Genomic DNA, 288,358 nt, shown 5'->3' with positions numbered 1-288,358 from the left:
GGACACCAAAGTTCAAAAACTATAAATCTAAAATAGAAACCTACTACTGTAGATGAATTACAACCAAATCCAATCCTTTGCTTAAGGCTATTGGAAATCAACGTGAACACTGCTTGCTTTTGTGTCCATAGAAAGGTATCTTGTTTTATTGACATTTTTACCTTTCTAAATTTCAGCCTGTCTTTTACTGCTTTTCCAGTCCAAAACAAGACCACTATAGCTGGTGGATGCATAGGCCATGCCAAAGAAAACACTGTGCGGCCGGGGGCAGGAAAGGGCAGCTACGCTGGGAATGGACCCTACTTGTTCTCTGTGTTCACTGTTCACAAGGCAGACTTAGATGGAAAGATCTTTGGGGCTCTGCGAAGCTTGGTTCCACAGGGACTTACACAAATACAAAGCCCATTTCTTTGGGAGATTGCTGCTCTGTTTACCGACATGAATAAAGCTGTCGCCTCCTCAAAGCTGCAAATTCACCAAGGGACAGAGTTCATCCCTCCTACCACCGCTGCTTATAGAATTAACAGTCAGCGATTGGCTGCAGTGAACAGAGGAACCACAGATGTTTCAGAGCCCAGGTTAAAAGGCAGAGAAAGGGAGCACTTGTACAGTGATGATAGCGTTTGTCCTCACAAGTACATTGTGCTAGAAAAAGACCATCCAGACTCCTCACAAAGGAGAAATGTTTAGGATGCTGCTTCAGAATGAAAGCGCAGTTCTTGATACAATGTCAGTTTAAAATTGCTTTCCAGTTTTGGCCATATTCTAGGCCTACCTTTTCTGATGCATGATATCTTACAAAACAAAAAATATATAATTATATATTACATTGTAGTTACTTAATTTTGTTGTAATGTTTTTTCAATTATGTGTATTGTAGTGGCTATCTTGATCAAACTATTAGCCACATGGCTGGGCACAGGTTTTTAACGTGTTCAATAACAAAATGTCCAGACCATAACTTCTGTTGGGTGATGTTCCTACAGTATTTATTTAGAGTAGAATGAATGACAGCATAGTTTCTCCTTGTGTGCCCATATACCTGCCATTAACTGGCTTGTTACACCTGTGCCCCTTATCTCTTCACCTGCTGATTACTAGGCACCCCACCCCTCAAGGTGAACCCGTCCACAACTGGCCAATAGACCAATTATTTGTTTACTAACATTGAGCCTGGACGCACAGGTGATTGTTTCACGCAATCAATTCCCAACCTGTTTCGGGGTGCACTGGTTTCAGCACACCCCAACCCCCTCTTGTGTGTGTTGGCTAGTGAGACGCGTCCTAACGAGACCTGATATAATGGGTTTCGTTGCACGCATACTGGCTGCACGCAGCCAGTATGACGTCGTCTGTTAAGGGGTCTATTAAAGCACACAGGCAAAAATGGCTCTTTCATGTATAGTATAAATTGTGTGCTGTTGTGAAATCAGCACAGAGTTGCTTTCAATAAAAATATCAAATGTTTTGACTAAAAGCATTATTGCCAAAATAACGCAATGGCATTAGCCCTGACTGGCTTGTTTGAGATGTGGTTAACTGTGGTAAAATATTTTCTAAATGTGATATAAGTAAGAAGAGATACTGTAGCTCAAACGCAAATGATAACGTGGTATAGTACTGTTCCAAGTTGTATTTTGGGTTATATTTTGTGCATGTATTTATGTGCAGATACTGTGCATCTAATGTGGAGACATGAACAATGTGTGCTATGTGCTCATACTGTATTTCTGTATTTAAATTGGGCATTGAGACACAACGGTTTGACTGATAAAGGAGTTGTTATGCTAACACGATGCAACAATGAGTTAAAATATGCATACTGGGATTATAAAATGTTATTCATTTTGAGTTTGAGGTAGGCTAATAATAGGAACACAGAATAAAGCGTATTCATTATGGAACGATAATAACAGGCTCACTTTTGATCCTTTATAAGGTCGATCAAATGTCCGAGCTTTCTTTCAGCCATCCATTCCAGTTTTTAATGGTTGCTTACTTTAATGAGCACTGCCCCATCACTCAAACGGCATTGAGACTGAGGGGGCGAGCTCTCAACCCCCTGTGAAGTTCTTGCCAGATTTCACAATGTACAAATCACCAAGACAGCGGACACTGTTGTGGCCCTTCCAGACTGTTCCCTCTTTCCAATGTTCACCAATACGAAGGCAGACAATAGCACGCAGCTCAGTAGCTCTGGAATGCTGTCAAAGAGAGCCAAAGAGCCACATTGTTGCAAGCCGTATATACAAAAGTCGGCATTATGAGACATTCTTTCTCGTTCCCTGCCATGCTCTACAGGAGAGATTCAGGACAAAAAATCTCCTCAGTAATAATTAAGCTGATGGCCTATTATGCTGTGTAGCAAATCAATACATATTATATTTGGCTGTGGCTGAAGTGGTGAGCGTTGGCAGGGGGCCAGCTCATCTCGTTGTGGGTATGAACGGATGCAGGTGCGTCAGAACTTCTCTGGGAAACAGAGAATGGACCAGTAACAATAGCACGCAGACACTTGTGTGTAATTATATAAGGCATCTCACTCTAAAACGCTTTCTTTGTATGACAGGTGTTTTCAGGCCACACTTGCGTGCAGTTAGATTTCTATGCATAAAGAGCTTCACATTTATTTATTAAAACTATTACTTATTAAAAAATGCTGAAACTTTTCTTGGTATAACAGTCATTACTAGAACTCTAAAAACAATGTCATCCATCAGAGTTGTTTATGGCAAGGATAAACCCCACTGTGTTCCTTTCATGTTGTTAGCAGCACCATGTAAAATTGTAAAGTTTTCCAATGTTTACCATTAGTTGTTTGCTTGCCACAGTGTTGTTTATCTCTTGAATTCCAGTGCACTTCCAGGCTATTGGATGTTGTTTAGTTGTCATCAAAAGGCTCTTATCTCTGAAAGTTCTTGTGTTTTGAAGGAGAACTGAATATCGGCATTAAAAATTAAATGGTATATTGCAAAACATCACTTCACAGATTTGGGGGCAAGTGTTCGAGCAGATGTTCCTCCAGTGATCTGTAAATAAGTGGAATTGTACATAAAGACACTGAGGCGGCTGTAAGATATTCAGGAAGCAGCCCAGCCCGGCTTCAAATCCACTTGAAAATAGTACGAAAGCAGTCAGAAACTGTTAGAGCGTATTGGATTCTAGAGTCTTGTTCCAGTTTTTCTCCCTTCCCCCTTTCTTATGCTTAATTCATATGCCATGATACGGCCGTGTCCCGTGTCTAAAATAGCCGATCTACAACGTCACAGCGTGTCGCGCCACGATGCGATGTGAGCTTGTAGATTGGGTGCTTGTAGATCAGGACACTACTAAGTATAAATCAGCCTTTAGACCCTCGCTCTTTCCTGTGAGAAGAAGAAGAGGAGGGGGGGGAAAAGAGACCTAAAAGAGGCTGCGAGACCAAATTAAACGTTGGTGGGAGGGAAAATATCACTAAAGTATGCATAAGTGAAAAAGAAATGAAAACAAACAAACATATAGGAAACTATGTTGACCTGCAAAGTGCACAGTGCTTCAGCGAGCGAGAGAACATTCTGTTGGTTGTCTATCTTCTCTGCCTGTTATAGATGCACATACAGTATCTGGAGGCAGTGATCTGCCCTTTGTGTGGCTCATATTTAATGAAATTTATAACAATTGTTCCTCAATCAGAACAAGTGCTTATTTAAAATGCAAATCCGCTCTTGTCTGCGACATCCTGCAATTACGCAGAACAATGACGTATTTTTTTCTCTGGTCTCTCTCCCTTCTCATCAAGGGCTTTGAGAATGGGACAATGATTGACCACCTGGTCCTGCTACTGTAGCTAAATTTATTAAACACGCTCTCTTTAGAAAATCAATGCATGATTGTATGAGATAAACCAGACTTATTTTTTCTCGTGGGAAGACATAATTAGCCTGACCTGTGGCCTGCAAGTGCCGAGGAAGGTGTGAAATATTTAGGAAGAATGTGACAAGAAGTGTCATTACATTCAATCTCAAGTTCCCTAACATACTTACTGCAATTAAAAAAGACAGTGATGATGTACAGCTTTTAAGTATTTATTAACTTGTTTGCAATTACTACTTACATGATTTCCAACAATAGTTGAATCCCCTTACAGCACAATTGCTGGTATTCTAATACATTTGTTAATTCAAAACATCTACTGACATGATTGCACCTACACGTTTTCTGAGCATAAGCACATGGCAGAACAGGCTTCTGAATACATTACACTCTATTTAATTTGTTACATATCACTGGCCTCAGTATCATCTTGAGTTATCTGCATGGAGACGAGTGTTTTGTGGCATTGAAAAGCATTTTAATCAGGGAATCATTGCATTTCCCTACACAAGTCAGTGGGCAAAACTGGATGCAAATCTGTATGCTTACTTATCCGTTAACTTGTGATTAACACAAACAGGCTGTTCCTCAGAAGAATAGCGCTGGGAGAAATGAACCCTGCCTTGTCTCTTGAGTCAGTTTATAATTATTACATTGTGTCTCAATTGAACTTCATCAGAGCACTCTCACAGTGCACTTCCATGACCGGAGCTCATTCTGCTGCTTGGATAAATTAATTGGATTAAAGATTTGATTATCAGTTCCTTTGTGCATCCAACCCTGCATCTTCACCGCAAACACATACTGCATATGAATGTAAAAAACACACACACACACACACACACACACACACACACACACACACACACACACACACACACACACACACACACACACACACACACACACACACACACACACACACACACACACACACACACACACACACACACACACACACACACACACACACACACACACCAAGAGAAAGCACAAGTGCAAAAGAGAACGATTGCTTGAAAATGTTTGCTAATGTCTATATGATGGCTGATGTTATGTTTCCACATAAGTGCTATCCTCAGAGCAGGGTAGCGGTTTGACATGCATTCATATATAGGATATAATACACTATAAAGGATTCATTTAAAACTTTCTTTGCTGACAGACAGTAGTATACTGTCGTATGACTTTCACCCTCGCTCCAAAGATGGGAAAAGTTGTGAATGAGGATAGTGATTTGTGTGTGTGTGTGTGTGTGTGTGTGTGTGTGTGTGTGTGTGTGTGTGTGTGTGTGTGTGTGTGTGTGCGCGTGTTTGTGAGTTTGTGAGAAAGAGAGAGAAAGAGAGAGAGAAAGAGAGAGAAGGGGTGGGGGTGGGGGGCTGCTTGTGATTGGTACTAAGGTGGCAGGAGCAGATGCAAATGAGTAGAGCGGAACAGCGAAAAACCAAATCAGAGAAGGAAAGATAAATGAGAGAGAGAGAGAGGAAGTGAGAAAGGAAGAGGGAGTGTATGGAGTTCACAGCCTAGGCTACTCTCACACCTGCAGCCACTGAGTCTGTGACACACACGCACATGCGCACGAACGCACGCACACACACACACACGCGCGCGCGCGCACACACACACACACACGCACACACGCACACACGCACACACGCGCACACACGCACACACACACACACACACACACACACACACACACACACACACACACACACACACACACACACACACACGCATACACGCATACACGCACACACGCACACACGCACACACACATGCACACAAATCCACAAACACAAACTGGATGAGAAGCTCATGACATAGCAACAACAGGCGACAGCACCCCACTTCTGTATCCTCTCAATCACAGCCGTGCTAATCACATGCAAATGAAGATCCCCTTGTCCTCGTGAGGTCACATCCATCATGTTAACACAGCACACAACTTTCACATCCTTTCATTAACATTGTGGCAAGAGTGACATGATTTTTGGGTTCAGTCATTTACAGAAAAAGGAGAGTTTATAATGCTGCCTGATCTTCCTATTTATTATTTAATTATTGCCCCCAGAAATATAGCCTTACTTGCTTTAGTAAATTACCAAATTGTCAGCATTATTAGAAACTGCTGAAATTATGATTTGTTTATAATCATTCTGATGTTCTGGGGGCTAGAAACTTTGTACATCGTTTTAATGTAATGAGTGTAAAATCGGACTGCCATCTGTTTTTCTGTGTACTAAACATTCTAAGTAAATCTGTCCTCAAGCCTGGAGATGGGATCACTCCTGAGCATAATGTAAACAACTTCCTTTTGATCCTAAATTGGAATTTGATTGAAAGTGTGAGTATAAAGTGTCCATCTTGGAATTAAAGCAATTATTATTCTTTTGTGTTTGACATCAAAACAGCCTCAGAGGGACAAGACAGTGTATCTCTCAGATTTAGGAAAAGGATGGATGCCCTTGAGTTAGTCACAGTGACTGGCATCACAGTCTTTGAGATCTAATTTCATTTGAGTACATCCATAATGATTACAGCCATTTTGAAAGGAAGCTATTACAAGCATTTGCTTTAAAATGCTTTTACAACAGGCCTGAAACATCAAATATGACCATAGTTGAATAGTCTTTAAATGCACTCATTAAGGCAATTGAATAATGTTGTGGTGTAGTGATCACAAAGCATCTTCTGTTCAATGATGGGTTAAATTATGAGGCGCATTCGTTTGAATGCAGATGCTTTTTTTGTTCCTGTTTTTTAGCAGTCACAGAGTTGCTTAACATGCTTCTGCTTAAAGTATGTGTTCAATTTGCTTTTCTTTTTAAAATGCATTTGTGACAAATGCATTACCAAATGCTTTTGCAAGACCTTTAAGTGACAAGTTGATCAAAATATATTTCCAGACACTGTGCAATTATGCCCCACAATCAGGGAAGATTGTAGAAACAAGCAACAGACTTGAACATTCTCCAATAACCAAACAAATAGTATTACCCCCAAAATAGGCCCATTCTTAGTGTTCTTATACTGGCAATATACAAACAGTAGATCTCACAGGATTTCCTGAATAAATCATTGCAAGAAGTTTATAACAGATATTTGTTTAAGCAAATTTGTACATTATATTTAGTTATTAGATTATTTATAAGTAAGAAGAAAAAACAAAAACATTCAGCTACAACTCATCAGGGCGGCAGGAGCGAGGGGCAAGGGGGGCAGTTGTCCGCCCAGTTTGAGCAAATCACCTCCCCCCAATAACTCCTCCAAACGTGTCCATACTGTGAGAGAGCACAAACCACATACCATGTTCTGTTTAAGAGTGCTGCAGCTATGATTAATGGGCCGTTACATAACAAAAGATGAATGCTGGGCAAGTGGGCAGCAATTCTCCTCATCAACAACACCTTCAACAGAATCAGTAGTTTAGCCTATAGGCTTAACAAACTAAATGAGTCACCAAAAAAAAGAGACACAAGAAGAAGTTTTTCTCCCAATCCCCTGTGTCCATTATTGCTTATTATTTAATTACACTGCCAATGTCAACATGTGCGTTTCTATTGGACTGTTAGTTGGTCTGCTATTGTTATTATGTCTCATGTTTTGCCCTTTGGGGATTAGCCTGTTATTGTTTTTTGTAGCTTCCACTCTGCCGCTCTGACGTTTTCTTTCAACCAGACTGTCTGGAAATATTATTCATGATGAATCAAGATGAACAACATTAGACATGCTCAAATTGGGTCGGTACTCACCAGTAAGTTCAGCCGCCTTTTGCGCGTCTGCACCTTAATTAGGCCCACTGTATGTGGCCACATTCGCTTGCCCAGCCAAAATGTAATTTCTGGCGCCACTACTGCAACTCATGTAGTCTACCAATGGCTGTTCAAATGCAACCATTGTACCATACAGTAGATTCTTAGTGAAACAGAACTGAGTTGCAACAGAATTTCGCACCGTTTATTCGTCACACTCCCTGTATGTAACAACCCTTAGACTGGTCCAATTGGTGGTCCTCTTGTACTTCTTACTTAGAATTAACACCAATGGAATTTATATGATGTATTGTGTTGCTAATCTTTCATCCTTCACAAAATGAAAGGTGGCCATGCTTCAAAACTAATGAGTTCTGGGCTGGCATCAAGTCACTGTCAGGATTTTTACACTGTGCATTTGCCCTCCACCTAGAATTAACTGCAATCCTTCAGCACAAAACTAGATATCTATTCTTATGACATCCAGAAAGACATTTGACAAGGCTTCAAATGAAACACAATGGCGTCCCTATTTTGGACATGTTATTATAGGCAAAATCTTTCAAATATGTGTTGATGCAACAAATTGTGAGCTTGTACACGGGCTATTTTCGAATAGCTGAAGTGTAAAACAGTTAAGTCCCATGGTTCTGTGACATTTGGGTTTGTGTAAAGCAAATCATCAGCCGTTTTGCACAAACATTTGGTTCAGTTGGAGGCATTATTGACACTATAATCACATCTGCATGCAGTCGTTCCTTGCCGGCTTACTATCCTTACCTATCTGTACAGTATGCACCTTTACTCCAACATAAACTTACATTCCACAACAGTGTTCATCTCAGCAATTGGCTCACGAAGAAAGCTGACCCACTGAATTGACCAGCCCCATTGAGCTGTTCAGAACCCAATACAAACTGAACCTACTCAGCAGTTCATCATTCAAACAATGGCAACCCAAGAGGTGTGCATATTTGAGCCCTGTGGCTCATCACCAAACTTGACCTTTTCTTTTTGACACCAAATTGCACCTTAACCACAGCATCCTTATTCTGGGCATGTCATAGTAGGCAAACATAATATATATATATATATTTTTTCTTTTTGTGAAAATAGCCAATCTACAAAGTCACATCGCATCGCACTCGTAACGTGACACATTGTGAACTTGTATATCGGCTATATTCTGCAAAGTGATTTGGTATGGAGAGGTCAACAAAGTATATAGGTATTAAGTGGTTAAGTCAGATATTGAACTAGAAAAAGTGCTCCTGGGAGCACAGGTCTCCGCCAGGTCAGGTAGGTTATTGTGGGGCAGCAATGTTCGGAATTGGCCAATCAGGATGGAATATGAAAAATCGGACGGAACCATCTTGATCACTTGACTATAGAGATATTGTGTACCGATTTGCATGATGTTTGGAAATACAAAATTTGTATGAGTAATATAAAAAAGAAAAGAAAAAATCGGCCTCCTGGCGCTATAAATAATAGGGCAATGTTAAAAGGGTGGCATTTGTTCCTCAACGTAGTGCAAATGTGCATGCAAAGTTTCACCGCAATTGGACGCTGCGTTCATGATATGCGGCATTTTGTTCAAAACAGGCCACTCCTACAAAACTTTAGATGTCAATCTTAGCCCATCAGGATGGAATATTAAAAATCAAACAGATCTGTCTTGATCACATGGCTATAGAGATCATGTGTACGGATTTGTGTGAAATTTGGATACAATCTGAAGGATTAATATCAAAAAATGTGTTTTACATGAGTTGGCCTCCTGGTGGCTCTATAAAAGGCAAATATAAATATAAAATGCAGGGCAAAGGTTTTTCCTTGGCCTCTAGAGAGTGCACATACGTTTTACACAGATCGGTGCAGTTATAGGTAAATACACGAATCGGCCTGTTATAGCGCCTGTTGAGGAGTTAGCCTCAGTAATCTAAAAGGACTGTATATTTCTAGGTGCTGGCGGATATATAACCGCTGTGGAGTGTTCCACAGGCCCGGGAGAATTCCCTTAATCACCTAAGTAGTTATGATGAATGGGCCTAGTTTCTAAGTATATTATGAGTATTTATGACTCTTTCTATTGTTATAGATTATTACTATTTATCACTATGGAAGCCGCCGAACCGCCCGACTGGCTTCTCAACTGATGACCGTAGTATTATGGGTAGGATATGATGCCATGCTGTCGTAAGACTACGTCACGCTGGCGTTGTGTCCATATACGGGCGCAGTGCCGGATATCGCTAACGTCCTTTGTAACAGCGCCACTATGAGGCTGATTTGAAAAATTGCATGCTTTGTTCATGATTTGAGGCATTTTGTTCAAAACGGAGTACTCCTGCAAACTTTGGAAGGCAATTTTAGTCAATCAGGATGGAATCTGAAACATGTGAAATCTGTAGGAGTACTGACAAAGAAATTGTTTTGCACAAATCGGTCTCCTGGTGGCGCTATAACAGGCCCATGTGAAACTGTGCACAGTTTCGCTGCGAGCAAGCCAACGGTGCCGGAGATTAGCTGTACACAGACAGAATGATGGACACACGGACGGACAGACGGACAGACGGACAGGGGGTAAAACATACTCTCGCCATGCCTTAATTTCGGCCTGGCGGAGACAATGAATGAAATTTCATAGCCTTGTGTTGTGATGGTGACACAGTGGACTGAGTCATTACATAATAGAATGATACTGTATAATACCATGCAATCGCTATGCAGAACAACTAATTATCAGCAAGCAATAGAGTACCAATGTCCTGAGGTCCCTCCCGCTACCCCTGGGTCACAGAAGTATTTTTTCTATTTCTAATCCCATAGGGAATTCTTATATTGCGTCATATAAGAACGGTGTTCCAAAAATTCTGTCAGGTATGTGACAGAATTTTTTCGTTTATGTGTCAAATGTTATTTAATTATTTTTTAAGGTTGTGACAGACGGTAAGCGGTCCACGCTCGACCGCGCGTGTTACTGCTCGGATCAGCGGTGATCGTGCCGCGATCATTGTTGTTTTGTCCTCCTGCACGGTGCGGAGAAAACAAAAGCTCACCACAATCCAGCTCTTGCCGCCCGTGCCCGTGTGCACAAACGAGCACGCGCGCAAAAAAGAATCTGAGCAAAGAGCTGATAAGACCACATTAAAGGGTTAAAAGCCTCCAGCACACGGCTCTGTGCCACTGCAACATCCATTATCTCTTACTGAGTAAAACAGAAAGTAAAATATTAGAAAAATAAACCCCCTAAAATGTAAAAAGACACTTATAAAGCAAATGCAGGTAGGTCTGCCTTACAGCAGTGGTTCTCAACCTGTGGGTCATGAGGATATTGCAAGTGGGCCCCCAAATAAATAGCAAAACTCTAAGATTTTAATGTTAATGTAACATTAACATAAAATAATGACACAAATCTTCCACGATTTAAAAAAAACATAGCAGATCTACAAGCTCATAGCGTGGCACTCGGTATTTTTGAATAGCCACAGAAATCTTAAAATGACACAGATGTGTTCCCGGTCTTAATGGATTAAAACCTTAAAAATTGAGTTTTCATTGTGATGCTACTGATAAATATAGGAACTTAGTTCCATCGATCCAAGCCAGAAAAACACGATCCACTGATTGATCATAACATGTTCTGAAAATGCACACGGCCTATCGGCTGCTGTGTTAAGTTGTCAAATGGGTGGGCCACCAACGCTTTTTAGATTTTCAGGTGGGCCCTGATCCAGAAAAGGTTGAGAACCACTACAGCATACTGTAGTGGAGAGAGTATGGAAAGTTTCCCCAAACCTTAGCAGTGAAGTAAAGAGGTTGTTCATTAGTGAACAGGAAATATATGTCCATTAACTTATTTTTTCATATAGAATAGTAATTTTATTTTAGCCTTTCAGCCCATGGCACCACTGTGAAAAATCATATAGTTTTGGAGTTCTTCTAGAAGGCATGCACTATATTGATATTCAGGCTGGAATAGAATTCAATATGTCACTCCCAAACATTTCCCGAGAGAATCACTCCTTTCTCTATAATTTCCATAGAAATTTTGTGTGCAAATGCGGTAATAGACACATTTATAACATCAAAAGGATTCAATTTTCTTTTCAATCACACAACAGTATGAATAGCTTTTTCCATTGAATCTAACAACGAGAAGCCATTACCACACGCTAAAGGATGGGCTGCCTCCACTTGCTTTTATGAAAGTGTGTCAAACAATTTTTCATGTCTCACATTTGTTCTAACCAAACGGGCCCTGTCAAACAGGTTTATTTCTAATTTGTCAGATGGAGGTCCTTTTTATTTCAATTGGTACGAGCAATCATCAGTGATCCATATACAGTATATATATATATACATATACTGTAATGTATGTGTGCCAGTGTGCACACGCACGCGCGCGCGCACGCACGCACGCACGCACGCACGCACGCACGCACACACACACACACACACACACACACACACACACACACACACACACACACACACACACACACACACACACACACACACACACACACACACACACACACACACACACACACACACACACACACACTTTCTTTAATACATTAACTATACTTCTTTAGAGTTCGCAGCTTAGAGATGACAACCAGACTTGACTAATTGCAGTTGGTAAATTATTTGGAAAAGGGTGACATGCAATGCAAAACTGTGATTGCTACACACAGCAATTGGCCTTCTGGGGACGTGGCCTGTTCAAATAGAGGGGTGATAAAAGCAAATATTTTTTTTTACCTCAATCGTGTAATGGCTCAGTTTGCAGCACTTTGTAGAAAAGGTTTACAGCAAATGGCTGTAATGGGTGAATTCCTCATCTTTCAGGCATATTGTAGCCAGGCCATTTCATTCTGGTGGGTTTTTTTTTGTGTGTGCTAGTGGACAATTTTAAATAGCAATATACTATATAGTTGAATGATCAACATGTAATGTATATAAAAAAGAATGGACGGAGAAAATACATATTCAAACAGGTATTTGGTTATGTTCTACTCTACATTCTCCGTGGGTCATTTAGAGGTACTGTATGCAGTAAATAAGGACAGATTTCTCAGATCCAAAGATTTGTGATAGTTTTGACTATAGGAATCGTGTACGTCTTATGTTTCCATCATTTAAGGAGTAGAGCAGAACAAGCCTTTCATATCTGGGGTAAGAGGTGATTTCTATATTAGCCAAGACCGAGTCCACGTATGTCTCCACAATGATAACAACAACCAATGATGTTTCAATTCTGGAGTATAAACATCCTCCACATACTGCACTGATTGCTCAGGTGTTGATGTCAACACAACGCTAGGTAGAAATGTAAAGGTCGGACTGTGTCTCTTCCATGGCCAGAGAGGGAGAGTGCCTACGGGTGACAGCGCATCACAATGCAATGCGTTGTGAGCTTGTAGATCGGCTATCTTTCACAAAGAGATAAGTAGAACAGGGGTCTTCAACAGGGGGTCCTCAGAGTTACTACATGGGGGCCACCAAATGTGTGTGTGATAGGAACTTTTTTTTTTTACATTTACATTTACATTAACCACCCTAGAATTCCTTTTCTGAGGTGAACATTAGCCAAAAATAGCAGATGTACAAGCTACGCCTCACGCTGCGAGGCGTTGTGAGCTTGTAGATTGGCTATTTTTGGCAAAGAGGTTTGCTGTAGGGGACAAAAGAGCAGATCAAGTACAAGTTTTCTAAGTGTTGAGGGTTTAAGTGGTTAACTGTCTGAAAATACACATTAACATGAATTCAACACTGATGATAGTGCTGTCAAGTCTATGAAGCTATCTATGAAATCTATGAAAAAGTTTAATCTGCAACACAATTTTATACAATATGTAGTGGGGGGTCCCTGCTTCATCTCTCTTTCAGCTAAAGGTTCCTTGGCCTGAATAACCTTGAAGACCCCTGGTGTGGGAAAAAAGGAGGGGGGCCATAGACCCCTGGGGGACCCTGGTCAACGTGTATGTAGGGTTTAAGTGGTTAACAGCAAGAAAGTATCAGTATGAAAAACAAATTGTATTGCAATATTTTAGCTACCAAGAATATTAAAAGGAGCATGATGTTATTGCATGGATCAAATAAAATAGCGTAGGCCTAGATATCACTTTGAAACAACCATTCAAACAACCAAATATAATTCTTAAGACACTTTACTCATGTAATCTGCGTTTTCCAAATACTTTCCTTTATTGAATATGTACATGCTGGAATTAATTGTCTGTTGCTGGATATTTGCTTAAGCACATGTTTGTAAGATCTATATTTGCATCCATCATCAACAGCCTGAAGACACTCTCAGCCTATAGTCCCTCTGTCACTGAGATGATATAACAGAGGAACACTTAAACCTCTCATGTTGAACGATTTGAAGATTTGCACTTGAATGTATTGATTTATTTCCTAACCCTCATATTTTTTCTCTCTTTAGATTGACATATGTATTCAACATGGCCATTTATTCCATTGCTCAAAACAAGCCCATATCAATGAGTATGGATTCTGTGAATTCTGTGGAGAATTTGCTTGCTAAGGGAATACCATTATACACCTATTATATAGTTGGATTAAATTTACTCATTTATTTATGCGGCTCAATAAAACTGATGGGAAAAAAGCAAGCCTCCCTCATCCTATGGGGATTTTCCTGCTTAGTTGTTCTTCTATAAAAATGTGTTATGCGATCAAGCAACTCCATGGACAAAAGCAGAATGTCTCTTTGCATTGATGTTGTGCAAAGGAACCTGAAGATCAACACTGATTGAGCTGAGGGATGTTTCATGCGAGCAATAAGGTATTCATAATTGCACGAAACATCTCAATCTCCAAGAGAGGTGTTGAGGAAATCATCTGAGCCTTACAACTCAAGCATAGATCTAACATCTGGTGTATGAGCCAATCTGAGGAACAGCTGGTTCTGGTCCCCTTATCTGGTGTACTTGTTGGATGTAACCTTTAGTGAAAGATATAGAATTAATTCTAATTCATGTTATTTCAGGAAACAGCATTGCCTTTTCATTTTTTTTCTTTTTTCTTAGCATTCCAGGTCTATGATTTTGAAGTAGGAATATGTTGTTCCCTGGATATTTCGCTGTGTTCTGCCCCTTGAGACGGGCTGACTGCAGCCATAAGAAAAGCATGAATGCCATTGCACCTGACAGCATGTTGACTTTAAAAAAGTCATTGTAGTGACAAGGGAGGTACTTCTGGGAGGATAATTGTATCCTGGGTCTACTGCACGCTGCTTATTATTGATTCATGGGGAGCAGAATGAACTCCTTGTAAACGTATAAAAATACATTTAAGTGTCCATTCTCCTTTGCTAAAATCACAGCTCCAGCTATCTGCTTTTGTCACTACCAGTCCCACTCTCTGCCAACTCAGCTTTTAAGGGCCCTGGCAGGCAGGATGGAGCTTATATTTAACAGAGCTGACAGGTTGGACAGTAATGCAGTTGTCTGGGCTTTTATTTCTTACATGGGATTGGCTTTTGAAAAGCCACAGCGCATTAGAATGAAGTGCTTTCCGACAGACCCCACATGAACAGCGGCAGCGTGTATGCCTTCCATACAGCCTCCTCTCACACGCTGAAAAGAGCTTCCCAGTCCAGATAAAATGTTGAAAAACTTTTTTAGGAAACGTTCTGTGCTTCAGAATTGTTGGACTATACTGAAGGAAAATGTATAATTTTATATTTTTCAATGTCATATTTGGTTTGTTTTCATTCATCTTTAATAATGGTACTATTTTATTGATTCTCTGCTACAATCATATTTTATTCAATGTGTTTAGAGTTAGGCGTACCATAAATATACTGCACAATAAAACGACATGGTAATAGGTTGAAACATGAACATCAGCTTCTGTTTTGCTCATAGTGCTTCCTCGCTTTGGGTTTTAACCAGGAAGGGATAACCTTGGTCCTCATTTCAGAAATAAAAAAGAATAATAACAAACCTCCTGTATGGACCTCACTACTCTCCCTGGTTTGGACCTGCTGTGCTCCGTGGTCTTTTTTAACAAGTTTGAAAATTACAAGATACTTTTGAGTGACATTTTTGTGCTACCACTCCCTGTAATTTCGGGCAAGGCCATTGTATATTGTTGTATGCTTGTAAAGCGAGCCAAGCCACAGGCTGTGAGGTCACCCCGAAAGGGCTTTCCAGTGCAATAAGAGCCTGGAGGTTTACTGGTTCCTCAAGCTGGGAACAGAAGGAACAAGGCTGCCATGCAGCTGCTCCTCTTCACATTCGCTTATGGGGGACACCCGCAAGAAGAGAGCCATATGAAAATGACAATGACACCACACCACAGCTGGAAACCATCAGGATGAAAAGCCACACTGCAGGCCTTCCCTCCTTAGCTAAGCTCTCTCCGTGAGCCAAACACTCAGCCTTGGCAACATCTTTTATTTGCTCATATAATTGTGCAATTCCTAATTTGTTCTTTGCTTTTTCCACGGGTAAAGAATTTAAGCAGTCATTTCCTTTTATTGAAAGCTGTGTTTATTTGATTTAGTCGTGGACGTGTGTTTAACCCATTAAGACCGGGAGCGCATCTGTGTGTCGTTTTTAGATTTCTTTGGCTGTTCAAAAATAGCAGATATACAAGCTCATACCGCAGCACCGAGTGCCGCGCTATGAGCTTGTAGATCTGCTATTTTTTTTTTTAATCGTGAAAATTTGTGCAAATCTTTGAATATATATTTCTTAAAGCGAACATTTTTAACTCAAATCTTTGCTTCTGGGGATTCTATGTCTTCTAATTCCTAACAGTTTTTTGAAAAAAAATGTTTTGCTATAATTAGTGGTTCTCAAACTTTTTTCATGTCAAGGACCCCCAAAATGATATGTATTTGGCCACGGGCCCCCATCTCAAAATATTTTGTTCCAGGGACCCCCCAGAAGCAAAGATTTTAGTTAAAAATGTTTGCTTTCAAAAACATATATTCAAAGATTTTTCATAAAATAGCAGATCTACAAGCTCATAGGTGCCGCGCAATGAGCTTGTAGATCTGCTATTTTTGAATAGCTAAAGAAATCTAAATTAACACAGAGATGCGTTCCCGGTCTTTATGGATTAAGATCAAATACAAGAAATGCATCACGGCATTGATCTAATTCTCTGTAACATTTCGCTGGCTTTGTTCATTTTGGTTTTGACTACAGGGTTCTACCATTATCACCCCCTTTATTGTGAGAAATGTCCATCACAAAATATACAGTGTTAATAACTCCTGAAGTTAGCCATCTATGATAATTGCACTGACAGGGTGCATATATATCACCTCAATCACACAGAACGCTGAATAGAAACAAAGAAACAAGTGATGAAGAGACAAGGGCCTGATAATGATGTAATTTTAGGGGCAATGATGAGAATAGCCGACAACAACTGCTTCAATAGGGAAATAGGAAATGACTAAGTGTCCTCTGCCTAGTCCAATATGACTGGGCCATGGACCAAGACATCCTGAATTGACAGGAAGCCACACACAGTGACAGAGCATGCACAGGAAAGGGGGCGGGGCAGGGCTGGTGGAAGCTTGTGGACCTGGCAGGCCGAGACAGAAACATGAGCATTACTCAGTGTGTTCAGAGCCATTCATCTCCACCAGTCAGGACACCATGGCAGTGATTACCATTGTCATTCTCATTTCCAGGCCCTCTGTGCAGATGGCCTGCATGCTGGAGGTGCCAGCATAAGAGTGTGTCCGTGTTCTTCCTCTCATAACCACCGTCTGCCCTGTGCAGTCATCACTTCTTCTCCGTAGAACAGGGCATTCTCATGCCATAGACCCAAAAATTGACTTTCATTAGGGTTAAGGTTTACAGGATCCTTTAAAGTGATTCTGTCCTGTCCATGTTTTAGTTTGAATTTAAATTCAATCATCTACATGTAAACGTCATAATTGTACATATTGAAACGTATTATTAGAAAAGTCACTCCTATTGTTTTTGCTTTGCAATAAGTTAATTGAAATGTAGTGAAATGAAACCACTCATACTCCCCCTTACTTCTCATTTGTATGGGGACACCATGGGGGCCACTCATGGACTCATGGACCATTGGGGATCCTCAGACCGCACTTTGAAAACCAGTACCAAAAAAGACATTAAAAGACATTTCTGTGGTGGTGTTACAAATCATGTGGTGTCACTATAGATGCAGTTGTGATTTTTCATTGGAAGCATTAATTATATATACATTGGCATAATCAACATTCTATCTTCTTAATGAAGTGAAATCAGTTAGATGCTACAATATATGTAAGCCATAGCTGTGGAAGATGACAGTCAGTGTTACTGCACCAGGAGAGTTACTGATGAGCCCACTGCCTGGGGCTCTACAGGGCTGCCGTGGGCTCTTCAGCGCCTCTACAAATACACTCAGCAATTAGGCCCCTCTAGTTGTTCAGCTAAACAGGATATGGCATGTCAGTTTGATGGCACATGTTGATGCTCTTTACCTTGTACACTGACCTCCTGACCTTATCAAACAACCGTTGACTCCATGCTCTGAGGCATCTCTCCTCTCCTTTCCTCTCCTGCTCTCAAAGACAAGATGATAGGGCTAATAATTAAAGCAATTCTGTATGCTGCGGTGCTGCAGAGCATCTGCGTGTCAAGCCCCTGACATGATACAGAGGGACAGCGCAACTATTAAATATCCATCATGCCATGCCACATCAGTTCTAATGCAATCAGAAACACATGAGTACATCGGCTAAGTCCCCTCCCATCCACAATGATTAAAGAAGTCTTTAATTTCCAAGACAAATAAAAAATGCAGGATCATTTTATCAAAAAACGCAAATGACCTGTCTCTTTGGGTGACATTTGGCAGGAGCAGAGCTGGAGTTAATACGAAAGAATGTATACATGGGTGAACAGCAATTTAGCCTACTGTAAGAATCTAGCTAGTTTTGTTCACTATGGTTAGTGTAATCACAAAGATGTTTGTGGCCTTTTACTTTACTCATGTACCTTGATCTGCCATAAAAGCTAGAGATTTCTGATACATCGATGCATCTGATGATGTGATAATGCTTGAGGGTCCTGTTGTTGACTTTGCCATCAGGCCTACAGAAAGCGAGAGCAGGCACACAGACATTGTACTTCCTGTACTTTTTTAGGCAATTTAAGTTAAATGGCCAGTGGCCACACCTTTGACATCTAGGAATTTCATCCAGATGGGCATGGTTTAGCAAGATGTACAGTAACAGTACATGCTTCTCAACAACAAGGCAGGCACACTAACAGCAAGGCCTTTAGGCTTGTGAGGTGCATCCAAGTGTATAGGCGAACAAGTGCCCGTGCCAAGCAGCCGATAGCTACATGGACTAACAAGCGGTATGCCGCTGAGTTGCATACCGATGTTAATAAGTTATAATATATTTTCAATATTGCATATGGTATTTGAATATTAATGTGCAACGTATTCAACTTAGTTAGCTTAGCTTGACAAGATGACCCAATGCGAGTCCCCACCTTTGACAGACATACTGTAGGCAGATACTGTAATACAGTTACTGTAAAAATACATTCGTTTAAAATTGCAAAAAACATTATTCACAAATACAGCATGTATAAAAGTAAAAGGACATTTTAAGGTATTCTAATTAATGACGTTGATGTAATATATTTTTAATAGACATATAATAATAATACAATTACTGCATAATTGAAATTTAGATCAAACTCCTTGTATGTTTTTTAAAATAATATTACAAGATTTAGAATGAGATTGAGGTTTTGTGAAGTGGTCTTCAGGCTCAGTTAACGGAGAGAAGCTGATAATTAGACTTGTCTTTCCATTATAACCCTCATGGGAATTACACAATAAAATGGCTGTCACTCTTTTTGATAAATTGTTAATACTGACTTGTTAAATTGACTATACACCAACTTCAGCCCCCCACCCCACCCTGTATTAGTAGTATCAGAACAATATTTCATCAGCCAAGGCAAACAAACAAACTGTAACTAAATGAGGACCATATGTGTGTTTATCTATGAGAATGTTTGCACTACTAGGCTTACCATCAGTAAATTAAGGAGGCACCAGGAGAAACATGAAGTCAAAGGTATTTTTATGGCAAAGAAGAATATTAAAAATACATAATGTATAGCTTTATAAAATGCCTCCCCATTTTAATTGGCATAAAAGGACATTTGAATATGGTGGCAAGGATAGAAGGATGCGTGACAACACAGCTGGTGTATAAGAGCCATCAGGCCCGCCACCACCTCCACTGCTCTCATGTTTATGCAGAGATAGACTGAATTCTTTTGATTCTACAGTGAAGCTTTTGATTTGATGCTGAGTGTCTGCTGGCAGCCTCTCAAAACTACACCTCAGGTTCAAGGGTTCACTAATCAAGCCCAGGTGTGGCAGGGCATGGTGATGACACAGATGTGTGGAGCAAGCAAAGGATTCCTTTTTTTCCCTCCTTTTTTCTTTTTTTGGGTGGAGGGGGCTCCACCTTTTGAAGCAAAAGTAAGTTTTTCCATGGTCCCCCTCACTTGTCCCTGTGCAACCCCACATCCCTTTACTTGATGTGAGTGCTAGACAGAGGCACTGAGAGCGTTGTGGATGCCTGATTAACACATTATTTATTCACACAAACTTGATTCAAACATAAACAACTTTAAAGTGCATCTTTTTTTTGTAGTAGGAGATCAGCGAGTGCCTTGTCAAGCTGTCCTTAACTCACATTTCGGCAAAGTTTCTGTTAGTTTAAAAAATCATGCTACTGACAAAATCCTTTTTTAGACTAACGGATAACGATAATGTCAGGAAAACCTCCCATGAGCAGATAGAATGCCAGAAAACAGCCGCTGTTGCATTGTTTGGTATGGCACCTGAATTTTGAAGATTGAAGATTTATCTTACTTATCTTATCTTAACTTTTCATCTTGTGATACACCCAACAAACACATGGTAATATAAGTCGGGCAGAGTGTTGGGGAAGTTACTTAAAAAATATAATGTACTACAGTATAAGTGGTATTCTTATACTATACCACTATCTAACATTATATTTATATTATTATATACTATCTTACACTATTACATTTATTATTATTGTTATTGCTACTACTTGTATTTGCTTGTATCTCCCTCTCTGTCTCTCCCTCTGTCTCTCCTTCTCCCCCCCCCCCCCCCCCCCGACACGGTCGAGCCAGGGGGAGTTTTCCGTTGCCACTGTGGCAAAATTGCTTACTCAGGGTGGGACAATGTTGGGTCTCTACTCTAAGTGTAAAGTGTCTTGAGACAACTTGTTGTGATTTGACACTTTTATAAAATTGAATTGAATTGAAATTACGTATTATTTTATTTCAAAAGAATAAGATACATTACAAAATTACTTTCAGTGAGTAATTTGATATTACTTCTGCACTACTTTTGCATTGATTTCTCAAAAATAAAACTCATAAGACGTGCAAACGGACTAGGCATAATATTAAATGGAAGATGATCAGTTAAATGGAATGGAGATAACAGATAATAATGTTGTTGGTATCATAATGTGACTTAAGCAGCCTCATAATGAAGCTAACAACTCATGCTTGGTGTTGTAGGGGATTTTGAAAAATCCAATAAAAGTATATTGTAGACAAAATGTATTTGTCTTTAGAATGAGTGAATTCAGTAGAAGCTTTAAAAAAAGAAAGAAAAGAAAAGCTTAATAAAATAAATGTGTTACTTGGCATAGCAATTGTAATTATATTACACAATTTATAAAAGTAATGCTTAATATTATGTTGTCTCATGAAAGTAATATTATGTAATGTGTTACAGGATATAATATAATATCTTACATGCACTGGGTATTTAGGGTGAGAATAAAGGTGAAGTGAGAAACATTTATAGCAATAAGAAGAAATTACTAGTTCAACACTATACACACTAAACGCCTGGGTTAATTTAATACAGGATTCCGAGAGTGTACAAATTCGGGTCTATTTCTGAGTTCAGTTCAGAACTCAGGATTTTACATGCAATGTAGATAATGGCATAAGGGGCAACTGGGTTCAAATGCAGGAGGTGTTGCTATTTAGGGAGGCCCCACACGGCATGAACCAACACTGCACCAGAGGTCCCCTGAATGATCTACCGGGCCTGTCAAACACAGAGGGTTGCGTGTGGGTGGGTTGTGAGGGGGGGGGTTGGCTAGCAAGACAGTTAGCATGACGAGGAAGCCATACAGATAAATCACAATTCACTCAGGGAGCAGTCACACTCAATGACATATTCACTGGCTGGCTGTACAGCTCATTTGATAACGCTCTAGCCACGCCATTCATTTTTCTGAGGGATGAAAGGCAGGCTGAAAATGTCATCAGCTCACTGAGGCAGGGACACCAGCAACTACGAATAAAAGAGGGAGGGCGGTGCCTCATAATTAATTAAAGTTTCTTAACCCTGCTACAGACAGAGTCATCCCCGACATTTTCTGGGGGCCTTTCAATTAGACATGCGTTGTAATTAAATGCTGTGTCACAGTGGTGGTGGGGCTTAGCCAGATCTATGTTCTAGGATAAACCACTACCATTCATCATCCTGATGGATGGCACATACAGACAGGGAGATTGTTAAGGCTTCTTCAGGAGACTAGCGGAAATGCTATTGTAATGGTATGAATTATGTTCAGTCTGTCCTGCTTCTCCACCACACTACTACCACCCTGCACATGTGTGCGCACACACCCACACACACACAGCTGGTGAGCTTTTCCATTTTTATATGAGATAACAGGACAATAGCACAATAAAAACAAGCATTGTCATATCCATGTTGACGTTTTAAAGGTAATGTAATGCTTTTGAATGGTTGTCAATAAAGTATTCTTTTCTATTCTATATCCTAATAGAAAATGCTAGATAAATGCCCCCTGGAACAAAATATTTTGAGATGGGGGGTCGGGGGGCCAAATACATATAATTTTGGGGATCCTTGACATGAAAAGGTTTTGTTTCAGGGACCCCCAGAAGCAAAGATTTGAGTTAAAATGTTGCAATTTAAAAAAAAAAAGCACTCTGCACGCTATGAGCTTATATATCTGCTATTTTTTAAGTATAAAATGATGGTTATAGGCTATAGCAAAAAATCTAAAATGACACCGATGTGTTCCCGAATTGAATGGGTTAAATACTGAACTACAGCTCAGGGATGTGTGGGCCTGCACTTGACCATGGGGCAGCAGGCCGTCGCCAGGTGGTGAGAATGGGCAGCGCCACGTCAGAACCACTAAGCCTCAACATGGGACCCCACAAGGCTGCGTGCTGAGCCCTCTCGTCTACTCCCTGTACACACCCAAATGAATGCACATCTCCAACATCATCATCAAGTATAGATAACACGACAGTGTTGGGGCCTGGTCGCCAACAATGACTAGACGGCCTACAGGGATTAGGTCAGATCACAGTAGTGTCATGAGAACAACCTTGACTTCAATGTCAAGAATGCCAAGGAACTGATCAGGCTACAGGCTACTACAGGAAGGACAGAAGATAGACTGGTCTCCATCGATGTAGTCTCACGTGGCCAGACTGTTGCCTCCCACAATTTTCAAATGCTTTCGGTCATACAGTCTGGAGTACGGAAGCTCTGATCATGAGTAAAATATAAAGCGGATGTGAAGCCTCCTCCCCACTTCCGTTTTGTCTTAACAGTCGCGCTAATGTATCCTAATATGAATCAAAATCATCGAAGCATATATAGCTTGCTGCTTAGGAGAAATGGAAATAAAAAAATAAAATGTAAAAATATTTTTAAATATATTTTTGTGAACGGAAATGGCGAACACATGTCAGCTTCCTGCCTTGAATTTTGGAAGGTGTAGTTCCAGACTCTATATAGCATTCAGAGATTGTGTAATAGTAGTCTGGCTACGCTAGACTACCATCGATGTCATCGCAGTGGAAAGGTACAGGTCAGGAAGAGATACAAATTGCTTCAGCAAAGGTAAAGTGCCAAGAATGGATGGAAGGACACCATTCCCAGGAAGTTTCAACCAGGTCACAATCACCACTTTCATCACTAATGGTGAGGGAAATAAATAAATAAAACATACATCGATTGAATTTAAATTCATTACTAGTCTACGTACAACGTAGTTAGGTATGAGGAACTAGCTGAGGAACTGTCCATGGTCCTGGAATCCTCAGTCACTGAGAGACAAGGTAGTTCTATTTCTTTTCCTCCTGTCGTGGAGGCGGTCACAAGTTACATTTATCATGTGATGCGATCACTGTTAGTATGTTTTCTGTATGGATGACAACTTTCTTTATGATTATGTATTTAAGTTTGAATCAAGTGCTTTGCGCCTGACGTGTTTAATTTGATTTATTGTTTGTTGTTGTTGCATATTTTTACATATTGTTCTTTGGTGCATCATTGTATACACAACTCAGCTGATGCTGCTACTCCAATCAGTCCCAACAAAAGTCTATTCACAGCGAACTATACAGCTCAACTGAGACTGCTATGCCAAATACAACTCAACAACGCAAGTACACTCACGTTAGCATCTTAGTTCATCGATAATTCCACCCTCTCGTTTATACTTGGTGTAAACTTGTGATGGGACAATAAAAATGTGACAATTGAGTTTGAGTTTTTAAGAAGACATAATGGTAGACACAAAATGAAAGCGGTTTCTTCAGTACACAGTAAAATGCTGAGCGTTAATTTAACTCACAGGTACATTTTCACACTCTCAGACTTAAATTAGCACTCAGGATTTCGCTGTCTACTGTGTGTGTCCTGGTCTTAATGCACAACTGACTGTGAAGTTTGAGAGGCCAGAAAATTGGATGGCACAACAGAAGCAGGCACACTGCCTACACTATAGGCAGGCACCCTGTAGACATGTCTTGGAGACATGGTCATCTTGACTGCATACTGTGTTGTAGATGTACTTCTTTGAAGTGTAGAATGCCCATGTCAGTTCAAAAAGTATCCTACCCCTGGATGCCTCTACCATGTCCACGTGCAGCCTTAGATCACACATTGATGTTTGTTCTGCCTGGTCACATGGGCATAATATACTGTCCTTTATAGTATTGTATACCTGTTTACAATGAAACACAGTACCTACAGCATGCCAGCAACATACAGTGCTAATCCTCTGGAGTTCAGTGTATCTGCAAATACATTCTGCTATGACCCTGGGTCATATTTGTTGTGGTTTGTTTTGATGTGGCAGAGCTCTTGCTCTCCTCCCCTCAGTGTGTGTGTGTGTGTGTGTGTGTGTGTGTGTGTGTGTGTGTGTGTGTGTGTGTGTGTGTGTGTGTGTGTGTGTGTGTGTGTGTGTGTGTGTGTGTGTGTGTGTGTGTGTGTGTGTGTGTGTGTGTGTGTGTGTGCGCGTGTGCGTGTGCGCGTGTGCGTGCGTGTGTGCGTGTCTAATGGTGTTGAAACAGGTACAGTAGAGTCCCGTGATCGGCCTATTCGAAGAAATTGGACAGCATTCATTCTAAACCAAAGCTGACATCCATCTGTTCTCTCTTCTGCTCTACCATTTCCAACAAGGAGACAGTATTTAGTCCTGTGTATTGTCATGAAAGTTCTCTAAGTAGAGAAACTGTAGGCAAGCATGTTTGAAAGTTTATAGTCTTGTGTTTGAACATTCAGTGATTGTGATCTTGTGAGTTTGAGCCCCGTTGTGCCAGATCACATTTTCTGCCGTTTTCTTCACAACAAACATTTTGCAACTACTCCAACAGATTTTGTCCAAAACTCACACAAACCGGTACACATTATCTCTGGGGTCATGTGATCAACATTTTTTGATTTTCAGATCCTATTCCAAATGGCTATAACTGCCTTCCAGAATTTGCAGGCCCTGGGTAGGCAACCCGGCCTGGCGGAGACCTGTGCTTTTCTCTTTTACATTTTGTCTTCTTTGTTAGGGAACTTTATAAAAAATAATAATACATGAAAGTCCAATTTAGTAGTTGTTGGGGCCAGTACATTTGTACTGGAATTTGGGGAGCAGTAGTGTCTTGCTCAATGACACTTTGACCCCATAACAGGAGAATGGTTCCCAAACGGCCGCTCTCATAAGTCACTGCCTCCCTATAGTTAAGGGTTGATCAGTGAACTTGTTTGTTGTTTTGGCCAATACTACTCAGTTCTGACAATTTCATAAACTGCTACTCTGAACTTCAATTCATACTGTGCAGCTTGCCATAGTACGTTATGTACAGGTCTCCCCTCGCCTAGGGATTAACAGTCCTCAGTAGGAGATCATTTTCTTTGTCAAACCCTCATTGGGTTGGAAGTACAGTAGCTCAGTGGTTTTCATCCCTTTTCATATCAAGGTCCATTATTTATTCGGCATTTGAGCCACGGATTCATCACCAACATTGTGTTATTGTTGGATACGATTTTGTCCACAATTTTGTCCACAATTCCATTCTGTATTGGTGTTGGTGCCATAGGAGAGATACTGTAACAGGCAAACATTGATCAAAATAACTATTCTTTAATTAAGTAATGCAGATGTTTAACAATTTTTTAACTCTTGAGAACATAAAATGAAACCAAATGGACCCATGAGGGTCCATTTGGCTTAATTTTACACTCTCAAGAGTTAAAAATCAATAAGGGTTCATTTGGTTACCAACTCTCCATCATTTAGCTGGGGACCACTTGGAACCCCCTCAAGGACCACTGGTGGTCCCCGGATCATTGGTTGAGAACCACTGCTGTAGCTGAAACAATGTGTTGTGTAGGTTGGTAAGTACACATAGGTCATTCGTGTTGGGGAAAATGAGAAATAACTTGACTGGGGAGAAATTATTTCACGTTTCCCTTTATTTGTCTCTTTCAGAGTATTTACTGATGGTAAGTGCTTCAAAGCTTAGTTTTCGTTTCCTTGTTTCTCTTTCTGTTTTCTTTTGTAGTTTCTCCAACAATGAAATACTAGCATCTGGGTGCAACTATTCTGAGATTGCACAGCTGGTGTCAGTGTTTCAACCACTAGCCTGATGTACTTTATATATTTTTCCGTTGTTGTACAGTTTAGCTTGACCAGATGTGGTGATTGCTTTTCCTATCTTGGCTTTTCCTTGTGTGTAATTTTGAATTGGCCTGTGGTGGTAAGGGTAAGCAATGCCTTCAAATAGAGAACCGAAATAGACACCGAATGGCATGCGTAAGACATTTGCGTTGCCTGGACAATACATTCTATGTTTGTCTTAAACGTATTACATAAAGGTCCAAACCATACCTCTAGTGTCTGATGCACAGCTGAAATTGAACCGGGACGTGCTCCATTGCTCTTCTAGTTTGTGCATTTCTATAATGCTGGACATACTGCAAGCATGGCTGTCATTCACCACATATATACTGCTGTATAATTCAGAAGGACATAATTTACAAAAACTGCTGCTAAAATAAAATTGATGTGAAGGGAGTCTTGACCCCTAATTTTCTTTAGTTTTCCATTGCTTTGTTAAAAGGCAAATAGGGAATGCTTTCTGTCATTGCGTTTTACCCTCTCGCTGGCCTGCTGTCCATCTTCCTGGCTGGAGTCTCAGTGAAATTGCTGTATTCCATAATAGACTTGGCCATTTGGACCTCGACACAATGAATGTTGTTGTAATTCCTCCTGTCATGGGAGCAATGAATGTTCCATGTTTGCTCTCCCCCCCTTTGCTTGTTGCCTACGTGTAGAGAGCAATTTACATGGAGACATTAATGTAACTGTCATGTTCTATCCAAGATCACTGATGCAGAACTGCTAAAAGACAGCCAAGCCACAGTATTGATGTTCATGGAACCAGAGATTGAGCAGCAATACAAAGTTAATGGAATTAAGTAAAAAAAAAAAAAAAATCCCCCAATTCACCATCGCTGGGAGAGAAGAGAGTGAGAGAAAAAAAACGAGCAACATTTAAATAAGCGTTGGCTTGTAAATAAATGTTAAAATGAAGTGACTCCAAAGACATTTTGTGGAAGTAATTTGTATGAGGTGGATGGGGGAGCCTAGGAAAGGAAAACGAAATAAATGTGTGAGAGCATCATATTAACTTTGAGGCTACTGCATCGTCAGCCATTTGTGAGATTTCTCGACTTGCCTCATTGTTGTCTAAATAACAACACATGGAGGTATTGTCAAATTAATTGCTTAGTGAGGCATGAGGCTTTCAACAACAGGACGTTTCCATTAAGTAACACAGATGCTGCTGTGCTGTATCTGCTGGTGAGCTCTCCACTCCATCCGTGAAATATGGCAGGGGAGCTTCGCCCAGTGGACGAAAGTAACTAAGTACATTTACTGGAGTACTGTAATTGAATACAATTACTTTACTTGACTAATTCCATTTTTCTATTCCACCACATCTCAAAGGCAAATTAGTACTTTTTTTTTACTCCTTGAGCTTGTGGATCTATTATTTTCAAATAAAATTCACAAATGTTGAAAAATTAGAGTACTTTTACTTTGGTACTTTAAGTATATTTTGATGCAAATACTTTTTAATTGAAGTCAATTTTTTAAATATAGGACTTTTAATTGTAACAGAATATTTCTATATTGTGGTATTGGTATTGTACCTAAGTAAACATACTGGAGCACTTCTTCCACCACTGAGCTTGGTAGACAGTGGAGGGGCTTGGGGCTTTGGGAGGAACAGAGCGGAAACAAGGCCTTGTACCTCAGCAATACATGTTCAAACCCTTGTTGTCATGAGGGACTCTGTAAACACAAGCAAACGGTAAATGGAAGGCAAGTGCAGTGTTGTTTTTTCTTTTCATGACAATTTACTCTGAGACACCAGTGGTGTTTTGACAAACATTGAACACAAGTAACCACATACATTCATATACAGCAAATTCCACTTTCTTATTTTATGTTCTAGAGTTGAGCAGTGGGATTTGACATGATTTATCACACATCATACATTAAGTTGAATGAAACGTGATTGTATTGTGGATTTCAAATTTCAACATGCAAAGTGCATTCAAATACAAAGGTATAATTAAAAGACCTAGAGTATACAGTGGACCTGTGTTCAGATCCATGGCCAAACAATTCGATGTACAGTATGTAATGAGAAGGATTGAGACAGTTGAAGACAGCAGTATACAGTATTATTATTATTACAAAATAGGCAACACAAAGGCATGAATAACTATATATTTTGGAAAGACATGGTTTATTTTTGCACTATTTCTCAGACAGTGAATGACATTACGGTGTCATCGTCTGACATCATCTAACAGGCCCGTGAAAATGAAATTCACATTGTTCCATGAGGTTTTTCTATTTTATTTATAGTCATGTGTCAGTGCTGAATAAACAATATCTGAATGTTTAATAACTATGTTATGGCAGCTGATTGGAAATTCATCCACGTATGATTGCGCTATGAATGTCATGATAGTCTGTCTGTCAATATGTGCTATGTAAGCCCATTAGGCCTACTATTTGTCTGTTTGTGAAAGGATTAGGAAGCAGCTTCATCTCATTCAAATAGCGTAGTCTCTATACTTCCATCCTCTATCATATATTGTATCCAGTTCCTGCACATGCTGATGAGAAGGAAATAGCCCGTTGTGTGGTTGGACTCAGATTAATACAGTTAAACAACCATTTATTAGCAACACACACAATGTGTCAAAAGGCAGCACTGCAATTCATTTGTCATTAATGATTCATTAATGCCCTTTTCATTAATTCATAATCGTTTTCTAGGTTTGATCTTAATTGCTTGCTATGATAGCAAGGAGGATCACAGCCAGCCATCAATTAACTCATTTTGCCCACCAACAAGAGCTATTATATTGTGAAAGTGTGAACCGTTTGCTCCATCTAAAACAGTGGTTCTCAAATATTTTCCTGTCAAGGAGACCCATTTTATAAGATATTGTGCCAGGGACCCTCATAAGAGAAGAATTTAAATTCTGAAGAATTTAAATTCTAACATTCTACAACTGCTGGTCATTCTTACATTCTCTCATCAGGACTGGACTTCTAAACGGCAACATACAGTAATAGGGGGATTAACCACAACACACAGTGGGTTTGCAAATCTGCTATTTTTGATAACGGATAAAATAGGGCTTACATGATTAAACTGTTCCTCATTTTGCTGTGGTCCCCCTGGAACCCCCTCAAGGACCACTGGGGGTCCTCATACCCCCCTTTGAGCACTGCAGATCTAAAAAAAAAGAACGCATTCACACCCATTGCATCAATCGGGTGACGAGTTGGGACAGGGTTGAGGCAGGAGGCATCCTTTTAATACAACAGGACCCCCATTGGCACGACGCATGGTCAGATTTTGCCCCAACTCGTAACTATAGTACAACTTACTGTAAGTGTGAGTTGAAAAAACTAAACTATACTAGTGCAGATAATAAATAGCTGAACTATGATCCTTAAGATGGGGGGGGGGGGGGTGTGACAGGAGAAGTTTGCGGAGTGGAATAAACAAAATCAACTCGAGCAAAGAAGAGAGACCAGCTTTCCATCATAATGACAACAGCTCACAGCATCATTGCCTAGTGTGTGCACGCGCGTGTGTGTGCACGCACAGATGTGTGCATACAGTGTGTGTGTGTGTGTGTGCTTGTGCTATGTATGCATGCACAGATGTTTCTACCTGTTGAGGCGCTTTGGGGAAATGTGAGTGCTGTGCAAACAGCTAAGACAGTAGAGAGAACTAAATCGATGTTTTACCAAAAATAATGTTTAATTCATTGCGCTTTTACTCACTGTATTGTCTCTTATGTTCATTATTACTACTGTAAATAAACTCATTCCCAGCAAATGTTTTTATTGCAAAAGATGAATTGGTGCTTCTCACTGCTGGGTTGCTCTGTATCAGAGGAGCAATTTATACATGAGCATTATTGGCAGCTAAACTCAAATGTTATGGTTGTTTTCTCATCTCCCAAGATGAAACCACTTTAAAATATTACTAACGTGGAAAAACTATAATTGCTATTTCTAAATGTTTTTCATTGTTATTATGATGCAAAAAAAATCAAAACGTTTTTGGACTATCCCTGTATCTCCATATTTTGCTGATGGGTCAAGGCAGTGGGTGCTGCATTGGGTACTACTGCATAAACGGGTGGGTCATGCATTCCCAACTTGCATCGTTCCAGAGTAGGCCAGTGCCAATTTATAAATGACCCATTGATTGTAATCTCCAACGTTATTAGTACTGTGCAATCTGGGAGCGTATTCGATTAAAAAAAAGAAGAGATTAGTGGTAACGGTTATTGCACTGAGTACAACACACTCTGACAACAGGTACAATGGGTACTGCTACGTACTTTAACCTGTCAGTCAGCCTTGCATCAGAGAGGCTAGCTTAAACAGAACCACACTGGCCCTGCAAGACGTCAAGGCCAGTGACCACAGGGGTCACTGGCCTTCACGTCTTGTAGGGCCAGTGTGGTTCTACGGGTAACCTTGCACCTGAGCATACAGCAGCAGCAGACAGTATCTGGCTGTCCTGCCAGTTCAGGGGCTTGTAAATATTGTATATATGTATGTAGTTCATATGTAGCACGGCCTGGGGCCCATCGAGTTGTGTATGTGGTTAGATTAGAACACTGTTGACGGTTTCAGGATTATGAGACTGCCCCACAGGACAGTATACAATACATATGGAATATGTAGGCTGGGTGGAGAGATAGTTTCAATACAGTGGATAACTGTAGCTTACATTGTAACTATTGTTCTGATTGATTATCGTACAAGGAAATTGTTAGTGATCAATAATGATCCATGTCATCTTTCGGAGGGACACATTCCCCATGCATATGAAATATTTAGCTGGGTAGAGATAGTCTCTTCGCTCAGAGAACAACGGCTACCTTGTGCATTTACACTATGAACACATGACAGTAAGAACATCATGGCAATGCATCAAATATTGAGTAGAACGGTTGGATGTTTTGCATATTTCTGAAAAGGCCAGCATTATACTGTGGTTGAGTGCCAATTGAACGTTGGACTCAAAAATGCTAATGTGAGCCATCACATGAAAGTATCAGAAGTCTAACCCTGTTTTTCACCTTGTGAACTGGTTTAGTGCAGGTGTGGCTGGAAAGGCTAGCCTTAAAAATTGGGGATAGAAGAAAGAAGTATAAAATAAAATAAACAAATGTGCTTGGCAGCCACACACAGTGGGAGTGCAAAACCACAGTAATTTCAGCTACAGTACGTAAGAACACATTACATTAGCACTGATCGGCCCGGTAAATGTGCTGGATTCCAGTGGGAATCTTCTTTCACACACATACTCTCTCTCACACTCACTCACACACACACACACACACACACACACACACACACACACACACACACACACACACACACACACACACACACACACACACACACACACACACACACACACACACACACACACACACACACACACACACACACACACACACACACACACACACACACACACACACACATGTTTAATTAAACCAACCTAACCGTTTAATGAGACAGATGTGACAAGCATTTCTTTTCACCATTCTCAAGACTGTTTCACCCTTTTTTGAAGCTGAGCATTGATTGCCGATCCAGTGTCACTTTATTCCCATTTCACCATTCTAACTGTCGCCTCTCACTGTGTACTGTCATCTCCATGGTGTGAAACATTTTCTATCTGCGGGTTGTCTATAAATAAGTAAAGTCCGGTCTGTTGGGCAATTAATATCAGTAATGATGACAACAGGCCTCAGAAATATATCATATCTGTATTAATATTATACACTAATTACTGATTAAAGTTTCAGTATAGAATCTAATAAGTGTCACTGTTTTCAAGTGTCACTGTTTTTCTCATCCTCCTGTGCTCAAATTAACATGCGCAGAGCCCTGCCCCATTACTGCTCAGGACATGCACTTGCTCGCTTACCAGAGAGTGAGAGACGAAGAAAGCAAAGTCCTCGCTCTCTCCCCTGCTCTATTAAGCAAGGTTTCTTTGAACGCATCACTTAAATGTAATTTAGTGTTTCATTTGAGATTTATTCAGAATCAACCATAATAAACAAAGCATGATTTCCCCTCAGAATCCAATAAAACCGAGCACATGTCACAGCGCTTATGACAGCCTTGACTTCAAAAGCCTATGGTTGGAGATGAATGCAGGAGTGCAGAAACGGAGAGCATGATTAGCAGCCTACTTGGCTTACCTCCCTGTCTTATGCACTGTATATACGTACATAGCATCTCAGCCTCCTATCACCTAATTAACTCCTTCACCTTTAAACAACAAAGTAGTGAGAACTTCAACTGCCCTGCCACATCGATTTTGACACAAAAAGCCTACCTTAAGTAGTATTTAAAGAAATTAAATGGTATTTTAAAGATGCAGCGCACTTTGCAAATACCTTTTAGTGCCTTCGAGGCAATTATATTTTAAGATATGGAAAGCCTTAAGGAACCTGGCTCACTGTGAGATATGCACAGGGTATGTGCTGTATGTTGGCAACAAATAATTTAAAATATAGTCTAGGTTACAAAACTGATGGGCAGTTGATCAGAAATATATTCTTTAAATCCACACAAGCTCTCCCTCTCTGTCCGTCTGTCTCTCACTTAATAACAGGCACACGTATGCACGGACACGGACACGGACACACACACACACACACACACACACACACACACACACACACACACACACACACACACACACACACACACACAGGTGGCGTGCTTTGTCTTCACGTGTACGTCCAGTCTGGACCAGCAGCAGGTAAAGCTCCTGCAAATGATAGCCTGAGGGCAGCCTTTGCTGCTGTGTTCAATGCTGTTTGATGCTGTCTGACTGGAATTTGTTGAAATTCCCAGTATCACGCACTGAGTGTTTTTTTTTCTTCTCCCTTTCCATTAATCCATTGATACTCCTTGCATTCCGTGGGCATTTACATGAAACATTGATTCTTACGGACACTTTTCATGTGGTGTGGAGAACCTAACATTTACACAGCGCGTGTGTGCTTTGTCAAAGCACACGTTGTTTGGTATATAGGTTTCATTTCAAATTCTTCTCACACAATAGTCAGTTATGGTACTGCTGCTAAACATGGCATCAACATACTGCAGCTAGTTTCATAATAGAAAGTGATTGGCTTCTGCCGATAACAGCATAAACTGACCATAGTGGATGATATAGCTATTTTGGAAATCTGTGCTCCAGGGTTGGATTTTTTTTGGTAGTAGTAGGTCAGGATGGTAGCCAGGCAATTCCATAATCAATAAAATGTTAAAATGTATTCTAAAGCAGATAGAAAAAAGAATTATAGAGCTACAGAGCAACCCAATTATGAATTGTTAATTTAACTGTGAAAGTGTATAACAAATGGGTGGCATAATTACTTATGGTCTATATGTTATAACGGTCTCTCTCTCTATCAATCATCTATCAATCATCTATCTATCTATGGTTCCACCAAGACAATTACTTTTATCTTCTTGTGATAGCAGCTTTAAGAAATGTCTTTGCTTGCATTTCTATAATGTCAAGAGTTTCTCTCTAAACCCATGTTGTTTGCCTGAGACATTTAGATTTTAAAGGCCATGATGATCAATGATCCTATAATGAAACTGTCAAATATTGCAAAGTGGGAGAATTGTGATGAAAATCACTCACTTGGGCTAATTTGGTCATTCGATGTTTAGTTGTCACAAAGGCGTCTATGTATTAGCTGGTTATTGGCCATTATTGACCAGTTGAGTTAAAGATGAGAGCAGACAAGTGCACAAAAAGTACTAGCATGGAACAGAGTGTATGATATATATGATAAGGGTTGGGTATCGAAATTAGGTTCCAAGTAGGAACCATATCCAAATTGCCATGGGTAACCATATAAATGAAGGAATCTAATCAGAATCAATAAAATTGTAATCAATTTTAAGGGTCTAGTATTTCTCCTATAAATAAAGCGTACAACACGCTTTAACTGCTACTGCCTCTCATTGTCTTGTCATGGAACTTACATATGAGAGATTAATATTCATTACATTTCTTAAAGTGGACATATATTGATATCATATGAGTTTACAGGGACAATTGTGCTTGGTTAATTTAAACGACAGTATTTTCAGGATATAACAGGATAGCACTAGATGTGCAGGCTTGTTTTACAGACTGGACCCAATTAAAATGCTCAACAATATTCAAAACTGGGTAATAGAAGCAGGAGATCAGAAAACTCCAAGACTGAATCCCCAAGTATAAGAACTTGGACAGATTTGAAAGAGGTTTATAAAGATTGAATTACTTATCTGATCTGGTTCTCAACCCGGTCCAAAAGCCCCAGGGGTCTTTGAGGGGGTTCCATGGGGTCCTCAGCTAAATGAGTAGTGGTTACAGTAGGAAAAAAGGACCCTTAGGGATCAGTAACTCTGAGAGTGTATAAATGGAACCAAATATACACTTACGGGTTCATTTGGTCCCCATTTGTACACCGGAGTTAAATTAATACAATGGATTTTACAGTTTAAAGTGGGGTCCCAGAGATACAAATCATATCAAATGGGGTTCCGTAGCCTAGAAATGAAAAGGGTTGAGAATCACTGATGTAGTGCATGCAGGACGCGGGACAATGGAATATCAACAATGATTAGAAAGAGCTGCTATAATATAGTTCTTCAGTGTTCTGAACACAAAATATGTATGTTTCTATACAGTAGTGAGACTTGTGCATGTGAATGCATGCACACAAATCCCTTTGTGTGTGTGTGTGTGTGTGTGCGCGCGCGTGTGTGTGTGTGCGTGTGTCTTGGATAGATGGGGGTTCTGAGGGGATATAGTGGTGATCTAGTGCTGATTTCTTGCTGTACGTGTGCACAATCTGCTTGGCATGCTCTGCATCTCCTTTCTGCCTGCTATAGGCTCTGCTGGCTATAGCTTGTGGCGCTCCCAGTGGAGTCGACTCTTTCCACTAACAAAATGCAAAATACAAAATTAATAAAAACACCCTTTGAAACTGACAAATATGCCTCAGGCAAACTATCGGCCCGCCGGCTGCTTAAAATTTAATCAGTTTTTTTTTTTTTTTTTTTCACGGCCAAGCTCATCTTTTTAATAACACGTTGCTCAGGCTGTCTGTATACAAAGTTTTCCTCTGTCAAGAATTACATGGGGCCTGTCAGTTCATGGACTTTCTCCCCCAGAGAATAAACTAAGCAGATTTGTTTTAACTCTTAACCTTACGTCCTTGTCCTCATCCAAAGCATGTCTACTGTTTGGGCCTCTCCTCTTAGCCATTGACCTCCTCAACATACAGCGCTTTATGTGGAGACAGAGAACAGCTCACATTCACATTCCTCAGATCTGGCCCAAATCAATACAACAGCCTTGTTGGAATTCCCTTACAATGTGTTTTAGCACAAGTTGAAAATGAACAAGGGTGACTGAAATGGTAGAATTGTTGACAGTGGAGAGCACACACTGAATTCCCTGATAGCTCACCCACACTGCTATAATATTCATGCACTCATCCATAATTTAATTATATTAACACGGGGTTGCAGTGTGCATGATGACAGCCAGTCAAACCCTCATCTAAGTGTCAGTCATGCACTCCAATAGCATCTTAATGCTATATAATTAATGGAACAAAGAGATAATAGGCAGACAGCATCATAATATTTACAGGCAGTCACTGGCTGAATTTATTTTTCTCAACTGGATTTTCTATAGAAGCAATATAAATCACATGGTATGGTGTTTTCTTTAAGTAAAGACTTCAGTTCCTGAGTCTACAGCTACTCTAATACTACAACTACTATAACAATACAACTTGCCAAAGAATGTCCTTGTCGCTGTATTCTTTCTGATATAGAATAGTAATAGTCGAAAATAAAGATGATCATATTGCTATACTTGAAAATGCATAAAGCAAATGCAAATGTTATACAGTATATCGAAATAATACAGCACTCGATTGACTTGGTTTTATGACAGTGCAACCTATTTAATTTTATACCTGACACAAATCGCGAAAAGTGCAGTGCAATTGTCACTGCTAGTTTACAATCAATGCAGTTATCATTTCCATACCCAGTGCCCACGTTGTATAATTACTAAATGTGCATGGCATGCGCTCATTTGTGTGCACATGGTCTTAAAATTGGTCTTAAAATGAACTGTGGGCAGGTGCATTGCAGATATTTCCTTACTATTTAGAGAGCGCATTATTTGCATTAAGAAGTATGTAGGTGGTTGCAATCAAAATCCATCCGAATTCAACACAACACTCAACGTTCCACATGGTAGAGGACATTGCTGAGATACTCAGCATTGACGTTCAACAGACTAACCATATATTTCATTAGCCGAGCTGGGAGTCACCAAAAATATATTTTTTGAGGTCATAAATGGGAGATCATTTTTCATTATTCTTATTAATAAGAAATAAGAAAACATTATGTATTGCTGCTATGCGTCTTTATACAGAGATGAGCGATGAGGAGAGAGAGGGAGAAAGGGAGAGAAAAAGAGATGCATTTATTTTTTCTAAAGCCTACACTTTATTGCTGATATCATACATTCAAATACCTCTATCATGTCATGAACCCATATAGCCTCCTGGCTTTCTTTATGTGTCTCTGCTCAATTGACAATCGTCAATATCTATTTTGGAGCTCCAATGCACAAACGCACGGGACACAGCGTCTGTCATGCTTTATTAGGTGGTTTAAATAAAGAACATTATTGAGAATGAGCATGTGATTATGAAGTTGATATGTCAAGATATCACAGATGTCTCTGGGACATAAATGAGGAGACATTACAGGACATGATATTCATGTCCAAAATTTGTTTGCATGCTTTCACTTCACGCATAACCCTTTAGGAACAGGTTACAAACCAGGCTTTGCCGGACCGACCAACCCTCCCATTAGCCAATTTTAATATAGGGTGCCCAAAACACACCCATGACTTAAGGCCTTTTACACAGGAAGTAAAAGCCTAATTATTAATTTTCAATTAGAGGCGAGTGTTCAGATGGGGAGGCGAGGGCAATCTGACAGGCAGAGCGATAAGCGGGCACAGTCCAGTGAAACTGTCGCGTTCATGCTCGTTTCATGCACACGGCCGTCTATTCACATGAGGAGTGCAGTGCGACCCCACAGATCCCAGCTAGAACTCAAGCGATGAGTCGCTTCTTGTGAATTTTACCAGCTTGCAAAGCACGCTGGTCTAAGAAGAGAATGACCACTAGTGTCACGTGTTCGACATAATCTCGACAATGTTTTCGATCATTGGCTGTCCTTTAAGCCAATGAGGATACTTTCCCATTCTCTGAACGGGCGGTCTCGTCCGCCCAAGCTATGGCTACTATGGCTACTAGACAAGCCTCTCGCCTCTATGGCTACTATACACGCCTGCCGTCGGTTCAAATCACCGTGTCAGAGTGATTCAGTCCTGTATAGGACTGAAGTGAAAAAAAAATAGGGGTTACGTATGTAACCCCAGTTTTATTATTTCCGTAAGTAATGTACTTACATATGGGATAACATCACCCCCTAGCGATGCACAGAGCACAATACTGTACATGGACTCCCAGTGCAATCTTATTGGATAGGGTCCTGTGACGCAAATCCGGTTTACCGGACCCCCCACGTCATTGGGATACGCCCTATGAAAACTTCACCTCTGCCCGCTCAAATGCGCACAGAAGTGGTTTTCGGTAAGTACATTACTTACGGAAATAATAAAACTGGGGTTACATACGTAACCCCTATTTTTATGAACCAGCCGCCATACCCAAGACTGTGTGCGCCATCACTGATGCCGCCACATCCAGGCTGTAACAGGCTGCAAAGGTCGAAGGAGACGACCAGTTCGCCGCAGAGCATATCTCCTGCATCGACGCCTCTGTAAAGGGCCCAAGATGCAGCAACACCCCGAGTAGAGTGGGCCCTCAGTCCCTCCGGGACTGCAGACCCACTAATCTCATAGGCCAACCTGATCGCTTCCACGATCCATTTGGACAAGGTCGCCAGCTAAACGCTAACAGGCAGAGTGGGGAGCGGGCCCCGCACAACACCGACCTAGTGGCCGTGGCGGGGCCGGCTGAAAGCCCGGTGGAGCCGGGAAGAGACTGTCACCTACCCCTCCCCTTTTGGTTAGCCCCGCTGTCCTTACGTTGGGGCTTAGGCGAAGGGGGGGGTGGAGGAGGGCGCTTTTCGTCCTTGCGCCTGACGTCGCCTACTCCGAGAGAGCCTTGTCGCTCCCAGGAGTTGGCTCTGGTCGAGGAGGATCGGGACGTACCTCGCTTGCGATGACAGCCACAGCAGGGACGGACGGGGTCAGGAGGCCCGAAGCCGCCTCCTTTCTCTGTTTCTCCTCCGCCTTCGTCTTGATTATCAACTCGGCGGCGGTGTCGAACAGATTGTCCGCCTTGAGTTGAGAAGACCTAGCAGCCCGGTGGCCAAGGTCGCCTTACACTCAGCGACGAGGTCGAGCCACTTTGCTCTCTCCAGGTCCGCAGCGAGAGACATGGCCCGGCCTGTCCACATTACTCCGTGGCAGGTGCAGAGGATGGAGATTTGCGTCAGTCTTTCGAGCTCTTTCGCATCCTCAACCCACTCGGTGTGGATCACCTCCGCGGACTTCTTTCCCAGGGGTTTGGCCACCAGCTCCACGAGTCTTGCGGCGGCCGAACCTTGGAGGAATGCTACGGCGTTGAACGTTTTCGCTACTGAGCCCGAGGCCTTGTATAGCGTGTTCAGCGCCACGGTGTTGGCCCTCTTGGCGCGGTCGGCGAAAAATGGCTTTTCCTCCGCTCCCAACACGGAGCCAGGTCCCGCCTCCTCGATGCCGCTGGCCAGGGTCGGGTCCATAGTCCATATTCACACGGCGGTGGCCCGCTTGAAGATGGCCGAGACGGGTTCGGAGGGCTCTTTGTCCGAAACAGAGGCCTCCGCCGCCGCAGGTCTAGGAGGATCCGGGCTGGACATCGTTACTTCCTGGACCTCTTGGTAGGAGGTGATTTCCACCTCATCATCCTCCTCCCCACCTTCGTCCATGACTTCGTCATGACTTCGTCTGCTTCGAAGGCAGAGGCAACCTCGCGCCGGACCTTCCTAATAGCACCGCTGGACTTTGGGGCGGCTCGTAGTGGCGGGCCCATGGCCCCAAGGCCTGCGCTCTCAGCCGGCGCTGAGTCCCATGGCGAGGGGAGCGTCGGTGAGAAGCGGCGCTGCTGCCTCGGCAGCTAGGTCGGTGGCCCTGTTGAGCCGGTGCTCCAGCTGGTGTACCGTGAAATCCTCGCAGGGCTTGCATGCGTCCTCGTCACCGGCAAAATGGCGTGCGAGGAAGGCATGGTTGATACCCAGGCAGGATATGCAGAGACGGTGTCGGTCATCTGCAGCGACGAGGAGGCCGCATCCTTGTCGGCCGCAGACCCGTGGCGCCTCCATTCCTTCTTCTCCGACACGTGGCGAGAGAACAAAAGGCTAGGTAGCTACCTAGCCTAGCCGTAGCCGTAGCCGTTAGCGTCTGGCCTAGCCTGCTAACAGCTTCTAGCTAGCTCGCTCGTGTTTATGAAAACAGAGAGGACAGGAAAGAAAATAAAGCAGATAAAACACGGGAGTGTTAATTAAAACCGAAACGTTAACTCAAAATGCCCGTAGAGAACACAAGTGCCCTCGCTTTGGGATCAGCTGGATTTCGAGGCCCGTTTCTCCGTAGATTGTGACTCGATGGCTCGTGCGCATTCGCTGGGCAGAGTGAAGTAAGAGGGCGTATCCCAATGACGCGGGGGGTTTTATACCCCATCCGGTAAACCGGATTTGCGTCACAGGACCCTATCCAATAAGATTGCACTGGGAGTCCATGTATTGTGCTCTGTCCATCGCTAGGGGGCGATGTTATCCCATTTGTAAGTACATTACGAAGGAAAGACATAAAACCTCAAAATTTAAGTAAAGTACTTGAGTAAATGTACTTAATTACTTTACACCTCTGCATACGAGCTGCGTAGCGTGCGTTCTGGCCTCGCAGTGTTGCCACATTCTGTGAGAGAAATAAGCAACCAGGTCTAAGCCAATGGGGAGCCACTAGCAGTGCTGCCAGATTCTGCGAGACAAATCAGGTACCACACACACACACACACACACACACACACACACACACACACACAAGAAAGGAAGCTGGTATACATGCCTGTGTGTCATGTCTTGTTTTAGACTTAATACTGTTTTGTCCCTCACGCCCCTTTGCGCCCAGGTAATGCACCAATTGGAATAGTTGCAATGCATTCGCGCCCTGTTATACCATGTGCAACCTTGCCCCATAGTTTATATAGTATAAATAGGTCGACAAATCTTTAAAGGATAGTATGAAGATATCTAAATAATTGGGAGTAGCATAAGTAGCATAGTAGGGGGGGGGGGGGGGGGCGGTTAGTATATAGCTGCATATAGGTAGGTATAAGCTCTTTTTTGGGGGGAAATTCTAATGTCCAGGCGGGACCAGCCCTACAGCACAGGCTATAAAGGGTCAAATATATTTGAGAGAAACCAGACCTCGCCAAGCCGATAAAATATAATTAGCAAAATCTTATAATTACCTCTAAGACTAATTGGCAAACAGTTACTGTAGAATAGGGGTAATGTGGTCCTGTGGTCCTGTGGTGTGCATTTAGGATTTGTCAATAACCTGGTAGCAAAATTCTGCACTAATTGAAAAGCACACTTGCTCACATGGACGTTTCAGAAAAACAGAGATGCCTTTAAGGGTAGTTAAATTTGTCTATATAGAATTGTCAGATCTTTGTATTCTTAAAAAGAATGCTAAAAATGTGCTTATCATGGTAGGGAAGTCAAACTAATTCTAAGATTCTAATTATTCTAGATTCTAATTAAGTTACATTAAACTACAAAATTATGAATAATGTATATATTTTATTGTATGTCTTAGCCTTGTCTGGCTACCAAACTAACTAAAGTGACTGCCCCTGTTTCCACTAAATCCTGAAAAGGTTTGTAATTTCCAATACTTGCCAGTACTTAAACCAGGCTTTACATGATGTGGCAGTGGAACCTGCATGATGATGTCTCACCTTTTCTTAATACAATTCATGTTCACGCCCCTACCAGCAGTCAATCTAAGGGTATACTTGACTTTTTCAGCTGAACTAATTGTTTTCGTACATATTTACCTTTTCCATTATACTGTACATTTCACATGTATATTGAGCTCAGCTATACATAGTAATGTTTATGGTTTGAGTGATTTGTTACCAATAATGTACAGTATTGGTGTGTTGCAAATCAATACATGTGTATGCCTAGTTAGCCTTGCCCTACCACAGTATAAGAGACACATATAATCTTTTATAATGTACTGCACTTTTGATTAAAAAGTATGGACATTTACATAAAATTGCAAACATAACTTTTTGTGTTATCCTTTTAACATTATTGTATAGCTGTACCTGCAAACTGTTAATAAAGTATTCAATCAATATTCAATCAATAAAAACCTTTTATTACCTTCATAAGGAGCATGGGGCATTGCTAGATCCTGTATATTTTCAGTTTATCCATCTCCTTTCATATCTGCCGTGAGTAGGCAAAATGTGTTTCCATGTGCTTTCTTTTGTGCTGTACTTTCCCCTCAAGGAGGCCAGCCTCTTGTTCTTACACATAAGTGAATCTGACTCTGAGATGAATTCCCCTTGGCAGCTTTTTCTCTGTGTAAAAAGCTTCCAGTTTTGTGCTGTTTCCTCCTTTTCTTACTTTCTTAGTTATTAATTGAGATCATGAGAGTCAACGCTTTCACCAGAGGACTAGCTCAAGACAAGAAATGCTTGAAGAACCTTGCCATAAATATTAACGTACAATATATTATGCATATTATTCTTTAAATACACCATAAAATGTGTTTTTGTGACTAAACCTTAATTTTGCATATGCTTTTAAGTAATATACATTAAATAATAATTGCCATTACAGTGATGGCAGTGGCAGCTTTGGGTACTGTCAATCACATTTTGTGCAAGCCCCCTCTGACACTTTGTGTCTCTCATCACTTCCAGCAGCCATGCAATCATTGTTCACGCACACACACCATGGTTTCAGAGTTCAGCAGAATCAGCATTATACAGTAGTACTCTCAACCACTTTGACATTAGCACACTCAGTGCAGGGCGCAAAGGTCAGATAATGCTGATCTCAACCAAGAGTGATGAGTAAATTTGAAAGCAATGCAATATTCACTCATACCTTAATATTCACTACAGTGATGAAAAGGAACATACCTTAATATTCACTACGGTGATGAAAAGGAACACACCATAATATTCACTACGTGATGAAAAAGGAACATACAGTACCAGGGGTGCCGATGGCCAAGTGGTTAAGGTGTGTAGTACCTGATGCCTGTCAGCGTGTCCCGGGTTCGATGCCCTGCAGCGGATTTGCTGCATGTTACTTCCCGACTCTCTCCCTGTTTTCTGTCTCTCTCCACTAAAGGCAAAGGCAGAAAAGCCCCCAAAGTATCTTTAAAAGAGGAAAATACCATAATATTGACTATGGAGATGAAAAAGGAACATACCATAATATTCACTATGATGTGGAAAAAGGAAGGGAGGGACAGCGAGCGACACTTTTACAGTGTAAAGCCCCTTACACACCGGGGGCGAATTTTTCATGCGAAAATTCGGATCCACGTTTTTTTATTTTATTTTTGAAAATCTTTTGAAATGATAATACAAAATTTAGGAAATGTAAAAAAGAAAGGAGAAAAAAAGACATGCATACAAACTCACAACTCATAAATATCGGTCTGCATGCAACCCCAAAATGGGTCCCAACCCATTGTTTGGGAAACACTACAAAGACAATCCCTGCTACAATGACAGACACAGCGAGAGTGATTTAAGTGACTGCCAGGGGACATGACTGCACTTTTGTGTGCTTGCTAAATCCTCTGTTGTCGCACCGATGTTCTAAATGTCTCCATGGGAACAGAAACAGAGGTGGCCCAAACCCCCCGTCCCCCCCGTCTTTGATGTGAGCAATTTATAAGGCTAATTATACAAACAGCGTAATAACAATGGATAATAAGAGCTGCCTATGTGTTTACCCTCCCAGTGTTTACATCACAGACTGGTCCTTGGGCCATATGAAGGCACGCACACATGCGCGCGCGCTCTCACACACACACACACACACACACACACACACACACACACACACACACACACACACACACACACACACACACACACACACATACACACACACACACACGCACACAATTGTGAAATAACACTTGTGATAACAGGGAATTCTCAGTTGTTCACACTGCAAACTATATTAACAACAAACAACAATGAAACATGCCTGACATCAAAGACAGAGTGAGATGATTATGTATTTAGAAATTCTTCAAAGTTTTTCAACAGAAGACTGGAGTTGCACTTGACTTCCTCCTCGAGTTAATTGATAGGAGTACTGCTGGTTGAGGATGCTACATGGCTGCAGGACAATAGTTGTATTATCATGTGGATACCTTGGCCTTGGGCAACAGATCTTGTTGTTGTTTGCATATTTATATGGCATTTGTGAATTCATGCACTGCTTGTGTCTCATCACCTAAATTGCCTCTTCTGTCATTATTTCCTGTGGCAGCTCCCACATAAGTTCTCCAGAAAACTCTCTTTTCAAATGGCCTCAATTGAAAGGGTCTCGGGATAACAAGCTTCTTTTCTCTGGCATTTTGTTCGAATTCCCATACAGTCCTTGAATACAAAACCTCAGATGTTCTTCAAAAAGTCAGGACAACGGCTCTACATTTTTCATTTGAGACACGGTTCTTTTTTTTACCCGTTCTACAGAGAAAGAATGGGTACCACTGTCTGCCATCTACCTTTCATCATGCAGCTCAGCTATTAGTTGCACCTATCTCACCATGCATTAGATGCACATTAATTTTGGAATCACACCACTCTTCAGGTTCAAATAATGAGCATTTAATTATTGACAGGGGATGAATATTTAACAAAGGTACTGATGTTTCACTTGGATGGTCTATGGAGTGGTATTAAGGAGGACATGAGGGACCCACGACCCAGAAACCCACCCCCATGTTTTCAATGATCCCTCTATCTTCTTATTAGAGTACTTAGCATGATAGTGTGGACGTGCAGCTCCCTTTGTCAGCTGAACATTAGTAGCTCAGTGTTCCAGCTCTGTTTACCCAAAGGTCATTCATCCACTAAGGCAATGCATTTCATCATAAGATTATACTATTTTGAATTTAGATAGATAGATAGATAGATAGATAGATAGATAGATAGATAGATAGATAGATAGATAGATAGATAGATAGATAGATAGATAGATAGATAGAGCAAGAGACAGACAGACAGACAGACAGACAGACAGACAGACATGTAGGGCCAACCCTCCAGAGAATTAACTATTTGTCTGAATCAATCACCTATCTCTGCCCACATCCTCTTCTCTCTCTGAAGGTGAGTCTTATTAGGGGTTTAAGCCCGGAGGGCTGAAACCCCATTGTTTTGTTCAGATTTTTCTCCTGCGGCTGTATTGCAAATTCCCATGAGATGGTAAATGGTAGAGACGTGGAATCTCCACCCATGATTGCCGTTGTGTGCATTATTGCACCACAAATATCACCCCGACTGGCTTGATGTTTGCGCTATAATTAAAGGTCAATTTGAAAATTTGAATAGTCATCATAACTCTACATACTCTGCTGCTGTGAGTCCGATTTACCGACCCGGTTATGCAATGCCCATTGTACTTGTTGTCCAAGTGGTTGTTGTACCCTGTATCTCCCAAAAAGGCAGATACAGGGATCCCTGATATCATCAGAAACTACAATCTTTGATTGATTGATTGATTGATTGAATACTATATTAGCAGTTTACAAAAAAAAGCACAGGAAAGTACAGTTCAATACAAGGTCTGCTAAGGGGATTTTAAACCCAAGACTTGTTTCCATTGGGGTCCTTTGTACTCAATTCATTGAAAAATATACAATCGCTGTTCCTGTTTGAAGTCGAACGGTGCCTGAGTTATGCCTGGGAACGACAGACAGACAGACACACACAGGTTTTGTGAATTTATAGACAGATTATGTAGATATGTAAAGGTGCTTGGGTAGACAAAAGGTCAGCGAAACTACCAGGGAGTACCGGCCCAATTCAAGCACTGTCTGTAACAACGTTGTTAATGAATAGCCCAATTTAAAGACATAGCCTAATTTAAAGTAATGTTCTAGCACAGCCCCTCTGCTCAAGCAGTGGACTTCAGTGTGGCAGGATAGGCCATGTAATATGTTATTTTAAGACAAATGAGCATGAAATTGCCGATCTCTGAGTCCATTGACTACAATTTTGATTACTACCCCTGGCATTGTCAAGTGTAGTAATCAGGCTTCTGCTACATAATGCCTCGATACTAGCTTCACAAACTCCTCGCTGACAGTCAAAGATGCACATTAACCCATTCAATCCGGGAAAGTATCTGTGTCATTTTAGATTTGAGCTATAAACATTATTTTATACTTTGGCTATTTTGGAAAAAACTTGAACATTTGCGCAAATCTTTGAAAACATATATTTAAAAAGGAGTAAGCTGCAATACACCATAGCCTGTACTGTATTATCTGCTGTCCTGTTTTTTGTACTGTCCTTTAATGCATCACTTTACACCTCCAAGTTGAGAAGAAAATCTGAGTTTACCATTTTAGATTAACTACAGTATGATACAGCTACCCTGCCCCTAATGATAATTATAGGTTTCTGTCAACGATGGGGACCTTTCTTTCTCCCCCTCCAGGCCAATGATAACCTAGGTCCAAGGGCATTTTAACCAGTGCAAATCTGGTTAAAATGCCAGTGTTTTACAATAGAGCTATGCGTGTAAATCAAGGACAGGAACGTCCCTCCTCCCGATGCCTGTCCTCACTGTTCCAGCTGGGCCCTTTGTAGTGTTACTGTATATCTTCCACCGTAGTCCCTGCACTGCAACCGACCTACACAAGCTGACATCTTAATTAAATCTTTAGGATCCTGTTAAAGCCTTTTATTGGACCAGAGAAATATGGGTTTGCTCTGCAGCCAGGAAGGTCACAAACCTCCCGTTGTTGCGGGCTCCTGGATAGCATACAGCATATTGTATCCATATTTAGTGGGTTTTGACGAATGTGTTTTTATAATAAACATTCAACTTTAGTCTCAAGATCCCCAGTCTGTCTCCACCATCCGCAAGGGGTGATGCTGTCTCTGTGATGCTACGATCGTTAATTCATCCCAAACCTCACAAGCAAGCCCCCTGCAATGCTTCTAGACAGCTGAGAAATGTCATTACAGGCCATAATGAAGAATGAAATCAGTTAAACCATTGCCACACGCCCAAAATTTAATTAGCACCTCTGAAGGTCAGCTTAAATGCTTTCCCCATGATGTTTTCCTGTGACTACAATGTTTGCTTGTAAATTTACCTCCACTCTGATCTTCATGGAAAACATGGCTCAACAAAAGAAAAATGGAACGCTTTGAAAAAGTGTAAGGAAAGGGCATGCAATTAGTAATAAACGGCAATGTGCATAACTTATGAAAGCTTATCAACAAGCATTGACTTAACTCATTAAGACCTGACATACGATTCTACAAATGTCTTCGAAATCCTAACAGTTTTCTGATAAACATTTTTTTTTCAATGGTTCTCAAACTTTTTCATGTCAAGGACCCCCACAATTATATGTATTTGGCCGCGGACCCCCATCTGAAAATATTTTGTACCAGGGACCCCCAGAAGCAAAGATTTGAGTAAAAAATAGATATATTCAAAGATTTGCACAAATGTTCAAGATTTTTCAAAAATAGCCAAAGTATAAAATTATGGTTTAAGTGGTTACACAGATGCGTTCCCGGATTGAATGCGTTAACAAAGGCAACTGATAAGACATTGAGATTGAAATGAGGTGTGAAGAAAAGCCCTTTTTATCATCCAGTGCCATACCTTCACACAATGTGTACAATTAGAGCTCATGTTCTGTAGTAAGACAGAAGAACAAGTGTTGTTCATCAATTTGCAGATCATTTAGTCTTTTCTCATGCATTCGGCCTTTGATAAGACATGGTGGAATCAAAGCTAGATGGAGATGAAAATAGAGCGGGGGGGGGGTCATGCAAATTACTTTTGTTATTGCACTGTGATTTTTATTTGAATTGTAAGTGATCATTCTGCCTTTTAGTTACAGCTGTCAGCCCTCATTAATGTGCGTTATAAATTGCATCAAAGTGCATAAGGCTGCGTGTGATTAATTTATACAGCTCTTTACATAGGAGGAAGCTTTGCAGGTGTTGAGGAGCCTAATGATTTTGGTCTAGGACGTTGGCACAGCTACTGTATATCGTACCCCCATAGTGGGATGTGTGTCTTAAATGGCATGTGTCTGTCACACTAAAACACAGGCCTGAAGAAACAGATTACACGCCGTTATCCATGGACTAACGTGGTGTCCAGAATCATTCAGAATAACTCCTCTTTTCCATAATGAGAATCAGTCATGCCCTGTTTAGAGCCAATAAGTGATTTTAACCTCATGTCATTTCCAATCAACATGTGTAACGAGGAGATAGATGATGATTTTAACTAGATTTTGATGTAATTTAATGTCATAATGATATATATACCTCAGTGATTCCTCATAGCTTTCGAATGAATACCTTTTAAAACTTAATTTATGTTGTTGTTGTGTGTAGTAGTAGTAGTGGTAGTGGTGGTAGTAGTAGTAGTAGTAGTAGTAGTAGTGGTAGTGGTAGTAGTAGTAGTAGTAGTTAGCCTGACACTCAGCCTGAATTTTCATTTCGTTTCACTCCGTTATTCAGTCTGAAAGCCCTCTCAATGCAGCCGATTGCTGAGATGGGGGCGTGGCCAAAGTTTTTTTTTCCCAAGACTTTTTGGCGATTGGTTCATACTGGATTATCCCGATCCCGATTCGTCGATCAGATTTTCAACCGAGGCTGAGACCTCCTATGAGAGCGTCACCAGACCAGAATCGCCTGAACATATTTTTTTAATGGACGTGGCTAGCGATTCACGGGCTGGAGCCAGGCTAAGTAGTAGTAGTATTGGCATTAAAGGTATTGCAAGTAAAGGGATTGCAGAAGTATACTTCTCAGTGCTCATTGTTTTGAAATTACAATACATTTTTGTCAACTGTTATCTTCAAGTTAAAAGCCCTTAGCATACACAACTTTGTCCACTAGGAACTACAGAATGAACCACAGTATTAAATAATCAGCACATTCACCATCCTCAAACCTTACACATACAGAGGTCTCACATGAGCTGTGAAACACAAAACCATACCAGCAGCTCCTGTTAAAGGGTTAGTTCAGATTTTTTGAGTATTTTCTGTAGTAAATACTTACCATTAATGTAGTGGTTGCAAAGGTATTAATTGATTGCCCGAGTCCCGTGGTCAGAGTTATGGTCCGTTTCTGATAAATATGAATGTAGTTCCGGTAGATTAGTAGATTTGGTGGGGGCCGCTCATTAAAAATAAATACATTTAAAAAACTAGCGTCATTTGTATTGTTGACCCATTTCTACCATATAGAGCAGGTTTCGTTCAATTTCGACCCCTCTGTCACATGGTACTATTTTTTGTGTCATATATTTTGTGCGTGAGTAGGCTGCCGCGGCGCAGTGATTCTGGACACAAACATTAGTACCATGTGACAGAGGGGTCGAAATTGAACGAAACCTGCTCTATATGGTAGAAATGGGTCAACAATACAAATGACGTTAGTTTTTTAAATGTATTTATTTTTAATGAGCGGCCCCCACCAAATCTACTAATCTACCGGAACTACTTCATATTTATCAGAAACGGACCATAACTCTGACCACGGGACTCGGGCAATCAATTAATACCTTTGCAACCACTACATTAATGGTAAGTATTTCCTACAGAAAGTACTCAAAAAATCTGAACTAACCCTTTAAGTCCATCCAACTTAGAACAAAGGCTTTGGCTCTGTATTTTCTTTTCATTTAGTTGACACTGACACCTTTCTTATAACATGTCATTAACATGTTTTGGACATGTCATGTGCATTCCTATTTTGGACATGTCATTATAGCCAACACGATTGCAACACATTATGAACTTTTAGATCTTTTCACCATGTGACACCATGACATGACGGTCAATGAAGTATAAATAGGGTTTAAGTGGTTAAAGGTAAAGGCAATGTACAGTATTCTCAGAAGCTTTAACAGTGAGATGTTTTTGGCTAACATCAGGCAGCCAATGATTCATAGAGTACATCATACACTAAAACAAAATCAATGAGCAAGATTAATTAGAGGCCTTTTAGATGCTCTCTGCCATAATTCCCCTCTTACTCTCACCTTGTCAGCCTTGCCAGATGAGTGTTGTTGTTAAGCCAAGTTATCTGACATTTAGATTTAACAGATAAGCAAGCAGGCCCAAATATGGGGACAGTTTTTAACAGGTCTTTGTCACACAGGGGAGAAGAAAGGGACTATAGCTGGAGATTGTACTTTGAAGCCCCGGAAATTTGTAATGAAAAATTTAAGATACAAGCGAGAGGGATGGGAGGGGGTTTAGGAGTGCAAGCACAACCGTTCATTTGACTGTGCATATATTAAGGGGGGGGGGGGGGGATTCAACGGTTTTGCTATGTTTTTTTGTGACTTTGGCTTTAATAAATATCTTAGATTTGCTTTGATATTTTAAGATTCTCCATGTGGCACGCATGCATGAGGAGAGAAGGAGCAACAAGAGTTTCCCTGCGCTAATGAGAAGGTCATTGCTTTCTAATTATCCTAGGCAGTTCAGTAGCAGCCCTTCAAAAGATTGTAGACAATGCTGTCTCTGAGCATGCTTCTTTACACATGTGCCCTAACATGTACACAAACTAATGTGCTCAGAAGACTGTACAGTATAGGCTACTAACAGTGAAACAACACACACACATGCACGCACGATCGCACGTCCATAAGGCAAAGCAACAGTTAAAGGGTTTGAATTCCTAAAATATTTCAAAATAAAGACTTAATCACATCAGTCCCTGTGCTTCATATTGCTAACAACTTACTTATTGAACATCCTAGCATCCATAATGTGATTTATACAGTATGCTTAAATGTCCATGTGGCCTGGCCTATCCTATATTAAAATTGGCAAATTAATGCCCTACTATGTCGTACAACAGTGTCCCACAAAAGTAGATCTACAAGCTCACAACAAGCCGTGTTCTAGAACGGTTGTCACTGTTTTGAACATATTTGAACTATCCCTTTAACTAAAAATGTAACCAAGTTTAATGGAGGTAAAGATGTCACATACTATACAAATGTTTGTATGACCAAGTCCTAATTTGCGATTTGTGAAACAGTGTGAAAGGGGACCCCCCACACCAGCACTGATTCCTTAACAATTAACACAATATGTAACATTATGATGTTTTAGTAATATTGTTCCTGCTGTTCTACATACTGCCAACCAGTGAAGAAATCACAGATTGAGGTTTTAATTAACCTTTGCTTTTTTATACAAAAGTATGAAATATCCGAGACTATTAAGATTTTCTGAACATATTGCTAGTTTGACCACTACAAATTCTTAAAATAATGACCTAATAAGCCTATCTAAAAGCTCTCAAAGTGTTGCAGATGCAGTGAGAGTTGTTTTCGTTGCACAACATGCTTCCACAGAAGACATGCTGGCTTTTATGCAATCCAAATGACTGAACTCAGTTGTGGCGACTGAGAACTTGAATCCATGGATTGCAGCATTGCTTCTGGCTTAACCCCTTTATACCGGGAATGCATCTGTGTCATTTTTAGATTTCTTTGGCGGTGCTTATATGAGCTTGTATATCTGCTGTTTTTGAAAAGAATCGTGAAAAGGTGTGCAAATCTTTGAATATATATTCATTTTTAACTGAAATCTTTGCTTCTGGGTATCTGGGGGTCCCTGGAACAACATATTTTGAGATGGGGGTGTCTGCGGACAAATACATATAATTTTAGGAGGTCCTTGACATGAAAAGGTTTGAGAACCACGGATATAGCAACATACGTTTTTTTTTTAAACTGTTAGGATTTAGAAGACATTTGTATAATCCCTAGAAGCAAAGATTTGAGTTAAAAATGTTCGCTTTAAAAAACTTATATTCAAAGATTTGCACTTGGTGCCGCACTATGAGCTTGGATCTGCTATTTTTGAATAGCCAAAGAAATCTAAAAATGACAGATGCTTTCCCGGTCTTAATGGCTTAATATGGATACGACTTTTAGCAATACTTTACCTCACTCTAGTGCAGCTGAAATGGATCTGGGATCCTCTGCTTTTAGTCGACATTATTTAACAATTAAGTGTTTCACCATAATTATAAGGATAAAACCATAGTTAAAATAAGATGTTTATGTCTCTTTTAATTTATCTACATTACCTTTCATAGCAGTGAGAACATTTTTTTAAACCTTATATTTCTGTTTTGGTTGATTTGTCAGAACTCTCCCACACAAACTCGTGATACACAACGGGGAAAAAAACAGAAAATGAGTCACATATGGATTGGCTCTCAACCATCCAATGGCTCCCGAGTAAATTATTGTCTGCGAATTAATCTAATTAAGAAAGCCACAGTATGACTTAGTGTGCCAGTGAAATGCAGTCATTGAAGTTGAGGCATTTTCCACATACAACAAGTCTTTGCCAGATGAGAGGATGAACAGATACTTTTCTGCTTGAATGATTAGCTTCATATGTTTAGAGAAATGACGTTGGTTTTACAAGTTTGTGAATTTAGGAAGAGAGAAAGTGAAATGAACATCATTTATAACAGATAAGTGTGCGGGCGCCTTCAGTGAGATGTTTTGGGAACCTATAGGTTATGGAGACGTGGTCAACCTACGACCATGTTTACAAGCACTCAGCGCCAGGCTCAAACTCAACTAAATGTATGTATTACTTGTAATATTGTGCACAGTGGCATAGGCTGCATGGGATATGTTTTGGAATACACACAGGGATACTTTCAATCTTCTTGCCAAAGTACAATCACAATGTAACATCCATTTTCCACTCGACTTCAGTTTGTTTCAAAAGCTCCTTATTGAGAGGACAATACAGTAGGGAGAGAAAGCTGCTTCACTCCCCATATACTTCTGCCTCACTTCCCCTGCCGTCTTATCAATCGACCGCCCGTTCTGTGTGCTTGCGACCTCTAATGGATTTCATATGGCACCAGGCTTGGCCCACACATGAACAGCCCACACTAGCTTGGCAACCATTAAGCCTCATTTATGCTCCGTCGCACGATGGTGTCGCGTAGCGAAAATAGCAGACCTACAAGCTCCCGGCGTGTTGCATCCGCAACGCGTTGCAAGCTTGTAGGTCTGCTATTTTAGTTGCGCGCGACACCGCCGTGCGGCGGAGCATAAATTAGGCGTTAGCCTCCATGATGGGAGGAGAGGGGAGGGCCGTGCCGTGGTCTCTCGGTGTCCTGTAACTGATGTGTCGTGCACTGAGCCGTCTCCCCAGGGCCAGGCACCGATGTATCCACTCTGACAAGCGTCTTGCTTCTTTCTCTGTGTCCCGTCGAGCCTATTATCATGAGGTCCTGTGAATGTCGTGCATTCTGGGTAGTGGCACATAAAAGAATGATCAGGGAAAGCTTTCAGACAGAAGTCATTCGTACCAGCAGGCTCTTTGTTGAACAAAATAGAAACGCCGGCAATGAGAGGTGCACCTGTTGAGGGTCCTTGTGGAGACACAAGCACTCACTCTTGGCATTATGTACCTTATTATTTATATGCGGCTGTCAGCTAATAATGTATTGGTCTCTCACTGGAGCACTTTCTGCCATCTTGGAAAATATGTCACGGCAAGAGGTACCCATAGTTCCTGAGACCTTATGGGCCCTCTCACCAGGGCGTTGTCTGGGGAACTCATTCTCTACTTTGCTTCATACTGTATAATGCATCTGTGCCGCCATACAATAGACCCCATACAGAGCCCATACAATACCATGAGGATCTGTTCATTGACTGATGGCTAATGTATACTTTGTCATACAACTGACATTTATTGAAAAATACAATTGATTAAAAAATATATAAAACTGATCGATGTGGTAACTGATCGGAGTAAAAATATGTTATTTTCACTGAGCAACAATAATGGCAAGTGACATGGTCATATGACAACGTTTAAATTAGTGTGTGTTTAATTTTTTTCTGGTGGGGCATGGTCCATACACTGCTATTTCATGAATTATTTTATTTAAAGCTGCAATCATTAAGACTGGGTTCCGAACCCGTGTCTCCCGTGTGGGTGCTGACATTTCTACTGCTGAGCTAAGACCAAAAGCCAGTTTGGGTAGAAGAGATATTACACTTTGAGCTTTCTGCAATATCTCTTGTCAACCAGTAGCGGCCCTAGGGCAACCCGATAGTGTTTAAGGTGCATAACTGCATAGCGCACGGGTGCAAGTCCCTGCAGTTTGATTCCCGGCCGTACAGAACATTTGCTGTATGTCACTACTGAAACTGTCAAAAATAAAAAAAGGCTTTTTAAATGGCTTAAAAATAGAGAGAGAGAGAAAATGAACAAAACAGAAGTCCAAAAACACGATAAAAATTTATCAATACAAGAGTAGGGAGACCAACCGCCGAAGTTGTGTTGTGTTGTATGTATGCTCTACCATACAGATTAAAAGGTTAAAATAACGTTTTGTTGCAGCTTTAAGTTATGCTAAATGAAAGCTTTATTCACAGTTTATTTAGTTAGTTCAAAATAATTGACTTGCCTGTGCAGATCAGGCACGTTCTTTACAAGCAATGGAAAACATCCAACATCCAGCAAAGTGTCAAATAAGTAAACATAACATGGCGTTAACAACTACCTCAAACTGTATTGTTTTGTGACAATACATAAGAAAAAGAAATATCCTGGTATATCCCAATTTCTACTACAAATAGCTGTGGGGGCTAAGGTTAGCTAGAAAGGTTATGGGCATTGTTCACTCATCTGGTGATAGGTACATTTTTGATGCAAGAGCAACCCCTGATTAAAGGGTGAGTTTTAATGACAACTAATTAGCCAACCTCTTTAGCCCTGGCATAATGATCAAACGAGCTGTCATCGGGTTCCTGATACAATGATCCTCTCACTCTTGATATGATATTTTATTCCTCTGCAATTATGCAGCCCCCACTGCACCACATGTGTTTATTGCCTCAAGCACACATGTCAAATTAAAGAGCAGCTTATGCACCTGATATTTAATTATTGCCTGCTGCACCACTGTGCACAATGGGAAAATGTCAAAGCCAGCAATCCACAGTACTTCAAGCAGCAATCGGTGTGCTCCGATCACTGAGCACTCATGCACATACGAAGGCAGCAGACACACAGCTATGAATTTGAATATTGAATATGAATGGGAACTTTTTACCACTTGTGTACTGTATGCAGAGATCACCTTTTTTTCCTTCAGCTTTCACTGTCACTTTCACTGTATGTACGCGCACACACACACACACACACACACACAAAATCACAATATAGTCTCTCATATATATACATATATACATATATACATATATACATATATACATACATACATACATGTATATATATATATATATATATATATATATACATATATATATATATATATACATATATATACATATACATACATATATATATATATATATATATATATATATATATATATATATATATACATATATATACATATACATATACATATACATATATATATATATATATATATATATATATATACATACATATATATATATACATATACATATACAGTATATACTGTATATCATTTAAAATTAATAATTTGATATACTATAGCGTGCTTTATTTTCCCTGAAAGGTGGTTCATTTGTAAGTAATCTCTCAAAATAGATTCGCCACAAACATGTAACATGTAATGTTGCTGTTAGTAGGAATAAACACAGAAGCACCCGGGAGGAAGAGGACTAAGAAAGGGGAGGAGCCAAACCGAGTTCCTGTTTCTACACAAAAAAAAGGCAAAAACAAAGGAGAAAACATTTGTTTTACCAAATGGGCTCCCAGATTGATTGAAGTGACAGTTATTTAGCTAGGGTTTTAACACAAGTTTCTTCGCACAGATACAGTATGAGCATAATGTATGATCAGGATGCATAAGGATCTACACGCATGTAAAGTATATTGACAACATGTTCTATGTCTGGAAAATGTAATTAGGAGGACTTCATAAAATAAGAAATTCAAAAAAGTACAGCGCTGCCTGTTTTGGAAATTAATAAAATATCCCCTAATACAATTAATCTGAAGAAGTTCCATCCAAAGCAGAGTTTAGATTATGCATAGAAAATAATTAACATGGATGTGGCTGAAACCATGTGTTTTAATGAGTGTGGCGATGGTAGGGTACAACTATAATGAAGAGTGCAATTCATGGAATATTTCATTTATTTTACAAACCATAAAAGTTCTATCATTCTTGAACTAGGATTTTAGATGATTCCCATGTCCTTGTCTTATCCTCTGCAGTCCTCTGACAAATTTATAGCTGTGTTTAAATATGATTCTGATTATAATCCTGCCTCTAACCCTGTGTTTACCCCATCTTTTAAGAACTGAACTAGCTGCTTTTTAATTGACTTATTCTTCCCATTTATTTAAACATGATGCTGTGGTTGTGTTTTAACCATTTAATTCTTTCCATGTCCTTCCGCTGAAGAGCCACGTGTTGTTTTACTGGTGCTAGAATGTGTCGGTCTCCTAATTGCATGTCTTGAAAACAGATTGTCATCTTGGCCGTGTTTCCCCTCATTTTTCACGATTTTCCACTTGGTGTGCCTACTGTGCTACAGTATCTTGTGGGGCTCAATATGGATTTCACTGAGCGACCCACTTTTCTTGTCAGAAAACGAGAAAAGTGTTTAAAGCCTACTGTAAATTGATGACCAACACGGCCAACTTCTGATGTACTGTGACCATCATCACTCAGCTCTAGTTCTGTTTCTGCTTTTCATCTCTTTCTCAACGTTTTCATTGACCTTTCTATTTGTTTGTTTAGATAGTTTTCTTTGCTTGTAGCTACACTTACAAACATTTTCTTTTCATTTTCTGGTTATTGAGATGAACGTTTATGCAGAAGGAAAACCAGGACTTCACTACTTTGTGGAGGCTGATGCTTTATGAATACGATTGATTAATATATTAATTGCGGCAGCCCCGGTGAATTAGTGAGGTGACATTACTACAGTGATTGACTTAAAAGCCCCCCTCATGTGTTTATGTCATGGGTGATAAATCAGAGACTAACATTGAAAAATGAAATAGTTCCTTGTTCAGGTCCTGACTTATGAAGATGCTGATTTATTGTATGCGCCACGTTCCTTACTGCTGCCCATCTGCTATACAGCCAACAGGATACGGAGGAGGACAGGATAGAGATGTATAGTATACTGTCTACAGCATGCCTTTGACACTGTAAATAATAAAACACACAGCTATAGCATCCTGAAGACTTCTGGGACAGATAGCAGGGTTCTGTGACAGATGTCATTCTGCTGTGCTGTAATGACATGTACATTGAGGGCTAGAATGGTTGTATGACAGACCAAGAAAGCCCTGTGGTGAGAGACATCACTTAACACAGACACACATACCACCCTGTCTGAGAGTCCGCTGGCTGCTCTCCCTCCAGCCTCCCTGGTGGACAGAGTTAACTCACCACCTGCTCTGCTCTATGGTTTGTGACAAATGATGATAGATGTTATAGGTTTAAAGAGATAATTGATTATTTAAGCCACAAAGTGTTATTTACCAGTTGCCCCATTTATTGTTGCCTGTATTGATGTGTGAGTGCGTGCGTGCGCGTGCACACGCACGCGTGCTATGGCACTCACTGGTGGTGCAAGGCTAAACAACAGTGGCAACGAACATTTAGATCATATGCACATGCTTGAATGTGTGGCTCTAAATAAATGAATATAAAGATAAATAAATAAGAATTCAAATGTTGTCGTCGTTAGTGTTGTTTTTAAAATATATCCCTGTGGGGAGCATGCAGTATACAGTGGGTTACACAGAGATGACCGCGCTGTTTGTTGAATCATCTTACACTCTCCAAGTCAGTAATTACTCTTACAAACATGTAGTGAGTGAATATAAAAGCTTTAACAGGGCAGAAAGCTGTGGTTTCCCCAAGCCCCCTCCATAGGAGAGTGATATTGCAGGGAGCACCTGTTCAGTAGATGCAAGTATGGAATGTAGCCTGTGGAAGTTCTTTCAGGGTACCCCAGATGCCAATATAACACAGATGTCATAGGGCTGGTCCAAAACCACAATCACAACATATGGTAATTGCTGCAGAATTATTTTCTGGCCTGCTCTCTAACCAGGGGCTGATAAAATAGGGAAGTCAGCTCCTGATGCTCTCCGGAATGAAAGCATGCCAAATCTAACTACATGAAACGTCAGGCCCATGAAGGAAGGGCCACCAGGTAAAGCCATTAGGGCTCGTGATATAGCCGTGGCAAACTCAAAGGCTACGGATGAACGAATCCACAGATGCTTTGCTCAAAAAGGCTCTTCGCAGAGTTGATTGTTTGTAATCCTGGATATCTTCCTGAACCTACTGCACAAGCATTCATTCATATATTCACTGGCGATAGATATATTCATTCATATAATTAATAACTTAAGAAATTATGTCATTTATGTTTATTGATACACTCTACATTATATTCACTCAGTCACTCACTGAGAGATCCAGAATTTAGCTAGGGCCGCAGTTTTATTCTTAACACTTGCCTACCTCTCCTGTGTTTGATTTTCACTGCTGTTGCTGCTATGACACCTGAATCTCCCTCCAGGGATCAATAAGGGGTTTATCTTATTTTATGCAGTGTGAATTTTTTATTCACTGATCTGTGAGATGATACACTTACTGAACCTGCAATGTGGGGGTCCTTCTTCAAAGAATTGATCCTGATGCCGTACTTGTCTTTTTGTTTCAGTCTTGCTGTGGGGAAACAGACAAATTAAAGTGTAAAATGTTAGAATTAGTGCCCTCTGGATCAGAAAAATATGTCTTATTGTTTTGAGAAGCAAATGTATGATTAGATTTATTTCCAAACAAATGTGTAATACGTATTGATTTGCAAGCTAATGTGAAGCCTTCCTACCTTTTTTCTTGAGGAAGTTTCACCTAGATTCCCTATAACTCATGTATGACCCATTAAGTTGGCTCAATAAGAGTATGCCTTTAAGCAGCAAATTAGCTGTTCTATTTTTTCAGCTACTGTTGTATGGAGTGGATTGTGCAGCTGACTAAATTATACTGTATAATATTAAGTGAAACAAGGGTCCTAAAGGAAAACTTCAAACCTATTATAATTAGATACAGTATCGATAGTGTTGTTTAAATTAATAGGGAACATTTGTCAAAGCTCATTTAGATCCATTCACATGCAAGAAACTGCACTGAAAGTTTGAGTAAAAAATAACAACGTGAGTATCAAAGGACTAGATCATAACTCTCTTGGATATGATTTGAACTAGCGTTAATGAAGGAGGACTTGATTTGTGTGTGTGTGTGTGTGTGTGTGTGTGTGTGTGTGTGTGTGTGTGTGTGTGTGTGTGTGTGTGTGTGTGTGTGTGTGTGTGTGTGTGTGTGTCATAATAAATAGAACAATCACCTCTGACAAATGAAACAATATAACTTCCTTTGTTACTGTTTATTAGACTGCCAACATTCTTGGAGGGCATTATACTGTGCATTATACTGTCCTTTATGCCAAGATTTATGTATGTCTTCTACTCTTCTACTTTTAAAACCTAAATGTTGTCTCAACATGTAACTTCCTATCATTGTTATGTTTTTCTTTTTTTAAACAAATGTTGCTTTCCTTTCAAGTTGATCCATTTCTCTGTGTTGTTGAGGCACATCTAAAACATAGATACGGTTTCATGAAGCGTTCAGCAATATCCAGGAGCAACATTTTATCTCACTCCAAGGAATGACTTACCAGTCACCCAGATATTCAATCACCGAGCTCTCTTAATTGTAAATGCTCTGATGTGGTTGTTTTGCTCTGGCTGTTAGCTTCGCAGAGTGTGTGGAATGTGTTTCTGTTTCAGCGTAGTTGAATTCAGCTATTATTCATCCATAGCCCAGAACCAGCCAATGGGGTTGGAAAATGAGCTCTGTTCTGTTTCTCAAGTGAATGTTTTTAGTGTGGGGTAAACGCACATACATGTTTGCGCGTGCGCACACACACACACACACACACACACACACACACACACACACACACACACACACACACACACACACACACACACACACACACACACACACACACACACACACACACACACACACACACACACACACACACACACACACACACACAGGAGCGCTGGTGGAGATCACCCTTGTTTTCATCTAGGTTTTTGGCTCCACCATCTGGTCTTTTGTGACACACTTTCAGTATGAAAATCATTTTTTTCACTGGGTATCATACATGCTCTTAGTAGATAGCAGATTAGTAAAAACAAATGTTTTCATATATGATTGACTTAAAACAGGAAAATAAATTTGTATTGTAAAATTGTGTTGTATTTGCATGCTTTTAAGATCATTCAAATGAGATCGTCATTAAGACTCTGGTGGTAACTGCATCAATGACTATTGATTGCAGATGGAAGAAAATGCCATGAAAATGTTGATTGTTAAATTAACTGGATTGTTAAATCGAAGATTCTTTTCAAACATTGTTTGGGTAAATGAAAAGCAGCATCTAATTAGTCCAGTGTAAATAACAGTCTTGAGTCCATAATTATGTCCTAAGCAGTGACAAGGAGGGGGGAGGAGAATACCATGCCATTGTATGGTTGTCTTAAAAGACTCCATTTATTGATTGGTGGAAATGAGATTGGTGAAGAGAGGTTCTTGCCCATCAGGGGGTAGACAAGTAAAAGAGGGAGGGTGTCGCCCTTAAAAGAATTAAGACTATTCAGTTGCTTTTGAATATTGTCTGGGTGGCTCGCTTTTAGCAGGTTACATGTGGCGTCTCCGTTGTTTATTTTAGTACTCTCAACAGCCTTCTCTAAGATCTAGATCAGTGTGTGTGTGTGTGTGTGTGTGTGTGTGTGTGTGTGTGTGTGTGTGTGTGTGTGTGTGTGTGTGTGTGTGTGTGTGTGTGTGTATTCAATAAGGATCCCAGCAAAGTAGCCATGTTTGTGTTTATAAAACTGCCTCTTGCCTAATAGTACATAATAGAAATGAACAAAATATAGATCTCGACCTATCTATTCAGTTGCTTTTGAATATTTTCTGGGTGGCTCGCTTTTAGCAGGTTACATGTGGCGTCTCCGTTGTTTATTTTAGTACTCTCAACAGCCTTCTCTAAGATCTAGATCAGTGTGTGTGTGTGTGTGTGTGTGTGTGTGTGTGTGTGTGTGTGTGTGTGTGTGTGTGTGTGTGTGTGTGTGTGTGTGTGTGTGTGTGTGTGTGTGTGTGTGTGTGTGTGTGTGTTCAATAAGGATCCCAGCAAAGTAGCCATGTTTGTGTTTATAAAACTGCCTCTTGCCTAATAGTACATAATAGAAATGAACAAAATATAGATCTCGACCTTTATTGATCCCATGGGGGAAATGGAGTACTGCACAAAGCTTTTTACTGTTCTCAACCTATTTCCTTCTTTGAAGTGAAAATATAAACTTAATTCTTCTCCATGAGTTGATCAGAAACCCAAATTTGTTTAGTATTTCCAAATTTACATGAACATTAAAAAAGAAAATACATGAATTTAACCAGTTTTCAAGACTACATTTGACACCTACGTTACAGTATGCATTGCTACAGGACAGAAAGTAGTATGTCAGAGCTTGAGAATAAAGCCATTGTGACATTTTGAGTGTCCCGTCCGAATTTCAAAAGCACATAGGCCTAATAAGGTTTAACTTTTTATTGTTTATTTTCACATTTAAAAACAACAACAACGCATTATGGTAACAACATAATAGTAGCTTGTGCAGGTTTGTTCCTGGTGTTTGGTGACTGGTCACGAGGTGGGGTAAGCAGCACCTACTGTACAACAGCAGGTGTGTGTGTGTGTGTGTGTGTGTGTGTGTGTGTGTGTGTGTGTGTGTGTGTGTGTGTGTGTGTGTGTGTGTGTGTGTGTGTGTGTGTGTGTGTGTGTCACACGTGTAGATACAGGGCATGAAATGGGGAAATTGACTTAAAAGTGGGTTTCTCTGCTCACCCTCCTCCCTCAGTCCTCCCCTCAGCTAACGATGGCATGGCGACCAAGTGTTTGCTCAGCTGAACGTAAAGCGTGTTTGTTTTGAAGAGCGCTCAGGCACTTCCTCCACAACACATTCTTCCTCCCACTACACCGTGTTGCTGTTCCCGCTGCCGAGAGCTGACAGAGTGGGCTGCCTTCTATTAGAGCAGCGCTGGGGAGCTAACCATGCAGAAAGCAGCAGGCTCAAAGAAAACTTGTTTCTCTTTTAAATGGATGAGCATTGAACACCCCCCCCCCCCCTCTCCCTGGTGATTGCTTTCTCCTGACTAAAATGGCTTTGGACGCTCATCCAAACTGACTGGCTCCAGATGAAGCCCTCAACAGCTGGGCCTCTGCCAAACATAGGGTAGAGTTGCAGCTCACCTACTGTAAATATGTTACAACAATCTTACATGCAAAACACCTGCTATGTTGACCCCCAGCCCCCATACACCCCCCCCCCCCCCGACCCACCCACCCACCAACCAACACAACCACACACACGCGTATGCACACCTCCCGAAAACAGCCTTTTAAAAGGGAGAAGCAATATTCAGTTTGATTTCTCCATTTTAAATGTCAGTGTAAATTATTCAAATTGCCTGTCGATGGTGACATCTGAAAACAGTACATGCATTGTTTAGGTAGGTTTTTAGTTCACAGCATGTGCCCTAAACTGTGGATAAAAGGTCTCAAAGTGAAAGAGGTGCGAAACTCATATGAAAGTGTTCCAGTTGTGCCTATATTCTTTGTAATGCATAAATACTGCTGAGTCAAAACAGGATGCTTTATAAAATCCCTAAACAAACATGGTTGGCATGCAGGTAATATTTTTTATGTCTGGTTACTCTTACAGTCATATTTGTATGACTATTTTGTTTGGAGTACCCTCAAACAGAATATTAGTGTACTTATCTTTAAGTAAGTAATCTTGGAAAACAACGGTTCTCAAGGCATATCTCCTGTTTCCGTAGCATGAGTTAACTTGATGTACAAGTACACCCCTGGACATGACGTTAGTATGTCGCAGGGACTTACCCTGATCCAGCCCTTGATGCTGAGTGCCAAGCATCGAGTATCATTTTTTTTTGTGTGTAACACACTCCTATAAACAGCCTGCAAAAAAGGGAAGAGTTAGGGCCCTATAAGGCATTAAATGGGAGGAGTAAAGGGCGTGCACTCGCGTTCATATTTATACCCCATGGAAAGGGGGCGTGTCTTTAAAAAAAGACGAGGCCCAGGCAGAGCCCGTCTACCGATTGGTTGTGATATTGCCCTGATAACCAACAACAACAACCAATAGAACCATAGACTGTATAAATGAGATGGACAAAGCCACTCCGCTGCTTCCTACAGATCGAAAATGAAGCCGATTGTTCCAAGACTGTAGGTCCGCCATCTTTAAATATCGCGTCATATCGCGTCATATCCTGCAGAATGAGACCAGACCATTATTGGTTGGGTAGCTTGTCAATCAAGAGCGGGGGCGGGGAATGAATGCTATTGGTTGTGTAGCTTGTCAATCAAATCATCCCGCCCCTCCTAGAGAATAGCCTACTTTATCGTCAATTTTAAAATAAATAGGACCATAATTTAGCAAAACGCATATCCTGATGATTGAAAGGAGACTTTAAACTAGCGACTGGAAGCATATAGAATTTATGACAATTTTTATTACAGTAAGAAAATCTAGTCTAAAGTTTGTCAAAAAACCCATTCTCTTGCGTTAAAATAAATTATTTCTGACACCGCAGGTCGGCGCAGGGTAAAACAGCGCCACTCTGGCCATTTATAAGCTTCCGTGTCTGCCTCATCGTAAATATCTAAGACTTGCCCCTTGAATAGAACCCACGACTTTCCCTTCGGGCTATAGAATCTATCCTCCTGGAGAACCTACTGACGGTCTCGTCCGCGTCCTTTTTTAACCTCCGAAGCATTAGGTGAGTAGTGGTTATTATCACATGATGCTGGCTAAAGTTGTGCTACTTTGTGTGTAAAGATTATATATGGTATAATCAGGTGCACAACTTTTCGGTCATTTTTGGCTTTGCAAAGCCATAGCTCTGTCATTAGACTGTGTGTGTGTGTGTGTGTGTGTGTGTGTGTGTGTGTGTGTGTGTGTGTGTGTGTGTGTGTGTGTGTGTGTGTGTGTGTGTGTGTGTGTGTGTGTGTGAAGTAGTATAGTCACTTGCTGTTTGATTGAAGTTAATGTTATCTCTTGGTGTGTTAATGTTTGAAACCGTGCTGAATTATGTTAAAACTACATTAATTTGATAAACCCGACAGACTACTTCACAATAGGGTCAACTATGTTTTTTTTTTTTTTTTTTTTTTACAGCTGTACTCAGTGCTGGCCCTGAGGAATTTGGTGTCCTAGGCAGCATTTTACCTGTTGCCCCCCCCCCCATAGCCTATTATTCAATAATAAATAAGGCTATTTCACAAACACAAATAACTAGGACACTGTGTAAATTACAAAAGCCAAATTATAATTAACAATTGTGGCATTTAGTGACGTGATTTACATAGATAAACTCAAGGTAATACATCAAATGCATAGTGTAGTGCCTCAGTAATCTAGGATCATAGATAAACCAATAACCTATCATCAGTCTAAACATTATAGTAATATAAAAAATATGTACATATGTCAAAAATGTGCATTGCAACTATACACACACTCAGAATGCCACATCAACAATGACCTGGCATCTGTCTAAATAAAATGCTATCTAATTTACATTTTAACGTTTGCATAAGACTGCATGGTTGTCAAGGCTAGAACATTTAAAACAAAACTATTATATATTAATATTAATGAATTTGTATTGGGCGGTATCTGAGTAGATACAAAGGTGTTTTATTATCTCCTGGCATGGAGAGAGAGAGAGAGAAAATACCTCTGAAAGTCTTATCAAAGAAATGTAACTTAACGTACAGCGCGTCGTTGGCTATTCACATGGCACGTGGCCGTTGCATGTGCATTGTGCACGCATGTTTGCGTCATGTTCTACTTTGCTTTACCATGAAACTAATAAACCGGTTTCTGCACATACCTAGGGATGAATGCAGCACTTAAATGATCTGGAATGCATCCTTCTAACAATACAGGTCGAGTTATTTGCATATTGAAACAGATTTGAAATGTCAAACATGTCAAGCCTCTGACGTTTATACATATAGTTCATGATGAATCTGTCCCTCAGATTCATCTTATGGAGGCCATCACCCCTGCCCACACACACACTTAAATAAAGTCTATTTAAGTTCATGTAAATATATATTAAGTTCTAAATAAAAACGGGTTTCACTCCCACTTTATTGTCTCCGCCAGCAGGCCGAAAGGCATGGCAAGAGAGTATGTTTTGCTAGCCTCGCGTAGCCAGACTAAATCACTGCGTGGATATGAGTCTGGTGCTTCCATGAGGACGTTTTTTTTCCCAAGGATCAAAACAATGGCCCACAAAGCAATTGGTTAGACCTACAACCATAGAGGTATAATATAACTAGAGGGCGGATTGCCCCGCCCCCAGCTATCATTTCAATGAATGTGCTCACTGGCGTTTTGAAGCACCCGGAAGCCTGCCGGAAGTAGAATTATTGGTTCGATTTTGACCACACATAGAGTTATGAGCATGCGCACTAGTGTCCTTTTTGCGTTCTACGGCAGCCTGTGTGTCAAGGATTGAACGCGAGATATTTATTAAATACTCTCGAGATGCCTATGTATATGTAAATGCATATGTATTTATGTATAATATGTTTACATATTTATATCTATATATATAAATATCTCTCAGTATGTTTTGCTAGCGCATGTATTTCTCCCCGCCTGCAGTTCCAGCTTTGGCCACTGGGGTGGCGGCTTCAATGTTTCTCAGCAACTCTGGGGGCTTGCCTACAACCAACTACCAATTACTGTCTCCCATATTCGAATACTGGGCCCCGATTGGTTACCCACGTCTTCTGGAGCAGGAAATGGATTCTCTATGGAGCGGTGCCAGACCCAAATCGCAGAGTGCAATTTTTTTTTGCACTCGCAGATTCGTCTGGTCCCAGGCTAATGTTTTGCCCCCTGTCCGTCCATCCGTGTGTCCGTCCGTCCGTCCTTCCTTCTGTCTGTGACCAGCTAATCTCCGCCACTGTTGGCCCAGTCGCTGTGAAACTGTGCACACACACTCCCTGCATGTCACAGCAGAACCTCTGCCCCACATTTTCCAGATCAGCCTGTCATAGCGCCATCATGAGGCCGACTTTTGCAAAACGCATTTTTTTATATTACTCCTATAGATTTTGTCCAAAAGACACGCAAATCGGTACACAGTATCTCTGTAGTCATGTGATCAACGTGGATCTGTCCGATTTACCATATTCCATCCTGCTTGGCTAAGATTGGCTTACAAAGTTTGCAGGATCGGTTAGTTTTGAACAAAATGCCTCAAATCATAAACGCAGCATGCGATTTCCGTGCAATTTTCAATGGAGATTCCCACTTGGCCCAGGAAGAAATCCCACTTGAAAACTTTCAAATCAGCCTCATGGTGGCGCTATAACAGGCCGATTCACGTTTTTACTTATAACTGCACCGATCTGCGTGAAACTTTGTACACACACTCCCTAGAGGCCAAGGAAAAACCTTTGCCCTGCATTTTTCACATTTGCCTTTTAGAGCGCCACCTGGAGGCTGACTTTTGTAAAACATTTTTTGCTCTTACTCCTTCAGATTCTGTCTAAAAATCACACAAATCGGTACACGGTATCTCCATAGTCATGTGACCAAGATGGATGTGTCCGATATTTCATATTCCATCCTACTTGGCTAACATTGGCTTCCAAAGTTTGCAGGAGAGCTCCGTTTTGAACACAATTCCTCAAATCATGAAAGCAGTGTGCGATTTCCGTGCAATTTTGCACGCATATTCCCACTAGGCAGAGGAAGAAATGCAACCCTTTTCACATTGGCCTGTAATAGCGCCACCAGCAGGTCTAATTTAGAAAAACACATTTTTGGAACAAAATGCCTCAAATCATCATCGGGGGGGGACATAAACAATATAATATCCATTGCAAGTTTTATTAGCCTTTGGACGTGAGGTTAAACTGTAAACAAACTTCTTCATTACACGTGAGAGTTAGCTATTTACTTTATAAAAGTTTAATCGTGTGAGGGACTCGCTTGGGCTGATCTACAATTGCTGCGGTTTCATGGACATCATGTATTCATTCAGAATGAACTAATTCCGAATAGAGATTCATAATCCGTTTCACTCAGCTGTTTACATGCAACCTGAATAAAAGTATTCCTCATTTACATGACCCAAAGCATTCATTCGGAATATAACTTTTGGCATGCTGTTACATCTGAGGGTTCTTTCTTTATGTTATTGTATGTATTACTATAAATGGCAGTCCCACTGACTCCTGCTTATCCAGCTCAGGGCCTACATGGGAGGAGACCTGGTTGAGGAGGAGGACCGTCCATCAGACCAGTGGACCAATCAGGAGGACGCCTGCCATTATAAAAGAGCTGTCAACAGCTGTGCACATTGGCAGTGTGTAACATGCAATCAGCGCGGTTACATGCTGTCCTACTGAATGTATCAAAAGTCAATACTCTGGGGACTGAAAGTTTGGTAACCCCTCTGTATTATGTATTGTCCTGCTTGAGTGCACCCTGTCTTGAGTTGAGCTTGCTAAAGTAGCATCAAGTAAAAGATAAGCGTTAAAAGTATCATGCACACAACTCTGTTGTGTCTTTGTGTTGGACCGCCAGTGCCCGCTTTTTGTACCTGTCCTGTTTTCTTCAGTTTAGATTAGGGAAGTTAGGTTAGATTAGGGATTTGATGTAATTTTGATCTAATAGAGATTAGGTTAGACAGGGGTTCAAAAGAATAGGTAAGCGTCTTATATTTGTTTATTGATTTTCTGCACGGTGGTCCCTTTACAAAGTTTGTATAATTTAAAGTTAAGTGTCACATACTTGTTTATATGAATTCTGTGTCACTCTGTCAGCAATCAACAAAAAAGGTCAAAAACAATAAAGCTCATTTCACTCACCAACTTTACGCAATCCTTCACTCCTAGACTAAAGGATCGTAACACGTGCGCAAAGTGGTTCCCGCCTACGCCCGGGCATGGACCAGGGGCCGCCCGGCTCCACTAACCGGAGTGGAGGTGCGGTGTTTGACAATAGTTTTTTTCTCTGAACTTGCCTACAATCCCTTTAAGTACAACTCAAGTACTTGTAAATGTACTTAGTTAATGTCCACTACTGCCTATCTTCTCCCACATGTTTTGCTCAATTGACATCAAACAAAAAAAGTGTTTGAGTGTTTAATAATGAATTGCATTTTTATGGCGCTTTTCTAAGTACTCAAACTTACTCAAAGCGCTCTTAAAATGGTTCATTCATTCATTCAGGGAGGGGATATTGTTGCAGTGTTGCAGTTTCACTGCAACACTACTGTAAATCTAAATCAAAACTGAACACCAATGTTCATGAAAATGTCCATGTCATGGTAGATGCAGTGTGGTGAATTTAAGAACTGCATCTCCAAAATGATTGACAATATTTTGTAGTATATTCTCATGTATCCTCCAGTTGCAGTCAGAACAAATATAGCATATTTAAACATAAGTTTTCTCACTTATGGAGCAATGAATCTTTGGAAAAATAAACAAAAAAAATACCTCTATCTTGTGTAGATGAAATATAAAAAATACATTGTCTAACTGAATTTGACATTAGTTTGAAATCTACCATTACACTGTATGCAAAGTACAGTAACAGAGTCTAACTACTATCTAAGTACCCACAACCCCTCAACATTGTACCCAATTCTATAGTTTAATATAGTCATTTGCTTGATCACATAGTCAATGGGTGTGTCAATTTGGACTCTCTAGTCAAGAGACTATGGCAGCTATAATTTCCTTGAGACTGTGTTTTGACCCTTAACCTGTGCACCAACCAACCACACATGAGGTAGTGATTGACATAAGCTACCATTGTATCTGCAGTGTAGACATGGCATCTTCTTTCATCACATAATGAGTCCTAATTGAAAATTATTTAATTGCTTGTGCTTTGCATGTGTGTCTCTCCAAAACAACACAAAAATGTATTGCTAAATACTATACAGTTGATAAGACTGTCTCTTTATATACCTCTTGCTTGAAAATCATTCTGTTCTTAATTTTTAATTTTAATAAATCCTAATTGAGAATTATCCAATTGAATCAAAACAATGAAGAGATGGAAGATAGCTACACAATAGTCAAGGAAATTTGTTTTCTACTTATATTACATGTACATGCATCTGTTGAATGACCTTGAATTAACCTGGGATAATACAATGGTATCTCCATACCTTCACCATACAGCCATTTTGGTATTTTTCTTGGTATACTGTTATGTTATTACAGTAATAATTCACCATTGCGGAGGGTTATTAAAGAGCTACAGCATACATTCATAATAAGCATGTATTGCTTATGTCTGTCGTATTTCTCAATGAACAGAAATCAGTTTGATTATTTCAGATCATTCCCCCAAAGCTATTAATTGAAACAGCAGTGGTTTAAACATTAAAGTAATTGGCAATTTGTTAGGTGCTTATTCTATCAGTTCCCCCCATAAGTGCACAATTAAAAGGCTCTTTTGTCTAATTACATTGAAACAAGAGGATTATAACGAGGGCTTGGCTTTGTTGTTGAGCTCACTGATGTTAATGTCATGCCTTCACATGATAAAAGTTCCATTAGATGTAAATCAAACGCTCCCCCAATCTGTAGCACCAAGTGATTATAACAATGCGGCTAACCCTTTTTTTAACCACCCTTGTTTACCAATGAGCAATGTACCACTTATACAGAGTACGCCCCTATAACCCTAGCCAAGTAAAAACTGGAAATTCTTTATTTGTCTTAAATAATTTATGATCCACAGCATCCCAAGAGATTCTTCTCCAAATGAGTAAATAAATACCATTGTAATAGTGTACAGCCCTGCCCCTGAGTTGGGGCAAATTTAATCCCCTATTAGGAGTCTAAGTCTGCAAGGCTTTGTGGGTAATTAGTGAACATGTTCGGGATTGGGGAATGTTGGCGGGGCTTGGCAGGTGCGTTTGATCAGTGGCATGAGGCTAGATCAGTGTTGACAGACTGGGATGGTAGGAGGATCGAGGTAGGAAGGAAAGGGGGTGGAGGAGTGAAACTGTAAGGGCTGAGGGGCAGGTTTTGTCTAATCTAGTCTTTTTTTTTCATATTTTAACACACATAATGCACAGAGAAGAGGGGGTGCTGCATTGGGAGACTGATTATCTACAGGACATCTGAAAGCCAGCAGGCTAATTGGCTATCTACTGAGAATTACTACATCGTATGATTTATAATGCTGATTTATGATGGATTATATCAGAGATTTAAAATAGAATGTTGATGGTTGTATTCTTTTTTACACTTCAAATTAATATTAAAACAAGCTATCTTTAGGGTGTAATACATGGTTTTCAGCTAATATACATGTACAATTGCATAAGCCTCATATTAGTGATTTATTACAACATCCCAATTATTGGTTTAGATTCATATATATATATATATATATATATATAAAATTGTATAATATATAAATAATATAATAATATATAATATTAAGGCACAATATATAATTTCAATATATTATTGCTCAAACACAATCTAATGAGTACTCTTAAGTATATTTTAATGCTGCTGAATTATTAATATTATTGTGTGTGGATTACCATGGGTTCACAAGAGCACAATGAGGCCTAATTAGGGGACCTATGCCAGAAGCATAGTTTATATATAAATGCTAATATTTGAAAGTCAAATTAAAGTTGAAAAAGCTTGTAATAACTGTTAATTAACTCTTGTTTTTCCCCCTCTGACAAACTTGAATCTAGTGCAATATTCACAGGGCTACTGCTTAACATTTCGGACCACAAAGATACATTTCAAAGCTTTGAATTATTCCTTTGATGTGGGTATTCTCTGTAGATTAGATATTATTTTAAGATCCCTTTGTTCAAAAATTCATTTTTATTATCCCTGCATGAAATGCATGGCAATTCCCCACATAACTAACCTTCGGTGCAATTAACATCTTCGATCGAGCTCATATTCCTGATAATTAATACAGACTCTCTGTGCCTCCCCTGTGACCGCTGTCAGGGATGGACTCCTCCACAGCACCCTTGCATTTACCAAATCAGTTTCATCCTGCAATGAAAATGGAATGTAAAACTTTAATGAACAAGACTTGACTGTCTTGAAAATTAAAAATAAATTAAAAACTTTGAAACAACACCAAGACCAGCTCAACAAGCAAGCCGACAGCAGCACCAGTGTAGCGACATCAAACCAATTAAGACTGACGATAAATATTAACAGCAGTGGATATTAACAGAACATCACTGGAAAGCTGAGCTGTAAACAAGTGTTGTTGGATTGGCTAATCATTAAAACTGTGTCGTACTGCACAGCAACGATAGAGATTTCAACACTAGGATTGGTCTTATCCTCCTGTAATTCTACAAAACTCTGTCCTTCTCTCTTACCACGTTTTTCTCCTCAGCGCATTGAGCAACTGATCTCAAGTTGCACACTGGCAATAATCATTACCAGACAATATTTTTCACTTTCCCCAAATTCAAGCTGTTTATTAGCGTTTTTTCAAAACTCTGCTTAACTCTATGGCCGGAGTTTTTGCCGTTACTGCGCATGCGTGGCCACGTGCATATGCATGCCTGGACACGTACGCGCACATGCATGGCCATGCGCGACCACGGGGTCCGCAGAGAATGTTATCTTTTGGTGCTAACAGCGTTAGCGTGTTGTGACTGATACAACAGACCGTGTGTGTGTGTGTTCGCTGGGGGTCAGCGGCTGTGAATGCACGACCACGCAAGTGCGAATGCACTTTGGGGAGGGAATATTTATTTATTTAATTTGATAATACTATTATCATTCAAATCAACCATTCGATCTTCAAGGCACTCTTAACAACTCTCTCCCTCACTCCCAGACTGTCCGTCTCACATCCATTGAGTTATAATGGTCTCACCAGCTGTGCTCAATCAGCTACAATTACCAATTACCAGCTAAGTTTTCTTCATTCACCTAAATGGCTACTACTTTGATTAGGGATTTTTCAGCTATTTGAAATCCGCCATCTTTAATATATACAAAAAAGCAACCGGAAATCAATCCCTAAATGAATGCTCTTGGTTGGGTAGCTTTTCAATCAAGAGCGGGGGTGGGGAATGAATGCTATTGGTTGTGTAGCTTGTCAATCAAATCATCCCGCCCCTCCTAGAGCATAACCTACTTTATCGTAAATTTTAAAATAAATGGAACCATAATTTACCAAAACCCATATCATGATGATTGAAAGAAGACTAGCGACTGGAAGCATATAGTATTTATGACAATGTTTATTAAGGTAAGAAAATCAAGTCTAGAGTTCGTCAAAAACCAACCTACTTTGCATTGACAGAAATTCTTTCTGACACCAACAGACGACAACAAAGTCTGCAAATATTCTTTCTGACAACAACAAAGTCTGCAAATAATTTGAGTGCGCACATCCCCGGGTATGGACTAGTATAACTGAATGAAGAACTGGGTTTTATAGGGCTTATAAAAAAGGGCAACATTTTATGATCAGCTTTTTTGCAGTAGAATACACACATTATACACCTAAAGTAGACACTGCAGTGCTGATATGACAACTCAATTCCCCCCATGTGAATCTGCGTGCTAGTGCTATGAAGATGATAACCAAAGCACCCTCCTGCTCATAAAATGTGTGGATACGGGCCTAAATGGAAGTCCTTTATAAGTTCGCAGCATGTGTGTGTTGTGGAGTTCTCTGTGTGGCAGTGACCGGCACTCGGCAGCAGTAACTCCACGAATGCGCAGTTTGATCATCCCATAGCTCATGGCGCTGTAACCATGGCGACGACAGATCCCATATCCCGAATCTCCGGTGTTTACCATAGACTGTAGGTGTTACACAAAAACACTAATAAACAGCTTACATTTTGGGAAAGCGAAAAACAGGCGTCGCGGTTGTGTGCATATGCTAATGGTCAATGCTCAAGCCACTGAGGAGAACCCTGCTGAACAGACAGGTTTTGATGACAGCTGAGGTTTCCTTGATGACAGAGGTTTCCTTGATGACAGAGATTTCCTTAATTATAGTAGGATTACACATGTCTACATCACAGTGTGTCCCCTCAAGATTGAAAGAGGGGTTCATAGGTTTGGTGTGTTTAGTGCGCCCCTCTCTATCCAGTTATTACACTGTTCCGAAGAAAGAGAAAAACATAGGACCAGACACAGAAGACTAGACTAGGACAATAAGAACTCAGTCACACTGTCAGTCAGTAACAAGTTCACAACAGGAGGGAGTAGAGGCTAAACACTCCAGGTGCAAGACCGTTACGGGCTTTGAACATAAACAAAATCATCTTAAATTTCACTCTACGCTTCACTGGGAATCAGTGGAGAGAGACGAGGACCGGTGAGATGTGCTCTCTTAGCTTGGTGTGTGTCACAAACCTGGCATTTTGGATCTAACTAGTGTAGGCGGTGCAGAGTTCTGATGTGTCATGTACTTCCAATTTAGTCCATCTACTTCCTGTAAGTAGACTTAAAAATAAAACCAGTTGACTAATCATATTACAGGAGGCTCTTATTTTGAAATCCACCGTTTTGAGAGGAAATACTTCTTATGTTGCTGCTAAGCTACTATGACGCTTTTCATATGTAAACAATAAATCACGTGGATTAAAAATGCAAGATTTTGGCTAAAGTTCATATTTATGATATGAAAACCATGCTCCTGTGACTTAAACAATGTACACACAATGTACACTGGCTAAAGTATCTGCGGTGAAGAGACATCCACACAGCTGTAGCTCTGATAAAAAGTTGACATTTCGGCCTTTTCTCTTTACTGTTATTTATTGTGTCTTGAAGCAGCGACTACTGGATCTGCAACATAGCTCTTTGATACAGTAGCGTTGTGTATGTAGTCCTACAAAAGATTGTTGTCCATTAAAATAAGCTGCCGTCATGTAGTTAACGGATTCATTGCTTTTAAATGTTCAAAAATTATGCATATGGCTCTGTTGCACTTCACTATGTAATGTGCTCTATATCAGCACTGAACATTTCTGAAACACTTGCAATTGTAGTCTCCAATAAGGTCATAAAGACCTATTTTCTACATAAAACGAATCATTGATTTGTCGACGAGTCGCAGTAAACTCCCGACTCTGATTCAACTAGATAAATACTGAGTCGGGGACAGCCCTAGTTGGAGCGCAATTGATAGAAGCAGGACTGTACCACTGATATCACTTTTCTGTAGAATTTGAGCTCTGAATCGAAAATGGGTTTTTGATGTGGGGTTTGACCAAGGGGGGCATATTTCCCATGTCACTGGTGATCCGGCAAACTATGTTGGTGGACCCACAGAGGACAATCTCACTCTTGCCATCATTCAGCTGGAGGAAGTCCTGAGCATCACCTCCTTGATGTCATGAATGCAGTCTCTAAGAAGTCCAACCCAGTGCGGTCATTGGCCTTCAGTGGGAGATACAATTGTGTGTCATCCGCGTAGCTGTGGAACGAGATGCCATGGCGTGAAATCACCTGACCGAGGGGGAGCATGTAAAGGGAAAACAGTACGGGTATCAAACCCCAGTATCAAACCCTGGAGGACCCCACAGGTGAGAGACTTGAGGAGCCGGCGGCTATGTTCACCGTGAATGTTCTATTGTTAAGGTAGGAATGAAACTAGGACAGAGCAGCGTTGGTGATACCAACCCCCTGCTGGAGGCGGGTAATAAGCACTGAGGTCAAGGAGAACAACTGCAGCACTTTTTCCAGAGTCTGCAATGTGGAGTAGGTCATTAGTTACTTTCAAAAGGGCCGATTCCGTACTGTGGCCAGCCCTAAAACCAGATTGGAAAACCAGGATCTCGTTTTGATGGAGATAGGGCAGCAGCTGAATGAGAACTACCCTTTCCAGTAACTTAGACAGGAGAGGGAGTTTGGAAATGGGTCGATAATTACTGAGGATGGTGGGGTCTAGATTTGGCTTCTTTAAAATGGGCTGGACAACTGCTTGTTTAAGGCAAGATGGAACAGTGCCAGTAGCCAGGGAACTGTCTATAATGGCTAGGATGCTCGGCCCTACTGTGTCAAACCTCCTTAAGGAGGAGATGAGACGGGCCTCAATGAAGATGCCATTTCAGAGAGAGGGGAGAAAGTGATGGGCTCAAAGGTGGATAAGGAGGATCAGGGACATGGCTAAGTCCCGGGTGGAATGTGTGATATTTTGTCTGATTGAGGAGACTGTCATAAAAATAGGATAGCAACTCTTCACACTTCCCAGAGGATGTATCCTGAACGACAGGGGGAGGGGGACGAACATCAGTTTATTGTCCTAAAAAGGGTTCTGGGATTGTGAGAGTTCTTAGCAATGACATTGGCAAAGTACTTCATTCTTTCGGCTTTGAGCAGTTTGTCGGGATCTGGAGTGAGACCTGGAGCCTGTCCTTTTGCTACCTTCGCTCAGCTTGCCTCCAAGCCCTTCTCTCTGCTCTAAAGGTCTAGTTGAGCCTTAGGTTTAGGGTTCCTCCAGGTAAGAGGAGCCTAAAATTAAGCTGCCAGTGGAATTTAAGGTAAGTTCCTCTGGGTTTGATGCTAATGCCTCACCTGTGTTGTTATGCTGAGCTGAGGTGAACGCAGAGGAGGACTTTGTGGCAGTTTGGGAATTAATGCGCCGAGAGACGCGTACAGGGGATTGGGTGTTAATAGGAGGGCAGGAGAGGGATGAACACTACAGCTACTGTATGATCACAGTCAGTCAATGTGTGCAAACATGATCTCAACATCACTGATAGGAAGATGGAATGAAAGGACCAGATCTAAAGTGTTGACCAGTGTTCACTGTTTGGCTCCTATCAATCAATGTTCACTCTTTGTCATAAGATTAAAGTGAAATGTAAAATGAAGTCAAGTAAAGTTCCCTTCATTGGTTTTCTTGCAACAAGTTGAGTTGAGTTATAAAAGACTACTGTATACCGCACAGTCTGCCAAAAGAGAAATATCTCCTCATCCTCTCATAACGCGTACTAACCTCATATCTCATTTAATCTTTTCCACAAGGAGATTCTTGCATCCGGGCCTGTGTGTGTGTGTGTGTGTGTGTGTGTGTGTGTGTGTGTGTGTGTGTGTGTGTGTGTGTGTGTGTGTGTGTGTGTGTGTGTAAGAGATCACAGATAATCTTGCATACTACTGGATCGATCATCAAATTATTTATTGTGCAGGCTGCCTGCAGGCCGAGGACCTTATTTCCCAAATATGTTTCTTAACAGTCAAATAGAACTTTTTTTTTTTTTTTAAATAAATAATTGCAGCGCAATTGTCCCTCCAGGCTATGGGATATGGGTTCTGCGAGGCTATGGGCCTGATTTAGCCAGTCGGGCACCTGTCCACCAGTTTATGGGGTCTACACTACAAATTATCACGCTCTTGTCCCTCCGATTTATGGGATGTACCAGTACTAGCCATCTATGCCTGTAAATATATTTATCTTTTAGTGAATCTATCAATTATTGGTGAAGATTATGAACATCACTGTTTCGTTAGAGATAATTATGCCTAACAAAAAACTCATACAGTGAATGTGGGACAGTGAAAACCTGGCACTTGCATTTGTAATTGCAACCTTTGACTGGTAATACAAACATAATTGATACAAGAAATTAACAATCATAAAATGTGAATGACAGAAATCTGAGCAAAAGATAGAGTAAGGTAGACCATGAATGTGTATGAGAGAGACAGGGAGGTAGAGAGTGGTGACCATGTACAACTGGTAATTATATACCAAACTACATTGAACATGCAGATTTCATTGCATGCAATGACATTATCAATAGGGCATGCCAACTGGCAGACATGTCAATGTTCAAGGTTTCAATTATTATTACATCTTGTGTACAGGTACATGAGAACAACATTATTTTGATCTAGGTCATCAATATGAACAGCAATAATGATCTCTATAAAAGGTACAGAATGTCTGTGTGTGTGTGTCTGTCTGTGTGTCCCCCATATAACTCGAGAATCGACTTCAAACTTGGTGTGTGTTTCTCAGACATCTGATAAAAATAACAGTCATATTTTTTTTTAATACAATTAATGACAAGCAGGTGCATAAATGCAGCCTAATACAGCGTTATATTTTGGATTGAACTATTTGAACATAAACAAGTAATGTTATAAAGCAGGTTTATCTTGCACAAATGCATGAATTGCCAAATTGAGCGCATGCAACGTGCGTAATGGTTTCTCCATTGCGTTTGAACATATTTTCTTCAGAATAACGAAACAATCAAAGGGTACTGCACAAACATGGGTACGTCAGCTGAATCCTTCATAACGTGGCTCTGCAGCTGAACTGTTAAGGCTACTCACAGGTTAAAATGTAATTGATAGGCAGTGGGTGCCACTCTGGTTGGGACAGCCATGGGAAAGTTAATTAAGCATTTTTGGGAATCTAGTAATCTTCTCATAGAGCTTTTCAGTTTCAAATGGTAACGTTTAAACGTGTCCACCTTTATGATTAACGTGGCATTTCACCTGCATGCGACAGTCGCAGTGTGGATAGTTGTTGTGAAGAGTCTTTAGGCATCCGTGTTGTATGTTTCATCTTCAAATGCATGTGCATTGTTAAATTGTGGTAGGACAACTAGCCAACTTTACTCACAAGTGCCCTCTTGTTTGAAAGTGTCTGTGGCATATTCTAACTCGTAATGATACAACTCGTTTTGACTGTTCAATACACAACTTTATAATCGGGGTGTATGTTGTTGTGAGACCCGAAACACCCGATGACCACAGACTACAACACTGATGATACGTTCTTTAAAAAAAAAAAAAAAAAAAAATTTTTATATATATATATATATATATATATATATATATATATATATATATATATATATATATATATATATATATATATATATATATATATATATATATATATATATATATAAATAATGGGTGTCAGAATTACAGAATATGCCCAAAAGTTAAGCCCAGTTTCTTCAACTATACAAAGGCTGAATAGTGTAAAGTTTCAGTGTCGTTGAATGACATGGTTGCTAATAAATAGGCAGGATTAACGCATGACTTTTAATATTCGTGCCTCTTAATGGGCTGGCAGTGTTGAATTATCTATAGGTCTCAGTGATTCAAAAAGGACCATCAAACCCAAAGTTGAGAGCAGTGTCTTGTAATTGAATAATACATTATATGTGGCAATTATTTCTGTTAGAAGCAGACTGAGAAATCAATAACCAAGGGATCAAATCAAGGACTGTGTGGCTCTTGTTCCTATTCCCCTTGTGACCAATTACATCACCACAGTTTAAACACCTGCAGTGTCATAGCTTACTGTGACTCTCTCTCTCTTCTCACACGTGCGCGCACGCACGCACGCACGCACACACACACCCAGACACACACAGATTGTGTTAGCTGTTGGAGGCTTTGAAAGGAGAGCTGATTAAATGAAAAAATACAATTAAATATATATTGATAAGTCGAAAAACTGATTCTGAGATATTATCGTACGTTAAAACAGAAGGGTATTGTATTGTCATGTTGTGCAATAAAGAATTACACATCAAAATGCGACCGTAAAAATGGAATGATGGGGGAGTAATGCATCTTTGTTGAGATAATATGCGCTCATTGCACGGCCTGACCTGGAGTTATAAATTATGCACCACTTTTTTAGCTCTGGGCAGTGTCTTCCCATGATATATGTGGTGCTGATTAAGAGAGAGTGAAATGTTTTAATGAACATATCCCGTTACACAAAGGCAGAGCTAGAGTGCAACACTTTTCAGAGCACACAGGTGACAGACAACCTCTGGCCAGCTCACATTGGTCTGTTTGTATTGGTGAATACAATTTGCTTTTGTTTGAAATATTCACAGCTTTTAAAAAGGCTGATATCAGGTCTCATTAAATGTTGATGGTACTGGAGAGAGAAGAGAATACTGGCTACATCAAAGGCGCTGTCCAGTGAATACTAATACCAAGCTTCTCTTCCGCAGCATCTAAAAGCCTAGAAGACCAGTTGCGTTTACCCTTCTGCCTGGTCCGTACAGTTCCATCCCAGACTGTAATGCTGCAATATAAAGTTCTGCAGTGGGCTAAAAAGATGGCAGCATTTTGTTATTATTTGATCCATGTATAGTAATTATTTTATGTAACATCTGAAGTAATGACTTGAGCATTATAGAGTCTGACCGATATATTGGTCTGGCCGACTTTTCGGCCATTATTAGACTTTTCATGTATCTGAATAGGGCTTGGTCCAGTTTATGAGTTTTGTGTTTATTTATATTTATTTCTTTGCTTAAATGTTCTCAAACAGAAACTTTAATCAAATCTAAAGTTTTTCAAACTGATTAGAAAACTTTACACTTTCTGACAAAAACATCAGTAATCTATGACTCTGGGATCAGCATCGGACCCAAATCTGTCTTCGGTCGGGTTCTATTTTAATACACTGATTAGATGTGATTCCTCTAATCTCAAGATGGATGACAAGAACACTAATAGTCAATACAGCACAACAGAGACTCGCCCAAGCAATAATAGCCTGGAGTCACAGGATATGTATGTTCCAGGGCCAATTGATTATCAGTCCCATTTGTATCATTTGTGTGTGCATGCATGTTTGTGCAAGATTTCCTTTCATTTAATTGTGGTACCATCAGTATTTACACGTTTGGCTGAAAGATGTGAGCACCTTGTCTTTTATTCTCAGTGAAAGAATTGAGCCTTGCCCAAAGCACAATGCATGTATTTCAGTCCTAGCAAGTGGGGAATAGAACCATTGAGAGAACCTGTGTTATTCATAGCCGACTAATGGCTGCCATTGAGTGGCAGTTCACCCCCAATCATAAAAACATTATAATGTATTTTTATTCCATTGTTTTGTGTGTGGTATGTTTTATGTTTTTGTTTCTGTTTCTGTCATTCTGCTCTTCATGCCTGAGCAGACAAATGTAGATCCATTTACAGTGTGGGCCCCTGAGAGGAGGCACAGTGGCTTTGTAGGGCCCTGATGACAAAGGTGCACGAGTGAGAACTGTCATGGCGGGGAGTTCTTTTTTTTTTTTTATATATTTTTTATTAGGGAATTCAATTTAGGTTTCACAGACATACTATGCATGTACAGTTATGTTTATATCCCCCTTTTCTTTTCTTTTTTTACCCGGCATCGTCTCTGTATATAAAACAAACAGCCACAAAAAAAAAAAGAAAAAAAAAGAGAAAAGAATATATATATATATATATATATATATATACACACACGTACTCACAGACTTGAAATGTAGTAAGAAAAATTACTGGGGAGTGTGTACACTGTTGATAGAAATAAGTTAAATTTAACAAAAAAAATTAAAGAAAGTTAAAGAGAAAGGGGAAAAAAAGGAAAGAGAAAAGGGGGAAGAACAGGGGGAGGGGAAGGTAGGTAGGGTGGGGGGGACTCAGTCAGGGGGCAGAGTTTGTAGTGAGTTGAAATAAGTGATAAATGGATCCCATTTATGGAAAACATAGCGGAATTGCCCTTTACGGATTATTGAATCTTTTCCAGCTTAATATAATACATTACATCCCTGAGCCACCTGGACGTGGATGGGGGTTTAGACGATTTCCATAGAAGTAAAATACAGCGTCTTGCCAATAAAGATGTAAAAGCTAGTACATCTGATTGTATGGAATTGGTCTGAATAACACAACCACTTGTGACCCCAAATATGGCTGTTAGGGGGTTCCTGTGTATTTCGAGACCCAAAACCTTGGCTTTTGGGTATGGCGGGGAGTTCTGTATGTGAAGACACATGTTGAGAGAAAAATATGGCACTTCATACAATAAAAACCATGGGCAGGACAGCATCACTATGCTGTTCTGATGTAGAGAGCGAGAGCACGGTGCTGCAGTGAGTTTTACAGAAGGTTAAAACATCCACAGGCTACTTGAATGAAAATGTGCACAACCAAAGGACTTAACATCAAAAGAACCTGTGTTTTCAGCTATTCTGTGTGGTGGGTTTGCTTTGCATATTTCATGGCAGTGGAATTCACCCCCACTTTCCTATCGAGAAAAATCATGTAACAAATTTCTTTCAATTAAAATATGTGAACTTAATATTGTGCGGCTGCCGCGTACAATTTCAACTGTTGTTTACTGTGGCGGGGAGCCGTGCTAACAAGTGATTGCCCTCAGCCACTGTGCAGGGTCTTACACTCAAGTGGAGAACACGGCTAGAACACAAGGCCTGGTTTTCGCACATAAAAGCCACTGGATGACCTATGGTTCCAGCCAGGCCTTTAAAGAAATGGAGGACAATCAAAAGGACAAATATGACGGTCCGCCTGTGTGAGGTACAACATGAATGCGGAGCAGTGCGCTGGTTCTGTGATGTCTTTGACCTGCTAGTTCAAAGCTGCTCCTGGACTCGGGTGCCCCGCTCAGCGTGTGCACACCTCAGACAAAGGCTTTGTTCATAATAAAGTAAATCCAGCACATTGTTCCTTTGAGCTCAACGGCCCGATTCAAGGAGAACCGACACGACACAGCGCTCTCAGATGTGGTCAAAACGTGGATAGATTCATATATGGTAGAATCTAAGCTGCATCCCAGAGAGAAAATCTCCATGTGATTTTGACAACTCATTGTATATTTTCTTTCCGACGCTTGGCAATTCAGCCGGGTACACATGCACTTCTTTTTCTTGCGGATTTTATGTGACTTTATGCTTCTATGGGGAGGATTCTCATAAAAAAAAACATATACTGAGTCACCCTTGTTCAACTCTGTTAGACATTTGCCAAGATTTGTACACCTAAACACACGGCTTACCTATACTGTTCATTAAAAACATACAGTGTTCTCAACAAGTGTGTCCTTGTGATGGGGCGCACAACGCTCTTCTGTTTCACAGGGACAGGGTGCAGGGTGGAGGAGCACAAGGAGGTGTGTTGTGGAGCTACAGGACGCTGGCTGGCCCCCGTTCGGATATCAGGAGGAGCGGGGCGGGGAGGAGCTCACAGCCTACTAGCCAGGGTTCGATTTGCTATGGCGGGGCAGGGCGGGGCGGGGTGGGGTCCATGCTTCTGCTTTTGATACCCCCCCTCCCCCCTCTCTGGTAATTCCTTTTCAGCACCAGCAGAGATGTGTTTTATACACTGCTTCTGGTCAGACTGAAGAAAATACCAGCATTTCCTTTTTTATCAAACATATTTTTGGTATGCGTAATTATATCACAATGTAACAATTAAATGAACCCCTCTGTTCCTATATTGGAATTATTTAAAAAAATAATAATAATAGCAGATTTTACAAGTGTGAGCTTGTAGATCTGCTACTTTCGCTATTTGTCAGGTGAAGTATACCGTAGGGTTAAAGTGGTTAAGAAAATGTCCCCCCTTTTTTTTCTTGCCTTTTCTTTTCTTTTACAAATGGAACCCTGCCTAGGGTGATAGTTAGCCATGGCAGAGCAGAGAGCAGGAGGCATGGCTGCTTGTGGTGCCTCCATTCCTCCTGAGACACAAGGGTGAGCACCGAGGCCTTTGAAGTTAAAAGTGTGGCTGGGAGACAATATGGGCAGCATGTGATCCTCTGTACCTGAGGTGAGGCTGATACAGTATATGTGGTGTGAGAGGGGAAGGTGGGACATGGTAATGTGGTCCTTATTGTACAACGCTAGGAGAGAGAGAAGCCTCTGAACCAGTGGTGTAAAATAACTAAGTACATGTACTCAAAGTACTGTACTTTAGTACAATTTTGAGGTATTTTTTTTACTATACTGGAGTATTTCTAATTTGCAGTACTTTTACTTTTACTCCACTACATCCCAGAGGCAAATATTATATTTGTACTCCACTACAATTATTGAAAACTTCAGTTACTAGTTAATTTGTATATTTTGATTATTATTACAAAACATACATTAACAACTTCAGCCCTGTATACATTTTGGCCATTTGAAAATAGCCAATCTACAAGCTCACAATGCGCCGCGATGCGACACATTGTGAGCTTGTAGATCAGCCATTTTCAAAAGATTTTCATACATTTTATATATTTGAAAACTTGTGAAATGGAACATTCTGCATAATGAGTACTTTCTACATTTGGTACTTTAAGTCAATTTTGATACCAATACTTGCTTGGCAACAACAAGAGTAACATGACATGCAGTAGTTGGGCATTCCATTCAGAAGACCATCAAAAGCACATATTTGAACAATATTTGTATAATAAAGCACAAAGACTTTGAGTACAGGTAACTCTCAGGTAACTTACATGATTTTAACTGAGTTGAAACATTCTAAATGGGAGATTTTAGAAATGTGTGTGTGTGTGTGTGTGTGGGCGGGGTGGGGGGTGTGGCTATCAAAAATGTGATAGCCAGTGGGGCTTACTTTAGGTTAGTACTACATGTGTGTTATGCCACAGTACATGAGTATGAAATCTTGATGCTTCAATGGAATCGTTACATTTTGTTGACCTTAATGCATATCTGATCAGAAGAGGCTTACACAACAAAATGAATGCGAGGACATTACAACCATTTCTTTATTCAGCGTTTGTCCCCTGATACTCTCCCCTAATGAGAGGCCTGACAATTAGGTCTGCATGCATGCTCCGCATGTCTCCTTTAAGAGCATATCAGATGGGCATCTTTATCAAACATACTCTATAAATCCCCCTGTCAATTACAATTATACAGATCATCACTACCATGCATATGTGAATACAGGCTTGCTTTACACTTCATAGTACACACAGGGCATTCCTATGCCTACAAAGGGGGCCTTCAGAGAGAGAGGGAGAGAGAGAGAGAGAGAGAAAGAGAGAGAGCAAGGAACTACATCTTTGACGGAGCACAACGCAGGCCTTGGGAAGTCTGTTTAATGTTGTCTTAAGAAATATCCATTCCACATGGTAAATAAGCCCCAGTGGTGAGTGAAGTTCCTAGTAGTACTGTACATCTTAAGAGGCCGAAATGACCATAGGATGAGGTCTTCTGCACCAGAACTGCCATGCTATGCATATTGTTTGTTTCTCAGGGCTGGGGGTAAATGTATCAATAGTCAGGAGGATTTTCATATTAACTCAAAAATATAGATTGGCACTTTCCTGCTGATGATATAGGATTCCACATTCAACTACGGTATGCCACTGTCAGAGTGCTTTTGGCCTGAATAATTAAATGCTGGACTTGTTGGCTTGATTCTTTTTCAGCTGCCAAGCTTGTTAAAATAATTATGATAATAAAATTGAACTAGGTTGGGTAAACAACATATTGACACCATGACTGTAAATAAGCATGGCTGTGTTAGGCAGCAAAGCACATGGAAATACAGAGCTCCAAATGTGCGCTTCAACAACCAGCTCTTATATTATAGATAATACAAGTCATTTTAAATGAAATATCTCAACATCTCCTCTGGACTGTACAGAATGGACAGCATAAAATATACTTCAACAAATATCTCACACACACGCACGCATGCACACGCGCACACACACATATAAATAGTTTTAAAGTTAGGACTTTTTATAACCCCTTTCTGCAAGAATCTGAATATGTTGACTGATTCTTTGCAAGAAAATAAAAGCCTCCCTATAAATAATGCACAGCACAAATCTGGCAAATAAACAGAAGAAACTGTGAGCAGTATTTATTTGTTATAAAACATAGTCTCTATTTAGACTATGTATACATTACTTGGGGTGCATAGCACTTTGCTGCCATCTTGAGGAGCTGCAAGGATATTACTCAATACTTCAAAATAAAGAATTCCTTCAGTTTCATGCATTATCGCAGCAAGAATCCTTCAAACTTCTTTTGTAAAGTTGTTGCCATTTACTTTACAATCCACTTGTTGGTTACTCTGATGCCAAACTAAAAGTTAGATGCTATAAGTAGGATGACTATTCCCATAAGAAGAAGAGACAGGGCAGGAACGTATTAATATCAGGTTATTATAAAATCATCATGAAAAGCTCAGAGCCCTCTCTGATCCTTTGATATCAGAATGATATTATTGTACCACTGCACAATTAAGGGCCATGGGGTTATTTTCCTTTTAAGTTTAATACTATGCACAAAGTTCATCTCAAAAACTACAAAGTCTTAGGAAAACTTCAATTGAAGGATATCCAGATCAAATACAAAAGTTTCATTACCACTGACATGCAGGAAGTCAAATTAGGCCCTGAAATTATATTAAATTAAACCCAGCAGACTGGGTTGCAGTGTTCACCGTAGTGCATTATGAATATAATATGAATGTGTTGTATTATTGAATAGGCTTCTCAAGCACACAGCACTGGCTTTCTGAGCTTAATGTGCTTATTGGTAAGTGTTTGGCAAGCGTCAAGAAAGATCATTATTAGCCGAGAGAACCTCTGTGACTGAGTGAACAGTGAAAAGATTGACTTTTAAAACAAAGCTAATCCAGTATAATAAAATAGATTTTGGTTTATTTTGAAAATGAAAAAAACAGTATGAGAGAACATGGTCAGTTATGCGTCTTATAATTATGTAATGTACAATTATATACACAATTTAATATGCAGGTGGACAGAATCTTTTCACAACTTCCTCAAGCAAACGATACTTTTTTTTCAATGTATAAAACCAATGCTGACAATGCAGACAGTTAGGACAGTGGTTGCCATGAGGTAAGAGAAATGATATAACGATTGAAAATCTACACTTTGATCTCCAGTAGTAGTAATGCATGTGGTGAGCGCTGATAAATGCAAACAGTTTCCCCAAGGATGTCCCCTTGTGTATGACACCAGTGCACCATGACCATACCGGTGCAGAAACATATAAGAAAACCAATAGGGGAGAACGGGGTAAGATGAACCTCTGGGTAAGTTGAACCACCCCCTGTATCTTTAAAACTATACACATGAGTTGTCATGTGACCTTAAAATCAGGACACACCCATCATTTCCACCTGGCTGTGAAGTTGAGAGACACATGGGCAAAGTGATGAGCATATTTCTACACAAAAAAAGTGTTTTTTTTCCTGGTCAAAGTTATTTTTTTACTTTTCTGGTATAATGTTTTTTATTTTAAAGCAAATGTACCCAGGTTGAAACTTATATATCATGCATGTTGGTGATATTCCAATGTATAAAACCATGTGAATCATTTAGCTAAAGAAAAGCCTGAAGCATTAATTTAGCCAGGTTAGGTCAAAATGGTGGCCATGGGGCAAGATGAACCTAATAGACAGGAGGGATTTCTGAAATATGTGATTGTTAGAGGCATTTGGGGGTAAAAGTTGGGAACAAGGCCATTTTACATAATTCAAGGGTGCTGAATCAGAAAAACACTGTTCCCAAGCAAAATTCTTAGTGCTTAACCTCCTAATTTGCATATCAAAATGGCTGCCGATTTTGAAGTATTTCTTAAACAACTCTATAACAAAGCAAGCAAATCTGACAAATAAAGTGTATATATTTATGTTCTGAGGGTCATACAATGTGTGGAAGGTAGTTGTAATGTAGTAAATGTAAATAATGTAAATAAATATGCAAATTAGAGGCCACCATTACATAAAACGATTTACCGTAGTACTCAAACGGGTCCATGTGCATCCCCCTTATTTTGTTTCTAATTATCTGTATTTTTGCCATCCTTAGGACATCTAAAATACATACTTTTTCCCCATGCTAAATGTTTAGTTTTTGACCTTCTAATCTGCATATCTGAATGGCTGCCAAATTGGCAAATTCGCACCTTTATCTTCAATAACTCTGTGGCCAGGCAAGCAAAATTGACAAATGAAGTGTCTATATACATTTTCTACAATGTGAGTAAAGAATTTGTAAGTACTATAATATGATAATATAATATAATAATCAGCCTACTCCGAAATATACAAAATAGCGGCCCCCATAACAGATAACGGTTTAGTACTCTAAAGATACTGTATTGGCCATTGTTGAACGAAAGTCTAGACACTAGACCACATTCATACAAGGAGGTTGATCATCACTTCGTTGCTGACATGCACACATGGCTGTGCATCGTAACCCAGATTTCCGGCATTTGCAACGACGTGTTGTGCATTGCTTATGGCATGCACATGAAATCATTTGTCTCTATTAGGCTTTACTAGTCCCTTGTCAGCCCTGTAGATACTCAGACCATAGGGACTAACCACTGTGTACACGGGCCATAGCTTGTGTGTGCACGAGCAATAGTTTTGCATGAACCTTTGTAGACCATAGTACAGATCTGCCTTGTAAAGCCTAATATAGCCTAGTACAGCCTAGCAAAGCCTACTAGAGATTAAAACAGCCTATTAGAGACCAGTAGAGTCTAGTACAGTACAGCCTAGTACATCCAAGACTAGTCCAGCCTTTTGGGAGAACAGACTAGGGGAGGGTGGTATAGGCTATACTAGCATGGAACAGGCTGGACTAGGCTAGACTAGGTTGTACTAGGCTGTACTAGACTCTAATAGGCTCTATTAGGCTGTACTAGGCTCTTGTCCACCCTGTAGATCCTCAACCCATAGGGACTAACCACTGTGTACACAGGCAATAGCTTGTGTGTGCACGAGCAATAGTTTTGCATGAACATTTGTAGGCCAAAGTAAAGTACTGCCTTCTATAGCCTAATAGAGCCCAGTAAAGCCTAGCAAAGGCTGCTAGAGCTGAAAACAGCCTATTATAGACCAGTAGAGTCTAGTATAGTACAGCCTAGTACACCCATGACTAGTCCAGCCTTTTGAGAGAACAGAATAGGGGAGGGGGTACAAGGCTATGCTAGGACTGATAAGGCTGGACTAGGATATGTTAGGCTGTACTAGGCTGTACCAGACTCTAAAAGGCTCTATTAGTCTGTGCTAGGCTCTTGTCAGCCCTGTAGATCCTCAACCCATAGGGACTAACCACTGTGTACACGGGCAATAGCTTGTGTGTGCACAAGCAATAGTTTTGCATGAGCCTTTGTAGACCATAGTACAGATCTGCCTTGCACAGCCTAGTAGAGCCTAGTACAGCCTAGCACAGCCTACTAGAGCTTAAAACAGCCTATTATAGACCAGTAGAATCTAGTATAGTACAGCCTAGTACACCCATGCCTAGTCCAGCCTTTTGGGAGAACAGAATAGGGGAGGGGGTACCAGGCTATGCTAGGACTGATAAGGCTGGACTAGGATAGATTAGGCTGTACTAGGCTGTACTAGACTCTAATAGGCTCTATTAGGCTGTGCTAGGCTCTTGTCAGCCCTGTAGATACTCAGACCATTGGGACTAACCACTGTGTACACGGGCAATAGCTTGTGTGTGCACGAGCAATAGTTTTGCATGAACCTTTGTATACCATAGTACAGATCTGCCTTGTACAGCCTAATATAGCGTTGTACAGACCAGCACAGCCTACTGGAATTTAAAACAGTCTAGTAGAGACCAGTAGAGTCTACAACAGTAAAGCCTAGTACACCCATAGCCTAGTCCAGCCTTTTGGGAGAACAGACTAGGGGAGGGTGGTATAGGCTATACTAGCATGGAACAGGCTGGACTAGGCTAGACTAGGTTGTACTAGGCTGTACTAGACTCTAATAGGCTCTATTAGGCTGTACTAGGCTCTTGTCCACCCTGTAGATCCTCAACCCATAGGGACTAACCACTGTGTACACGGGCAATAGCTTGTGTGTGCACGAGCAATAGTTTTGCATGAACATTTGTAGGCCAAAGTAAAGTACTGCCTTCTATAGCCTAATAGAGCCCAGTAAAGCCTAGCAAAGGCTGCTAGAGCTGAAAACAGCCTATTATAGACCAGTAGAGTCTAGTATAGTACAGCCTAGTACACCCATGACTAGTCCAGCCTTTTGAGAGAACAGAATAGGGGAGGGGGTACAAGGCTATGCTAGGACTGATAAGGCTGGACTAGGATATGTTAGGCTGTACTAGGCTGTACCAGACTCTAAAAGGCTCTATTAGTCTGTGCTAGGCTCTTGTCAGCCCTGTAGATCCTCAACCCATAGGGACTAACCACTGTGTACACGGGCAATAGCTTGTGTGTGCACAAGCAATAGTTTTGCATGAGCCTTTGTAGACCATAGTACAGATCTGCCTTGCACAGCCTAGTAGAGCCTAGTACAGCCTAGCACAGCCTACTAGAGCTTAAAACAGCCTATTATAGACCAGTAGAATCTAGTATAGTACAGCCTAGTACACCCATGCCTAGTCCAGCCTTTTGGGAGAACAGAATAGGGGAGGGGGTACCAGGCTATGCTAGGACTGATAAGGCTGGACTAGGATAGATTAGGCTGTACTAGGCTGTACTAGACTCTAATAGGCTCTATTAGGCTGTGCTAGGCTCTTGTCAGCCCTGTAGATACTCAGACCATTGGGACTAACCACTGTGTACACGGGCAATAGCTTGTGTGTGCACGAGCAATAGTTTTGCATGAACCTTTGTATACCATAGTACAGATCTGCCTTGTACAGCCTAATATAGCGTTGTACAGACCAGCACAGCCTACTGGAATTTAAAACAGTCTATTAGAGACCAGTAGAGTCTACAACAGTAAAGCCTAGTACACCCATAGCCTAGTCCAGCCTTTTGGGAGAACAGACTAGGGGAGGGTGGTATAGGCTATACTAGCATGGAACAGGCTGGACTAGGCTAGACTAGGTTGTACTAGGCTGTACTAGACTCTAATAGGCTCTATTAGGCTGTACTAGGCTCTTGTCCACCCTGTAGATCCTCAACCCATAGGGACTAACCACTGTGTACACGGGCAATAGCTTGTGTGTGCACGAGCAATAGTTTTGCATGAACATTTGTAGGCCAAAGTAAAGTACTGCCTTCTATAGCCTAATAGAGCCCAGTAAAGCCTAGCAAAGGCTGCTAGAGCTGAAAACAGCCTATTATAGACCAGTAGAGTCTAGTATAGTACAGCCTAGTACACCCATGACTAGTCCAGCCTTTTGAGAGAACAGAATAGGGGAGGGGGTACAAGGCTATGCTAGGACTGATAAGGCTGGACTAGGATATGTTAGGCTGTACTAGGCTGTACCAGACTCTAAAAGGCTCTATTAGTCTGTGCTAGGCTCTTGTCAGCCCTGTAGATCCTCAACCCATAGGGACTAACCACTGTGTACACGGGCAATAGCTTGTGTGTGCACAAGCAATAGTTTTGCATGAGCCTTTGTAGACCATAGTACAGATCTGCCTTGCACAGCCTAGTAGAGCCTAGTACAGCCTAGCACAGCCTACTAGAGCTTAAAACAGCCTATTATAGACCAGTAGAATCTAGTATAGTACAGCCTAGTACACCCATGCCTAGTCCAGCCTTTTGGGAGAACAGAATAGGGGAGGGGGTACCAGGCTATGCTAGGACTGATAAGGCTGGACTAGGATAGATTAGGCTGTACTAGGCTGTACTAGACTCTAATAGGCTCTATTAGGCTGTGCTAGGCTCTTGTCAGCCCTGTAGATACTCAGACCATTGGGACTAACCACTGTGTACACGGGCAATAGCTTGTGTGTGCACGAGCAATAGTTTTGCATGAACCTTTGTATACCATAGTACAGATCTGCCTTGTACAGCCTAATATAGCGTTGTACAGACCAGCACAGCCTACTGGAATTTAAAACAGTCTATTAGAGACCAGTAGAGTCTACAACAGTAAAGCCTAGTACACCCATAGCCTAGTCCAGCCTTTTGATGGAACAGACTAGGGGACGGCGATATAGGCTATACTAGCATGGAACAGACTGGACTAGTTAAGACTAGGTTGTACTAGGCTCTATTAGGTTGTACTAGGCTGTACTAGTCCCTTGTCAGCCCTGTAGATACTCAGACCATTGGGATTAACCACTGTGTACACGACCAATAGTTTGTGTGTGCACGACCAATAGTTTTTTTCCCTGTTGGCCATCTAAGTGTACCTATAGCCATCCCCATCCCACTCTATATAGTTGTGTTGAAAGTAGTTTGTGTTCACTTATCAGTACCAGTTCTGTGGCTCTAACTCCTCCTGGGGGTGAGTTATACAAGGCAGAAATCCCCATGATAGCGTATTTATGGAACGTCACATTTATTTTTTGGCCATCAGGGGCAAAATGTACCAGGATTTTTACATCATCTAAATATTTATTTTAGATGTCCTAAGGATGGTAAAAATACAGATAAGTAGAAATAAAATAAAAATAAGGGGGATGCGGATGGATCACTTTAAGTACGAAACCGTTTTCTGTAATAGTGGCCTCTAATTTGCATATTTATTTACATTATTTACATCTATTACATTATAAATACCTTCCACACATTGTCTGACCCTCAGAATATAAATATATACACTTTATTTGTCAGATTTGATTGCTTTGTTATAGAGTTATTTAAGAAATACTTCAAAAGCACCAAATCTCGGCTTTATATAACATCTTGGATAGGCAGAACAAACCAGAAGAATTGAGAGAAAAAATAAGATGGCAAGAAGAACTAGATTTAACCGTGTCTGAAATTGAATGGGGAAATATAAGCATATCCTTACACAAGACAACAGCATCTCAGTTCTGGCGAGAATATGCATGGAAATGCCAAATGAGATACTTTCTTACACCAGTCCAATTAGCAAAATTTTAAAGATCAGCAACACCAAAATGTTGGAGAGACTGTGGAGAAAATCATGCCAACTACAGTCATATCTTCTGGTTTTGTCCTGTCTTGAAAAAGTACTGGGACAATATTGGTACGGAAATAACACGAGTTCTGGAAATTAAGGTAACTATCAGTTATGAATATATCCTGTTGGGTAAAATACCAAAGGGGATAGACAGAACTGAAGACAAGTACCTTATTAAAATATTAAGACTAACGGCCCTCAAACTTATAACTAAAAACTGTCTTCAGAAACTAAGCCCTTGTGTACAGAAATGGAGGGAACTAATGGAAAAAATAAAAGTAATGGAGCAGTTAACATATAAAATCAGAGGAAATCTTAGTAAAAGTAGTACCCTGTGGGCTAAATGGGAGCGCTATATGGAAAGTGTGGGTGTGGACGGGGGGGTGACTATAATGTAAACTATGAGAACTTGCACCTCAGCCTAACTAAAAGCATATAGGATATCATTGGAAATATAAGAGGATGAGTCAACAACCAAATGGGGGAGCACTTTAACATGGTACTGGCTTACTATCAGGCACTTGATGAAGGACTGACTTAATTAACGATCGTTTCGTTCTGATCTTTTTAGCAGGAGAAAAAAGAAAAGAATATGAACTTGAACATGGGTTAGTTTCTATGTGCCTCTGTACCTTGTTTTTTTGTTTTTTTTCTTCTTTCTTTGTTTTAGTTTTATTCCTTTTTCCCTGTTAATGATGTCTATTTTGTGTTAGTTTGGTGTCTTTTTTTTTTTTTTTTGCCTTGTTTTGCCCTGCGTTGTCCCAATTGTTGTAATTTGTGTTGTCTTGGTAGTCATATGACTACTCACTGTGGTGCCCATATGACAAAAATAAAGTATAAAAAAAAATTAAAAAAAGAAATACTTCAAAATCGGCAGCCATTTTGATATGCAAATTAGGAGGTTAAGCACTAAGAATTTTGCTTGGGAACAGTGTTTTTCTGATTCAGCACCCTTGAATTATGTAAAATGGCTTTGTTCCCAACTTTTACCCCCAAATGCCTCTAACCTCCTTGTAGAAGGCCTTTTTTCTGAAATCCCTCCTGTCTATAATGTTAATCACTATTCATATTTTTTTATTATGTCTTTGCTTCTCAAATTATGCTGTATGACCTTTCATTTGGAGGAATACACTCATTTAAGAGTAAGTTTTCAATATTGTATTAACACTTGCAAATATTAAAAGGTTCTGAATAACAAACATTATTTAATTGGTTTTATATTGTTTAAATACCATTAAGACAATAAATAAGACTATTTGCAAAAGGGAAATGTGTTATTAAATTATTGTTGATACGTGAATACATTATTTGTTCAAGTTCAAAACTTCAAAATGCAAAATATCATATGGGTAAATTTACCCCTTGACTAGGATCAACTTACCCCTTACCTGGGGCAAGTTGAACCACATTACCACTTTTTTTTTAGAACCCATATTTTAACAACCATTTGTCATAGATGCACACTCATGATTTCAATTGATAGAAAACATCTTGAAGTTTTAGTAGATGTTTAGATTTTACCTCCATCTCATTTTTCCTTGCCTAGAGGTCAACATAAGTAAAAAGTAGTTCATCTTACCCCGTTCTCCCCTACTATGTGGTGGTACATGTAGTAGTCTGACATCTTGAAAATCTAGAACCAGTTTAACATTATTTCCTCCTTTATGAAAACAAATTAACAAACACATTAAAAATATGATATTTGGCCCTGACGGTTGGTGCAACCGTCTGGGCTAGGCTGGTAATCCTCCAATCCCGCTCTCTCCCCATTCCCTGTCAGTCTACTGTTCCTCCCTGTCAGTCCACTGTTCCTATCAATAAAAGGCAGAAAAAGCCCCCAAAAATATATTTAAACTAGAAAAAGTGCTCGGAGCACAGGTCTCCGCCAGGTCAGGTAGGTTATTGTGGTCTCCTGGTACTGCAACTACTGCAACTTTAGATGTCAATCTTGGCCAATCAGGATGGAAAATTAAAAATCAAACACATCCGTCTTGATCACTTGACTATAGAGCTCATGTGTACCATTTTGCGTGAAATTTGGATAGAATTGGAAGGAGTAATATAAAAAAAAGTGTTTTACAAAAGTCGGCCTCCTGGTGGCGCTATAAAAGGCAGATGTGAAAAATGCAGGGCAAAGGTTTTTCCTTGACCTCTAGAGAGTGCGCATACAAAGTTTTACACATATCGGTGCAGTTATAGGTACAAACACGAATAGGCCTGCCACCATGAGGCTGATTTGAACATTTTCAAGTGGCATTTCTTCCTCTGCCTAATGTGAATGTGCGTGCAAAATTTCACGGAAATTGCATGCTGTGTTCATGATTTGAGGCATTTTGTTCAAAACGGAGCACTCCTGCAAACTTTGGAACCATTTTTAGCCAATCAGGATGTAATATGAAAAATCTTAAAGACTTGTTTTGTTTAATGACTAGAGACACTGTGTACCGATCTGCGGGATTTTTGGACAAAATCTGTAGGAGTACTGTCAAAAAATATGTTTTGCACAAATCGGCCTCCTGGTGGCGCTATAAAAGGCCCATGTGAAAAATTTGGGGCAGAGGTTCTGCTGTGGCATCAAGGGAGTGTGTGTGCACAGTTTCGCTGTGAGCAAGCCAACGGTGCCGGAGATTAGCTGTACACAGACAGAATGACGGACACACGGACAGACGGATGGACGGATGGACCGACGGACAGGGGGCAAGAACATACTCTCTCGCCATGCCTTGAAAACTGGTGTCAAGTCGTCAGACCAACGACTTATCCTCTATGCCTCATCTTCCAAACCATTGCCTCCAATCTATTCCCATTCATTTCACACCATCATCAGCACATCCATAACCTTAGTCTGCGTCCCATCTGCCTTCAAGTCAGCCAGAGTTGTGGACACCGCCCCTTAAGAGTTTAAAAGTCCTGTACTTCTTCTATGGCCTTTAGAGGAAAGGCAATGGATTATGGGAGTCATTAAAATCTGTAAGGTTCATCCAACAGAAATCATCAATGTGTGCATCAAGTTTCATGGCACTCCCCCCGTGTAGATTCTTAAATGTCTTGTGTGAATGTATATATGTTGGGCTTATGGTAGCACTAGAAGAAAGGCCATGAGGTCACCAGGATAAGGAGCATGAAGGTGCACAGCAAATTCCATGAAAATCTAGCCAGTAGTTTTCAAGCTATCTTGTTGGGACCGTACAGAATGACCAACATTGCCACCGCCACTAGTGCCCCAAGCTATAACAATCTGTGCAGCAGATTACAATAACTGCACTTCCTGCATCGACTTAGAGAGCTAGTCTCTCAAGCCAGACTATCTATTCCACAATCTTCAATTGCTACAGAAAGTCTGTAATTGTGCTGTGTAAAAAACTGTCTGTTTGTCTCGAGAGACTAAATACCAGCTAATACTCTCTAGGAGGAGGTTCGTTTAGCACTCACAATAGAAAATGACACTGATCATCCCCTCAATCGTCACTGTACAATACAATCATGCCATCTGGTCGAAGATACAGAACTTTTAAATGGCAAAAAGTTCATTTTAGTGGGAGTTTTATCCATTCAGCCATTGCTGCACTAAACAAACTGCCTCGCTGATACAGTATGTTGGTTAGTCTATCCTGGGGACTTCATGTATTGTCACGGTGTTGTGTTGTTTTGTGCTATACTGTTACATGTGTTTTCTGTGGAACAGACTGTGAAGCTGAGTATCCCTGTGGGACAATAAAGACAATTATTATTGTTCAGGGTCCCTGGCCCGAAGATTTATCAGAAAACAAGAGAAAAGAAATCCAGTGCCAGACAAGGAAAAAAAACGAATCCGCTGAAGAACCTTTGTTGTGTGGATCTTTGTATCGATGTGTTAGGTTTGCTTTTGGAACCTTTTTGTATGTTTTATTTATCTGGAAATTTGTATGCTTTTGTAAAGTATTGTTTAGTTTATGGTTGTAACACGGGTGACAGCCCAAGCCAAAATTCCCAGTCGTGGGACAATTAAGTTCACCTTGACCTTGCTTGAATATGACCATTCCTGGTCATATTCAAGCAAGGTCAAGGTGAACTTCATTGTTGTTTCAGCATAGAGATTACTATCAATCAACAACAAAACATGCAATTTGGTGTGTTGTCCCCTTTTAATGTGAACAAATTATTTACAAATAAAATACTCCCTAATTCATATAAGTGATTACTTTATATTACTCTATATTTATCTTCAAACACCTTAAGCACTAAGACAATGGTCAAAATTGTTCTCTTCACCATTTCCCTTTTTTTATTCTTATTGTTTCTTGTGTTACTATTAGCCTACTCATGATGCTACACTGTCTGAAGAGCCAAAGAAAAATAAATAATTACTCTTATGTACCTGTATACAAGATAAAGGCAGATAACAATAAAGACCACGTTGACCATGACCACTTAACTTACTTGGCAAATGTCTTCACTCCCACTTGGAAGGGATTGAATACTGCAGTGTGTTGTACTATAGTTCTTGTCAACTACAACATGAGTTATAATCAATTAATTTACCCCTGTACCACTACCCAACTAGGAATTGCTTACGACAAAGTACGACAAAGTATACAACAAAGTTTCAGTTTAGTGAAGTGCTCATACTTGTCAAATTAACATGGCGTTGCAGAACATGTTTAAAGACACTGTTTAGCCACATGGTGGCAGTGTAGCACCAGGTTAGAGAAAAGGGTATTAACGTGTATTAAGTCAGTGGTTTTCAACCTGTGGTCCCCACATGATTTTGGGGGGTCCCCAGAAGGGGTGCAGTACGTTAGTCCGACAGCGCATTCCTCCGACAGCGCAGCGCTCCGACGTTTCCAATACTAAACCCGAACCAAACCCGCACCCTAACCCTAACCGCACGCGGATGCCACATAGTCGGAGAAAAGGTCTGTCGGATTAACGCATGCCTCCCCCCCAGAAGACAGTGAAGTGACAATTTAAGGACTTTGAATGTCATTTTAATACCTAAAAAATTGCCAAATTGTCAAATAATATAAGAAAGTAGCCGTGAAAATAGCCGATCTATTTGGCTATTTTCACAATATATATCTGTCGAACTGAGTCAAACTAAATGTAATGCCTCAACTCCTACACAGAGTGCTTGTCAGGGGGGGGAGTCAGTATGTGTACAAAAGTATACCATAGAGTAAATGTATGTATTAATATTTCTTTGGAGCTTTTTGACTAGAGTAACAGCAAGATGAAAATCTCCATTATTTTTCTGAGATATCTAGTAAATAAGTGATGAGTCATTTGCTATGATTCATAGCAAATGATGTAGAGCTACAGCATACACCTATTCCATTAAACTTTAAGACAGGCAGTATTGACAAAATCCTAGTCACATTTATTACAATGTGTGACTCAGTTCTTCCTCTTTAAGAAATGTATGTCTAGAAAGCCAAGTGTACATAGCAAGTTGTCATATGGGTTTTGTCTATCCTCACTAATTAAATCAATAATTTCCTTACATGATATTCCATATCAACCAACTTGGTGGAGTGAAAACACTGAAATCCAAAGAAAGGTAATCTAATTGTCCCCTAGTTTTTCATCCAGATGGCAATGAGGGATTGGTGACAGATGCTTGTCCCCAGACACATCCCAGCCAGCTCCTCAGAGGCTGTGAACTAGCTAGAACACAGCCTCCTCCATTTCCTTCATTAGCTCTTGCTTGGGCTTTTGCACATGGTGACTCGCATCCCGCAATGACCTCTCTGCCATGTTTAATCAACTGAGACTTGCATCGTCTGTAGACAGCATTGGTCGACTCGACAGTCAGCCTGGAGAATGCTGAGGTAATTTTTTATAGACTTGATTGTTTTGAATGAGTTTAGACTTCTTGCTTTTGACTGCATAGGCCAAATGTGTAACATGGAAGGCAGTGCCGTTTTCCTACATTCACGAAAGGAGATATTATACACCAAATATCTATGCCAAAAGTAGCAGATTGTGCAATTGTTTTAAATAGCTGATGTGAGAAAAATATTTGGAGGTTGGGGGGGGGGGGGGGGTCAAGGAAATAAAAAGCAATAAATTACATCTGGACCACCCCCCTTTGGCAACTAAATAACAGTCCCTAACAGCATACATTTCCATTACAAATGAGGGGCTAAATACATATAATACCCCCCCCCCCCCAATTACAGTACATTTAGGGCCCAATACAGCAAATTTGAATACATTTAGGAGTAAATGACAGATTTCTTTGATATAGAGCTCTCCCACGCTCAGTGTTGCCATGTCCGACAATTCCTCGCGTCCCGGCGGCCGCCTGCGACCGGCGTCGGCGCAACCACACTTTGCAATTTCCCAGAATTGCGACGCATCTAGTTTGTTTAGGTGCTGCGCCTCCTCTGTCAGTGTTCGCTCACTAAGCAGTGCGCTCTGCTGTGCAACAGCAGCAGGAGAGGAGAGGGGGGGGAATTGCGTGGTTTTGACGTGGTTTGAGGAATTAGGGAGTTTTTGTCAGAGGCGGGTTTTAATACTTTTCATTAGTTCATTCATTGGTCCATTTTCTTTTACACAGACGTAAAGGGTGTTCAATAGCGCTGAAAATGGAGTTAGCTGGTTCCTGCTGGACAGCGACAATATAATAAATGTATATATAACATATAACATATGCATAATATACTATGTTATAACTACCAATGCCAAACACTTCAATCACCTACACAGCAGAAATCACACACCCTCCCAAACCCGCATCCTACAAATATCCAGCCACTGGCAACTCTCTGTCCACCATGACTAGCTTGTAGATCTGCTATTTTTGTCTAAAGCTCGCCTGTTTATGACTTGCCCTGAATGGGGACTTTAGGGTTCGTGTGGCTAAAGTCTTCTTCAGGTGAGTAGCAAAGCACCATGACACTTTATACCTGGGGAGGGCATTGGTGCTCTCATTCTCAAAGAGGGGCTCATTGTTCTCTGAACGCACAAAACCATCACCCACGTGTAGGCATCTGTTATGATACTCAATAATCATGGTTTCACCATGATTATGTTTTTTTGTGGGTGTTCTTATCATTTAGCGTCCATTTCTACATTCGCCTATTTAGAATTAGACATTTAACATTTCTTTCTTTAAGCCTTATTACATATTTGCCAACTTACAACTTATTTATTAGTTAACCAACACAAAGTCCATATTTTGGGATCTGGGGGCATTATTGTTCTGATTTGTGTGTATAAAAATCATTCTGACTGAGTGGCATGCTTATGATGCTTATGATGGACAAATTGAACTTCTCCTTCAGTTAACTCTGCCCATCTCCTTACAACAGCCAGCACATCCCAATGTGCACAATAGTCTGCAACGTTTCACGTGCCTTTTACTTTTAATTGGTATTATTGACAAATAAAAGAAAAAAAAAGGTGAACCTTGAACAACTTGAATCCAGTGTGCCCAAACAGGAGTAAATTGTCATCCACCCTGTAGTCCCTTTACATTACTGGATAATATAACATATGATGCATGGTAAAACCGAATGATAATAAATGGTACAGATACATTAGGGACACTAAATTATCCCTCTTCCACTCAAGTGTAACTTTTGTCACAGCAATACAAATAAAATAGTTGTGTAGATGGAATTTAACTTTCATTTATTTCATAATTCTTATATTTGCTTTTAGTATGACGTTTTTCATTTCTTGTATTTCTTATTGTCACCATACTGTTGAGGCTCTAAGAACAATGATTTCACTGACTGCCTGTTGCCACAGTTGTATTGTAATGTAAGTGCAAGCATCAATAAATACCTTGAATCTTGAGGTGACTTTGGCTCCTGTATATTTGGGTCCAGTCAACGTTGCTGGAGGAGGCTCTCAATGAAGTGAGTTTTGAGGCTTATAGATGTTCTTCTAAATCACTTCTTTGATCACTTGCAGAAGACCTGCAATTCACCTGAAATGGGACACGTAATGTTTAGACAGTCATAGACACTGTAAAGCACTGTTTCTCAACCTCTGGTCCAGGGCGCACCATATGGGTTCAAATGCAGTGGTGGAAAAAGTACTCACATTTATTACTTAAGTAAAAGCATCAATACTGCAATGTAGAAATACTCTATTTGTAAAAGTCCGGAATTCAAAATTCAAAGGGTATTGGCATCAAAATGTACTTAAAGTACCAAAGTAAAATGACTCATTATGCAGAATGTCCCATTTTACAAGTTTGTATAAAATATTTTGAAAATAGCAGATCTACATCAAGTTCACAATGCGTCGCATCGTTACGCAATGTTAGCCTGGTAAACCCTCCCTCCAGAAATCTCATTTCCATTTGATTTCTGGAGTGAGGGTTTACCAGGCTAACGCAACGTGGCCTGCTCGAGGAGGAACTCCACAAGTATCTTCAGCCACAGGGGAGCATAGAATGCCTGATATATAAAATCAGTGGCGGAAGTAACTACATTACATTACAGTCATTTAGCAGATTCTTTTATCCAAAGCGACTTACAATAAGTACATTCACCATAGCTATAGGCAAGAAAACTACTAATCACCAGAAGTCCCACAGAACCATAAAGACCTAGCTATACGCTAGCGCTAAGGTAACTAAGGACATTGCTATAGTGAAATGAAAAATACGTCTTTTACAGTCATCATATGGGCATACTTAACAATAGATGCCAATTTATTTTTTAAACCCATTTGTGTATTTTATTTCAAAAGTCCTTAAAAAGCCAATCTTAATTGTTTCCTGTTAAAGAAAACGTGCTGTGCGATGTCATAGATACAGTTTCATGGATATAATTGAATCTTGGATGATTCCATCCATCTGTTTGATTACCATAGCTGCAGATTCCTCCATATAGGCCTACAGCTGATTTTAATTACAGAACTACTCAGTTTTGAATCTCATCCAAGATGACATTCAGACAGACGGTGTTATTGCTCATTGTAAACTTAATCAGCCCACTAAAATATGTACCTGAAAACATTTTAGGTTAGAAATAACTAAGCAACTAGGTACAAACATTCTGCACAGTGGCCGTCTCTGTCTCACTCGGCCAGCGGCTCTTCTACAAACAATAACACTACGCACAAGGTTCTACGGTGCCATAGGCTGAAGGGATGGAACCTTCTGATTGGTTGAGAGGCCGTTTCAGACTCTTCAAAATAAAATGACTGAAAATGTCATTGCAGTGGACTTGTAAAGTATCAATATTGCAATTCAATGTATGTAGATAATACTCTGTTACAAGTTAGAAGTCCAGTATTCAAAACGTACAAAAGTATTGACATCAAAATATACTTAAAGTACCAAAAGTAAAAGTACTCGTGCAGAATGTCCCATTTCACAAGTTCAAAATGTATAAAAAATATTTTGAAAACAGCATTGTGAGCTTGTGTAGTAGTCGATCTGCTATTTTCAAATGGCTGAAACATATAAAGGGCTGAAGCTAGTGTGTTTTGTAATAATAATCAAAATCTACAAAGTAACTATTAACGTACGTGGAGTAGAAGTACAAGCATTGAAAATTGGAAATACTCCAGTAAAGTAAAAGTAGCCTACCTAAAAATTGTACTTAAGTACAATACTTAAGTAAATGTACTTAGTTACTTACCACCACTGCTTGACTTCTCCTCCAGACCAGGTTGGTTGCTTGTGGTTAGTCAGTCTGTGTTTGTGTCAAAATTCTTGATGATGTAATGTCCTAATGCACACTTCTGTAGAATAGTCTACGACTCTACACACTTGAGTAAAATTGACTGGCCGTCTAGGAGAAAAATAATTCATAAAATATGTTTAGATGTAAGACATATTTTTATTTGTAAAAGTAATATAGCCTAAACAAAATAATACGACACATTTTCATAATTAAATCTTTTTATCATTAGCCCTCACTACTGCTGATATCACTACTAGGCTACTGCATGTGTCAAATGTTTTGTGCCATTTAGAGGGAAAGTGCATTCTAGCATCTACACCCACACAAGTTTCTGGGGTAGTCTGAAAAGTTGCTGAACCTAGCTACAAAATTGCAAAGTTGCCATCACTGCCCCTGATGTCTTGAAACACTTTAGTCTGCATGCAGAACATCCACAGAAGAATGACAGCCACCCCCTCTGCAACCACCTCCAGATTGTCCAGGGTAGATGTTGTGCCTTTGGCCTTTCTTTCCTTGGTTGATGGTTGATGATGATTGTGGTGGTCTCAGAAACAAAGAAGAGGTGAAGGACTCACACCACAAAAACATTTAAGGATTACTCCTTAGACAGAGACTTTCTTACTTTTTTTTACATGCTCAACCCTATTTTTTTAATTTACCATTTACCATTTAGGACAAATGTTTCGGTCACAAGACCATTGTCAGTGCCATAATATGCAGCCTCCAGATTGACCAGATTACTTCCTACTACAGAGCTAGCCTTCGTCACCAGCAGGCCACGGCAAAGAAGAGGACCCCTGACATTTAGGCTACAATTTCCCTGCATTTATCGTTAAGCCTACATATACAGTACATACCAGTAGAATTAATGTGGCATTTAGCCATATAATAAGTAAGTTCATCTATAAATTGTATGTATTGCAACTTTCTGGTAATCAGCAATACAAGAAAGTATAATACATGTGTTTCATGGTGCAGGAATCCCTTGGTACAAATTAATATTCTGAAATAATTAATAGAAGTAATCTCCCTCAGGAGGAAGTAAGAGATGGTAAGGTCAAAACAAGTGTGAGAACAAGCACGTCAATTATCAAAGCCTAGCATGCATGACGTGCAGGGTCTGTTTGACAGAATCGCCAGAGACTGCTTTTGTTGACAATACTCAGAGGAACTATTAGACCAATTGCATATGGTTCGTTATCAACCTTTGATCTGTTGAAAAAAGCTCAGAATAATTATTGCCATGTTTACAAACTACAATCCTGAATGCAGAGATGCTAATGCAGAAGGAGAAATGGGCTACATTGTTTATTTCTTGTATGGATGAGAATACTGCTTTTGATTAATTCCTGGCAAAGTTTCTCAATTATAAACAATGAGATGGTGTAGGGTAACACCTCTAATAAGGTGACATGTTATAAAGTAGGGTATCCACCTCGTAACTTTGAGGTGTTTAGCAGCACCCCATGTTGTAATAATTATTTCCTAATAATACAGTTTGTACTGTTCCAGGCAGCTATCTTAATTGTAGTCAAAGGAATTTCAAAGTGACGAGCAGTAAAGTTATTGTGGGTGATACAGGTGCTGGTTGGATGGAAGTGATGTGAAAGTAATGTGAGATCAAATGTGTGTGTGTGTGTGTGTGTGTGTGTGTGCGTGTGTGCGTGTGTGCGTGTGTGCGTGTGCGCGCGTGCGCGCGTGCGCGCGTGCGTGCGTGCGTGCGTGCGTGTACAAATTTGGCCCTAAACCATTGTGTTTAAAGATGATCATCAATATTTTAAAATTAACTCTATGACTCACTGGAAGCCAGAGCAGAGATCTGAGAATTTGTGTAATGTGTTCACTTTTCTTATTTAGAATTCTAGCTGCTGCATTCTGAACAAGCTGTCTTGTCTGAGCTTGTTTATGGGGAGACCTGAGAGAAGACAGTGGTCTAACCTGCTCTTAGGTTGGTTTGTTAATAGCCCAAACAAAACTCAACAAACTCAGTTTTCAGCATCTATAAACTCTTTAAGGTTTACATAAAAAATACTATGGGGGATTTGATTGAAGTGCTTCAACACTGAGCCAATACTATTCATTACAAGTTATCAAATACGCTCAGTAGATGAGAATTTGTTTAAAAATGATGTAGCCTTGCGGCCCATAGGTCAGGGGTCATGTTTCTACGTATAGCGTGAGGCAGCTTGATGTACAAGAACATCTCCCAGGCATGACGTAGAAGTACACTTAACGCTAGTATGTTGCAGGGACTTAACCCAATCCAACTATTGATACTTGCCTAGCAGGGAGACTTTGGGTACTATAGTATTAGTCTTTAGAATGACTCAGCTGGGGCTTGAACCCTGACCTCCAAATCTCTGGGCGGATACTCTAACCACAAGGCCACTGAGCTATTTATAGTGCTCATTATACGCTCACATTTTATGTAGTATATTATACAGCTTTAACTGATGTTAATTATCTTTGTGCAGATGTGGTCAGAATTTGAATGTGGTGGACATTTATACTTTTGTTGTGTTTTTAAAAACCCATAACTGAGGAGAATGTAACATATGTAAATGATGTGACATGATGTGATTTTCTGACTATGAATGCCAGTGAACATGACATGTCTGTAAGGTCTGTAGACTACACAGCTCAGTGTGGCATGCTGTTCTTTAGTTTTTCACAATGAAATACGTAAGCCTTTTGTAGCTAAAAATACATTTTATTCTTGCTTTCAGTTCACAATTATCACAATAATCATAACCCTAAATACTTTTTCCTCACACTCACAGTGTACAATGATGAAATTTAAAGAAATGTTTTACATCAAGGCACAAGACAGCCATAGTCAGTGATGGTGGAGTTAATAGTGTTGACAGAGTTGTGTCTTGGACTCTAGTCCACTGCACTGTGCTGCTGACATAACAAGGAACATCTACACACATCAGAAACAGCACTTTGGCCTCAGGCCAAGACAGGGGACAAAATCCATTTTCATACCTGCTTGCACAAGGAAATCTTCCCCGCAGACCTGCAATTATAGTCTTTATTTTTCTAGCAGTGTTGCTAATGCTAGATATCTCTGTCGTCTTTATGTAGAGCATAGAACAACAATGAGTACTGGCAGAGCATATATCAGTCCAGCAGTGTGATTTCTTAAATTATGTTCTTATTTCCAGGTTTTTGATGGTGGGTCAGGATGCATTGTTGTCATTTGAAGAAGGTGTACTGTGCTGCAAAGACAAAAAAAACAAAAGGTATGTTAATCTAAACCACAAATGCTCCATGACCATATCCAGATAGATTTACGGTGCCATGTCATTGTTCCGACGGCTTATTGTTCCGACGGCTCATTGTTCCGACGGTTACTATACTAACCCTATACCTAACCCTAACCTTAACCGCACGCGGAAGCCACGTAGTCGGAGTCATGGGATGTCGGACTTATGTGCAGTCCCCAGATTTACAAGATTGGATGAAGCACATTCATAACATTCATAAAGTGTGGGAGGAGGTGTGGGGAGGAATTACTTGTACAATGTTATGCAATGTGTTTCATTAAAGAGCATACACTGAGGATTTGTCATTAAATATACAGAACTATGTAGTTGGCTGTGATTATATTAGTTATTTTAAATTCTCATTGTTGTAAAGATTATTCGCAAGCTTGAATCCCCACCTTTGGTTGATAACACATGAAAAGAAAAAACAAAGTTCATATACCCATTTTGATTTTGTGGAAGCTGTCCTTTAAGACGTTCCCCACTCTGCGTTACAACAGAAACGTTCATTTGTGCTGCCTTTCTTTCATTTCAAAGCACAATCAAGTTGTTTCTTCTAACATGTAACTTGTATAACAGACAATGTTATAAAGACAATAAATAGAGAGAGAGAGAGAGAGAGAGAGAGAGAGAGAGAGAGAGAGAGAGAGTTTATAGTTACAGAGCATAAAGAGAGTGGTAGTCCTGTCATACCATACATATTGAGCCGGCTCATATGTTCACTTGGGGCTGTTTCTTCTCCGCCTCCCAAACGCTTTAGCACCCACGTTGGTGGGGACAAAGTTGCTGCTTCCAATCCCCCCTGATCGACTGAGATAGTCAGCCAGGCGGTGGGTTACACATGTGGCTGTGTTGCATCCCCGCTTCTGGGCTGTCACGCTGCTTTCAACAAAGGGGAATAGACAGTTCAACAATTTACTAGAATATTCATGATCCATTAAGATGAATGATTGCTGTTCTGCTATTCTTAATAGAATGATCAACAATGCATTTGATGCAGATAAAACACAAAGAAATAAGATATTGATGTTCAAGTATTCAGATGATGTGAATAGCTGCCATGCATTCATGCTTACCTCTAATGGCTGTTGCCAAAGTATATTTAAATCATTGAATAAATGTATGAATGGGAAAAAAAACGTTGTATAAAAATAGGTTTATTGCAGAAGAAATCACTCAGTTTTTGAATTTGTATCACTCTTTTTTCTATTTCTATTTGTAGATATTTATATTCCACTACTGTATACTAATACTGCTGTGATTGTTTTTCTAAAGTATACTAAAAATAAAAAATAACTGTCAAAAAAGTAGATTTTGACAATGGAAAGTTAAGTGGGGTGGGGCATGGAGATCAAACATTCTATTGAAGTTAGTCAGGCAAGTGGGAGCCACATGCATCAACAAATGTATGGATGAATGGGGGGGGGGGGGGTTGAGATATGTTAACTATGAACAGAGAGGAGATGAAACGTGTGCTGTTGACAGAGTGGAGCTGCAGGTGACTCATTCTAACGAGCCCTGGTCGTTTGCATAGTGCTCAGCCAGGCTTCATTTCTTGCCAGGTGTGCCTGCTCCTACATCAGTGCGGGGATAGGTTTGCAGTTTGTGGATATCCTGGGACAGTTTGCCCAGCACACAAGTGCTTAGGCTGGTGCAGCGCTTGGACATGGGTCTATCCATGCTGTTAGAGAGAACATGCAAAAACAGGCTTACAGTAACCATTGCATGCAAAAAATATGTTGTAAAACAAATCACATGCTGTTATGGTTTAAACAACTCATGCGTTAAAAAAGATATATGTTTTTCCCATTTGTTTTAGTTTTCTGATTATCATTTCAAAGGCATGCTGACAGGCATCTAAAGATATTATTGTTAACCAAAATGATGGGACTGAATTGTCATGCTTTCATTTTAATCCATCTGTTGGTACGACCAATCGATAAATATCATGCATCTCATTCTCATGACATGAGCATACTGTACATCATGCTAACTGCATAACATGCATTAAAAGATTATGGCAGAATAGATTTATATGAATCATACTCTATACCTTCTTTCTAACAATAACCATTGCACTTGCACTTGTTGACTCATTTATGTTGATCTCATAAACAAAGAAATGTGTTATATCTGGTTTAATAAAAAAAATAAAAAGCTAAACAAATCCACCATTAGTAAACCCTAAACCTGATAATTAAAAATGATTGATGATTGTTAAATTATTGATTGATGGAGAGTCGTACCTATTTCCTTCAGTTGCATGTTGCTCTTGCTCTTCAGATGACATCTGCATGATCTCCTCCAAGATAGCATTGAGTATCCTCCGAGCATCATAGTTTGTTAGTGTGACTTGGTCCGACACAGGCTCTGAACTGGTTCTGGAAATCCACAGTCGATTAGGTTGATCAGACTGGAACTGCACCAACACTGGGTTAAAAATAGTATGGCTCGCCTCGGCCAGCTAATGTCTCATGCCTCAGAAAGGGATACAAGCCAAATTCAAAACAATCTGCTAAAAGTGTTCCTTTTAAAAGCTGTCAGGTAGCCAAGTTGCACTTTATGACCAAATCAATATTCCTGTAAGACTAGTGACCATGGTTTCTGTGCAGAATATTTTGCACCCACAATCAAATATTACACAAAATAAATTGATTTTTGTTCCCATCACATTTTGTCTGAGCAACCTAGATAGTTTACAAATAACTTACATTGATAACTAAAGTGGGTGGCTTGGAGATTCTGTATCGTATCAAATTTGATTGGCTGTGGTGTCGTGGGAAGCCCGATGGCTTTAACGCTACAAATGTGTTGATTTTTGTCATCATACAATCATGATCTCAACTCAAAATATGGAAACATTTTTTATTTTTTTTTGCAATTCTGCATTTAGACTCACCTGGAAGGAGCTGCGTGTGAGCTGTACATCTGACAAATGACCAGGACATAGGCAAGAAGGATAGCCGAGAGCTTCAGCATCACCATGGTCCCCTGTGAAAAGCACATCACATCCCAAACAATCCCTCTGAGTACCTGTTGTGTATTCTCTACAACAATGTATACAAATATGAAGCAAAGAATAAACTCTCATCCAAGCAATAATAGCTTGTACATAAATACATTTAATTTGTCTACACTTGCCTTCCAGCATAAGACCTGTACAAGCAAGAGTTACAGATCTGGGCACAGTGAGGATGAAAAACTATTGGTGATATACTGACACTAGAAGCTCTTGCCAGAGACTAACACAGCAGCCACTTCCATTATTGGAATGAGCTGCAGTCTGAGAGCTACACCTATCCTTGAAAAAACAACTAAACTACACGGTAAGGTACTGTAATAACTGGTAGCCCAGAGAATATAACTAAGTTCACACAATATACTTCTAGATACTACTGTATACTTTCTTATGTCCTGAACCGTAACAGCATGCCATGTACCTTACAGCGCATTCGTGGTAAGTGCCAGCAATTGCCTCATATACTCACCGTATAGTTATCTTCTGGTAAACAAAGATCAAATGATATGTATTTAAGTTATGGACTCTCTTGTGAATCTGTTGAACACGGCCACAATACAGTGGGTTATATATGTATCTCTTGGGATTATTTATTGATTGAGTAGGTGCTTGATCATAGCCTTTCGACCAATCAAATATCTTAACGCAGTCTGCCAACCAATCAGGACCTCTGCATTGGTTACAGCAAGCCAGTAAAAGACATAGTAAGCAAATGACGTCAATACATCGCCACACAAGTGTTCCATTCACAAAAAAACCTGCCAGTCATTCGCACCAGTTGATATCCCAGTTTGTGATGATGTCATTCATTAAAATGGGCATAAGTCAAACTGTTAGACAGTGAAGTTTTTCAAATGCTGGTACTGTATGAATGAAATTTACTCTACACAATGAATTACATTTGCAGGCAGAGCCATCTACTGTACATTCTCTCATATTACAGGATCTACAATTCTACAGTAAATATGTAATAGTCAAATAAGGCGGAGAGCCGGAGATTGGTGATTCATGCCGTTTCTTTTTATAGTAGCTACAGAATCAGAATCATGATTGTATGAGGAATTTGTCTCTGTGAGGTTGCTGCATTACACTGACATCATTAGTCAGACATATATTTTCTATATTAGACAATATAAAAAATATTTACATAGTAATTTCTAAAAACATTATAGATAAAAAATGAAAATAGAAAGCTATATAAATATAGAGGCAAAATATCAAAATATACAATGGTTTTAGTGATTTTCAGGTGGGGCATGCATGTGCTATAGTCAAATCAGTATAGTGTATTATATTTCCACACCCCAAAAGCCATTCCTATAATGAACGTAGCATCAAAGAGAGTTTGTGTAGAGCTCCTGTGGGATTCATTGGTGTGGCTTATCATAGTCTACCCTGTTTCTTGGAGCCAATTACTCGGCTTTTGGTCCTGGGCCATCCACTAATTCCCCTTACTTAACAATATTGGATGATGTATCGTAAAGCATCCTGCCTCAGACTTTGCTTTTGCGTCACGGAGGAACTCCATTAATGTGGATGAGCCTTTTAGTGCTATTGAGCAAAGCCCCGGGCCCTGTGACGGAACCACTAAATCAGAGCAGCAAGACAGAGCCAAGGTCCACCCCCTTAGACCTCCATGAGCTGTCGGATACTGGTGGTGAAGGATTTTAAAGAATGGTTACTTGCCCAAGATCTGTTAATTGTCCTGTTCTGTGGCTCAAGTTCCTTGCTTACACAGTCAAATCGTCAGTGTGAATTTTACTCTAAGAGTGTAAAGATTGTCTGTTGTTGGGTTCATGCTGCTTACTTCAATCTTGCACTTCAATTTGCTCTGGACAAATGCTGAAATATGTAAGACCAATCAAACTATAGTGTATTCACAAAATTATTGAACAAAAAGCGATTCTTCCTTTCTTGTGTGGTCTGGATCATCTATGGTATTTTAAAGGTGCCTCACTTACACTATTAACTTAGGGCTAGGGCTTTCTTTTTATGAAGCTGATACTGCTAAACATTTTAAGCTGGTCATTCATAATTTACACATTTACACAGTTCACATTTTAGAAATAATCACCCCTATACCTCCAAATATGTCTTTGAAAATGCCTTCTATAGCCACATCAAACTATGGAAATGTTAGGTGGGTGACATTTTCATGATCTATGATGGGCCTGTTGATAGGTTATTCCTGTTTTATGAGTATCTCAATCACTGCCATGAACATTTAAAATTCACCATTAATCATGATGTATTGTACAACAAATATTTTTGGACATTGTTATACTTGTTATACTTGAGGGCAGGATACTGGTGACAGACCTGTTTAGAAAAGAAACAGCTTCAGTCAGCCAGTTCAAGTAAAGGACCACTTCACCCATTTTCAACCTATCTTCATGTAATTGGTCCCAACTAATGCACATTAAAAGATGGCACCATTTTTGTCTATTCACTCTGTGTAAGGCCCCGTTTACACTGGCAGCCAAATCCAGCCTGAATCTAGCCTGAATCAGATCTGTGCCATATCCAGATTAGAATCCGATTTGTTTTATGTAGTCTGAACAGAGACAGGTCACATGGAATCCGAGTTTTACAAATCAACCCACCTGAGCCACATTAAGAGTTGGTTTCAAATCGGATTCACATCGGATTTCTAAAGATGCGTCTCAGTCTGAACGCAGTAAGCTGATCTAAACACCCAAGTCGCATATCAAACTGTCCAAAACCTCACTTGCAGAGCGACCCGAGCGCCACTGACGTGACGTCATTACAGAGTGTGAGAATTTATTAAGATGTGCGAGAGTGCAAGGGGTGTAATGAAAATAAAACAATAGTGCAGCATAAGTTTTACCAAAGAAATGGTGAGCAGAAATGGTGAGCAGCATTCAATGCGAGAACAATTGCTTATAGCATGCTGACTTTCCAGGAATAGAAAGCCTGCAGTTTCTATTAGCTTGGATTCCCCATCGATGATGTCACTGGTAGGCAGGTTTCTGAACTGTCCACAGGCCTCGTCTGAGACACAGACCAAGTTGACGGTAATAAGCATTAGTGAGGACCAATTATATGAAGATGGGTTGAAAGTGGGTGGAGTGGTCCTTTTAAGTAATTTCTTTTAGTATTTGTCCTGTACAGTATTTGTATTTATGGATACTTGAGACTTTTCTTCCACTAATTTCAAAGACAAATGGTGTACTTTTGACTCCACTACATTTCTAGGAAATAAAAAAGTACATTATGAATTAGTTCTATTTCAAATATAATTAAAACAGCAGATCTACAAGCTCACTAGTGTCACGATGCTACATGTTGTGAGCTTGTACATGTGCTATTTTCACTATTATTTATATATTTTTAACATCTTTGAACATTTGGGGGAAATGTCTACATTTCAATACAGCAATGCATTGATATTAACAAGAAAATGTACTTTTTAATTTGTACTCAAGTATCTTAAAAGCATATGTTTGAATACTTCAGTATGTTAAATAGCAAGTACTCCAGTACTTAAACGCAAGTTTGACAAAGCAACTTTCACTTGTAGTTGAGTAATTTTTGACCAGGAGTACAGTATACATACTCTGCACTGGGGATGAGTACTTCCACCACTGATCTGAACTAAAAGTGACACAAAAAAGCATATTAATTAGGACAGAGGGTGGAAACAAAGTGAGTAACAGCTGCCTAACACAGATTCAGCACTATCACACAGCAAGTTTTTCCCCCCATGATCCAACAAAAAATAATAAAATAAAAATGTTGGTGAAATCTGATCTAATCCCTATTAAAACACTTCTTTACTTGTTCCTCCACCAGGGAATTATTGGTGTGGTTTTACATAAGAGTACCACATACACCCACCCGACAACAGGAAAAACAATGGACGTAGGGCTCTATATCTTGCTCTACAAGAAATATAATCTAGCTTATCAAATGCCCATGTGGTTTAGCATGGGAAAAACACAAAGAGCACTAAAAAACAGGATAACGGAGAGCTGCATCTGGACTTAGGGCCAACATAACCTGGTGGCAGTACCTTTCAACCAGTGGCCTCTCTCAGATTTAAGCACTTTCAACCTGGTGTCCCAATTTTGGGCATGTCGTTACACGTGAGAAATTTACTAAAATGATTCTCTAAACCCAGTGGCAAAAAAATCTGAATATTTCAAGAAATTGTAATAATAGTGAAAATATCTGATCTACAAGCTCAAATGTGTTTCATTAAACATACCGTTAATTCTAATTAGTAAATACAGTTACCGTATGACCTTTTCCTTGATCTAGCAAACATTTTATAGAAGGGTGTTAAGGCCCCATTTCTGCACATGATTTTAAAAATATATTCTCTCCTTCCTCTAACTTAAAGCTGCATTATGTAACTTTCTTCTTCTACCCTGGATTTGAACCCGGTTTCCTTCGCAAGTGCTGAAGTTTTTACCATTGAGCTAATACAGCTCAGGGGATACATTGAATCTTGACCACCAGGTCAGAATTTGTGTCAGATCCTGTGTCTAGGACATGACCTTTGACACAATGTCTCAATAGAAGAGCATGGAGACAAAATACAACCACCCCAATTGTATAAATTGTATTGTATTAACATAATCTACCATACAGATTAATTAGTCAGTTAGTTAGTTAGTTAGTTAGTTAGTTACATAGTGTTGCTTAAAAGGCGCACTCATTTTCAACCGCATCTTCATATAATAATCTTCACTAATGCTCATTACCAGATCCAACTCTGGCCACTCGTTCTGTCTCATCATGGCTGTCCTCAAATTATAATTGGATTTACAGTAGAATTCTATCCCCTAGCATCTTGCCCCCACACAGTCAAACAATGCACTCCCTCAGCGAGCTCCACAGAAGGAGCCCCGTGGGAGTGGCATCCTCTGCTCCCCGCCCCCACCCCTCTTATGGAATGATTAATCTGATATAACGTTTATATAAGATATTGTTTGCTCTACGTACATTTTTCTATGTACTTTATTGGATTGTTGTTTTTGGATGTTTATCATCTTGGGTGGCTTGGATGTTTAATCACACCTGCCATCATAGAGCTTGTGAGCCTAGGACAGAAACATTATTATTTAACTTTTGTGGCATGGAGCATGTGTGCAGTGTATGTGAATTCTGTATCAATTAGTAACTGTTGAGGAAAATGGAGTCGGAGAGACTTCACATTATAAGATACAAGTTTAATACATAAGCTCAGAAGTACTTTTCTAGGGGAAAGTAGGAAGAAAGCCCATTTATAGAAAGATAAGAGCTTGTGTCATGGGACCAGGCTGTACCCAAAACGATAGATACCAGCAAAAGGTGAACAACAAAATAACAATATAACTAGAAAAAGTGCTCCTCGGAGCACAGGTCTCCGCCAGGTCAGGTGCGTTATAGTGGCCTCCTGGTGGCGCTATAATAGGCCAATGTGAAAAAGGTTTATTCTTAGGCCTTTCACGGCAATCGGACGCTGCATTCATGATTTGAGGCAATTTGTTCCAAAAATGTGTTTTGCTAAATTAGACCTGCTGGTGGCGCTATAACAGGCCAATGTGAAAAGGGTGGCATTTCTTCCTCGGTCTGGTGGGAATGTGTGTGTGAAATTTCACGGAAATCGCAAGCTGCGTGCATAGTTTAGGCATTTTGTTCAAAACGGACCAATCCTGCAAACTTTGGAAGCCAACCTTAGCCAATCAGGATGAAATATGGGAAATCGGGACAGGTCTGTGTTGATCACATAACTATAGAGATACTGTGTACCGATTTGCATGACGTTTGGATAAAATCTGTAGGAGTAATATGAAAAAATGGGTTTTGCACAAATCTGCCTCCTGGTGGCGCTATAACAGACCCATGTGAATAATTGTGGCAGAGGTTCTGAATTGGTATCCAGGGGAGTGTGTGTGCACAGTTTCGCAGCGACCGGGGCAACGGTGCCGGAGATTTGCTGGTTGCACACAGACAGGACACACGGACACACGGACACACGGACATACGGACGGACACAATAGGCTCTATGCACAGCAGCCATATTGTGAATGAATTGGGCCCCTTTCTTACTTCCTTCACAGGTGTTACCAATAATACTAATTAAGGCTCAGTTCCATTTAGTGTGGCATAGTGGTTGTCTTATTTTCAAGGACCCCCATAACTCTGAGAGTGTACAAATGGAACCAAATGGACCCTTACGGGTCCATTTGGTTCCATTTGTACACTCTCAGAGTTACACACCCACCATAAGGGGCCGTTTGGGAACCAAAATGGAGTGTTTCTTGTGAGCCAACATGCACGTTATCAGCACCCTGACCAGAATGGAACAGAGCCTTTATTAGCATCATTGGTAACACCTGTGAAGGAAGTAAGAAGAGGCCCAATTTCTTTCCAATATGGCTGCTGTGCATAGAGCCTATTGGTCCCCCGCAGACATTACCTCTTCTTTCATTGACATTGACATGGTTTCTGATATTCTTGCATCGATGTGATGTGCGTATATGACTTTCCTTCAACCTGAAAAGGAACAATAAACATTGCTTACATGTACTGTACATACCCGTAAGTATATACAGTACAGTCGAAACAGTAATGAGAAGTCATTTACGTGTACAGTATATCCTGAGTAATCAATCGCACATCAAAGCTCACAGAATCATTAAACCTTAAGTTAAACTTCCATTAGCAAAAATACATTCACCTGCTGGGCTCCATTAGCTACAGTATGTCATACAGGAAGAAAGGAGAATTTGAACACCTGGACCCAATTGTTGTAGAGGGATTACAAGGCCTCTTGGGGCACCTGCAACTGGCATTAAAAGGTTTTGAGCAAATGAGGTTGTAATCCATGAAACACCACGAGCGAAGTTTGACAATGATCATTAAATACATTAAACTGTTTTATACAACTTTTGTGACTTGTCAGTGACCCTATGTCACATGCGTATAGCATTTTGGGTATGCCATTGGCAAAACATTTCAAAAGCTTTTGTAAGTTTCAAAATGTTTCAAAAAGTAGCAGATCTACATGGACACATCGTGCTATAAAATAGGGCTTACAGTATGTGGTTAATGCCACTAGTTTCGTGTTATGGGGAGCTGGTATAGTAGGAAGCAGATAAGTTATTTGCATGAAAGTGCTCATTAAGTAACACGTCTGAATTATTAGGAGAGGTCTGTAGAGGCCATTTGAAGCATCTGGGAAAAGCCTACCAGCTGCCTCAACAGGAAGGAACGGCTGGATAAACAACTTCACATCTAATGAGGAGCTGGTCATGACTAACCGATGACACAGCAAAGTGGACAGCATGCATAAATGTGTTGTTTGTTAACAACTTATGCCCTATTTTCTAAGGTCACAAAGTGTTCCGATGCTACTGCATGTGACCTTATAGACTGCCTATTACTGTGTGTAGAGAGTAGGGAGTTTGCCATCAATTGAGAAAAACAAAGAAAAGGAAGTGATGGACTTGATACTGTTTTTTTTACCAACTCAAAGCATATGAACATTTCTGATCACTTAATTGGGCCTACATTTTGGTGAAAGTGCAAAGTGATAGCACGTATGTCTGACTATTTCATTATGAATTTTCATAGTTTAAAACTTTAGACATTTGCTGTAAAGCCACCATTAGGACTATTGTCCAATAGTGCAATGGCAGTTGAGGTTGAAGTTTGGCATATCTTGTTGTGTACCATGTTTTATTTATTTTCATGCATGGGAAGGCAGATTTCCTGCCAGAAAATGACACAAGACAAATCAGATATACAGTACTAGTGGGACTGGCAGCATAGCTGCCCGGCCCCTAATAAACCGGATCAGGGCTATGACCCAAGGAAAGATTCAGCGCAGTGGCCGACAGTATAATCACATTCCCTTCAACAAATGCTTGTTTCCTTTTAAGTGTTCGGTAATACATTGACCCATAATTTATCTCAAGCATTCAAATATTAAGTCTGCTTGTAACTTCCACTATTAGTCAGCAACCCAATGTCTTATAGGAATAGGAGGGTGAAGGGACAGAGAATAGATAGTGGTGCTTCATATTACTGATAGGACACTTAGCTAAATGAGGACCCAAAACTCTAAACTCTAGACCAAAATAAAAACAATTGTATGCAAATTTGTAAAATATTCATCCAAAACAAGGGTATTTTTGGAGCATAAGGGTTCAACAAGCCAGACACATTTTTGGCATAACTAATAAATAACAAGTTAGTGCAAGCTCCAACCTTTAGCTTCTAAACATAGTAGGCTACATGACCTAACCTCTGCCATGTTGAGGTGAAGGACGGTCTAGCTTACAGGGTCATGTTAATTTTGCATCAGCAACATGCCTTTTCAATTCTAAAACCATTTTGATTTTAATATTGAGGGAAAAACTAAATAACTGGTCTTGTCTAATGTATCATATTTTCTATTTTCCATCCACTTTTCATCATTTCTGAAGGTTCTGTCAAGGGCAAGTGGGAAAAACAGGAACAAAACAAAAGAGCTTACCCCAAAAATGTGAAGAGAAACAGGGGTCAGGCATGCAGGAGCATGCTTGTAGGAATAATATTTTGAACTTCAACTTCACCTTCACCTCAGTATATATTTGTGTAAAGCACATTGAATTGCCTTGTTGTTGAAATGTGCTGTACAAATTGCCTTGCCTTGCTAATGATTCAATGTTTCATTAAAGGTATATTTCACTTTCAATCATTGAAAGTGAAATATCCTTTTAATTACTTCCTTATTTTATACACATGATAGTGACTGTAGTTGTAGTTGAATGTTGCATTTGCATGAAGTACATGTATATATGGATTTAACACTGAAGACAAATAATGTGCATCACACATAACACTATCAAATGGAATACATTATTGATGGATAAGTCCAGATTTTCAAACATAAATCTTACTGTCCAATATATTGAATCTTGACTTCATTTTGTTTGCGTTGCAATGTTGGCTCCATATGCTAATGATCAGTGTGATGTTTCAGAATAATTCATAGTTCTTTACAGGAGTGCACTGATTGTTTTGCAGCACCCCCTTGAGTCTGGAAGGAGGGGTGCAATGTTAAGTGTGTGTGTGTGTGTGTGTGTGTGTGTGTGTGTGTGTGTGTGTGTGTGTGTGTGTGTGTGTGTGTGTGTGTGTGTGTGTGTGTGTGCGTGCGTGCGTGCGTGCGTGCGTGCGTGCGTGCGTGCGTGCGTGCATGGGTGTGTGTGTGTGTGTGTGTGTGTGTGTGTGTGTGTGTCTGTGTGTGTTAAAAAATAAATAAATTGTAGCCTACCAATTTTTTGATTCTGTCAAAAGTCAAGACTAGGCAACTTTTGTACCCAGGCCTACATATAAGCTAGAGACTAATAATTGCATTGTGTGCCCTTAAAACGAGATAACCCATTTTTATTGATTTGTATTTGTTTTTATGTATTCTTAATTTAGATGCAAAGACTTCAATAAGCTTTTCACTGTCTACTCCAAATGTGCAACATGTAGTCTAAATTGCCTATAGGCATATTATGTGGGGGGGAAATAAATTAATGCTGTGCCAATTCAACAGTTTTATCTGCACCCTTTTAACATTGCCCTATTAGTAGCCTACCACCAGGAGGCCTATTTTTGCAAAACATTTGTTTTTAATATATATTACTCGTACAAATTGTGTCCAGTCCAAACATCATGCAAATCAATACACATTATCTCTATAGTCAAGTGATAAAGACTGACCCATCTGACGTTTCATTCTTCGTATTCCATTCTGATTGGTGAATTCCTAGCCCTGAAACATGACTTGTATACAAGCGTCATGTGAACCATGGCAGTGAATTCCTAACACTGCTGCTCGGCTGGCCCACCATACCTACCTGACCTGGCGGAGACCTGTGCTCCGATCCGGAGCACTTTTTCTAGGTCTATCTGCAAACATCCGAAAACCTTTTCAGTTGAAAACACGTCATTTTTGTGGAGCGAGTCTTGTCAGAAGGCAGCCTATAAATTAGCCTACGGTATTGATCTATGGCGAAGGACGAAGGTGAACAAAGTTCATCCCACAGTCATGGCTCACTGTGGAGCTCCTGGCCAATCTTAGTGTTAGAGGCGGGGGATAGAAAGTGTGCAAGATGATACCCTACACTACAGCGATGCCTCGGTCCTTTTACTGTGAGAGGCAGAGGGGACAAGAAAGGATATAGATTTTTAAACATGGTGTCAATCAAGTCGCCACCCCTGGTGTCATTGTCGTGTGGACACGCGTTGATCGCGCTCAGCTGTCTGGTCATCTGCCTGGTGTTTCTGCTCCTGGTCCGACAGCTGGTCAAGCAGAGGAGACCCCCAGGCTTCCCTCCTGGACCATCTCCCATCCCTCTGATAGGGAACATTCTGTCTCTGGCCACCGAGCCGCACGTCTTCATGAAGAAGCAGAGTGAAGTCCATGGTCAGGTATAACTGATTGATTTATTGATTAATTGATTGATTGATTGATTGATTGATTGATTGAATACTTTATTAACTGCCAAGGCATTTCCGTTAGGCTATTCGACAGTGGTGGGAAAAGTACTCATATTTTAGTAAAAGTATCAATACTGCAATGTAAAAAATACTGTTGCAAGTAAAAGTCCGGAATTCAAAATTTACTGGAGTAAAAGTCCAAAAGTATTGGTATCAAAATGTAGGCTACTTAAGTACAAAAGTAGAAAGTACTCATTATGCAGAATGTCCAATTTCACAGGTTCAATATGTATACAAATATTTTGAAAATAGTAGATCTGCAAGCTCACTGATGTGAGCTTATTTTCAAATGGCGAAGTATAGCCTGGAGTGGTTAATGTATGTTTTGTAATAATAACTAAAGTTTTCAAATAATTGTAGTGGACTCAAAAGTTTGCGTCTGATATGTAGTGGAGTAGAAAAAAAGTAGCCTACTGAAAATTGCAAATACTCCAGTAAAGTATACGCACGCATGCACACGACGCACTCACACACGCACGCACGCACGCACGGACGGACACAGGCACACACACAGGCACACATGCAAGCACGCAGCGCGCGCAATCATAACAGAGGGGAGGGGACAATAGAGAAACAAGCCGATTTTTTTCCCCGTTGCGTTATGAAAGTCGTTCGTCCCAAAAATGTATAATATGTTCAGTGGTGGAAAAAGTACTCACATTTTTACCAAGTAAAAGTATCAATATTGCAATGTATAAATAGCTGTTACATGCAAAAGTCCGGAATTCAAAATTGACTTGAGTAAAAGTACAAAAGTATTGGTATCAAAATGTAAAAGCACCAAAAGTTTTCAAATGTATAAAACGTATGCACATATTTAAAATAAATCTGATGCGACCCCCCGGATATGTGAGGCATTGTGAGCTTGTAGATCGGCTATTTTCAAATGGCTAAAATTAACCAACCCCAAATCCCCAACCCTGCAACGTTGCTCGCCCTCTGCGTGTTTTCACTAACACTGTTATTAAAACATGTTTTAATAATCATTCCTCCCTAATACATTAAAAAAGACAAAGAGCCGACTGTAACAATACATTTTAAATTGCAGCTGAAAAAGTATGCGCATGTTTTTTTCATTTTATTTGATTGCTTTAAATTCTCTATATTAGAAAAAAGTCAGACTCATATAATGGCCTATGATCAGTGGTGGAACAAGTACTCAAATTCTTTACTTAGTAAAAGTACCAATACTGCCATATAGAAATAGTCTCTGTTACAAGTAAAAGTCCAGAATACAAAAATGACTTGTGTAAAAGTACAAAAGTATTGGCATCAAAATGTACTTAAAGTACTAAAAGCAAAAGTACTAAAATGTTTGAAAATAGCAGATCTTCAAGCTTTGTGAGCTTGTAGATCGGCTATTTTCAAATAGCCTATGTATAAAATAGCTAAAGTGGTTATCATAATATCATAATTTATATCTGAAAAGTAACTAGTAACTAAAGTTTTCAAATAATTGTAGTGGAGTGAAAGTACAATATTTGCCTCTGAGATGTAGTAGAGTAGAAGTAAAAGTACCGTAAATGGGAAATACTCCAGTAAAGTAAAAAATCCTCAAAAGTGTACTTAAGTACAGTACTTGAGTAAATGTACTTAGTTACTTTACACCACTGCCTATGATGTCCTGACTGAGGCATCATCATCAATATACGTCATCTGTCAGCTGTGGGTATTGCATGTGGGGCTACTGAGTCTTGTGGTGAGTTACAAGACAGACACATTTCAGTGAAAACTGACAAAGTAATATTGTATCATAATAAATGACTTTATACCTATACTGTTCCTCCTGAGGCAAACAAACATCAGAATGACAGTGCAATCAGAACTATTATTTTATCAGTCCAATATCAGTGCCTCTTCTAAGAGCAGGTGAACAATCTAAACAGTTTCTCTTCAGATGGTTCTTAAGGACAGTCCACACCAATGATTCGCGACGCAACTCCTTGCAACATGCAACTACTTGCAACATGCAACTTTTGGGGATAATGCAACCATTATCCCCAATGGCAGTTGCAAGGAGTTGCATTGGTGTGGAAAGGCCCTTAAACCGGTTTTGTGGCAAGGAGTTGCGACTACCGGTACTTGCATTGGCGTGGACTGGCCTTTAGAATACTGTACCTGGCAAAGGACTTTTCTGTGCAGTGTGTAACTGATCAAGTTTGTCTTTGTGCACAAGGTAGACAACAGCGTTGTTGAGTATTTTTTGTGCCATTGTGGCTCACAGCCAACTTTTCAGTCTTCGTGACATTAAAACTTTGCTCAGCCCCTGAAAATGAAACAAGAACCACCAATATGTATCTGACCAGAGCTTCCACCTGGAGGAAACAAAAATATTCTGGCAAAATTATTCTTGAAAGAACAATATAAAGAAAACTTTCATCACTTTCTATGCATTTCTTACAGATCTTCAGTATCGATCTTGGAGGTATTCTGACTGTGGTGCTGAACGGATATGATTCTGTCAAGGAGTGTCTGTACCATCAGAGTGAAGCATTTGCTGATCGTCCATCGTTGCCTTTATTCAAGAAGATGACCAAAATGGGTGGTAAGGAGATGATTGTTTTTGTATTTTACACTGATGATTTGCATATTTGAAAGTAATGAAGGTGTTGCGTCACTATTTCACACTCCTTTATTCTGCCTCTTAAAGGACTGCTCAACTGTAAATATGGTCGAAGCTGGATTGAACACCGTAAACTGGCCTGCAACTCCTTCCGTTACTTTGGCAGTGGCCAGAGACTGTTTGAGAGGAAGATATCTGAAGAGTGCATGTTTTTCCTCGACGCCTTTGACGAGCACAAGGGGAAACCGTTCAACCCCAAACACCTGGTGACCAACGCTGTGTCCAACATCACCAACCTAATCCTGTTTGGCCAACGCTTTACCTACGATGACCACAACTTCCAGCACATGATCGAGCTCTTCAGTGAGAATGTGGAGTTGGCTGTAAGCCCCGCGGCCTTCCTCTACAACGCCTTCCCTTGGCTTGAGTACGTGCCCTTTGGGAAACATCAGAAGCTGTTCCGCAACGCTGCTGAGGTTTATGATTTCCTGCAGAAGATTATCGAGGGTTTTTCCAAGGGCAGGCTGCCACAGGCGCCCCGACATTATGTTGATGCCTACCTGGATGAGTTGGAGCAGAGTGCTGGGGACCCTGGCACCTCGTTCTCCCGGGAGAACCTCATCTACTCTGTGGGAGAGCTCATTATTGCAGGCACAGAGACCACCACTAATACCCTGCGCTGGGCCATGCTGTATATGACCCTCTACCCCAACATACAAGGTAAACTTCAATTTAATCAAGTTAATAGCCCAGCTTACTGTAGGCAGTAGGCACTGATGCCGAACAAAAATAGATCTCAATATCATGGGAGATCTAATGTGCCATAGATAATATGGTTACACATTACGAATGGCTAATTTTGTGTGTGTGTGTTTCTCCCTATAAAGAGAGGGTGCATCGGGAGATCGACAGTGTGCTGGTCAATGGAAGGGCCCCCTCCCTGGAGGACAAACAGAGGATGCCCTATGTGGAGGCTGTTCTGCATGAGATCCTGCGCTTTTGTAATATCGTACCTCTGGGCATCTTCCGTGCCACCTCGCAGGATGTCAGTGTCAATGGGTACAGCATTCCAAAAGGCACCATGGTCATCACCAACCTCTATTCAGTGCACTTTGATGAGAAATACTGGAAGGACCCCAGCATTTTTTCACCACAAAGGTTCCTGGACAGTAACGGCAACTTTGTCAGACGTGAAGCCTTCCTACCGTTCTCTCTGGGTAAATATCTGTCAACTTGTGTTATTCATTTGGCAATGTTTAAATGTCATGTTGTCATGCCATTACACTCCCAAACAAAGACCCTATTTTTATTTACTGTAAGACCTTTCACTCAGTCACATGTAACCAAAAGTCAAGAGTATTATTCTTACTTACTTAGTTATTACGTTTTTAAGAATCATGAAACTGCCAAGTCAGAAAATAAGTTAGGAAGTCCTTGGATATACCCCAGAATGAAATGCTGCCAAACCTAACTCATACAACCTGTAAATTCAACTCACACACATAAAAGTGTGAACATAAAGCTCTTCTACAGACGGGTGACAAATTAAAGGAAAAACCAACATAAAGTGTCTTAAGTAAGGTGTTGGGCCACCACGAGCAGCCATAACAGATTCTACACGTCTCTGAAAATCTAGAGAAAGAAAATTATTGTTCCAAAAGATATTGCCTCATTTGGTGTTTTGATGATGGTGGTGGGGAGTACTCTCTAACAGCCAATAATCTCCCATAGGTGTTCAGTTGGGTTGAGGATCTGGTGACTGCAATGGCCATAGCATATGATTCACATACTTTTCATACATCAACCCATATAGTGGATGTAAGGGAACAGACCATTCCCATCAGAATAGAAGTGTTTTATCATAGGATGAACGGATAAACTTTGTACTGATTTGCCGTGACCCAACAGACCCAAAACCATGCCAGGAAAATGTTGGCAATATGCTCTGCTGGTTTTCATTAAATATTGCGCTAATGCACAAGCATCACGGTCATTGAATGTGCGCTTTCAACCACAATTTCCAATTGATTTTTACTCATGTCATTCCCATAGATCGAAATGCTGATGTCACTTTAGCGACTCTTCCTATTGAAACTCTTGCTAGTTTAGCAGTTTTTGTGAATGAAGTTCCCTGCCATCCATGCCCTAGTAATGAACCCCTCTCATATAGTTACTTAAATCATTTTTTTTTACATGCCATAGACTAGAGCATGATAGGATGTTAATTGCTAAATTGTATCAATTGCATCGAAGCAGATGCATTTGTTATGTATCTCCTCTCAGTTATTCAATTGTTTTGCCTTTAATTTGTCACCCTTCAGTATGTTTTGTCGGACTTCGTCACTATTCACTGGCAGTATATCTGTATGCAACACTAACAGAAATAATTTGGACTGGGCCATACAGTATGTAGTTAAGTTGTAGGTTTTCTGATCACATCTGTAATGTTTGTCCCATGTTGTGATAATGTGGCATAAATAATTTAAGTGTTTGTGTGAGAGAGAGATAATTTAAAGTTATCTCAACATGGCTGTCTTTCTCTTCAGGGAGGCGCCATTGCCTGGGCGAGCAACTGGCCAGAATGGAGATGTTTCTCTTCTTCACCTCCATGCTCCAACGGTTCCATCTTCAGTTCCCTCCAGGTGCCGTGCCCTCTCTAACTCCTAAACTGGGCATGACCCTACAGCCCATGCCATACTCCATTTGTGCTGTCCGCAGACAGCAGAGAGACTCAGGCTGTAAAAACACTCCCCATCCGCAGTAGACAAGCTGAGCAGATACACTTTATATCGTATCCAATCTGGGAACCCATCAGCAAAGAAAAGGGGATTTCTTTCCCCCCTTTGAATTTGCAGAGCTCTGATCTGTCTTGAGAGATTACATCGTTGTCTAACCTTCATTGCTTGAATGTTAGTATTTTGCACATACTGTAAAGGCAACCCAGTGGTCCTAAAAAAAGACAGGCTATTTCAGTCCTCCTGGTTGATCCCACAATGCATCCTGCACCCAGCATTCCCAATGGTCTCTCAACTTGCAAAGGTAGATTTTCACCTTTGGACATGTAAGAGAGCAGATGATGTCAAACAGGTGGTTGGCCTTGTTATGTATCTGGTTCACTCGATGAAACCATGAACGAGCCACTTTTGGCCGAGCAATATGCATGTTTGCACAACAGTGTTAAGCGGCAGGGACGGGTGACAAGAATCAAAGGTGAGATTTTGCGAGTCCAGGTGGTGTCCTGGAAACACAAGTTTTGATTCTGATAAAGCTGGTCTGAGCCTTCAAATGCTGTGATTCCCAACCTGTGGGCCCGGGCCCACTGGTCGTGAGGATATTGCAAGTGGGCCCCCAAATAATTGGCAAAACACTAAGATTTGCATGATAACATTATTCATATTTTAAAGAATATTATATATTATAAAAATATTTGAATTTAAAAACTTCAAAATGTTTTAATTTTGATAGATATTATAGGAACTATACTACGTTAGTTCCATTGTTAATTAAATAATAAACATGCTCTGAAAATGCACGCAGCATTCGGCTGCCGTGTCAGGCGGGTGGGCCGTGAACGCCTTCGAGGTTTCCAAGTGGGCCCTGATGCAGAAAAGGTTGGGAACCACTGCTCAAAATGAAATGTCTATGACCGTTGGTGCTTCAGTGATGGGTTAGAGACCTGTCAATGATTGATAGAGTACGTCTCTGTGATGGTTCATGGACATGTCTTCTCAGGACAGCTTCAGGACAGGGAAATGAAAAGTGGTTCAGCTCTATGGAGAAATGAGATTGGCAGACTTTCCTAGAAATTTCTCTGCACACACAGCGAATGTTGGGGCTGGACTTGAGCCACATACCACATCATATGAACTAACTCTGACCTGAGCTGGAACAAACCTCTGTACTCCACTGTAGCAGTAGATTTGGAGAGCTCTGTATGCAACACTGGCTTCTGCTAAAAGGTGCTTTTCAGTACTTAACGAGTACTAAATGATAAAATTGCTCAGTATGAACATTTGTGAAATATTTTGTATGTATCTGTTGAGAAAAATAAAAACCTGTGTACTTTTGTACAATTGTGTCATACAGTGTATCTTTAAAATGCCACAACCTATACTTTAAATGTGTAAGATCTAGTTAGTTGATACACCCTGATTGAAGGTGGCATTCAGATAACTAGAACAGTATATTCTAAACATGCACGTACGGATTCTGGGTAGACTTGAATGCCCACATCTACCATAATCATCATGACATGGGCTATTAGATTCCAGGCTACAAGCCCAGTTGATCTTAAAATAAATCTATAAAAATGACAATAAAATGAAGGCAGTGTCTGTTTCAAACAGCGTTCTCGAAGCTTCACAAACACACACACACACACACACACACACACACACACACACACACACAGGAATGCATGCACACGGACACACAATAAAAGCCAATGATAAACGGTTGATACTTTAGGGATGGTGTTTTATGACAGCTATAAATAACACACTCACACACACTCACACACAAAAAAATAATCAGTTGCCCCACAATGTTGAGGGTGAATGGTTACATTAGACAAATGTACATACCTTAATGCTACATGAGGGTAACAGCCATTCATAGATGTGTTTATGGCACAAACATCAGAGTACACTGTGTTTTGTGAGACACAGTGTCTCACTGTGTGACAAGCCAACAAACTAAAATTTACAACAAAATGAGCCAGAAAATGTAGGGGTGAGGGTGGGTCAAGGTTTTACCATCCAGCATGGGTCAACAATGTGCCCATCGACGACAGAGCAATCAGAATGTACATGGCTCTGACCTGAGTCCAACTCTGAAGCCCGATTTAAACTTTGTTGTGCGGTTTCACTTGGAAAATATTATTTTCGACAAAGACATTGTGGTACAACCAAGTAAAAATGAGGGCTAACTTTTGCCATCATCCTTGTCACTTGAGCCAAAGGGGATCTGACTCAAGATGTTCTCTGAAAAGGGCCGTACTACAGCCCAGGTAGGTCTGACACGCCTAGGGATGTGTGACTGTCGACAGACTAAAGCCTGATTTATACTTCTATCTACAAGCTCACAACGCATTGCGCTGCGACGCTCAGCAAGCTTGTAGATCGGCAATTTACCGTGCATGATACCGGCGCGCAATTGAGTACAAATCAGTACAAGGAGGGAGAGTTTGGCACTGGTTGGGTAGACTTAGACAAAAAAGTATAGAGATAAAAAAGACGAATAGAGTGGTTATGATACAGAACATGGAGATGCTGAAGTGAAAAATAAAAATAAAACACCAAACCCCACAGTTCCACACCTGTAAATAGTATTAGATAAAAACTCTGGAAACAGAACGGTAATTACAGGGTCTCAATGTACAATATGTCAGCTGCGTGTAGAAAACAGATGCATTCAGTTGATTAATTAAAAAATATAATATATTTATATATTTATATGCACATATTCTTTTTGTGCAGAGGCTAAACACTTGTTTGGTATTAAAATGTGCACACCTAGGTATATCTATTTTGTTGTCTTTAAATATCATTATTTTGATTTACACTGCCTACTTAGGAACTTTCGTCTCCAGAGAAAATGATTTAATAAGGTGATAGAGGAACTAGGCAGGTAATGCTGCCTGCCCTTTCATAAAACATTTTATAGTGGAATGCCTAGAGTTCATACAGATAAAAATAGAGAGCTATTAGTTTTAAACCTGCCTCATGGCACATCTTAAAAATATATCAACAAAACAGAAGTGAAAGTGACACCCTGGATCCCTTCTTTACACACTGGCCTAGTTATGGGTTTGGCAAAAAAAAAAAAGGGGGGGGGGTCCATTTGTCTTTAACGTCAGTGTCTGCAGGTTGACTGAAATGAAGATGTCTGGTTGTAGTACTGTTTGTTTAAAAACAATGCAGACAGCATAGCATTCATAGCACATTTTCCTAATATACTGGTACATGAATTGCCATGGAAATTTCATTTTACAATAATGTTGTCCTGCTGCAAACGCTTCCTAGTGACAATCAAGAAAAGCATTTATCCAGTGAGGTTGTTAAAAGGTAATGCAAAACGTTTGTGAGTGGCAGAGAGACAGCACACACACTTTCCTCTGGCACAGAGGACGATTCAATTGCTTCAATTTGTTATGTAGTCAAGTTGTTCGTACAAAGATTAAAAACTACTTCAGTCACCCAGTTTTTACTTTTCTTTGATTTAAAAGCGTATTTAACAATAATTACATAAATTCTTGCAAAATAATTATTTGTCTTTGCGTGAATCCTGAGTAACCTTTAAAAAATAGTTATAATCAAAATGAAAATGAGGAATCCCTTCATTGAAACAGCACTCCTGATCTGAATGCAACATGTTAAACACCAGAGGATATTTCACTGATTAGAAACCAAACATTACTGAAAAAACAAACGCATATACATTCATACAAGTAACATACTAACAATATGCACATACAGTATACTCCCTCTCCCCTTCACTCGTGCACACACGCGCGCACACACACACACACACACACACACACACACACACACACACACACACACACACACACACACACACACACACACACACACACACACACACACACACACACACACACACACACACACACACACACACACACACACACACAATGAAGCAAACAGAGTAAAATAATCAAACATAAAAGGCAGGTGGTACACATGAATAAAGGCATCAAAAATGATGCAGATATAATGCTATTAATCAGTCAACATTACAACAATGTCTCTGTGACTGAGTCAATGATACAGTGTTTCGTGTCACCAGCAAGTGGAGAGAACTACACTCAAGCCCAGGCTCTGGGCCTACATGGACTCAGTAAAGGTTCAGACAGGCACATTTGATATATAGGTCTAGAATATACCTGACGTTGAGGCTGAACGAGTCGCAGCCTCTTTGTCTTTTCATGTTTCAACTGTTCACTTTGGTTACGGGTGTTGCTCGTTTGATTTTCTTCCCCTCCACCTTTCATCATTTTTAAATAGACGGGTTTTTTCTTCTGTTTGTGTTTCTGTTTTGTACCTAAGGGAGAGTCACAGCAAATTCATACTTCGCTATAACGACTGTGACACTCACAGTCGCACGCTGAAGCGTAAATTAGCCATTAAGCGCTTTGCGTTCAGGGCAGCATCAGAGCCAGGTCACAGGGGAGGGCGAGTCCGTCCCTTCCTCTGGTCCTCTGCACCAGCCTCCTCAGTCCTGGTGGTAGGGGGGGTGGTGGTGGTGGTGGTGGTGGTGGGGGGGGCTTTGTTTTGTCTGGGTGCACTGGACTCTCCATGGGATGAAAGTGCATAGGAGTGGAGCTCCCACCATTGCAGCAAGGATCCGCTCACAGTAGTAAGGCCTTTTTTTTCTTCTTTCTTTCTTTTTTTCTCAAAAATAATGTGACTGCGTAAGCATCTGAGTGTTTGCACAGTGACAATTTCAAAATGTGTGTACTGTATTTGCGTGTGTGTGTGTGTGTGTGTGTGTGTGTGTGTGTGTGTGTGTGTGTGTGTGTGTGTGTGTGTGTGTGTGTGGTAGCAAGATATGTTATGTGCGTGTTTGTTAATTGTCTGTGTATTTCTCTATTCTCATGTCTGTCTGTGTGGGTGAAAGGCAGGTGGTTGAGGGACTCTTGCCCCCACCCCCCTGACTGCCCCTCCCTCTACCCAGGCCTCCCGGTTCTCCTTCTGTCCCGTGTGGTCGTGTCGTCCTCCTGCTACTGGCGCTCCTCGACTTCCTCCTCCTCCTGGATGACCTGGATGTCATCAGATGGCGAGGTGGGCAGGCTGGCTGGCAGGATGTCCACTTGTTGCTGCTGCTGCTGTTTGCTCAGCTGCTCCTTGCTCTTCTCCTCCTCCTCGATGGTGTGCTTCCACACCTTGTGGTTCTCAGTCAGGTGCTGCATGATGTTGCAGTACAGCCGTCGCTGGCCCTTCCTCCGTTCTGGAGCAACACAGAGAGAATACGGGTCATTCACTATTGCAGCCGATTCCCAACCTGTGGGCTGGGGCTGTAAGTATATTGCAAGTGGACCCCCAAATAATTGGCAAAACGCTTTGTTTATAATATAACATTAACACATTAAACGCCAAGAACGTAGTCCTACGGTCCATTAAATTAAATCCATCTGTTAGTGCTACCGGTCCGGGTGCTTTTTCCTTTTTTTCGATTTTTCTTTTTTTTTCTTCAATTTTCTACACGGACCATTTTCAGTGTAACACCACCGGCACGGAACTATTTGCGATCCGGTTTTGCCGTTCCCGTCGGCCTCCATTCTGAAGCGCACACTAAAACCCCTGTTTCTCCCTTGTAGTTTTTTCTCCTCGGTCATCACTGTTTAACAAAAATCACACCCTGTGTGAAGGAAGCGGTGCCTTTGGGGCGGGCCTTAACTCATTTCAGTTCGTCCCTATTGGTGGTCTGAGTCCACTTACCAAATTTGTACTTGGTAGTAGGGTTGTCCGATATTGGCTTTTTTACCGATAACCGATATACCGATATTGTCCAACTCTTAATTACCGATACCGATATCAACCGATACCGATATATGCAGGGATTATTGTGATTAGGGTAAGCTCAAATTTCATATCACACACACCATATACAGTAAGAACTCCTGTAACTTATTTATAAAGCAAAAAAAAAAAAAAAAAAAAAAAAAAATCTTTTTTTTTTTTCAAAAACCGATACCGATATTTTCCCGATATCAATTTTTATGCTAATATCGGCCGATAATATCGGGAGGCCGATAAAATCGGACATCCCTACTTGGTAGCATGCTGCAAACTGGAATGATGGCTGTTTAAAGCCCAGCCAATGGGCAGACAGAGGGGGCGGGGCTTAAGTAATGACAGTTAGTCCCTATTGCTGGCTTTAGTCCATGTACAAAATTTGTACTCCATAGCATGCTGCGAACTTGACTTATGGCTGTTTGAAGGCCAGCCAATGGGAAGACAGAGGGGGCGGGGCTTCAGCAATTCATGCTGGTCCCTATTGGTGGTCTAAGTCCACATACCAAATGTGGACTTGGTGGCATGCTGCAAACTGGAGTTATAGCTGTTTAAAATCCCGTGCTCATCCGGTGCTCATACGGGCGCTGGGGGTCCCTGGACCCCTCTTTGATAACTTCATCAATTCATGCTCGTGCCTATTGGTGGTCTAAGTCCACATACCAAATGTGGACTTGGTGGCATGCTGCAAACTGGAGTTATAGCTGTTTAAAATCCCGTGCTCATCCCGTGCTCATACGGGCGCTGGGGGTCCCTGGACCCCTCTTTGATAACGTCATCAATTCATGCTCGTCCCTATTGGTGGTCTAAGTCCACATACCAAATTTGGACTTGGTGGCATGCTGCAAACTGGAGTTATAGCTGTTTGCTTCTTTGCCGTGCGCATCCCGTGCTCACACAAACGGACGGACGGACACGCGGACGGACACGCAGACAGAGTCAAACGTAGAGCGGTTGGCACCGCTAATAAACCGTTCTAACTACAACATGGCTGCCCCGTTTGACACGTGCTCTGCACTGGGAGACACAGGGACATACTGTATGCACGATGTAAACAAACAGTGCATCGCGCATTCTAAAGGATTTTAACGGGGTCTATGGCGACGTGAAAAAAACAAAAAACAACAATAAAACCTTGGCACTGGTGAGTACATTATGAGATTACCCTTTGGCGGTGGATGTGTTAATATAAAAAAATGTGTGTAAAAAAATGTCATGGTATCTTTTCTTTAAAAACGTTTTGAGGCAAAGGTCAAGGACACTGAGGTCATCAGGCAAGGAGCCACATGCTATGCGTACTTCAAGGTTGCCCTTGCTTTTATGATTGCTTTTGACCAGAAATTGTCTGAAGTGTGTTCCAGTAATCTAGATGATCCAGCGGATGAATCAGGCAAACTGAGAAAGCCTGAGTACTGAAATCTACTATGATTAGAATACATAGGAATACAAATAATAGAATGGGTAAGGTCTATCTAGGGGTGCAACAGTTAATCAAACTAATCGACTAAATCCATTATGAAAAATTATCGATAATTGAATACATTAATCGATTAGTAATCAATTATTTTTGCTTACTTACATACCTTTTTGTCATTATAGGAAAAAAGTCAAACATTTTCTAAATAGTGTTGTAAATCGATTGTAGATAGGCTATTTTCACTATTTTTGCACAATGTCGTTGTGCGGCAAAGTAAAACTAAATAAAAAATAGGGCTTAAGTGTCGATTTATAAAGAACGTAAAAAGAAATATATTTTTAAATCGCTTCTCGATTATTCGGGAAAAAATCGAAACAATTCGATTCGACGGAATAAACGCTGGTTTTAAAAATGGTACAGTACAGTATATCTCTTACTTGGTGCCAGCTCTTCCTCCAGCTCATCCTCATCAGTCTCTGTGTCCACCTGCGCCTCCTCCTCCTCCTCCTCCTCCTCTGACCCCTCCTCATTGATCCAGTATCCAGGCAGCAGACCTGCCGCGTCGTACGAGTTACACAGCGGCCCCACGATGTGGGTGATGAAGGACTCCTGGAGCTTGGCCAGCTGTGGTGACGCTCTGTCCATGAAGGGGCTGATGGGTAATCCCAGGCTCGCTTCGTCGTCTCCCTGGAGAACCACATGCACACAAAGTTCGTTTGTTTCGACACCAGTGGTTCTCAAGTTTGTATTTCAAGGACCCTCCCATAACTCTGAGCAGGGACGTGCACAGATAGACTCTAGGTGGTGCTAGAGCACCTGCCCTTTGCCCTCTTGACCAGAAGTGCCCTTTTTTCAGTTTACAGCAGGGGTCTTCAACAGGGGGTCCGGGACCCCTAGGGGGTCCTCAGAGTTACTACAGGGGGTCCGCCAAATCTTTATGTGATATGATTTTTCTTTTTACCATAACCACTCGAAACCTAGCATCCCTTTTCTGAGGAGAACTTTAGCCAAAAATAGCAGATCTACAAGCCCACAACGCCTCGCGCTGCGAGGCGTTGTGGGCTTGTAGATTGGCTATTTTTGGCAAAGAGGTAAAGGTGTAGAGGGAAAAAAGAGCAGACCAAGTAAACAAAAAAAAGTATAATTTACTTGAGCACCTGCCCCTCAAAATGTCTGTGCACGCCACTGACTCTGAGAGTGTACAAATGGACCCGTACGGGTCCATTTGGTTAAATTTGTACACTCTCAGAATTGTGAACTCTAAAAACTGTAAAAATCCATTTGGAATCTTTGTCCTCAGGCTCAAAGTGTCCCAGGAATTGACTCCCAGTTATGCCGACAAAGTAAATTAAATGTACTGTATTCATATAGTATTTTAAGTGTTGTGTGAAATGATAGATCATCACTGGGAGATTATTACTCGGCACAGAACGCTGGTTTCCAATAACTAACGTGAGCACTTAGCGCAGTGACTCTGGCTCTTTGGGAATACAAATCAAAACAAAGCATAATGACCAAATACCTAATGTATGGCAGTCTGTAATGAAAATCTGCTTTGTTGAATTAATCTCGCCACAGGCAGATACAAAACACAAATCATATTTATTATGGAAGAAATGCTCCTTTGACCGTCAACACACATCTTTGGAGGAAGTCTTTTGCAGCCTGAACTCGCAGCAAATATTAGCACGACTAAACAAGAGTTATTCCAGCCCTATATATTGTTTTCAGTTGTAAAACATAAATCAAACACCTCCTCTGACATTTCTCATTTTATAATTCCTTGCGATGATGATTGTCATGAACGTCGTACCTGCTCATAAAATTCATTGACGATGCCCTCCGTCCACTTCAGGTGCAGATCCCGCACTTTGGCTGGTCCGTTGATGTCTGCCAGCTTAATGCAGACTTGGCACACCAGCAGCCTGTCGTTCTCATTAGTCCAGTCGATCCCTGGACTGTTTACATCATTCACCTGTTTAGAACGACAAAGATGGATGTCTGGTCACAATGGGTTACCATCACCCATGGTCTCGACCATTGTTATCACGCGCTAAATCTACTGCAACTAAAATGCACATTATCAGTTCTATTGGTTGCTGATGTGAAATTAACAGATTCAAGTGAAAGTAATGCTTTATAATCTGTCGCAGGACGGTGTTGCTCGCAAAAATAAGCCGATGTACAAGCGCCAGCTTAAGCAAGAGCTTGTAGATTGGCTACTTTCGGTGAGTGACTACCTCGTACGACAAAGTATAAATCAGGCTCAACTCAATCAACACGGGCAGATATTAACAAAGAAATAATCAATAGTGCCATAAGTATCATTTGAGATCTCATCACTCTTATTTACTTATTTGATTGTATTATGGTCACAGACCTTGGCATTGAACTCAGCCAGGAAGTCAAAGTGTTTCTTGAGGTCTGTGGCCAGTATGGCCTCAATGACCAGGAATCGAAAGCGCTTGAACTCCACATGGTCCAGGTTGAGCAGGAAGTTGAATTCGGGCCGGGACAAGAAGAGGCTCCACGCGGATGCGGCGTGGTGGTTCTCCAGCACCGAGCGGTCATTGTACAGCACCGCCTAGACAGCACAGGAGACAAAACACACAGTGAGGGTTCCTATGTTAGCCTCCCAAATACAGTGACTGGTAATAAATTGCGATATAGAACATATATACACAACATACAGTACATACTGTGCACATACTGTACTGTACAGACAGTATATCATAACAGTCGGGCGGCAACCTTGTATGTCCAAAACCATTACTTTTCAGGAAAAGGAAAAAACTGTCTTCCAATGGATCCAATGTAGTTGTTATTGTGTAGTCACATGCTCTTTTTAATACTTATCATTGGTTAAATATTTATAAAACCCAAGGACAAACTTTCAACTTGGCATTCCTATTTTTGTCATTTCCAGATTTTTCAACTGTGGAAATAGCAGATTAACAGAGATGTTAGATAGACTATTTTCAACTTTTGCGTGACAACTGTCATGGGACGAAGTCTAAAATAGGCATTAATTGATCACAAAAAGTTTTCAGCATGACAGCAATTACATATAGACAGAGATAAAGCATGAAAATAGTGTAAGGAAGAAAGAATGAGCATAGATAGTTAAAAGAATAGATAAACGGCTACAGAGATCCGTTTCCCAGACATAACTCTTGTCAACATCATTGACAATCGATGAAGTTCAGGGTTCCCCTACCTTCATGTAACCTTTTTTCCTGGGAGTTTTACACAACCCAGACAGGGTCGGTACTATCACTGGATGTTGTGAAAATACAATATTTAAACAGGGGCATACAGTTAACCTTTCACCTTTGTTTTACTTGACTCAGTTGGCCAGTCGGGGGAAAAAAATCCTCCGCATCCCAAATTACATTACTTTTCACTCTAGCACCATATATTTATGCCATATTTTACTACTTGTACATTTAACATAACAGTATGATCTGCCCTACTATAACTAATTGTATCATTATAATGATGATTATTACTACTAATATTATTATTATAATACAATGATGATGGTGACCACAATATTCAAATAAACGCACAGTTGAAAAGCACACCTTCAGTCTCTCCAGGATACAGACTTGTATCTTTGATTCAAAGTGCCTTGCTAATTTGTTTGGTACTATCACTGCATTTGACAACCTTTCCCTGCAGATCAGGCTTAGCGGTGCTGGGCAGGTAGCAGCAACACTTCAGCTGAAACCATGCTGGAGCGATCATTATAAAGCCTCACATTTGGCTCCTGATACAGACACGGCCTGCAAGGTCAGTTGCTGAATGTGTGTAATGTTATTTGTTCTCTATCCATATCTCCCTTTCATATCGTTGCTGCCGGGCAGAAACCTCCTATCTCCATGTTCTAACTTTTTGTGTTTTTTCGTAAATTAACCCTTTAAGACCCCCAGAAAAGCAAAGATTTCAGTTACAAATCTTCGCTTTAAAAATATATATATTCAAAGAGTTGCACACATTTTCACGTTTAAAAAAAAAAAAGTAAAATAACACAGATGGGTTCCCGGTCTTAAAGGGTTAATGCCCTACTTGATCATACTACAGCGTCACACAAAGGAATCAAAAGTGGCACATATCGAGCTTGCAGATCTGCTATTTTTGCTACTTTAGGATTTAAATCCTGAAAAGTAACAGTTTTGTACATATGAGGTTTCCACCCGACAGAGATGATATGTAGGTCATAGAATATAAATCTTTTCCCCCTGGAATCCTTGGATTAGGATGCAACTCCTCATATAGGCCATGGCCATTTCCATCTAATTGCATTTTCCACCATATTGAATTGTATTCAAAATACACTTTTTCCATCTCCTTTTTGTCCAACCCTCAGAAATTGGCACAAATGATCTCTGGACTCATGTTATGAAACGCAGCATACACATTTTACATAGTTTAGTCCATACCATTTGGCTAGATTTGGCTTCCAAAGTTAGTGGGAGGGGCCTATTTTACAAAAAATGCCAGAAATCATGAACAAAACATTCAATTAAACCCAAATTTTAATCAGCTGTTGAGGGCCTTCTTCTCAACACAGAGCCAAAAGCATATGATTCTTCTTCTTCGGCAAATCTTAACTGAATGTTGCAGAAACATACAGTAGATATACTGTTTATTTGTTTTACCAATCCACTCCAAATTAGTTCACACATCATCTCTGGAGTCATGTGACAATGTAATTAATTGTCTTGCAAAATTTGTGGGAGGGGCTTTTTTTTATCGCTTGACACCGTCAAAGTATAAATTGGGCTTAACTCATTAAAAGCATCTGGAAAGGATCTGTGTAATTTTAGATTTTAGCCTTGGCTTTTCAAAAATAGCAGATGTACAAGCTCACAGCGCGACTCTGAAAGTGTGAGAACTACTGATTTAGAAGGTATTTGTAGAATCGGCCTCAGGTCTTAATGGGTTTAGACTGAGCATAGAAATCTACAGCAACGGGGAAGTGCAGTGTATGTTACCTGAGGTGCATTAGTGGCTACAAGAAAGGCGTTTGTGCGACCAGGGTGGTCATAGTCGTGCATTGCTGCTGCTACATAGAGGGCCATGAGCTCCAGGGCAGGGATGTTCCAGGCCAGGCAGCCATAGCTGTCATCCGAAATAGAGGAGCTCTTGGAGGAGGCGTAGGATATCCTGCCTGGAGAGATTCCACTATCTGAATCTGGCACAAAACACAACACACAGGCTTTGTGTCAGTAAATGGCAATATTGAAAAAGTTATAGGCCGACACTTCCCTTGCAAACTTCATTTGACCCCCCCGGTCAGGAAAATAGAAAATCTAATTAGTGATTTTGCAATCCACTGTATAAGAAATTAAACAAAAACAGTCAGAGAGACTAGAGATTGTAGATAGAGATCTCCCCAGCTCCTCATTTGTTGACCCTGTTATTAAGCTCCATCTGTGTGTCTCTCACACACTCTCTCTCACACACACACACACACACACACACACACACACACACACACACACACACACACACACACACACACACACACACACACACACACACACACACACACACACACACACACACACACACACACACACACACACACACACACACACACACACACACACACACACTTTCTGCATCTCTTTCCCAGTCTCAGTATCAAAAGACAGCTGTTCCAGACAGCCATAGAGGGACACATAAGTCATTTCCAATGAAGCTAGAATACCACTAGCGCAGTGGTTCTCACACTTTTTCAAGGCAAGGACCCCCAAATTTATATATATTTGGTCACGGACCCCAATCTGAAAATGCTTTGTGCCAGGGAAGATTTATGTTAAAATAGTTCAAAATAGCAGATGTACAAGCTCGCAGCACGGCACAAAGTGACGCACTGAGCTTGTAGATCTGCTATTTTTTAATAGCCAACATATTACGGAGCCCCTGAAGGAGCATTAGTTGGTGGATTATTTTTAGGGGTAGGTTTATTTTGAAAAGCTGTTGGTTTATATTTTGCAGGAAAAAAACAAGGCTGGTGAATTCGTGTTTTATGTGGGTGAAACAATTCTACCTAATAATGTCCCTTCAGGGGCACCGTAACATATAAATGGATAAAGTGGTTAAAATGACTGTGCTACTTTTGCTGGGGAGCCACTGGAACTCCCACAAGGACCCCTGGGGGGTTCCCTGACCCAACATTGAGAACCACTGCACTAGTAGCAGACACAAGCATGTGATTGTTGGCATTTTAATCCAAACCATCTGTGCGACACATGTAACTGTAGGAATTTTGTAAAGCTAAAAGATGCAATCTACATCAAAGGATGGATTCACAATACGGATTCTTGTATTCAAGATTTCTTGAGCCAAACTACAGTTTCTATCCTAGCCATCATTTCATGGTTATTCTACTATACTATACGATTAACAATAAACGACTGACACAGGATTTCAACCTGTAATCATCTATAATGTCATTAGCCCAGAGAATCAGTTGACATGTACATTGTATACTTCTATATTATATTATACTTAAATGCACACAATCTGTGTGTGTGTGTGTGTGTGTGTGTGTGTGTGTCCTTCCCGCACAACTCGAGCACTTCAAAACTTGGCGTGTGTATCGCTGAGGACCAGCAGCAGTTATCCAGAACAGAAAACCACAAATATCTGTATCTTTCTGTCTGTCTGTTTATGCCCACGTATAGAGGTCTGTGAAGAACTGAGTGAGTGAGTGAGTGAGTGAGTGAGTTGAAAGCATAAGTTCAAGTCTCTCCAGGATGGAGACTTGTACCCAAGGAGAACATTGGCAAACACATGTGAGCCATGATGGCAGGGATTCTCGCCAGGTTTATTTTTAAGAAGGACCCACTTCAGCTGGCTCCTACATCCATCCTCAGCAGACAACAGATCTTCCTCAGTTACCAGCAGCTCATCAATACAAGGACGACATTGAAGAGCTAGCATAACTCTGGAGGGCAAGACTCTGGCCGATGCAGAGGGAGACCAATTCAGAGGACTGCAGGTGGTTGAGCATGCGTGCAGCATCACATCCCTGATGCAGGGAGAGAGAGACCCTTCCCTCCATCACCTACCGCCTGCACCTTGGAGTGTGCGCCGGTTCAACTTCCCCGCCATGATCCCCCTGTGGATGTTCCCCATCGGGATGGTGTGTCGAAACACGTACCCGATGAAGCCCTCAGAGCGTGTGCCAGGGAGCACCATGCTCCTGGCAAAGATGCTGCAGGGTGTGGTGATGCCCAATGCCAAAACTCCATAAACGGAAAGTAGTGCTCAGGGCTTTTTGTGTTATCCTTTAAGCATTATTGTATAACTGTACCTCTGTACTTGCAAGTATTCAATCAATCAGAAACTCTCTCCACCATCCTAGTGGGTGAGGCTCGGGAACGGCTCCCAGAGCTGGTGACGTGTTCTAAAGCGCTGCGAGTCAATGCCGGCGATCAGCACGGAGCAGACGCGGGTCTCTTGATCTCTCCTGAAGAGAAGAAAAGGGTGGACTCTCTGATCCAGATCGGCATGGACAAGGTGCTGTTGAGCGGCAGGAACGTCAAAGCCAAAGAATACGAGACCAAAAACTTTGCGGGACCCACTATCCTGGGCAACGTTATGACGGGGATGACATTTTACAAGGAGGAGATCTTTGGACCGGTGCTCGTGGCTCTCTCTGGATGAAGCCGTCGCTAAGATCAGCAGGAACCCTTATGGCAACGACACAGCCGTCTTCACCACCAACTCCTGAAGCGAAGAACAGTGTGCCCCGCAAATTCACCAATGAGGGCCTGGGCCGTGGCGTCGCGGTCCAGGCACCCTCGGTTGAAATCCCTTAACTGACAGCGTGTCGCGGGTTCGCGTCCCGTTCCCGACGCCCGACGACCTTTGCTGCGTGTCTTCCCCCATCTCTCTCCCCGTTTCCTGTCAGCCTACTTTCACTGTCCCTCTCCAAATAAAGCTATAAAAAGCCCCAAAAAAAATCTTTAAAAAAAAAAAAAATTCACCAATGAGGTGGACGTGGGCCAGGTGAGTTGGTGTGAACTTTCCCATCCCTGACCCACTGCACATGTCTTCCTTCACTGGTTCCAGAGGCTCATTCAGAGGAGACACCAACTTTTATGGCAAACAGGGCATGCAGTTCTACACCCAGATCAAGACGGTGACATCACAGCGGAAGGCAGAGGACGCCACTGTTACGAGCCCTGCCGTTACCATGCCCACCATGGGACGCTGATGGGATGCACAGAATTTGAGAAATATTATTACATCTAGCACAACCTTCGATGACTACTACTGACACTCATCACTCATGAAGGAGCTATGTTCAGCGAATAGGTACAAGACCTTTTACCATCCGGAAATATATTATAGATTTGTGGGTTTTGGCTTTTTGCAGCTACGCGGCCTGAACATCTGGTTTCATGTGTTGTCCATAAATGGGCATGACACGTCTGTGACATAACCCAAGACAGAATGTGCCCCAAAACATGATCATTCACACCCATTGAGTTTTCTTCCAATGGTCAAACATGGCAGTGAATGGTGTGGCCACATCCCCTCCATGGGGGTGTGAGCGTTGCTTAACCACTTTTAGCTTAACCACATCCCTATTTTGGGCATGTCATTATAGTCTAGACTGAGAGAACGAGCCCGATCGATGGTCTTGAAGGGCGGATCCAAACCCAGGCGCTGGATTCCAACGCCGCTTCCTATTGCTTCACCAATTTATGTCCCCGCCTCCCCTCCCCTCCCCCCCCCGGTCTGTGCACGGAGCACGCCGACGTCACCAAATTTAGAGTGACGCCCCTCTGAACTCTGGTTGGTTAGGAGTTAACAAGGTCCTAAGACCATCGTTCCTGCATCGTTCGCCCAGACTTTTTTTCTTTTGTAACAAAAAAAAAAGCATGGGTTTCCGAGGCTACTATAGTCAAACATAAAAAATGTCGGATACATAGTATATCACAACATGTTGGGGAGCGGCAAGTTGTGAGCTTGTCAATAGGAAAAGAATCTGAGGGAAAAGAATCATGTCACCGCCTGGAATAGTGGCATATGTCATATTTTCAAGTAAAAAAAAAAAACACCCCATTATAAACTGAACCAAATATAGAACATGATATACAGTATATTAATCATTTCACGCAAAAAGCTTATGACAATATAATATACTAGATGTTCAGGTCGCTATGCGGCCTTCACACCTAGATTTTCAGTGCATATTCAATAAACGGGTGGGGCATGCATTTCTAACTAGCATCGTTGCCGAGTAGTAGTTGATTTAAAAAGACCATGACATAGAAAATAGGTGATTGCAACCATTTTGTTCTAATTATATTCTAGTCTGCCTTGAAGTCTATTTGCCATAGTACATATCTAGTACTACTGTATAACATCTATAAGTATATTTTACATAACAGATCATTACATATTGAATTTACTCCCCCCATTTTTTGTTATACTGCATTGCATCCATCTACACAGAACTCTTTACTACAGAGCCTCATGTAGCAGCAATGTATTTGAAATTACATGATCTGACCGAAGCACAAAATTGTTGAAAACACTGGTGTAAAGGACCATACCAGTTTAGGCATGTTTAGCCCATTGACTACCACTCATAGGAGACTTGACAGTACTGCCCACCAATTTCTAACGTGGTGGATAGTTAGATTTTTTAGGAATCCATTGGGGATTAAAATTGCTGCCGCTCACAACAGATGGGGTGGTCGAGGTACGCTCCCACCTCCCTCACTAACTCATTCACCCTACAACACGTGTTTCTAAATTGTTAATTGTGTAGCATGCAGAGACAAGCTGAAGCAGTGAGTGAAATAAGAGGTTTACCGTTTGCAGTCCTAAAACTCAGAGTAGAGATAGCAATGGGTTCCCTCACCAGATTTCCAATGCTTTCCCATGGGATTTAAATATTATGCAGAAAATACGGTCTGTACTGTAGTTAACATAAGCCCAAGAGTTTTGTTCTCAATCTTATTTTCTGAGGCTGTAATGTATTTTCGTTTAGTGATATTAATTGAACAATGGTCAGTAAATAATGAAACGTGTGTCACTTGTGTATACCATCTTGTTGGTTGAAACTTGTTGCTACAACTTCAAGGCTTATTTTCTTAATTTATCATTGGGAATCTGTGGTGGGAACCCGTGGTGGGTGGAAATTCTGCGTTGGCCTACAATAAAACGTATCATTCCGTCATGTGGCGATTAATGGCAAACATTGATAAACGTATAAATTAGTATAAATGTATCTGAGTTCAGATTACCTGTGTCACTTCCTGTCACATGTTCATTGTGGATCTGCTGGAACCCAGGGATCGGCCGAGTGGTCAGGTACCAGACAGCATGGAGCACATCAGTAGCATGGACCCGGTTATGATCTGCCATTTTACAAATACAACATTTTAAATTGGTAGACTTTACATTATGTACTAAATGTGATCACACACCCAGCCTATATTTGCCATGGGTAAGGAGAGTGTGATAATCTTGTGCTGATTGATCAGCTGTCATGTCTTTCCTTGGGGTTATATGGCAGCTGACCAATAAGCACAAACTAAAGCCGTATCGTTCCTGTGCATGACTTTTCCAGAAGGTGGCATTCCCGTTTCCTGTTCCAGGTCAGTTTCTCATAGCTTCATTTGATGGGCTCAGCAGCAGATTGGAACTGGAAACACATGACACCTTCATATAGTATGTGTTTCCGGTTCCACCTTCTGGAAAATGTAACTACACAGAGCCTATTACATGGCAGTTTACCAGAGTGACCTCCCTGCTTAAATACAGGGCATCGAGGAAGGATAAAGATCATTTTAAATTCTGGAAATTCAAACAATGTGATAACTGAAGTACCTATGTTATAATTTTCTGATAAAAATAAATTACCTCAAGATCCATAAACAAAGTCAAAGAAACTTATATCATCATTATGATATACATACTGTACGTTTCTCTGTTATCAGTAGAGGAGCTTCCAGAGCATTGCAAATACAGCTGGTTCTATTTAAAAGACGATTTACAATCTTCTAATATTCAGTCATATATTCAGAATATACAGTCAACGCAGTATCTAGCGATGTCTTCCACTGGTGATAACATTATTCTGCAGTTCTACCTGCCTTTTCAGAAGCTCATTTACATATAATTAAATATAGATATTTTAAAAAACAGATACTTCAGGTATGAAAATATCTGAAGTTGTCCCTTATCTGTTCACCATCATGTCAGTAAATAACCATGTGAAACATGGACAACATTGTTACTGTGGACAGTTTGGTAGATTTCACAGCTGAGAAGACTGGAATTCAGAGTGGAAAACCAGAGTGTTGAACATTGATTCACGGTAAGGCTGGTCAATATACAGTATGGAGATATGAGTCTAGGGATCTTGGGGATCGTTCATCTTTATCGATTTCCATCCCCTTATAGATCCTGCTTATCAATCCCACAATTGATCCTTTCCTATTGCAGGGGTTGACACTAAGGTCTCAGAGGCACTTGCCCGTCGGCAAGTACAGGTCATGTTCTACTTGCACAAATAAACAGGTATCATTGTTCTTCATAAATAGCCTATAATATTTTAATAAGAAGGAAGAAAGCAAACTGCACTTGCCCGAACGTTTTATTTACTTGCCACGGGCAGTCGGGCAACCGTTAGTGTCAACCCCTGTATTGTATGGTAGAAAAGTAAAAGGAACGACAAGACAAAAGAATATGTAAATATAATACATATGCTTAACAAATCAAAAACAGCTCTAGTTGTTTTTCCAGTAGAAAATGTCTGCCTTGTGATGCAAGATCCTGGATGGCTCCATGCTGATGGTGAAGGGGGGGGGGGCTGAACACCAAGGTATCTGTTAACCCATTAACCCATTAAAACCGCCAACGCATCTGTGTAACCACTTAAACCATTATTTAATACTTCGGCTATTCAAAAATAGCAGATATACAAGCTCATAGAACTTGTACATCTGCTATTTTTGAAACTCAAATCTTTGCCGTGCCGCGCTATGAGCTTGTATACCTGCTATTTTTGAATAGTCAAAGAAATCTAAAATGACAGAGATGCTTTCCCGGTCTTAATGGGTTAAGACTTGAGGCCGACTCTACAAATGCCTCCTAGATCAGTGGTTCTCAAACTTTTCCATGCCAAGGACCCGTAAAATGTATTTGGCCGCAGACCCCACATCTGAAAATGTTTTATGCCAGGGACCCCCCCCAGGAAGAGAAGATTTCTGTTAAAAATGTACATAAAATTATTCTAAAATTCATATGTTGCTATATATATATATATAGCTGAAAATCTAAAATGACACGGATGCTTTCCGGGTTTCAATGGGTTAAGAGAGTTCATCTAGCAGAGGCAGTTGTGTCTCGCTTGTCCCACCATCACAGGACACGGTCAAGCTTTGAACCCGGGGTCCATCGCAGTCACCTGTTCCAGGAAGTCCTGGACGCTGTCCTAGTAGCGTGTCCAGAGAGGTCAGCGCAAACCTTTCTGCTGAATACCGGACACAAACATAGTGTCTCTATATCCAGAACTGTGACACACAGTACACACAGTGTACAGGTGTACAGGACTTTCATCACCATGATGAACTCCTCTGCTCTGGTGAAGTAGCCTGGCTCCACCCCCTGAATCGCTAGCCTCGCATTCAGGGTCTGGTGACGCTGTCGTAGGCGGGGTTTTCTTGGTTGAAAATCTGTACGGCGAATCGGGATCGGGATAATCCAGTATGAACCAATCGCCAAAGAGTCCAACTTTGGCCACGCCCCCATCTCAGAAAACAGATGCACTGAGAGGGCTTTCAGACTGAATAATGGAGTGAAACCAAATGAAAATTCAGGCTGAGTGTCAGGCTACTGGTGAAGTCCTCTTCTGCGATCTTATCCAGTTTGTCTCTCTCCATCGGCCTTCATAGCCATGGGTGTAATGCTGCAGGTTGGAGAACTGGATGCTGTTGGATGAATCTCTCAACCATCAAAGAAGAGAAGAGTTCCACCTGGTTTTGACATCCAGTATCATGGTGTGCTGAGGTAGCCTAACATGACTGCGTAGATATTAGTCTGGAATCTCTGTGTGGAACCTGTGTTTCCGAGGGGCAAATTCAAAAAATGATTGATAATGATATGATAAACCCGCGCCATATTTGCATACTGGGCCCTGATTAGTCCCTCACAACTTCGGAGGGAGAGAAATCCAATCTCTATTGAGAGGGGCCAGACCTAATCTGCCGAGGGCAATTTATTTTTTTGCAATGGCAGATTTGTCTGGAACCAGGCTAATGCTGAGGAAGTTTGAAGAGCTGCTGTTTCTCTTTCAGCACAGTCATGTCCATTGTAGATCGTTTCATCCACAAGGTGACTGCTCTTATTTTCGCTGCTGTACACTTTCTGCACTGCCAGGTTTGAGGATGTCCAGCTTCTTCGAAGCAACAGCGAACTCCTCCAACACCTCTCCAATCTCAACTGACCCCCATTTCACCCGTTTGTGGCCGGTAGACAGACCTTTTGGTGACGTTTGCCATGGCTGCTGTAATGTGCGGTGCACAGTGATGTAGCAGTCCTGCGCTAAGCCAGTCCATCCATCACTTGTAATGGCTACCATGACCACATTTGCTAGCTCTGTGATGACTTTCTGCCTCTGTGTTGGACAGAACAGTCCCCTAGGGAGGGGTGTAACATAGGTTGAGGGCCTTGGTCATCTCCCTAAATCAGGGGTCTTCAACAGGGGGTCCGGGACCCCTAGGTGGTCCTCAGAGCTACTATAGGGCGTCCGCCAAATCTTTGTGTGATTTGTGGATTTTTTTTACATTAACCACTTGAACCCTAGCATCCCTATTCTGAGGGGAACATTAGCCGAAAATAGCAGATCTACAAGCTCACAACAGATCGGCTATTTTCGGCAAAGAGGTTTGGTGTAAAGGGGAAAAAGGGGCAAATCAAGTACTAAGTATTGAAGGTTTAAGTAGTTAAATGTCTGAAATTAACTAAAAACATACATTTACACAACACTGAAGAAAGTCAATGAAGCTATCTATAAAATCTATGAAAAAGTTTAATCTGCCATACAATTGTAAACGATTGTAGTGGGGGGGGGGTCCCTGTTCATGTGACGGCCTTGGAGGCAGCCAGGGTGTGTACAGGGGCTGGAGGCGGAGCTGTGGTCTTGCATGCTGGAGAGACCTTGAGCTGACCACCGTCGAAAATGAAATGCTTCATCTTTTTTTGCTTGAGTTTTGAAAAGTGAAGCCAAACCTTGGACCTCGTCACCTGTTCCTCTCCACAAAAATAAATGAATGCAGCGACATGCAAGTTATCAAATTCCTCTTCTTTGTTTTACTGGTACAGTAGGTGGCAGGCAAATCAAAAGTCAAACGTTATTAGAACGACATATCTTTGTGTCAGTGATTTGATTTCAATGACATCGCGCTCTTCTCTCGCGACGTTGGGACCCCTTAAAAACATGTTTTTAATTCAGCAGTGGATGAACTACGTAGCTTAAACCTCTCTGTGGTACTTACAAGGAATGTCCCTGTAGCCATTTTCCAGAGCGCAGAAGTAGGACATGAACTCCCTCACAGGGATTTTAAAGATTTCAAACAGACATGTGTCCTGGAACAGCGTGTATGTCACCTGGGAAAATACAATCAAATAATTATTATTAACACACGCCAGAACACAAGACATCCATTATGTGCTATTGTTGACAAAACCCTGCAAAAATAAGATATATCCATGCCTAACCATGATTAAGCCCTCTTTTCCGGTGAAAACATTGCATCAAAAGGTGATTATGAAAGTCAACCAAAGAACAAGATTTTTGGGCAGGATCTCCTCTCATTCAATGTCATTTCGACTATGCTTGCTTTTTGTGACCGTGTGTATTTCCGGTAGGACACACAAATAATCTACTGGAACGGGAGACGGGAATCAAATTATTAGCTTAGGAATGCGACAAAAACAAAAAGGCTTCATAGGGTGTGCAATTGATAGAAAATAAGTCATTTTTTGAGTGAACTCCTCCTTTAACTCATTGAGTGCCCAAATTATCATTATCTATTTCTGGCCATTATGATTTTTTATTTTTTATTTTTTCAAAGTAAAAAAAAAGTGCTTAGGAAGCGAGATACAGCCTTTTTAAGTTATAATTTAAACAAAGAGTGGATGGAGCTGCAAATCTTCAGATAATGATATCTATCTATCTGTAAGGACAGACATCTCGTTATATTCATGGCTTGATTTCTCCCATTCCAGAAGTTTACAAAATACAAATATAAATAAATAGTTAAATGAAGAGCCCATTATTATTATTATTATTATTATTATTATATCATTAAATTACAATGGTAATCATTTTATTTCACTGTGTTACTGCTTCTGTTACTTTTACTTTACTGGAGTATTTGCAATTGTCTATACTTTTAACTTCTACTCCACTACATCTCAGAGGCAAATAGTGTGCTTTTACTCATTAAGATAGCCAATCTACAATCTCAAAGTGCTACAATAGGCAGTTGCATAAAAAGAAACATCACACCATTAAAAACATCTGTACACGGTCTACTAAACTGGAAGGCTCATAAAGCACTAAGCTTGTTTAAAATGAGATCCCCACATACACAAATCATGATGACTTATAGGAGACAGACAGAAATACACACTACTGCTTCATGCCTCACTGTTTTCTCAGGGCACACACCAGACAGACACAACGCATGCAGTAAAATGTTCATAGACCTGACTGCTTATTTCTCTCGCAAAAATTGGCAACCCAATATTTTCCTTGTCACTGCGAAGCGGCAAAAAAAGACCAGATCTACAAGCATAGAGCTTGTCAGGCAGCGACTGTTTTATGTTTGTAGATCAGATATTTAGCGCAGGAGTAGAGCTGGAATGAGCACATTCGTGGAACATACCAATGTGTTCACTTGTTGCGCTGAAATTGGGAGGAGGAGAGGAGACGCTTACATTAACTCAAGAGTTTAATGTAAGCTACAGATCGCGCAGTTTTATATGCTTTTTTTTTTTACATACATGATCTGCAGTTACTATTACAAGTTAGTGAAGTTACACATGCACGTTCCCAGTTAGCCTATATTATAATGTTCTGCCTGCATGTAGTCTGACAATACATGTGAGCTGGTATGTTAATAGGTAGGCTATTTAAAAGACCCCCACTGTGACCCGCAGCGCAGGGGGACAAGGTGTCGGATCGTCTCGAGCCAGGGGGAGAGACTGGCCAATGGAATAGCAGGAAACGAACGGTCATTATGATATTAACTCAGGCTGGGTATGGGATGGGCTGACGGCCGTCGCGGAAGTGTTATTAAATCGATCAATACTTCTTTGTATGATGGTGTCACACAAAAATGGCAGATCTATCTGCTTTTTTTAAAAGGTTATGAAAATGTTGAGACAAAATAGGGACGGCAGGTTGAAAGTGGTGAAATACTTCAGCATAAGGAATATTCTCATGAATGACGAAGATATCAACTAAACCAGTAGTTCTCAAACCTTTTCGTGTCAAGAACCCCCAAATTGATATATATTTAGCCGCGGACACCCAATTGAAAATGTTTTGTGTCAGGGACCCCCAGAAGAGAATTCTTTTGTAGAAATATTCCAAATTATTCATATTTCAAACACTCTCAAGATTTAAAAAAAATGTTTAAAAAAATAGCAGCTGTACAAGCTTGTAGATCTGCCGTTTTTGAATATCCAACATACAAACAGATAAAGTGGTTCAAATAATTGTAATGCTGTATAAACATTTTGCTGGGGACCCCCTGGAACCCCTTCAAGGGCCCCTGGGGTTCAGTTTAGTTCAGCGGTTCCACTTTGAGAACCACTGAACTAAACGGAACCATTTCCGCATCTAACCAGACATGAATGAACATATAAAAGCAACACATTGATGGTTCTAGTACTGACATAGCTGAGTATCCTTCCCGTCTTCCCTCCTGTTCGGTCCATCAGGTCAAAGATTTGGAAGTTCCAGCTGTTTATCTTCTCCATCAGACCTTCATGGTCCTCCAGCAGGGGATCCAGTCTGAACTGCAGTTCACCCTGCAAAACACACATTCATTCATATTAAAGCTGTACTAGGTCACTTTTTTGTGCCTGATTACAACGTTATTTTGTCCAATCTGTATGGTGGGGTATGTTAATACAACATAACTTAAGTGATATTTTTTGGTTAAAACAAAAAGTATTTTGTTAAAAGGTTCAATCACTATATTCTGATAGTAATCATTGTTATAGAGTGTTTGCTCAGTAACAGGAGTCTCCCCGTCCCCCCAGCTCTTTAATAAACAGAAAATACATTTTTCGGTAGGTGTCAAAATCTCAGCCAATCAGGAGAAAGTATCCATTTTTAAGCTTCATTTTTATAGTGTTCCAGTTCCATTTTGTTCTGCTCATTTCTTTGTGTCATCACTTCAAATTTCACTTGTTTAATCTATATCCTGATTGAGTTCTCTATCCTCATTGGATAAACTGAAACGAAAATGTATTTTGTGTTTAATAAAGAGCTGGAGAGACAAGGAGACTGTGTGTCTGTGGGTTTTATAAATATTGAACCAATGACAATGACACCTATTAACAAGAGATTGTGACTAAATAATATTATTAGATCCATTGGTTCTTTTTAGATTTCCTGAAAAGTAACAGTTTTGAACATACAAGGTTTCCATCCAACAGCAACAATATAATAAATATACAGTATGATACACATGCCATTAAGATGATTCTTAATGGCATGTGATCATTAAGATACAGAAACAGTCACTTGCTGAAAATAACTGATCTTCTCTTACAGTCGTGTGGTAGAGTATAAATTGAGCTTAACCACTTAAACCCCATATGTTGTTAAGCAGAGTTCCACAAGGTTCTGTACTAGTGTGGCTCTTCAGTTTTTACTCTACATTAAATACCTTCGCTGAAAGTAGCAGATCGACAAGCTCACTGTGAGCTTTTTGATCAGCTATTTATTTTCTGCAAAGGTTCTCCCCAGAACAGGCATGCTGGGGTTCAAGTGGTTAACATAAATCAGAACATATATCATTTTAAATATCTAGTGTTTCACGCACATGGTTTTTGACAGACTCAAACAGCGTTGTGCATGAAGGCCTTCCTAATGAAACTTCCAGCTGGTGTACTGTACCAAACAATCCTCGGCTGAATTCACAGCAGCCGTCTTGACAGCTCAGCGGGGACATTTTGACAATAGCAGTGGGACTGGGACCACTGAGAAAAAACAAGAGCACAGCTCAAACCAGCTGTACGCCAACTATGGGACGGGGGGACGAGAGATCTAATAAATAATATCTGACTTGAACAACCAAAGACCAGGGAAGTGAAAGAACAGCTGGACACACTCGCTCTCTCACTCTCTCTCACACACAGACACACACTATATTGGACAGACAATCTTTGTGCTGTCAAGACAAATGTAGTTGTTGTAGCAAAATATACAAATGACAAATGAAGGTATCTGTTGTGTCCGTCTGCTGCATTCTGTTGGCTGTATGCTAGCATAAAGATACCAAGGATAAGAAGGTGACATCACAAACTCATTTGTGTTGCCAGACAAAAAAAAAAGATGTACATTTTGTCGAGCAAAAGGGTGGAGCGCCAAAGTCTAAATTAGTTGACAGAGTTGCAATTGTGTGAGTCAAGGGAAGAACCCCATAGTTCTTAAGGGCAGCGGCTCAGGATGTAGAGCGGCTGTCTTGGTATCTGAAGGTTCCAAGTTCGATCCCCGGCTGCTCTTGGCTGCGTGTCCTTGAGCAAGACACTAAACCCCTAACTGCCCCCAATGAGCAGGTTGGTGCCTTGCATGGTTTCCCTCGCCCTCGGTGTGTGAATGTGAAATACATTGTAAATTGCTTTGAAGGGTTGTAACTTGTAAAGACTAGAAAGGCGCTACAGTATCACCATTTAACCCATTAAGACCTGAGGCCGATTCTACAAATGTCTTCTAAATCCTAACAGTTTTCTGAAAACTTTTTCATGTCAAGGACCCCCCATCTCAAAATATTTAGTTCCAGGGACCCCCCAGAAGCAAATATTTGAGAATATATATATTCAAAGATTTGCAACAAAAAAAAAAAGCAGATCCGCAAGCTCATAGCGCAGCACTCGGTGCCGCACTATGAGCTTGTATATCTGCTATTTTTGAATAGCCAAAGTAATAGTTAAAGTGGTTCAAATCTAAAATGACAGATGCTTTCCCGGTCTTAATGGGTTAAAGCACTTCCTCCGGGTGACGCTCAGTTGTGACATCATTGTGAAAATCGCTGAAAATAGCCAAATCCTTGGTGTCTGGTGTGTGGATGAGGCATACAGTACCTTTGATTCCTGAGTCTTCTTCTCCATGCTGGGACTCTGCTCTTCCTCGCCTGCCTCTCTCTGGCCCCCTGCCACGTCTGTCCTCTTGTCCCCTGACGACGTGTCCACCTCCACACTCTCCTCTCTGATCAGAGGCTCACCCATGAACTCTGACCCTTCACCTGCTTCAGGCGCACACACACAGGCACGCACGGGCGCGTGCGCGCACACACACACACACACACACACACACACGCACACACACACACACACACGCACACACGCACACACACGCACACACACACACACAAATACCTTAAAGCTTGCAAGCAGAGAGCTCACGTGCAAGTGCCCATGCACATATACACTCACACATCCTATCAGCTCATTCTACCAATCAATTAACCCAATAGGAAGTTGCAATAGACTGTTGCATGCATCCCTCATTGAAATACACACTTTGTTCGTGCAATTATTGATTTGACTTATTTCCCCACTCCCAGGCATTTGACAAAGCTTTTCCTTGAAGCACAGGACTGAATATTAGGTGAATGAATGAGAAATGTGGAGATTTGTTGGAAGTCAGTTACAATTGTGCTATGTTATTCCACAACTGCAGATCACTATTGGCACTGTGCATGTGTGGTGTGTACGTTCTCCACCAGATGGCAGCCTTGGCCTCATGGTTAGGTGAGTGGACAAGTAACTGAAGCTTTCCTGCTCAATGTCTAGAAACAACATGGCAGGAAAAGGAAGGATGCCTTCAGGAGCACAAATAGAAAGACCAAACCGTAACAGCGTCTATGAACTAACTATTCACTAACTATTCACTAGATCCTGCCAGCTCCAGTATAGTGTTTCACACAGTTCAGCTACCAATATTTTATTACTGTGCAATGTATCTATTGTTTTACACAGTAGCACAATCCCATAACAAGCTCACAATGCGAGGCGTTGTGAGCTTGTAGATCGGCTATTTTCACAATATTTATCTGTGGAACAGAGTCAAACAAAATGGAATGCCTTATGCCTCAACTGAACTCCTACATTCCAAGTGCTTATCAATTCAAATATGATGATTTTGGGGGGGTCACAGGCTGAAAAGGTTGAGAACCACTGGTACAGAACCCTGCGGCTCAACTATATGGGGTGTTTCAGTCATAGATACTGTATATAAAAGGTAGACGCCTCCTCCGACTCTGGGGCGTCTGTATCGCGGACGCCATATTAGAGGGGATACGCTTCTTTTCTTTTCCGAGACTAGGCAGAATCTAGTTGTACAAAAATACAAAGGGATATCTTTATACAACTAGATTCTGACAAGTCCCAGAAAAGATGCGCTGTGATTGGCCAGGAGTCAGGAAGCGTGCCCCCTCTAATATGGCGGCCGAGATACAGGTCGCTCCAATGAACTGCAGCGGACAATGAGGTATCTAGGTTTCTATATCTATGGTTTCAGTGGTTTAATGTGTCACCTGAGCGTCTGCGCTGAACCTCAGTGGTGTGGAGCTGGTGAGCCTCTCCCACGTCTGCTGGGGAACCTCCTCCCTTCATCAGCGTCTGGCGACCACAGCTGCAGTGGACACACACACACACACACACACACACACACACACACACACACACACACACACACACACACACACACACACACACACACACACACACACACACACACACACACACACACACACACACACACACACACACACACACACACACACACACACACACACACACACACACACACACACACACACTTGAGTACATCTGAAGACAAACATCCACTCAGCGTCAGTAACACACGCTCAGTGGTGGAAAAAGTACCGACAACATGTCGGTAAAAATACCTCAAAATTGTACTTAAGTGCAGTACTTGAGTACATGTACTTAGTTACTTTCCACACTGCACACACTCCAGAAGACAAACATCCACTCACCGTCAGTAACACATGCTCCAGAAGGAGGGTGGCATATTATTTCTAACACCCCAAACAGGGACCTTTAAATCACTTAAATCCGAATTGCTAAAATAACCGGTCTACAAGCTCACACAGCGTCAATGGTCTGCTATTTTCGCTCCTTTTGACAATTTCTAATTTCCTTTTTGTACATTTTATTTGTATTTTCACCTGGTGTTTTCATCAGGATGGGGGACGATTATTTTAGCGCTTTAGCATACCTAGGGACTGCACCTTTTAACAGAACAGTAAGTAAGCACTCCAAACAAGTCAAGTGTTATGCTGCGTTCACACGGGCAGATACAAAGATACATGCTACCATTCATTTTCAATGGAAGCCAGCAAAATGAAGATACAAAGCAACATCCGACGTTGGTAGCTGCTACAAACGATACAAAGCTACAAATTGAAGTTGAGCTGAGTTCAACTTCCAGATACAAAAATACAAAACTACTGCAGCTCCGATGAGACAAAGATCCGATGATGCAGCGCGCTTGATGGCGTCAACGACCGTGTTGAGCAACACAGATACAAAGCGACAGAGTGACAAATATGCAGTGTATTTTTGCGTCTTTGTTATCTGCCCGTGTGAACGCAGCATTAGTGTCAAAGAACTTTGCTTTTATGTACTTATGTAACAATAAATACAATCTTAAATCATTTGAATCTTGTAGGTTGTCGTTTGTTGGACTTCAAAACGATTGTTTCAAGACAAAATGTCATCATCTCCACAGTGGTTATTGTAGAATATCGGTGAAGGATACATATCTGCAAATAGTTACTACCGTGCAAAACCCTGATCGTTAATTTCCCTCTGAAAGTGTAAAAAATGGACCCGTCAGGGGTCAGCATTTTGCAGTGTGTATATGCACCTGGTACAGAGATGGACGGAGGGGTTGCGGAAGGCTTGTTGGAAGTCAGGCGAGCTGAGGGTGTAGCCCAGGGGCTTGTGCAGGTTGAGGTTGAGGCTCGGCTTGGTCAGGAAGTCAGCCGTGTCCGGAAACTCCACGGGCGAGCGGGTGACCAGGGAGGACGAAGATCCTGTTCCCACCGCTGGAGGGCTATTGCTGGGCGAGCTGACCGGACTGAGGCTCGGAGAAGTGCCTGGAGGGAGAGAGAGGGGAGTGGGAATGACAATGACAGAGAATAAAGCAGGACACCATAAAGGCTGCCACAGTTAAACAAACTAATTGATCTTATCTATTGTAAAAAAGGTTTGACATTTAGCTTTTTTTCCATTCAATTTTTTTAAATAGCAAAAACAGGTAGTAATTACACTAATCAAATTATTGGTACTTAATAATAAATATATAATAAAATAAAAAAAAACTTCAATCCGGAAACGCATCTCTGTCAATTTAGATTTCTTTGGCTATTCAAAAATAGCAGATATACAAGCTCATGACACAGATATGTTCCCTGTCTAAATGGGTTAAACACGCTTCTCAATTATACGATGAATCAAAAAAGTAAATCGACAGAGTTATGGCTAGTAAGATAATCAATAGTTGCAGCCTTAGTAGACACTATGTCAGACATCAGAAGGTCTCACCTGCTCTCCTGGGCCCTGCATGGTAGGTGAGTGTGACTGAAGAAGACCTCTGCTTAGGGATGGTAAGCAGGTTAGCGTTGGGCCCATTGGACAAAGACCCTGAGCTGGAACATAAATACACATCATTATTATTCACCATAATATCGTTGATATTTTAACTTTGTGTTTTTTTCGTAAATACAAAATATTATTCACCATCACTAAAGCTTTGAATTCATCACTTTATTTTTATTGCCATTCTTGAAATAATTGCCATTGTTGATTTGTTCCTGAGAAACTCTCACTTAACATTTTTGGCACAGGTATTAAAAAGTGAGTGACTGTGCCGTTGAGTGTTATAAAAGATATAACATTGCATTCTACTAGTAAAGCCCCCCACAAGCACAGCAATAACAGGCACCATGGCAGACGGAGCCTATCCTCTTTGCACGTGCCTGACTTAAATAATCTATCCAATGAAATGAGTCATCTGGCAAAGCACAAAAAGAAAAAAATCAATGCCATGAATATCATAACCAGGGAAGCCAGACACCATGGATGGAGTGCTACTGCCACCCTGTGGATAGATATAGACTCTACAGTTCAGAGTTCCAACTGTGAGTCCATTTCCTATTGTGCTGTATAAGGGGTTGATGACACCCATCTGTCCATACATGAGGCGGATGTCTGGGTGAAGAAAATGATCATTTATGTCTGTGCATGGCTGTGGGTGGGTCATTCCAATGTCACTACGAGTTACTGGTTGAAAAGTCAAGGTTGCGCACATCGTGTCGGTCGTGGGTGCTGGACACACGAGTAATAATTTAAAATTAGAAGGAATCCACACAACAGCATTGCTCCTACAATATCTTAATAAAGACAATATCAGTACAACGTTTCCACCAAACATTATGGCATTCATCATCACCCGATGAAGGCCATGTTGTGCTGTTGAGCGGATTCTTCTTATTTTAAACTACGAGTGTCTGGAACAGGAAAAACTATTGCATGTAATAATCAACAAGTCATGCCGCAGAGGATAGTTATAGTAATCTTTGCTAAGTCATATCGTTGCTGTCAGGTGGAATCCTTGATAATCAGTGTTAAAGTGGATCCAATGTCACAAGTCACAAGCTCTTGTAAATACAGTACTTTTCATTGGTTAAATATTAATAAAACCCACAAACACACTTAACCGCGTTCACTTTAAAAAATGTTCAACACTAGCGAAAAATAGCCCGTCTAGGAGCTCAAAACGCGTTGCAATGTGGCGCGCTGTATGACGAACTAGGGAAATTATCTGTCCCAAAAAAAATGGTTGAAATCTGAAGATACAAGGTTTCTGCCTGACAGCAATGATATGTAAACTTCCAAATCAATTGTCGATCATTCAATTGACACCTTGTAAGTGTCAATTGAACTCTCAGGGCCCTATGTCTGGGTCAATATACCTGATCAGGTTGAGGTCAGGGTGGGGTCTCTTGCCGTTGTTGCGTTCCCAACGCGATGAGGCGGAGTCAAGAGGAGGAAGTGGGGAGGAGGTGGAGCCCCGTCTCAGCTGAGGGGTCGGGAGGCTGTTCCTGCTGCTCAGACCCTGCTGGGACAGACAGGGGAAGTCATCAATAAAGATATCCTGCTGTGCTGCTGAACATTGACCTCCAACCAACACATCGTTTTCACAAGGGATTTGCTCTGGATTTTAGCTAGGAATAACATTAAATACCAGTAAAGTTCCTAAATCTCTATATATATATATAAACATTTAAAATAAACTAATATCTTTTGTAAACATTGCTGCTGAAACTTATTTGAATTCAGTCTTTAAGTTGAAATGTTCTTTCCAACCTGTAAATATCACCTAAGTTCCAAAATCTATATTTGTATGCATTCAAAATAAAAAAAATAAGTGTTTTGCTTATTCAACTGAGTTTTGCTGAAACTCAGTTTAATCGGGGTTTAGGTTGAAATGTTTGTTCCTACCGTTTAATACATGTTCATAATTTAACACCTGTTCGTAGCCTGTTCACTGACTTACAACTTGAACTGGACAAAATACAAGCATGATTGCTTTTACTTATGTTGGTGGAATAAGAGGGAGGGGGGGGGATACATTTTCATCTGCCATTATTAGTAACGGAGATTGTGGTTCACGTGGACAGCATGTTTGGTTTGGGTAACTAGGCTGGTGGGGGTTGCACATTTTTTGCTCATCTGCTGGCCATTGGCTGTCCTCTCTGTACCCTGATTCTGTCACGCTGGGACTGAATGGCCAGACGCCGCCCACCTTCATGGACTTCCTGTCGCTCCTTTCGACAGGGTCATCCACTTCGTCACAGGGGTAGAAGCCGGGGAATGGTGTGAAGGGGTTGACCCTGGGCCGGCAGGAGCCAGAGAAAGTCCCCATGAGACTGGATATGTTGCGCAGAGAAGAGACGGTCTGGGGCAACAGGGAGGAGTCCATCAGCAGGTCCGACAACAGGTTCCTGGCCTCGTTGATGACCGAAAGGTCCACACCATTGCCACTCACCGCACCCTGTCATGCAAAATGTGTGCATACGCACAAATGCACAAACAGACACATTCACAAAAACATAAGCCACCAACAGACACAATGTCAATGTCTGTATCGAGTTTCAAAACACTGGTTCTCAAAGTGGGGTCCGGGGACCCCCACGGATCGTGACCTTGAGAGGGTTCCAGGGAGTCTCCACAAAATGAGGAACAGTTTAAACGCTTAAGCCGCGTCTTATCTACTAGCTCACAGTGTAATGCGAAGCGTTGTGAGTTTGCAGATCTTTTATTATCGAAAAATGAAAAAGCTTTAGTTATGGGGTCCCTGGAACAAAACCTTTTCAAATGGAGGCCCGTGGGCAAATACAAAACAACTTGGGGGTCCTTGACATTAAAATCTTTGAGAACCACCGTTTTAAATACTGATATTGTGATACTCCTGTGGATAGGCAGGATGGGACCTTTTTCACAGCCAGCAGTCCTTATCACTCTTATCACTGCTAGAATGTACGTATGCATGGCAGTATGGGATGACAGCAGGCCTCTGAGCTCATAGCATCGATCGTGGCTAATTGAGAGCCGGCAGTGATGTCAGTGATGAAGTGGAGTGCTGGTGGTGCGTACGCAGAAATGCAGGGCAAGCACTTTGGCGCTCGGTGACGTGGGTCGGGAGGCATTACTTATGCAGAGCTGGCATAAGCGATGCCGGATGGAGATTCCTCACCCCATATTGGCTTACCTCACCCCCCTTTTAACTCACCCCCAGCCCCATTCCCTCAGGAGCCCCACCTTCTCATAATTCCTCTCGTCTTGCTTCTTCTCCCTGACTCTCCCCATCTACCCACACCTTGTCCCTCTCTTCCCTCTGGCTCGTCTCATCTTCGTCGTTCTCATCACATCTTGTCGGGGGCAGCCAAGTAAGTTGTAGGTCAGAAACTAAGCTGGGTTTTAGTGCCCATGTTATGCAGATCGGTGGATACTTAGCGGCGCTCAAAAACATCCCAAAAGGGTATTTTTGTTTTAACAAGCAAAAATGTTGTTTATTTGTTAGGATCTCCATTAGCTGTGCCCAAAAGCACCGCTAGTCTTCCTGGGGTCCTCTTTGCAAATCACCAGATGCAAAAATGTTGCATCTGGTGTCCTGGAAGCAGATGACGTCTTTTAGGCTGCAGTAGCCAACACTTTTGCGTACACAAATATTTCAGAACCTTATCAAGGTGGTAGAAAATATGTGGCATGACAACAATTTCTCAGCCATTGTATGCCGGTACTATATTTGTTCAGTGTGAGTTTACACCATTTGTTGCTCTCTCATCCTGCCAAAATATATCGCAGTAGGAAATGAACGTCATGAACCTGATTTACAGACTGCCTTTAACCACATGAACCCTACCAACCCTGTTCGGGGCATGTGATAATAAAAGATAAACAATCAGCAAAAATGGGTGAACATTAGGCGAAAATAGCAGTTCTACAAGCTCACAATGCATTGTGTTGCAATGCGTTGCAACGCAATGCATTGCAATTTAGTTCCGATCCCACCCGAACCTCTATATGACGTCATATTGTATTTTTGGACTGAACAAATGTCGGTTGTTCTGGTGTAGTGTGCAATGGGCTTTACTATTCCTGCACAATATTTGAACAAAGAAATACAACTAACGTACAGTATTGTATACACAGACATACTGACCTGATATTGTGGTTTGTACCAATGCTTCAGGTCCCAGTCCCACAAGATCATCTGAAAACAAAAACAAACAAAAAAACGATTGAGTTAATGGCCTTATGCGTATGCACTGTATGTGGGTGAGTTTCGGTGTGTGTTTGTGTAAGAAAAAGAGAGATGTATTTACATACAGTATGAAGTGCACATGCTTTGACCTACGCCCCAGTAAAATGGCTCATGACGTCACAGGGACAGCAATAGTGATAGGGCATTATGCGAGTTGTGTCTGTCTGTTATCTAAACACATAGTGGAGCAACAGCCAGATTGAGGATTTCCTGCACATGATGCACTTTCTACTACAACTATGTTAATGCACGCTACCTATGAGACAGCACACTGAAGTCTTTCACTGAAAGCAAAACAAGAAAAGCAAACCACTAAAACCACAATGGTACGCCTACAATGGAGCTATGAGATCTTATCTGACTCCAACTACGTCAATCGCCAGCATTTCCACCTTATCTATCTGTTGGTCACCAAACAGAGCTTGCACACCCTACGCTAACGTAGAGCATAAGTTGGCAAACGCTGTGCAACAATGTGGCTGCTGTTGAACTTGAAATAACCTAATATTTGACCGTCAAAGAACAAATGCCATACTTATTTATCATAGATACTTAGTGAATAGCTTAATTTATATTGCTGTGAATTAGGCAGGTCATACAAAGAAACATGAGAAAGACACATAGGCTGAATCTTGTTAACGTTCCAGTACATACCAATTTTTAAGTTGTGAAAATATGATTATCTAAGTTTAAACTACTGAATGTCTGCAAACTATAAAAGTGATAAATTACACCCTTCCTCCTGCTACAGATCTTGATCCAGACTATTTTAAACAACAAATTGAGGGATTATTTTTGGTGTAAGTAAAAACAGGTATAGGTATTGTCCCTCCCCAGGTATGTTTGAGGAGAAACCCATGGCAATGTTACATCTAGGCCAGTGGTTCTCAGAGTTATAGGGGTTCTTGAAAAATAAAAGAGTATGAGACCCACTGAACCAGGCAAAACACATTTAACTCAGGGTCAGTCAGTACGCAGTCTCACTCCTCCCCACAAGGGGGTGAGACAAGATTCAGTCTCCACCTCCTCTCAGACCTCCATAAACAGCAAGCAAAGCAACCTCAACCTAACCCATCAGAATCTAGTGTAAAAACAAAGATGCACGGGGTAACAGCAGTTCATCCTTGCCTGCTCATTTTCCTCTCAATAACAGCGCACCACATTACATAAACATGACATGAAGAATCTAATCAAATATTTAAGGAGGACTTGACACTCCATTCATCAGTTGGTCGTTGTCAACCATGTACGGATCCTTAAACCGGGTTTAAGCTATTATATATACAGTATGTACATATACACACACACACACACACACACACACACACACACACACACAAAATCTTTCCTTTTTAAGTAATTATGTATTTATTTTATGAATCACCATTTTGTACAGTAGTGGAATAGTGCATGTACAATTTTGTTATATCAAAATGTAATAAGAAAAAACAAGCGAGCCATGCCCAGTGAGACCCACTCTTAAATGTTTGAAAATACATAAGCTAAGGCTAAGCTTGCATCAATCTCCCAGTGCATAACACTAATTGTTATTGTTTTGTGAGTAACGTAAGATGGGCAGTGGGCTGTGGCCACGGTTGTTAAACGGATCAGTGGCTCTGTCGCCTCCGATTTCTCTAAATCGGCCGCTACTTCATTGATCGGAGTGGGACGTCGGGGTGGTTGTCACCGGCATCTGTACAATGCTGCCAAACATTTAATATGGCAAATAAGCCCTGCCATGGCAACCCGACAAGAGAGGGCAGCAAACAATGCTGCGGACACCATGGCAACAGGATGGCGGGAGACGGACGGAGGAGAGAGCTGTTGGCCGTCAGCTTGTTTACGGAGAGATGCAGGCGAGCGAGAACTTGGGGAAAAGGGCAGGGCGCGGGGATGAGGCTCTGAAGGACGGGATTAAACGCTAAAGGACACTGACAAAGACTGAGGGAGATAAAGAGATAGCAAACTAACCTGTGCACTCACTGTGCAATCCTGAGTGTTCATTTAACTCTGAGTGTACAATTGAAACCACATGGACCCTCACGAGTCCATTTGGCTACATTTGTAAACTTTATAAATGGATAAATTGTGGACACACCATTTATCCAGATTTACAAGCTCGCAGCGTGGCACCAAGTGGCACGCTGTGAGCTTGTATATCTGCTATATACATCGCGATGGGGCATGTTGGGAGCTTGTTTTTGAAAATGTTTCAATCGGGATTAAGTTTAAATTGAGTTGTTTGCTTGTTCATGGAATAATTAAAGTTGAATATTCTCCTTTTCATATAAAGTTGAATATATATGCTTAATTGCATTTTGTATCTATGAAAAATGTGTATTTCGTACTATTCATTGTTTGCTTATACGTTTTTCAAACATTTTAGAATTTTTGCACTTTTCTTTACAAATGATTGTGCCCCTAGGACTGGTCCAAAAAGCTGGCATGGGCCCGGGGCTCTAATTTTGAATACACAGCAGCATACAACTAGCACACACTGGTCCATGTAACATTCTGTGAACAGCTGAAGCTCTATGCCTCAGCATCTCGGCGGTATACACGTGCAAACACGGACCCGTCCAACCTCAAGTGGGGAGCGCTGCACACAGCGCCCGAGGCAGTGCGAGGTGGTGCTGCTGCTGCCTTGCTACGGTACCACCGGTGCTGCCAGAGTCAGACCTTTAACCCATTCAGACCGGGAAAGCATCTGTGTCATTTTAGGTTTTTAGCAATATATATCAGAATCAGAATCAGAATCAGAATTAGGTTCATTGTCACATCACAGGTTTACAAGGTAAAAAAGTGGGTGAAATTCGTTTTTTTACATCATTCCCATCGCAGTGTTAATTTCCATAGAAAGAAGAGTGGGGAGAGAGAAGAAGAAGAGGGGTGGGGGGTAAGTGGGAAGGAGATCAAACAAGAGAACAGCAGAAAGGCCAAACAAGTTATCTACATATTTACAAAAGTACCTGAGATAAGAAACAAACTAAGGTGCCTGAGCATAGCAGCAATGTATGTATACTGTGCATGATATACTTATGGACGTTAAGGTGCTTAGAGAAAATAGAGCGTTATACATGGGATTAAGGTGCAAAAGGTCAGTGCGTATAGCAAATTTATATATATAGCAAATTGGTTCTCAAATTTTTATTTCTATACTTTGGCTATTAAAAAATAGTACAGATGCACAGATTCCCTCGCAATGATCATGCAATATAACACTTTTACCTATTCAATCCGGGAACGCATCTGTGTCACTTTAGATGAATTTGGCTATTTTAGAAAAATCGTGAAATATGTGTGCAAATCTTTAAAGCGAAGATTTTTAACTCAAATCTTTGCTTCTGGGGGCCCCTGGAACAAAATATTTTGAGATGCGGGTCAACGACCAAATACATATCATTTTGGGGGGTCCTTGACATGAAAAAAGCTTTGATATGGCAACATATGTTTTTTAAGAAAACTGTTAGGATTTATAGGACATTTGTAGAATCGGGTCTTAATGGGTTAAGCCACAACTAACCTTGTTTACAGATTCAGACCCTTTGTCGGGGTCACCAGATCACATGGCTTTTCAACAAAGGAGAAGACATTTTGTTAGCGATGTTATGAAAACATCGCATGAGGGCGTACACAGTACACACACACACACACACACACACACACACACACACACACACACACACACACACAATGATCCTACTGCCACCACTTGCACGCACACACACACACACACACACACATTATAGATCATGTCGGCTTTCACAGATTTGAGTGCGACAGGGTCAGGACATTGAAAGGTAGACTAAATATAAATGGCCGTAAATCAGCCAACACAGAACAAGCGGCCTCCTCGTTCAATTTCACACAACCCTAACTGCCATTTAAAAAGCAAGAGAGCTGATAATGCGGAGACATTTTTATAACAATGTTAGACCGGTCAGACATTTACAACTCAGATAAAACCAGGCAGCATAGTCTCTCACACAGACATCTTTAGCATAGTTATGCTTGTAACAAATCAGGCATGTTGTCCAGTGTCTTGCCTTTATGGTAGGGCTGGGCAATTCACCGAAAATATATCAGAACCGATATTTAGGACCAATAACCTACAATCTTGCTCATGTAAGCGTAGTTTTTCTCGACACAGAAACATTCTAATCGATTTTTTTATAATCGATTAAATCGAATAAGTTTGATTAACCACTTAAACCTGTGTTATAATTCGCTGTACAATTGGTAGCATACAACATAGTGAAAAAAGCTAACGTACAATCTGTCAATGCGTCGCATCATGATGCGTTGTGAGCTTGTAGATCTGCAATTTTCACTATTACATTTTTTCTTTAAATCAATTACTCAGAAATGAGAGGTAGGTGTTGACATGTGTTTGTCTCCTGCTTAACCCCACAGCCTCAAAGTCTGGCAGATGGAGATGAATAACTACTACACACACACACACACACACACACACACACACACACACACAGAATCTCACAGCTAAACACAGTGCACTGCACACACATCAATTCATCAGTTCCAAATACATAGTTATTATTTAACATGAGCCCAGTACTAAATATTTCATAACAGGAGTCAATAAACCTATGCAAGCTACTAGCCAGCGAGTTGCACTTGTGTGTCATATTAGCCAGGCTTTAGCACTGAGGTGTGAGAGGTCGGGTCTGAGCTGGAACTGATAAAAACACACTAATGTGTGTGTGTGTGTGTGTGTGTGTGTGTGTGTGTGTGTGTGTGTGTGTGTGTGTGTGTGTGAGAGAGAGAGAGAGATAGAGGGAGTTGTGGGGGGGGGGCATTTGTATGGAGAGCAGCAGAGCAGTGCTGACGTCGGTCGGCAGCGACACATAACGGCGTCAGCAGGCCTCTGCAGACGCACGCGCTGATAATGAAGCCTGCACTCTGGCAGTCACACAGATTCGTCTTGCACACACACACACACACTCACACACACACACACACACACGCACGCACGCACGCATCCAGCGGAGAATTAAATTCCACCGCGAGCGCACCTTCGGCTGAAAAACATGCACAGGGCGATAAAGAAAGCGAATGATAAGAAGAGAAAATAAAAAAGAAATTAAGAATGCTACATTGAGAGCATACTACCCCCCCCCCCCCCCCCCGATATAGTGATATTTTCTCTGTATTTTTGTGTTGATATTTGAACTGTTTGGTTGCTACTATATATGTCTATGAATTGAATACCAAGGACCCCAATGGAAACAAGACCACAAGGACTTTTTTGGACGGACCTTTTAGACAAAGTATTATAAATGCAATTGTGATGTTTACATTTTTTGCCTAATAAAATATTCAATCAATCAATCAATTCATCTGTCCTCAGAATAAAACCCTCAGTGTTACTGTTAATCTATCCATTTGTAACTGTACACATGGAACCAAATGGACCTGGTTTCATTTTGTACACTCACACCATAGTTACATTCAGGGGTGCAACAGCTAATTGAACTAATCTATTTCATTGATTATAAAATAAGGAATTGATCATTTAACAAAAATCAATCCCTATTTTGGAGCCTTGCTTTGCAACGGCTTGTGAGCTTCTAGATATGCTATTTTCACTATTTTTGCACGACACCATTGTGCAACGAAGTATAAAATAATATAAAAAACTAATAAAAAAGTATGAATATAAAAAAAAAAACTCTTCTCGATTAATCAAAAAAGTAATCAACAGAATAACCGCTAAGAAAACAAATGGATACTCGCAGCCCGAGTTAGATTCCCACTGCGTAGTTGTACTGTGTAACGAAACAGAGGCCTCCAGTGTTTATGTCCCACTACTGGCCTGACATGCTAGCTAATATGCCCTGGATAAAGGCTGTGGGCCTTTAGCACAGCGTGCCAAACCTCAGGCAGGGCCAGCGAGGGTTAGCCAGGAGAGCCGGGGGGGTTTGAGGGGGGTTGGGGGGGGGTGTCACCAGTGTCGTCAGGGCAACCTGGCAGGACCATGGAAAATTCTTTGAGTAGGGAAAGGGGCTTGTGGAAAACGTCATCCTTCCCTTTTCACACTCACCTACCACTTCACTGACCAGGTGCTTCTTCTGTGTGCCTGTGTGTGTGTGTGTGTGTGTGTGTGTGTGTGTGTGTGTGTGTGTGTGTGTGTGTGTGTGTGTGTGTGTGTGTGTGTGTGTGTGTGTGTGTGTGTGTGTGTGTACTGCAATAACCAGTGGTGGGTAAAGTATATAATCGAGTAAATAAATACTCAAGTACACCTTACGAAGTACATTTTCTTTTTAATATCAATGCATTGCTGTATTGACATTTAGAACCTTTGTCCCCAAAAAATGTAGTTAAATTAAATCAGACATTTTCAAAAATAGTGAAAATAGAAGATCTACAAGCTCACAACAGGTTGCACTGCAAAGTAAGTTGTCCCTTCCTAGAAATGTAATGGAGTCAAAAGTACAATATTTCTATTTCAAATGCAGCAGAGGGAAAGTCATGTGCTTGCAAAGAAAATGTGTAGAGTATCCAAGTAAATGTGCCTAGTTACTGTCCACCACTGGTAATAACCTGTAGCAACAACTGCTCTGCAACACGTACAGTACACTTAGGTTACTGCAACACTAGCTATCATCTGGGGTTCCATGTATTTTATTTTATTTTTTAAAGGTGAGTCTCTCTGTACCTACACAGTAAAACGTACACAGTAAAACAAATATCTGGACCGCTGGCGTAGCCGTCCAGGAACCTAGGCTCAGTGTAGCCTGACAGCGTGTCACAGGTTCGAGTCCCGATCCTGACGGCCTTTGCCGTCAAAAAAAAATAAAAAAATCAATCCCTATTTTGGAGCCTTGCGTTGCAACGGCTTGTGAGCTTCTAGATATGCTATTTTCACTATTTTTGCACGACACCATTGTGCAAGGAAGTATAAAATAATATAAAAACTAATAAAAAGTATGAATATAAAAAAAAAAACCTCTTCTCGATTAATCAAAAAAGTAATCAACAGAATAACCGCTAAGAAAACAAATGGATACTCGCAGCCCGAGTTAGATCCCCTTAGTAAGTTGTCCCTTCCTAGAAATGTAATGGAGTCAAAAGTACAATATTTCTATTTCAAATGCAGCAGAGGGAAAGTCATGTGCTTGCAAAGAAAATGTGTAGAGTATCCAAGTAAATGTGCCTAGTTACTGTCCACCACTGGTAATAACCTGTAGCAACAACTGCTCTGCAACACGTACAGTACACTTAGGTTACTGCAACACTAGCTATCATCTGGGGTTCCATTTATTTTATTTTATTTTTTAAAGGTGAGTCTCTCTGTACCTACACAGTAAAACGTACACAGTAAAACAAATATCTGGACCGCTGGCGTGTCCAGGAACCTAAGCTCAGTGTAGCCTGACAGCGTGTCACGGGTTCGAGTCCCGATCCTGACGGCCTTTGCCGTCAAAAAAAATCCTGACGGCCTTTGCTGCATGTCTCTCCCCATTTCCTGTCAGCCTACTGTCCTATCAAAAAAATGCATAAAAAGCTCAAAAATAAATCTTTAGTAAAACAAATGTCAATGCTAATTGTATCCATTTTGTAGTGAACAAAATGTACACTTTAATATAAACTGCTCAAAAAAAGTTCGGAAACTTAACTTCGGCCAATTATATCTCCCCTTTCATAATACCAGTTGGTATTGTGTTTTATATCATTTTTATCGTTGATTAGTCACCTTTACAAGGAGGTACAGCTTGTAAGGATCGGGCATTCGTGGAATGAGCAACACAGCTAAACGTGTGGGTAGCGCCTCCAAAAAATTTGCCAAAATCACCCAATATGCTTCTGTTGGTAATCGCTCTTGTTTTGAGCAACTTGCCAGCACACACCTGCTGAGAGGTGTGTGCCAGTAGTCACAGGTGTGTGACTGCCTCACAGGTGAGTGACTGGCACCTGAACATGGGTTCTGCAACTTTGTTGAGTTGGTGTATGCTCCAAGCAGCAACACTGCCCCCATGGAAAGATGCCACGTTTGTCCCTTCAGGATAAGGCCCGTGCAATAGGGCAAGTGAAGCTGATGTTCTGTTACGCAGATTACGCATTATTTGATGTCAGCCCTGGTACCATTTGCAGGCAGGTGTGTGCCAGTCACAGGTGTGACTGGCACCTGAGCATGGGTCCTGCAACTTTGACATCTGTCTTTGGTTCCGTTTTGCAAATCTGGCCTGTAAATCTATGGTTCCTCAGTTAAGCAAGGGGTCTTGGGTTGTTGTCTTCCTTGTTGACTTCACCAGTCTCACAGAACTTGGTCCTAAGTTTGCAAATGGTACCTGGGCTGACACCAAATAATGCTGTCACTCTGATTCACTTGCCCTATTGCACAGGCCTCATCCTGAAGGGACAAACGTGGCATCTTTCCATGGGGGCAGTGTTGCTGCTTGGAGCATACACACTCCAACTTAACAAAGTTGCAAAACCCATGTTCAGGTGCCAGTCACTCACCTGTGAGGCAGTCACACACCTGTGACTACTGGCACACACCTCTCAGCAGGTGTGTGCTGGCAGGTTGCTCAAAACAAGAGCGATTACCAACAGAAGCATATTGGGTGATTTTGGCACATTTTTTGGAGGCGCTACCCACACGTTTAGCTGTGTTGCTCATTCCACGAATGCCCGATCCTTACAAGCTGTACCTCCTTGTAAAGGTGACTAATCAACGATAAAAATGATATAAAACACAATACCAATTGGTTTTATTAAAGTGGAGATATAATTGACCGAAGTTAAGTTTCCGAACTTTTTTTGAGCAGTTTATATATATATATATATATTTGTTTACAGGTGATGGTTTTCTATGTCACACACTGTTACTGTCTACATGGCTAAATGGTGACACACCCACAGATGGTCCCAGTCTCTCTTTAATGGTTAGACAGAATAACTAATATTTATTGCATTTCAAAAACATCCTGCATATCTGTAGTCGCCAATATGGATGTAATATCAGCCATCCAAAGCATGGAGAAGTGAAGAGCAATAATAATAATAATAATACCTGGAATTTATACAGCGCTTTTCTGAGTACTCAAAGTCGCTTTACAAGGCTAAACTAAGTGGAACACAGTCAAAACAAAACAACTTTAATGCGAAAAAAACAGAGAATAAAAAGTTAAAAAGGCTACAGAAGGCCAGGGAATAAAACACAAGTTGAGACTAGTGTGGTAGGAGATCATCTAGGTGGGGAAAGCAGTTCTGAAGAGGTGGGTTTTGAGGGAGGTTTTGAACACGGCAAGGGTGGGGGCGGTTTTGATGTGAGGTGGGAGTGGGTTCCAGAGGGTGGGTGCTGCAACGGAGAATGCCCTATCACCCCAGGTGCGTTTTTTTTGGCAGGACCGTTTTTTTAGCAAGACCAAGCTTTTTGAGCAGCTGTGGTCCTCAACATTTTCATTTCAAGGACCCCCAAATTGATATGCGTTGGGCCACGGACCCCCATCTGAAAGAAATTCGTTCCAGAGGCCCCAATAAGAGAAGATTTGTGTTGCAAGTTTCCAAAGTTATTCCACATTTCACAATTTTCCAAGATTTTTCAAAATATTTGAAAATAGCAGCTTGAGCTTGTAACAAGCTCACCGGCAATAGCCGAAGTATAAAAATAGGGTTAAAGTGGGAACACTATTCATCATTTTACTGGGGACCCCCTGGAACCCCCTCAAGGACCCCTGGGGGCCCTCGAACACCACTTTGAGAACCACTGTTTTAGAGGATATCCTGATAAAAGTGATTATGAAAGTCTAGCATGATGCAGTGGTTCATGTGATTATGAAAGTCTAGCATGCCTGTATGGCCTTGAAGATGAAAAAGCCACTAGTACCATGCATATTGACAAATATGGGCTGTGAATACCAGGCCCTCATAAAAAAAGGAAGTACTACCTTGTACAAAACAGGAATGTTTACCAAACTATTGCCAGTGTGCACAAGAAATTTGGCGCTGATCGGTTCAGCGGTTTGCGAGATTAGCTCTGAACACACACACACACACACACACACACACACACACACACACACACACACACACACACACACACACACACACACACACACACACACACACACACACACACACACACACACACACACACACACACACACACACACACACACACACACACACACACACACACTATCTCTCTTGCTCTCTCTCTCATAGATGGAGCCTTAAGCATTTTTTTTACCAAATTGGTCAACTTGGAACATGTATTATACATTATAAAACTCTACTATATACTAGATACACGACATCACTGCGTCTTCCCAATAATTACAGTATAATGGAAGGTGTACACAGGCATTAAGAGGATTTGAAGGCTATTGCACTTTTTTGGTTTAAAAGCTAATGGCTTGTTATGGGTACAACACACAACATGCCATTTGCTAAGAGGTGGTTATTAGCGGATGGGAGGTTGATGTCTTGGGTTGATTAGTTTGCCTTAATGAGACAATGTAACATTAAGCAAAGACATGAAGCAGCATTACAGAAAGGGAGAATTCTAAATATTATTGCTATGCAAGTTCAGTCCAACTTAATAACATTGTGCATGTGTTGCTTCTAGAATGCATGTGGTTAGTAACTTTCTAATGACAGTGTGAAAGCACAGAGTACTGTAGGTACAAGTCCTTCAGATGCATAGTGGATCTTATCTATCCGCCAGGCTGGTGCAAAATAACCTTTAAAGATTGGACGTGCCAACACTGTCTTCAATTAAACAAAGACAAAACTGAAGTAACTCGTATTTGAGCATAGGAAGAACGATTAAAAGTCAGTAAAAACACACAAGCCATACATCTTAGTCATGGATTCAGACCTGATCTTTAACCATTTAAACCCTCTGCACTTAGTAAAACGGACCTGAGCTGGCTCCGTTTGACCTCTACACCAAATCTCTTTGTCAAAAATAGCAGAGGAGATACAAGCTTACAAGAGAGCTTGCAGATCTGCTATTTTTTGGCAAATGTACTCCCCAGAATAGGGATGCTGGGGCTCAAGTAGTTTACAGCCACATTGACAATTATAAGCCTGTTATCTAAGAATATATGAAGGATTAAAGGTATTATGTCTCAGAAGGATTTAGAAGTACTGTAATGGTGTCTGTGGTCTCCCTAAATAAAACAGCTCCAGTTGTTTCAATCAGAACGCTGCTGCTGGATTCCTTACTAATACCAAGAAAGTAGATCATATCACTTCAGTTCTCAGATCTTTTACACAGTGGTTCCCTGCCTGTCAAATAATTGATTTCCAAAATACTACTGTTGGTCTATAAAGCATTGAATGTTTTTTAGGGGCCATAATACTTTTCTGATCTTGTGCTACACCATGAACCGTCAAGACCTCTCCGGCCGTGTGGGACAGACAGCAGCATTGTGTTTTCTTATGCACCACATATCTGGAACAAACTCCCAGAAAGCTGCAGGTCTGCTGCAATTCTCAGTTATTTTAAATGAAAGCTGAACTAGTTTCTGTTTGCTGCTGCCTTTTTACTTTTATTTATGCATATTTATGTCTCATTTTAGCTTATTCTTATTTTCGATTCTCTTCACTCTTTAATAACTATTTTCAATTGTATTCAAATGTCCTTTTATGACCTTTTTCTTTAGCAATGTCTTGTCTTTAGCACTGGCAAAGTTTTGTGGAAAGCACTTTGCCTTCCAGCCTTATTGTTGAAAAGTGCTATACCAAAAAACTTGCCTTTAGATGGTTTTCAAGCTGTTTGTCATGATTTCAGAAATGTATCGCAGTAATCTAGTATAATGTACATTTCTAAATTTGTGTAGGTAAAACTTTGCACAATACAATCGCTAAGTCACTATGATAAAGTGTTATACACAGGTGCGCAGGTCTTACAACAGTACAATATATTGTGATTGGGTACATAAGACCCCAACACTGTTGTAAATGTGTATATAATAAGTCCAGATGCATGACACCAAATATTTAATGGCTACAAACCATGATCATGCCACTACGTGCATGATGTAGTGCCTGGTGTAACTTACTGTAGCAGAAAACAGACTAGACCTGATACAGGATACGCATCTTTGTTTTTGCTACAACCGAAATTTGGGTATGTTTAAAAGTTATTTTGTTTTAATATGGGTGTACTCCCGTGGTTAAATCAGACAAGTGATGTACATCTGTTTAGGTAAGTCAGGATCAACAGAGCTTTTATCCCGGCTAGCGGCTATTGGTCAGTCTGACTGGATTGCCATGGAATTTGCTGTTCTTCTTCATGCTCCCCAAACTCAGACTGTTGAGCCAAACTGATTTTGGAAACCAAATGGCCTTATTTCAAGCGCCACCATTCTGCCAATGTTTCCAATAGCACACAATCAATCAACACAAAATCTATTGGGTGGCTTTCTATGAAACTCGTGGGGTGCATGAATGCATGTTACCCGAAGGATGCGCGCACACGCACACGCGCACACACACACACACACACACACACACACACACACACACACACACACACACACACACACACACACACACACACACACACACACACACACACACACACACACACACACACACACACACACACAGGTTTCTATGACTATTGTAGGGAGAATTGGATAGGCTAAAAAATAATGATTTATTCACCAATTGAACACCACACTACATTGTGCAGCTTCATTCTCAAAAAGCACAACCAGTAACAGGTTAATAAAAGGTGTGGAACTTAGGTTTGAAAGGATGCTTTTCTGTCGAAGAACTGTCCATAACTTCTACCACACTAAATCACAGCATGTGCCCCTACCACTGCCCCGAGGAGGTTTCTGCCTGCTTCCTTACTGTCCGTGGATGTGACAGCCAGCCAGCTGTGGTTCTATTGCAGCGTCAGACAGAATCACACACACACACACACACACACACACACACACACACACACACACACACACACACACACACACACACACACACACACACACACACACACACACACACACACACACACACACACACACACACACACACACACACGAATAAAGCAGACTAAAGGGCAGAAAAAGTAGCAGCTAAAGGGGAAAACTGAGCTCAGGAATTATGATCATGTTCCACGGGCCTCTGGAATTGCTGAGGCAGGTTAGTTGCCCCCCCCCCCCCCCCCCCCCCCTCCTTCCGATTACGGGGGAAGGACAAGGGACGGATGAGTGAGAACAAGGGACAACACTGTATAATGGGGCAGTATGTTGTTGACATAAAATCATATTGTGATATACTGCAATAGCCGTATGAGTGTCCTGTCTGTGCTTAAGTCCATACATAACATTTGCAGGGTGCGCGTGGGCGTGTGCGTGGATTCAAGCATGTATGTGAGTGCACTGGCTGAAGCTCATCCAGGAGTGTGAGCAGCTGCTAGGGCTGGTTGATTTACGACTGTCACACCCGCAGCCAACAGGCGGACAATAATGCATAACATACATTGTCGTACTACGGCTAAAGACAGCCGATCTACAAGCTCACAACGTGTTGCAATTGCAAAGCGCTTTGGGCTTGTAGATCGTCTATTTTTGGTGCTCGACACCGTTGCGTGACAAAATATAGATTAGGCTTAACTGAGAAAACAAAGGCTGAACTTTAAGGCGGTGACCCCAAAAATATCCAACACAGAAACAACAGCAATGGACATGTGCCTCTAGTACTGTACAAGCCCCCCCTCCCCCTCATTGTCATTACGATACTTTTGTTTTTGCAATGTGTGCACTATCTATATATAAAAAAAGCTGGAGCAACATAATTTCACCATAGACAGATCTGCATACATCTAAACTTCAAAAGCTCCATTTGGAAATAATTTAGCACTCCAGAGTCCAGCAATGATTAGGGTGATTTTAGAAGACAAAAAAGGCAGTTCAAGATTCTGGTTGACTCAACATGACATCTCTGTGAGACCAGTTGCCAAGAAGTAATTAAATCATTATGTTATTCATAAGATGAACTGTACCGTTTTTCTTCCAGATTAGTCATGAAAAATGTGAACCTTGATAGTTTTAATTTCCTATCAAGTAAAAAGTGACTGACTGGCCCAATTTGCCATAGCTGTCCTTTGCAATGTTACTATTGCACATGTGTACATTGCAATGACATTGCTGAAACGATATATGATGCAACCCCATCTCTCACACACACACACACACACACACACACACACACACACACACACACACACACACACACACACACACACACACACACACACACACACACACACACACACACACACACACACACACACACACACACACACACACACACACACACAGTATTGTATTTTGATTGATTGAATCTCAGATTATTTAACTGTTGACACCTGACCCCACAGCTGATGTCAATGAAGCTACTGTACACAGTAGATACTGGTGCACCACTACTCTCTCATGCCAGACAACTCTTCCACAATCTTCAAACGCTACAAAGTTGCGAGAGGAAGCAGTCATCTGTTAGTCATTTCCGTTCATGAAAACGTAAATCGTTGTGATGTCGGGCAGAAACCTCTCATCTCCATATTTAAACGTTTTGTGTTTTTTGGTAAATTAATGCCCTACTTGATCATACTACAGCGTCACACAACAAAAGCATCCAAAGTAGCAGATCTACAAGCTCGAAACACGGCGCGAAGCGATGCGCTTCGAGCTTGTAGATCTGCTACTTTTGCTATTTTCAGCGCTTCTGATGTACAGAATATTAGAAAATTGTGTGAGCCAACATGTCTGTCTCTAGAGAGACTAGTGCAGCCCCCCCCCCCCCCGGGTGCGGCCTGGCTGGATCATTGAACTAAAGCCCTCGTCCACAAAATGCTGCTAATGTTTAAAGTGCAGTTAACCACTTAAGCCCTACACTCAAGACGAATAGTGACAATAGCCGATCTACAATCTCACAATGTGCCACAACGTGATGCGTTCATGTGAGATGATTTCTTGGATTTTTTTTATCGATATGCCAAAAATAGTGACACCAGGGCTAGAGTGGTTGAATACATCTAATAAAAGCCGGTAGGAATTTGCTGTACTTCACCTCTGTTGTTTCTGATCATCTATTCCAGTGGTTCTTAAAGTGGCGTCCAGTGACCCTTGGGATTCCTTGAGAGGGGGGGACCATGCACCATTATAGGTCTGTAACTCAGAGAGTGTACACATTTTCAATCTTTGGGGTTTTCCCGTGAAATTAAAAAGTTTGAGATCCCCTGATCTATCCAATGCTGCTGAGGAGGCCGTGACAGAGCCTAGCCTACAGTAACATGCTGAGTGGGTTTTACTTTGTAAGACATTAAGAGTGCTACAATACTGTACAGCAGCCTGTGCACATTCTTCTAAAAAGACACAATACAGGCTTTTCTTAAGTCTCCCGATAACATTTGTAATTCCAAGGAGAAGAAATGAAACCACTGATAGAAAAAAATAAGTCTGCTCAGATGCTGTTGTACTCTTGAGGTTTAAGACCTAAAAGGAGTTGGAATTGTGACTGACAGGGTCTATTAGAAAGAGAGAGGAATGCACAGCTTACTTAGGGGAGAAAATCTCTGCGCAACTGTCAGCATTCACTCTCATACTTGAAGTTTCTGCTGCTGGCGGCTGGCCAGGCAGAGTGAAGCTTGCATAATGACAAACACGTGTTTGCAGGAACAACAAAAATGCCACAATCTGAGTAAGGTCAACCCTAGTACGTCAATGATGAACTTTTTCCCACAATGGCATGTTTCACTCTCAAATGGCCCATAACTGTACTCACAACTATTTGGCTGTGATCACCGCCATAACGCTACAGACAACTACAGACGCTGACAGCTACAACTGCGTTTGCAGTTTCTTCAGTCCATACAATGAAAACCTTAGAGACATTGGTTTAGGCTGATACATCGACCATGATTTGACTTTTTTTTCCCAGCGACATTCGGTATTGGCAATATATTACAGACGATTTTAAACCACTTTTAACCTGCTGTTGTCAAAAGTATTCAAAACGTTCTCATAAATAACCGATCTACAAACTCACAATGTGTGACAGTGCAAAGCAATGCAACAGTACATCGGCTATTTCCGAATGTTCTAGTTTTTCAAATTGATTATAACCCATTTTGCACTTTTTGACAAAAAACATCAGTCAAAACATCTATAATAAGGACTCTCCCAAATCAGGTTAAGAAACCCAAACAATCTTGTATCAATCGGGCTCTAGTTGTGATTCAACTTGAGTAACAACTGTTACAGATTTGTTTGAAGGCTGTGTGTCGAGTGCAGTCCCTGTCAGTCACTGCTGTCCTGTGCTCTCAAGCATAGTATTGTGCCCTGTTCACGTAGGTCAAATCTGTACTGGCAACGGGCCCACTCAAACACCACCACCCTACACATGCCCACATCAACTTGAAAAACTACCCAAAGGATGTGAATCTATAGACCAAGAAAATAAATATGAATTAACCAATTAAAACAGCTTGACAACCTAACAACACATACTGAACAAATGTACCAAGGTAACACACTGGACTCCACACTTAATCAAATGGAGACATCATCTATCGCTGCTAAAAAATAATGTAATCTTTGCATGAGTTTATTCACTTATACCCATTTTATATTTAGCCGTACAACGGTTGCATGGCGTAAATATCTGATATACATGCGCAGCTGTTTTTGCTATTTTTTGGGGGAAAAGAAATAGATGAATGTTTTCGTCTATGACTTTCCTAAAATAGGGATGCCAGGTTGAAAGTGGTTAATCCAGTAGAGGCCATTCAGTAAAACCATGTCCCTATAAATAGTTGTAAGCAGTCTACCGTGCTGCAGGCAGGTTAGGTGTTATCAGCGCTTGATATCCTCTGTTGACCTGGGCCCTAGCAATGTATTACCATCACAGTAGTTTGGCAAGCATACAGGCATCCATGACCTTTGGAGAGTAGTGGCAGAGATCCCAAACATAAATACCCTGAATAGCACTTCTCAAAGTCCTTTCTGCTTATTTTTATTTGCTCATCTGCATGTTCATAAAACGAGCCCTAGTCTATCTACTCTGAACACAAGCAATTATGAAAAGGACCATTGAACCTGTGACGCATGGAGTATACAGTCAGTACAACAGCTCAGCAAACTTTATGTGTCACCTGAAATTTATGAAGGCCTAGTTTATGGAGGTAAAATAACTAAGCAGCAGCTCGGAACTGGGTTTCGTGTAGCAGTAGTTAGTGTTATTATAGTTCCTTCCATTACAGATCAGTGGACAAGGCACTGGTTTGTGCATTTAATAAAAAGGGCCATACCAGTCTAATTTAGACTTGTAGCCATTAGCAGATATTGCCTCTGTCTTCACACATGTTTGTGTACATAAGTGTATGCAGTGTACACCATTAGTAGATCTCAGCAGCCACATTCTTTTATGTCATTCACTGCCGTTCAGTGTGGAAAAACTAGAGTTGCTAGGTATACTCTAGGTAATTCACTCTTTTGAACCATGCCATTGATTTGATGTAAAATTAATGATTTACAAGCCATTAAAATCTGCACATTGATATCAATATGCCAGGAAATATAGTTCCTTACTATCAATATGCCAGGAAATATAGTTCCTTACTATCAATATGCCAGGAAATATGGTTCCTTACAAGTGCTGTATTTCTTTACTTGAATTTGAACTTAAAGAGGGCTTTTAACAGTACATTATCATTTATTCAACATTGACAAAATGTAAACAAACACAATATATAAAAACTATTTGAGGGTTATGAAAACTATGTGGCCTTAAACATTGTTGAAAAAAAGTTTGAATTTACCAAATCGTTTGGACATGGGACCTGCCTACAGACCTCTCTTTGAAATACAGTTCAACTTGACCAATAATTTGATGACCGGCAGCAGTTCCGGTAGGACACACAAAGAGTCTCCTTTGTATCTCCTACCGGAACTGCTACCTACCGGTCCGCTGGTCATCAAATTATTGGCTTAGGAATGCGACAAAAACAAAAAATATCCATGAATTCAAGTCTCCATGGGGTGAGTAATTTTGGGGTGAACTATCCTTTTAAGACCATAACGAAATCTACTACTGTTAAGACCCAGAAGAACGATTGACACCCAATGACCCTTTCAAAGACCCTTTCACCTCTGCTCAAGTGGGGTTTGAAGAGGCTGGATAGTAAATGTACGGTATAGAGCACCGAAGTCTGACGTAATTTACACATCCTACCTGGGTCTCGTTTTTTTCCCCCCCGTTCTGAATTCCCATAGACGTGTTTAATATTGCGTCAAATAAGAACTATGTTCCAAAAATATGAGTGACTGACTATCATAAACGATACAGAGCCTCCTCCCAAATGACAATATCGCCGAGACAGTTTGTTTATTTGTGGACCACAATTTATGAGACGATTCTAAGATGAGATGACCCAATGTTATTCTCCATAGAGAAATTACTTTACGAACCAGGGGATGGACAAGTGACGTCAGGACTTCTGTACTCTACGTATATAGTCTGTTGGTCACTGTGGCGTGATTAGAGGCTTTAGTCTCTCACAGCTCATTGGAGAACGTTGACCAAGCCAGGCCTCACACTATCCAATACAAACGGCAGTACTAATTGGCCGCTACTGGTCAAGTTGAACTGTATTTCAAAGAGAGCCGAGTTCCAAAGACACATTCTGTGGGCCATAGTGACATTATAATAGTAAAAAACAAATGTCATCTGTGAAATGTCAAAAATGTATCCTATTCTCTCAGGATCATAGAATTTGTTCAGCTGGAGTCCCCCAGAGCCTACACCTCTATTGCACAGAAAATAAAACCTGAATGGTGAATAAATCAGACTCATTTCTTACTACAGTGTGTCAGTAGCACAGTTCAAACACCACTGAACAGGCCAGCAGCTCGCCGTGGGGCTCCGGGCGGCAGAGGCCTCAGTACAACAGGAAGACTATACCTGATATGGACATGAGTGTTAGATCAAGGAGGCTTGAAGCCTTGTAAGGGAACATCTGGTTTTATCATGGAATCAGTGCAGGCTCCTCTCATAAACACAGCCTAACGCCTGAGCCCTGGAGCCCTGGCCAATAACAAGCATGTGAACATAGACTCCATCTATCAGAGCCAAGCAAGCGCAGGGCGGGGGAGGTGGGGGTTGGGGGGGGGAGGGAGAGCACGACTGAAAAATCGTCTGTTGTTAAGTAAATCATTTACAAAAAAGTGTCCGTCACAGGCCCCTGGCACACTGTTTTCTTATATCATTATCTTGACTGTCGCTACCCTGCAGCTTTCTCTTTTTCTGCACTGCTTTCAAGCAGCTGTCATTAAATTTGAGGTGACTGGGGGTGGGGGTGGGGAGGGGGGGGCTGTTAAAAAAAGCTAAGAGGCTTACTGCTGTACAGCTATCAAGTTTAATGTCAAAATCAATCTGGATTTCTTTGGCCAAAAATGCTCTGGAGGACATTGCCGTCTGTAGGTCGAGCGCAGCTTGCAGAATGTCAGTTGCAAAGAGACAATAACAATAATATCAACATGGCTACTACTGCTACACAACTGTGATTAGACCCAATTATTTAACACAATTGTCATTGTTGTCGTTGCCTGGCCCCACCAGACCCTGAATCGCTGTGTCACTCCCATAAAAAAAAAAGATGCGATTGAATGGGTTAAACTGGGCGAGAGAGTTGAAAAACAACAATGACAGTGGAACGGTTAGCACATAGTAAACTGTCTTTACACAGCTTACAGCAACCCACGTTGATATTGTGACATTAGCAACGTTTTTCACCTTGGGTATTAGATATCGTCTCTGTGAGGTGGAAACTGGAAACCTCATCTGCCATGTCCAAAACCTCTCAGGATTCAAATTCTAAAATAACAAAAGTAGCAGATCGACAAGCTCGAAATACATCACTTGTAGATCTGCTACTTTTGATGCTTTGCTTTCGTGTGACGCTGTAGTATGATCAAGTAGGGCGTTAATTTACGAAAAAAATACCAAATATTATGGAGGTAAGAGATTCCTGCCCGACAGCAACGATATTCTTTAATATAGTATCTGGCTAGAGTTAAGTTCATTAGCAAGTTACCACAACGTCAAACACTATAGTCCGGGGACCCCCAGGGGTGTTTGGGGGGGTTCCAGGGGGTCCCCAGCAAAAGTAGTCAACACAGTATCACAATCATCTTAAACACTTTATCCGTTTACATGTTGGCTATTAAAAAATAGCAGATCTACCAGCTCACAGCGTGTCACTTCATGCCATGCTGCGAGCTTGTACATTTTTGAAAATATTTGAAAAATGTTTAGAACATTTTGAATAATTTTGAACTCTTTTAACACAAATCTGGTCCCTGGCACGAAACCTTTTTGGATGGGGGGGTCCGCGGCCAAATATATATCAATTTGTGGGTCCTTCTCCGGGAACGCCCAAGCAGGAAAACGGCTGCAATGGGAGCACTTTGAGACTGAATAATGAAGTGAAATGAAACGGTGTCAGGCTACACTGTGGGTGCATGTGAGCGTGCATGTGAGCGTATTCCATAGTAACAAAGGGCATGTTGCAGCTTGCACTTTCCTCCACGGTTGATCATTTTGTAGAGGTCTGGGTAGGGTCAGGGGAGATTAATGGCTACTTTGTCACACAACCGGTTCATGACATACTATGGAATAAAAGAGTTTTCTAGTGGTCATTTCAATGTCCCTCATGCAATGGATTTGTGATTGTTTTTTTGTCCTTTTTTTCTCTCTCTCTCTTTTTAATTTTCTCCCAAATCTAGTCACTGCCAATTCCTGCCATGTGTTCACCCTGTAGCCGCCAACTCTAGACTGGGATCAACTGGTTTTCTCAGTGTTCTGATCCGTTCTAGAGCAGATAGAACTTCGCGCCACCAGGCAGGCAGAAACAGGAGCACCTGCGCTACTCCAAAAGGATTATAGACTGGGATCAACTGTTTTTTTCAGTATTCTGATCTGTTCTAGAGCAGATATTTTTGTGGAAACAGGTGCTCCTCCAAAATGATTCCCCCCGGCCAGAAGCGTCATCATTTTAGGGCCTACCCATGACCCCGCACCGCGGTGCAGGACAGGTTAGCTCATCTTTAAAATAAAATACAAATTATAAATGTGAGTGTACCGTTTTATTCTAAACTGCAGTGACTGGTGAGACCAGGCTACTCAATTCCGTGGGGGGACAATAACTTTGCAATGCCCAACTGGATACTAGTTAGAGAGTAGGCGTTCCCTAGAAAGGATCCCACTAGTCTTTTCGTCTTTCCGCCATCATGTGGAAAACCTGGTGTGGTGACGGGAGGTTAAGCCCATTGGTTCTCAAAGTGGGGTGCGGGGACCCCCAGCAAAATGTGTTAATATAGCGTCACCATTTATTGTCTCCGCCAGGCCGAAGGCCTGTCACGCTGTGTGTCCCGCCCCCCTAGCCAAGCTAACATTGGTCAAGCTTCACGTGACACGTGACAATATGTTGTCACCAATGCTTTTGATTGGCTAGCCAGACGCATGATGAAATAAAATCCTATAAATAGGTGTGTCACTTCCAAAAAACATTTATGTTTTTGGAAGTGAGGTAACATTGGTCAAGCTAACGGGATCAAGCTAACATTGGTCAAGAGGACGAGAGGAGGAGAGATGAGAGGAGACTAGAGGAGCCAGGCCAGGCATGGTGGAGAGTATGTTTTCACTTTGTCCGTCCGTGTGTGTGTGTGTGTGTGTGTCCGTCCTGTGAACACCTACAGTAACATTGGTCAAGCTTCACGTGACATCACAATATGTAATATAAATAGGTAAGACAGAATTAATCAGGAACAGTTTTACCACCTCGCCTGGCGGAGACCTGTGCTCTGAGGAGCACATTTTCTAGTTTTATTTATACTTTGGCTATTTAAAAATAGCAGATATACAAGTATAGCGCAGCACCAAGTGCCGCGCTATGGTGCCGCGCTATGAGCTTGTAGATCTGCTATTTTTGAAAAATATTTTTTAGATGGTGGCCAAATATAACATATCATTTTGGGGGTCCTTGACATGAAAAAGTTTGAGAACCACTGGGTTAGCCAACCCCGACTGTTGGGACAGTGGGATAAGCGATCACGTGCCCCCACTGATACCCATGGAGCTATTAGCTGCTTCTTATTTTCCAAATCTCAATTCATACTTCTTCGCGCGAGTGCCGCATGCTGGAAATATCGGACCCACAAGCTCACAACAAGTCGCATGATGTGCTGCATTGTGAGCTTGTAGGTCTGCTATTTTCGGCAAGCGACACACCGTCGGAGCATAAGGCTTGACAGTAAAAAAGTTATACCTGGAGAGCGTAATGCATGGGGGTTCACAACCATCTTCCCCAGTTCCCCTTCCCGCTGAACAGGCAACCAGCATCTACTGAGCCTGGAGATGTACTCTAATAACAACCCCACTGAGAGTGGACTGTGTTTCACATAACAGTGCAGCACAGAGGATGTTTATTTATTTCAGCATCAGAGCTTTAAGCTGATAGTGTTTGGCTCTGTACAGTTGGGTGTTTTGGCATTTGAATTTGTTTGAGTCCCTGTAATGTTAAAGTGAGTGTCTCTGCATCCTGCCATGAGGCCAGTATGTTCTACCAGAGGAGAACACTGAGAGACTGCTGTTGGAACAACAAACAGCATGAGGCGGAAGCAAAAATGACAAAGAGAGACTGATCACTAAACAGAGCAAGAGGCCTTAAAGCTAAGACACATGTTTTGTATGACAACAATAAAAAAAAAGAGTAGTTGGTGTAAGTAGAGAAAGCAGTCAACTTTGAGGCAAAAATGTTTTAAACAATATTCACGCCTCAAACTCAGCCTATCGTCCATATTGATAGTTTCCACACGTGGAGAGTTCACAATAACAATTATCCACTTCCACTCAAAATAGGTGTTCCATGATTCCTTTTTATGTTAACCCATTAAGACCTGATGTTCCAATTCTACAAATGTCTTCAAAATCCTAACAGTTTTCTGAAAAACTATTGTTGCTATATCAGTGGTGCTTTTTCATGTCAAGGATCTCCAAAATGATATGTATTTGGCCGCCAACCCCCATCTCAAAATGTTTTGTTCCAGGGAACCCCAGAAGTAAAGATTTGAGTTAAAAATGTTGTTTAAAACATATTTGTATTCAAAGATTCGGTGCCACGCTATAAGCTTGTATATCTGCTATTTTTGAATAGCCATAGTATAAAATATGGATAAAGTGGTTAGATGTGTTCCTGGTTTGAATGGGTTAAGGATGAAGTACCCTAATGTAATGCCACCATCTCCAATGGTCCGTGGCAGAACACTCCCCTCCCCGTCTTCAGCCAGAATTAGGTTCATAATATGTCATAAATGTATTAGTTATCCCTCTCATTTCAAACACCAGCACTCTAAGTAGGCTACATCTGAGTGACCTTCATCACAGGATGCTTCAGTCACATGACTTTTGTGCTATTTCCACAGCTGAATATAAAACCTGCTAAGCAGGATATCTAACTTGTTTGTAGATATTGTGGGCCACATTTCCACCTTTTAAAGGGACTACACCATGAATTTTAACTTTTTCTTCTTTTTTGTGTGTTTTTGGTCTCCCCTACCTCTCTTCTGTCCCCAAAAATACCTCAGTTTGAACACTCAGGCTTTCACAGCAAATCTGGGGTTTTCTGTAAATTGGTCTCAAAACAGGCCAAACTGATTCCCTCCCGTTTTTCAGTTCCAACCAAAAAATAAAAATAAAACTTTTTTTAAAAATGTATTTATTTATTTTTTCTTATTTATTTGTTTGACCTATTCCACACAGAACCAGGAGATAACATGCAACAGGCACGGGGCTCAATAGCGCCCCGTGCCAAACAGGACAATGTGGTATTGCAGGTGAAAGTGCTTTATAAGCGAGAGAGAAGTTAGTTGGAATGAGTATATCTGAGGCTTGATTTAGGCTCAAACCTTTTGAAAAACGTTTGAGGGACATAAACAATATGATATTAATTTTTTTTTAAATTCATGGTGTAGAATGATCCTTTAATCCCGTTAACCATCACTATATGAGCCAGTGTTGTCTATGAGGTAACAATACAGTCTCTAATGACTATTTGAGAATGATGCGACAAACTTGCATATAAACTTTACTTGTGAATGTGATCATACTTAAGTTTACTAACATTTCATTTGTATTTCAAAATTATTTGCCTACACATTCTTAAGGAGAAATTCACCCAAATCAATTTTCTATCAATTACACACCCCACGAAGCCTTGAATTCATGGATATTTCTTTTTTGTCGCATTCCTGAGCCAATAATTTGATGACCGGCAGAGACTCAAAAAGTCTCCATTGAGTCTCCTACCGGAGAGTCCGCCGGTCATCAAATTATTGGCTTAAGAATGCGACAAAAACTAAAAAATCTCCATAGAATAATAGAGAATGTAGTCTAAATACAGTGCCCCCCGTCAGGGAGGGTGTCTTATAAAGCCATTGATACATTATCTGGACCTCCGAGTCCCCTCTAGGAATGTGAGGGCAAGGGGAGAGCCAGTGACTAATGATAGAGAACCAGGAAGCTTCAGCAGGCAGGCAGCACTGACTGCGTCAGAGCAGAGGTCTAGACCATTGTTTCTCAAACAGTGGTCCGGGGACCACCAGTGGTCCTTGAGGGGGTTCCAGATGGTCCCCAGCTAAATGATGGAGAGTTGGTAACCAAATGGACCCTTATTACAGATCTTTAACTCTTGAGAGTGTAAGTCTTACGGGTCCATTTGGTTTCATTTTACGCTCTCAAAACATCTGCATTACTGAATTAAAGAATTGTTATTTTGATCAACGTTTGCCTGTTATCTCTCCTATGGTACCGACATCGATACAGCATGGAATTGTGGACAAAATCGAATGCAACGATAACTAAATATTCTAAGCTCATATTCTGCTCATCAAACGGTGGTCCGTGGCTCAAATGCCGAATACATAATGGACCTGGATATGAAAAGGGTTGAAAACCACCAGTGCTTCTCAAACTTTTTTAATTTCAAGGACCCGCATCACTCGGAGAGTGTACATGGAACCAAATGGGCCAGGGTAAAAAAATGGACCGTTATTGTGCATTGACTGCATTCACACCGGATGCTACACAGTTTTTCTGTAAATCAATAATTGTCATTGTAAAGGTCCCACATTAACCAATAGTTCACATCTACACCCGGAGCGGCACAAATAGTGCAAGTTGGTACATTACTACATTTTCAACTCTAGTGATTGTTGCCAAAGTGAACAGAGCAACAGCCAGTGTGTGTGTGTGTGTGTGTGTGTGTGTGTGTGTGTGTGTGTGTGTGTGTGTGTGTGTGTGTGTGTGTGTGTGTGTGTGTGTGTGTGTGTGTGTGTGTGTGTGTGTGTGTGTGTGTGTGTGTGTGTGTGTGTGCGCGCGTGCGTGCGTGCGTGTGTGTGCACGCGCGCGGGGCACATATTTATTCAAGTGAAAATGTCACATCCACTGTAAATGCAACAGACATGTTTCCTGCAATTCAATTGACGCAATAATGTTTTGCACGTCCGATATCAATGTGCGCAGCTTTTACAAAATGTCCAAAATGTCTGAGTTAAATTCAGGATTTTGCTGTGTACATCACCTCAGAATATGGCTGGGCATTATATTATAGAGTCTGTTGAATGAGGGCAAAAATAACATTGCAACTTAATTATTATATCAATTAAATAAAATGGGCCCAGCTATTGCTGAGACAGATGCCACAATGAATACTGTCACACACTGGTTGTCAGATGAGTCAGAGTAGCACAAACTAAACATTAGCAGGTTTACTAAACATGGAAAGCAAGGAGAGCAAAGGTTAGACCAGAATATTTTTGCAGATGCAAGAACATTCAAACTTAAATACCAGACTTGTTCAAGTCGACAAAATTATCTCTCTAATAAAAACAGTATAGTGACAGTGATTCTCAACTGCCTAGAAGACTTTTCAGATCCAATCCACAGTGAAACATCTTATATGATACAGAATAATGTTACAGAATAATCTATATCAAATATAGCATCCACACAAAAAAAAGGTGAGTCAGGTTTTCTTCTAGTCAGTGCTTGCTCAGCAACATCCTAACATTTGGCTTTGGGGCATTATCCACAATGACAAGAATCTCTGGCTACATTTTCTCAAAAAAGCAAAGAAAAAGAAAAGGGGAAAATCATTATTTTGTATCACCTGTGGAATATTCCAGAAAAGTTTTTATTTCCATACCTCACATTTCTACAATTCAATTACCGTAATAGACACGATTAGTGCTAAAATACTAATCCAAATAATTTTGCTAGCTGTTATGACAATTACTTGTTACTGCTTTCGTTTATTTCACTTAAGGAATTTTATAACAACATGATGCCTGTTTTCAGCAGGCAAATCAAATTCAGCTAATCTTGTAAACTGGACCAATCAGCGAGAGCCAGTTCTTTTTGTGTGCATGCTACCAGTAGGCCAAGGAAGTAAATAACAGAATATTCTTCACATATTGTGAATATTTTCTTTTCGTGTGAATACTTTTCACTTTTTGTGAATTCATAATCTCAGATTCACTGTCCTGCCGTCACTCCATTTTTAGGAAAAATCAACATGACCTAAGAAAGAAGCCATGCTGTTTATGTATTTATATTTCAGCAATCGTTAATTGGGGTTAAGCATAATGGACATTCTTGTTGATCAAAACGGTCAGAAATAACAGGAAAATGCATAGGTTTCTGTCAAATAAGGTAACATTGCCAATGTCCGTTTATTATAAATATATTGGTAATTGCAATTTTTTGGGCTTGTTTCCAAAGTATAGTTGCTTATTTGGGCTTACTTTGAGAACCAGTGGTTCTCAAAGTAAGTTGGGCTTACTTTGAGAACCAGTGGTTCTCAAACCAGTGGTTCTCAAACAATTTCATGTCAAGGACCTCCTAAATAAATTTGTATTTGTTCACGGACACCCCATCTGAAAATATTTGTGACATTCACATATCGAACATTTTTGTCAAATCTTTTTTGAAAATAGCAGATCTACAAGCTCACATGATGTCCTGTTGTGAGCTTGTAGATAGTCTATTTTCAAATAGCTGATGTATATGATAATACTAGTATGTAAATAGCCAATGGCCAACTACCGGTAGTCGCTTCTTTTGGGCTTGTTTTCATAGACCTGGTTGCTTGTTTCTTTAGCAAAATCTGGCAACACTGCTCTTTGCATAATGGTCATGCTTACTGTCATAACACCCCCCAAAGGCCCATTCTGAGCTAGGAAAAGCAGTGCGATACCCATTGTCAACGTGCTTATGTCACTATGGCTCAGCCATAACCATATTATAAAGAGCTCCCAATGCAGCTACGCCCAAATATGGAGTGTGTTGTCTAACCTCAATGTGTCGTCATATGGCATCATCAGGCGCAAACAAATCAGTCAGCTCCATATAGGGGAAAAAAAGGGGGAATGCATGGGCATATACTAATGACATCAGAAATCTCCATAATATGGGCATAAAAGGGACAAGGACTGACAAATACAGAGATCTCCATATATGGGCATATTGGTCGGATTGGCGGTGCGACGTAGGTTTGAGGCCGCTAGTAGAAGGAAACAGCCAATCTAAGCTCACAACATGTCACATCACGACACATCATAGATCTGTTATTTTTAACATAAACAAATTAATAATAATACAATATTATCGTCTCAATAATATCATCACAAATATTGTGATGAATGATTTTGTCCAGCTATCGCCCAGGCCTACTGTTAACCCAGTTAATACTGTTGATGGTTTGATAAGAGGATCAGGACTAACATGGCCAAATGAGAGAGAGTCATTCCAATGAAGTGCAACCCAATTATAAAACTGAAATATAATTAGGCCTTGTTTGATAATAACTTTGGATTTTCTTTTCAAGAACGACATAAGAAATAGCCCAGTTGAAGACCCCTGTATTAGGCTATTTGCACAATGTAAATTAGGATCAAACCACTACATTTCAAACGTCAAACTTCAAACTCCTGCACCTCCTGTAAAAAATATTCTTCTTACTGAAAGCTCAACATGTTTCAGATCTCAGTGAGTTAATCCTTCATGCTTCAGCAAAAAGTGTAGTGCAACGCGTGGCTCATCAAAAAAGCGAGTTAGTGACACACATCATTTGGCCAAAGATGTTAGGATTCCAGGTAGGCAGCAGCTCTGTATGATTCAACATTCTGCCCTCCTCTCCTGCTCTATAGTGAAGTCCATGTGACTTCTGTGAATACACATCTACTGTTCTTCAAAAATCCACTTCTGCCGTCACTAATTCAGCAGCCCACATCAGCCATAACTCACATCACAAAGACACCCAACACACGCATGCACACACACACACACACACACACACACACACACACACACACACACACACACACACACACACACACACACACACACACACACACACACACACACACACACACACACACACACACACACACACACACACACACACACACACACACACACACACACACTTGTGACCTTTCTGTTCGTTTCTGATGTCTTCAAAAGTGTTTCCATGTCTTTGAACCCAACTAGGACAGACAGACCCAGGCCCATTTCCAGACAGGTTTTCTGTAGGGAGACTGTGTGTGTGTGTGTGTGTGTGTGTGTGTGTGTGTGTGTGTGTGTGTGTGTGTGTGTGTGTGTGTGTGTGTGTGCGCACACACACACACACACACACACACACACACACGTGTGAGTGATTCAACAGTGCAGACTGATGACAGACTAGGACTATCCTCCACTAAACAAATGTGAGTGTTATAATGCCTCATAAACTCATTTAATGCAATTTGCTGAGTTTGTCACATACAGTCATGCGGAGACCAGCCTTTTCAGGTTGATGAGGTTGAGAACCAACTGATGTTCATTTCACAATGGCTATTGGCATATAGACCTGCCGGAATTAAATGAATGTAGTTAATTAATGTAGTTGATAGATAGAAAAGCCAATGCGTTTCTTTTCTCGTTTTAAAAATAGTCTGGGGGGGAACATTCGTTAAAAATAGCAGATCTACAAGCTCACAATGCGTATTTTTGGTGTAGAGTGGAAAAAGAGAGTACCAAAACAATTGCAATTCAGGTGTGTTTTAGTTAGAATAGTGGGTTTAAGTGGTTAAGTCCACCTGTAGGGCCATGTTTGGTCCACTACAAAGGGTCACGTTTCTCATGATGACAGGTGAGGGAAGAGAGAGGGAGAGGGATCAATTTGACCAAAACACATACGTATAAAGGGCTTAACCACTATACTGTATACTTCTTAGTATGACAAATAGATAAAATAGCTGACCTACAAGCTTGTAGATCTGCCATTTACAATATTTGTTAATTTACAAAAAAAATAGGGACCCCAGGGTTAATGTGGTTCACTTTTTTTTTTAAATAAAATGAGTAAATTATGATATTATCAAACATGAATATCAAACATATCAGACAATCTACATTTCCCCAAAAGGAAATGCATGTATTTAATTCAGTTTGACCACCATCAGAAGACAGGAGAGAGAGACAGAGAAACAGAGAGACAGAGAAACAGATAGAGAGAGAGAGACAGAGACCGAGAGGGAGACAGACAGACAGACAGACAGACAGACAGACAGACAGACAGACAGACAGAGAGAGAGACAGAGAGAGAGAGATATGGGTTCCCGGGAATTGATTACACTGAACAATGGGCTAGCAGGCTCCAGAACAACCTTGGCCGGATGGGGGAGATACCACACTGCAGCGCTCACAGTTACAGACCTTCCTCAGACACAAGTGATTGATTTTTTCCCTCTACAAAATCTCACTGATGTTATGGGGGGGGGGGGGTGAGAGGAGAAGGGTCTGGTATTTGAGCCTGTGTGTGTATGTGTGTTGGGGGAGGGGCAGGAGAGGTTAAAGTGAGAGAAAAGGAGACAGCAATGGGAGTAGAGAAAAAGGGAAGAAAAGGGGGTGGGGATTGGTTGGATTACAGCCAAAGAGCAGTTTCTCCCCCCAATTTTTTTTAGCCTAAAGCCCAATTTATACTTTGTCATACAATGGTGTCGCTTGCAGACAATAGCAGATTTTCAAAAAAAAAAAAAAAAAAGTCAATTATTTTCATCGAGTGACACCATTATACTCTTCAAAGAGGAATGAATTTCGCTTTAACCTCACCCATTTACTTCACTACATACACAAGACCCCACGTCTCTCTGCATAAAAATGCTCACAGTCCTCCAAAGTGGTTACCCCTGCTAGCTGAAGTTTGGATTTTCATTGCAGTGACTAATAGTGCTTCATAGTTTTGCCCTTTTCAGCGGGATCTGCCCTCAGCTGCTAAACACACACAAGCCCTCCTCTGTAACTGCGGCTGACGTCAACCGTCACTTAGCAACAGCCTTTTGGTGTAAAAGCAGCAGTGCTGACACCGTTTTCAAAAGAGAAACGCACAGAGAGAGAGAGAGACAGAGAGAGAGGGAGGGGAGACATAGAGAGGGTGGGGGGGCAGACAGACAGACAGAGAGACAGAGGGGGAGAGAGAGACAGAAAGCGGGGACAGAGAGACAGACAGACAGACAGACAGACAGACAGGGAGAGAGAGACAAACCGACAGACAAAAAATACACACAATGAGAAAGAAGAATGAGAAAAGGGTTAGAAAGTAAGACAAACTTTAATTAGAACAGTCAGACGTGTGTGTGTGTGTGTGTGTGTGTGTGTGTGTGTGTGTGTGTGTGTGTGTGTGTGTGTGTGTGTGTGTGTGTGTGTGTGTGTGTGTGTGTGTGTGTGTGCGTGTATTGACAGGTTATGTATAAAAAGTAAATACATATGTTGTCAAGAGTAATCACTTTCATTGTTTCCCGATTTTAGTGGTCATGATCTGAATAATTGGTGCAAATTGTAACCAAGAACATGTTATCTGAGGCCACTGTTGCATAATAATAGCCCGAGCCGGGCAGATGATGCCGAAATAGCATACTAGGTCTACACGTAAAACAAATCCACCTTTCCTCTCAGACTGAAATTTATCCTACAACTCCTACAACGTTTCTCTTACGACAATCCTGTAATTCAAGCACAAGACGCAACCACCTACATCACAGCAGTCTGATCCAACATCCACTCTTCACTGGAACCCAGACTCCCTCCCTCCACCTTTACCCAGACACTGGGCTGAACAAACAGTTGACACGTAATGCTGAACAACCCCCCTCCTTAACTTAAAAGCTAGGCCACCTGAAATGTTTGAACTGTCGGGAAACTTGTGGTAGTAATCTAAATCTTTCAAGATGAGCCATGCAGAAAACCCCTGCTCCTCCTACCACCAATGAGCACCGTTGATTGAGTCGCAAAACACAGCCTATAGTTTGGTAGAAAGGCAATTATCTTGTTATATCAATTTGATCTGATCAGTATTTCTTTCAGTATGTATGTACTGTATATGTAAAGCTAACTGAACCCAATTTACAGGCCTTTAAGGAAATAATCCTCCAAAGAAAGAGACTTATCTAGCTGACAATGACCACTTGATATGCTCTGCCAATGCAGCATTTTGTGATTCACGGAATACTGCCCAGCTTGTTCTGGAAACACAGTTCACAATCATGATCACACACAAGAAATGTGTGATCATAGTAGGATATGATAGAAGCATAGAAACCAATAGCAAAAAAAAAAACGTAAGCTATATTTTATAAATACAGACTATTTCTAAAACAATAAATTGGGATGAAAAAACAAACAAAAAAACCCATCTAGGCATGTGTTTCAGAGCAATGTGTGAATGGAGAGCTTCTCTCTGTCTTCGACAGAGAGAAGCCATTGGGCTAAGCCCTGTTAAACCTATCATGAAAACTAAAGAGCTGCAAGCTAATTGCAAGTGATCATGACGCAAACCGTTTCCAGGGCAACGCGAGTTTTGGAGTACCCGCTCCAGCATTTCCTCATCTGTTTGCACTCACACCAGCAGGCTGACAATGCAGTCGCTGCATCCTGTTTCACTCTGCAGTCAGCCAAACACACACACACACACAGACAGCACCTCGCTCGCTCAACTTAACCCTTTCTCTCTACAAGTCCTGCTGCCAATCGTAAATTAGCAGCAACTCCAACAACTAATTTCAGAGCTGGGCGATCTGACTTCAAATCACTGTCACGATTATTTCAAAATGTGTCCTCGATTACGATTATTTCAAAAAAGAAAATGGTGGAAAATAGCAGATCTACAAGCTCACAATGCGTCACATGGCGACAAGTTGCGACATTGTAGGTGGGCTATCTTTGTACACCACCATAGTACAACAAAGTATAATACAGGGTTAAGTTCGACTAATCGATTTGGTCGATTATAAAAAATCTATAAAAAACATCTGCTAAACACAGCACCTCGCTCAAGGTAAACCTTTCACTGAACAAGTCCTGCTGCCAATCGTACATTTGCAGCAACTCCAAACTACGGCTGTCAGCCTGTCACGAATCTCACGATCATGACATTTTACTTGACGACTAATTGTCACACAAATAATTGCGATTTAATTTGTGTTTTTGGCATTGAAGATTGGAACAAAAATTACATTTATGTTTGCCTTTTACAATTGAACAATTGAAACTATTCTCTCGCTGATGGCAAGACTTAGCAAGAGTTATGACTTCTAGTATAAAAACAATCAATAGATTCCCATGAGATAGAAAAGGAAATAGACAGCATGTTAAATGTGAACTCATGAACTGCTTTTATGCAATGGTTCAACTAATGGCCTACACGCCTACTAATTTGAATTGACATGATACACTATGAGGATGTTATTCTTGAGTACAGACCTTGGTGTTGTTGATCGAGATTTTGGCAGGCCAGGTCACAAATAATGCAAGGATGCTTGAATTTATGCTTATTATTGTGATAATACAACTGCAAACTCCTAAATACTGTCCACTGAACACCAGGCTTGCTAGCTAATATTAGTAAAGGTGCTTGAGTACATTATTGGGTTTACTATCACTGTGGTCCTATATGCCTTGTCGTTAACATCTGCATTTGTCATAGATGAACCACTTGAACCCTACATAATTTATCGTAGTAACTAACACTAACACAAACAGTCTGTCTGTTTAGCAATGGGACTGCAATTCAAATTAAACACTTTTTTTGTGGATTAGATTTAATGACAGTTACAATATTCGTTTCCCCCCCATGTAGCCCCATGAGCATGTTAAATTATTCAGCAAGATAAATGGTTGCATCCATGGTTCTGCGTGACCTACAATACCTGTAAATACAGTAGTATTACCTAATAGTATTGATGTAATACTATTAGATGTAATGAAGCATTCTTAGTGATACAATGTACAATTTATATTCTATTAATCCTATATATATTACGCAATAAAGATAATCTTCCTGTTAATATCATTATTTACTTATGTATATGATCTTTTCATCCAATTGCAGTTAGTCATAAAGAAAAACATAAATACTGTATGGTGGATGAAGTAGTATATGCAAGACAAGATTATGGTCCAAATCTAATAATCATTGGTTCAGGACAGATATGGGGTGCAATTTGAGAGGACCTGAGAGCCACAGGGCACCCAAAAAAAGGTTACATTTTCAGCATTTAGGGGTAACTCTCCTTAATCCAAATCCTAATCCTACTAAAGTCAAAAATAACATACCAACCACAGCATTTTATTTTTTGTTGAGTTTAGCACACGTTCATGTAAATAAATATCCCTAAAGGTTGTCATAATTTTCTTTTTATACACAATATGACTCAGGTGAGTGCTATGCTGTATGAAAAATGTTATAATATTTTAACCAAAGTTTTCCAAAAATGTTCAAAAATAGAGAAAATATAAGATCTACCAGCTCACTACCAACGCATTGTGATGCGACACTTTGTGGGCTTGTAGATCGGCTATTTCTGCTATTTATCGTGCGACAACATACCGATACTGTAGATAGGGGCTTAAGTGGTTGTGTGGGCTCTAGGCTCCATTTCCACTAAAGCTATATGATCAGCTATGAGGCAGAGAATTCATATATACCACTGTATATTCATTGTGTGGTAGCTACAAGATGGCCCACAGCAAACGTTTATTTCAACACCAACATTGGCTCATCACCAGGAAAATTGACATAAGACAAAATGTATGCTACGTTGTATTCTTATTAAAACACTTTTAAAGGACCACTTCACCCATTTTCAACCTATCTTCATATAAGTGGTCCTCACTGTTTATGTAATGTTTTTACATACTGTAGTATGTATTTGTAAACCTGAATTTGTTTGAATTTGGTTGTTGAGGTATCATTAAGATGTTACATTTATAATTTAAGCTATTACACCATATAATCAAGATTGATTAATATTTTCCATCTTGGTTGTATTTTAAGTGTTTAACATTTCTATGATAATGTCATGTAAAATGTTTTCATGTTATGTCATTTATTTATGTGTGAACCCCAGGAAGAGTAGCTGCTGCTAAGGTAGTAGCTAATGGGGAACCAAATAAACAAACAAACTAATGCTCATTAGTCATTATAAGATGGCACCATTTCTGTCTATTCAGTCTGTGTCTAATAGGAGGGCTATTGACAGTTCAGAAACCTGCTTAGTGCCTACAAGTGACATCATCGATAGGCAGGTTTGGTAATTTCAAATAAGATTTTAAAAAGATTTCATATTTTTTATTAATGCAAGAACAATGGCTTCTATTTCAGCATGCTAAATTTCCAGGAAGAGAAAGGCTATTGTTTCTTCTATTACTTGGAATGTCATTGGTAGGCACATTTCAGGACTGTCCATAGCCCACCAATGAGACACAATTGAAATTGTGCCATCTTATTATGAGCCTTAGTGAGGACCAAATATATGAAGATAAGGTTGAAAATGGGTGAAATGCTCCTTTAACATTATAAGCTAACACTTTTTTTTTCTTTTCTTTTTTTTTGTTTTACAGTGGCTGAATTTCATTAGAAGAGAAACAAACAAGCAAAGTAGGAAACCACAAAAGGAAAAGCCTGCAGTGCAAAAAATATTCCAAACTTATGATATAATTTACTATAGCATTAAAGTGGCATGTCCAGTAAAAGCAAATAAAGGTTAATTAAGGTAAAATTAAGTTATTATTTAATCACGGCCTAAAACATCATAGCTGACCATCAGTTGATGTCATAAAAGAACTCTGTTAGGTTGTTTATTTCCCAAGGGGGCACAGGGCGACTTTAGTACTGGAAGATTGTAACAGGGAATACAATAACATAATTAATAATACCAGTTCCAAAATGCAAAAGGTTACATGATGCACCATAGGAGGTCTATAATTCAGCATTCTGTGGCATCCTTTTCCAGCCAAGCAATCTTTCTCCTGGCACTCTCTTTGAAGAAAAGACAGTTGCTCTTAGGGCTGGGCCATATGACGTCACATCAATAACACAATTATTTCAAACATTTTGCCTCAATTACGATTAATTGAACGCTATTTTTTTTATCACAAAAATAGCAGATCTACAAGCTCACAACGTCTTGCATCGCAACACGTTGACCAGTGAAGGAAAACAGCTATTTTCACATGCCACTATTGTACAATGAAGCATAATACAGGGCTTAAGTGGTTAATTGTTTTTTTGATTCATAGAGAGAACAAATTTTCAAAAAGAAAAAAACTGCTACCTACATGAGCAAGATTAAATTGTTTATTGGTTCTAAATAACAGGTTTTGACATATTTTCGGTTTAATTGCCCAGCCCTACTTACAATACACTTTTCCATCCAAGCACTCTTTCTCTCCGCACCCCCTTCGAAAAAAGACAGTTGCTCCCCTTCTCATCACAGCTGGGGGCAGTCACTATATTCTACCGCCGATTAGTAAAACCTGGCTTTGTTTCTTCCTCACAGTCACCCCGTGGTACGTCACTGGGTTGTGACGTCAATGTTATATCATTCCACATGGCTTTACAGCAAGAGAACGTGACAGCTGAGAGCTGCTCTACTTCACTGCTCTACTCTCCTCTCTCCTCCCCTCCCTTCCAAACGTCTCTCTCTCTCTGCAGCCCACTGCTATGCTAGGCTCTACTGTGTGGTGTAGGGGTTAGTTAAGAACAGGGTTTCCCAAACATAGGGCCGCGACCCATTTTGGGTCACGAGCAAAATATAAATAAAATTAAAACAAGAAAAATGTAAAACCCTTCCAGAAATGTGCAAAACAAAATAAAAATATGTCTATAAGCTCAAAATGCACTGCATTACGACATGTTGTGAACGTGTCCACTGTAGAGGCTATTTTCACTCATTTTGAAATAAGGCTTAAAGCGCGGCACTATGTATAATATGTAACTTTTTTTTATTAATAAAATGTAATTTGGTCCAATTTGTATGGTATAGTATATTAATCCAATAAACGTATACAATTGGGGCAGTTGCATTGTGTCTCCCTGCTCTTCTATTGAGACATTTAGATTGTGTCAAAGGTCATGTCTCACCTAGACACAGGATCTGACACAAATTTTAACATGATGGTCAAGATTGAATTTATCCCCTGAGCAAGCAGCCTGCTTGCTTGCTCAGTGGATATTAGCCATTAGCTCAATGGTAAACATTTCAGCACTTGCACAGGAAACCGGGTTCAAATTTGGGGTAGAAGTGGAAAGTTACATAGTGCAGATTTAAGTGATTCATTCATAATATATTTTTCTCTAGGTTTGGGTCCCAGGAACATACCACATTTTAATTTCTCTTTTGGGACTCCTGGTTAAGAACATTATCTAACCCTGCTTGCATCCTACCACCTCCTCCACAGGAGGGGTAGCCACACAAACACAATCCAGCTGTCACTTGCCTAAGATCTGCTCCAATGTCATACTTGTAGAGGTGCAACAGTTAATCAAAATAATCAATTTAATCGATAGTAAAAGAAAATAAGAAATGAATCAATTTATAATAATAATCGAAATTTCCAAAAATGTTCAAAAATATCTAAAATAGCCGATCTACAAGCTCATAACGTGTCGCGATGAGATGCTTTGCGAGTCTGTAGATCAGCTATTTGCTACTTTTGGGTGACACGATTGCAAAGTAAAGTGTGAAAAAAAAAATCTAATTTACATTTTTTTGGGTTGACTTGCAGAAAACAAAAAACAAAACCACACTTCTCGATTATTCGATCAATAAAAAAAAGTTATGAACATATACTAATAAACATGCCTTAACAGCCCATATGGAATTCTGTCACTACACGTAGTGGAGCGTTCTGTTGGCAGGATAATTATACCTTTATCCATGTCAGTTAAGTAGCATAAGTGTTTATGCAACGATCCACAATATAACATACTATTTTCTATACTTTTAATGTTCTAAAATTAACCAATTATTTCAGTTGCATATAATAAATCAAAAGGAATGGGAAAATAATCTGCCTTGTTTGGTTTAGAACTTTAGATCTAGGCTGTTTTCAGCATTTACACTTTACACACGTTTACACATTAGCCTGCATGAAGATGTCCCACAAACATCTATAAACAGTACAACTACAGAAACCTTATAATAGCAATAATCTCTGATTCTTTCATAGTACCTGAAGTTCACACACTGTTTCAGAGGGTCACAATATAGCTACACACATGTTGTCGTACTGCAGAACGATACACAAATAACACCATTGACAGATGCAGTGACATTGATTTGGGATTCACTGTCTGTACAATAACACAGAGTGCTTCAGTCACACTTATGGAAATGATTTTAAGGCTGTTTTTAACCACTTTAACCACCCTATATACTTAGCTGACCGGGGTCTCCCAGCATGCTATACGGTACTTGGTCCAGTCTTTTAACCCTTCCCCATCAAATCTCTTTGCCAATCTACAAGCTCACAGCATGCTGCATTGTGACGCGTAGTGAGCTTGTAGATCTGCTATGTTTGCCCCAGAATAGGGACGCTAGGGTTCAAGTGTTTATTCTTTGCTGTAGTAAACAACGAGAACTTCACTTGCTCACAACAATAGAGTACCAAAGTCCTGACGTCAAAACCATGCCCCCAGGATCACGGAAGTGCCATTCAAATAATCCCATAGATGTTTTTGAAATCACGTGATATAAGAACTGTGTTCCAATTGTTTGTTTTTTTTAAAGAGTTTTGGCATTTTGAGTACAAATTGATCAAAAGAGTAAGTAAATAAAAGGTCGCCGACTCGCCTACAATCGACAACAATCATCTTAGGAATGACCTTCGACTACATCTCTCATTACACATGCGTCACGTCGTTTTGTATTGGATTTAGGATAATTGCGTTGTCAGCTCTCAGTTACTAAACTAAAACTAAATAATAACACACACCGATAACAAATCTGAGTCTCGGGTGTTTTTGGCGGAGCGTGACGTGCTTCAGTGGGGACAGTCATGTGATTTCCTACTGTCATTTTCCAACGCACCTTCCAAGTTCACTGCTGAATTAATTCAATTTTCTTCAAACACAGACTGCATCAAATACAAATAAATATCATAAATGATACAGAGCCACCTCCCTGACAGAATGCCAAAACTCATTTGTTTATTTTATTTTTGGAACAGTTCTTATTATATTACGTGATAAAGAAGAAAAACTAGAGGGATTTCTTCTTATGGGAAAACCCTTCCGTGATCCAGGGGGCGTGGTTTTGATGTCAGGACTTCGGTACTCTTACTCTATAATAGGCAAAACAAAGCATAGATGTTAGGAGAAAGCAGATACATTCTATGCTGTTTTAACCCATTCAATCCGGGAACGCATCTGTCATTTTAGATGTCTTTGGCTATTCAAAAATAGCAGATATACAAGCTCATAGCGCGGCACCGAGTGCCGCACTATGATCTTATAGATCTGCTATTTTAGAAAATTCGTGAAAATGTGTGCAAATCTTTGAATATATATTTTTGCAAACGTTTTGCGAACGTTTGTAAAATATTTTCTTCCAGGGACCTCCAGAAGCCAATATTTGAGTTAAAAATGTTGTTTCAAAAAATATATTTATTCAAAGATTTGCACAAATGTTCAAGATTTTTCAAAATAGCAGATCTACAAGCTTGTAGAGCGGCACTTGGTGCCACCTTAACTTAACAGCAATCTCTACCATCCAGCACTACGAATTATGAATCAGCAGTCTTGATGCTGCGTTTCATTCATATAATATGTATCCAGTGAGGGCTCTAAGATGGCAGCATCTATGGAGGGTATTCCCTCCCAGTCAGTATGACACATTGAGGGATCACATCAATCATAAACAGATGTGCTCTCAGCCACACAGAGCTTGGCAGCATGCGGCAAACTACAGTGTATACCAATAGAGCACATATGAAAATTGGGCAACTGACCTATTGCGCAAGCTTTTGTGACCATTTTTCTAGTAAACATAAGCCATTCTTTTTGACTCAACTATGAGACCATGAATTCATTTATTTCAAAGTTTAAGCAGAGGTATTCATAGTGGTATACTTGGTTTTTAACCTCAATTTTCATTTGGTTTGGGAATGGGATAGTTCTAACCACAAAGTATTAGAATTAAATAAGCTCTACTTTGCTTGGAAAGTGTGGGGCTACTTATACTGAGTTTAAAAGGTTTTGGTAAACAACTCAAATCAGCTTTTTCAATTTGATTTCATGGTTAAAAGAAAGTTCTCACCCATGTTACCAGACAAGCATCACAGATTTTACCTTATCAGAATGAAAGCTATAGGGAGTCGGGACAATGTCACATTTTGTCCCACTGTGTGTTCCAACCTAATAAATCTCAAACATTTCCCAAAAGCACCAGAGCAATAACAATTTAAACAAATTGAAAGCATGAGCTTAAAATAAATATTTACACTGTAATGAATGGGACACTGGTTTGTTTTGCCTCCACTGGAGTAATCCAGAAATGTGGCAATTCTCATACAGAAATTGATAGTCTATTTAACATGTTTAATCAGTTTCGCAGGTTGCAGTTTTGACAGGGAAATGTATCACAAACATTAACTTTGATACAGACGGACAAACTGTTTATATAGTGGAAAAAACGTGCTTAGTGTAAGAGTTTTGAGTATTCAAATTAATCACTGCCTCCAGACTGCTTTCTCCCATTCCATTCTGGTTCATAAAGTGAGCTCCACAACAACCTAGAGAAGTCAAACCTTTCCCATCAGATTTAGCATCTGAAGTACAGTAGAGCTGATTTCTTTTAGCTGGGGACACTGATTTAGATCACACTTAAAGGAAATTCCTCTTGCTATTTAGTATGAGAGAGTACAAGGCATTACTGAGGGTGGGTACAGTTTCTAGATCTTAAGATGAAGTTTTAAGTCAGTAGATGCACACATGGCATGCTCTAAAACAGTGGTTCTCAAAGGGGTCCTTGGGGGGGATACCATGGGGTCCCAAGCAAAATTAGTTAATATAGCGTCACAATTATTTTAACCACTTTAACCATATTTTATACTTAAGCTCATATGAGCTTGTAGATCTGCTATCTTTGAAAAATTGTGACTTTGAATTTTGTAAAGTGAAAGTTTAACTCAAATCTTTGCTTCTGAAGGATCCTGGCACAAAATATCTTTGAGATGGGGGTCTGGGGCCAAATACATATCATTTTGGGGGTCCTTGACATGAAAAGGTTTGAGAACTAACTGCTCTAAAACGCCAAACGCCTGTGATAAGAGACTGTTGGAGTCAGTGACATGCACAAACTCACCTCCCTCAGGGTTATTGTTTCATGACATGGTGTCCATGACATTTTATTTATTTAATTTATAATTTGTGTGGTCAGCTCACTTTAGTTTAACATTTTTATTTTAAAAATGTTTACATTTATTTGTATAAAATTGACAGAAAATGGCCATCTGTTTTGTTATCGTTTATACCAATTATTTCAATTCTTCTGAATGTGATTAAAAGAACTCAAAATATTTCAAGTTTGTGTCCTTCCACAGAAAACAGCATTTTCACTTATGTTGAGAATACAATGGACATAACTTTGTTTCAGTAAACCTACCTAACTATAATAATCATGCCTTCATCCACACAATACTGAAGACCTGCAGTCTCACATGTTCTCAATCTACCTTGAACAAGAAACTAAATAATCCAATCTCCATACTAGTTGAAACATACAGTAGTCAGTGTCCCTCACACATGCTAGTTAGAGTAAAGGATTGACATGTTGTGTGCAAAAATGTGTTCAAATGGAGAACAGCATGTGTTACATAACTAATCAACATGAATTATTGTTTTCATATCAAATTGTTTATTCTCCATCTAGTTGTCGACCACAGAATCTGGCAAGATAACGTGCGAGTTACATAAGCATAGATTCTTTTCAATGCAGGCATAAATCATAGATAATCAGAAAGTGACTAGTCAACTTTCTCTTGTACACTTTATTGTTTTTGACTATATTCTCTCAAGTAATCATCAGTTCAAAACAAAAAGTAAACAATACCTGCATAAGTATGAAAATGTTAACAAGAGCAGAACAAGAAAATAACTTTGATGTAGTTATTTAGTTACATAATATTTAGACCAACTGTTTAGCACTAAGACCAACATTTTCCTATGTATTGTAGATAAACTAAAGGATATAAGAGTTTGGTTGAATAAAGGCATTTTGTATGGCATGTAGGCTACTTTGTAAGGTTCTGCCTCATTAATTTACTACTGTATGACACATTTCCTGCTGAGGCTTCCCTTCCGGCATTCAATTCATGATTTATGGCATATATTCATATTGACGGGGAATCTGTCTTTGCCATAAACCTTTTTGTTTTGAAGGGTGGCATGATAAAATGTTATCACCCAATGATCAAAAAGCAAGCCCAAACGTGAGGGAGGTCCTACCTAACCCGGTACAACATAAAAGTAAAAGAAATATATATATATGAAAACGTCCACTTCATGTTGATTTTACTATTTTAATTAAGAAGGAAATCCAGATACGAGGATCTAGACCCGGATCTGCAATAGTAAAATAAACAGGAAGTTGACATGACATGACCAAAAATGCATAATAATAATAAATGCCGTACAGTGCAATGCAAGTCAATGAGGAGGTTATATATTTTTGAATATCAAATTCCAATAGTTGGTCCAATCAATGGACCAACTATTTAAGATATCTCGCCAATATTTGGAGTTACATCATGGCAAGGTTAACTACAGAACCCAAATCTCTACCACAGTGGTTCTGAAACATTTTCATATCAAGGGCCCAAAAAATGATTGAAACGCGTATTATAGGCCACAGACCTTCATTTGAAAAGATTTCTTGCTAGGGATCCCCATAAGAGATCTTAGTTGTTAGATTAGATTTAGTACAGAATGCTACAATTGTCTATACTGTAGGTTTGGAGAGAGAAACCCATGATCTGAATAGTCATACTCATAAAGTACATTCTCTCATTGGACAACCTTCTAGCTGGTGAAATTATAGTGAAAGTAACCATACTCAACCTGGCATCCCTATATTTTGGGCATGGCATAGGCAAAAGAAAATTGAAAGGGTCACAAACACACTTGCTGTTGTCGTACTTAGGGACCCCACACAGATTACCCCATTAAGCGAAGCAGTGACATTCAGGCCGCCTTTAAAAAGAGAAAATAGCCTACCTACAAGCTAACGTCGCATCACTTGTGACACGTTTTGAGTTTGCAGATCCGCTATTTTCGCTCTTTATGAAATAGGCCAATTTTCCTGGGGACCCCCTGGAACACCCTCAAGAACTCCTTGGGGTCCCTGGACCCCACTTTTAGAAAACTGCTCTACCAAAGTGCCATTGTGCTTTAAGTTGTTAACAGTGGCCAATAAAACAAAGATACAAACCAAAAACATAGATCATCTTGTGAGGGATTCAAAATAAATATAAAATGTAGCTATCATTTTTAAGAACCCTAACTTTCACTCCGTCTGAAATAAATAGCTTGTTGCATAAATATATTTGAATGTTCTATCAGTATTCTGGGGCTGAATTTTGTCTGGGGAATGTGGGAATGTACTGTATGTATGTCATGTCTCTGTGTGCACACTGTTTTCTTTCACTACAGATGCAAAATGAGTAAAACAAACTGTGACAGCTCAGGTGGGAACAAGTCACACTAATTTGAGTCACAAGTCATTTTAACACATGGGAATCAAGTACCCCGATCAAAGGGGTCATATCATGGCCAAAGTTGAGTCCTAAGTTCCTATGATGTGAGAAGTAAATTCAACTCACAAGCAGAGAGTGTAAGACGTGTCAAATCAGATGGCTGCATAAAATAAGAATTAAATAATAACATGTCCAACTTACTTGGGTCCAAAACATGTCATTTGTATCCAACACCAATCACTACAGAAATGTATTGAGTCTAATCCTACTCTTTAACTAATACTTATTGTATATATATTCTTTTATCCAATAAATATAGACCCTATATGTGTGACAGGTTAGTGTAAAGCAAATAATTAACTGGCCAATCTGGTCCTACAGTCTGTGGTGATATTTATATGGGTTCTTAAAAGAATTTCTGAAATCTAAGAAGTGCATTAAGCCACATTTTCTTCCAAGTCAATCGAACCATGGGTCACAAAATGCGTCTGACATTTAATAGTTTTAAATATTTATATTATCTATAATCAAAACACAAATTACCAAAGGAACACAAAAAAGAAAAAAAGAGCAGCAAAAAATAGAGAAGATAAAATAGCTCAAATGATGAAAAGACATTTTACACTATTTCTTGTATGACTTATGACATAAACAAAACATTTATGCTGGGTCGGTAAATAATTACTTTTTTTTTTATTATGTTGCAATCAATGTTGCATGCTTGGGTATTAGGAGAATAATACAGGCACAAATGCCACCTTCACAAAAAACGAATCAGGGCAATCATTTGCACTATAGTTTAACATAACATTATCAGGTGAGGTTAGTATATATGAATCATGATACTGTATGCAAGTAACAAGACTGTTTCATTTTCATATAAATATATCACTACAATATTGCTACAGGCTACTTTAGAAGAAATGCAAAGTGTCACATTTCAATGACAACTAAAACAATTATTTTAGATGCCAACACTAGCTCAGGCACACAAGCAGACCAGAAAACAAGGATATTATTCAATGTACACTGAATAATCCCGCTCATAATGACCATCATTTCCTCTCAGTCCTTGACTGCTAAATATTTCACCCAGGCCACACAGAGGTTTACAATGGCAACAGGCCCTGTTAGTGGAACAATAATATTTAATCAACTATATAATGGCATCTGCAGTATGTTGCTGTGGTTAATACTAAACATGCTCAGTGCCTATTCTCTAACACAGTGGTTTTCAACCCTTTTCATGTCAAGGTCCATTATTTATTCGGCATTTGAGCCACAGACCACCATTTGATGAGATTTAGCCTCTCAGACCCCCAAAAATATATATTTCTTCTATATTCTCTAATAGTGCAGACTTCTTGTAAATTACGTAATGCAGATGTTTAACAATTATTTAACTCTTGAGAGCATAACATGAAACCAAATGGTTTCATTTTACGATAGAGTTAAAGATCTATAAGGGTCCATTTGGTTACCAACTCTCCATCATTTAGCTGGGACCACCTGGAACCCCCTCAAGAACCCCTGGTGGTCCCCGGACCACTGGTTGAGAACCCCTGCTCTAACAAAATGACAAAGAGGATAGCTATCAGGTGTCTCTCTAAACTGCTTCATTGATACAAATATTAATGATAACAAAACAATGGCAAACAAAAATGTCATACACTGTTCATTAGGAAAAGACTTCAGATACTGGTACAAATTAATTTGCACAGTGGCCTACTGGCCATTCAAGTGATCATGCATGACTCTACACAGTAAAAGTCCATTTGGTTACATTTGTCACTCTCTGAGCTAAACTAACATTGAGTATTTTACTGTGTACACTATATAACTAATCATTTAAAGTTGTCTTTTGCCAGTCTACACCATATCCACATTTGTATAAAAGGCTGTTATCTAGAATGTTACCTTATTCTAAATAGTTGATCACTGTAGTAGTCAATGCACTCATCTATATGTATCCTGTGTGCAGGTGGTGACCAGGTGAAAGTATTTGGAGGTTAATTGCTCATTAGTTGGGGATGTGTTGTTGTTGTTGTTGTTGTTGTTGTTGTTGTGTGTGCTGAAATATCTAATGGGTGTTTGTGTGGTGGGGGTGTTGTAATTCTCTTGTGCATGTGTCTGAACAAGAGAAAAACAGTGCTGTGTCTGGACAGCACTATTAGGCCTACTTTGGAAACTCATAGGGCAGTGGTTCTCAACCTATGGGTCGGGAACCGCAGGGGGGTTCCCACATGATTTTAGGGGGTCCTCAGATGACAGTGAAGTGACAATTTAAGGACTTTTAAGACCTTAATACTTTAAAAAAGAAAGAAAGAAAAGAAAAAGACCATTACTGCATCAAAAGTAATCAACAAACTATACTATGTAGATACTGGTCAAACATATGCCAAATTGTCAAATAATAGTTGAGAGCTTGTAGATCTGCTATTTTCACAATATTTATCTGTGGAACCGAGTTAAACGAAATGTAATGCCTCAACTCCTACAATTCAAAGTGCTTATCAGGGTGGGGGGATCCCCAGTTCAAATATGATAATTTTTTGGGGGGTCACGGCCTAAAAAAGGTTGAGAAACACTGTCACAGGGCACCTGCAATGAAGACCTACCTGCTCTCTGGATATGCATGGCAACGAGGGTCTGCGGGGCATCTTACAACTGCCATAATAGCTGGTGGACGTTTCTCCCAACGAAACGCAACTGGACCTCCTCCTGGGTCTGATCACTGGGACCTTCTCCTCGGCGCTGGCAATCCGATTGGGTGCTTCCCTCGACGGGTAGTAATGGTCAAAACAGAGCCCCAGCAGAGAGCCAGAGACCCCCGCGAAGCAGGCGAAGAATGGTCTGAGCAGCGCGGGCAGCCCACTCAGACTGGTGAAAGACACCAGCCACACCACGCTGGCGAACACCAGGATCAAAACACTGTGTTTGAGTTTCAAAGTGGGGATCAGCGTGAGCAGACCCACGCATCCCAGCACGAATAACAACCTGCCCACCATTTGCATCTGATGCTGGTCCTGATCTCCCCATTGCAAGAACCGCAACACCAAAAAATCCCCGAGGTAACACGACGCCGGCAGCGACATAAGCCAGCATTTATTACTCTCCTTCTTTTTCCTCCTCAGATAAAACGTTAAAAAGAAGAACGCGCAGCCAATGCTGAACAGGGGACTAATGGACTGAGAGAAGCCCGACAGAAAAGTCTGCAAATCCCACAGCGAGTCACCACTTTGCAAGCTCCTGGAAATGAGAAAAGACACGGCTAAAAACACGAATGCCCCCGCGTAGAGGGCGGAGATCCTGAACAATTTGGAATTCAGCACGTCTTCGTTGCAGAACCTGCACACGTTGAGCAAAAAGCCCCTGTGATGGTCCTGTGTGAGAGGGGTGACGCAGCTCTTCACATAGCCGTTCCTCAGGCTCTCTGAGCCGCCGCCGCCGCCGCCGCTGCTGTTGACACTTCCATGAAGCCCATCGTGGTGCCTGGTCTTACTGTTTGACACAACCTCTCCCTCCTCGCGTACAGCCATGTTTCTAAGCCTTCCAGAATCCAGCCCAAAGTTGTTTTCTTCCTCCAGTTATTATTCACACCGTGGTTAAACGCTCGACAACTACATGTCGGCAGACGCACTCCATGGTCACTCAAACGTGCTCCAGCAGCACTTTGACTAAAGAAAGAGCAGAGATGTTGTTTTTTACGGAGAGAGGGGGCTCTGTGTCGCCGCCTAGATGTCACAATGAGACTCGTTGGGAGTTCTGCAGCATTTTTACACAGTAAAAAAAGAAGAAGAAAGACATTAAAAGAAAGAAAGAAAGTAAAATATTGAAAACATGATATCGGTTAAAATTCTAGGAGGTATTTTGAGCATAGTCTCTGTTAAGAGTTAATTATTGTGTGTGTGTGTGTGTGTGTGTGTGTGTGTGTGTGTGTGTGTGTGTGTGTGTGTGTGTGTGTGTGTGTGTGTTTGGTGGGGGGGGGGGGCACTTGCTATGTATCCCATGTTGACACTTCCAAGCCCGTCGTGGTGGCTTGTTTTACTGTGCACAACCTCTCCTCCTCGCGTCGTGCGTACTACAGCCATGTTTATAGTGGAGCTGAACCTCCTAAATCCACCTAAAGTTGTTCTTCTTCCAGTTATTATTCACACCGTGGTTAAACGCTCGACAACTACATGTCGGCAGCAGACGCACTCCATGGTCACTCAAACGTGCTCCAGCAGCACTTTGACTAAAGCAGGGGCCTTCATCGTTTTCAGGCCATGGATGGACCCCCTAGCTGAGAGAGAGATGAAGCAGGGACCCCCTCTACTGTATAAAATCTAGTTTCAGATCAAACTTTTTTTGTTTACTTGGTCTGCTCTTTTGTCCCTCTACTACATCTATGCCTCTTTGCCCAAAAATATTAGATCTACAAGCTCACATGCGAGGCGTTGTGAGCTTGTAGATCTGCAAATTTGGCTAAAGTTCTCTTCAGAATAGGGATGCTATAGGGTTCAAGTGGTTAATGTAAAAATATAAATATATCACACAAAGATGTTGGCAGACCCCCTGTAGTAACTCTGAGGACCCCCTAGGGGTCCCGGACCCCCAGTTGAAGACTCCTGACTAAAGAAAGAGCAGAGATGTTGTTTTTAGAGGAGAAGGGGCTCTGTGTCGCCGCCTAGATGTCACAATGGGACTTGTTGGGAGTTCTGCAGCATTTTTACCAGTGATGGAAGAATTCTTCCATCATGATACTTTTAAAGTATCAATACTGCAATGAGAGAGACAGAGTGTATCTACTCTGTTACAAGTAGAAGTCCCGTATTCAAAATGTACTTGAGTAAAAGTACCAAAAGTGAAAAATACTCATTGTGCAAAAGAAGGCCCCACAATGCATTGTGAGATTGTAGATCTGCTATTTGCAAATGGCCGAAATAATATTTCAGCTAGTTGAAGCTGGTTGTTGTGTTTTGTAATAATAATCAAAATCTACAAAGTAACTAAAATGTCTTACATTTTTCATTGTGGAAGGAGGTGTAGTCTGCATGGAGGAACAACGTTGATTGACAACGTGTGTGTGTGTGTGTGTGTGTGTGTGTGTGTGTGTGTGTGTGTGTGTGTGTGTGTGTGTGTGTGTGTGTGTGTTGGTTGGGGGGCACTTTCTATGTATCCCATGTCTATAGGTTTTTTATGTCCAATGTATATATATTTAAGTTCATAAAGTTAACATGAGTGTATATAAAAATGTTACTTTTCCAATTCGAAAATAGCCAAAATAGCCGATCTACAAGTTCAAACCTATTTTTGCCAATTTTGAGTGACATGGTATGATAAAGTAGGACATTCAATTACGAAATCAATCAAGTTAAAATATGGAGATATTGAGAGATTTCTCAATATCTCTGCCTGGCAGCAGAACAACTAATATAATCACAATGCTTTATAACAATAATCATAACACATGAAGCATTTTGAAATGACTTATTAGGCCAAATATTTTAATATTTCATAATTGCTGGGACACTTGCACTCACTTTGTTTTGCAAGGATCCTTATTGTAAATGCCATAGTTGTAATACATTATAATGTTACAACTTACAATGTATTATAATCACTGTTATAATGCGTTATAGTGTGATTATAAGTCACCATAAGTGATTTGTTGTGCCTAAATTGAATGCTATTTTTATTAATTTATTTAAAGCACCCAATGACCACTTATAGTCACTTATAATCACATTATAATGCATTAACAGTGATTATAATGCATTATACCATTAATATAATCTATCACAACTATGAGGATTACAATAAAATCATGACCAAAATAAGTCTGTGAGTGACTAATTATGAAGTATTTTGATACTTGAGCTTGAGTCATTATAAAAGGCTTTATATGTGTTATGATGGCAATATGGATGCTTATAACTGAAATTATACAGTGTTGACCTATAAGTAATTATAAAATGCTTTATGATGTGTTATGAGTATTGTTATAATGCATTATGAGTATTTATGAGTTCTTATAACAACACCGTTGCCCCTCAGTTTGGCATTTTGCCCCTCAAAAATATTATACCGAGGCCACAGTGGCCGCCTTGATGCCCCGCCAACGCAGCCCCAGTTGATTGTACTCTTTTCTCCTCTACCCCCTTTTTGTGAATATATTTTTTTAGACGGCAGTGTCTTTTTGATATTCTGAATTCTTGACTCCCCCTCTCCATCCTCAAAAGAGTCCAGTGACTCTGATTAGACTAGGGCTGAGCATGTGTGAAGTTTTGACACAGTAGCTTTTGTATACCAATACATTTTGTGAAATAAACAACTTTATTGTTTACATATTTCACAGAGAGTAATACTATGTGTTGAAAAAAATTATCAATGTAATCATTTCTGTGGACTTAAAATCATTGTTTTTATTTGATGCCCTTCATGCCCTGGCATTTGGCCTTTGTACCCTAAAAAAATATGTACACCACGAAAGGGCAAGTGGCCGTGCCCATAAAATTACAACATTCCAGGCCTGGTGGGCCTATAATATAATGCTTTAGGCATGCTTATAAAGCATTATAGATATGGAATGCATATCAAGTGTTACCACATTATCTAATATAGGCTTATTAAAGTGCATGGGTAGGTAGGCTTTTTCTTGTTAGGCTACTTAGATTATTTTTGTTTTTTTCCCCAGTATTGACCATTAATATTAAAATGTTATTTAGATAGCATGTTGTTTAGATATTGATTGATTGAATACTTAATTAAGAGTTTGCAAAAAAAAGCACAGATTTGACTGGTCACAGGTGTGTGCCACATGTGTGTTTATCTCGTCTTCTAGTATTGTTTATTGACAGTGGCGCAAAGTAACTAAGTACATGTTAAGTACTGTACTTAAGTAACATTTTGAGGTATTTTTTACTTTCTTCAGTATTTACAATTGTCAATACTTTTACTTCTACTCTACTACATCTCCGAGGCAAATATTATAGGCCTACTTTTACTCCACTATAATTATTTGAAAACTTTAGTTACTAGTTACTTTGTAGATTTTGATTATACATTAACCACTTAGACTTATTTATACTTCGGCTATTATAAAATAGAGAATAGATCTACAAGCTTGTAGATCTGCTATTTTCAAAATATTTGTATACATATTGAACTTGTGACATTCTGCACAATGAGTACTTTTGGTACTTTAAGTTAAGTATATTTTGATGCAAATACTTTTGAACTTATACTCAGGTACATTTTTAATTCCGATTTTTTTTTTACTTGTAACAGAGTATTTCTACATCGCAGTATTGATACTTTTACTTAAGTAAAAAATGTGAAAAATAAAATGTCTCTCCCTTTTATGATCAATGTTGCTCTGTGATCGACTCGCTTCCCACCCAATCGTCCAGAATGATGTGTAGGAAAAGTAGAAGAGCGCAGATAGATGTCAGTGGAGAGTGTACATCAACCCAGCTGACTGCTGTAATTGCAAATTATGGTAAGATATAGAATATGATTTAATGATTTATTTTTAAACCTACTGGTGAGATGCATAGAGCACAAATCGACAGTACGTGTCTGGCCAGCTAACATTAGTCACGTTTAACGTGCCAAGAGGCTAACAACAACAGATGAGTAAGCACTGCTAACAAGCTAGACCAGTGTCTGTGGGACTTAAAGCGATCAGCCTTTTTAAAGGTAGGGTTAGTGGTATTTTTTGGTTAAAAAAAAATGTTTTGTTAAAATGTCATAGCACTATATTCTGATAGTAACCACTGCTATAGAGTGTTTGTTCAGTCACATGAGTCTCCCTGTCTCTCCAGCTCTTTAATAAACAGAAAAACATTTTCAGGTAGGTGACAAAATCTCAGCCAATCAGGAGAGAGTACCCATTTATCAGCTTCTTTTCCCATTTTGTTTGCTAATTTCTTTGTGTCATCACTTCCAATTTCACTTATAAGTTTAATCTCTATCCTGATTGGATAAAATTGGTATCCCGACCTGAAAATACATTTTCTGTTTAATAAAGAGCTGGAGAGACATGGAGACTTACTGAACAAACACTCTACAGCAATGAGTACTACTACTATCAGAATATCGTGGTATTTAACACTTATTTTTAACCAAATAAAATCACTTACCCTACCTTTTTAATGAGTTATGGAAGAAGCACACTCATATTTCTTACAGTGTGCTACTGCAATGTAGAAATACTCTGTTACAAGTAAAAGTCTGGTATACAGAATATACTTGAGTAAAAGTACAGATGTATTGGCATCAACATATACTTAATGTACCCAAAGTAAAAATAAATATTATGCAGAATGTCCCGCTTCAAGTTTTCAAAATGTATAAAAAATCTTTTGAAAACAGCCTATAGGGCGTAAGTGGTTAATCTATGTTTTGTAACAGTGTTTCCCCTAGCCAGAAGCTGAAGGTGTGGGGGAGGATGCGAGAATTATTTGGAACATTTTTGGGTTCTCAAAATGCAAATTTGTGCTCAAACACGAAGACTTATATAGTACATGTGCACAGTAATCAGCAGGAAAATATCTGTTACTTTACATATGAATTGTCTCCAGATTTAGGAAAATGTACTTTTATTAGACCAAGTAGTACAGACAAACTGTCATACATAACAAAAACAGACAGTGGTGGAAGAAGTAGCTTACTACGAAGCAGTACACATTGCCTGCCTCTGACACTTTTAGAAGTAAAAGTTTTTCAAAAAATACTCCAATAAAAGTAAAACATACCTCAAAATTTGGTTACTTTCCACCACTGCAATTGATATTATTATTACAGTATTGTTGAAGCAGTGGAGTGGTCTGGAGAACAACAGTTAACTTATTATATATTATCTAATAATGTAAGGCTGTAGTGTTGCCTGAGTTTGTTAGCTAAGGCTGTGTCAAAATTCCCTATGATACAAAAATAATACGAATAGTAAGGAGTCAAGTTATAAGAGCACCATGTAATGGCACAAAAACGGTATTAACCATCTGATTTGCTCTTCCTTCAGTTTCGTAACCAATATGACAACGATGTTACAGTCTGGAGCCCCCAGGTAATGGCTGCATCCTTCACTGCCACACATATATATATATATATATATATATATATATATATATAAAATGATGACAAAGTTGTGGGCTATAATTCAGCTAAACTTAGCCATTTGTCCAAGTGGTTATAGTATTTTTATGTATTATTTTGGGTGTAACTGCATAAAAAAGTCACAGTGATCTGTTTTATATTTACTGAAGTCGTATGTTACAAACATTTTCAAGATGTTTCAAAAATAGCAGATCTACAAGCTGAGTGCCGCGCTATGAGCTTGTATATCTGCTATTTTTTAATAGCCAAAGTATACAATATGGATAAAGGGGTTATAACGATTGTGACTCATTTTGTTGGGGACCCCCTGGTATCCCCCCGAGGACCCGTGGGGGTCCCCGGACCCCACTTTGAAATGTCTCTTGTTTTTCAGGGCCGCATCCATCAGATTGAGTATGCAATGGAGGCAGTAAAGCAAGGATCTGCAACCGTGGGTCTCAAATCTCGTACCCATGCAGTCCTCGTTGCATTGAAGGTATTTGATTTTATGTTTGTCACCAAGTGGCTAGGGATGGGAATTGATACGAGTTTATTAATGCCAATGCCATTAGCGATTGTGCTTGTCGGTCCAATTCCTTTGTCAATTAATTATTGATTCCTGATACATTTTCACTGTGGAAAGAGTAGGCCTACACATGTTTTCTAGTTGGGAGTAGAAACAATAGAAAAAGGCTTGCATGTATGTCTAATAACATTTATTTGAACATGTTAGAGTAAATTACACTGCTCCTTATCTTTTCCTTTTCAGCAGAGTAGATGCATGACATCATTGTTTTTGCAATGATCATCTGTCAGAAAAACATGCCAGCATTGATAAAAGGAATTGATAAGCTCAGAGTCATACAATGTTGATTCTCTGAGTTACTAATCCAATTCTCTTAACGATTTCTGTTCTCGATTCCCATCACTACAAGTGACATTTCTTACTCAGTTATGCACGTGGGAAAACAATTGAGCAAAATGTGCTTTTAGGTTACTTGCTCTTAGTATCAGTTCTACTCTTTATCCCTACAGAGAGCACAGTCAGAGTTGGCTGCTCATCAAAAGAAAATTCTGAATGTAGATAACCATGTGGGTATCTCCATTGCTGGCTTAACTGCTGACGCAAGACTTCTTTGGTAAGATAATATATACACCAGGCATATTACTGTACTGAAGATTTCAATATTAGATTATGAGATCAAAGCTAATGTCTTATGCCCCATTTTTCTTTTAAGCAACTTCATGCGTCAAGAGTGTCTTGACTCCAGGTTTGTATTCGACCAGCCGCTTCCAGTGTCACGCTTGGTTTCACTCATTGGCAGCAGTATCCTTTCACATCTATGTTCCGTATTGTCCAGCATCTTTACTGTTTATTTTTAGGTACTTTGTGTATGTACCGTATTGGAATTGGCTCCTTGACATTTGACCCAGAGACCCAAATACCAACACAGAGATATGGAAGAAGGCCTTATGGTGTGGGGCTGCTCATTGCCGGATATGATGTACGCTGTCACATATTTCTTTCATGTGAATAAATTATATATTTAACATACCTAAAGTTTTTTTAAAATATGTATTTCCTCTTGCTTTCTCAGGATATGGGTCCACACATTTTTCAGACCTGCCCCTCTGCCAACTACTTTGATTGCAAGGCCATGTCCATAGGTGCACGCTCCCAGTCTGCACGGACCTATTTGGAGAGACACATGGAAACTTTCCTTGACAGTGAGCTATTAGTGTATTCCTTCTACTTTTCATCATCGCCGCATTGTTTGTGTGAACTTTTGAATGTCAGTGTTTCAAAATTAATGCTGTACAGTGCTCTCTACAGTGTGCATTGCGCAGTGCACTGTATAGTGCTGTGTGCAGTATATAGCTCATATCTGAAAGTCCTAGAACTCTATTATTGTCCAAGATACTGGTAAAACATGTCACAGAGCTTTACTGTTGTTTTAGTCAGCATAATTAATCATTGCAATGAACACAGGTATCGTGTAATTTTTTATGGAACAACTTCATTTAGTGACTGATTGCTTTTTCGATCCAGGGAAAAGAACATTGTGTTCCTCAGAATGATGAATTATGCTTGCCAAAGCAGCATTTTGGCTTATAACAGTTTTTGGACAACAATGTACAGCATGGCTAGATGCACCATACTATTAACCCACTGTGTCATTTTTAGATTTGAGCTAAAAAGCATTATTTTACACTTTGGGCTATTCAAAAATAGCAGATATACAAGCTCATAGCGCGGCACGAGTGCCGCGCTACGAGCTTGTAGATCTGCTATTTTTGAAAATTTGTGAAAATGTGTGCAAATCTTTGAATATATATATTTTTAAAGCAAACATTTTTAACTCAAATCTTTGCTTCTGGGGGTCCCTGGAACAAAATATTTTGATGGGGGTCCGCGGCCAAATACATATAATTTTGGGGGTCCTTGACATGAAAAAGATTGAGCACCACTGATATAGAAACATACATTTGTCAGAAAACTGTTGGGATTTAGGAGACATGTAGAATCGGCTTCAGGTCTCAATGGGTTAAATGGGGGTGCACCGTTACCGCTTTTTCATGACTGAGTAAAAGTACTTTATTTTGGAGTACTCACCAATGGTGAGTATGAGTATTAATTTTTTTTCTTCTTCAGTTCTTAAAATGCAACCATTTTTTTGCATTTTAACTTAAAGTTATACTGAGCAGAATTTCCCTGAAACAGCATAGCCACCATTGTTTGTCTGTGTCAGTGTGTGACTGCAGAGACCTCCCCAGCAGTTGCTTAATTACAATGTGACCATCCGTCTGGGTTATGGGATCTAAAAGACTGACGTTACCATCTCTCCCAGTTATATGGGATCTAAACAGACAAAAAGGCATGATAATGGCAGACAGACATGAAAAATAAATTACAGTACGACGACAGAGCAGAGTTGAGCGGGGGGGAATTCTACTGAGTGCTCGATAGTTTTCACACTCTTTTGCACTCAGCCCCCCCCCCCCCCCCAAAAAAAAAGGCTACAAGTTCTGTACCCTCTGATCTGTTCAGTCACTAAGCTCAATTGTACTCGAACACCAAATGTATCACTAGTCACTGAGGGATTGTGACAGTCAATGGATATCCACAGCCATACGGCTGATCCTTTGTCCTGGTGATTAATTATCCCTACATGTCAGATCCCTCAGAATTTCGGTAATCCAAACAGCAATCCACCGAATAATATCCAAGCAGAAACAGTATGGGCAACAGATGCACGTTGAACAAGGATTACATCCTCCTGGACCACACACGCTCCGCTCACACATGCTCTGTACTGTGATGCGAAACGGCGTGCACAGGAGGCTCATTCCAAATAAATAAGTAAATCTGGGGTTGGCTCTCACCCTTTGGTGAGAATTGAAAGCAAGGTTGGTGATAAAGTTGGTCTGTTTTTGTTGAATTTCGCGAATTTTGTTTAGAAGAAGCAGAATGCTACTCAGTATACCTCTAAAATGCTCCAAATTTTCCAATATTTTGGACAAAGAACAAAGAAAACAAAATGTAGCTATTATGTGGACAAGTAAGGGGCATTAGTTCTTAGCAATGGCATCAGTGAGCTTCACTGATGAATAAGCACCCGGGCAAATTGTAATGTCATAGTAACAACATCATAAGAGTAAAATACAGAAACAGGTAAGTATAAATTATGAAGAAAAATAAATAAATAATAAAGATACTTCTGTGGCCTACTGGCAGTGTGCATGCAAGCATTTTGACATTTATCGTTCCAGTGTTTTGCGAGATCAGCTTCAGACACAGACCCTCCCATAGCCGGCTAGCCTCTTGTAGAGTTACGCCATAAAAATAAAGATAAAATAAAATAGTTGGCTTAGACAAAAGCAATCTGTACTGGGTCTCTGAATGACAGATGATGTACTGTCAATCACCAGTGAATTTATGAACAAATATACATCTATCAAGTTTTCACAAAGTAGAACCAAATGGGCTAGAAATTATGTGCATTTTGTTTGCAAGTGTGTTTGCAATCACAAGCTCAAGTTTTGGTTGAGCTAGTTTTGTTTATAGGTCTCAATGTGGGACCCAAATTTGTGGTATGTCGATTAATGATTATTACCAATTTGTATCAAATGGACCCCTCCCGCAAACCTTGGAAGCCAAACATAGTCAATCAGAATGGAATATGACAAATACTGAATGGTTCATCACATGGCTCAAGAGATAATGTGTACAGATTTTTGTGAGTTCTAGACAAAATCTGTGTTTTAAAGTATATGCAAAATGGCAAAAAGTCAAGTTAGTTGGAAATGGGCGTGGCCTACATGGAAAGTTGCATCCTGATGCAAGGAATCAACATTTTTTAGTGGCAGCATGAGGCCGATTTGAAAGATTGGGGAGGAGGTTCTTCCTTGGCTTACTGGGAATGTGCATGCAAAGTTTCACACCAATCAGTACAGCGGTGTCCGCGATTATCTGTCCACAGACACGCAAACATATGAACAGGGGCAAAACATAATCTCCTCTCGGCCTGGCGGAGATAATAAACTGTCATTTTATATCAGAATCTGTGTCCAAACAGGATTATGACATCAGTGTGAAAAATGCAAATCTATTAGAGCTGCTGTGATTGTGGAACATTTTCAAGTTGTCACAAGTCATTATTGTGTGAGCCTGCTGGGGATCTCTCTCAAAACATTGTTTTTCCTCCAGAATAGTATCAATTTTAAATGTTGTTGTCTCTCTTTAAGGTAATCTGAATGACCTTGTGCAACATGGTCTCCGTGCTCTAAGAGAAACCCTGCCTGCTGAGCAAGATCTCACCACAAAGGTGTGTAAGAATTTGGTGATTATTGACTGGAGTAACAGGCGGAAAAGGGATGTTTCTTCAAAATGTGGGTGTTTCGCAGGACTTTTTGATGATTGGTTCGCTATCGCTTCCCAAGTTCCCATGCTCTGGAGGGGCGGCCATAGTGCTCCTCAGAGCTGGCCAAAATTGCTTGTTAGATCCGGGCTGGCGGGGCACATCCAACGGTGCCCGGCTTGAGTCTGTCCGTCACTCCCCGGCCAGCCTAGGCACGAAGGTCGAGGGACCGCCCTGTTTTCAGACTGTTACCACTATATAATGTTATGTCTTTTGTTCTTGTTATAAAGTATTGCATGTGTAGCTGACAGTTACCGTACATTTCAGTGATATTATAAATAAATACTCGATTAACTCCCGAGCCCTCCTTGATCATTTGAGTTTGAATGTGCAGATGTGTTGTTTGAAATGTGGAGTGAGTTGAGTCCATTGGTGTTATATACCTCATGGTGTTATTTGGTTCACAGAACAGAAGTGTTGAACTGTTCTCATGAACTGCTTTTCTAAACTCTTTTCTTTCAGAATGTGTCAATTGGGATTATTGGCAAAGATACAGAGTTCATAATCTATGATGATGATGATGTTGCCCCTTTCCTTGATGGTCTTGAGGAGAGGCCACAGAGGAGGGTAAATAATATAAAAGTATACAACATGAAAAAAGAAATTGGTGTTTCAATTTACTGTGTTTCCTTTGCAATACGTTCTTAAAGATGTCATGAAGCATCTGTATTTTAGAGTGTGTTGGCTACTAGGAACACATTTTCTACTTGGATATTATAAATCTGCTGGTCTTTCCTTAGTCATCAGATGATATCAGAAAAATGATATAATAGCAAAGTAAATTTCCTCCTGTTAAACAGGTGGCCCAGCCTGAAGAGGAGCCTGCAGCAGAGAAGCCTGATGAGCCAATGGAACTTTGAGTTGGAAGTTGTAAATATCACAGCCCTTATCACCAGTCAGAATAACTTTTACTCTACTTAAACTTAAATATTTATTTCAAAGCAAACAGAAGGTGATGTTTACTGGTCTATGATCTTTCCCTTCGTTTGAGTTTGGCACTGTCCAATGTTACATTTTATTTTCGATATTAAACATCCTTTTTTTCTGAATTTGTGATGTAATCTTTAACTGTGATGATTTCACACTTTGTTTTTGCCTTAGATGATACAGTAGCTGTTAAAATAAAGAGATAACTTGTAATGCATGATTGTTTAGTAGTCTTATCAAGTATTGAACAACTGGAATGCTAGTCTTGTATAAATGTAACCGCTTTCAACCTGGCATCCCTATTTTGGGCATGTCACTTAGTGACTAAAGGCAAAAATCTTCGAAAGTAGCAGATCTACAAGTTTACAATGTGTTGCAATAACTTTAGCTTGTAGATTGGCTATTTTCGCAGCGCGACAGGATCATACTATGAAATATACATCAGACTTAAGTGGTTAATGCAAAACAAACATTCCCTCTCTACCGTCTCCACCGTCCTTTCCAACATAAATCCATATGAATCCCATAAAAATGTTTAACAAATAATACCTAGAAAGACAGTGCCTGAAGGACCTGTATGGACTAGTCATGAGTAAATACTGTTAAAGAAAAGCAGACAGAAAGATTTTGAAGATGAAAGAAGCTTAGAGGGGAATATTGGACCACGCTTTTCTTACCTTTTCTATGATGATATGATATCCTAGGATGAATGGTACAGTAGAAAAAATATTAACGTGATGCAACGTGATTGCATAGTGTTCTGTCACTATGAACGTCAGATCTCACAAAAAAAAAAGCTATAAAAATATGTGATCTAGCACAATTTATTGGCGCGCGTTTTAGCTGTGGCGGACCCGGGATGGAGTTATGACATTTTTCTACTGTACCATTCATCCTAGAATATCATAGAAAAGGTAAGAAAACCGTGGTCCAAAATTCCCCTTTAAGAGGACATTGTTGGCTATGAACAATGCTCTGACAGGTTGTCCGCTGTAGGCCTCACACATAACCCCCAAGTGAGCCAAACACAAAGACCACTGGGATTGCGAGATTGCTCAGGAAGTCTGCTGACATGATGAAAAACAATCTCTTTATTGATTTCTAGGGGATTCAATTTCCATATAAAACAATCTTCCTTTATTAACTGCAGATGCTCGTGGGATGTTAGAAACTAAACAGCTTTACAATGTTTTATAATAGACTTGGTAGTTATATTTTATGAACATGCTGTATATATTTTTAGATGGATGAAAAACTTTATTTATCCAGAGGGAAATTGCAGATGTTTCCGCAGCAACACCGTATTAAAAACAACACATAGTCACGGACAAGACTAAACTAAAACAGGAAGACACTATACAAAAAGGGACATGGCAGGCTACACAAAAACACAGGACATGGTATCAGAATATGAATGCATAGATACATAGAAATACTAATACTGTGCACATGTGTACATGTGCAAAAAAAAAGTCTTCTATGCTCTCTTATATGTGGGACAATGAGTGGCCGCCAGCTGAAATAACCTCAGGTAGGGGCCCTTGGAACAGTCCAGATGGATCAGTCGGTTGCTGATATTCCTCCTCTGTGTGCAGAGAGTGGGAGCTGTTTTCCATGATGGCATGTCGCTTTGAAAGTGTCCTTTACTGCAATAATGCCTCCAGGGAGTCCAGACCGACTCCTTTAACAGCCTTTATCAGTCTATTGACCTGTTGTTGGCATCACAGGCCCTGATGCCACCACCGCATAGAAGATAACATTCCCCACTACAGATTGGTAGAACATCTGCAGCACTTTCCTGCACACACCAAAAGGAGCCAGAGCCTCCTCAGTAAATAGAGGACGGCTCTGAACCTTCTTGTACACGGCCTCAATATTTCCAACTCACCGGCTATCTGGGTGCACCGTCAGGTATTTGTAGGACCACGTCTGTCTCCACATCCTTGCTGTTAATACTGACAGGAGCCAGCGGGGCCCTGGAACAAAGTCCTCCACCAGGCTCCTTTATCCCTCATCCTGCCCCCCTCTGATAAACTCCACAACTGTTGTGTGATCTGAGAAGCCTGCAGCTGACACGACTCAGAGAGGCTCACAGGAAGAGAACCAGGAACTGTCTCCGTGCTGCTCATCACCACGTCAGACACACAGCCCTGCAAGTGCAACAGTAACTGGAAGATTGGGCACCTGAGAATTCTGGCCACCTCAATGTTAAATTGGGTCCTTTTTTTTCTTGCAAAAATGTAAAAAATGTATGCTTTGTCTGAAATAAGGTAAAGTATACATGATTTGAACATGCTTGAACATTTGACATTTGAGGCCAAATATTTCAACAGTTGCTACAAATTGCTACAAAACCTGTGGATATGCCAGTCATTATGGCATAAACAATACATTGAAGGGTACATTTAGCTCTGATAATGATGTACCTTGCATGTTCAAATCATGCATATTTTACATTATTTCAGCCGATTTTCCGAAGCATACTTTTTATTATTTTCTTTTTGAACAATTTGTAAAAAATAAATAAATAGCCAATTTCACATTGAGGTGGCCAGCAGTGGTGGAAAGTAACATAATTTACAATGTTCAATACTTTTACTTCTACTACACTACATTTCAGAGGCAAATATTATACTTTTACTCCACTACAATGATTTGAAAATGTTAGTTACTTTGTAGATTTTGATTATTATTTCAAAACATACATTACCCACTTAAGCCCCATATACATTTCGGCCATTTGAAAACAGCCAATCTACAAGCTCACGATGCATCGCGATGCAACACAGTGTGAGCTTGTAGATCTGCTATTTTCAAAAGATTTGGATAAAACTTGAAATGGGACATTCTGCATAATGAGTCATTTTACTTTTGGTAAGTACATTTTGATACCAACACTTTTGTACTTTTACTTAAGTCAATTTAGAATTCCGGACTTTTACTTGTAACATAGTACTTCGACATTGCAGTATTGATAATTTTACTTAAGTAAACAAATGTAGTACTTTTCCCACCACTGCTTACAGTTACCATCCAACATGCATGCATTTGACCCTCTTGGCGCACCGTAGCAGTGATGTGGCTCACAACATTGATCCTCCACGTCACTAGGAAGTCCAACAGAACAGCAGCCTAGCCCAGAGGATAGAATGTCAGCGCTTCTACTCATGTAAATAGACAAGACCAGACACCTCTGAAGACACTTTGGGAGTATAAACTTATTTTAGGTATGTGTGTTTAATCACTACTTAATGCGTAACGTGTGTTTTGTCCAGCAGAAAGTCACTGTCCTCCATTTCATTGCTTCCCTCAGCAGAGTTAGCTAGTTAGCTTAACATACACTATGCTAGCTTAGCGACATGTCATCCAACAGCTCAGTGTTGTTTTACACTGTGGATCAAACTATAGGTCGTTTAGTTTCTTTAGAACTTACTTGCTTTTTTGCAAAACCTGCTTACGATTGCTTGCTGACAAGAAGTAGTGATCTAAAAGCTAAACGCTACACGTCGTTAGCTTGTAGAGCAGTTTCTGTCTTGTTCTCCACTGTAAAGTAAACCGATAAACTACTCGAGCTGCCTATTTCGTTGCACATGATTGTTTATATTATGTTAAACCAGTAGTTCTCAAACTTTTTCATGTCAAGACCCGCAGCATTATATGTATTTGGCCGCGGACCCCCATTTCAAAATATTTGAGTTACAAATGTTCACTTGAAAAATGTATTCTAAGAGTTGCACAGATTTTCATGATTTTTTCAAAAATAGCAGATCTACAAGCTCATAGCGCAGCAAAGTATAAAATATGGATAAAGGTGTTAAAATGATTGTGATGCTTTAACTAATTTAGCTGGGGACCCCCTGGTACCCGCCAAGGACCCCTGGGGGTCCCCGGACCCCACTTTGAGAACCAATGTGTTAAACGCTTTGGGCTTTGTTCCAGGCAGCCACAGTGCGAGGAACCAAAGATCCTTGTTTTATGTACACAGCAGTGGTGGGAAAAGTACTCAATTTATTTACCTAAGTATAAGTATCAATACCGCAATGTAGAAATACTTTTACAAGTAAAAGTCTTCAAAGTAACTAAAGTTGTCAAATGTAGTGGAGTAAAAAGTACAATATTTGACTCTGAGATGTAGTGGAGTAGAAGTAAAAGTATTGAAAATTGGGAATACTCCAGTAAAGTAAAAAAAAGTAAATGTTGCATTATGTTATTATTGTTTTTTATTTTTATTGTATTTATTTACGTAGTGCACGTAAATGGTCTGGCAGTGGGCACAGACCAGTTGAATGTCTTTAGAAGCAGTGCATTTATGGTAAAGTCAGAGCCATTGCTCTCTCAACAGGTCTGTAGAGTGTCATTCATACAGTGAGACTCTTCTGTGCCAAATGGGAATGTTAACCCATTAAGACCTGAGGCCGATTCTACAAAATGTCTTCTAAATCCTTTTTTTGAAAAAACGTATGTCAGTGGACCCCCAAAATGATATGTATTTGGCCACGGACGCCCATCTCAAAATATTTTGTTCCAGGGACCCCCCTGAAGCAAAGATCTGAGTTGTTCACAAAAATGTATATTGTACATTAGTTGTACACAAAAATATATATTCAAAGATTTGCACAAATCTTCTCAATTTTTCAGAAATAGCAGATCTACAAGCTCATAGCGCGGCACTTGGTGCCGTGCTATGAATGAATGAATGAATGAATGAATGAATGAATGTCTTTATTGCAGACTCAAGGTCCATAGATACGCACAAATACAGACAACAATAAACATGAATTAAAAACTGTCCTTTACACAATAAATTGGGACGGTTATAAATACAAGCATTTAAGCCAATGTCTCCTAAGACTAGAGGTATATCTGATGCAACTCTTCACAGGATTATTTATATTGACAATGATGCTATTCTCAGACTCATCCAAACGGCACATGAATCTGTGCATTAGATTCCTAAGAACAGCTTGTAGAGTATTGACTCTTGCAGCCACAAACATTTCACTTGCACTGCTCCATCTAGGCCTTTTGAGTAAAATTCTCATTGCATCATTATATGCAACTTGCAATTTCTGAAAACTAGCTCTCTTGTACCTTGACCACAAGTGGGCAGTGTAGAGTGGTGTGCAATAAGCTCTGAACAGAGTGATCTTGACTGCTTCAGAGCACATGCTGAACTTACGTGCGAGGATGTTCGCCTGCGCATACATCCTACAGCACTGTCTGTGAATATCATCATCGTCTGTCATGTGTTCTGTAATAAAATGGCCGAGATACTTGACCTTACTACAGACCTTGAGCACATTAAAAGAAAGTTTAAAATCGGGAAATATTTGACCCTTGTCCTCTTTAATTCTACAGATTAAAACAACACTCTTACTGGCGTTATACATGACATCATTTTCAATACCATACACAGTGCAAATGTTGAGAAGCTGCTGGAGACCAGCGCTACTTGGGCTCAGTACCACCAGGTCATCTGCATACATCAGATTATTCACTAGATTATCACCCAGCATACATCCAGTGTTACAGGCATTTAACTCTTTAGACAGATCATCCATATATACATTAAAAAGTACAGGGGACAAAATTCCCCCCTGCTTGACTCCATTAGTGACACGAAAAGGGAGAGAGAAACTATTTCCCCACTTAACTTTCATTGTCTGGTTGGTATACCAGTAGGCTAGAATCCTAACTATGCTCCCAGGCACCCCTCTTTGGGTTAGTTTAGAGAAAAGCTTAAAATGATTGATGCGATCAAAAGCGCGTGACGCATCAATAAAGGACATAAGGACTGATGAGTTTTGTCCTCTATATTTATCTACTATTTCCTTTAGCGCATATATGCAGAGGTCAGTGCCATGCTTGGGTTTAAAGCCAAATTGATTATCTGTGGAGTGAATGTACTCGTATATTTTGTCCAACAGGATCATTTCCATCACTTTAGATACTATACTTGCCAATGCTATGGGTCTGTAATTATCTAGACTGCTAATTTTTCCAGTCTTGTCCTTAATTACAGGTACCAATAGAACAGAGAGCATAGAATCAGGAAGCATGCCATGAAACCAGTAAAACATAATGCGAGGAGAGGATATGTTCTCACACTAGCATATTTCAAATGCTCAGCATCAATACCATCAAGGCCACTTGCTTTGTTGTTAGTTAGCTTGTGTATGGCATTATACACCTCCTGTGCTGTGATAACCATGGGGTCATCTCTCATGATGTTGTCTGCCTTATATGAGCTTGTATATCTGCTATTTTTGAATAGTCAAAGTGTAAAATAATGCTTTTCAGCTCAAATCAAAAAATTACACAGATGCGTTCTAGGTCTTAATGGGTTGAATTGTCATGTTATTCCTGTCAGTTTGGACACTTAAATCAATGTTAAGAATCTTTATATCGAAGAAGAGACACTTCTTTATGAACTCATGAAATAAATTAGATTATAGAAGATTATAACCTATAGCACCATTTAAAATCACACTGATTATTTGCCACCATAACTGTATAATTTTGTATCACTATTCACTACATGTCTTTCTTTGCTGCTGTATACTACAAAAAAGAAACTCAAGTATGCTCTTAACTGCATATTTATCAGCTTATAATGTGCAGTTGTTGTTTTCAGTCCAACTGTACAATTGATATTTAATTAATTATGGTACACATAATATATATTTAATATGTTCTCCACCAACTAAAAGTCATTTTTTAATGTGTTTAATTTGTTTTGCTTTCACATCTCATTTATTTTTCAGAAATCATCCTAGTTTGGATTTTTGCGGAAAAATGACAGCTGCAGAAAATGTTTGTTACACTCTCATCAACGTTCCCAATGACTCGGAGCCCCCATCTGAAGTCAGCCTTAAAGCTGATCTGGGTAAGTATTTCCCCAAAGTCCCCATATAGAAAATTGGGCGGTGGTTATAACGTTTAGTAACTACACATTCGACTACCAATTAAAACTGTATTTGAGCGATTACGCCAACATTTTCACTGGAGATGTACCGATTCCATTTTCTCCTTCCCGATACCAATTCCGATACTTGCATAACGGTCGATACCGAGTACAGATCCGTTACCAGTGTGTAATTAAAAACACAAAAAAAATTCTAGGACAGTGTTTCTCAAAGTGGGGTCCAGGGACTGTCGGGGTGCCTTGAGGGGGTTCCCCCCATAACTCTGAGAGTGTACAAATGGATGGGTCCATTTGGTTCCATTTGTACATTCAAAGTTATGGGGGGGTCCTTGAAATTAAAAAGTTTGAAAACCACTGATCTAGGAATAAATACAAAATCCATTAATAATAGTTCAAAGTTAGTAAAATTATAATGTAAATTGTACAGTAAGAATATAAAACAGTAGTGCAACATCAATTAAAAATATTACTGTAAATGAAATCTCGTCATGTGATAAATTACATGGTATCGGAATGGCATAGACTGGCATACTCGCCGATACCGATGCCAGCATTTTAGGCAGTATCGGCAGCTTTTCCGATACTGGTATTGGTATCTAATGCTACAAACTCATTTTCTAAAATTTTCACCAACAAAAATGTAACCAATGTACTGTATAGTATACAGATGCAATGTTTGCGTGACCCTTTCCCAAAATTTATGTTGCTGTCAAAAACTGATTTAGAAATTAGTGATATTATTTTGACAAAATGTAATTCTAACTATCTTGTGTATTATTTTAGTGATGCATATGTAATTATGATTATTTTGCATGTCCATAGAAAAGGGAGAGATCAAATCAAAGACGGAGGCTCTGAAAAAGGTGATCATCATGATACTGAATGGCGAGAAATTGCCTGGACTACTGATGACCATAATTCGCTTCGTCTTGCCACTTCAAGACCACACAATCAAGAAGTTGCTGTTGGTCTTCTGGGAGATTGTTCCTAAGACAACCCCAGATGGCAAACTGCTTCAAGAGATGATCCTGGTCTGTGATGCCTACAGAAAGGTAGGTTAAGTTATACCAAGTTCTATAATAACTTGCTCCCATATATCTACTAATGCTGATCTATTAAGGCATGGTACATACTGCAACAATGCAACATAGTGCAGAGTTAAATGGACAAACTAAACATACTCAGGGTTTTGTAATGTAGTTTGAAAGTAATGGTAATATTGCATATTTATAGATGGTAAGATGGTAAGTAAGATTCCTGAAGGGGTGCCTGGTGGTGCAGTAGTGCAGCCAGTTATGCACTGACCATATGCTCCTTCTCTCTGCCATTGGCTTCCTGTCTCTCTACGCTGTACGGTCTTGGTAGAGCAGGAAATCTAAGATGAACATTAAATAGACTTGTCTATTCCCCAACAGGGAGACACAATATAATTTATTTGATTATCCCCCTTATTTGATATTTTCCAGGTCCATAAGACATGATTATGTGATAGAAATTGAGCAGTTGTTGATAATTTGTTGTTTTGTTGTTGTCCGGATTTCCCTGCCATATGCGAGAACCTTACACAAGCACCTAGGCTATTTTCACAGAAAACATTCCCAACATCCAATCCAAAATGTATTGGCCTCTTCTTAACACCTTTTCCGTTTTAGGTGGTAACTCTGCGGGCATGCTGTCTTTATTATTTTTGGACATCAGTTACAGATTAATCTTAGTTCATAATCTTCCTTTGCGTCTCAGGACCTGCAGCACCCCAATGAGTTCATTCGTGGCTCTACCCTGCGTTTCCTGTGCAAGTTGAAGGAGTCGGAGTTACTGGAGCCTCTCATGCCAGCCATTCGGTCCTGCCTGGAACACAGACACAGCTATGTTCGCCGCAATGCTGTCCTGGCAATTTACACTATCTATAGGTAGTACACACTGTTCATAGTATTGCTGTTCACTTGAATTGATAAAATAGTACCATATTCTCTTCAACCTTTCCATTTGACTCTATTGTTTGAGAACAACTAATCATCAACTAATCATTTATTTTGTCCAGGAACTTTGAACATCTCATCCCAGATGCTCCAGAGCTGATCCATGATTTCCTTGTCAATGAGAAAGATGCCAGCTGTAAAAGAAATGCTTTCATGATGCTGATCCATGCAGACCAGGTTTGTAAGCATATTTCCTTTTCTCATTCTGTTTGTTACACAAGACATACAGTATCATTTTGTTCTAATTTTTTTTCAAACCTAGTAACTATCATTTTAATTTTACAGGATAGAGCTCTGGATTACCTGAGCACATGCATCGATCAAGTGCACACATTTGGTGATATTCTCCAGCTAGTCATCGTGGAGCTGATTTACAAAGTGAGTCAGATACCTTATTATTATGCTTAAATACCGGTGGGCTGGCATGTTTAGCGCATTGACTATGATTGAACTACTATACTTTCATAGTCTGTGGAGAAAGGATTGATTTGCAATTTAAATTCATATGGCTGCAACAGTTAATCGAACTAATCAATTTTATTAACGTATTTTCAAACAACGTGCTTCTCGATTATTAGATTAATCAAAGAGGTAATTGATAAAAGAATAGGACTCGTACCCAAATAATCCCTCTCAATCATCACTTATGACCCACTAGAAGTGTGTGGCTGTATCTATCTGTACCCTTCCTTCTGCCTGTATTTTATTATTTCACTTGGTACAGGAGGATGTTTCTGGGCGTCAACCTTTGGGAAGTAGGTAGTAGTGCAAAATATACCTTTAACCACTCAATTATTTTCAGTCAGCATTGACTCAGTTATTCAGGTAATGTTTAATGACTTAGGAGAAAAATGCAAAATCTAAAAATAAAGATTGTCTGTTGTACGATATATGGCTGAAGGTGTGAATAGACATGTATTGATGCCTCTATGGTGCTTTAAAGCTGGATAGCAAAACCGCACACTGCCAGAACAGCCGGTTTGACACCTGTGTCCTTGTTATTTCTGTCTTCCCCACTGTCAGGTGTGCCATGCCAACCCATCTGAGCGTGCCCGATTTATCCGCTGTATCTACAACTTGCTGCAGTCATCCAGCCCAGCTGTCAAATATGAAGCTGCTGGTACTCTTGTAACCCTCTCCAGTGCACCCACAGCCATCAAGGTACTCTACTAAGGTTTTGACTCTGATTTTGAGCATCTGATGGACCCATAAATAGTGGTTAATTCCCCCAAACTGATTTCAACACTTTTTTCACACATTGTGTGATAACATAGGGCCTGGTGTTTTTGATATATTTTAGCCAGGTATTGTTTAATTATTGAATTTGTTTTGTTGGGTTCCAGGCTGCTGCACAGTGCTACATTGATTTGATCATCAAGGAGAGTGACAACAATGTGAAGCTGATTGTCCTTGATCGTCTCATTGAACTAAAGGATCATCCTACTCATGAGCGAGTACTTCAGGTATTTTCAACAACCAGATTGGTTTTTGGATTTTCAGTCTTGTTTATATTGTATTTAAAAATACGGGGGGAAAAAATGAAATGCAGTACATACAAACATTTTAAACTCTGTACACATGCATTTCCCCTCTTACTTCAGGACCTAGTGATGGACATCCTGCGTGTTCTGAGCACACCCGACCTGGAGGTGAGAAAGAAGACCTTGCAGTTGGCCCTGGACCTCGTCTCCTCTCGTAACGTAGAAGAGGTACGTCGTGTTTGTGCATGTTGTCATTACCTGTGCCAACATGGACGTCTGGAGTCAAATTCTAAAGCCCTCTGTTGGTTTCCAGTTGGTGATCGTGCTGAAGAAGGAGGTCATCAAAACCAACAATGTAACGGAGCACGAGGACACTGATAAATACAGGCAACTGTTGGTGCGCACCCTCCACTCCTGCAGCGTGCGCTTCCCTGATATGGCTGCCAATGTCATTCCTGTGGTGAGCTTGCTTAATGCTTACTATTCAAACACAATGGATCCTGATGTCGCCAAGATAGTTATGTCTCTGTGTGAGAGAGCCAGATATTTGGTTTAGCCACTTAAACCCTTATATATTTCCTAGGGTTGAACCCTATATATTTCTGTATGTCAAATAGTGAAAATGTCTGATCTACAAGAGCACAAGATGACACGTTGCGACGTGTTGTGAGCAAAGCATGTAGATGGGCTATTTTCACAGCCTTTTGGCTTATTTTGGCTGAATGTTCGGCTATTATGACATGCCCAGAATAGGGTTTATTTGGTTTAAGCATACAGTGTGCTTTCTTTGTTCCTGTATTTATATATGTATGTGTGTGTGTGTGTGTGTGTGTGTGTGTGTGTGTGTGTGTGTGTGTGTGTGTCAGTTAATGGAGTTCCTAAGCGACACTAACGAGGCGGCTGCAGCAGATGTGCTGGAGTTTGTGCGGGAGGCCATTCAGAGATTTGAGAACTTGAGGCCCCTGATCATAGAGAAGATGCTGGAGGTTTTCCATGCCATCAAAACGGTCAAGTAAGGCCTCATAAACATGTTGTGGTGTTCTACTGGTAGCACTCCTGCCACTGTTTTTAGTTGTGTGGATGTACACTCACGCTCATTTACAGTAGATCAGCTAACACAGGAAGTGCGTTCGTCCCTTCCCTAAATCATCCTGGCCAACACACTTTCAGGCGTCCTACACTCTTCTCCCTCCTGGCTCCCAAGCTGTGGAATAAACTCCACCTAAACAGTCTGAAAACTCAGACTCCACCTCACCCTCTAGCACTCTTTCCTTGTATCCCTTCTAGTTGCCTATTTGTTTGATAGATGTTAGTTATACTATGTAGGTATACGTTAATCAACATTCAATACATGTACAAGAATTCAATCAATTGAACATGATCTCATGTAAACATGCTGGATTTAGCTAGAAGCTAATTTCCATCCATAGTCCCACTTATAAAAACATCACAACAGTTTTAGAGAGACGCTAGGTTTGACATCCTAGTTACTTTGAAGCAGTCAATTGTTTTTGTTCTTGACATCACTTCTATGGCCCCCTGGGTCACAGAGTTGTTTTCTCTATTCTAAATCCAATTCTAACATCACGTTACATAAGAACTGACGGCCATATCTAACAAGCAAACAAATAATACGTCCCTCTTCCCTTTTGTCTTGGTAGAAATAATGCGGTACGTGACTTTTGTAAACCGTTTAGTGAATTGGTGGATTCTGACACTGCAATCAAACAGTTATTCGCTAAAGCCTTGTGTTATACTAGTCCACTTTGAGATTATAGTCAGGGGTGCACATTACTTTTTAGGTCTGGTACGCAGAAGAGCACCTGGACATGTGAGTTGGTGCGCATGGCGCCTGTCCCGTTTTGTCAACGGGGGGGGGTTCAGCCCGGACAGTTTTGTCAACGGGGGGGGGGGGTTCAGCACGGTGCCCACCGGACAGTTTTGTCAACGGGGGGGGGGGGGGGGGGGGGGGGGGGGGGGGGGCGAGAAAAAAAGGACGATCTGCTTCTAAACTCCGCCGATTTTCGCCGTTTTTTTTCTCACGCTGTTAGATAAAGACCACAAGGTTGGTGGCCTGTGCTGCTGCGCTGATTTTATCCGCCAGATTGGGACGTTCACGGCATATTTTGCACCATTACGGTGCGTTCATCATCGGTGACGAGTGCCTCTAACAGTCGCTGCTGGCTGCGTGCACGCAGCGAGGCGATCCGAGGCGACGCGAGTCATATCTCTACCCCTCCGCCTAATGGCTGTACATGGGGCCGACGGGTGCTTTAGAGTGATTGTGTGAGTGTGGCTTCAGGAAGTAAATTCCTAGCCTCGATCTCCAGGCTTTTATTTTTTAGTTTTGCTAAAAAATAAAAGCTTGGAAATTCCTGTCCCAGCTGTTGGTGCGCAAAAGCGCCTCGCGTTGCCTGATGTGGTGCGCATTTTTTATTTTGGGTGCGCATGCGCACCTGCGCACCAGTTATGTGCACCCCTGATTATAGTCATATGGTGTTTTGGAGGGGGGAATAAATATTGGAAAACAGTGGATTTTGTGCGTTAAGAGCTGTGGATCTTGGTAACATGTGACCTTTATTTTGTGTTAGGATCTACAGAGGAGCACTGTGGATCTTAGGGGAATATTCCTGCACAAAGGAGGATATTCAAAATGTGATGACAGAAGTCCGCAGGTCATTGGGAGAGGTATGATTGTCTTGTTGAATTATCAGGCATTAAGTTACTGTAACACTACTTGCGCAGCATTGCAAGGAGAATGTGAATCTGCAACACCTGTCTGTCTGATATCTTCAGATCCCCATAGTAGACAACGAGATAAAGAAAGAGGCTGGAGAGCTGAAACCAGAAGAGGAGGTGAACGCAGCCCCAGCTCAGAAGCTGGTGACAGAGATGGGGACATATGTGACACAGAGTGCCCTCAGCTCCTCTCGACCTTCCAAGAAAGAGGAGGACAGGTAGAAATGTGTTAAATGATTACATTTCTTATCACTGTAAGACAAAACCTGAAAAGTTAAATATTGCTATTTCTTTGAATAAAGAAATGGCAATATTACATTTAACCCATTGAGACCTGAAGTCGATTCTACATGTCTCCTAAATCTCAACAGTATTCTGAAAAACGTATGTTTCTATATCAGTGGTGCTCAATCTTTTTCATGTCAAGGACCCCCAAAATGTTATGTATTTGGCCGCGGACCCCCATCTGAAAATATGTTGTTCCAGGGACCCCCAGAAGCAAAGATTTGAGTAAAAAATGTTCGCTTTAAAAATACATATATTCAAAGATTTGCGCACATTTTCACGATTTTTCAAATATAGCAGATCTACAAGCTCATAGCGCGGCACTCGGTGCCGCGCTATGAGCTTGTAGATCTGCTATTTTTGAATAGCCAAAAGTCTAAAATATGGCTTTTTAGCTCAAATCTAAAAATGGCACAGATACCAGGTCTCAATGGGTTAAAAAGAGCTGTTACTAACTATGTGTCTGATCCATGTGTGTTCCAGACCCCCACTCAGAGGTTTCCTAATGGATGGTGATTTTTATGTGGCCGCTTCCCTGGCTACAACGCTGACCAAATTGGCTTTACGCTATGTTGCTATTGTACAGGACAAAAAGAAACAAAATGTGAGTTGCTCTCACTTAATTTCTAAAGCATTCAATTCTTGAGGCCTTCGTTGCTAAATGTTTAACCACTTGAACCCTAGCATCCTTACTCTGGGGGCGAACATTCCATGAAAATAGCAGATCTGCAAGCCCACAACGTGTCGTGTTGTGAGTGAGTGTGTAGATTGGCTATTTTGATTGAAGAGATTTGGTGTACAGGGAAAAGGGAGAGGGCCTAGTATAGACCCCCTGAGAGCAAAATAGGGTTTAAATGGTTAAATTATAAGTTCTCAGTAAGGCTTTATTATTAATATTATGCAACCAATTTCCTGCTTTATCATCGGTCACTCAGTAATGGAGATGTAGTTGCTACCTACTGTATCAACAAAGTGTTATGAATACATCCCTCTAATCCATGCTCTTGGCATCTCTGTTTCAGTCCTTCGTTGCAGAATCCATGTTGATCATGGTCACAGTGCTTCACCTGGGCAAGTCCACTCTGCCCAAGAAGCCAATCACAGATGATGATGTGGACCGCATCTCGCTGTGTCTCAAGGTCCTGTCTGAGTGTTCGCCGCTCATGAATGACATTTTTAACAAGGAGTGCCGCAAATCTCTGTCACACATGCTCACTGTCAGACTGGAGGAAGAGAAGCTGTCACAGAAGGTAACTGCTTTAAACTCCCAGGGCTGAACTCAATGCTAAACTTCTTGACATTTTTGTAGAGCTCAAGGATGAGAAGGACAATGCTATGGCAGTGAACATTTATGTGATGTTTATTTGATCTAGGAGATAATTTCAGCTCTATTAATAAGGAACATTATTTCTGTCCCTGCACCTTGATGTTTATTCATTCATCATATTTTGACGTCATTTTGCGGTTTTATTGCCATTAAGATTGATTCTTTTGGTTTAAAGCACAGGGGATAATCACATGAAATGCTGCGTATTGTTAATCAACCTTATTCTTGTCTTCCTTGCACCAATAGAAAGAGTCTGAGAAGCGCAATGTAACAGTTCAGGCCGACGACCCCATCTCCTTCATGCAGCTGACAGCTAAGTCTGAAATATCTTCCAAGGAGGACCAGTTTCAGCTCAGTCTGTTAGCTGCCATGGGCACCACTCAAAGGAAGGAGGCTGCTGATCCTTTGGCCTCCAAACTCAACAAGGTACAGCCCTACTTTACTGACATAATTTACAATGTACATTAGAGTGTGTGGTTGACTCTTTGTGTTGGAATCCTGGCCATTCATGCCTGCAAATTGCTTAGTATTCATGCTTCTTCTGACTATAGAATGCAAATTCTTAATCACCAGCAAAAGGCACTGAAGTTGTTAATGGTCAACAACCATACTGCCCTACAAAGCCAAAGTGCAGTAAATACGGAAAAAACAACTGATAAATGGGTTTAAAAATTAGATAAAAGTGATAATACACTAATTGTATATCTGTTCTTGAGGTAATTGCTTATCCCCCCAAATCACGAAGGCTAATTTGACCTTTGGGATACACAAATAAGTCGGTGTGTCCAAAATCGTAGTTACTGCACTTTGGCTTTTTAGGGCAGCATAAATGGATGACGTGTTGCATATGTCAGTAATACAAGGCAATAAAATACAAATGGAATATTTGTGTCTTCATTATAAATCAGCATATATAGTATATTTGAATTCATTTGACCTCCTTCCACAGGTGACCCAGCTGACGGGCTTCTCTGACCCAGTCTATGCTGAGGCCTATGTTCATGTCAACCAGTATGACATAGTACTGGATGTACTGGTGGTCAACCAAACCAGTGATACTCTTCAGAACTGTACATTGGAGCTTGCTACTTTGGGTGAGTTGAGTTTTGTCTCCTTGGAAAAAAATGTTTGCTAGTTTTGTCTTTCATTCTTTCTACATGTGTTCACTCTTGCCACGAAGGACCAGGTACTGTATATACTGTATATATACTGTAACTGTTACCTTTCAATTCACAGGTGACCTAAAGTTGGTTGAGAAGCCTTCTCCTCTGACTCTAGCTCCTCATGATTTTGCTAACATTAAGGCTAACGTAAAGGTGGCATCCACAGAGAATGGCATTATATTTGGCAACATTGGTAAGCTTTTTTTCATTCATTTTACAAAATAATGCCACACTTATTTTCATCTGAGTCATGAACCAAATGTTATTTTGTCACTCACATGTTGACCATATGTATTTTTTTAGTCTATGACGTGTCGGGAGCAGCAAGTGATAGGAACTGTGTTGTCCTGAGTGACATCCACATTGACATTATGGACTACATCCAGCCTGCCTCGTGTACTGATGCTGAGTTCAGACAGATGTGGGCCGAATTTGAGTGGGAGAACAAGGTATGCTGGGTCTTTATTTGGCCAGATTGGTTGAGCAGATTTGGTACTTTGTGGTTTAATCAAGTTCCTTATTTTTTGTTTCTGTATATTTGTTGTGCACTACACAATTGATTATTTGAATTCAGCCAAGCTTTGATGTTAAGATGTTCAAGGAAACATGACTACTTTTAAATGTAGTCATGATGTCAATACAAGTATTTTAAAAGTTTTTTTTTTAAACAAAAAACATTGTTTTACTGTAGGTGACGGTGAACACCAACATCACTGACCTGAATGAGTACCTCCGCCACATCCTCGGTTCAACTAACATGAAGTGCCTGACTCCTGAGAAGGTCAGTATGACTGCATTGCATGGAAATATCCTGATGAAGACAGCAAGGCCATTGAGACATCAATTGTATTTATATTGGCAAGTATTTATGTGGCTTGACAATATTCTAATATCCTCTGTTTGTTCACATAAACTAGGCACTGTCTGGCTTCTGTGGCTTCATGGCGGCCAACCTTTATGCACGCTCCATCTTTGGAGAAGATGCCCTGGCTAATGTCAGCATTGAGAAGCCCATCCACCTGGGGCCTGATGCACCTGTTAATGGACACATTCGCATCAGAGCCAAAAGCCAGGTGAGTCTCAGCAGCTATATATTATTGCCCTCTAAAGCCCTCTGGCATGTGTCTGATGAGATTTTGTCTAATGAATGGTTACTTTTTGATGTAATGTTTTAAATGAGTTTTGTTTTTAGTTTTTTTTTTTGAGAATCTAATCTAACAATTTCTCCCTTCTTCATTTAAAGGGTATGGCCTTGAGTCTGGGTGACAAGATCAACCTTTCCCAGAAAAAGACAGCTGTCTAAAAGCATCTCTATCTGTCAAACAAGCTGATCCCTCTCACTTTCTAAGAGTAATCTGTCTTTTCTCTCACTGTATATTGTCCATCTTTACTGCCGCTGATCAGTCAAAGAAGAGCTCTAGTATACGGTCAATCTCTTCTACACAGTTTTGCCATTTTTCATCACTATTATCTGTAAAAAACCCTTTATTATAGTCCTCCAAGTAATGTTTCTGACCTGTCATATCTTTCATTTTCAATAAACATTTAAAAAATAATTTCCAATTATTTCATTAAGTCATAATGACGGTGTCATTTGGACTGTAACACACATTCCATTGTATTCTTGCATTTTGTCAGCCAATAAGTCATATTTTAAATAAAGATTGTTTTTGTTTTATTTATTTCAATTTAGATTTTGTAAACATTGGCTTAGTTGAATTGTGACCAACATTGGAAATAAAGTGAAACTCAAGTGAGTTTTTCCCCAACAGGATATGGTGCAATCTTGGATGAAAATACAGCTGTGGACTAGTTCCTTGTTGATGTGCAACATATTTCCAGACAGTTGCACGCATGAGACTGATAAATGTTATATTAATTAGTTGATTAGAAAATAGTCTGGTAAATCAATGAAAAAGTAGCATGACCTATCCATAAAAAAAGTCAATTTAGAGTGCTGTAATTTGAAACCAGACAGCTTCCCCTTTACTGTCTGTCTGATAACCTACTCTAGTCTAAGAACTGTTTAGTTAGAAATAGAATATCCATTGCATATGGTAAAAACATTGAGCTCTTTCTCATCTTCATAAAATAGCAGATTTCCAGTTAAGTGACAAACAGTTTAACACGTTTCTCTCATTCATCCAGAATGTCAGGTTCTTGTCTGGCTCTTGCAGGCTTCAGCTCCATAGCTGTGCACTGTAAATATTGAGTGTTAATTTATCTACACTCTGGGAATGACAAATTGATACATTTACACTGGATTGTGATTCAGGCTGAAATCCCTTGAATACCTGATGCTATGATGCTGTTGGAGAAATTTGGGTCTTCCTAAACCAGTTCTATAAAAGCGTGAGAGAAAATCCGGTGTAATAATGTTAATTTACATTTGCCTCCATAAATATGAGATACCTATGTAGTTCATTCTTATCTGTAAATGTTACCCCCATATGTGAGGGCAATCCCACATCAGTATGGATTAGTGTTCACACAGACCCATGTTTTCTAATCTTTTCTAATCAAATAAAGGGAATATGCCGGATTAAAGTTTCACAGCCCCAGTTACTGACAATATATGTGCAAGAGCTGTCACTCCAGGAACTTTGTTGTGACTGAATGTGGCTTTGACTTTGGGGCTTTGAGGTCAGAATATAGTAGCAGCATACGCACTTCCTGTATAACATGTTTAAAAGGAGCACAGCTACTGAGGGTTGAGCACTGGTGTCTTCCCATGTTGTCTGTTCCTGTTGCATTAGTAATACACCTCAATTTCTTACAAACATTGCTGAGCTTTGCCACCAGGTATAGATAGCATAGCTTTCGTTAGCATCGTTTTGGGTGCCCTAAAGACCCTAAAGTCTAGCATATGAAATATTGCATTTACTTGGATGTGAAATATCAAACTACTTGAATCCATACAAATATGGTGGTGTCTCTTTTTTAAACAAGTAAACATGTTGTATTCTATTCACTCTACATTTTAGCCACATAACCAGGCTTTTTTTTTTTTTTTTTACTGTAACCAATCTTTGGCCCTAAACCTGAATAAACCACAGTTTACACCTCAAGCGCCCATCTCTTTTTAGTATTTTATTTTGACACCAGAGGACGCTGTAACCCCTACTGTGGGCTAATGCTGCAAACCTACATGCATAAAACCATGATTTAGAATGTTTAACTTTTTTTTGTTACTGTCTGTGTAATATGAACAATGTCAAACAATGAATGTCAATATATCATGTTAAGTTAACATATCAGTTTTACAATGATACAAATCCAATTCATCCATTTATTTCCCCCCACATCACCTGACGTGACGACATCTACATGGTTGCACACTTGCACTCTCTGGTAACCATCCTTCAAAACCATCATTCAAAACCGCTCTAAAAGAGCACTTACAGGTGGCTGCAATTCGGAACTGGCTCCTGTAAAAACGCCAAGCCTATCACCAGAAAGCCCCCCCTAACTGTTATGTATATGTATACTGTATATATTTTTCTTCTTGATTACTACTCGTTTATGATGTTTTTGCATAGTATTGTATATTATTGTGTGTCACAATGGAAACAAGCCATAGTGATTTCTTGGGTTTAATCCTTTTAGGATAGTTTTGTATTGAACTGTACTTTCTGTGCTTTTTTTACAAACTGTTAATAAAGTATTCAATCAATCAATCAATCAATCAATCAATCAAGCAAAAGTGGCTCACCCTCACCATACCCCATTCTCCCCTGTGATTTCATTTGGAATTAAAGTGCAAGTGTAATTGCAGACTCTGGACTCTGTGGGGGTGTAGAAGCGCCCCCTAGCGACAGACATCTTCACTGGAGCAGTTCATTTACTCCAATCGGACTCATATATCTCGCATCGGCAGCGTCGAGACGAGAAGAGTAGACCAGACACGATTGAAATAAGAGGGCGTATGTATGCATGCATGGACGGGAGCCCGTAACGTAAACGCAACCCCGTCACAATCCCCATCCGATCGTCCGTTTCCCACAACGGATTATTTATTGCCGATCATCTAAAAAAAAAATCTTGATTTGGAGCCTATTTAGGTCTCTGCTTTTTGGTCTCTTGATTCTTTTTTTTTTTTTTTAACTGCAGGGCCTTTCAGTTTTAGCTGAAAAGTGGGTGTTTCTGCCTCGGCTCACTGTGGTTGTTTAGGGCAGCGGCGATCAGAGCACTAGAAGTGTCCCCGATGGCTGGCTGGAAGGACGGCTCGGTGCAGGAGAAGTATCGGCTGGTGGTGGTCGGTGGTGGCGGCGTGGGGAAATCAGCCCTAACTATCCAGTTCATCCAGGTCAGTTTGTCTACCTCCCCTAGAATAGCTTTGTCCTGGTTTATTCTCCTGTCCTGTTTGAGCTGAGAACATGGAACAAGAGAGATCAGGCCAGGCATTGGGAACCCAGTTACTATGCGGATACCGTGGGTAATAGTGGGCAGTGGTGGAAGAAGTACTCAGATATGTTACTTAAGTAGAAGTATCAATACTGCAATGCAGAAACATTCTGTTGCAAGTTAAAAGGCATGTGTTCAGAAATGTTGCTTGAGTTAAAGTTCAAAAGTATTGGTATCAAAATGTACTTGAAGTACAAAAAGTAGAAAGTACTCATTATGCAGAATGTCCCATTTCACAAGTTTTCAAATATATAAAAATCTTTTGAAAATCGCCAATCTACAAGCTCACAATGCGATGCATTGTGAGTTAGATCGGCTATTTTCAAATGGCCAAAATGTATACAGGGCTGAAGTGGTTAATGTATGTTTTGTAATAATAATCAAAATCTACAAAGGAGTAGAAGTAAAAGTACTGGAAACTAGAAATACTCCAGTAAAGTAAAAGTACCTCAAAATTCTACTTAAGTATATTACTTGAGTAAATGTACTTAGTTACTTTACGCCACTGGGTATGGGTTTGTAAAACAGTACAAGTTCCCCACAACACAAGGCCCATTACATTAAACACACTCATTAAGTAAATAGTGTTTAACATTCAGTTTGGCTGAATATTAAGCTGATTTAAGATGCTCATGTTTTCTTGAGGAGCCACCTTAAGCTATAAGACCAGTCTGGGATAAAGGAAAGTCAGCTTCTCAACGTTATAGTTCTATTCTGTTCACTTGATAAATTAGTGGAATTTAGCAGGCTCTACTAAAGCTAACTTGTCTAAGATTAGGGATCAGTCTAAAATATGCCAAGCAGGGTAATGCAAGACTTTGATTTAAGCCAGAATAAAATAAAGAAAATACATTATTGGGATATTGAGTAAAAGTACAAAAGTATTGGTATCAAAATACACTTAAAGCGCAAAAGTAAAAGCACTCATCAGTATGCAAAATGTCCCATTTCACAAGTTTTCAAATGTATAACAATCCTTTGAAAATTACAGATCGACACGCTCACAATGAACTATTCCTGGAGTAAAATAATGAACTGTTAAGCCTAAATCACTGCTGCTAATTACAGCAGCACACAATCCACGGCATGTGATCAACAGTTGTGTGCCCATCATGTAAATCACCATTATGGTATCAGTTCCTTCTGTACCTGAATATGTGCAGTGCTGCAACACGACAGCTGGCTGACAAACCAATATTAGCTACATGTCGCTTTACATAAGAGTCTTACAATTGTCTACGTTTAGCTGAAGGCCTTTTAGTTTTTTTTTACCTGAAGTTATGGTCAGATTAAATATAGTATGTGAAAGAAAGGATTTGGTTAAGGATATGATATTGATGCTGAGTCTTAATTCCACTAGACTAGACCAGTGGTTCTCCATTTGTGGGGACCCCCCCCCCCATTTGGGGGGGGGGGGTCATGATGAGGAAGAACCCGGCAGACCATTCAGGCTGAGCTGTGCACACACCAGGCCGAAGTGCATAGAATATATATTGTGGGAAACAACCAATGTGTCAACATGTGCTGACAAATTAGCAAAATGAATTTGGGATATGGGTTCAGTTGAGATTGTTCTTGGACATCTGTTTTGACCTAATATACCATTTGGGCCACACTTACATTTCCTAGGAGACAGACCCTGCCTTTCTCACAATTGCTTGTTGTCTGGGGATATTAACGTGAGTAAAATTGAGATGTTGACAGCAGAAAAGCACCTATATCCTTTGCAGAAGTTTCTAGAAGTCAGCTGTCAGGGGAAAAGACTAACAGCTGGTTTTTGAGTCAAGGATTTCCCCTCACAGAACTGTGTTGAATGATGGGGGGTGTTGGGGGGCTGTCTGAGTCATGCTGGGTGGGTTATTGCTCATGGACCATTCGGAATCTGGGCCTTTTGCAAAGGAAATCTCCACTCCTGCACATAGGACCGCCTCTATTTGTATGGGAAAACACAATCTGCTTCCTGATACCTTGGAACCATGTATTTTGTCAGTGTTAATCTTGGCAGCGTTTTCAATATTGTTTCAGTCTTTGCCTTTTGATAGAAATCTTTGTCATTTTACTCAAATCATCCAATAATAGTAACTGCCATTGTATGCTAATTTTGACCATTACATCCATTCTGCTATTTTCATAAAAATGTGGTTCAACCTTTTATGAGCACAAAATAGACATTTTTTAAGTTGTTGAAAAGAATCATAATCATGTGAAATGATATCCTAAGGTGAATTAACTAACCTCAGTTGTCAGCATTATGAATAGGCTGTGGCCATAGCAAGTAAAATGTCATCAGGACTTTGAATCTTATCCCATTTCAGTATAGTTTGAACTTATAGGTTTGAATAATTTTGTTTAATATTTACCTTTTCTATTAAAAGAGATATAAGTGGAGATTGAGAACAATGTTATGTTTCAGCTAGGCCTATATAGACCTGTACAGAAGGGTGTCTTGGTAAGGTTTTTGACCACCAGAACAGCCTCAAGGCACTTTGGCATAGTCTATGGAATTGTACTGGAGCGGTGGAACACCACTTTAACAAAATAAATCCACTCATTTGGTGTTACATTGAGGATGGTGGTGGAGAGACTGAGGCTGTCACACACAGTCCAAAACCTCTCATAGGTGTTGAATTGGGCTGAGATCTGGTGACTGCGAAGGCCATATGATTCATTCATTTCCACACATCAAACCATTCAGTAACCCCTCGTGCCCTGTGGATGGGGGCATTGTTATCCTGGAAGAGACCACTCCCGTCAGGATAGAAGTGTTTAATCATGCGATACAGATGATCACTCAGAAACTTTGTATTGATTTGCAGTGACAAGTGCAAATCAACCCCCCCCCTGCCTGCCAGCATAACAGAGCCACCCTCATTGGGTCAAGGATTCAGGCCTGTACTTCTCTTGGTTTGCACCACACATGCATTTGCCCACTCGAGGAGAATATGATGAAGGATGACTCATCTGTCTATATCACTTTTTTCCACTTCTCTGTAGAACAGTGCCTAATCTGCCTATGGCTTTTGCACCACTGAACTCTCAAATGTGCATTGGTCTTTGTAATGAGGGGTTTATGCACTGCAACCCTACTATAACATCCCTATCCATGTAGTTGCCGACAGACTGTTTCTTGCTGACACGGTCTTATCGCGTCCTGCATTGACATTCTCAGTCACTTAAAGCCTGATTTATACTTAGTTGCACGCTGATGTTGCATGCCGTAAATAGCAGATATACAAGCTCACAACGCGTCTCGTTCGTGCTATTTACTGAGCACCACACCGGCATGCAACTAAGTATAAATCAGGCTTAAGATAGAGTTGTTCTTCTGTTCCATGGTCATTGAATGTGCACGTTCAGCCACGATTTCCAATACTATTTACTGATGTCATACCCATAGATTGAAATGAATTTAGTTAGACTGTTCCTATTGAAACACTTGCCAGTTGACCAGTCTTTATGAGTGAAGCTCCTGCCACCTCTTTAATAGTGTCTTAGATCTAATTCTCTTGCCATCTTGATCCTAAATCAAGGCCAACTGAGCCTACTTAGTATTTTTATACATGCCACATAGTATGACGTAGTATTAATTGCTTAATTAACAGGGATTAGCGGGGATTATGTTTTCGCTCCTGTCCATAAGTCTGTCTGTCGGGCTCGGACAGGAGCCTCGAAACAATGCAGAACGAAAAGCGGTTTCACTTACACCCATATAGGCTGTGCTACAAATGCTCCAAATGTCTCTGAATGTTGCCGAAATATGCTCCCCCACCAAATTAGGCCCAAGTGGTCTTGTGAGTCATGTGACAATGACTGTCAAACAGGGTGATACTCTATAGCTGCAATTGCCTTCACATAGGCCAGGGCCTATTTCTTACAAAAGTGTCTTATCATGCACCCAACATCCAGTCGTACCCAAATTGGAATCGCCTCATATAGAGCGCACCTCCAAAACTGCTTTCACTTCTGCATATAGGGGGTGCCACAAATGTGAACGGTTGCCCCGTCTGTTGTACAAACTCTTTTCCCCCCACAGCTTTCTCTTGACCCATGACTGACACAGTCCTGGGTAGCCAACCCGGCCTGCTGGAGATCTGCACTCAGAGGAGGGCACTTTTTATCATGTAGTCTGAGTCCACATGTATAGAAACGGATGCATTTTCTATATATCTACTCCCAGTTATTGTTTTTTTTCTGTGCGTGTGTGTGTGTGTGTTTATGTTGAATGAAGATTAGAGTGGCGATGAGAATTATCCGCTCACGTAATGCTGACATAGGTATTTTGGGGAATCTGAAGGATAAAGGATGATGTCACCAACAGAATGGCAGGTTTCCTGGGAAATGTTGGTGACATTTAATGCCATGCAGTTGAGTCAAGCTGAAATGGCATAGGGGTGACATAACATTGAGTCATCAGACAAAAGTTGTAGAACACAGTCATTTGGAATGATGTCTGTGTGCCAAGATGGGGAAAACATGAGTCAGTTTGGCCGTGTGGGAGGCTACTGAGGCCAGGCAGGTATCATTCCATGTTGTCCCAAAAATGATGTTACTAGAAAATAACAGTGAAGTTACTCTGAGTAACCAATGAATGATATGATATGAGATTAAATTAGTTGAGATTGTCTGTACTGACTGAGATGTAAACAGCCTTTATTTCTATCGCGCCTTCATCCAAAGCACTTTATTTAGCGAATGCAAATTCCTTAAGCCAAGCAGTTGCCTCCTGGTCTGCTGTATGGAGGGTGACTAATACTCCTTTCAGTCTTTGGAGAGGACAGACTTCTATGATGTGCTCCATAGTTTGCTCCTCTCCACAAACACACAGTGGGCTTGGGCTACTGCCCCATTTGTGAAGGCTGGCCAAGCAGGGGCCATGTCCAGTCCTGAATCGATTGAGCGTAGACCACTGTCTCCTTGGGAGGTTGGTGCCTGCGACCTGTTGGTTGGGGTCTGACACCAGTGTTTGTTTGGGACCTCCTTGGACTCCCATTGTTATTTTTCCAAGCTGATTGAATGGTAAAGTCAGCTGGTGGGGTGTTCTTCCAAGTTGGTCGTCTGGATGGAAGTCTTGCAGTCTAAAGCACTACAATGTGCATTTTGACCCATTCAAACACCTATGGCAGAGGCCACCATGCAAGGCACCAACTTGTTCATGAGCAGCAGAGGTTCGGTGTCTTGCAGAAAGAAGAAACCAGAAACAAAGTTAGGAGGAACCGAGCATTGAACCGGGTACCTTCCAGCTCAAAAGCGGAGTTGTGATGGCCTATAATATATGCAACCACCATTGATTATTATGCATGGTGTATGTGTTCACAATTATATTTGCTAATATGAAGCTGGTGGTGAGCACATAAAAGATATAACATGATAGAATTATCCGGATAGCCTGGTAGTTTAGCTAAGGGCCAATATAGACCACTGTAAGATCCTAGATGCCAAAGACTGACTTCTTTCTTGTTTCTTTCTTTCTTGATTTCCTTCCTTCCTTCCTTCCTTCCTTCACATGCATATTACTCCCTCTGTACTTCCGTCTCATCCTCTCTGGCATGGTTTTGATTACCTAGATGTGAGGTCATTCAGAAGGAATGCTGCCCTGCATTGTAATTGAATGGAATCAACATAACTTCTGAGGGCAGTTCTATTTGGGCATGTGGAGACAAGGTGCTGTGATGAGGGTGGTGGGCTGGAGGATATTTCATGTGCATTTCTCAAAAGAAGACATTGATGGTCTGACAATGCGTGTGTGCGTGCGCGCGCACGCGTGTGTGTGCGTGCGCACGCGTGTGTGTGCACGAGTGCCTTTGTTTGTTTGTGTGTGTGTATATATTTAGGCGGTTGCATCTCACGCAGCATACCTTCGGCCTATTTCTGGACACAGGCAGTTTTCTGTCTGGCTGATATGTCACATGCCATGCCACTGATTCAGAGTGGACAGAATTCCATTTGTGTTACTGTTGCCATTTTCTTTTCCCTTTTGAAGGAATTATTAACACTTCACATATAATAGGCTCTATGCACAGCAGCCATATTGGGAATGAATTGGGCCCCTTTCTTACTTCCTTCACAGGTGTTACCAATAATACTAATTAAGGCTCAGTTCCATTTAGTGTGGCATAGTGGTTGTCTTATTTTCAAGGACCCCCATAACTCTGAGAGTGTACAAATGGAACCAAATGGACCCTTACGGGTCCATTTGGTTCCATTTGTACACTCTCAGAGTTACACACCCACCATAAGGGGCCGTTTGGGAACCAAAATGGAGTGTTTCTAGTAAGCCAACATGCACGTTATCAGCACCCTGACCAGAATGGAACAGAGCCTTTATTAGCATCATTGGTAACACCTGTGAAGGAAGTAAGAAGAGGCCCAATTTCTTTCCAATATGGCTGCTGTGCATAGAGCCTATTGAAGGCTTCAGGAGCTACTGGGCATTATGCTCTATTTGAGCCTACATGGTTTGTTGCCTTGGCCAGAGTAAATTGTTTGTCCAGCTCTACAGGAGGGTCACCTGTTGATTTCTCACAACGCTGGCTGCTTGACAGTGTGAAACCCTATGAGATCAAAGGAGCTTTCACTCAGGGTTCATAGAGTTTATAGAATTAAGTGTTTTGAAAAACAAATCTTATATTTATTCTTTCACATGATCTCAAAGTTCCCTCTAGTAATAACTACAGTAATAAGTAGAAAATGTAAATCATGTGGTATTATAGACCAAAAAAAAAAATCCAGTGTCTAAAAAGGAACTTTCATCTCAGCAGTGTTTGAATCATTTGACAGACCTCTCTCTTTCATTGTACTTGTTGTTTGTTTCACTTTCAGGTTTCTTGCATGTCAAACATGCCCCTGTACACACACTGTGGCTGAATAAATATATCTACCTTTTAAGTATCTGCAATTGTCTCAGTTCAAAGAATTGTGTCATATTGGCCTGTCACTAGATATAGATTACTTTCAGCACTGGTGTTCTGTTAATAAGAGCTGGTGTGGGTCTATTCAGGTTTCAGCAATAAGCATAGGCTTTTGTTGGTGACTTGGTGTTGTTGCCCGTTGGAGCCGTTGAGCAACAAGTTTGTAGTGGAAAGAGTCCTACGAATTCTCTATTGATATGTAAACAGTACACACAGCTCTATGGCATCAGGTTCCTGTATTATCTTGTCTTTTTCACTTCTCAGTATAATTACTATTGCATAGATTTCAATATCATAAATGTGACATTCAAAAATGGTTTTACAATGGTAACCGCAAGACCACTGATGAAGGATTATTATGGCTTTCTTTTAATTAGACGGCACACAGTGGAGAGTGACAAATGTCATGGGTGCATTTTACGTGCCGTGTCCCACTCAACTTAAGTTTATATAGCAGGCTCCTTCCCTGTTGCCAAGGTAACCCACCAGAATCTGGCAAACTGCCATGGGTCAGACGGTAGACCATAGAAATGTCCACAAGCAAGGGAATGCAGGACTCCCACCTATTTGGACGAGGTCTTCTGGAATGCTACAGAGACGAGCAAGTCGTCCCATTAATTCTAAGCTACTCAGCTCAACTTTATTGTCACATCACAGGTTTAGAGGTGTGAAGTTACTTGTGGGTGAAATTCTTTGTAGTGCAAGCTCCATCACTGCAGTTTCAAGAAAGGTGGAAAGAGAAACGGAAGAACCGATCAGATAATAAGGTGGCATTGTGAAATATGTATAAAAGGTGCGTAGTAAAAATAGCAGAGGGATGAGGAAGGAAAAGAAGTGGGGAAAAAACGAAATAGCAGTAAAATAGAGTAAAATAGTTGCCTGCCGGGTATATATACCGTATGTCCTACCAGTCAACATGGTCCTCTCCACGAGCCAGATATTTCTTTCACACAAGATAGCACTTTCATCTCTTCTATCCTTTTTACTTTTTTCAGAGGTCTTTCTTTATCGGTTAATTGGGTATATCGTTTACTCTCATTGGCAGCCGCAAGAAATCATGTTTGGCAAAAGCATTAATACATCTTGACTTCAACACAGTCATGCGGGACATGCACTGTTTTAAAAATGTTAAACAGAAAGAGACACCAACAATGGATGATATCTCTCATCTGGCTTGTTCTGTAAAATGGTTTCCTCTTGTTTATGCAGCTGACTATATGTGTATCATATGAAGGTTTTCAGGTAGATGACATTCAAAATACCATTATTTATTGTCATTAGCTGTAGGCTTATACACCTGGTGACTATAGTAGCTGATGTTGCCTAACATACAGACTGTCTGTTTACAGAAACACTGCGTACTAGCACGGTGCATGGGTGCACCAGGTATGCGGGTGCTAACAGGCCCATACCTACAGTATGTATGGGTGTGGATGTACGCCATCCTGGCATGCTCAGTCACATGCCCTGAAACATGTTTAGAGTGACAGTTGCTTTGTTTGCTGCCTCGTTGATGTTGTTATCATTTGTAATTTATTTATGCCAGCATCTTGAATTGTGTGCAGGGCTGTCACGGTCATGACATTTTAAATTATTGTCATTAATAATTGTGTTTTTGGAAATTAAACACTGGAACATAAATGTATATTTAAAAAATATTTCTGTTTTCCTTTAGGATTTGTAAAGAAAGATTGTACAGAACAGATATGACAAATAACTTACACAACTTATTACTGAAATGAAATCTTTGGAAAATGTATGAAAATGTTTCAACATTTTGGATGTTTGCCCAAAATGCTCAAAATAGGAACACCAGATGTGTTGAAAATAGTGTGGATAATGACATGACAATGACAAATAATGATCATAATCACAATATCAATTTAATCCAGCTGTTTTTCTACAGAGGAATAGAAACAAATAATTGCGATTTAGTCATATAATTTTGATCAGATGATTATGTGATAATTGTCAAAAGCTAACAAATTGTGCATACCTTTTCATTTACTTTTGCCGACATGATGCATGGCATCAAACAAAACAATCTAACTCAAATGTTTAACATGACTTGGTATCTGACTGGGGCATTACATCACATAATAGGCCAACCTTATTGTCATGTGATGTTTGAAAAATAAATTGTAGTTAATTGTTGTTGCCAATATTAAGTGCGTATGTGCCACCCATGTTGGAGGATAATGTTAGCCCATCATCTCATCAAATACAAGCCTACACATTCACAGCAATTAGCCTACTTGAGAAATACTTGAGTTACTGCAGCTAGATACGTGAGATACTTTAAAAATAACCACATGCAATGTGCAATTATAAATCAAGATGGCAAGATTTGTAACTTGAGGACACTACATTACATGGTGGCTCTACTGAGTGTCCTTCATTTGCTGGTAAGATAATATTCATGACGCAGTCCACCTAAAAATGATTGTGTTTCAGTGCTTGATCTACTACCAGCTTGTTTTCTGTACTCATACTCTGTCATCAAAACATGTAGATCTACAAGCTCGCAACTCATTGTGTCATATGATGAAGTATATATCAAGCTAAGGAGCATCTTTACAATTTTGCATTTTCTTCAAAACACAGTTTTTGCTACTACTCCTACAGATTTTGGCAAACATTCACACAAATAGGTACACATCATCTCTGAAATCATGTTATAAACATGTACTGTATCGTTCAGATTTTTCATATCCCATTCTGATTGGCTATGACTGGCTTCAAGAAAATGCAGGAGTGGCCCGTTTTACAAAACATGGCAAAAATCATGAACCAATCTACCCCAAATTTGGGTCCCACAGCTTAAATTTGGGGAAAGTGAACCAATTGGCTTCGTCACTCTCTTCATGTGCCAATGATCAATGCCTGTGTGCAAGTTCAGATCGATTGGTCAGCCGAGGAGAAAATGGATGAGGACACACAGACAGAAGTTTTGTCATTTTATTGTAGGATAGGATAGGAGGATTTGCCTGTAATTGGCTTCAACAATGGGGACTATTTCTTACAAAAAAACACCTCACCAACCCCACATCAACCTTCAATTGGAATCACATGTTGAAGGGCCTTTGTGGAGCACACCTCCAAAAGGGCTTCCTCTTTGGCCCATAGGAACTACCACAAAAGAAAAGAAAAACGTACTTGACAATATTATTTTGACAAATGTGCGTAAATTACAGAGCATAACATGAAGATGCTGAAGAAATTGAACTGTTTTTTCACTCAGGACAGGGGTAAAGAAATGAAAACATTTTTACGTTCACCTATGCTAATCTTATGATCCCTGTTGCTTGTCACTAGTGTATAGTGGACAGAGCGAAAGGGCAGTGGGTTCTTCACTGTTGTGTTTGATGATCCCTCTCTATGCAGCCATCTGCCTGCTTTTAGAATAACTGGCCACAGTATCGCTACTCTTAGAGTCATATAACAACACTGGCTATGGGAAAGTGGCATGGTGGGAATTTCACTATCCCGCTCATAACTGCCCGCTAACATTTCCTGTTAACAGACTTATGCATGTTAATATCAGCCTACATTGTATTTTACCGTACTACTTATTGTTTTAATTTCATTTAATTTCTTAGAGGAAATAGTACTGTTAATTTAGTCATTGTCATTTTTTTTTCATATGTACTATGATGATCAAAGACTTGTCCCTGTAGGGGAACCCATTTTGGTTCAATCTACAAAATGTATTAAGAGTCATTTCAGAGGCCCAAGAATGGACTTATATTTTTGTTTGTCCCTGATGCCTGGCACTGAGCTGGCTGCCAGGCGGTTAGACAATTGGCGCTGGGCAGGCAGACAGTGTCCAGAACCCCAGGCAGCTGGGCTGTGGGGCACCTGCTTTTGGTCAGGGGGAGGTGAGGCATGGAGTGGAACAAACCTTCAACAGGTGATCGAGCAGCCATGAATGACTGTACATCTGTGCTGACGACAATGGGCAAAGTGTGGCTTCCATATACCCCTAACAACTGGTCCTGAGTCTGTCTTGGGGTGTAGATCTCAGGGCCACAATCAGCGGTTGGCAGCTGTCAAGGTTCGATGCGTGACGCGGGTAGTGTTTGGGTTTAACCGAGGCAGTGACACAGCTGTTGTAGGACAGCTGATCTAAGAAACAGAGTCACTGTATGTGGCTCCATATACTCTACACCAGTTGCCATCAACACAATTTAGTTGTAGAATGTTTAATTGGCTCAAGCCAATGTAGGCCTACACCAAGCCAACAGCTGCTGGACAAGTGCGTTTCTAAATGTCAGATATACTGTTGGGGAACTTAAGTCCCCATGCACAACACAGAGGCCATTCCTGTTGTCTAAATGATCAGTTTCAGCATTTAAACATGTACTAACAGGGATTTAAAATGCACAGCTCTTTGTTTGATTTAGAATCGCAAAGGTTCTTTCAAGGATATCCCCCCCCCCCCGCCCTTTAAAGCCCAATTTTGTACTTAAATGTATTGTAAAATTTTGCAAGGACTCTTGAGCACAGCTTGCTGGGCCGGCATGGCAGCAGCACTGGGAGACGGCAGGGTTGAGAATGTCCATTTAGGTCTTATTTATGAGGAGTTGCATGCTGAAGTAATAACATTTCCGTTGTCTGTGTTTTGCGACGGCTGACCTAAAACGGTAATGGTGCAGTGTATCTATCACGCTGCCAATGAGAAGCCCCGTTCCCTCTGACAGACTGTGCTGTGCTGCTCAGCCCCACAGTCTACAGCATAATACACTTCTAATCAAATACATATTCAGCAGTTGTAACAGAGGAGAGGGATGGAACATTCCAGCGCGTGCTTCATAATGTAATCACTTAAAAATAATTAAGTATAATAAGTATTCTCACAGGATGGAGTGTAAATAGTATAATAATTTCAATAGCCTATTGTAGAGTACAATGTAGAGTTTTTGTTAGCTTAAATGCAAATCCTCCTCCATACTGGCAGTAAAAACAAGAAGCAAAGGAACCGTTTAGATTGAAGAAATTGTGATGTGTACGTTTTTGTCATAATGTAGGTTCTGTAGCTGTGGAGATGGTCACAGTCTCTGTTTGAATGGGGATGGTCAAGAGTGAGACTTTCTTCTACTCCTAGTTTGTGAACAGTATAGGGCATAGGCTATCCTTTCCACAGTTCTTTCTTTTCAAATCTGTTGAACTTCCCATCTGATGGATAGTTCCTCAGGTGATGATCACCTGGTTAGACCCATATGTTTGGCCAGGTGACGTATTGCTCATCAGAAATCATACGCTGTACTAGGGCTGTGCGATATGGCTGGCTTCAAATCAATATCACGATTATTTCTATTACGATTAATGAACGAATTACAAATTACAAGCTCAACGCGCCGCTTAAGTGGTTAATCAGACTAATCGATTTAGTCTATTCTTAAAAATCAATTAGAATTATTTTGTGTCAATTCATTGAGAAAATAAATATATTTAAAAAAAAAACTTGCTTCTCAATTATTCGGTTATAAGTTGGTTAATGGTTCTAAATATCGGTTTAGATTTATTTTCGGTGCCCTACACTGTACACACTAAGCAGGACTGTGAAGTGGGAACCATGCATTTTGGACAGTGGTAAAGTATACCTAACTCATATATCCTCTCCTTTACTTCTGTTTGAGTGACTCCAGCTACCTCAGTTGCTCTCAGTTACACTCATACTTTGTTGATGTGATCGTTTGCAGAAGTGCTTTTGTACTTTGAACAGAAGGGGAACACTCTGTTTTCCCATAATTCATAGCACAATAACAGTGGTAGCAGTAGCAGTACTAGTATTTGTCTCTACAAGTCTTGAAACGGCCAGTATATCACAATAATTCAACAGCTAGCAAGGGGACTATCTCTCTCCCTCTTGATTCTTTCTTTCTCTCTGTCCCTCCGATTCTCTCTCTCTCCTCTGAGTTTCTCTCTTGCTGATTCTTGTCCTTAGGAGAACATTATTTACAGCAACGACCATATAGGCTTAGGCTATAAGAAACCCTGTTCTGTTCCCAACCCAAAACTATTGACTATTGGGATATGTTTTACAGCAGCCACCTTCACTTTTCCCTGTATATTTATTCTGTGTTTCATCCTCTGGATGATGTGTGCAGCTTGTGTATAGAGTGTCACATGAGCTAGATCTCTCCCACCTCCACAAAAGCAGCCATTGATGAAGATTCAGCAGAGCAGAATGCAGTCAGGGGGGCTTAGCATGTCCAAACAGAATGACTGTGATAATAATAATAAGTCTTTATTTCCTGTCGCTCACAGCAAAACATGGAAGGGCCACAGAGAAAGCTACATCAATAACCCCTCAATGGCCAGGCTTAGGGTAGGCTTAATGCGGGGAAGGGGAACATTAGTGATGTCACATGATTAACTGGAACAATAACGGTTGTTTACACAGCTCAGGTTCTGTGTATTGTTTTCGCGTAACCAGTTAGAGAACCTCTTTGGTGTTTACACAGGTACATGATTATGAGACAATCTAATATATATGTGAAATGGAGATTAAAAACAAGTTGTGTTGTGTTACCACTGTGGAGTCAGGCATAATAAATTGGATGGTTGCTTTGAGCTCGGGGAGAGAGGCCTTTAAATGGCAACTCTTTGATTGTGGGCTTTTGAGTGGGTTCAAAAGAGGTCAGAGTCCAGTGCACACTGATATTTAGCAGGGTGATTGAAGTACTTAATGCCAAAGAGGCTAGGAAAGAGCAGGGGGTAAACAGAGCCAGCAGTGGGCCAGGTTGGTGGGGCATTCATCCACTGCTTTATACTCTGCAGGAATGCTGGGTCAGTTAAGGCAATGAACACATCCTTTTTTACTGTAAGGGTTTACCATAGTACTATAAAGCAAATGCTCTGAATAGCCAAGCAGTTTTATAATGATGAAGGCGAACAGGGATCTCGGTGTCCCCACTGAGGACATTTCATTCCTGTGGTTTGATGCGGGCAGCGTCCAGAGCGTCCAGACAGGTAGGCTCAGGGGACACTGAGTGTGTCTGGACACTCAGTCCAGACACACTCAGTGTCCCCTGAGCCTACCTGTCTGGACAATCTAGACTCTGGAGTGTCCGGACAGATAGGCTCAGGGCAGGTGTCTGCAAGCTTCTCTGGAGGGGCAGATAGAGTTTGATTTGAGTTTGATTGGGCTGATGTCTTAGGCAACCGATTATCCATGTTTGGACTGATCTTTTTGGTCAAAAAGTGCAAACGTTGTTCTAAGTTTGTATTTGACAACAGTTAACTTAAAAGCAAACAAATGAATAAAAAGAGTTAGGGTTAACTTTATTTTACTTAACCACTTAGGCCCTATTCAAATTATTATTTTAAATAGCCGATCTACAAGCTCACAACACGTGTTGTGAGCTTGTAGATCTGTATTTTTTATACATGTTTTATTTCTTTTTTATAAGTGGTTAGAAATCGGGACACATTGGCTGCATAATTGCGGATACTGATGTTGTCAAAAAAGTCAAATACTGGCTAATATATCGGTTGGGACTATATATCGTACTATCACCGACTAGTGTGTATATGAGATGGACCTTGGTTGATTCCTGGAATAAGATATTGATCAATTGAAAGTGTGTGGGAACGGCTGGCTCATTTTTTCTGCTCGGGCTGTGCTCTTGAAAGTGTGAAAAAATGAATCCTTGTGAATGTGGAGTGATAATGACATTGTACAGCAGTTCTGAAGTGGTTAACGAGGTCCTGTTGTTTTGGACTAAAGCACTGCAGTAGCATTTACTATGCTGCCGGCTTCCCTGGGCGTGAGGACAATGTTCTCCAGTGAACCTTTAAGGCGGGTGGACACATTGTATTTTCTTGCTTGCTTTGTGTGTTAGGTATTGAATAATTGACCTTTCTGGGTTTGCATGAGCTCATGGGAAAAGTGGGCGTTTCCACGGGAAGTTCGTACCGCTCCCTCCTCCTCTCTTTCTCTTGCTCTCCCTCTCTTTTCACTCCCTCACACTTATGTTTCTACTATTGTACGTACAAGCATGTGCACAGACAGACCACAATGCAAATTGTAATTTGTCTCTTGGCTCCAGCTTCAGTCTTGGTGGTGTGGATTCCAGAGGGCGATATAGGAAACAAATGTGGGGATTGAGATGTACAGACAGTGCAGCAATGAGCCAGGAGTGGCTGTGCGCATCCATCTGCTTAACGTTAACCTCTGAAGGTGGCCATTTGCGCGGGGTGATAGCTGATTACCAACAGCTGCTGAGGGTCCGGCCAGCCCCCGGGGTTGAACCTGCATGACTGCGGTACAGGAAGTTGAACGCATATGCTCCCAATGAAAGTTTACTCAAAGAAACAAAATGGTAAAACAAAAATCCAAGACATACATTTTGTCTTCTAAGGTAGGCCTATACATTACAGTAAGGGGTATCTGTCTAGTGACTGGTTTATTCTCCATACTTAACCACTATTTTGGGCATGTCGGTATAGGCAAAAACAAATGCAGAGATTTTCAAAAATATTGACAATTGCAGATCTACAAGCTCACAACGCGTCGCGATGCGACACATTGTGAGCTTGTAGAGCAGATATTTTTGCACAACACCATCATACAACTGGGTATAAAGTAGGGCTTAAGTGGTTAACAAACAGTTGACTCAAATTTGTCATTTCCAATATAATGCCCAGTTCCTTCCTGGGCTCTGATGATTCATAAGACTGCAGCTGTGTGACATATCAAGGCCAGTTGTGTGCCAGCGTCTAGGGAGCTTGCTTAGTCGAAGCACGTGCCTCATAGAGCTCAGCTGTGTGCGGGCATTGTTAAATCTCCTATAAAACGGTGAGCTCTGAAGTACATGCTCTCAACCTCTTAATGTGCATGCTCTTATTAAGATGATGACATTTAAGCCCAGCAATGCCTTTTTTATGTAGCTTAGAGCTACATTATTAACACGGTTATCTCATCCGTATGCTTAAAATGTATCATTAAAATCTCATTTGTGTGCTTAAAATGAAATGTGTGCACTTTTGTTGACAGGTTGACATGCCCAAAATGGTTGTCCTGGCTCACTGACCAAACCTTACATGACACCTGCATTCACCTGTCAGCTGCAATGTTTCCCCTAGGGCTGGGCATTTAACCGAAAATATATCTGAACTGATATTTAGAACCAATAACCGACTTAATCTTGCTCATGTTAGGTTATGCAATGCGAGAGTACGGATTAGCCAACACCAACTCGGGACTCCTGAATCGCTGCCCTCCACACCCAGCTGTCTAGCATCAGGGTTTTGAGCTCTAGTCTGCAGTGTTTTTAGCTCTGCTGTCGTGACACAGTGTCTATGTAGGTGGTGCGCGCCTCTCCCTTCCCCACAGTGTCAGTTTGCGCGCCACCAGTTCCGGGTGGCTGACGCAGTGCCCAGACAGTCTCACCCTTCTCTCTCTGACCTTGTCTGTGACCCGTGGGAGGCCCCTGTAGAGGTCCACGTTTCTGATGTAGTCAGCCCATGTGACACCAAGTGCCATTCATAGCATTATTGTTTAGACGCCATCCAGGGCCTTTTCCCGCTGTCCTGTGAACATCCATGTCTTGGCCTCATGCAGCAGTATACTGACGACACCGTAGCCACAGCCAACTCTTGAGGTCATCTCCCATGTCAGGTTTCATCCCATGCAAGGCATTCCAGGCAAGCGCCCGCCAGACCTTCAGATCCTGTTCGGTCGAGGCAGTCTAGGCACTGAGATATTTGAATTCCTCGACTACCTCCTCGAGCACCATCCCATTGGCTGTGGCAATGGTTTTGTCCTCCGTGTTGAATGCCATTACTTTTGTTTTCTTGGCATTGAGCTTGAGGCCGATCTTCCAGCACTTAATTTCTACTGCTAGTAGTAGTTCTCTTTGTTTCTCTGCTGTGTGTGAGACTAGGGCAATATCATCTGTATTGTCCAAGGTCGGGATTTTGCGATGGGTACTCTGTGCCTAGTGGTCCTCGGGACCAGCGTGAACCCCAGTGTCTCCTCCCTGCCACTGATTGCGAGTCTCAGCGCATGGCCAATTGCTACAATACACAAGAAGGGGGGCCAGGGTGTCACCCTGTAGGATGCCCGCGAGGATCTCAAACTCAAATATAATATATTTTATAATCGACTAAATCGATTAGTCTGATTAATCACTTTACCCTGTATTATACTTCATTGCAAAATGCTGGCTGCTTCATTGCACAATACTGGTATACAAAAAAGTTTGCCTTGTGTGACGTGTTGTGAGCTTGTAGATCTGCTAGTTTCACTATTTGTTTTTAGAATCGTTCATCAATCGAGGCAAAAGTTTGGAATAATTGTGATATTGATTTGAAGTCATATTACCCAGCCACTACCTTCTATCTTCTATCTATGGCTTCTTGGTGCTTACATCTGGGTTACAGCCAGGGCTCTGTATTGCTCTGTCAGCAGAACTAGGAGCAGAGGCAGGGATTGGCCAAAGCTTACGAGGATGAGACTGGGGGAGTGTACAGTATGCCAGGGTGGGTCTGACGGTGTTGGAATGAGGTGGGATGGGAGGGATATTGTAAAGCTGCAGCTGTTGGCAACATTTCCTCTACAATAATTACATTTCCAGGTGTTAAATCTACATTTTGTAATTAACGGCTTGTGCATTTTAAATCGTTGGCCATGGTTCCTCACAGAGGATTTCAGGGCAGGGAAACAACTATTTGTAATAGCTCACTGTGTATCGACCTTCTCATAATTTGAATTAAGTAGGCAGGCATACCCTTTCCTCCTCAGCTTTTGGCCTATAATGAAATACGGATCGATTACAAATGGATTATTCTATAAAAGTATTGATTATCGATTTTATTATTATTCTAATGGATTAGTTGTATTAACTGTTGCACACCAACAGCTAAATGTGTGCATGGGTCTGTTTATCTGCTCTTACGTCTTTTCACATTTTAAAGTGGCTGCTTTAACCAAACAAGTGGGACAAGAGGCTGTGATAGAAAAGGATCTATATATAGTGTTGCGTAAAACTGCTCGTGTGCGGAGGAAGTGGGTGCATGGTGTGAGGCGAGCATGCCGTTTATTGCACGCCTACACACATCACACCCATCCTTGTTTTCCTTTTAGTTGAGATGAGACTGGCAGCCAACAGTTGTAACACAGAGACAGTCTCAGACAGAGTCTGTTGCATTGTGCGTCAATTCTGAGAAGTAGGTTATGTATGTGTACTACTTATCTAGGAAGTATGGCTGTGTGAGTGTGCAGTTGACCGAAAATGTGAAAATGTATCAAAGCCGATATTTGGAACCAATAACCGACGTAATCTGGCTCGTGCAGGGTAATCAAATAACCAAGCAGTTCATTATATATCAAAGAATCAACACCATTTAAAAAAAATACTTGACATAATTGATTCATCTGATTAACTAGCCTGGAATACAGACTGACTCGCTCTGTCTTTCTTTTTACTTAAGTTCGAACAGAGTCTGTCTGGATTCCAGGCTATAGATTACCTATGTAATCCTGTATAATACTTTGTTGTACTATGGTGGCATACAGAAAAATAGAAAATAGCTGATCAGACAATCGTTTGTTAATCGTAATCGAGGCAGAAGTTTGCAATAATCGTGATACTGATTTGAAGTTATATCGCCCAGCCCTACTAGGAAGTTGAACTAATTCTAAGCTTGGTTCAGGTCAAGTTTGTGTGTAGATAATGTACAAAAGGCTACAAAGGCTAGTACAGTTACGATAACCATAAATGGTAGGACCATGAAATGGAATAATCCACAGCTTTATTCGGCGACATCTTTGTCCAGATCTGCTCTTGGTGCCCTGTGTGTGAAAGAGACTAGCACTGCTGCTACACCTTTTGAAATGTTGAATAAACCAAAACAACAGTCCTTGCTTTGGAAGCCCAAGAGATGGCTTGCCAGTTGTTTTACCCCCCCCCCCCCCCCACAACACACACACACACACACACACACACACACACACACACACACACACACACACACACACACACACACACACACACACACACACACACACACACACACACCATACACACACAGAACACTACAGCACACAGAGCCGCACTGCAGCTGAGAATCATCCACTGACCCTCTTTTCATGGTGAACAGGACTCTAATGTTTTCCTTGTGTGACTGTTAATTTGCTGTGTGTGTGTGTGTGTGTGTGTGTGTGTGTGCACACGCATATGACTGTGTGCGTGGGTGGTATGTATGGTTGGAATGCTGAGGGGGGGAAACTGAGTGACAGGGTTTGGACTTCAGTGGGTAGGTGGGGATGGGGAACATATCCTCTGTGACATCACCCCCCCCACCCCACCCAACTCCACCCCCCCCACACTCCAGGGCTTGACTGGGCCAGCTGCCCTGCTGCAGAGGTGGAGTTTCCTTCCTGCAAAGCTCACTGTATAAGGCTGAGTGCGGCCCTGCTGAGCGGAGCCCTATGGAAGGCATGGACGGTCACCCCCACCGCCACCCTGCCACTGCAACCGTACAATCTGCAGTGTTAGTTTGCCTGATTTATACTTCAGTTGTACCCTGGTGTTGCCTGCGGTAAATAGCAGATCTATAAAGCTTGCAACGCGTCACATTCGTGACGTGTTGTGAGCTTGTAGATCTACTATTTTCTGAGCATGACACCAGCACGCAACTAAGTATAAGTCGGGCTTTAGATGAGGGCCATTCACAACATAAAAGCGCTATAACTACAACGATAACTATAACTAGGCTTTATATATCTTCACCATTGTCTTTGTTATAGTCTTGGTGTGGAATTTTAAACCCATATCTCTTTAGTTATCATTACACTTGTAGTGCTTGGTGTGAACGGCCATTTATACTATATGAGGTTTGTTTATGTGGGGGGTTTGAGCCCCCCAAGTCCAAGCTGTGTGTGTGTGTGTGTGTGTGTGTGTGTGTGTGTGTGTGTGTGTGTGTGTGTGTGTGTGTGTGTGTGTGTGTGTGTGTGTGTGTGTGTGTGTGTGTGTGTGTGTGTGTGTGTGTGTGTGTGTGTGTGTGTGTGTGTGTGTGTGTCACTACAGTCAGCCTCCATCAGTGGAGCTTATCTTCACCCAGTGAACGGTGTCAGCTGTCCAGTGTGTTCATGTCAACATGTTCAGCAGTGGTTTGGTTTGGTCTGGTGGTCTCTGCCTGCGGCTGCAACACCTAGCTGTGGTCTGTGAACTAAGACTTCAAATCAATATCACCATTAGTTCAAACTTTTGCCTTGGTTACGATTAATGAACACATTTTTTTTCTTCAAAGGCGGAAATGGCAGATCTACAAGCAGAACTTGTAGATCGACTATCAAAAAAGAAAAATTGGACGCTACCATTGTGCAAGAAAGTATAATACAGGGTGGTACAAGCGGTTAATCAGACTAATCGATTTAGTCGATAATAAAAATCCATTAGAATGTTGTTTTTTTTGTCATATAATTATGTATTAAAAAACTGCTTCTCGGTTATTCAATGAACCTACATGAGCAAGATGAAGTTGTTTATCAGTTGTAACATATTTTGGGTTAATGCCCAGCCCTACTGTGTACTTGTGGTGTCAGAGGAAGGACACAGTGACTCTGACCTCTGGCCAGTCAGCCCTGCACAGCCACAGCCCATATCACATTCACATTCACTGTAGTGACCACATGGTGCCTCTGGGGACAGCATGGCACTTGGCACGCACACGTCAAAGTCCAACGCACAACACTTCTGTGGGCCACTTCTGAACCCAGACTGAACCCAAAGAAGATACTGAATCACTCCATTAGATGCTTTTGATACGGTGCAGGGTGAGACTGTTAAATGGAACTAATGGATATACTCGATTTATTAAATCATTTAAATAAAATCATTGATTTTCAAAAAAACTGACAATACCAGATCTACAAGCTCATCAACTCGTTGTGAGCGTGTGCATCGGCTATATCCCCTACTTTTGCTCGACACCGTTGTACGACGAAGTATAAAAAGGGTTTAAATCAGTCTAATCTTATTCAAAATGTATTCGAATCTTGTTCACGTTGATTCGTTGATATATACTGTAGCCTATATTGTTTTTAAACAAATATATTAAATAAATGCTCCTGTATTATTCAATAGAATAATTGCTTAGAAGATAATCTTTAGTCGCAGCCCTGATAAGGTGCAAACAAACATACAAGGCCTAACGTTGTCTCCTTCACAGTCAGATGCATCTGTTATGTATAATGGCAGTGATGGATGTGTTTCCATTATGGCTGGTAAACTCCATGAGTCAGAGGGTGACCACCACACATGACATAATCCCACTCAAGGCTGGCTTATGTCACACAATTCCTGTCGACTTGGTCCTGAGTCATAACGTGCCCAGCAGCACTCTTCCCAGCCCCCTCTCTCCTTGCCCTATCGCTGCTTGGAATCCCCAGCAGTGGCCAGCACCACTCACAGAATCAAAATAAATTATGTACTACGGCCAAATCGGGCCATATTTAATACATGTATACATTGAATTTCATTTAAGTGAACATTTTCTTGTTGAATGTTTGAAAAATGTATGACATTTGTTTTCAACAGATGAATGGAAACTATTCTGACGTTTTATACGAAAATAATTGCGATTATCTCAAATAATGACCATTAGGTGATTATGTAATAACTGTGACCGGCCAGACTCCAGCCCCCAGTGGTGTTGCCTGGCCTTGTTGTTGCTGCTGCTGCTGCTTGCTGCTGGCACTGCAAAGCACCTCATCCATCACAGGAAGCAGCTCTTACCGAATAGTGCGCTTACGCTGTAAAAACCCTTAACTCCGGGAGAGTACAACTGGACCCGGGTCCATTTGGTCCCATTTGTACTCTCTCGGGGGTTACGCTGACACTGAGGATTGTACTGTGTACAGTTGCTAGCCTCATGGAAGGATGCAGAGAGAGAGAGAGAGGGAGCGAGAGAGTGGGAGAGTTAGTTGACAGAATTGGAATAGGAGGTTGCGGTGGAGCTATGAGGTCATGTGATAAGTTGGTTCCTCATCTCTCTCTTCCTCGGTGTGGGTGTCTGCAGTGACACGCAGGGCAGTGCAGTGCAGTGCAGTAAAGTGCATTCTAGGATACACACACTGTTAGCGTAGTACTGATTAATTATTGAGCAGTGGTGAGTGAATGTGACACAGCGCTGAGGAGGCTAGCGTACTTAACGCGCTGCAGGGAGAGTGTGTGTGAGCGCATACGTGTGTGTGAGCGCATTTGTGTGTGTGCACGCGTGTGTGTGTCTGACTAAGGCATATACCACAACAAAAAGCTAGCATAGCGTGGTACAGGCCAGCCAGGGATGTATAATGGAAAATGTGAGAAAATACGAATGCAGAGATTGAAAATGTGCACAGTCTGCACACATCATGGATAGGGAAGTGATTTGACTGCCTCATCATTTTATCTGCAGCCACCGTCTGCTTTCTCCCAGTCAAAGAACGCAACGCAAGCTCTATTTATACTATTTGAAAAGTTAATGATATCACAGTCACCAAGTTATAGAAAGAATAAAGGTATTGGAATAGAATATGGGCCTATTAGTACACAGATGCCACTTTACAGAACAGCACCATGCTACTGTAATATTACTGCTGTAGCCTACTTCCGTTGTTCAGGAGACGGAGACCTTTTGTTGTCATTTTCTTAGAAGGTCTGTGTTTTAGGGTGTTGGTTTGAACACTCGGCTCAGCTGTCACCACTTAACTAGTCTCTGAGGAGAGAGAGGACTACAAAACATGGGAAAAATGTGAAAAATGCACGACTCCTCCTCTTTCCAACTCCCTAGTCCCTGGCCCCACCCTTCCAGTTTTGGTTACCGGGAGACCATTTTGGGCCAGAATGCAAGTCTCAACAGAATGTTCAGGCTTTAGATGTAGGCTAATTGGTGTAAATGTTGAAGCTAATGTCCTGTCTCTTGCGTGCGTTTGGTATCTGAATGCATCCGTTTGGTATCTGAATGTAAATCAGTGACAAAATGCAAAATGATTGATGTTAGGCCATATTTATCCGTTTTTCCTCAGTGTGAGCTAGCAGGGGTCATCAAGGCCCTGTGCATTATTTGCAAATAAGTAGGAAGTGGTTGATATATACAGAATATCCATATCATAGTATATTAACCACATTAACCCTAGCGTACTTACCTATTCTGGGGAAAACATTTGTAGAAAATAGCCGAACCTACAAGCTCACAACGCGTCACTTTGTGACACGTTGTGAGCTGTAGATGAGCTATTTTTCGGCGAGGGGATTTGGTGTAGAGGGAAGGGAAAACTGAGGGGTCCTAGTATAGACCCCTGGGAGACTCCGGTTAAGTGTTAATCTATGTCACGGTTGTCTCTTTGAGTCACGTCATGTACATTTGTTTTTGTCTCCTCCAGTCGTACTTTGTCACCGACTACGATCCCACGATTGAAGACTCGTACACCAAGCAGTGTGTGATCGATGAGAGGGCAGCTAGGCTCGACAGTAAGTTCACTAGGACTCTGACCAGTGTGTGTGTCACTGTATATTCTACAACAGGGGTCTTCAACAGGGGGTCCGGGACCCCTAGGGAGTCCTCAGACACCCTAGGGGCACCTCGCGCCGCAACGCCTCGCACTGCGAGGCATTGTGAGCTTGTAGATTGACTATTTTCGGCAAAGAGGTTTGGTATAGAGGGAATAAAGAGCAGACCAAGTACAGAGTGAAAGGTCAAGTTTAGTAAGTATGGACAGTTTAAGTGGTTAAATGTCTGAAAATACATGAACTTGAATCCAACATACACTGATGATAGTGCTGTCAAACAAGTCTATGAAACTATCTATGACATCTATGAAAAAGTTGAATCTTCAACACAATTTTATACAATATGTAGTGGGGGGTCCCTGCTTCATCTCTCTCTCAGCTAAGGGGTTCTTGGCCTGAAAAACGTTGAAGACCCCTGTTCTACAACATAATGCTTTACTGAAAACAAGATAAAACTAAATGCATGCTTCTATCTATACTTACTGAGTTCTATATCTGCTGCAAAAATGTTTTTCTACTGCACAAGAAGCATACAGCACTCTGCCATTTTATTTCTATATTGACAAAGCACCTCACGATTGACATTGTATGTTTGATATTGTGTCTTCTTGTTATCTGACTTTGTTTCCCTTGTTACTTCCTCTATTCTCTACCCATGTCTCTTTTCTTGAAACTGTGAAACGTTGCAAGCTTATACGAAAAATTATTTCACTCGCACTTTCACTTGTGATGTGACAATGAAGAAAATCAACATGAGCTGTGTGCGTGCGTGCGTGCGTGTAATATATTGTATTTTATTGCATTGTGTATTCTATGTATTAGTTGTGTTTTTGTTGTTTGTATACTGGTTGCCAGTGAGCCAAAGGCAAATTTCCATTTCCACAAGAGAATGGTTGTTTTATGGTTAAAAAAAGATGTTAAGAGTTACACTTAGGTTCAGGTTGGGGATAGGGTAAGGATTAGGTATTTAGAGGTTAGGTATAGCGGGTTGGGTGGTTAAAGTTATACCTGATTTATACTTTAGTTTCACGCTGGTGTCGCGTACCACAACAATAGCCGATCTATAAGCTCACGACACAGGCTCTGAGCTTTAGGGGTTAAGGGTTAGGATTGTAAAGAATGGCATTCATAAAATCGCCATCCTAAAAGTCTATAGCCTGATTTATGCTTGGTTGCACGTTGGTGTTGCATGCTGTAAATAGCAGATTGCGGTATACAAGCTGTGACGCGTTGAGCGCTTGTAGATCTGCCATTCACTGAGTATGACACTGGCACGCAACTAAGTATAACCCAGGCTTACGTCCTCACAAATATAGTAATGCAATCGTGTGTGTGTGTGTGTGTGTGTGTGTAGTACTGGACACGGCTGGGCAGGAAGAGTTTGGAGCCATGAGAGAACAATACATGAGGACAGGGGAGGGCTTCCTGCTCGTCTTCTCAGTCACTGACAGAGGAAGGTGAGTGACACTTTCTCCATCTGGACCTTTTTTTCAAAGTTAAGACCTGAGGCCCATTCTAGTACAAATGCGTTCTAAATCATTCAAAAATAGCGGATGTACAAGCAGTGGTGGAAAAAGTACTCAAATGTTTTACTTAAGTAAAAGTATCAATACTGCAATGTAGAAGTACTCCGTTACAAGCAAAAGTCCGGAATTAAAAATGTACTTGAGTAAAAGTACAAGTATTGGTATCAAAATGTACTTAAAAGTACCAAAAGGAAAAGTACTCAAATGTTTGAAAATAGCAGATCTACAAGCTCACAACGCGTTGTGAGCTTGTAGATCGGCTATTTTCAAATAGCCTAGGTATAAAATAGGGCCAAAGTGGTTAATGTATGTTTTATAACATAATACTTTATATCTGCAAGGTAACTAGTAACTAAAGTTTTCAAATAATTGTAGTGGAGTAAAAGTACAATATTTGCCTCTGAGACGTAGTGGACTAAGTATGAATCGGGCATCGTGCCCCAAATCCCCGCCCACCTCCTTTTCTCACTCTTGTTCAAAACATAAATCTCAAAACTCTCACGACTTCCGGACTCTGCCTTTTTCTTTCTCTCTGTCATTTTCACTACTTCCTCCCTCAAAGGTTTCTCTTAACACGGTCTACTTTTTGTTTAGTTTTTTCACAATAGAGTTTAAACCAGTGGTTCTCAAACTTTTTTTTTGGCTTTAGTACTCCTTTTTCCTTAATTCATGAATCAAAATGCCACCCTTCACCCGTCTACAGCATTTATGCTTAGAAAATATTGACATCAAAAGTCCAGTTGTTATGTCAATGTGTTCAAAATAAAACTTTCTAATCAGTAACCATTTTTAGTTTAAATGTGATAGATAGACCTTTCCCTGTTCCACTTTCTCTCATCTACCCTCTACAAGATTGTATTTGTTTTATGTTATGACTGTATTATAGCTATGGGAACTTCTGATGAAAGAGTACATGACTGAGTCAGTGTAGAAATGGTTCAGTGGGTTAAAGCCTGAAGTAAACTGTTTATCAAGACCCCGATAAGTTGGTTCCATTGTTAGGCGACCAACAGTGTTGCCAAGTCTGCCTATTATAAGCGACTTGTTTATCTGTAAAGTGTCCCTTGTTAATATTGGTAGTTGCGGTTTGCGTTTTTCTTTTTTTCTTGGGCTAGTTGCTTATGCTCATGTTGTTTAACCCAGTGATTCTCAAACATTTTCATGTCAAAGTCCCCCCAAATTAATATGTATTTGTTCGCAGACCCCCATCTGAAAATAATGTTGTGTCAGAGAGCCCCATACAGGATTTGTGTTGTTAAAAAGAATATTCCAAACTTTTTTTTCTCCAAGATTTTCAAATAACCGATGTGTATATAGGGATTAAATTGGTTAACCCGTTAAAACCGGGGAAGCATCTGTGTCATTTAAAAGTTTTGCGTTGGCTATTCAAAAATAGCAAATATTTAAAAAGTGTGAGAACTACTGATTTAGAAGGCATTTGTAGAATCAGCCTCAGGTCATAATGGGTTAAACACCATTTTATGCTATACTTATTTAGCTGGGGACCCGCTGTGTGTGTGATCTTGTGGCCTATAGTCATACAGTAATCCTGGCATCCCTATTTTAGGCATGTCATTATAGGTGAATAAAGAAAATTAAAAGAATATCATCAAATTCTACGTTTTTAACATTTAAAAATATGCCGATCTACAAGCTAACAATGTGGCGATGTGACGCATACAACAGAGTTCATTGGGTGTGATTACTTTCTGTGTTCTGTGTAATATTGTACTGTTGTGTAGTAGTCTGTCCTTTACATTCCTGTGTGTGTGTGTGTGTGTGTGTGTGTGTGTGTGTGTGTGTGTGTGTGTGTGTGTGTGTGTGTGTGTGTGTGTGTTCAGCAGTGCAGTGAGCTGTAGTCCCCCACCCGTACTCTACAACCCCCTCCTAGTGTTTACGTTGTAAACAGTCTTTCCTTCCTCCATTTCTATTAGTCAAGTCTTTCCAGATTGACTGTGTGCTCACTGAGCTGTCTGTGGGCCACTGGCTGGAATGCTGTCCTGGGTTTTGTGGTCTGAGTGTGCTTCTTTTTCTCCTGGGTGACATTTTTATGCACTGTCTGTGTGCTGTTTGGTTCCGGTGGTGCACATGACGTTTGTGACACAGTGCAGTGGTTCTCCAACATTTTCATGTCAAGGACAGGATTTATAGTAATACGTACGTACTAGGCCGCAGACCCCATTTGAAAAGAGTTTTGTGAGAAAATGTTTGTTGTCAGATTAGACTTTTAGAACAGAATTCTACAAACTGTCTAGTGTCTACATTGTAGGTGGGAGAGAGAGCGGAATAGTCATTCTTATACATTCTCTCATTGGGCTATCTTCTAGTGGGTGATAGTGAAATTAAACTGTTCCTAATTTTGCTGAGGACCCCCTGGAACCCCCTCAAGGACCCCAGGGGACCCCACTTTGAGGTGAGGACCCCCTGGAACCCTCTCAAGGACCCCAGGGACCCCACTCTGAGAAGCACTGAATTAGCGAGACAGCCTGCAAGGCAACAGGGAGCTCAGAAAGTGTCGGAGCTATCAGACAAGTGTTTCTGCAATGCTGCACGGAGCACCATAGAAGATGTCTGGATTTCTCCCTCTTTGCTCCCTTGTTTAACCCTCTTAGCTTGATTCACAGAAGCATTGACCTCATCTACTTGGTGCCAGGGAGAGAGTGTGTGTGTGTGTGGGGGGGGGGCGCTGTATGTGGTGAAGAGCTTACATTCCTAGGAGGTTTGACTGAGATCCTGAAGTTCAGAGGCACCAATTTAATCTCTCTGCACACATGCACATATACATGTGGTTTTGTGTGTGTGTGTGTGTGTGTGTGTGTGTGTGTGTGTGTGTGTGTGTGTGCGCGCACGCCCGCCCAGGAATGCGTGCACTGCACATGTATGCACACGTATTCAGACAAGTGTGCGTACAAACACAGTGTCATCTCTTTGTGTAAAGTGCATTAGCCAAATTGTTTTATTGAATGTTGTGTTCCACAGCTTTGAGGAAATCTACAAATTCCAAAGACAAATTCTCAGAGTCAAGGACCGAGATGAATTCCCCATGATCCTCGTAGGGAACAAAGCAGATCTTGAGCAGCAGAGACAAGTAAGTGTGTATGTCAGTCCAACACAAGCTTGTAGATCTGCTGTTTTCTCTATATCGTTGCTGTCGGGCAGAAACCTTTTTTTCTTTTTCGTAAATTGTCGCTTTGGGATGCATTTTGAGCTTGTATATCTGCTACTTTTTCTACTTTTTGAATTTGAATCCTGAAAAGTAACAGTTTTGAAGGTTTCCACCCAACAGAGACGATATAGTAGCTTTAAGTGTTTAATTCATAATGTACGTTTTCCCTCCCTATAAATGTAGTGGAGTCAAAAGTACAATATTTGTCTTTGAAATGTACTTGAGTGAAAGTAAGAAATAAAGTACAGATACTAAAAAGAAGTACAGTACTCAAATAAATGTAGTTTGTTACCGCCTAGAAATTCTGTCCTATTGTGGTGTTAATATTTATACATTAAAAAACAGGAATTGCAGCTACAATTAGACATGAAGAAAGAGGAGGTTGTGAGTGAAAGAGGAAAAAGAAAGGCTCTAGAATTTGTTGTCATGAAAGGCATAGAGTAGTGTTTCCTAAAAAAGAGGATTTGTTGTTTCCCGGGACCCAAGCGTACAAGAATACATTGTGAATTAACCACTTAAGCCCTATTTAATAGTGAAAATAGCTGATCTACAAGCTTGGCGACATGTTGTGAGCTTGTGGATCTGCCATTTTCTGTATTTCTTAGTTTTTTTGATGAAAACCTTGTTTGTTTTATCTTTTGAAATAATAATAAGTAATAAGTGTTTTTTTATTTGCGACCCAATAAAAATGTGTCCGCAACTCAAAAATGGCATTGTTTGTAAGATACTGGCATAGAGGGATAGAGAGGAGGGAGTTTGTTAAAAAGGAGGCAGCTTATTTTGCTGTAGTCTTTATTGGTATGCAGCTGCAGTTCACTCCCTGGCGTGAATCCACATCACCCCCTCATGGTGGACTGGTGCCTTGCAGGCATATGGCTGAACAGTGGCATTCATCAAATATATGTGTGTGTGTATGTCCCTTTTAGCGTACCTATTTTAAAAAATGTACAAAGTGTTTCAAAAACGTTTTTGAACACTTTCTCAAAAGTACAACAAAACAATAAAATAGCCAATCTTCAAGCTCCCAATGCGTTCCATCATGATGCGTTGCCGTTTTTTTCTGTATGTCGAATGACAAAGTATAGGGCTTAAGTCAGTGGTTTTCAAACCTTTTAAAGTCAAGGACCTCCAAATTGATATGTATTTGGCCGCAGACCCCCATCTGAAAATGTTTTGTGCCAGCGACTCTCATAAGAGAAGATTTGTGTCAACATTTTTAAAATCTATGATTTGCACACATTTTCACGATTTTTCAAAAATAGCAGATCTACAAGCACATAGCGTGGCATGAAGTGACGGGCTATGAGCTACAGTTCAACATCCTTGATTTGATAACAACAGTCCTCAGAACAAGATAATGTGCCTGCTGTGGAGTTCATGGTGCATTTCTCAGCCCAGCCAACAGAGGACACCAGTGCTTCATAGTAATTGTTAGTGATCTGTTCTGGAGCAATCACTAAACTCAACTGTACATACTTTTGGTTGTGTTCAAAATTGGTCTCTGTCGGGTGGAAACGTCATATGTCCAAAACTGTTTTGTGTGACGCTGTAGTATGATCAAGTAGGGTATTCATTTACGGGGGGGAAAACACAAAAAATCAATGGCGACAAGCTCACACACCCAAAACACATAGTTCTGCCTTCCCTTCTCAGGTAACCCAGGAGGAGGGCCAGCAGTTGGCCAGACAGCTGAAGGTCACATACATGGAGGCGTCAGCCAAAATCCGTATGAATGTAGACCAAGCTTTCCACGAGCTGGTTAGAGTCATCAGGTAGGTTCTTTCATCCCAGGAAGTATACTTGTGTCATATTATTATTATTATTCATCAACCTCGAGGCCTATTTAGCCTACATATCATCGCTGTCGGGTGGAAACCTTGTATGTCCAAAACTCTCCAGGAAATGAAAAAACAAACAAAATAATTTGTGATGTGTAAAACCCACAGACACACTTGACCACTTTAACTTTCACTGTCATTTTTTTTCTCACGTTGTGAGAAATGAGGGCATTAAGTCGCTAAAAACATAAAAAGAGATTTCTGCCTGACAGCAAAGTATATACATTAGATTTTACTCTGGTCCAGATTGAATACATACACATCTATATGCATTTTTGTTTTATTCTTTTCTGAATGCATAGAGATTTTTTTTAAAAACTGTCAGAATGATGAGATCAAAAACAATGACTGTACTACCCCCCCTCCCCATCTCCCAGGAAATTCCAGGAACAGGAATGCCCACCCTCACCGGAACCTTCAAGAAAAGAAAAAGACAAGAGTGGCTGCCACTGTGTGATCGTCTGAGTGGGCCTTATCACTGTAACTCATGCAGCCACTTCCAATCACCCCAAACCTCTGCCTGACATCACATCCTATGTGGATGACTGACCGCTGCCTTTTTTCCACGTGCATGACTTCAGACAGCTTTTTCTGACATGCTCTGATCAGAAGCCGCTGTTCCCAGGACAACTGACAATGCCAAATGTTAACACCACTCTACCTTCAACAATAATCTGATACACACGAGAGAGTCCCCAACACTAAATATTGCCTTCTAAATCCGCTTAACAAATTAATTGTTTTTATATTCTGAAGGACTTCTCTTGCCTTGTAGTGACATTTGTACTTTTTTGCAGAGATTGAATGAGAAACATATAGCCAGAATGTTAATGAGTTTGTTCTTGTTTCCCGTCTCACCTGAACAGAGATTATCTTAAGCTTTGTGTATGTTGTGCCATATTCATTTTTACTCCCATGTGCTAATCTGCTACTGTACATATGTGATATTTGTTGTGATTTTCAAAGTGTATTTCTAATGACTTATTAAATCACCACAGTACAGTGTGTGAGATTGAGTTTGGTTTTACATATATGGAAAATAAATATATAAGGATGTGTGTATGTGTGTATATATATATATATTTATATATATATATATAGTAACATCTAGATTGCCCTTAAAGTTATAATGACAGTGGACTCGAAACCTTATCTGTGGATTCTTCTTTCATCTCAATGGCCAAATATGGACTGTCTAATGTATTTGCATTTCAAGTCTTACAGATTGTAGATTTTAAATCAAATGCCATTTCTCCTGAATGTAGGTAGTCTTTTTTTCTGAATCCATTCTTCTCTGTCTCTTTCCTGTCAGTCACAGTTCAATCACAATTAAACACATTTGCTTTTTTCAAACCCTGACAAGCAGTACAGGCAAAATCATTTGAAGCTTATCATTTAGTCTTTAGTCATTTCAGACCAAAATTCAACATTTGTAGGCTCTGTATGCAAATGAAAATCAGTACAAAATAACTAATATGAAGAACCTTTCAGAATGATCATTTCGCATCCTTCCCATAAAATGTATCTTTTATTCATGTCTATTGGCTATTAGGTCTTTAATATAGAGCAACATTATCATTCCAATAATATGGCTGGCAATCTTTTTTTTTTAAGTCCCTTGAAACATTTGATGATATTTCCCCATGCCTATTAGCCTGGTAAACCCTCCCTCCGGAAATCTCATTTCAATTCGATTGAAATGAGATTTCCGGAGGGAGGGTTTACCAGGCTACATGCCTATAGGCCTTTCTACTGTATGGGAAGCCATGACAAGCAGACACTTTGAGATGCACGCCTTTACACCATCAGTCTATCATGGGACATGAACTCGTCTGACCTGTCAAGTTCTAATCGCCATGGATCCGCCTGGATACTGCTCTGCCATTCCTTTCCACATCTGTATTTCTGTTTGGGCATAACAATGAAGTACTGCAATCTTGTTTGTTTAAATCACCTTGTAATATACAACAAAAAAGAAAATCAGATGATGGAAGTAACAGACTTGATTAAATGTTTTTACTCTACTTTTATACATTATTTTCTTATCAAACTAGTTGACAAGTATTTTTATATGTTTATAAGTGAATATGCTTTCACGGCACAGAACAGATGTGTGTATATGTAAAGAGGAGTATTTAATTCTCTTGATTGTTTTTAACTGAAGATGATTGTTGGCCAAAATTAGCTAAATTGGATTCTTTACTTAGATGTGACCAAGAATGTTTTCCTTATACACTGTAATATCTGGAGTGTCAATGAACACAGATTTTACTGTGTGGCGTAGTCATGGAAATGACTGACCTTGAGATGTTCAGGAAAATCCTTGGTGTAAAATGTTCATCAGATGACCATGGTTGGTGAGCTCTACTCTGGACAAGGAAGTTTTAGGTCACAAAAAACTATTCTGATGAATGAGGGTTGAAAGAACCACCACCCATGTTTTTGCAGATTCCAGTATACATCAAAATCATAGAGTTTTGTTTGGTGTATTTCCATGTCCATGGCACTTGCCCCATGTATAGCTTCTGGTGCTATAATAAAATATGTGATTGAGCCAAAAGGGGAAGATTTTTTTTCCTTTTTTGTTTCAAATGCAAATGTGTTGTTGACTCCTGTTTAAAATAGATTCATGGTGGACGATAAAATATGAGCAAACAGGGTGACATATTTATCTTGAGCCATTAATGTCATTCTGAATATGACTGCACTACCGTACTTTTTCCTGCCACTAGTTAAAGTCATTGTGAAAAATGATCTACATCAAAGATTGTTGGAATGTCATACTGTGAGTGTGAAACATGTCCTTTACAATACATTTGGACTATTCAGGGTCACTTTTTAGGGTAAATGAATAGGGTTTTTCGTCTACAGAAAGCTACTCAAGGATCAGCAAAATACACATCAACATGTTTGTTATGATTCTTGCTGTAATGTATTATGTTAAGAATAGAGCCACAAAATGTGTGACAGACCATTTTACTACCACTGATTATACCAACAAATTGAGCACAATTTTGCACATTATGGGTATGTATACACAGGCCAGCCACATGTTAGGTTTCACCTATCCTTGTTATCTTTGCCAGATGGAGATATTGCACTCAATCTATGTGCGTGCGTGTGTGCAATCTCAAGTTATTGCTAGTACTACTATTTCAAATCTGTCAAAGACAACTGCAATTTTTGTGAAGTAATTATCGCAGAGCAATCAGGCTATGGAATACACTTGTCGCGAGGCTACGGACCAGAACTAACCAATCGGCACAATCTGTCTAGCTAATGGGATCTACACTACTAGCCAAATACAACGCTCCTATCCTCATGTGTATCAATAGCAGGCATGCAATACGCGTAACAAGGTCGCCAAAGAAAAACATTGCCATTGTATTCCGCAAACCACACATACGTTGTCGTTGAATGTTGACTTTTCTGGACCAAAAATACATTGTATATCAATGTTTCGAGATGCGGACGATGTCGATTCAATCCTAGATTCTAAATCAAGTTAAAGGAGTAGTTCACCCAAAATATCACTTATTTTCTATCAATTACACCCCCCCCCCCTGAAGCCTTGATATGTTAAAAGACGCATACTCACTGGGCTCCAGTCTAGTCCAAACACTAAATTCCTCTTTGGGATAACTTCATTCCATTGAGGAAGAATTGCTCATGTTTGAGCAAGTCACACAACTGACACAAGTGAGTAAAGCCAAGTTATTTTGAGCAAGAACGCAAGATAGCTCGGTCATGTACTGAGGATGCCCAATGAAAGGTTACCCAAAGTTTCCTTGAGATTGGAGCTTAATGAGATGGCTCTGTCTTTCCTTGGACGAAGCACAGGCCAAAGCACGAGACAGGGTTCAGTGGCACTGTATGATTGAGGCCTTAACCGGGAGGAAGAGGATAAGTAAATTTAAAGTAATTTTGAGCAAGCGTTTCATAATAAGCTACTAGATGGGCTACTAGGTGAAATGTGCACACATTTTGTCTGATGTGCATCTTCTTCTTTCGTGTATCATCATATGTCCAGATTATAGTGTCATGCAGCAACCCTTGTGGGATCTCAGATCCTACATCAAACAGGCCGGTTTCTGATGGTGGTCTATTTCAATAAGAGAGAGATTGAGTTGTTGTAAATGAGAATTTTATTGAATAAAACATTTTATTATTCAATAAACATATTTGGCAATTAGACTCCGTTAACATTTATCGTACATATGCAACGTACATATGTATAAGATTTGCTGAATAGGGAGAACCCCCCCGGAGTCTAGACGCTGGTGGTGGCAGTGCAGAGAACCTCCTTCCTTCTCAACTCTAGACGATTGAGGCATGGTGGAGTTTGGGGATGGAGGTGGGTTGCTTGTTGCATGCTGGAAAGAGAATGGCATGTCTGAGGCAGTGATATTGAAAGGCGGAGTCCAACTGCCTGATTGGCTGACTGCAGATTGGCTAGAAGTGCACATACTTAGCTGCGAATGACAACTCAGAGATCTTCTTTATTGAATTTGCGCTTAGAGCTACATTATGTGGGATTATGTGGTCAAACTCCCCGCTCCCTGTAATATGTATCAGCAAACACTGATAGCTAAAGCTAATACAATTAGCAATAGCTGTTCCGTAGGATTAAGGGCGATCATTTCAACAGGTCCAACCTCCAGACAAAATGAGAGAGATATCGTCCTATTCTGGTGAGCAACCACCCTTCCTGGAGGCTGCAGCAGTCGACCAAAACATGAAGGGCTACTTCTTGGCCTCAATCACAAAACCCATCTAACCCCTGCCCATTTTGCTAGGATTGGATGGCTTAGGGTTGAGGACAGAGTACAGCAACTTACAATGGGCCTGGTCTTCAAGATACACCACAACATTGGTATCCCCTGTATTTGGGGGATACCAATTGGGAGGAGACTCTTTCATCTCCTCCCGCCTGGATTACTGTAATGGTGTCCTGTTCGGGCTCCCCAATAAAACCCTGGACAGATTGCAGTATGTGCAAAATTCAGCTGCCAGAGTGCTCACCCGCACCAAACGCTGGCAGCACATCACCCCCACCCTCAAACACCTCCACTGGCTTCCGGTCAAGTTCCGCATCACTTACAAACTACTCCTCCTCACCTATAAAGCTCGCCATGCCCTAGCCCCAGGGTACCTCTCGGACCTCCTGGACGATTACATCCCAGAGCGGGACCTGAGGTCTTCCGACTTGGGGCTTCTCACCACCCCTCGTAGCAACAAGCGGACCCTTGGCGATAGAGCTTTCAGCGTGGCAGCCCCTGACCTCTGGAACTCTCTCCCAATGGAGATTCGCCAGATGCCAACACTGGACTCCTTTAAGTCCGCACTGAAGAGACACTTATTTACTCAAGCTTTTGGCAATTAATTTGTTTATTGTGTGTACTGTAAAGCGTCCTTGGGTTTCTGAAAGGCGCTATATAAATCCAAGTTATTATTATTATTATTATTATTTGTCAAAATACTAACCCTAACCCTAACCCAAAATGTTAATGAAGTCTACGATCATAACACCAGAGGCAGCTCCACGAATCATGTTCAACCCAGATTTGGCTCAACAAAGGGAATGAACTTGTTCTCATGCTATGCAAAACTGCCCTAAAGATACACCTTCAGGAGGCTGCAATTCGAAAATGGCCCCTGTCTAAGTCTTAACCTACCCCCCCCCCCCCCCACCCCCCCTCACCATTTTTTTTCTTCTCTTGTACATATTTTTCACTCTTCATACCAGTAACCTGTAAGCTGATTGTATGACGTTATGTATAGTAGTGTGTATATCTGTCTGTCTCTTATATGTCATCATGATTTGTGTGCATGGGGATCTCATCTTCTATGTCCATCAAATTGACATAAAATGGAAATTTGTCTTTGGCACATCAGCAGTCAGTTGCAACAATAAAACATTACAAAATTCATCAATGAGTCTTCCAGTTTAGTAGACCTTGTATTGTGAATTTGTACTTCCATGTTCTGTTGTTCTCATGTCTTACTAAATAAAGTACATCAATCAATAAATCAATCAATCAAAGGGAGGTTCTCTTCTCGCAATCTTGCTATATCTAAATAATTACAGAAAAAGAAAAAAGGCAGATAAGCTAGAGAAATGTGGATCAATGATAATGATATAGTATGTGCATGTGTATACACAGAGAGAGAGAGAGAGAGAGAGAGAGAGAGAGAGAGAGAGAGAGAGAGAGAGAGAGAGAGAGAGAGAGAGAGAGAGAGAGAGAGAGAGAGAGAGAGAGACGGTCGAGGCAGAAGGCCCCCACCCTAGAGCCTAGGGTCTGCCTGACGTTTCTTCCAGTTAAGGGAGAGTTTTTCGTTGCCACTGTCGCAAAATTGCTTGCTCAGGGTGGGACTGTCGGGTCTCTTCTCTACATGTAAAGTGTCTTGAGACAACTTGTTGTGATTTGACACTTTAATTGAATAGAGAGAGAGTATAAAGCAGTGGTTCTTAAAGTGAGGTCCCCAGGGGAGTTCCCTGGAAAATGTGTTAATTTACCATAAGTCAGTATAACCACTTTAACCCTATTGTATACTTAAGGGCCCCATCTTGTGTGGTGCCTTATCCCTTATGCCTAATCTTATTAGGATTTTTTTTATTGTTTTGAAAAACATTAGAAGATTGTGAAAATAGCCCATCTACATCAACGTGTTGTGAGCTTGTAGATCGGCTATTTTCACTACTTACAAAAATAAATAAATCCTAATAATTCCAAAAATAGCCGATCTAGAAGCTCTCTCTCTCACACACACACGTACGCACGCACGCACGCACACACGCACGCACACACACACACACACACACACACACACACACACACACACACACACACACACACACACACACACACACACACACACACACACACACACACACACACACACAGTATTGATCATTTATATTGAGGGGGGAAGGGAACACAGACAAATAAAAAAGAAAGACCCATTCTGACAGGGAAGTAGAGCAGTAAACTGTCACGGATAGGTGTGCACTAGGGACATCTGGGCACCTCAATGTAAAATTGGTTATTTTGTCCAAAATGTTTAAAAATAAAATATAAGTATTAAGTATACATGATGTGAACATGCACAGTACATCATTATCAGACTTAATGTTATCCTTCAACTTATTGTTTATGCCCCCAAATGCATGGACATACAGGTTTTGTAGCAATTTGTAGCAATTGTAGAAATATTAGACCTTAATTGTCAAATGTGTAAGCATGCTCTAATCATCATGTATACTTTACTTAAAAACGTTTTCCAAATATATATATATATATATATATATATATATATATATATATATATATATATATATATATATATATATATATATATATATATATTAACATTTTGGACTATATAGCCAATTTTACATCGAGGTGCCCAGATAGTGCCCACCTATCCTGTTACCAACTGGGACAACAACACTACAGTACACACCATACTGTCAAGCTCCTACTCTACCTTCATGTTGCCGGTGCATAGAGGCATAGGAACTACACAGGGCAGAGGAGAGAGAGTCACGGTCACCCACCGATCTATTCATCTGAACCTGTTGTACTTTAACTCTATGGTTGTACCTCATCCCTGTCGCCTTTTGACCATTGGTCCAGAAAAGAATAAACCAACGTTTGGCAATCGATGGCTAGATCAACCATCGCAGCCCGCAGGTGAATGAGACATTATTCTTACGATTATTTGTAGCGGTAGCCTATGTCATTACGGTTATGTGTAGTTTTTCAGTATGACATTTTGTGAATGCAGACTAAAATTAAACACTCAAATCTGCATCATCGTGTCCTGGCGTACAGGACTTCACCTAGCCATGGACCACACGACGGACCGTCATGGAACTTTAACCTAGTGTTTGCACTTTCTCCCTTTACGGCCCTACATCTACATAAACGTTCATATTTCAAATATAAAGTGGTTACCCCGTGGCCACGGATGTTACAATTCTGTTCGGGACCACAGAAGTACCCGTTTCTTCCGTATTGTTCAATAAAAAGCATTTTAATCCGATTGGTGGCCATTTTCTTAGTTTTTTCGCCATATTTCAACTACGCGACCCTATCGGTTGGAAGGTGCATTGCACTCTGATACATTATAACTTTATGAGAAAAGTGCCACCGACCAGATTTAAAATGATTTTTATTGGACAATATGGAACATACGGGTACTTCTGGTGGACCGTACATAATTGTAACATCCGTGGCTATGAGGTAAGCACTTTATATTTGAAATCTGAACGCTTATGTAGATGTACCGGGCCGTAAATGGAGAAAGTACAAACACCAGGTTGAAGACAGTCATGTTGTTTCAGGGCTAGACTTCGTACCCTGTCCACTCGATAATGGTTTAGCCCGTAACACCACGTCTCCACAGACCCTCTACTCTTTATTCAAGGCTATTCTATTCGTATATACACTACATGTAGTTAGTCTTTATCAGTCAGTAAAGTATCGTTTGATTTCTCTTCTCGCCGAAGAAAAGTCGAGTCATGGACGGAGTGAGCAGCAACAGGAGCTTGTCTTACAGTAGATGGAGTTATGACAGGTAAGAGAAGAGAACGCTTTTCAGTGCCTCGGTATTATTTTTTGGACAGTTCTGCCTTCAGGTACTGGCATCATGATTTAGTCAATCTCTTAATTATCATTATGATTGCTATGATTGCAAACAGCTGCGCAAATAGCTAGTTGTCAGGTGCATTGATTGGGACTGATTTCATATGATCTGTCAGTCAGTGCATACATAGTAGTCTGCTATGCTACATTGCTATGCATTTATTTTCCAGTGTTGTAAAGTAACTAAGTACATGTACTCAAGTACTGTACTTCGTACAAATTTGAGGCATTTTTACTTTACTTGAATATTTCCAATTTCAATACTTTAACTTCTACTCCACTACATCTCAGAGGCAAATATTGTACTTTTTACTCCACTACAATTATTTGAAAACTTAAGTTACTAGTTACTTTGTAGATTTCGATTATTATTACAAAACATACATTAACCACTGCAGCCCCATATACATTTCGGCCATTTGAAAATAGCCGATCTACAAGCTCACAATGCGTCATGATGCCATGCATTGTGAGCTTCTAGATCTGCTATTTTCAAAAGGTTTTTATACAATTTATACATTTGAAAACTTGTGAAATGGGTCATTCTGCATGATGAGTCATTTTACTTTGGTACTGTACTTTTGTAGTTTTACTCAAGTAAATGTTGAATTCCGGACTTTTACTTGAAACAGAGTATTTCTGCATTGCAGTATTGATGCTTTTTCTTAAGTAAAACATTGGTGTACTTACTTTTTCCATCACTGCTGTCTTCAACTATCAACCTGCATTTCCAGCATAAGCCCTATATACAGTAGCCTACTTCATCCATTCATTCACTTCAGTTGGAACTACCAATACAAGTTGGGGGCTTTGTATGTGAGTGCAATATTAATACATTTATATCTTGGGGCCTACGAATCCCATGTGTCTGTTGTTCAAGAAGTGTTCATGTTGTAGCCTATCAAGAGTCTGTTTTGTCTTGCATTCTGCTTCAACTGTCTGAGAATAGATAAAGAGCTGGTATAGCATATTGTGAAGAGAAGGAAGACCCTTACCACCTCCCATCGTATGGCTACCCAATGTATTTACATGCTCTATTAAAAAAATATACACATACATACACACTCTAATACCAAAAGATGAATTATGAAGGGAAATGTAAATAGTGTTACTTTTGACCTCAGTCTCCCCATATACACATTTAGTTTGGTTTACTGACCTGTTAGAAGTGCATTGGATTTGCCTGCCTTCACATTGTTATTGGTATTCTGAACGTGCTATAGCATCCCAAGAGACCACTACCAGAGCCAAGTGTTATTGTGACACAGTCTGCAACTGTTTTACTGCAGATTGCTTTGATTGTCTGAGAGAATAGATAAGGATGAGTAGGTTGGTATTATGTTATATAGCATATAAGTACACACACACACACACACTCACACTCACACTGTGTGTGTGTGTGTGTGTGTGTGTGTGTGTGTGTGTGTGTGTGTGTGTGTGTATATATATATATATATATATATATATATATATATATATATATATATATATATATATATATATATATATGTGTATGTGTGTGTGTGTGTGTGTGTGTGTGTGTGTGTGTATATATATATATAATTTATTTACTCACCTGTAAGCAGTTCAGTTCATGTGTTATTGGTATTCTGGTCCAGTACATTAGCATCTCAAGAGACCACTTCCAGAGCAGTGAAAGAGAAATGAACAATGTAGAAAAATTGATTGAGAGAGAGCAGAGGTTACGGCAAAAACATGCACCCACTTTCCCCTCAGCAGGTGTTTCATAATAGGTCACCCTTACAGGATGAGGTATTGTTTCAAGGATACCAGGGTCTTATAGCTGTGCAATGAAATCAATATTAAATCAAAACTTCAGATTCATACTGTATTCATGGTCCCCTCTGGTAAGAACACAGAGAACCAAGAATAATGGCAGAGCTCTAAGGATGGCTGTGTCTGTCCGTCCGTCCGTCCCTCCCTCTACCACTTGGTCCCAAGCAACATATGGTTTGCCAACTATCCATGGAATTTTCACCTTGATAAACCCCAGCTCACCCCCTGCCATACCCATGTTTCCCACTACGACGGATAGCCAGTGTTTTGTTTTGTCTGCTATACATGGTATGTTTGGTGTGTGTTGTGGTGGCGGCAGAGCGTGGTAGAGCGTCCGTCTTGGAATCCGAAGGTCCCACGTTCGATCCCGGCTCCTCCTGGCTACATGTCTAAGTGTCCTAACTGCTCCCGATGAGCAGATTAATGCCGTGTATGGTTTCCTCCGCCATCGGTGTGTGAATGGGTGATTGTGAAATACAATGTAAAGCGCTTTGGAGAAAAAAGCTATATAAATGCAGTCCATTTACCATTTGTGTGAATGGGAGGTGGACAGTTGGTTTGTTTTGACACACGTTGTAATTCCCCATGTTTATCGGATGGGGACTGTGCATTGCATAATGGAACAGCACAAGTAAGCTACTATAAATGTGTGAAATATCTACATTTGGTGCGTGTTGGTGTGCGTATCTGTCAGAGAACCGCTTGACCAATCGACTTCAAACTCGGCGTGCGCATCGCAGAGTACCCCAGGGAGTGCGAGCATACTCGCAACTGTGTGTGTTTCTGTGTGTCGCAGATGACCTGGGGTTGTGCAGTGCAGAGTGTTTCGGACAGTCCACAAGTGTCTGTCTGTCTGCGGGTCTGTGGAGGACGCACCAACTCCCGACTTACATCGGTCCCGACTTGCATAGTCCCCAAGTAATCAAACTTGGGGACTATGCAACAAGTGCTCTTCTAGTAATCAAACTTTACAAAGGTTGCATGATCCTTAACTCTTTAACTGCCAGAGTATATACATTAATAAACTCACCCACTGCCAGCGATTTTTTGTGTTTTATAACCTTTTCAAGTAGTCACCAAATATTTATCTCCAGTATGATCGATCCCCTGATGGTTGCTAATCAGGGAGGGTTTCACTGTGTGGTTTCACAAATGTCAACAAGGTCATCGTGACCTCGTTGACATTTGTTATCCGTCTTTGAAAATAACATGTCTCGGCCAAAAATACATAGTAAAAAAAAAAGGTACACAGGAGCCGAGATACAGGATTTTTAAGTAATAAGTTAACCAGGAAGTGAATGGAGCAGTAAATCTTCGGATCGCGTTATCTCTGGTTCTGTGTGGGAAAAAAAAAAAACTTTTTTTACAATTCAGTTTTACAACTCAAGATTTTTCAAAAATGTAAACAAAATAGCAGTACAGCTGCAATTTTTGAATAGCCAACATATAAATCGATAAAGTGGTTCAAATGACTGCGATGCTGTATTAACACATTTTGCTGGGGACATTTTGGGGGGTTCACCATCCTACGTTACAACAACAACATTGGACTATCAACTAGTTTTCAGAAGTAAACAAAGACAGTAGTATGTATATTTTACATTATTGTAATTAAACCTTTAAGAAAACAAGTCATTACGATTGGCTTTCAAACTTTGCGGAATTTTCGTGCAAATTTTGCACGAAATGACACAAGCACCGCTGGACCTATCGGTGAGAAACTTTGAACGCACATCCCTAGTAGGCCAAGGAAGAACCTCCACTCCAAATGTTTCAAATGTTCTTGTTATAGCGCCATCATGAGGCTGATTATTGCAAAACATTTTTTTGCTACTATTCCTACAGATTTTGTCCAAACCTCAATCAATTCGGTACACCTTATCTCTGTAGTCATGTGATCAATACATACAGTATCTGTCAGATTTCTCATATTCCATTCCAATTTGATTCCATTATGATTGCCTTCCAAACAACCTGATTCGGATGCTATCAATGCATTGAATGGGACATTATCACCTTTTATTAGACCATTGAATGGGCGAAGTAGGCGACCTACTTACCTACCCGCGATTTATCAGACCATTCGGTGTTATCAAGACATACTGACCTACCAACGGAGATGACTTAAATAGTTCAGTTTCGGTTTTGGTTTTGGTTGTTTTGGTTTCGGACCATGACGGAGGCGCGCAGTCTCAGGCGAGCTGGAGCCCCGCGAAGGACCACCGAGGGAGCTAAATCGACCGAGTTGCCGTCCTGAGCGGTGCGACGCTCGCCTGAGCCTACTCAGCGCCGTTGGAGTTATGTACCGATAGGCACAGAATCGTAAATATTGTTGTGGGGACTGCTCCGCCTCCAAAGTAGGTCAGTAGCTCCTGATTACGCCCAATGAATGGTCTGACAAATCGCGGGTAGGTCCGTGTATCGCCTACTCGTCACCTACTCGCCCATTCAATGGTCTGATGAAACGTGATAATCTCCCATTCAATGCATTGATAGCATTCGAAGCCGGTGTCCAAACTTAGTTTGCAGGAGTGGCTCATTTGGCACAAAATGTCACAAATCATGATCACAGCTCCCGATTGCTGTGAAACTTTGCACTCACACTCACTAGGAAGAACCTCCACCCCAGATTTTTCACATCAGTCCCGGGCCCATGGTGCTGCTACAACAGCCCACTTAACGTTTTGGCCAAGAACTCTTGAACGGTAGCTCGTACAGTAAAAACACAAACCGGTATACATTATCTCTGGGGTCATCATGTGATCAAGATGTGTTTGTGAGCCCTGAGTAGGCAACCTGGCCTGGCGGAGACCTGTGCTCTGAGGATTACACTTTTCTAGTTTTTTCTCTTTCTCTATAAGCAAATGTTGAGAGCTTGTATGAAAAATCATTCAGCCACTCTTTTACATCTACAATCGCCTTTTAAACCCTTTTAGATCCCATCCCTGGTCATATCGTGCACATGCATATTTAACAATATGCCAAACACACAAACAAACAAAAACAACACATTTTTTTATTTGCTATTTTTGCTATATTGTTTTTTAGTTTTTGTTTTAAGTGAGAGTAAAAGTAGTTAAGTGTGTCTGTGTGTTTTATAAATATTGAACCAATGAAAAGTATTAACATTGTGAGCAACATTAAACTTACTTTTACATTTAAGTGGTTTCCAACTTATCTATTGTGGTCAAATGTCATGATTTAAAGGGATTCTAGGCAACATTAAGCCTAAATTTAAAAAAATAATATATATATATATTTTACATTTTTTCCCCCCTCTATCAGCCACTATATAATGATGCTGGGGGTGTTTTCCTGCATTGAAACACAGTCCTCTTTCTGAAATCCGTATTTTCCCTACTGTTTATGTTTGTGCGGGGCGTAAATTAACGCACGCATGTGTGCGTCCGTGCGCGTCCGTGTCCGTGTGAACTTTTTACTTTCGGTTTTAAAACGCTCTCAAACTTCGTTTTTAAGGCACAAAATGTACTTTTAAGATAGCGTTTGGATAGAATTTAGTTGTTTAACTTCATATATGTGGTCAATTTATCATGAAAGAGCCTATTTAAAAATAAAAATTCAGAGAACCAGCAGGGGCGGGCAGTTCCACGAATTATATCCGAATAAAGCGACCTATTTTCGGCGTGGCCCCTTCAGAAGTCCCCTTAGCTCTATGGAAGTCCCTCCTGCGTCACCCCCTGGTGGTCGGGGAAACTAACTGCTGGAGGCGCTGTGTTTGTTTATCTCTGACTCGCCGTCAATGCCTTTAACACAGTGTCTTACACACCTTCTGAAATATTCGTTGTTGAAGGATGAGACTGATTGCATTTGATAGCTTGAATCAAAGGCCTTGGTACAAGCGTTTTAAGCTCTCTGCAATTTCCTAGATGATGTAAGATAATGAAAAAAATGTATCATGAAGATTGTAATGTCTTGCTTCAGGTATTCACACTTCTAAATCCTGATTTATACTTCATTATATAACGGTGAAGCTTGCTGAAATACAGTAGCTGATCTACAAGCTCATGTGATGAGACACGTGAGCTGTTTTGGCAAACAACACCATTGTACAATAGAGCATAAATTCAGTTTCCTTTGATGTTGCCAACGTTGCTAGACATGGAGGACAAATAGCACCTTCACCTACCATTGATCTATGATTGAGTGATTTATGAACAGCCCACTGCTCACATTGATGCATTGTAGTGAAGAAATGCTTTAGGTCAGGGGTCTTCAACGTTTTTCAGACCAAGGACCTCTCAGCTGAGGGAGAGATGAAGCAGGGACCCCCACTATATATTGTATAAAATTGTGTTGTAGATGAAACATTTTCATAGATCGCTTCATATACTTGTATGACAGCACTATGTGTAAATGTATGTTTTTTTTACTACATTATCTCTTCTATTAATACATTGTAAATTGTATGTTGGATTCATGTTAATGTGTATTTTCATTTAACCACTTAAACCCTCAATACTTTGTAAACTTGACTTTAGGCTCTGTACTAGACTGCTCTTTTTTTCCATCTACACCAAACCTCTTTGCCTAAAATAGCCAATCTACAAGCTAGTAGATCTGCTATTTTCCCCTCAACATAGGGATGCTAGGGTTCAGATGGTTAATGTAAAAACAAGAACAAATGACATAAGCAATGTCATTGTGACTGGGATACCGGGTTGTAATTAAATGCATGAAACCTTTCCGATGCTTTTTTATTTGTAAATCTGTATATAAAACATATATCCCCTATCAAATATCTTAATTACCAACATTGTTCATGTGAAGCAGTTTGTTTATGCGTATTTATTGAAATGATAAAAATCGCTGTTGTCACCTTGCTCTCTGGTGGGCAGGCAGAGACCCGGCGGAGTGGACACAGCGAAAACAAAAAGGCTGTATTTGCCATATTAATCAATACTGAACAACTACGTGATCTATTTATCGGCTACAATGAATATTTTGTTTAGAAACAAGATGCAGCAGTCCTGTCTGCCTGTGCAGTCTGTTCCCAACCCTGTTCCCAGCACCGGCCATCGAAAGCCGACTGTGTCCACTCTGAGGAGCGCTGTGAACAGCTACTGTGGCCTGAATAGCTCGCTTTCGGGAACGCATCTGTGTCATTGTCTCCGCCAGGCCGAAAGGCATGGCGAGAGAGTATGTTTTACCCAAGGGGCAAGTCTTAGATATTTACGATGAGGCCGACACGGAAGCTTATAAATGGCCAGAGTGGCGCTGTTTTACCCTGCGCCGACCTGCGGTGTCAGAAAGAATTTATTTTAACGCAAGTGAATGGGTTTTTGGACAAACTTTAGACTAGATTTTCTTACTGTAATAAAAATTGTCATAAATTCTATATGCTTCCAGTCGCTAGTTTAAAGTCTCCTTTCAATGATCAGGATATGCGTTTTGCTAAATTATGGTCCTATTTATTTTAAAATTGACGATAAAGTAGGCTATTCTCTAGGAGGGGTGGGATGATTTGATTGACAAGCTACACAACCAATAGCATTCATTCCCCTTCCCCGCTCTTGATTGACAAGCTACCCAACCAATAATGGTCTGGTCTCATTCTGCAGGATATGACGCGATATTGAAAGATGGCGGACCTACAGTCTTGGAACAATCGGCTTCATTTTCGGTCTGTAGAAAGCAGCGGAGTGGCTTTGTCCATCTCATTTATACAGTCTATGGTTTTACCCTCCGTCCGTCCGTCCGTGTGTCCATGTGTCCATCTGTCTGCGAGCGGCTAATCTCCGGCACCGTTGGCCCGGTCGCTGCGAAACTGTGCACACACACTCCCTGGATGCCAATTCAGAACCTCTGCCCCAAATGTTTCACATGGGCCGGTTATAGCGCCACCAGGAGGCCGATTTGTGCAAAACCCATTTTTGGATATTACTCTTATAGATTTTATCCAAACATCACGCAAATCGGTACACATTATCTCTATAGTCATGTGATCAAGACGGATCTATCTGATATGTCATATTCCATCTAAGATCTCAAGAACAGATTCTGCACTGCGTTGGAATCTGTCCTGAAGGTTCGTCAGAACGTGTACACACTGTGTGGGAGTGGGCGTGCCTTCAGATCAGGAGGCAGGCCGCGCTTTACCCAATCAAATGTAGTGGCCGGGATTCACCTGTCCATCGTTCTTTCCCTACTGGAAACTAACCAAAACTAATTTAACAATAGCGTGCGCGGAGCAGACAAAACCACGGAAGGATATTCACATTTTATCTTACTCTTTCATCATAGAAACAAGTGGGCTTATAACCAAAACGATCCATGTTCTCTGGGAGAAGTGGTGTTAGTGTTCCGTGTAGACATATTGTTAGTGGGAATGAAAACGTAGTCGCACCACCCGGAAGTGGAGCGGTGAAGGCAGACTTAAACCCCGGTTTCCTTGCGCACGTGTGCTCCGTCGTCATTGTCCCAGAGTATAACTGAGGAGGCACGAACAGCAGAGGTCGCTGTTTTTCCTTTTCAGTTTTACTCTGGGTTCCGAGATTGTATTCCATCCTGATTGGCTAAGGTTGGCTTCCAAAGTTTGCAGGATTGGTCCATTTTGAACAAAATGTCTCAAATCATGAATGCAGCGTGCGCTTTCTGTGAAAATGTGCATGCACATTCCCAATAGGCCGAGGAAGAAATGCCACCCTTTTCACCTTACCCTGTTATAGCGCCACCTGCAGGTTTAATTTAGCAAAACACATTTTTGCAACAAAATGCCTCAAATCATGAATGCACGCACATTCCCAGTAGGCCGAGGAAGAAATTTCACATTGGTCTATTATAGCGCCACCAGGAGGCCACAATAACCTACCTGACCTGGCGGAGAACTGTGCTCCGAGGAGCACTTTTTCTAGTTTTAGATGTCTTTGGCTATTCAAAAATAGCATATATACAAGCTCATAGCTATTTAAAAAAAAATCTTGAACATTTGTGTAAATCTTTGAATATACATATATATATTTTAAAGCGAACATTTGTAACTCAAATCTGTCCTTCTGGGGGTCCCTGGAATAAAAGAAAATTGAGATAGGGGTCCGCGGCCAAATACATATCTAAAAATGTTTTCTAGATCCATAACAGTATGTTGCTATATCAGTGGTGCTCCAACTTTTCCATGTCAAGGACGCCCAAAATGATATGTATTTGGCCGCGGACCCCATCTCAAAATATACGTCGGAGATCCAGAGTGCAGAATCTGTGAGCGCCCCTCCAGAGCATTACATTCAACTGTAATTAATTCAACTAGATCGGCACATAAACGTGTAGTTGCAGTCAAAGCTGCAGCCTTATGACTGGTAGGCCAATATCCTGTGGAAATGTTGAGCTTTGGATTTGTGGCAGCATCCATGATGGGTTTACTCTTTTTTGAGAGTAGGCTGAATAGTGGTATTTACTGTTCATCTCAGGCCACAAAGGCAGCTTTTGACACAGCAAAAACAGCATCCAGTGACTCTGACAACAGACAACAGTCAGATCCAGAGAATGACAATCTTTCATCACAAAAGATAGGACTTGATGATTGCACAGGCAAGGCAGAGAAGGACTTGCTCACAGGAATAAAGAGATCAATCTATTATGTTCTTGGTTGCATATAAAAGTCTTCATTAAAAGATCCAGGGCTGTACAGAGTAGAACCGCTGATGTAGGCTATTCATTTTCTTAGCATAGGCCTATTTAGTATGCTCTGTAAAAATCGTATTATTTATTTTAAGATGAACTAGTGTACCTTAGTCTAGTTTTAATAAAGGCTTCTTGTCATTCTTTGCTATTATCTGTTAGAAACCATGTTTAAAAAAATAGTCCTTATGGTGTCTGTGTGTGATAGTGGTATAGTGGTATAATATACTGTATACTGTATGGTCTTGGCAGTCATGATCACTATTTTGTCTGCATGCAACGGGGTACTCAGTGTTTAAATTCATACATTTGTTGATTTGTTTAGTCAAAGATATCAAAATATATTTTTCATCATTATGACCTGCATGCTTCATCTCTGATACAGAGATTAAGGCAGAGAGGAAGAATCTTTAGGTGGACATGAATTCAGCAAGGTCATAGAAGACTATTTGTAGCCTTTCTCTGCACAATTGAAGTCTCCTTTTAATTCATACCAGTGATTTTGGCACTGTTGATACCTAGATTCAAGAATTTCATCAATATACATTTTTGTATATCACTAGAGTGATATACTAGAGCTTCGCGCCCCGAGACCCCATCCGCTGCGCGGGGCTTTGTGTTTGTTGGTCCCTCCGTGTCCCTCTCTCTGTGTCCGTGTCGCTGCAGCACAGAGTGGGCAGTAGTTGGCAATTGTGAGGATGTGCCATTTAGCGGCTGGAAATCAGTACAGAGCCAGGTACTAGGTTGCAACCAGAAGGTGTATTTATTCACCAGAAATACATACAGGAACATGGACACCACAGTAGCTCTTCACCCTCAACAGACCTCTCTTCAACTGTGGCAAGTGACAGCTTTTATGCTCAGCTGAGCTAATGAGCCAGCTTGGACCATACCACTATAAGGGATGTTCTAACTCAGAGCATAACATAAATAAACATACAATACATAAATAAACACACCATAAATACTTAAATACCCTTAACCCCACAAGTATATTAAAACTGACTCAACTACAAAATACTCTTTCCCCTCTACTACAACCATAAGCAACTCTAAAACACATCACAACCCCCTGGTCCAGCCCAATTACACTGGACAGAACAGCTCCACTTGAACAGTAACTGTTAAGATTCCAATCATCACTCAACATTACCCATCTTACACCATACATATTGCACTTAAGTCTCTATTGCACTCATTCCATTCTACACATTGCATTGCCCCTCCTGATTATCACTAAACATTTGTCTCCAGATGGAACTACTTAGCTGAGTGGCCAACAAACAGGAAACACAATTCAAATGTTCAGTTACAAATGTATTCAATCAACAATAAAATCAGGACTGTGCAAAATACAACTGTGCAAATAATTAAAGTGCCAATATCTAAAGTGCCCATATGCTGTGCAAATATTGTTCAATTATTAAGGGTTCAAGTACATGTTTAACATAGTAACAGAGGTCCTCTCTGTTACAGACAGCTATACAAAAATAAATCCACGTTCTAGATGTGTGTAATCCTTCTTCATTGCCAACTATAATCCACGCTAATTTCTAATGTTAAACAACATTTAATGTTGTGTAATAACATTATAATTGGCTTTGGAGTTTCCATTGTGCTTTGCAGAGTATACCGGTAACGACATGCTATGATATTAACTCGATTATTAGTGGTAATTAGTGGAACCGTCCATTTCACAGTCGGAGAACCGAGACCCGAGACGGACTGTACCGGCTCCGACCCGGAGTCACTTCTTGTGAATGGACCCGTGACCGAGCCGGGTACGGGTCGGAACCCGGGTATTTCGGGTTACATGCCTAACCCGACGACCTCTACGACAGTGGTCTCTCTGTCTCTCTCTCTCTGTGTGGAGGGAGCATGGTCGAGTGACCATCAGTTTGTATTGAGAGAGAGCGTGGACAATGTTGCCATGTCCATTAATTGTAAGCGACTTGTAAGCGACTTTGAGCGAGGAGGAATGGAGGAAAATTCACAGACTGGATTGCTTATTTCTCGCGCGCAACCTGGCAACGTTGTTTCTCCGTGAAGACGCTAGCGTTGTTGATAATGTTGTCTTTGGGATGTACATGGCACGTGAATGCCGGGCATATTACCGTGAGTGTGGTGTGATAGAGACATGACTAAAGTGAAAGCAACGGCGCGGGTTGAAGCGAAGTGGTCGCGTGTGTTGTTGTTGTGGGGAGATTTCAATGGCGGCTGCATCGTGTTGGTTTCGGTTTCGCTCGGCGGTGGTCGGTGCTCACGCTAAAGGGAACAAAATGGTGTACCCGTAATGTTGTCAGTTTGTGCTGGTCGCAGTTAATAATGCTCCGAGGAGGCAAATGTGTGGTGAGCAATGAAAAGTAGCCTACGCCACCTGTCAATTAATCGCGCACGTTGTGGCTTGTGTGGTTAGTGACATGTGATATGTTGTGGTTGTGTTAATGGAAGGGAAACAATGATAACGGAAGTGACTGAGTGAATGATGACGGAAGACGGGACTTATCTGCAATGTCTTATAGGATATATGAGAGTAAAATTATTTGGTTTTGGTTCAACATTGTGGCAGCAATAATGAACAATAACAAAGAAATAAAGAAATGGTCCCAATAGTAAGAAAGAGAATAACTGTGTTGTTCCAGGGTAACCTGGCGTAGACAGACTATATCACTGCGTGGATATGAGTCTGGTGCTTCTATGAGGACGTTTTCTTTCCCAAGGGGCGGGATCAAAACAATGGCCCTCGACGCAATTGGTTAGACCTACAACCAACTACCAATTACAGTCTCCCATATTTGAATACTGGGCCCTGATTGGTCACACACGTCTTCTGGAGCAGGAAATGGATTCTCTATGGAGCGGTGCCAGACCCAAATCGCAGAGTGCAACATTTTTTTTTACTCGCAGATTCGTCTGGTCCCAGGCTAGCTCCAGGGACCCTTAGAAGATCGGAGTTAAAAATGTTCGCTTTAGGCCTGGGCTGCAGCGTGGCGGTCCAGGCACGCTAGGCTGCAATGCCAGCCTGACAGCGTGTCGCGGGTTCGAATCCCATTCCCGACGACCTTTGCTGCGTGTCACTCCCCATCTCTCTCCCCATTTCATGTGAGTCTACTGTTCTATTAAGGCATAAAAGCCCCCCAAAAAATCTTCCATGATTTAAAAAGAAATAGCCAAATAAATCTTAAAATGACACAGATGCGTTCCCGGTCTTAATGGATTAATGACCTACTTGATCATACTACTACAGTATCGCACAAAAGCATCAAAATAGAAGAGCTACAAGCTCAAAACGTGCCACGATGCGATGCGTTTTGAGCTTGTTTTTTTTTTATCCTGAAAAGTAACAGTAACCTGACAGCATTGAATCTAAAGTGCTCCTACTTTCCTGCTGCTCTTGCATCTATTGCACCCAGGGACAAGTTGACATAATGCTTGCACATATTGATCCCATATTGATCTTCTCACATACACAGCAGGCACATTGCTGGGGGGGAGGGTAGTGGTTACAAATAATTATACTGAGACTGATGAAGCTGTGCATTCATTTGTATACTCACCGAGTTCAATTAACACTGAGGGCAGTGTGTCAACTGAGGACTTGGATCGTTCCTTCATCATCTGCTGCAAACTCACCTCACCCCGTTTAGACTGCAGTGAAATCCAGTCAAATCCAATTTATTTCTCAAATCTGATCTTTAGGCCCAACTGTTCACACTGCGTTTGCAAGTTATCAGATCGGATCTATCTCAGATCTGTGTGTTCAGACTGATTTAAATAACGTTAAGTCGTCAACCCAAAGCTGCCCTGCGTCGACATATCTGCTTTGGTTGCGTGGTAACGACGTAAGCGTCATGACGTCATGACTTTTATCTCTGCCCTATATGTTCTTCAAAATCTTTATTGTCCTCTGACACGGCAGGTAGGACCTTGTGAACCCATTTTCTGCCATGCCGTGAGATATGTCTTCATATATTGCCTTGTTCCTGTACATTCCATACTGAGGCATCCCCCAAAGTGCTAGGAGACATTGAGTTTCTCCATCTGTCCACTGAATGCAGCTCGCCATTTCTTCTGTGCGCTATTGTTTCGTTTTCAAATCAATACACCCCTTGTGCTCTCGCTCTGTAATGATGTCATTGGCGTTC

The 288,358-nt window shown here is 40.6% G+C and overlaps 6 protein-coding genes across 7 annotated transcripts; 4 read left to right on the top strand and 2 right to left on the bottom strand.

Moving 5' to 3' along the window:
• Positions 1-105,412: 105,412 nt before the first annotated feature.
• On the bottom strand, positions 105,413-107,678 carry calca (calcitonin/calcitonin-related polypeptide, alpha; the record flags this gene model as incomplete). The annotated part of the gene is made up of 3 exons (XM_084054615.1): positions 105,413-105,575; positions 106,940-107,074; positions 107,593-107,678. 3 exons carry the CDS (start codon positions 107,676-107,678, stop codon positions 105,413-105,415), a joined length of 384 nt encoding a protein of 127 aa, XP_083910741.1.
• A 10,213-nt stretch (positions 107,679-117,891) lies between these two features.
• On the top strand, positions 117,892-128,095 carry cyp2r1 (cytochrome P450, family 2, subfamily R, polypeptide 1; the record flags this gene model as incomplete). The annotated part of the gene is made up of 7 exons (XM_084054603.1): positions 117,892-118,128; positions 120,601-120,742; positions 120,848-121,480; positions 121,648-121,977; positions 123,307-123,498; positions 127,568-127,634; positions 127,828-128,095. The coding sequence occupies 7 exons, from the start codon at positions 117,892-117,894 to the stop codon at positions 128,093-128,095; spliced, it is 1,869 nt and encodes a 622-aa protein (XP_083910729.1).
• pde3b (phosphodiesterase 3B) lies at positions 125,216-204,817 on the bottom strand. 2 transcript variants are annotated; one of them, XM_084066709.1, is made up of 16 exons: positions 203,582-204,817; positions 157,749-157,799; positions 155,829-156,077; positions 154,996-155,138; positions 153,566-153,669; positions 152,886-153,117; positions 151,528-151,625; positions 150,074-150,237; positions 147,656-147,790; positions 145,246-145,357; positions 140,989-141,102; positions 135,709-135,908; positions 133,092-133,295; positions 132,525-132,686; positions 131,149-131,398; positions 125,216-128,728 (listed from the first exon to the last, which is right to left on the bottom strand). In XM_084066709.1, exons 1-16 carry the CDS (start codon positions 204,500-204,502, stop codon positions 128,502-128,504), a joined length of 3,366 nt encoding a protein of 1,121 aa, XP_083922835.1. In that variant the 5' UTR covers positions 204,503-204,817; the 3' UTR covers positions 125,216-128,501. The 2 variants fall into 2 exon arrangements, with proteins under 2 accessions (XP_083922835.1, XP_083922836.1); XM_084066710.1 differs by having other exon boundaries at positions 150,074-150,234.
• Positions 204,818-208,387: 3,570 nt separating this feature from the next.
• Positions 208,388-216,012, top strand: LOC311047437 (proteasome subunit alpha type-1). Its single transcript, XM_084060159.1, has 10 exons — positions 208,388-208,446; positions 209,971-210,015; positions 210,439-210,540; positions 211,080-211,183; positions 211,283-211,371; positions 211,479-211,549; positions 211,643-211,772; positions 214,791-214,870; positions 215,426-215,530; positions 215,764-216,012. The coding sequence occupies exons 1-10, from the start codon at positions 208,444-208,446 to the stop codon at positions 215,821-215,823; spliced, it is 789 nt and encodes a 262-aa protein (XP_083916285.1). The 5' UTR covers positions 208,388-208,443; the 3' UTR covers positions 215,824-216,012.
• Positions 216,013-218,976: 2,964 nt separating this feature from the next.
• copb1 (COPI coat complex subunit beta 1) lies at positions 218,977-233,469 on the top strand. Its single transcript, XM_084056466.1, has 22 exons — positions 218,977-219,117; positions 222,655-222,776; positions 223,638-223,867; positions 224,556-224,725; positions 224,857-224,971; positions 225,080-225,172; positions 225,818-225,955; positions 226,138-226,257; positions 226,396-226,503; positions 226,589-226,735; positions 227,142-227,287; positions 228,867-228,963; positions 229,072-229,232; positions 229,783-229,903; positions 230,322-230,549; positions 230,873-231,052; positions 231,576-231,720; positions 231,863-231,982; positions 232,093-232,238; positions 232,481-232,570; positions 232,707-232,862; positions 233,033-233,469. Exons 2-22 carry the CDS (start codon positions 222,686-222,688, stop codon positions 233,090-233,092), a joined length of 2,862 nt encoding a protein of 953 aa, XP_083912592.1. The 5' UTR covers positions 218,977-219,117; positions 222,655-222,685; the 3' UTR covers positions 233,093-233,469.
• A 2,189-nt stretch (positions 233,470-235,658) lies between these two features.
• Positions 235,659-267,246, top strand: rras2 (RAS related 2). Its single transcript, XM_084064030.1, has 6 exons — positions 235,659-236,095; positions 259,477-259,564; positions 260,958-261,060; positions 264,109-264,217; positions 265,949-266,067; positions 266,511-267,246. The coding sequence occupies exons 1-6, from the start codon at positions 235,994-235,996 to the stop codon at positions 266,596-266,598; spliced, it is 609 nt and encodes a 202-aa protein (XP_083920156.1). The 5' UTR covers positions 235,659-235,993; the 3' UTR covers positions 266,599-267,246.
• Positions 267,247-288,358: the final 21,112 nt, after the last annotated feature.

The sequence above is a fragment of the Gymnoscopelus microlampas genome (genome assembly GCF_963454915.1).
Source record: "Gymnoscopelus microlampas genome assembly, chromosome: 1".
Lineage (NCBI taxonomy): Eukaryota > Metazoa > Chordata > Actinopteri > Myctophiformes > Myctophidae > Gymnoscopelus > Gymnoscopelus microlampas.
This window is presented reverse-complemented; position numbering and strand designations above follow the sequence as displayed.

Excerpts from the sequence above, each read along its gene's own strand:
- pde3b (XM_084066709.1), bottom strand. The coding sequence starts at position 204,502 with ATGGCTGTACGCGAGGAGGGAGAGGTTGTGTCAAACAGTAAGACCAGG. Across the intron at positions 150,238-151,527 it reads GGTTCAGCGCAGACGCTCAG|CAGGTGAAGGGTCAGAGTTC; the intron begins GTGACACATTAA and ends GTGCGCCTGAAG. Across the intron at positions 131,399-132,524 it reads TCAATGAATTTTATGAGCAG|GGAGACGACGAAGCGAGCCT; the intron begins GTACGACGTTCA and ends GTGGTTCTCCAG.
- copb1 (XM_084056466.1), top strand. The coding sequence starts at position 222,686 with ATGACAGCTGCAGAAAATGTTTGTTACACTCTCATCAACGTTCCCAAT. Across the intron at positions 224,972-225,079 it reads TGCTGATCCATGCAGACCAG|GATAGAGCTCTGGATTACCT; the intron begins GTTTGTAAGCAT and ends TTAATTTTACAG. Across the intron at positions 232,863-233,032 it reads GCATCAGAGCCAAAAGCCAG|GGTATGGCCTTGAGTCTGGG; the intron begins GTGAGTCTCAGC and ends CTTCATTTAAAG.
- LOC311047437 (XM_084060159.1), top strand. Across the intron at positions 211,773-214,790 it reads CATGGAAACTTTCCTTGACA|GTAATCTGAATGACCTTGTG; the intron begins GTGAGCTATTAG and ends TCTCTCTTTAAG. Across the intron at positions 214,871-215,425 it reads AGCAAGATCTCACCACAAAG|AATGTGTCAATTGGGATTAT; the intron begins GTGTGTAAGAAT and ends CTTTTCTTTCAG.
- rras2 (XM_084064030.1), top strand. The coding sequence starts at position 235,994 with ATGGCTGGCTGGAAGGACGGCTCGGTGCAGGAGAAGTATCGGCTGGTG. Across the intron at positions 259,565-260,957 it reads GAGGGCAGCTAGGCTCGACA|TACTGGACACGGCTGGGCAG; the intron begins GTAAGTTCACTA and ends GTGTGTGTGTAG. Across the intron at positions 261,061-264,108 it reads TCAGTCACTGACAGAGGAAG|CTTTGAGGAAATCTACAAAT; the intron begins GTGAGTGACACT and ends TGTGTTCCACAG.